We start from the raw sequence: 206,548 nt of genomic DNA, 5'->3' as shown, positions 1-206,548 counted from the left end.
TTGTTTTGATAAATGAATAGCTTTTAAGACCTGATAGGCGAATATATACCTTGCATTGTTTTTGTGATTACAAAACTCAGCTGGTTTTTAAAAAAACATACAAACATGCACAAAGACACAAGCACAAATCTCTAGCTGCAATGCAGTTTGCATCAAACGGTAATTTATGCAATGTGTGTAACAACAAGAATATGACTTTGTATGAGTTTGGTTTTAATTAGCTTACACTACCACTGAAAGAGTAAATATTGGCTTACTTAACTAGGAAATGAAACACACAAAATAATGTTATGTAAATGAAAGTAGTCATGTTTAGCACTTATCCTTTGACACATATCCTTTAAAGGCAAGGACTACTTGATATCTGTGACTTACTAACATCTGGTGATGTCTATATCTTCTCTGGTTTTGCTCCATAAGGCTTGTATTGCAGCCATCTTCAGCTCCTGCTTGTTTCGGAGGCTAGTTTCCTTTAGTTTTCCTTTCAGCATATGAAATGCATGTTCAATTGGATTCAGATCAGGTGAATGACTTGGCATTTTGGTTTTGAAAAACTCCTTTGTTGGTTTAGCAGTACTTTTGTGATCATTGTCTTCCTGTAGGATGAAGTTACATCAGCAGTTACATCATCAACAATGACATGTTAGCCAGTACCTGTGGCAGCCATACATGTCCAAACCACAATGCCCCCACCTCCATGTTTCACAGAAGAGGGGGGCAGCATTGGATCTTGGACAGTTGCTTTTGGCCTTCACATTTTGTTCTTGCCATCACTCTGATACAAGTTAATCTTGTCTCTTGTATCTCTGTCCACAAGACCTTTTCCCAGAACTATACAGACTATTTTCAGTACTTCTTAGCAAACTGCCACCTGGCCTTGTTTTTGTGGCTAACTAGAGGTTTGCATCTTGCAGTGTAGCCTCTGTAGCTCTATTCTTGAGGTCTTCTGTGGATAGTAGTCACTGAAACATCCACACCTGCCTCCTGAATATCCTGTTTGGGATTTTCTTCATTGTGCTGAGAAATCAGTCCTCTGTTGAGGTCTTTGGCCTACTGCAATTACTGTGCTCACATTGCATCACAAATATAAGTAGTGACTACATAATATATATATTTGAAAAAGTTTAAAAGAATTTACAAAAGATCTGTGAACATCCAACAAAATCACAATGGTATTGACTATGATTTAATTACTTTTTTTTTTTAAATCTTGGATGGCTCTGGCTTATCAAGTGAGTGGGTGAACACTGTCATTTAGACTACTGCCAGTTTGGAGTTCTTTGAATTTAAAAATTGGACTAATTCCCTTTTGTTCAAACCATATTTTGAAGGAGCATATTATTGTATGTGCATACCCAATGATTTCATCTCAACTTTAAGTTAAAAAAAGCATGACATGTAATAGCAGAAAGTTAATCCTTCAAGCAACAGTCAAACATGCAGTGAAAGAATTTCAGATGTTTACTTGTCTACACTCCACTTATCTCCCAAGAATGAAATCCTCACTTCTGCTCCAAAGCCAAATAATTTTATGAAATCATGTGGCCAAACTGATTAATTTATCTTTGGCACATTCTTTATTTCCTAATGTGACATTTTGACTAAAAAAGCCAAGACCTTTCTGGAGTGCATATTTCCCCCCCTTATAATAGAAGATTAGAGGTAAAAACATCTACATCACTTTAAAGCAGTGAGGTACAGTACCTGGCAGTTTGGTCATTTGAAATTGGTACATTTGCATGGTTATTTTATTCTTTATCGTTGATAAATCTAATTCAGTGTTTCAAACTGTTTTAACATTGTTTTCTGTAGTAATATATTACATTTTCAATATTTCAGACTCCTTTAGGAGGTAATGTTAATGCGCACATGTAATCATTACCTGATGATTTCAAAGTTACAGGGATTTTTTTTTCCTTCTTAAACCCTTCTCCAATTTAAATATTTACAGCTAATTTCCTGGAAGCTAGTAATATTCATGTAATATTCCTTCACCCAAGCTCCACTGTTGCTTCAGCCACCTAACAATCAAATGACAACGTGTCCAACAATATACTGTAGCTTTCATTGATACATTATTCCAGAATGTACCGTGAAACCTACTGCGGTGTCTATTTTAGGACACCCACATGCAAGGAAAATGGATTGGTCAATAAAGTTGTACTTGTTGAACATTCCACATTAAACATGAATCTTCATAAGTAAATTATTCTAGCTAGTGATCTCTATCAAAATTATTTTGGCTCATTCTAGAGTGTCTTGCCATGACAGTAACATCCGTATCAGTCCAAGCAAACAGCAGCTTGTGAACATCTAATATTAAACATTTCTTATTAACTTCAGAGCTGTGCCTCTGTTGTAAATGTGTGAGGAATCTGCATTTTGGCTGATATTAACTGGTGAAACATATTGAAGAACGTTCAGTTGTCACTTGCCATTGTTTCAATATCAATAATTTGCTATGTAGACAGATGTATAGGATCTTTTTTCCCTTTAAAGATGTATAGAGGGTGAACACTTAGCTTTTTATTCTGGAAAGATTTTGGTTGCGATTGTATGTTTGTTGATGTCCTGTATGATTCTGTAAGGGTAAACATGTAATTGCAGTGCAGTGTAGAGCACAAAATTACTGCTTTTAAAAGCATTATCAAAGAGCTGCAGGATTGTGTTATATTTCAAGTTGGGATTGAAATACATTTATAAACCTAGCAGTCTGTCAGTCAACATATAAACATGGAAACCCAGTCTAAACGCAGACAAATCTTTTGGTGATATGATTTAGCAAAAAGTAGCCATACCAATTGGCCATTGCCATGCCCTTGGTAGGCAGCTGTTCCACCATGACCTTGCCTGATGGGGAATGGAAGAAATTAAGCGAATGCATGCTTGGTTAAGTTTTAGATGGGAGACCACTGGGGAAAACTAAGTGGTGCTGCTGGGCCAGTAGGGGGTTATTTTCCCTCAGGTCAAACAAACCCCAATGCCCCAGTGCAGTGACAGGGACACTGTGCTTTAGGAGATTGTGTATTTGCAATGAGACATTAAACTAAGGTCTTGACTCGTACTCACTGCAAAGAGGAGGAGCTTCCCTGGTGTCCTGGTTAAATTCTCAACCTCCCACCTGAACATCCCCCCAGGTTAACTGGGTAAAAATTGTTCCCTCTTTCTCCATCTCAGCTTTGTGGTGAGTGTCCATTGCAGCTTTTTTTTTTTTTTTTAATGAATTTACTTCACTGACTAAACTGAAATGGAACCCAAATCTGTGTGCTAAAACTGTCTCCCAACCAACAGGGCCCTACTGGCTGATGCCCCTTGGGTGCTGCTATCCCCCTAACAGTTGAGAAGTTTACTGTGCAAATAAAGCTACCTTTTAATATAATAATCAGTCTTACTGTCTGCTGAAGCTGAAAGGGAACTCCTGATGTTTTGACTTTGGCTTGGATTATGTTTCAAATGCCTTACCAGCATTTTACTTTTTTTTTTTGGCAGAACATGAACAAAATGAATTCAGTTTAAGGGATTCCGTGGTCTCTCTAGGCTTAGTATTTATCTTGCAGTCTAGAATACATGTGTTCTTGTGCACTCCAAATGTATCCACTGTCACTATGAGGTCTGATCAGCAATCCATGCAATAACTCCCTGGGAAAACAGCTTCTAACATCACAGAAAACCTACTTGAAAACCATGACCACCTATGCCTCTATTATTTTCTTCCTCAGTGTAATTTGCTAAGACTGAAGAGATTACACCTTAGGGCACCAGATTATGATTGTGCGTCTATCAAACACAATTTATACCTGGAAAATGTCCTTTATTTTATTTATTTCTTTAATAAAATACACCATCTACAACACCGCATTACACCATGTCCTGGACGTCGATGATGGAGACGTACATTTCAGGTCCATGGCTGTCATCATGTCCTTGGATACATAAAGTATGAAAACGGCTCAAAGAGTTGGCGGTCACTGTGCCGTAGCAGTTGAGAGGATTCTTAAAGTAGCTTTTATAAAGGCAAGGCAGATATGAGAGACCCTTTTGAAATAACTTGGGCTGGTGGAAGGACATTTGACTAACCCACTGTAGGAGTACAACTACTGTACATCCCTTCAAGTCCCATGAGTTGCAGATTCATATTGAAATGAAGGGATGAATGCCCTGAAGTTAAATTGGAACTATTCTGATAATTAAATGTTTTTGGGTTTTTTTCTCACATTCTCCAGAATTGAAGTTTTTGTGTCTGCAACTTTATCTTTCCAATTGTTTCCTAATCCAGCTAAATGACTGCTTTACATTGGCCATCTCAATGTAAGTCTCAATACAAGTTATAAACAGTGCTTATAAGTATCTGTCTTATTTTCTATTTTTTGGAGGCTGTGGTATTTTTGTTGAATTGATCAGAGGGTAAGTGTTTGAAAAGCTATTATAGAAAAGTGGTTTAATTTAGATTCATTCTGTCAACCATTGTGCTGACATTGTGAATATAGTTCCTCACATTGTAATAATGATTTGGTGTAATTACATTCAGAGACAATCAAACACATGCAAATACATGCACACGCACACACACTTGTGTGTGAAGCATGACAGTAAATGTAAATTGAATCCTATATTGCATACTTTGCATTATTACCTAGTATTTCAAAGACAATACATTCGATACATTTGCATATAATCCATGTAACTGACTTCCATAGACTACAAAGCAGGAGATGCTTATCTTTTTAAATTTGAGAAACATTCAGTTATAACAGGAGAGTGAAAATGGATCCACATTAAAACAATTCATCTACAGCAAATAACCCATTGCCTTTATACCAAATGGATAACAGCGGCACTGCTATCATTGGATTTCATGGTTTCTCTATTCTCCATAGACTATACATGAGGGAAGGGAGGGGATGTGAAATCTCTGAACAGATGATTCCAATGAAAGCATAAACTGTGCCCTCAAAACCTGAAAGTCTGAGGGGATGGTAATGGTGTAAACACATCTAACAGACTTTGATACCATTGAGGAAAATGAGACTTGGTCTGCCTTTCATGCTAACCCATTGACAGTGGGCTTCATCAAATTCTTCAGATTTAAAATCCCTAGAGGGCTCATTTGTTGAATTAATTGTCAAGATTTCAGAGTGCTTCCTGCTGTGATTAAGGCCATCAAATTGTCAAAGTGAAGAGCACTTCCATTTACAACATCTCCCAAATATTGATTTTGAATTTTAACTATGGACCACTGTGGCAGATTAAGTCTTGCATCGTCAGAGTGGAATTGAACATCTTAATCCTTTTCCTGCTCAGGAAATTCTCTTGGTGGAACTTTGGTTTGGTAATGCCAGAGAATAACATCCTGATGAATGTAAAAGCTTTTCATTCATAGTCTCCCGTGGGCTCATTGGAATCTCGCTTACAGGTCAGTGAGCTACAAATTAATCTTTCACCTTCCATATAGATTTTCAAAATCACAGCTAAACGGGTCCATGCAGTACTGCTGACAAGGTCTTGTCTGATTCCTGGGCCATCATGGATATTTGATGTTTAACATTTTCAGGTAATTTAATTTATTATAATTTGTCATGTAAGCAATATCTCACGTTGGTTTTTTTTTGAGGTCTCCTCAATCCAAATCAAGTCAAATCTAAATTTATTCATATAGTGCATTTCACAAACAATTGTCACAATACACTGGAGCAAGCCTGAAGCAACAGTGGCAAGGAAAAATTCCACCCACTTGATGAGGATATATCACCACCCATTTGCTGAGGATCCCCTCACCATTATTTTTATAAAGTGGTTTTAAACTGTTGACACATTTTGTAACACCCACTATGGACTGCTGTTTAACATAATACATGGAATCATTTTTTTATGGATAATTATGTACTTGAAATCTAAGTACTGTAATACAATTACATCACAGATTTTTTTGTTATCCAAGTCTAAAATATGGCTTTTATTATATATGGAATTACAAAAAAATTAGAAGGGAAAATATCATTGCAAAGGGATCTCTCCCTCCACACACATTAGAAGTGCTATCAGCTAATCTTTTCTATTTGTTTGGAATAGGAATGCATTTTCTAATGGAAATGCTATAAACATAAAATGCTCTGTTTGCAGCACAGGTGTTCAACTCTTTGACTCAAAGAACCTGGCAGTCATAAATCCTCAGCCAAAGACCTCACCATCAAGCCTTTCCTAAACAAGGGACTTGGGATTGATGGGAATGACTGATGTGAGACAAATGATGCAAGTAAGTAAATGCACAGAACAGCAATATTATTTCCTGGCACCAGCGCCTTTGACAAGTGGAGTCCCGCGCAAAGGAGATGTGAGATGGCGGAACACGGTCTCACATCCACAGCGCTGGAGGTCACGCTGAAGGCCAGAGAAGGCATGCTCTGAAAGCTTAATGATCCCACAAGGTACTGTAACTGCCTCCACCGCGCACAATATCGCCATCAGCGCATCCAAGCAAGTCATCGCACCTGAGGTGAGTCGATTCATGTGAAGCCATCATTCGGCCTTTGTGATGACTAATCAACATATTCTAATGGGGGTGGTTTTTTCTTCCATTTTTTTTTCTCAAGATGATTGATTCTGACATTTTTTCTGCATTCCACAAACCTTCAAAAGGAAAGGTCAGTTCCATCTTTAATTCAGCATGACCAAACAATTGGGAAGCCTATGAATCTTTTTCATAATCACATGCAGTACATACTCGCATAATGAATAGAAACCTTCGAGAGTTCCTATATGTGCGTGTGTGTGTGTATGATGTAATATGATGAATTAACAAATTATAAGTCATAAAACTTTTAAAACTATTTATGCGCTCTCAAGCAAGCCTTGGTTCAGTTTTGTTAAAGCATGCTAATGTGCTAGCAAAAGGCACCTTGCTTCCCATAGTGTAACACAGCTGGGTGCTGTACAAAAATTCTACCTCCTGCGGTGAATGTGAAACAGCCTTCTTTCACCCCAGTTCTTTGCGTTCTGACCAGTATTTAGCAGGTCACTCGCTAGCTGTGAGTCACTCTCTGCTGTGTGGAGGTTACCTTCTCAGAGGTTATCCATTAAAACTCGCTCAGTGCCACACACAATGATTGACACAGTGGGTGCCAAATGATTGTCCTTCTGGCTGGAAGGATATATGTAGCCTGAGCCCATCTGATAGCTGACAGAAGTGGGGAAGCTGAATCATGGAGGCACAACAGCCAAGGATCCTGTACTGCGGTTTAAAAGCCCTCCCGCCTCTGATTCGACATGAGATGGGAGGCCGGTTCAGATAAAAAAAAGGGCTGTAATTAGTGATAGAGATATTGATTGCTATGCTTTTCATGTGCCCATTGTGAGGCTGGACACGTAGCGCTGGGCTGAGCGGATGCAGCCGAGATGGATTGGAGATCAGCGGCGGCATCAAAATACCCTCATAACAAACAGTAATTAATATACAGCCATGGGCTGCCTCACAACTGTCAGACACGGCCTGCCAGACATGTCAATCTCATCTCCCCTGGGAGCACTGAGATCAAAATCAACAAAAATACCATTTAGAGGAACCAATGAGGTACCTCGGCACTTAAAATGAGTGAATGTTAAAATGAGAGAGATGTTAAAATGCTTGGAGTGTAGTGTAATAGTTGTGGCTCCATTAACAATAGCAGTGGCAGAAGTGTGTTCTAATAAGCCCCCAGCCTCAAACTAGTGAGGTATAGCTTATTTACTTCTGCCCTAACTCCGCCTCTAAATGTTTCTCTTTACATCAAGATTCTCAGGATTAAGGCTCTGATTGCTCATGCCAGGATCAATCCATTATATTAGCAAGTGTTGGTAAACGCCACCACCCCCCCTCCCCCCTGCTCCTCCCTGCAAACATCAGAGACTGCCACTTTGTCTTTTAGTGCAGGACACTGCGGAGCACATGGTCATTGAAGTGCATGTCGGCCTGGAGCTGTTTCTAATTTCTGTCACACCTTCATGTCTGCACCTTGGCTCCCTCTCATCGGCTACCACCACCATCTCTCTTCCTCTTTCAATTCAGTATTCCTCCCATGGATTTATCTAACCACACCCATCTCTCTCTCTCTCTCTCTCTCTCTCTCTCTCTGCCACACGTGCTTCCTCTTCTTATTCCCTCTCACCCGGTCCTTTTGTTTGTCTGTCTTTCTTCATGTCATACACCTCACAACATCAGCCCACTCTCTCTCCCTCTGTGTGACTGTCTGTCTCACTTTGTCTTTTTCTCTCTCTTTCTTCTCCTTTCACCTTTCTCTATGATTGTCTGTCACACTCTCTTTTTATCACCCCCCCCCCCCCCCCCCGTCATTCTCTTTCTTCAATGTGTTAAGCATTGGCCTCCCTAGTGGTTCGGTCGGTAATGGCGCCCACCATATGCACATAGTGTTTCCTCGATATTGCAGGTCTGACCCTGGGGCTCTGTCATTAGCTAGCTGTGCCCAAGATTCCACAGCAGGGTTATGGCAGAGGAACTGGCCAGCACTACTTGGCTTACCATTGAAATAACATTGCCCAACAGCATTCCAGTTTATCACAGGATGCCAGTTGTCCTCATTAAGAGGTCTAAGTCCCCCCAGACTGGTGCTAGCTCTTCAGCTGTGTTCAGTGTTACCCGCAGTGTGGAAAACAGTCATTGGGCCATGCGTGGAGGATGGTTTCAGCTGCAGTGATCCGTGTGATTGTAAGTGAAGAGTCACATCCAGAGGTTAAATTTCTAATGATGTATTTTAAAAATGAAATGTGTGGGAGGCTGAATGTATTTATTATGGGGGCTTTCTTTATTATTGTATTGACATTGTTTTATTTAGCCAGTGATGGCCTATTATGAATACAGTCTTCAGCAGTTATTTCCCATGGTTGTCATGTCTATGCAGTGTGTATTTAAATACCGTAACCTCCAAGATTTATTAGACTATTGTCCTTAGAAATCAATGTAGCCTCTGCCTAGGAAAAGGTCCTAATTCAATGTAGTTTTCGGTCATCATTTAGATGACAACAAGAAGACTCACTTGAGCAAAAACTGCAAACCAAGCAGTTCACTTCACAGCAGACATTTTCCATTTGCACAATTAACACCCTGGGGAAGCACATACACCCAGAGGAAACATTAAAAAGTTCAAAGGGAAGCTGGCGGCTTTCCATCGGGGTGATTTTAATCAGCAAAAAAAAGAAAGAAAAAGGAATTGACAGTAATAATAATTTATAATATCTCAAAGAGAAAGATAACACAGATTTTGTGTAAAATTTACTCATCCGAAATTAACCATCTCAAATTTGTTTCACCAAAGGCCAGCTTGAAATCTAGTTAGTGGGCTTCTGAAGCATAATGTGATTGACTGCAGAATCCAGTCACACATGTCTGCTGGGAGTGAAGGTGTCTTCAGAAGTGTTTGCCTGTTAGAGGATGGAGGAGGGATGCTCAACACAGAAAGCAAAACTTTCTTGAGGGAAAAGATTCCAATTATAGATCTTTGGTGTCCATCTCAATCTGTGAACCCTCAGATCAAACCCTCAAGTTTGAGCATGCAAGTTTGTGGGAAGATGTTGTACAAGAACATATTCAGAAATGTTGCAAATGAGCAGAAATACAACTGCTTGGTTTTCATCAGGCTTTGGGAATGTGTACTATCTAATGGGAAATAATTACATTGTATTATTATTGAATTTCTTATCTGATCCCCTTATCCTGCAGATCTTACTTTAATGCACCATCTATTTGTACAGATGGATATTTACTGAAGCATACACAAGCAAGTTGTTAAGTGTTTTGCACAAAGTCATGAATCAACAGAAACTATAATTGGGCTGTGTGTTTTTAACAACCTCTTCTAGTGCATTTTAGGTTGTCATTGTAAATTTAACCTGGTTCTCAAATAACCTTTCTGGTTAAATAAAAGTAATAAATAATAAATCATCTTTATCAGGTCTACAGGGGCTAGAAAGGTTTTACTGATTCTAAAAGGTGCTGCATCATTTAAATGATAACTACAACAGTTCAGCTTATCAACTACCTTGTTCAAGACACATTTACCTGAGGAAAAACAACAAATAAAACCAAAGTATTGTGATGCTGCATGAATGGGACCCACAGTCATGTGGCGACTGTGATGGGTAGCCCCACAGCATCACCCAGGGAGGACAGAATTGAAGTTGGCCACGATTACAGTCTCTCATCACTGGTGCCTGCAAGTTTGTCTTTTAAGGTGCACACATGAAATGCCTTCCTCAAGTCTGTGTGAGCCCCACTTCTGGACCGCAGTGAGATAAGAAGCAGCAGTTCATATCACATGCTTAGAAGGAGTGCACTTGCTTGCGTGTGCTCTTTCCAAAATGGCAACAGAGGTTGTGATGATTGTTGCAGCATGAGAATTATCGGGCATTCCAATTGAGGAGAAAAAAGGGAGAAAAAAAAGCGAAGTATTTTCGTAAAAGAAACAGTAGGGGACACAGATTTACACGTGCAGATCATTTTAAAAGCAATTTTGTTTGGAAGGATGCGATAGTGGCTGTCATTGACTTCAGTGGTACAAGAAATTTGGGCAATACAATCTCAATGTTGCATCATAGTTTAATTTCTTGACAACAAAATTTGCCTATTAATTTAAAAAAATTAAAAGAAAAAAAAAATCATTCCATAACAGCTTAATTGAAAGTGTCAATTTGAGGGCCATAGTGGCTCATCGGGGTGGGGGGCGGTGCAATATATTAACCATATTTAAATATAGTTTCAGAAATGTATACATTTTCTCACTGCTTTATTGTAGAATTTTCATTTCATGACTTTCATCAATTTCATATAAATACAAATGCATTCAGATGAAAATACAAGTGGTCATCATTATGATAAGCAGGCCCAAATAACCAATGGTTGTGAATCTGAAAATCTTCTAACCGAATGGTGTCAACAGGAAACACTAACAGTATACTAGCTGTTTGTGTTTCAAACTATTCTGTTACTTTTCCCCACAACTGTATTGCAGAGAATGAAACAAATTAACTCCCAAATCCAAATGTCAGTTTATTATATGGAAATAAAATTTTCAGACTGTATAAGTTGTCAATGGCCCTGCCATGGCATGTTCCAGTGGCATGAAGAATGGGAAAACTAAGTCTCCTGTCCGAATGCCTGCTGTTTGTGACTGAATGCAATGACTGGTTGTTACTGAAAGTGTGCAGTTGCTTTCATTTAGATATAGGTCCTGGGGGCTTGTATTTATTTTTTATTATTTACAGCAACACCCTTTGGGAACTTGAATAAATAGAATAAAGCATATCATTCATCTCCCAAGATAATGATTTTAATAATCTTCATTTTAAATCCCAGATGAAAAAGGCATTCAATTCAGAAGGAAGCAGGAGAAATAATAGACCAGTGTTGACGCTGTAGGGCGCAAAGCATTTGGTTATATTTTTTTTTTTTTTTTTTTTTTTTGTCGAGGCTGTGCATTTGGACATCTTGATTAAACTTTTAGGATTTTTTTTGTTTAACCCACTTGCTTTTTATTTTTATTTTTGCTCATTCTCATCCATACTTTCCAACAGGGAATGCAAATGTTTGTCTATGTTTTCCATGTGTTCATATCACATGAATAAAGTTTTGATCTTGGATTCAGAAGACTCAGAATCCCCAACCTATGCACACACGCACGCACACATACACACACACACACACACACACACACACACACACTAACAGTCGATCCTACCCTCTGACAAATTGAAACAAAAGTCATTATGTTGCTTCGGCATGAGTCTAACAAGCAATTACTTCCACACCATACAGAATCTAATGAGGCTCAGAATGTGGAATGATGCTCCTTTGTGAGGATTCTTTTTCCTTACTCCCCCTGTTGCACTGTTTCCCAGGTAAGGTTTTGAACTTCTAATGGCATGGCAACTCAAGGCGCTCGACCTCATTAAGTAAGATATCTAAACAACTAATATTAAAGCCACCCGTTACTGAATTTTGTATGTGTGGATATACCGGGTGGACATTTTGAAAGTTGTGCAAAACCTGTTCACATGTTCAGAGGATGGCAGGTATTTGTTTTCATTGGCGCTGGTTTATAATGTGAAAATAAGACTAATGTTTTGATATGTGTATATGACACAGTATGCACAACAAAAATGTTGTCTTTTCTGATTAAAAAATGTTTTTTCTGAGTTAGGAGTCAAACCACTTAGTGTGGTGCCGCAACATAAGAGATGTCCAGCATTTCAATCTTTTTCATTGTACCAGTTTTACAGTTGAATTAATATTAAAAATGTGTATCAATTGTTCATACACAATCTGACCAAAAGTATCTGGACACCCCTTGGTCTTGGCCTGTTTTTCATGGTTTGGGATAGTCCTCTTCATCCCAGTGAAGGCAAATCTTAATGCTAGAGCATACAATCAAATTCTAGACTATTCTGTGCTTCCCCAACAGTTTTAGGAAGGCCCTTTCCTGTTTCAGAATGACAATGCCCCTGGGCACACAGCGAGGTCCATATAGAAATGGTTTGTTGACTGGCCTGCACAGAGCCTTGACCTCAACCCCCTTCCAACACCTTTGGGATAAACTGGAAAGCCAGCTGTGTGTGTAATAATAACATTTAAACTATTTTACCAAGCTACCCTTCATAGCTGGACAGATGGGAAAGTTGTGAAGTATATCTATTAAGAACATATTTAGCCGTGGTTGCTAGGTCCTTGAAAAGGTCACTGCAGTGTCATAGTAACCTGTAACCTAAGTAGTATTTGGAGTGGAAAAGGTGTGAACTGCTTTCTTGCTACAGTGTGAACCAACCAACTCTGTCCAATTTAAAGTCTCATTTGCAACAAATCACATTACATTCTACCAGATGGCCTAGGTTATTATATCAGGAAATGCAAATAAATATCCTACAGACATGGATGGTGATATTGCGCTGTCCCATCAAAAGAGCAATACTCATTTTTAAAATGCTTCTTAGAAACAAATTTTATATTGCACCTTTGCATCACTCAAAGGTTTTGATTTACATATATATAATGTATTACAGAATCAGGCTTCTGTATTATATTCAGGAAAGCTACTGAAAATATTGAAAATGTAAAGACAATCTTGGATAAAACTGAATCACAAACTATGATTAAATACTGGCAAAAAGAATATGCTACCCATTTATTTTTGTGATCTTTCATCATTGAATGTTATATTATTTCTTGAATTTAGGACAGCTGGAGCATTTGCATTTAGGGTTTCAAGATGAAGTGCTCTACAGTGAGTGGACATCAAACATGTCTGGAAATGTTTACTAAAATTTACTAGAAATCAGGGGACATTGTGGCACCTCTTTATTTTAACAATATGCCATAAAACCTAGTAGCCTTCATAACCATAACCAAGGAATCAATAAACTAGGAATTAAATTAAATTGTGTTTGTGTCTATGATTGCAGCCAAGGGAAAGAATAACAGATTCATGATAAAACCAGCTTTTAATGTGTAGTTCTATTTGAAGACATAACTAAATTTTTAAAAAATAATTTTTTCCAGTGTAAATTGTGTGTTTGATTACCTGTGTGTAAGGGCATGCAGTATGCTTATGTGTATACATGCTTGTGTACATGTATGTGTACATTGTACACTGAAGTAATACAAAATGTATCAAAAATATCATTGGATGATATTACATTTTCACTAATTATGGAATCCAGATTACGTGGATTATGAAATCTAGTACATGTCCAATATTATGACATCCAACACTGAATGCCATTATAGGACTATTATAGTGACTATTTTATTGTCATTGACATTCATATTGAGCTTGCATATTAATATAACTTCATAAACATGTCACCCTGCCTGCTATGTTTAGTCAATCAGCATGCAAGGTGAATGTAAAAATAGACGAGTAGCATTGCTTTTAAATATGGCTCTTGTAGGTTCTAGGAAACATATTGTGCATGTAGGCAGTATATTGTCTAGTGTGCATGTAGTGACCAACCTTTTTAAAGTTGAAAACATTTTTTTTTGAGATATCACTTCATTTGTTAGCGTAGCATTCATAATATGTGTATGAATGTCAGAAAACCAAAGCCAATTCAGCCACAGAATTATGGCACCAAGTATAGCTTTCATTAAATTAGTAGAGTTATGACAGAATATGTTCTGGAGATCCACATTCATGTTTTGTATGTTTTCCAAAGAATAAGTGATGCGATTTCATGTGTTTATCTAAAAACCCAAACCATCTGCCATAATGTGTTTATCATTTGTGAACTGTCACCTAAAATGGTGAACAGTTGGCAGAATTTAGTTATGCTATAGCCTAAGAGAATTGTAAAAATGATCATAATGTGCATTCACTGTGTGGCAGTCCAGTGAGCTTTTGTTGTGTGCAGCTGGCATTTACTTACTATGTACAGTGCCGTGACAAATATGTGCCCCATTCATGATTTCCTCTATTATTGTGTAGTGAGACTTCAGGTCAGGTTTATTCAGAACAACTGAGTTCAACAACCAGTCAGAATTCTGTAGAGGCCAACTTCACGATAACATAACATAGGCATGACAATGGTTTGAAAATAATGGGTCTATTTATTGGCTAAAAAATCTATTTATTGGCTACAATAATGAATAAGCAAATTGAAAACAATACTTTGAATAACATGAGGAATACTAAACTACGATTTGTAATCAGAGGAAATTATAATTATGCGATGGCTAAATATAGAAGTTAACCATGCTACCACTTAACGAATGCTAATTTATGTTATGAGTAGGTGAGACGCTACTCTATATTACGTGGCTAGTTCATTTATGTATATGTGTGGAACACCAAGACCGTGTCATAAATTCATGATTGGCGACCAACTTCATTACTAACATAAATGATGTGACTTTGTTGTACGTCGCTCTGGATAAGAGCGTCTGCCAAATGCCTGTAATGTAATGTAAATGTAATGAATACCAAAATGATTTGCCTCTCTATTAATGACATATCGAACTGCTAATTAGATAATTATATTAGGTCAAAAGACACATCTATCCAGACATTAATTGCTATAGTTAACACGGGTGAGTTTTGACTGAATGTAATTATTCAATTATATACTTATATATCAGTATACACACTGCAGTGATTACATGCTGATTCGAGAAATGATTTACAATTCGAAACTTGTGCAAAGTCATTGTTAGTCAATTAACAGAATAATTCATAAAAGCTGTTGAGGGATGGTAAATTGAATTATTGGTAATTTCATCATTGTTTCAGTCTCTTAAATGATAATTTTGTCATTTGTTGACAATGTTGGCAACTGTTTGATGCACAGCCAGTCATTTAAATTAATTGGGGCAAAATATAAATTAAATATTTATTGTTAGAGCATCAAGTTGCACAGCCTTTGCAAATACCAATTTAATGGAAGAACAGTTCTTGATTTAACCAAGGACAGCAATTATAGAGAGACAGAGAATAACACAACATACAGTGTATTTATTTGTTTTCAATGCTACAAAATATATTTTTATGCAAATACTGAAAAACTGTCTGTTAACATGTACATTTATAGAAGATGATCTGTGTGAGATGAAATGTTTATTGGTCCACCTACCTAGACATTCAAAATGTATATTCTATATATTTTTAGCGAGGTTTAAGAACAGCTTTTTAGGTCAGTCATCTGACTGGGTTTTTCTGACAGGCTTGCAGATTTTAAAAGCTTGCAATTTTAATAATATTTGCCAAAGGTAATGGACATAGCTATATCACCAGCATTGCAGTGGTATGCTTTGTGACTACTAAATTACTAAACCTTTAGCAATACAGCCTTTCTCGCATACTCGCATTTTCCCCGTTAAAATGAGAAGCTGTAAACAAGGGTTTTCAATTGAAAATGCAATGGTTTAACTTATGAATGTTGTTTTCTTTAGGAAGACACATAGGAGGTGATGTAAGAGAAACTATAAATGTGTAATGCTAACTACAGCCTCTTTCAGTCATTCATATTCAATTCACCTTCAGTGAGTTTTAACCTACTGGACATTCATGAATAATGCAAGATCATCTTGGCATGGAAAAACACTTGTCTAGATAACACAGGACATGTCAAGTGAGGTCAAAAGGAGAGCAGGAATAAGCTGAAGTGTTCAGTGAGACATGGGATCATAATCAACTAGCACTATGTAGCAGGATTTGTCTTTACCATGGGTAATAAACATGTAAAATAAAACTTTTTGCACTCAAATGTTTACTGAATGTTTATGAATGCTTTAGTGCTTCAGTCTGGTCCAGGCATTTCAAAGCACACAGCAGAAGAGGGCAGCCTACAAATGGAGCTTTCTCTCGCTTAGGCCTGGGCGTCTAACGCAGAAGGGACAGCCAGCACTAACTGGAGTGCACTAACGGGGTCTTCAGAAAAAGCAGGCCTGTCAGGGAGGGTTGCTGTGGTTGCCACACACGTCACAAAGAAAGGGCACACACCCGTTCTGTGGCTGTCAGAAGCTGGCTCCCTAACCTCTCTTTAATTATGAAAACAATCTCTCTCATTTCCTGCCTTTTTTTAAAGCTTTTATTTAATGATGATTGATTGTGCATTTCAAGGAAACAAATGAGGCCATTTATTTTTTTTCAGTGTGCTTGAAGACTAGCTTAATAACACTTAAGAGCAAATGATAATTTACAGTAGGGGAAAGGAAATGTACACTAATGTTTTAGTCACTCCATGCTTCATTTATTTGAAGTAATAAGGGAAATGAAACATTATCATAAAAACAGGTCACAGAAGAAGTGGAAAAGTGTAGTCCCCAAACTATCCTATCTCATACTGGCATGTCAGTGTGATTTAGACAGATGAAAATGGATGTAGAAGCAGGTGTAATCACAGCTTCTTTCTCCGGCAGGAAGAGAGAGCAGTGTTTTAGCCATACTCTGTTGGCAGCCATGCATAACATGAAGGATGGATGTGCTTGCCCAATACAGGTTTGTGGTTAATGGTTGGTTGAAGTCACTGCAGGAGTCATGCTTCAGAGTAATCGCACAGCAAGGAGTAATTGAAGAACAATGGTTGACAGAAAAGGGTGGGGGAATGGTGTAGACACCTGAAATCACTTCTCTAGACTCCAACTGCTAATGTAATTTGAAATTTCCTCTTGCTAGATTTTGTGTGTTTCTTTTATTTATTTGTTCCAGCATGGAGGTCAGATGTGAAAGATTCCTAAGAGATGTGAGGTTGTATATACTGATATCCAGCACTAGGATAAGGTCAAACTACAAGACATAATTTCCCAGCTATACTATTAATTTAAAAAACCATAAAGATTACTCACAATAATATTTCATTGCATTAAAATTTGTACATTTATAAATGCATATACAGTGCCCTCCAAAAGTATGGGAACAGTAGATTGAAAGTTGTTATTTTTGATAAGCAATTGAGACACTTGAATTTGAAATTTAGAGTTGAATATGAGACAAAAGTAAAGACAATCATCTTTTAATTTATGGTATTTAAATGAATATATTTAAATGAATTTTTTTTTACAAACAGCTGTTTCTGTAAAATGGTGAAACATATACACATGTAAATGCCATAAAATAAAAGCTGACTGTCTGTAATGTTGTTTTTCAATATTTACTTGCCCTTTCAACAATCCTTAATGAGTTACAAATGAACCTTTGATGTACACTATTTAGAATAAGTATTTGCAAGGACTGATTGTTTTTCATTGAAGGGGTCCTTTTCCTTTTTACAAATGTGCAATGAACACACACATGCATTCACACACATGCACACGTACACACACACACACAAGCGCACGTACACACATATGCACGCACGCATGCACACACACACACAGGGAGCGGAAAGCAGCATCTAGCAAAACACACCTTTTAATTTTACTGTCTTACGTTCTTACTCTGAGGAAAATGATTTGTGGACAGATCCACATTGTTTACTGCAAGAGCTTTCATTTCTAATTATCAGACACCAAACTTCATCTTCTTTATCTTCAGGAGGAAAGCCAGACCATTCACGCATCACAGCCTTTTCTCCCCGCGAGCTATTTCTTCCTCACACTAGCTTAATATTGACTTGAATGAGAAATGCAAAGCTGCTGTAAATGGCCAAATGCCTAACATGGCCACTTTCAATTTCACAGCTATAAGCCCTTGAGTTATCAAGGCTAAACAAACCGCAATCTGCACAACACGATCTTCTTTAAATGAGCACTACCAATCTACCAAAGGGAGACCAAGACACTATTTTGATCAGGAAGCTGCCTCTAAGTAACTCTTTTTCGTCAATAAAGCATTTCCAAGGTTAATGCATTTCTTTCCTGGAGCTCTTTGGGAAATGATTGAGATAATTATTGCTTTTCACAAAGGATGTTTACCTTTAGGCTTATCTCAAGCAAGGTCAATAAAATATTTCAGGCAGGCCAGAATTCTTTTGCCTGCTGTGCACTTTTCAGTCTTATAGAGGTGAGAGAATCATGTCAACGTGTCTCTCAATTTAATTCTATTAAGCATGGGTTCAAACACCAAATTAAAATGCAAATTACAACCAGAGGAAAAAAAAAGAAGAAAAGGGGAAAATGTGTGATAAGGCATATTTTCTTCCCTTTTACCATTTTCTGTGTGGCAGCTTGCTGAAAAACATCCATTCTTCTCCTTTAATATGCAAGTTTGCCAAACAACAAAGTCAACTTAAATTGAAAGGCTTCATAGCACTTTACACGGACATTATCTCTCTAAGAGTCCAAAAAGCATTCATATTGGAATCCGCAAGGTTTGTCAAGCTGGGTTCCTTGCTGATTTTAGACTGCAGTCGCAGATGATTTGCGTGCAGGACAGCAGTTTTGCAGGTAGAGATAATGCCATGGGCATGTAAACACTTCTGTCATTCCAAAGGGTAGTCTTGACACATTCTGCTACACACTATAAATTGGAAAGGAGCCAATTTTGCATATATTTCTGCTTTTCTTATTTTTATTCTGTATTAACTTGCTTGAAGTGAAGAAATCTCTCTCATATACGTTCAAGAAGGCGCCTTTGCACAATATTAACGTAAAGGCATGAAAGCCACTTTTATGCATCAGCTAATGTATGTTTATCTGGCTGTGTAGTGTAGATTTATTCTAAGACTTGCCAATAATCTGACACTGAAAATGTGTCTTACCTTTCAGTTCCCTGATAGTACTGGTCAATTTCAGTTCCTTTTTTTTATTAGATTTGCGTCTTAAAGCAAATGTAACCTTTCCCCACTTAAATACTGATACATTTTATTTCAGGAATGATATCATGTTGTGACTATGCTACTCATAAGTAGCACAGTAATTATATTTTAATACAATATTTTTTGTTGTCAATATATTAACTTATTATCCAGCAGTCACACCACTCTGTACCCTTCCATGCTTAACATGAACAGGTGTGGGCTTGGTTTGTAGATTTGAGACTTCTTGGGAATGCTGAGTTGCAGCTGGAAAAGGTGTTGCTGGGTCAGTTGGGCACTCTTCCCTCTGGACCAAACAGAAATCCGATGGGCACGTACAGCGATTTTTGAGCATTATGCAGCAGAAGGTTCTGTCTTGAAACCTTGGGTTTCCTATTCATTTTCACGAGATTTTCTAGTTGTGAAAAACCTATAACCAAGCGATGCTTATTACCCATGTTCCTGCCGTTTCCTACATATAGTCAAAAATAATTTTTGTTGTTTATCCATGATCAATTTAATCGGTAGTAAGTTGTTTTAGAAAATCATGTGATTGTCTTGTGAATAACATTGTGCTCGCTCTCAGCTATTGAGGTTCCCCTGATATTCCAGGTGTTTCTTTTGATGCTCATTTGGTTGTAGTAAAATGGCATACATTGTATGTTTCAAAATGAATTATCGAACTAGTAGATATTGTTACACTCTGTTTCAAATCATTTTTCTGGATATCATTAGCCTCTCCATTTTTGACTTTGTTGATGCATCCTTTAACTGCATAGTAATATTTTCTATCTAATCCTTGATTTTTAGGTCACATATGTGGTGATATATGTGATTAGAGTGCTTGAGATTCTGAGATTACAGTACAATAGCTCTTTGAAGATAAAGGGTGAACCACTAATTTCATGGCTTTAAAGTGAAGCTTTACATGCTGAAACATGATGAGAACATCGCAGAGCATATGCTTGGCATTTCAGGGATGCCTTCAGAGAGAAAAGCTATAATGCATAGTTACAGTATGAACATTCTCCTAGTTGTATTAGGCTCTATAATCTTATACATGGCCAGATTTTTAATGGAGGAAATCTGGGCACTTGACCAAAAGAGAAGGGGAAACATTTATTTTCTCAGAGATATAAAGCTCCAAATAAATCATGCTGGTAGCTCATAAATGGACAGGCCTACTGTGGTTGCTGATACTTGTGAGCAGCATTCTTCAGCTAAGGGCTTTTCTAAGCCTTGTGGGGAACAAGGGACAGCTGTGGTTGAAGCCTGACTAAGCACCAAAGACTCCTTGCCTATGCCCTGAAGGGGATAGCTGTCACCTCAGGACTTCAGGGACCTCGGGGGCCACTGTCACAGCAGGGAGGGGTTGCAGAAGAGGTCACCTACCCAGGTTTCTCTTAGCCTTTTCCCACAACCCCAACCCCTTCAAAGCTTAAATTACCTTGCCAACTCTTGTCAAATTAGCTTGGTATAAACTGTCCGCAAGCTTTCCAGAGGGGCTTCTAAAGCAGGCTGCAAGTCGGGAATGAAGCTCTGAATATTTACTCTGGGTAAAGCATTATGTAATTGTGTTTTTAGGGCACCCTCCACTTTCAGCGCTCCCAGCTCTGTTGTCTAAATTTGGATTTTGTGACACATTTTATCAGAGAGGAGGTCTGTCTGCCTGGAGCACTGGGACACTTTGGTCTCTGGTCCCATCAAGAGTTTGTATAATTATACCAGCCACAATAAAGCTCCATGAATAAAGATTTAATATTTATCTTCAAAACAACCTGTTTTGTGCTGATAAGGATGCAGTTGGGCCTTTTTTAATTTAATTAAATTTTATGAAATTTTATACACAGAATAAATAACACAGGTTGTATATCTCAGTGAATATTTATATTCCCTGCCAAAAAATGCAGGAAACTGCAGAGCAATTTCAGTCATGTTACAGCTCCTCTACAACCTCTGTTCTACATATCGAATGTTGTTCTTTATGATTGCGCATGTTTCAGAAAGGAGTGAATGTGAGAATCAGTAAGACAACCGTTTGACGTCAAGTTAGGCTGTTGATTGCTCTGCGTTGCTTTGGGGACTGAGGGGGACGGTGCTGACTTCTTATCCAGCGAGAGGTTCAGCAGGGGGGAAAAACAGCAAGAGCTCAACTCTGAGAGCACTCCCCAACCTCCCCATCAGCAACCACACACCCTGCCTGCACTTTGGACCAGTCCATTCTCCGATGTGCTGATTTCCATTACTGAAATACTGACCTTTTTAGCTCCACTCAAAAAGTGAAATGCTGTATTATCTTAGCTCCTTGGCCATCCCAAGGACAATTATCAACACACCATGTGAATAGGAAGGGGTTAAATAGATGGCTGGTTAGCTGCCCACATATAAAATGAGAATAAAAAGTACACTTGCGTGAATGTAGGCCAGTCCACTCCCTGAGGCCTGTGTCCCCTCTTGGCTTTGCATCTTTAAGAATTCTGTGTAGAATTTTTCTTGTGCAGAAAATTAAAAATATATATAACTTGTAAGGGCACACTTTATCCTGTTCATGCATGGTGTTCTCTCACTCACTCTCAGCACATGTGCCTATTGATTCAATTCGACTCTGGGATTCTGATATTCACATGTCCTTATCCACACATATACCCACCCTCTCAGACTAAAAACAGCAAAAATGAATGCAAGCAATGCCTGAAAATTCAAATCAGGCTGAGTAGAAATTAATAAAACTTCTAATAGTGCCACAGTAGAATACCCTTAGTGAGGACTTATGGGGTATTTTCAAGGAAAGTGACCTCGTTGACTTGAATGCCATCTGACACCAATCTGTCCAGCCATCTGACACAGGTGTACACCCCACTGAAGCAGAAGGCTTCGCATACCCTTAGGACTAGGATGTAAACCCAGCCCCCACAGGGAACTCTGAGACCCTTACTGATGATGAAAAATCTAAGAGTGAGCCCCAGGCACCGTTGACCTCAGACACGTGCTCAAACTGTATGCACCCACTGCTCCTGAAAATACACAAATGGGTGAAAAAACTGCATTTCCCATCAGCTTGCCGCTGGCCTGAACCTGCTGATGAAAACTGTATTTTGCTGCATCACGCCGAGCACCAGCGAACCCCCTTGCGCTTATCTCACTGGGCGAGAGACATATTCAAGAAAAAACACTTCAAACAGGCCCTCCCTGCTGCAGTTTCCTTTTGTTTCTTCCAGCTAGTGTGGCTAGGGGAGTAGGGTACAAGCACATCAGCACATTCCCTTGTGTGTTTGAGCATGTACTCTGACATCTAATATAAAGCATTCATTTCTACAGGACTGGCATTTGTGCTGACCGTGTCCTTCACAAGGGCTTCAGATAAAGCTTTCTGACACAGTTCTAGGAAATACTGCTCGATTGTGCTCTGCACATTAACATTCATGCTTTTCACAGTGTGGCCCAGGAGAAGAGTGATTCAGAGACACTGGGCCTCAGATGGTGGGAGGACGTCTAATTTGTTTTGCAAGCACGTAGATTATTTCTGATGATTCTTTGAAGACACCAAGCCCTTGATTGGACAACAGTATTTTTAATACTGGTGTTTGTGATTACTCAAGAAGACTTAAATAATTAACTTCAAAACTTACAAACTAAGCAAGATAAAACCGCCAGGCTTTTAAATTTTAAATTGCACCATTCTCCCAAGAGAAATGAAAATTGTGCAGTCATAACAAACAAACATTACGTAGCCTTGGATAATAGTCGGGTAAATATAGCAACTAGATGCTGACATTGACACTGGCATAAGAGGTCATAAACCAAAGACAACTCATAACAAAATACTGCTGTGATACATGCAAAGCACTATGCCACTAGTGACATGGCATATACGTCCAACTTTTATTGACTTCTCCCTGCCACACTCTGGGATGAACCAGAGGCAAGTAGCAGGGAATGACTGAAATTAGGGGTACCCCTATTGACAGTAGATCAGTGGACCCTTGTTTTGTCATTTATGACTACAATACATACTGCACTTTTTCAGGACTGACACAAGGCTGTCTGGTAGCATTGGGCAAGAAGCCAGTGCGGTTAAATGTGAAATAGAATGGGATAAAAGTAAAGATGAGGGGAGTTATAGCTGATAGAAGGGCTGACTGAATATGATCCTGCTGTGTTTCTGTGATTTGTGAAGAAAACAGAGGTCAGCGGTTGTGTTGAGTGAAACTAGCAGAACAAGGCAGTCCATCATTCAAGGATTCTGCTGGTGAAACCTGGTGAAAGGCTATGTAGCTTGAAGAAAGGAGCAGAGAAGAGTTTCAAATCAAAAATTTTAATGTAAATTCTATAAATGGGGGGGGGAAGGGTTTCAGTAAAAAATTGACTTCCTGAGAATTGTTTGTTCTGTTTATTAAAATGTATGGTAACTATTAACCGGTTATTACATTGTGCTGTCAAGACAGAGTTCACATTACAGGCAATTGTGCTGTGTTTGTGTTTGTGTTTGAAAACCTTCACCTTCAGGCAGTGGCACACTTGAGCCTGCAGCCTCTTTATGTCTATCCTCTTTCACAGCTGGGCCTGCTGCTTCTCCCTATGCATACTTAGCCCTTGGACAACCACATTAATTGCACTGAATGTAATCTGTAATTGAAAATAGTGCTATATTTTCTTTGTAACACATTAAAGCTTCTATAGCTATGTAAATTTATTTATTTTTACTTTGGCCGTGTCTCCAGATAGAAATTTTTTGCGTTAAGTTGTACCAGGGACACACAGAAAATGAACAAAATGAGAAAACAACCCATAGACTACAACATGTTTTGTGCAGTAATCATCTCCTTTAAAAACAAACATTTATGTTTGTATGTATCAGAATTTGGTGGATAATATAATCGCATACAAATTCTAAACATACAGTGGTTTACACAGAGCATTTTTACTTGAGATGTGGAACTTGATCTGGAGTACATTGACTTTGTGATCAAAGTGATCATATTGAATTTCTTAAATTAAGCATTTTTAACTGTCACAGTCAGCACTGGATTCAAAGCTAGAACAGTGCCTCAACAGAACATTTTTTATTGTAAACAGCACACATTTGCTTCCTCCCCCCCCACCAACCCCCTGAACCACCACGCCCATGCTATCCTTTCTGTCATGCCATGAAGTAACAGCCATTGTCTCTGAACAAATCTCCTCCAGTGGAGAGTAGTTATGTTTTACCTCACTATATTGCCCCATGCTGTCTGCCATCTGCCAGCCCCCTAAGCAGTAAAAAGGATTGTATTTTACCACAATGCAGTGAGAACTGGCACAAATGGAGGCTTGTTATTTCAGTAGTGAGAAAAAAAAAACTGATGGATGATATAAACTAACACAAACAGAAATGCAGGACTCACCAATGAATGCAGCCGACTGGGCAAGAGGTAGCGAAGAGACTTACTATCTGACAGGTAGTGAGGCACTGAAAATACTGTTTGTATCTTTGAAAGCTCTGGCAGATCATATCAGGGACTAATGTATTTATTTTAAACAAGGATGTGCAAATGACAGAATTAAGAGGCATACAGAACAAAATCCTTTTATAACACTGACTCATCACCAGCTGACTGCATAACAATGAAGCACTACATCATGTAACATTAGGTAATATAGAGAACTAATTTGTCTATGTCTGCACGTCTAGTATTTTTTAATTGTTCATTAACGATGTGATTGCAAATAACATTTTGGACTGCAAGATACTGCTGGCTGGTTTACTGTATGCATATCCATATGTGAGATAAGAAAAACAGTAGCTGTAAAAGAAGACAGCAAAGTTTTTTTAGGCAAAATTTGCAATGTGATAAACTGGTCCTGTACATTAAATAACAGAAATTTATGTCAAGGAATTATTGGGATAGGCCTATATATGATCGACACATAACTTAACCATTCTTCATGTACTTCTCCCTTTTTCTCTCCAGCTTGGAAGACCCTATCATGATTGTGCTGTAACACTCTTCGCAACCTCTGTTGTCGATTAGGGAGAGCTCAGAAAAGCTTATCTGTCACTTAACCCCCTCAGGTGAATTGCACGTACAGTTTGTGGAAACTTTTACTCGTCTCACATTGTGGGCAGTTGATCATTATCACTGACACCCCCACATATAAAGGAAGGAGGGGATCATTCCAGGTTACTGTACTTTTTGGCTTTTTTCCCCTATGTCTCTCTATCATTCACTCCCTAGACACAAGCTATTACACAAAAATGAGAGCTACCTGCCATGTCTGTCCAGACCACGGCCTCATAGTGGGCCATGACCAAGATGACCAGTCTTTCAGGGTTGAAGGAACCAATCAAATCCACTCCAAACCATCCACTGGGATATGATGAGGAAAAAGCCTTTTACTGTTGGAATTCACCACAGAAGAGCGGTTTGACTTTATTCACCTTAATTCCATTAGGAATACAGTTATGCCCCAAGGGTTGATGGGGGGTATAGAGTAAATACCCTTAGATCATAATGAAACTGACAGCACAGGCATCATGAAGGGTTTCTGGAGCTTAAACATCAGGCCTAAAACTGCACAGTTCCAGAGAGATTTTCTGTAATACAAAGTGCAAGATCATCCTAATAAATTAAATCTGACCTCTTCTGCAGTACTGCATGTATACAGATTCTGAATCTCTCTGTAATTCTGCCATCAGCCCTCACACATAGTGCCGTGCTTCTGACAGTGTGTACCCCAAGAACCAAAATAACTAAAGGAACACCAATCTGGTCCGTCTTGATGTTGGAAAGCAGGGCAGAGTTTATTATTAACTTGGAATTTTAAATTATTATCATAAACTCAAAATATAAAATCATAACTGCATATCAGAGGCTACCAGGCCAAACAGTCCTGAGTACTGAAGGCTTCCAGAGCCCGTGACTGTAAAACCGGCTGTAGCTGCTAATTGAGGTCGGTAGCTGGCACAAGCCTGAGGCGCCTGATACAAAATGCCCAAAAAATCTGCAAGTAACTCGGTGCTTGAGGAAGACCAAAGTCTCACCATGTCAGAGGTAAAGGGACTATCAGAACAGCAGAAGGATTTTTAAAAAAAGAATTAGTAGAACAGAAGCAAAATAATTTCAAGACATTTTTGCAAATGCTCATGAACTCTACCAGCACTCAGACTGACAACCTGGTTAAGGACATAACGCATACAAATCTCACGCAATAATATTGAGATTGATAGCGCCTTGGCCCCTGACAATAAGACTGATAGCTGGGCTGATACAGAAAGTAAAGTGAAGAAGATCCTCGAGAACCACCTTAAACTCGATCCAGGGTTGGGGTGGATAGAGCGCACTGAACTGCAGTGTTCAGTGAGCGTTCCAGACCGGTGGTGGTGAAACTCCTCAGATTTAAGGACATGGACGAGATCCTCAAAAAAGTAAGGTATCTAAAGATCTTCAGTATCGATGACATTTCTGAAAAAATGAGACTCAGGAGGAAATAACTGTTCCCTCAATTTCAGGTATGATCAGTTTATTGTACATCCTCCCTCACACACCTGCACAAGTTCCATCATGGAAGGAACTGAAAATGAAGTTGCCAGGAACACACACGCACACACAAACACACACACACGCGCACACACACACACATACAGTACACATACATGCACGCACACACGCATACACACACATAAATACTGTTTCCATGGTGTATTATGATTTTAACACTCTGTCAGGTACTATGTGCTTTACATAGCTGTATCTCTCAATCTACCCAGGAAAGGGCTTAGAATAGACCATTAACACACGCAGCTTAAGAAATAAAGTACAAGAAATAAGTGAACTGCTGCATTCTAACAATATACATATATTACTGAAACTCATTTATATCCCTCCTTTGAGGACTCAGAGGTGGCTATACAAGACTACAATCTGTACAGGAAAGACAGAAATGGTCATGGAGGAGGTGTGGGAGTAGAAATTCAGAATCATATTCCCACAAAGCAGAGAAATGTTCTCATAGATAATGAAATAGAAGCTGAACTTTGGTTTAAAGTTCAGCTACTTTATTTAAATCCTTTGTTAGCAGGCTACTGTTATAGGCCACCAAGTACCAATGATCCATGCTTGAATGATATGTAATATGCTACTTAAAGTTTCATAGTGTGACAAAGAGCTATATTTTTCTGAAATCTGAATATAGACAGGGTCTCAAAGGTTAGTCCTTTAAAAATCAAACTTCTTAATGTTGCCAATGCATGCACAGATAGTAGATACAGCTACAAGAGTCTATACTCACATTATTGGTGCTGCCTCACAGCCACATGTATTGATTGTATTTTTTGCCAATGTTGTTGAATTGTGCACAAAGACTGTATCTATCCTGCTTGGTTTCAGTAATCACAATGTAGCCACATCATCAAGCCAAAATCCATTAAGCTGCCCTAAAGGATGTCTATAAGAGATCATACAAAACTTTTTGCCAGGATTCCTTTACTGATGATGTTAAAAGGGCACACTGGTTTAAATGTGTGTGTACATGATGACCCTAGGGCCCTTGCCATATTTATAGATGTACTGTATGTAGTTGTACTTTGTTTTCTGTTCTTTCTGTTCTGTTCAGCAGCTGATGGAGATCCAAATAAACAATAAACAATTACAGAACATGAAAGAATTAGGCATGTTTATTTTATTACAGAACTCCACAAAAGCAGCAATAATCATAATCCAAAATATTTCCCCTTCTTAAAGATAGTCAGTGAATGATCTGAAGGGTGCCCCAATTTGTGGTCGCACTGTCATAGAATGGATGCCTCAAATTGGGTCCAAAATCATCTCCCTACTCAGTCACACAATTGTATACTGTTTCTTTGGTTCTAATTTGGAATGTCCTACAGCATTCATAGGCTTGACCCATCACTCCAATCTCCTCCATCAGCTTAGGAGAGAGATGAGCCCACGCCTCCTACAGAGCTCAGGCTGCCAGAAACTGCTTCTTTTTTTTTTTACTCCATCATCCTCAAGCAGAGCTGTGCGGTTATTTGTGTCTGTGGAGCCATAGCTGTCTCCCTGGGAGACACTATAGCCAATTGTGCGCTGCCTTGAGGGTCTGTCAGTCACGGTCAACACTAGCACAGCCAAGATCTGAAACCTGAGCTTAAGAAGTACCCAAGTTCTTTAGCAGGACAAGTTCTTTAGCGGGGCGTGCCACTCAGCAGTCCCAGTGACAGGTTTGTTGCTGCAGTTGTTGTCACGAAATGGATCCGTTTTTTTCAGTGAATAGGTAAGTTGTTTGTGTGGGAGTAGATGAGTACTTGTTAGACAGAAAGTGCAAAAAAAAAAATAATACTTTGCCTCTGGAGCCCCCTACAGTCTGATTATCTGATGCATGTTTTCTGCCGCTGCTCCCCTGAAGTTAACGAAACGGCACAGGCGTGATGGCTGCTATCCTGTCATACGGCCAACCGCAAAAATCTTGTGGGCAATGCACCTGCTCTCTGTTGCCATGCTCTCAAATCACTAACTATATCGAGAGGGCAATTATTTACTGCGGAACACTATGAAATCATTTTGACGCAAGCTAGAATAATACTTGGCTGGTCTCTGACTGATTGTCTGCACCTGGTGCCGTGGCGGTTAATTAATGCAGCCTCTCGTGGGTGAGCTGTTGATAGCTCGCATACAGGTGTCACACGTTTTAGCAACAATGATGGAAGCCTCTCACTCAAAAATAGCTCCGGTAAACTCTCAGAGGGCATTTTGCTCACACAGATGGGGTGCATTGGATCCCCGCTGGACTCATGAAAAGAGTATGTGTGCCTCTCCATGATGTCACATAGAGACTTATTATAGACTTATGAGTAAATTCTTACACAGTACACTTACAGATTTCTACACCCTTACAGAATTTCTACACAGTAAAATGTTCAGTATTAAATAAAACATAACAGCAATTGTATAACGCATGTTCCTCTTCCTGTTGATCAGTTGTGTTCCAGAAGGTTTTTTATATTGTTCAACTATTGGGTCTAAACCAGGACATTTCTCTTATCTCCATTTCCTTAATCTCCGTTCTTTCCAGTTTTTGATCTCTCTCATCAATTCCATCAGTGCATATCAACAGAGAGAGTTAAAATATGCTGAATATCATTACTTTCCCTATTTCCACTCTTACTTGAAATGCAGATCTTACTTGTGATTAATGTATCATCCAGACCTATGCTCAAACCCCAGGAACTAAAAAATGTAATATATACAAACACATGGTGATGCATGTACCTGCAATAAAATAAACATTGCATCATAATAGTCAACTGTTAACTCCACAAATCCATTTTAACACTTTACATGGTGAACAGGGTAGGAAACTAGACTTCTAACCACAAGGATTTTATGTTTGAATCCCAGGCGAACCTGACATGAGATTAGTCTGGACTTCTTTTGTTAATATTCCATGGTAGAAGCGAACAGCATGTAAAGTGTGAACTACATTGTTCACCCTGGATAAGGGAGTTTGTAAAGCAAGCTAATGAATGAAGTGGTGAGCAGGAGACGGGGACCGGAGAGAAGGCGACGCTGAGGTTAAGGTGCCAAAGAGCAGACGGCCAATCTCCACTCTCTGCCTCCAGAAGAGGGAGACCCAACAGCTGCTCCTTTGGCAGTGAGCGAAGGGGAATTCATTTACTTTTTCAGGGACCCTCATGGTGCTCACAGTGGGTCTGGTTCTCTATTCATTTTACATTTTGTGTCCGGGTTCTCCCTTGTCCAGTCCCTGTCTGTCTGCAGTGGCCCCTCTATTACTCATGGAGATCACCATGTCCCTTCAGCCTGATAACTGTCACAGTACACCTGGGCTGTGGTCTCCTTTTGAGTGATGACACCAGTTGAGGGCCACATCCCACCCTGGTAAGGAAGCATGTGGTGGTGAAAGCTGACAGGAATCCCTCAGAGCCATTGCTCATGCTAATGTCAAAATAATAGTAGAATATACTATACAAAACAAATTATTAAATCAATACTACTATGAGAAAGAAAAACCCTAAGGTGAAGATTTAGCACCATTTTACATATGAAATCCTCACTGCCTGCTTTTTTTTTGGTTTATTTCTTCTTCTTAATATTATTATTATTATTATTATTATTATTATTTACCTCTACTCGATCACAGAAGTCTAACAATTAAAAACATAACTTTTCTTTTGCAAACAAGGGTAAGTTATTCCCACAATATATTCTCTCAAAGTTTAAGGCACTCATAACACTTGCTTCCAAAAGAGAAGACTTATACAACAATAGGAGAATGTTTTTGTGTTATTTATTTATTTATTTATCTTGGTTACTTATTATTTATCAATCATTTGGCATTATATGCATTTAACTATTCTCTTACATCATCCCTGTGCCTCCTACATTGCTGCTGCCACTGTGAAACCTTTGCCCATGAGCCAGTGACTGTTCCACAATGCAAGCCACACAGCATACTACAGGAGAACTAGCGGTAGTTTGAGAAAAGGTGTTTTTCTCACTGATTATAACTGAAAACTTATCGATGCCTAAAAACCTAAATGTCTTCAGAACAGTTGAAGACTATCCTTTTTCTAGCAAAAAATATTTTGTTCTTACATTTCAGGAAACTCATCAAGTTAAAATACCTTTATATAAAAGTTTTCACTTTTTGTTCAGTGTTGGCTCTATGTGTCTTTAATTCAGATTTTAAATTTCTACAGACTTAGGACTATTCTCTCAGTAAAGGTTTCTCTCTGTTCAATCCTGAGAAAAAAATTGTAATTCTGAGGGACAAAACAAAGCCAGACCAAACCAGCAAATAACCAAATGCAATCACACCTAAAACAATTTACCATTGCGTTTTTCCCCTCTAATACCCATATATAATTTTATCATAAGCGCCTGTCATGTGAACAGAACAATGTGAGGACAGAACTGCCACTAATGACTGTTCATGCAAGCCTGCAAAGGTGCGATATTCTGCGTTTCTTTCAAAGAATTATTTTGAAAGAAATGTTTTATTCAATTTTATGAATAAGAAAATACTGTGTGTGTGCTGGGATGGGGGGGGGGGGATTGTGCATTCTGCTTTCATAAGACAACTCCATTTGATTGAGTACCCAGGGTAAGAATGGAAATTTAATTTGATAAAGCCAGCGGAGATACAATCCTTACTTTATCACAGTGACAGCTGATAGTCCGTGGCTACAGGGGAAAGCAATATGTTGACGCACTGGAATGAACACCTTGGATTAATAAAATAAATAAAATGGGATTATATGGGCTGAAGGCTGGATTCCATTTTATCGTTTCTGCATGTGGTGGGTATTTATTAAGTATTCATTGACTACATAATTCCTTATTTTGCACAAATGGCATTTCCATTTCCACTGAATATATTCATTAAAGAAGCAGTTTTTGTAGGCAAACCATAATTGACACCAGAGAGTTGATCAAAAAGTCTGTACATATGATATGAAACCAAAAAAAGAGCAGAAGGTTGGTGAAACAGGTATGCTGTAGTTTTAAATAATGAATCCCTGTTAAGCATATGAGCAAATAAAACCAACAGAGAAATTTTTATTGGAATGTATTTGAGAACGACAGGCTGGCTTATTCAATTTACAAATGTGCGCTCCTTATTAACCTCATATCCGAGAGACTCCCACTTCTCAATGTGTCTCGGCATCTGGAGGTTGTTCCCAGCTCCCGTTATTGAGTTTAGTGTGATCATTGTCAGATCATATAAATTAGTTACAAAAAATGGCCTTTTAAGTCTCGCAGATAACACAACGTTGACGAGAAAACAAAAGAAATGTAATGACATTTTCACTGCAGACAGTAGTGACTTATTGACAAATGTAGAGCAAACTCTAGCACCATAACATTCAGAGAATTTGATTTGCAGTCTGTTACACAGTAATATGCTGTTATTGTGAGTAATATTATGCTCTGACATTTCCATAGGGGGAAGCAGAGAAAACAATAACAGTGCTGTTAATATGAAAACATATTCAGCACCCCTATCTATATATATATATATATTTTTTTATTTTTTTATTTTTTTAGACACAATGTATGTATACAAACATATTTACAAGCTTCATTTTTTTACTGAAGACAGTAAAAGTAAAAATGTGAAAGTATGAACGGTCTTCTGCAATACTTGTATGAAGTTTCAGAAGCCCCAACTAAGATTTGAACCTGAAATCTCCAAATTACAAGCAGAGTTCTTTATTCGCTGTGTCAACTGCCACCAAAGCATAATTAGAACAGACATTAGCAATAAAAATACACAAAGCAACAGCAGGCAAAACACATCACTGTTGCAGAGGGATCAAAGAAAATATTTGACAGGGGGAAAATAACATTAAATTTGCCTCCACCATGCGTGTTGTCCCTGTCATCGAACCAGCCTTTACATTTCAGTAATCAGGGGACTGCTAATTACCTGCCCAAAATGTCTGCTCTTATAAGATTACAATCCCTAAATGTAATCCTCAGGCAGTCTCGGTCTCATGGTAACTTTTTTTTTTCCAAACTTGCTCATCATTAATATTCATTACACCTACCAACATAAATACCAAAATAAAGATGTTGTGACCTTTGAATTTTATTCATATATTCATTTTAACCACAATCGAGCCAAGCGCCTTTGCATGTCTGTTGAGTTTTAACACATGGCCTGGGACAACCCCATCCAGCCACACCACAAATGGATGACAAATTGTCTCAGTATGTCTCTCTCTGGATCCAGGCTGATAAGAGGCAGCTAGCTTCAGTTAGCTCATCCTCATACAATTCATCAGAGATGGAGATCAGCAGTAAAGCAGCGTCCTTCTTCTCAGCTGCATTTAACTTGTTAATCACGTTGAGGGCATGGACCATGAAATAAAACCCTTCCCTCTGAAAGCCTCTCACTCCATTGAACAAATATTTTGGGAAGAAGAAACCCCTCTTTTTATGAGATAGGTTTAGCTGTAATGTTCCCTAAAGAGTATTTTTGAATCTCAACATGAATCAAAGAATGAGAGTTATGAAGTGACTGATGGAAAATGCATTCTTGCATTAAAAATAAAAACCGATTAAAGTGTTTTAATCAAGTGTAAGAGAAAATGAACATGTGTAACAAACAATTAAACTTGATGTTACCTGGGATCACATTTTAAGTAAGTCACAATCAACATAAAAACAGAATGGGTAGCATGTGAAGCATGCAGGAATTTAATTTTTCCAGTGATAGGCTATAAAGAATTGGTCAAAGGAACTGGTCTGGTGATGAATTTGAACATTTGGTTATGTAGGCCAGTGTTGTAACTACTTATCAAATTGAGCGTGTCATTCCAAAAGTCAAATTAAGATTAGGAAATATGTTTCTGCCCTTTTTAATTTGTATAGTCAATGAACTGTGAACAGTTTATAATGAACACCTTTTGGAGTTGCATGGCTACCCTGGGATAGCAGCCACAAAAGTTGCTTGATGAACAGTTAAAGGAAACTAAAGTTCATCTGAACTGAAAAGAAACTTTCACACTTTAAGTCACATGCACACAGTAATTGGAAATTGCCACGCATTTTATGTGCAGCTGTACTAGCTGTCAGATAAGCTGAGGGCGGCCTTTCCATTGCATGTCGCCAAAATAACAGCTGCAAATATCAATAAGATGCACGGTTTTCATTTACTTTTTTACAGCAGTTAAAAGCAATGCTTATTGAATGTACAATTTCCCTGAGGAAATACACGTTTCCACCAAAACATATGTTAACCCCCAAAAATTTCCACATGCCCTTCAGTCTGGTATTAAACATTGACTATGCCAAATTAGGCCAGTAGCATCTCAAGATGGAGCATAATGAGCTACAATGGTACTCAGAGAGCTAGGGTTTTCAAACAGAGGTGTTATCCCCATCTCTTCATGCAACAACAAATTTGCCTAAAATCATGTGTCCTAAGTGTCCAAGGTGTCCTAAAATGATCAGTGCAAATGTCATTCTATGAATCTGGCCACCGTGCCATGAAGTGCAGGAGTTGGTATCCTTTGTCTGCTCATAGTGGTGACAGATAATCTTAGGTCTTAGTGGTTTCACAGGTGTAACAGAAGTAAAAGGTCTGCAAAACTAGTTACAAATCAACACGAAGTAGATGGGCTGTTGTACATTTAACACCACATCCAAAACTACTACCTCCGGCATAAGCACTGTCACAGTGAAATGACTCCAGGTGATGCCCTCTATCAGTGCAACTTGCAGCGATGAACGTTTTGGCCAGTTCAGCTGCCTCCCAGGAAGTGGCGGGACTGTTCTCTTTGATCTAGGTTCACATTTCAGGGCTGATGCCTCACAGGAATTGCTCCAGGATGATCTGCTTTGACTCTGAAAGGTCCACTGAAGGGGCTCGAGAGGAATGAGATGCTGCAGTTGGATGGTGAGCTGGCGAGCAGGCAGTTTCATGCATGCAATCGAACATGTGTTTTAATGTGTTTCTTGACATGTTTATTGGCACATTTATTAATTAACAGAGCTGGAAGCAGGTGGATCTGGTGAACATCCTCATAGCATGTTTCTTGGTAAATTGATACAGTAGCTTTCAGTTTATTTGTTGAGAATATTGATAGACTACATTCGTTATTAAATGAACTTTAATTAACTTAATTAATTTGTAGTATGTGTGTTTACAGTGATAACGCAAGAGCAGTAGCAACATATTGATAGCTGTTGCCAGCAGTAGCAGTCTGTCCTAGTCTGCCTCTGGAAGCAACGTCGGCTCAAGAACTGTTCGTCGAGAGTTTGATGAAAGGGGATTTCATAGCTGAAGAGCCGCACCCAAGCATTAGATCACCATGCACAATGCCAAGTGTTGGCTGGAGTGGTGAAAAGCACTCTGCCATTGGACTTGTTTTTGGTATGCAACTGGAACGTTGACATGTTCTCTGGAGTGATGAATCACGCTGTCTGGCAGTCTGACGGATGAACCTGGGATTGGTGGATGCCAGAAGAATGCTACCTGCCCAAATGCATAGTGCCAACTGTAAAGTTTGGTGTAGACGAGAGGAATAGTGGTCTGTTTTTCATGGTTTGGACTAAGCCCCTTAGTTCCAGTGAAGGGAAATCTTAATGCTCCTGGATACAATGACATTCTAGAGAATTGTGTGCTTCCAACTTTGTGGCTACAGTTTAGGAAGGTGCTTTCCTGTTCCAGCATGACAATGCAACCGTGCACAAGTGAGGTCCATAAAGAAATGGATTTTTGTTTGGTGTGGATGAACGTGACTGGCCTGCAAAGAGCCCTGACCTCAACTTCATCAAGCACCATTGGGATTAATTGAAATGCCGACTGCAAGCTAGGCCTAATTGCCCAATCAGTGCCCAACCACACTAATGCTCTTGTGGCTGCATGGAAGCAAATCCCCACAGACATGTTCCAAAATCTAGTGGAAAGCCTTCCCTGGAGAGTGGAGGCTGTTAAAGCAGCAAAGGGGGACCAACTCCATATTAATGCCCATGGTTTTGAAATGAGATGTTCAGCAAGCACATACTGTATGGGTGTGATGTTCAGGTGTCTGCATACTTTTGGCCATGTAGTGTATCAATTGCCATAGCTAGCCAAACTCAAGTCATATACAGACTTTGAGTTATAATTTAATGTTTAGTGTTTTGTTTAGGAGTTAGGGCTAGGTATTGCACATAAAACAACCATTTCTGCTTGCAGCCATCTATATTTAGCAGTTTTATCAATATTATAAAAAAGAATCAAGGGGATTGGCCTGATCACAGAATATCCCCTCTGGTCTCCTAAACGCTGTTCTCTTTCTTCTGTGGACAAGCACTGCGAACACTGACTTTGGTTTGAAATCTGCTGGTCTGTGACAGCCCAGGAGTGGTTTCAGATTTATTTACAATTTTCAAGAGACAGATTTCTAGTAATCATGGTACCACTGTGGTGAAAGAACACCAGATTGCTCAAAATACATTGGTCCATACTGTGCTGAGTGTCAATTTTTATTATGCCACTTGCCATCTAACAGTATGGTAAGTGGCATAGTAAGTGAAAAACTGTATTATTAAATCAGGATTTAAATTAGATTAAAGGTTAATGAATGCATTTACAGTTATCCCCGGTAACCAGTCCTCTATAAGACCAATGATCAAGAGTACAAAACTGTTAGTGGGTATCAGAGGTTTGGAGCAGATGGTCACTAAAAATGGTAAATTGTCTGTGATTTATTTGTCATTCTCTCAAATCAAAAGCCAGTGAAAAGCCTAGGCAAATGAGAAATCATTCACGTGGTTATTTTATGCACATATGTGACGGGTGCTGGAGAAAAGGTCCGCAAGTCGCAAATCTTGAAATCGCGCTAGGAGGCAAAAAAGGTTTTTTAAATTTTTTTTTACTGTTTTCCTTTTTTTCATATTACCATATTACGAAAGTTAAAGTGTTGAAGAAGTCACTCAATAGAATAAACAACATTTTTAGGGTCACTAAACACTAAATAATTTGTCAGCAAAGTCGGCTTGTTTTAGTGATTCTTACAGCCGGGTTTTAGAGGCGTGATGGGGATGCAGTTTAATTAGCATGTTTGATTTCGTTGGCTATTTGTCACTTTGTTTCGGTCAAGCCACCGCCCATAAATAAAGCCGTGTGGTAGTAGCCTATGTTTGTTTACTGTGTGAAGTTGCTAAAATGGCGGACGCTCAATCAGTAGGTGAGAGTATAAGCTTTCTAACGATGTATAACATGTCTAATTTAACTTTTGGAATAGCGTTTTATAGGTTAGCGTAACCGTACATTTTCTTACCATGGCATTCGCTCTATATGGTAGCATTAAAAGACGTTGCACCTAACGAAACGTTGTCAACGATTTTTCGTAATACCATTATTATTGAGGACTTCTGGGCATAGCTAAGCCATATGTTTGCTGATAGACCTATCTGACATCGTTTTCTGGAGCAAAACAGAAGCGGATATAACTGTCATTGATTTACTGTCTCTGTCTCCATCTACTGAACATAGATAAGATTTCATCATTGCTATGTAAGTATTACTGCTCAGAATATTTCGGTTATTACGTTATTTTAGAAATTGAGTGTCTTTAAATAGGTTAGTGGTATTATGCAATGTGGATATTTCACACTGTAATGTAAGCGTTAGTTAGTAGTGTAATGGTTTTTGTGACGCATACAACAGTGATGAGGAGAGTGTTGAAACATTGCCAAAACGTGGTGGACGGCTGAAAAATGTTTTTATATCGTCCCATTCCCATACAAGAAAACATAGGAGTGTACAGAGTATAGAAATAGGCTACATACAAGAGTTAATTATTACACATTTAGGTACTGTGCAGCATTGTGTGACTATATGTTTGCATTATGTTTAAATTATATCTATGTTTCATCTTAAACCTTCATAAGGGGCTCATATGCTTTACAATGGACAAAAAACATTATATTCCTTTTTGGAGAGATTTTGGATTTGTTTCTGGACCCTTAGCTATTTTACACCAGTGTTAATAATTTAGACATTGTGGGTAGATTTGGAGATGCTGGGTACACTGCTTAGTTTTTGCTTCATAGATCTTTAGTAGTTCTACATATCCACCCTTAGATTTTATGAACTTGTGGTCAAGAAGTTTTTTATCCAGGACATGTATACTTTAACCCGCAATCTCCCAGTATTTCATTGCAAACTAAAAAAGGAGCAAATTCATTTTAGATTTTTTGCCTTGACCATTGCATTTGTGGCACTTTATTTCTTACAAAATTACAAATATAAAGTAATCTAAGCTAGTATTATAAATGGTACAAATGTATTGCTTCATTTAAGACATTTTCTAGTCTCTGTGGTATTCACATCTGGAGTTACAAAGCTTTAAATAGGGTAACCCCTAAATGGGCAAGGATTTACAGGTACTCTAGTGGGGGAGTGGTTGGGGTGGAGTTAACTAGTTATTGTTCCCACCCATTATCTCCCTGTGAGAAGTGTGAAAAGTTCAAGATCTGTCAAGGGGATTTTCTCTGCTACTTGATTTTAGAAGTACCAACATTCAAATAAGCATATCTTCTTCAACTATTTTCAGATTTCAATGTATGACACATCATTTGAAAGCTTATAATCTGCACTTTCGTAATCTGTAAAAAACTGAAAAATGACCTTGCCCTACTTGCGGACCAAAACACCAGCACCTGTCACATATAATAAAGTATAGTTATAAAGCTAAACCATGTAATTCAATGCTGAAGTTTAAGGTTCTTAATGGGGTTTTAATAGAGGCAAAATGAGTGATTTCTTTTGAACCTTTTGGACTGCGTGACAGTGTGTAGAAATCCCTTATTCACCTCCTACACAACAATGTAATGTAGAATAAGTTGGCTGTTTTCCATTTTACTGCATAAGCATTTTAGCAGTCAGTAGGTTCCGTGGCCTCTCTCGATACAGCCTGACTTATCTGATTAACGTTTTATAATCCCTCAAAGAATGTGCAACGCTGCAGAACCCTTTCATCAGTGAGTTCAAACAAACGACAGACTCCTCAGCGAACACACTTCCACTTTGTCATTCTATCCAACTCTCATTGTAATTGCCTAAAAATAACTTGCCAGATAGCGTAGGCAGCTTACATCCAGCTTGCCTTATTTTTTTAACTCCTACGTCTATTGTTTACAATAAATAAAAGTAGGATTGTGTATTTAACAGCCATTCTTAATAGTACCTGTTGATTTTTTTATTTATTGCGTCTAACTATATGACAGTTGCGTTTTAAGCCTTAGATTCCAAACAACCTTTACCAACTGAAAGCCATGAAATAAAAGCATTTAAATATATAAACATATAAAAATGTGTCTGATTTTAAATGTGTGCAACTGAAGAGGCTACCATGAATAAAAAAAACTGAATTAAAAAATTGTACTGTACTGTACACGAGGCTTGAATAATAAAGAAGAACCTGAAAGCTTTTCAGCTTGCTGACCGGGTGATCCCCTCAATTTCTGAGTCATTGTCATCTTGATTGGTCGGTGGCTGGGAGCGGCAGGTTCCTACTCCACCAGGTTGTGAAATGTTGGGACTCTTGAAGCCAGATGACCTATAACAGACTACACAGTGAATATAGAGACAGCACGGGGATCACAGCACGTCTTCTATTACAGACGTCACAAAATCAAGTTACCGAAGACACCTAATTTGGCAGCAGCACCAGAAATTTGCCTTTGGCACATCAACTGACTGTCAGGTAGCTGATCTTGCTTCCCGAGTATCTTGCCCTACATTTCAAATACCCTTATTTTTACTTTTTTAAAAGCCATTACAGCCTATCTGACAGTGTATCACAGACATATGATGAGGCAGTGGAGTAACCTCAGCAGAAGCAAAGTTGTGATGTGTTCTGAATGCTGTAATGATACAGCAGCAAAACGGTTACATTGACAGGAAGGTCAAGAGCAGAGTAAATAATGACGGCCATTCTGGGCTCTGTGCAAATGTAGTTTCTGTGGGCCTCCTTCTTCTTTGTAGGCCAGGCCCGCTACCCACCCCCCTCCCTGCCTGGGCCCTGCGTAGTCAGCTCCACTATTCCCCCCACTGTGACACCCCTGCTGATGATACAGACCATTGGAAACAGGGCTGCTGTACATCTGCATTAACTTTCGAATATTACATTCGCCTGCTTAGCTGAGACTCCCATATTACCCATTCTTATGTCCTTCACCAGTGAAGGCCATAATGTTTACCAGTCTGAAACGGCGTTTAATGAGTAAAAAGCAACGAGCCAATTATGTATCCACTCAGTGGCCTGAAAGCCGTAGGTGTGGATATTAAACAAAGATTTATAGTTTTTAAATACTGGATAAGTCGCTGACACTACAATATCCAAATCCCCTGCCACTCGCCATGTAAATATGCATTTACAGCATAGCTAGCTGCTTAGTCACAGAGAGCTGTCAGCGCTTCTCTATTTCCCCACAGTAATACGGTTAGTGTGCAGTCTGTGATTTGTCTGATCCTGTATTTCTAAAACTGCAAATTCCTCTTAATACTGTCAGCCACTTAGAAGGGAGGTGAATCTGGGAGGGTAACTATTCCCCTGTAAAATGCACATATTAAAACACCCATTAGATTTTCTCCGTATATACCTTGTTTCTGAGGGAAAACTCAAAAATAAAGGAAACAGCTATCCTCGTTATGCCTAACTCACACAGTGACTTTTAAACAGTGATGGGAGAGCAAGGCATCGTTATCAGTGACTAAGTAAAGTAAACACTTTTTAATCCCAAGAAGTAGAATAATCCCTAGAAGATCCCTAGAAAATCTAATGGGTGTTTATTGTAGCTTCTTCCATAATGTGGACTGTTCCATCTACTCCCACAAATTAAGATAAGGCAAATGACATTTAAATGAAAGGTGAGCAATAAAAGGTATATATATATATATATATATATATATATGGGTGGGACATAGCTCAGGAGGTAAGAGTGGTTGTCTGGCAGTCGGAGGGTTGCCGGTTTGATCCCCCACCCTGGGCGTGAAGAAGTGTCCCTGAGCAAGACACCTAACCCCTAATTGATCCCTACAAGCTGATTGTACCTTGCATGGCAGCCTTTCACCGTTGGCGTGTGAGTGTGTATGTGTGTGAATGGGTGAATGGGAGGCATCAATTGTAAAGCGCTTTGCATAAAAGCATTATATAAATGCAGTCCATTTACTATATATATCTCTCTCCCACCTCAAACACCAAAGGGAATTCATTTGGCAATTAGAAGACACACTGGGACCCTCATAAGCCGCGTTTCCACCAAAATTACCCGGAACTTTCAGTCCCAGGAACTACTCTACCAGGAACTAAAAGGTTCCTGCAGCCAATGGTTGTCTGCGTTTCCACCGGGGTCTAAAGTACCGCGAAGATTAGGCAAATTAGCCCACTGACGTTGTCGTCGGTCCATCTGTCATATGATTTCTTCTGTACCCCCATACTACCACCGAAGTAGCCTACATTATTTTCTAATAACCGGGACAGCCCGGAGGGGTTTATTCCACTTATATACAACGGGTTACCAACAATGACTATATATGGTTACTTTTGTATTTATTGATTTTCATATATCCTCTCAAACACATCCATTAACAGCAGAAAACATGCACACGTTGTAAACAATTTGCTGTTTTATTACTTTCTCGTCGTCAATTCCATATAGGCTAATCGCAAAATGACAAGAATAGAACGAAAACTCGGACTTGCGTGAAAATGTAAATTAGTAGTGGTACTGCCACCGTTTGCTTTCCTTCGAAGTTACTGCTAGCCGAGCAGCGAAGTGTGCCCTCCAGATGCGAACCATGCACCATAAATGAGTCCATAATCTTCCTGGTCTTTTCGTGGAATTGAAAAATGGCAGTAAAATTACGGCAGTCTGAAAAAGCTAAAGGGAAGATTACTAGAATTAACCTGTTATTTTACCCGGATAAAAAGTGCGGAAGGTGATTTCCAGTTTGCTTGTACTGTATCACCAATGTTAATTATGCAGAACTACCGCATACCTCACATAACTGTATCAAACGTTTTGAGTCAATTACAACGGGCTAACAAAGAAAATCCGGAAGAAAATATTCAGCAACCGAATTAATCCGTTTGAATGTTTTGGTAGCCTACGTAATATGCTGTCCCAGCACGAATGCTTAGCATTTTATAAAACGAATACTAAAGCAAGAAAAGAACAGAAGAGCACACGTTATAATTCCAAGACGTTGACAGGCTATAACCAAAAGTAGGCTACTGCGCCGCATAACATACAAGTTTGATTTGAAGTTATTATGAAAATAAATTGGTTTGCCGCTGCATATTTTCAAACATGGCGGGTAATGGCGGAAAATAAATACAACACAAATGCTACGAGTACTCGACCAATCAGAAATGTTCAGCGCTGCAAGCTCCACCCAAAAGGTTCCTGTACTTTCGGAAAGTACTACCCCCCGAGCAGGAACGTTTTGGGGGTAAAACAAAGCCCCCAGAACTAAATTTAGACCCTAGTTCCTGCGGTGGAAACGCACTGAGTTCCTCAAAAGGTTCCTAGTTCCGGGGTATAGTTCCTGCGGTGGAAACGCGGCTATAGATAAACAAATGTGTTGGGTGTCCTGCTTATCACTATGAATGGAAGGTTTTATCACCTCTCCGAGGAAGCACCAGGACACAAACTAATCAGATAAGGAGGGCACACAATGCCACATGATAGGTATAGCCAATGAGATTAAAGTGGGATTTCATGTAATTAAGGTGAATTGCCAACTAGCATTTTTGGGTTTGGTCTGTTTAATATGATGCTGATACACTGAGTCTTTTGATGATAATACCATCATGCTTAGTTTGATAACTTGGAAAAATATTTATTTATAGTGACTTTTGGAAAGACCTTAGAAAAGGCAGTTTTTGTCATAAACAATCCCTTCCCCTTTCAGTGACTTACATCAGCATCACCCAAGCAGAGCCAGCATCCTTGATCCCTGCTGGGTGAAGTTTTATGACTGCCAAGCAGAATTTTTATTTTCCATTTTTTTAGTTGAATGTGAGTCTTGAAAGAGAAGAGACGAACCTGTTTTGTCTTTTGGTTTGTGGTGGTTAATTGGCTCTGTGTTTGTTTCATATTATCTTTCCACCTTGTTTTCTTTTGTTCTCTGAACTGAAGCTGAAAGTGGGAAATTCTCTGGAAAGGTTTAGATTTACTGCTCTCTCTCTCTCTCTCTCTCTCTCTCTCTCTCTCTCTCTCTCTCTCTCTCTCTCAGTCTCTCTCCCTCTCTGCTGGAGATATCAAATTAATTTCTGATGTTTTTTTTTCTTTTTAAAATGAATATTTTAATACATTTACAGAATGTATCAGTCTTCTGCTGCTTGTTCCCTTTGGTTGTCTTTTAGGGGAGTAATCTGTAAAAAGAGGATAATTAATAGTACACTGCGCTGCATTCAGAGCTGCTGGCTAAACTGTGACTAAATCCCACTTGCCCAACATTCTCAACAAATACAGGGCAGCTATCAAATCCTGTGAGATCCCATCATCCATCACTGTCCAGGCCCAGCTATAATACTCTGATAATATACGTTTGCTGGATGAAAATACTCGGATTCCACAAGGGAAGCAGGCCAGAAGTGACTGCTGTAGTCTGTTACCACGGGAAAACCATCCTTAAATTCCATCCTCCCGACTGTGAATTACAGTCACAACATACAGTTGATACTCCACGCTTTTCACAGAGCAAGGCCTTGTCCCCGCTGTACACATAGAGGCCCCTGCAGCAGGTAGAAGCAGCACAGCACATCGCTTGTGTTCTAAACCACTTCCGTTTGTCTCTTGCATTCTTTCCCAAATGGTGTTCCCAATAGGCGGCATTTGTTTATACAGTTTCATTTCGCTCAAGTAATAGGTGCCGTGTTTTTTGTGCGTACATTTTGAAATAAGTGTTTTTAATGATATTTCATGTTTCATTATATTTAACAATATTTCTGAATATATTTTGATTTTATCTCAAATTTTGTAGAAAATGGAGTTGATTCCAAAAAGAATTTTATTAAGTGCCCTTACCTGGATGGTTATGCGGATGGTCCTGTTCCCTGTATATTTTTACCCTTCTACAGTGAATTTTACCTCATCCTCATCACATGGACAGCATTCCTTATGTTCAGTGGTAGCTATTTTCAGTCACCACAAACTTTCACCTCTACTAGGTACATTATCTTTCATGTTATTTGAGAATTATGAATTCCCCTCCATAACTTTTAGAATTTTTCTGATGTGTATTCATGTACAATATCCCCCAGACCCCCAACCCAATATATGATTGCTTCAGCAAGCAGATGGCTGCCTTTGAAACATTGTTCTTTGAAAATGAAAACGAACAGTTTTTCCTATATTTTACTTGCACTCAGTAGAATATTGCGTAGCCATAAAGATTGACTTCATTTGTAATTCAAAGTTAGAGAACTCACTTGTAGTGTTTGCGGTCGCTTGTGAAGTTGAAATTGCTGAGGCTGAACACCTCCTCGCCATTGAGAAATAACCTTTTATCTCACACAGTGGCATTCTCTTTATTCACGTTAAGTAATTTAAATGACGAGAGTCTGATTTAGTAATAAACATTTAATCATCATAAAGATAAACATTTTAAGGGATGCAATTGAAGGGATATATCGCACCATTGAATACCAAGCTTTGAATGGCAAGTGCAATCAACGCTAGTGGAAGACTTAATTCAGAAAATCTGTGTATTTTATCAGCACAATCTGCTGGTTTAATGCTATGCACATTATATTTTATTGTCCATAAGACCTTGTTTCATACACTAAGACTGAAGACCTCTGAGCAATCAAACAGCACTGAGAGCTATGGTTTAGCACAAATTCATATGTATGAATGCTTCACTGTGCTGCACAGCAAGCCAAAAATACAGATCAGATGTGAACTGCAAAGGCTGTGCCAGTTCACACCGCTTTTAATTCTGTTGTAGGAGACCAAATCCGCTTTATTAAGAACGCTTTGGCCATGATTCACCGACAGACGTAGTACATGCAATGCTCGCGCATGACCACTGTAGATGAGTCTTAAGGGCAAGCTGAGTCGGTCCTCATAAATAGGAATTCATTATCGCTCAAATGCATTTTTCATTTTTCACTTTGAGCTTTTACCTTTTTGTTTTAGGTTGTGTGTTTTAAGCAGCCAACACCTCTCTATAGCACAAATTGTACTTTTATGCATAATGCATTATGAGTTTAACTGTATCTGAAATTCTTTTTTAAAAAAACCATTAAGAGTTATGGTAGACTTACTGCATTACATAAACTTCTGAACCAAAGAAAACTGTGGTTTGATTGAATACGAGCTGTCAATGGTGTATATGTACAGCAGCAGAGGGCATTGCTGCCATTTCTACCATGGCGACGCACAATTGTTTCGAAACATTCAAGGCCTGAGTCTAAACTTTGAGTGCTTTCGGGGAGTAACGGCTGGCCACAGATGCCGTTCTGGTGGCAGTGGGTGTGAGAACGGGGACGCTGAGGGACCAGATGAGTGTCGTGCAGAGCTAATGTTGGCAGCGCAAGATGAGTACAGCGCTAGGCACTGGGCCTCGGGGGGGCTTCAGTTCTCCCGCTTGAAGCCTCACAGGAAACTGAAAACAGCCACACAGCATTTCAGCCAGGCACACGAAACATCGGGGGAGAGAACTACCAGTGCACAGTTGAGACCCGCAGCTTTAACAACATTCACAAATATTCATTTCCAGGTTTCGGCTGACTTCTGTTTTTTGTGAAGTTTGCCGTTTGTTTTCCTTTCAAGGCATCCTTGCAGTATAGCCGTACAAAACAGCGGGAGGGGCTATTATTCTCAAGGCAAACAATGTAGGCTAATATGGGGGAAAAAACAATGTAATTTCTTTTTATAAATTCCCATACACACATAATGCATATAAACATATATGTGTGAAACATAATGAGTGTGTTTTGTGTGGAGATTTACAGAAAATAAAAACGGTGCAGCCTCTACTTTGGAATTACATTGCCTGACATTTAAAATAAGCAAAAAAAAAATGCTTTAATTTAAAATTTGTAATATCGACAAATATTAATGTTTTTTACTTCCGCAACAATGTGAAATGTCAGTAGGAAAGATATTACTTCAGGAAATGGGTGCAGATCGAAAGGTTAAGTAATGCACTTTTGAATTTAAAGCGTGTGTACACAACTAAAGAAAATATTCTACTGTGATTCACTTACTGGTTGTGCAAATAATGTGAAGGATAATTCACTGAGTGATACATTGTAGGAGGAAAGTTAAAATATTTACTCAGTGAAGAAACAGATGAAATGGCAAAATGATTTTTCCACAGCTTTAGGATTAGAGTTGTTGACTTGAGATAAATGAAAGTGCATCAGAAATATTACTGCGGATCAAGTGCTGAATGAAATTAAAAATAAAACAAACATCAATACAAGAGCTCTGTGTGTTTCCAGGGTAGATACTTCACAGGGGCATAGCTACATTTCTTTTCATTAGTTTTCTAATACAAGCAACTAAACTTCAAACGTCCATCTGCTAGTCTAAGCAGTTTGACAAGGAAACCTTTGAATTGTATTCTTTTAAAGAATGCTTGGTGCTTTCGGCTGAGGCTATCATTGAATTTGTATTAGGAGCAGAATAGGAACTAAGGAAGTGGAACTATAAGCCTGTCAACATGCCATCCTTGTGATGGTTGCTTCTTGTAGCCTGGAATACAAATGAATCCATTTTTTTATTTCATTAGTTTCTCCTTTTTCCATTGTTTTTATGTCCCAGCTCAATGGAAACATTTTATCAGTGTTCATTATTCTGTTTTTTTTTTCTTTACCAGTAGTTCCTTGAAAATAGGCACTTTGACTTTCTTTGCAATATGCAGTCTATTAAAATGAGTACTTTTCTGTGCTTTTCCTCTTTGTTTAAATGAAATTGCACTGTTTTTTTTGTTTGTTTAAGGATTGCTTTCTATTACTGTGACCATTAAATACAAACATGCATTTATTATTATGGGAATGGCGGTTCATCCTTTTCCACAAGGCTGAATGGTGTGATTGTATTCTATAAAAAAGAGTTACTCTGAAGACTGTTTGCTTTATGAAATCCAGGCCAGTATTAGCTTTTCTCATATTACTACGCAACATATTTTTTTCCAAAGTGTGGGTCTTTGGTGTAGTCTAAACAGAGAGCTTATAGCCTAAAGACAGCCATAGACAGAATGTCATAAAGGTCTTTGAGTGTGATTAATGATAATATAGAACGCAGATCAGTTTCAATCCCATCGCACGTTCCCTAGCGATGGGATTAAAAAGCTTCAGTCCTATCACTCACACAATGTATTAAAAACATTGACAGCCCTGTGAGACTTGGAAAATATGTAGCTATCCCAATTTTACATTTTATATATTCCCAAAACTGATTATCTGATTATACAGTATATTTATATATATATATATATATATATATATATATATATATATATATATGATATAAAAAATATATGATATTGATTGTTAAAAATAACTTATGACAATATACCGTACTTCATCTGCACTTCAAAGGTATTAACTACTTTATGAGTGTATGGATGTATTGTATTTGTCAACGGTACTCATATCTGTCAATCTGACAGTGTACATAGTGTAGATCAAGATGTCATCTACTTAAGCTGAAAATGATTGGGTACAGCTTTTCACTGCAGTAAATTCGTGATGAAACCACTTGTCTATATTTGGAGCATAAAGACATCGAGTACGTTCTTGAGTGTCACATGGTCACTTTGTCTTTCATCTTAGAATCTGCTCCAGGTTTTCTTCGTAATTTACAAGTTTAGTTATAAAGACACTCTCAGGTGAATATTTCTTTCAGAGAATATATTCCAAGTATAGTCCTTTCTCATGAACTATCTGTGTTTTCATAAATACTGCTCATTGAATATGAAACTGTTTTACTTTTTTCCCCTAAACAATTCAGTTTGAATGTAACTATATTCAGTGATTTTTATGGTATATGATTTGTGGCCCTTTGATCATATTGTAGTATAAATGCAATGGTATATGCATATTTTTGTGGTATATGCATATGTTTTGCAGAATAATTAAAGCTATAATGAAAAAGGCCATAATGCATTTCTTTATCGTGTGACTTCAACAGGTTATACAGTGCATTGCAAAAGTAATACATTGCAATTTATGAAAATTAGGAAGTAATTGTAATTGATCACTGCTCATCTTTTGTCCACATGTTGATGATGCCATTATTATTATTATTATTATTATTATCATCATCATTATTATTATCATCATTGGGGAAAACACACAATACCCATTTAAGGCTCCAAGAAGCAGCTTCATTTCATTTTTATTTCCATATACAGAAATTAATTGTCAAAGGCAGCTGATACAACCCTTATTGTTGTCTGCTGTTTGTGATCAGAGTGAAGAGTTCATTCAAAGTATGTACTTGCCATTTATTAAAGTTTGTGCATATTCTTTCAGGGTTCAAGCCTGTATGTATGCCTTGTCTTTGAACAAGTTGTGTGCAACAGTAGATCTAGTGTTATGACCTTATGACCTAAGATTTAATTTTTTCGACCTGTAGGTACAACTCACATTTATTTATCATGTGTTATCGATGCAGGGATTTCTTCGATTCTAACTGTAATGACGCAGTTTATTATTGGTAGTATTATTTTATTTCATTAATTTGGTGTTTTCGTCAAGCAATCACAATCCAATCAGAAATTTCATAACCCCTTCCCCCTACCATTTCCATTACCCTCCATTGCCTTTCCTAACCCTCTATCAAACCAACTGAACAAACCAGCAATACTATCTGATTCTTCGTTTTTTAAGGCTTTTTTGTGGTTTGTATTTTTGTCACTGCTGATCTCCTGAAAGATGGAGCTCTTTCCTTATTATTTTATTATATACAGGCATAATATAGATCTTCCTAGTTTCTGAGTCTTGTGCGGATGTGGACGTGACACTATGAATACATTTGAATGTTCTTTAATAAAATACTTGTTTCAGAGAGGTTGTATAAAACAAAAGAATTAGGTCCAATGGTAAATATACTGTATATATATATATATATATATATATATATATACATCAGACCATCAAAGATTCATTTCTAAATAATAAGGGAAAGCAGTTTAACGGCTGGCACTTTAGGATTAGCTGGTAAATGTGATTTATAGACTGCCCGGATGTAGAAGAAAGGGGCTTTTTATTGAATCACTCACTGGAAGGATTGGATGATACTATTCTGCCAGTCTTCCTGAACTTCAAAATGAAATGACCCAAGAGCAATACTGCATACACTCCACTGTATTGATGATATGAATGCGTTGACTGTAAACTGGTGTCTCTGGGCATCAATCCCTTTATGTTATTCATATTATTTCAAACATAGCACTACTGTTATTTATATTATTTCATGGAAACTGCTCAAATGTGATAAACCCAATGAAAAAGTTGGCATCGGCAATGGCAAATCCTTTGGCTATATATTTGGCTGAATAGTTTTGATTGCTTTGTATTGCTTTGTTTTTTTCCCAAAATGCAAATGACATAGACAATTTTACTCATGATTACTGAATCTATAATGTTCCACTGAATATACACAATGAAATTACAACTTTAATGTTATTTTTCTCAAGTCCCAATATGTTCACTTGTTCTGGATCTATCAACAGCCATCAGATGGGGTATGGGAATTTTTCTTCATATACTTTAATTACATAATGACAACAACAACAGTAGATTTCTTTATTGTCTTAATAACTTTCAGTCAGAAAAGGAATGCTCCTTGATACAGTCTTTAGTCACTGTGTGATTTTGGGAATAAATTATGATGCATTCTGCAGTCTTCTTGCAGAAACAAAAATAAATCTCTAGTTTATGTAGTTAACAAATCATTTACTCAGGTCATTTAATCATAATTTTGCTTTCCAAACAACAGGGGAAATACTCTGGTAATTTTGTAACTAATAAAATTGCAATTGTTTTATTTTTTATATCTGTTCAAAGTTTATTTGTTTAAGTACATGGAATACATAATTAGGCTATGAGTGAATGTATATTTATTACTGACAGCACAATGGCATTTCTTAAGCCATCCCTCTCCATACAATCTAGTTATAAAGAGAGTTATACAATCTAGGCTTGCAACTGAAAGGTTTATTAGCTACATCTATTGATCCATGTGTGTGATAAGTGTATGTACATATACCAGGGTTCAGTAATGTTACCATTTGTAGATATTGATATATCAAAAAATTATAAAATAAAAATAACAATAAAAAGCAACAGAAATGAATAAAATGCTGAAACAAATGAATGAATGTAAAGCAGGGAGCCTTTGGGATTGCAGATTTCATTTTCAGAATAGGGTTGTGCTTCCATTTTTCAGCTCCAGCATTTGTACTCCACAGTAAAAAACTTCTTTGATATGCAAAATTATTCATGTCTACCTACTGATTTTCCCAGTCAATCACTACTTCATGACAAGTGCAGACTTTTAAAACAATGGCTTTGTCATGTGCCTGAATTGTTGGAACTCAAGTTGAATGATAGACATCAAATAACCATCAAAAGCATGTTGCCTCAAAATGTACAAAGACTACACGTGTCCATCCAAAAGAGAAACAAGTGGGTGGATCCTTGATCTTTTGAAAATGGATTTTTTTTGCGGCATTTAGTAAGTAAGCAAGTTGATCCTGGTGCAGCTAGTAGCACAATTACCAGGAATTACCAGCAATCATCCTTTATTTTCACATGCATGGATAAGTACAAAGAAGAGGACATATATATGTATATTACTTTTCTGCTGCTGAACTGTGGGGGCTATTTAGCAGGCCCCATTCTTTCCTTCTTTCAGGAGACCCCCTTGACATTTTATAACTGTTGTGTAAAACACTTTGGTTGTGCTTGGCTCTGCTGTTCCTACAAAGCCTAATTAAGCAGTGTGCGGACAGAATCAATACTTTCTTACATTGGCACACACAAGAGCTTAGATTAGTCATGACTATCCACAGAACCTGCAGAGGAGAAGGATTGTCAAGAGCAACATATTACAACCTGCTGTATCTGAAGTACAACAGGGTTCACAGAGGTAGCAGGAATTCTGCTTCTGATCGCTTTCATATCATAGTCATTTAAAAACCTGTCAATCCCAACTCTGACAATCTCAAGAAGTTTTTTTTTTTGTGAAACTATTTCACATTTTAAAAGTGCATTAAAGTTGTATATCCAAAAGCCTATTGAAAGAAAATGTCTGCAGTTGACCTATCAGCAGTGAAGTTTCAGAAGCTGTTCTGAGCAGAAGATGTGCTTAAGCATCAGAACTCATATTCCTCAGCAGTGATGTCTTTTATTTTAAATAACTAACTGAGACCACATGGGACCATACACCATTTTACAGGTATATTTATATGGGTAAGAAACCTTCCATAACACAAACTGCTGCCTTTTAAGCAATCAGGATTATTTGTATATGCAATTATTGAATAGTCAGGTAAATGGTGATAAGGTGTGTACACAGCAAAATACCCAGTTTTATTTAAACTCTAACAGAGCACATGCAGTACATGTACTCAGTAAGAGTTGATTTAACACTGGACATTTTACTGTGTAATTTGTTATATAAGCATAAAAATGCCATGGGATTGTATACATGTTTTTTGTTTTTTTTTTAACATTTAAAAAATATGCTTCTGGGCATATAGCACATTAGTTGAGATTTTCTGTTTGAGTTGATTTGATCAACTGTATCAAAAATGGTATACCTGCCTGCAAAGCAAATTTCCCTCCGGGGACAATAAAAGTATTGATTGATTGATTGATTGATTGACAGACAGCCAAAACAGGGATTGTTTAGTATATACAGTATATATGTCTCGTTACATTTTTTTATTGTTTTTAAAGCCTGACTATATCACTGCAGCAGGCTGCTGCAGGCATGCTGTGCTACAGGGCTCGATGCTGCATGTTTCCTTTGATTTTCATGTGATTTTACGCAGGGAAGCCCTCTGTTGCTCTAATCCCCAGACCTCTCACTGGGTTAGTGGACTTCAATCCAGTTAGTCAATGTAATTTGAAGTATAAATGTGATATCCAGGGATAGCCAAGAGCACCTTATTACTGCTGCTTCTATGGTGCGGTGTTAGTACTGACTGTACCTTATTCACAAACTTTTCTGGTTGAAATAACAGGTCGACATAGAGGAGAGAGGACAGATGCTTACCACGTCATTCTCAGGAGAGTCATTTAACATTGAACATTCTGTTAAATATTAATTAGCAGTGTCAGCAACAGCAGTGATTGTAAAAGCTGTGGCCACAGCAGAGGCAATACAGGAGTAATATTAACAGCAGTGTGTCAACTGTACCAGTTATTCACCAGTCTTATTACTCTCGGAATCTAAAAATACATTCATTGATGCTGATCCATGAAGAAAATGGTTTATGACTTCAAAGGCTCACAAGTGTTTTGTTGTTACTGTTGAATAACCACTGCAGTTTCCTATTTTGCCTTAATAGCCTTAAAAGACAGCCAAAAGATCATCTCTGAAATTCTCAATTATTTTGGCCTCTTGACAAATAATGAAATGTAAGAAAGGATGGGACTTGCTCCCGATGGCTTTGCCTCTATATGTTTCACCCCAAAACCAGGTTTTCGGAACAGAATATTTGTTAAATAGAGGCAGGTGTCCTCAGGTGTGCTGTGCACATTCTTGATTTATTAGCTGCCTATCATGCTACTGACAGTACATTTAGCCTCCCTTACTCATCTGAATCTAGCTGGTGTTGTCTGCAAGCCTACACATGGCTGAGAAAAATAACCCTACAAAATCACCTTAAGCATTGAAAGTGCCAGTGACTCTACTTAAGTGTAGAACACCATATGTTCATACTGCATCACATAATTTCTACTAAAACAGTTCGGGAGCAGTCTCTGTACGGGGTTAGCCTAGTTGTTTTGATCCAAATTCTTCAATCTGTGATATGTTTAATTATGAAATTAAATAATCATTCACTGAATAATAAGGTCAATTTTGAAGATTAATAAACACATAATTAGGTTGTTGGCACAATTAAAAGTATTGCAGTTTAGTTAATTACCCAATAATTAACCAATATTTAGATACTTCTACCATGTATTTACCTGGTAAATACCTAATACTTAGTACTCAAAGTACCATAAAAGAAAATGTAACCATTATATGATGGTCTTTTGGAAGCACAGAATTGAAAAACACACAGATCAACACATCTGAAGTGTGGGCAGAGAATAATTTTCTTTCCAAAGCAGTTCAACTTGTTGTGTAAATTGTGAGTTTTAATTTACATTTTTATGCTTCCTTTAAGCACAATGCTGTCAAATATACCAGGTGGAGACAGATTTAATTCCGAATGAGCTATGAAGATGAGACGTTGAGCACTAAGGGAAGAAATGATGTTTTGTTTTGACTGTTTCAGTGCGAACGCCTACACATGTCTGTAAGCTTACTGCTGCTTCCATCTTCTTCTGACAGCACAGGGAGGGTGTACAGAGCCAAGCAGCACTGCATATGAAAGGACACGCTGTACTGGCAAACAAGTGTAAGCTGTGTAAATGATAATAATGTGAGGCTACCAAAGACTGTAAGGTGGAATTATTGCATGTCCCCACAGAAATACACCCAAGGCTCAGAAAATCGCATAAGCTTGCCCTTTGGCATTTGCCCATAAACATTTTTTCCATGGGCAAGGACGTTTCGTTTGGAAAGGATTCAGCCTAAAAGCTCTCTTGAATTCATTTCTCTTCTTAAAAAGCTAGATTAAAAAGCTCAGTCCAACTCAGGTCACCTTAGCTTATGTAAAGTAATGTTAGCCTCTGGCAGTACTCACTGCTACACATTTTAATATTCCAGTATTGTGTTTCTAATTATGCAGCTCCTGTGAGCAGCATAAAAATATCATTTGCACAGAGTCCGCTTCCGATTTCGATGTCGTGGCCTTCATTTTAGGGTGATATTGTATGGATGTAGTGCACAGATTTTCCGTCTTTTGTTTTTTTTTGGTTAAACTGGTCTTTTTTAAACTGCTGTCTTCACTTAAAACACAAACTGAGAATTGGTTCACAAGATGCTTCCATGCTTCTTGGAAATCATAGAACATGAATTGAAATAATAGACAGATTTGATGAGCTGATATTCATATGAAAATATGTTCTGCCTCTCCAGCTGAGAAATTAGTTTTTCTAAGAAGCTTCATTTTCATTTCTCTGGGAGTTTCAGTCAGTTGTTACCATTGTAGGTTTTTCTCTGTTTTAAAACTTTGAACACACATGCACACACACACACACACACACACACACACACACACACACACACACTGGTTTTAAAATATAAAAACTATTTATGCTGTCATGAGAGAATAACATCAAAAAACAGCCAATACTGCCAATTCTTGGCATACAGGGTTCTTCAGTTCTTTTTGTTTTGTGAGAAAATTAGTGTCAGTCTCATTATAATTGTAAATGATTGTGCAAAGGCCTGTAGGAAGTCCTATCACTCAGATAATGCACATTTATTGTACACCTCACCAATTGTGTTTTTGCAGTGTATTAACATCTTAAGTAGTCTAGACCTGTACAATAGCTTTGGGGAATGATGGTATGTGAAGTATTGTGAATACTTCCATGTTTGGATTGCTATGCCAACAAAGGCCTACACAGAGCTGCTGTCCGGTTGTATTCCTTTCTGACATGCCTTTCTCTTGTCTGATCCTGCCTTCTGCATCAGCCAAAGCTTTGATGTCAGGACTTTCACTGATACAGTCCTCCCCTGGTTCATCTGCAGTTATAATTAGTGAATTGCATACCAATAAACCCTGTCGTTTGACATAAGCACTGCAGTACTCCCATCGTGCAGCTAATGTCATCACAGGCTGAGGTAGCACTTTGATGAACAGAGGGAGAGGTTTACATTTGAGGTCTATAAAACATTATTGGCATGGTTTTAAAATAGGATATTGGGTTTTTATTTAATGTCTATAATAATGCCATTATATAGTTGACATAATTATGTAGTTAAAATAATTTTCTTTAAGCTTTGTGATAATGTCTAAAGAAATGCTTAAGTGAGTTCAAATAACACAATTAATTAAATTGGAAGTAAAGCCACAAGGGGGCTTCTGAATGACTGCTGTCAGGGTATTGATATACCCAGGCAATAGCTGGTTCAAAAAGCTCCTGTTGTGACTGTGCTTATTTAGCTGGTCTTGTCAGCTCTGATAATGCTGTACTGTACTGCTAGAGGCTACCAAGGTAATGCCTTGACAAGGTCTGTTCTTTTGGGGAATTAATATATTCATAGTTTATTTGCTTTACAGACAGAATTATCTACACTTGTCCAGCATGCCTTGTGCTTATTTGATGGGTTTGTCTGTTCATACTTCACAGCTGGATTTTCACTTCAGCTCTTCTGACTTTGCTCAAGGAAGGAATGGCACTGCCCCACAGATATTGAACATGCTACCATCAGATTACAAGCCCAGGTCCCAAATATATATGGAACAAATATAACTTAGCTCTAAAACCACCAGCCTTTTTTTCTGAGTGGAGTAGAGTAATTGAATCTTCCATTAAGAGGTGAAGATAAATTATTATTTAAGGCAGGAATGAAATGGCATATTGGAATGAACATACTTTTATACCCCTGAGCACAGCACTGTTAATCTAAGGTTCTGTAGTGTAGCTACATGTGGCAGTGTGTGTTAAATATTCAACAAGGCTTCAGTGCAGTTGGGAGTAATGTTTTTCAGGGCCCAGACAGGCCCAAGCCAATACAGAAGAGACACTTTTAAGCAAATAAGGAAAGCAAAGGTCCATAATGATGGAGGATCTCTATTTAAATTGTTCAAAAGCCATTACCCTCTACACTTGAGATCCCAAAATTTTCACTGCCAAATTTTTTCTGTGCTTCATCTACTGTAGTCTATGTGATATGGTAAAAAATCTGCTTTATGCCAAAATTGGGAAACCTGACAATCATGCAGACATGGAGTCCAGAAGATTTTCAAATGTGGAGCCCTCGCAGATGTGCCCCCAGACAGCCATGGTGGTCATTTTTAGTGCTGGCAAAACTCTGTAATGCATTTTTCTTCATATCTCCCAAACTGCACACCATAACACGCCCATTTATAACATCATACATTGTCCCGATCATTACATCATGTGAAACTATAAATGCTATAGGAAGAAATCGATTGAAACCACAGTACCAAAAATCATTTCACAAGCTGAAATGCCCTCTTTTTGCTTCACTAGTTACAGCTCACCAAGAATTTCACGGGGCAGCAAATGGAACACCTCCACCAAACCTCCAATTAATCTCCAATACATACACCCCAGCTAGATTACTCTGTTCTGCGACTTCAAAGTAACTGGCTCACACCTCCCTGGGTGGTTGTTTCTCCCAGTCACACGGGCTGTTTGTATTGGCTCTACGGTGGCGTAAAGAACTTCCCAAAGTGTTCAGGACAGCAGAATCATTCGGAATCATTGACCATCATCCAATGCAGACTGAAGACCCACCTTTTCAAAGTGCATGTTGGTTGTCTTCCCGTCCCTTACTAATTACGCTCCTGCGTTTTGTATTAATTCAAAATAAATTGAAATTCATAATTGTAAGTTATTATAAACCGTTTCCTTTGTCAGACCTGGTGTAAAGGCACAGAGGGACCTTCACCAATGATATTTATCTCCCCGCACCCCCCCTGGTTCACTTTATTTTTTAAAGGTTTGAAGAATCTTTCTGGCTTCTGCAGCAAGGTGACTCCAAGAAGACTTTTGTTGTGGTTGGTTTACCATTTTCCTCTTTTGAAAATGTTTCTGTTTCCTGAATCTAAAAAGAAGGGCATAAAGTGGCCTGTGGCTCATCAGAACACTTCATCTCCTGGCACGGTGGTAAAGACAAAAATAAATACAATTCGAGATGGGGACTACATTCCTGGTTCTTTCTACAATTTTCCATGTATTTTTTTATCTTGAATCATTTTCATTCACGTTGTTTTTTTTTTTTTCTTAAGAAACATTATTTCTCTAAATTCCATTTAAACAGGTAAGAATACGCTTCAGTATCATTTCTAATTCAGTGTCTCTTTATTCAACACAAGTATCACACCAAAATAGATTAGAAATATATCTGACAGCTCAAATGATGTGCTTCAGTCCTGAGTTAAAGCAGTTTTCACATGGAATAAATTTAACCGTCTGTTCTTAAATGTAGAATTTTCATGCCCATTTTTTTGGTCTCCTTTTAAACATGATTTACTGTAAATGCAAGTATGGGCTGAATTATCTATTCATTCATAACTTAATTAAAAGTTGTATATCTCACAGTATAAGGGGAGATATAATTGTTACACATACAGTATTCTGTTGCTTAGAAAGCCATGGGTTTGGCTCCTTTAGCACGATAGTCTTTTCGTTATAATAGTATCTGCATATAGATGGCACCAATAGAAAACCTTGACCTTTCAAGGTCAGATACTTACAAAGAGAAATATATTAAATGATATAGGCTATAGAGCTACATGAGAGTGTGTGAAACTGTGCACATATATGTGTTTGATTGTGTGTGAGAGCCTAGTCACGGCTGTGTGTTTATCTGTGCTTATATGTGTGAGAGTACATCTTTGTGTGTGCGGTCCAGTGTGTTCAGGGAATAGGGGGAAGGGTGAATTTGTGTGTGGGAACACTGGTTTTATTATACATACCATTATTTAATGTCCACTGTTTAAATTAACCATGAAATTGATAAACCCCAGTACTGAGGTAATATAACAAAACAATAAGACACAATGGGAGACACAAGAGCAATTTTATTTGTACTGGGGACTATTGCCCATTATAAAATACTAAGGGCCATTGTAACGTGCTTAATTTGCACATGTATACAATAATTGCTTACCCATATCGCATGCTGCAGATGTCCTTTTATGAAGTCATTTGGCATATAAAAAGGTAAAGGATCCCGGGGTCTCCAGGAGTATCACAACTATTGGAGGTGAGGATAAGCCCTCCCCTGTTATTTCCTCAGAGGTGACATTTTCTGCCTTGATGGCCCTGATTTGTCCACTCCCCGTGTCTCTTGTGACACACGCCCGTCACAAGCGACGTGTTTCTCCCTCAGACTCCATTAGCGGAAATGCTGAACATGCTAATGTCATTCCTGGAGCAAATGTGCTGACAGGAGGCTTCCTCCTGACTGGAGAATGGGATTCTGGGTTAGCATACACTCCGCTGTAAAATGCTGACCACCTCCCACTGATTTTAAATCACAATGCAATGCACACAATTGTCTATGTTTTTGTTTATTCCTCGAAACCCAATACTCTTCGTATTCACAGTAAGCTTTCAAAATGTGATGATAATGTATGGATAACAATCAGGATCATTATACTGTAGTTATATATGTACACACACACACACACACACACACACACGCACACACACTTTAAGACAAAATTGCTTCATTACTGTAGGGTAGTTTAAAAAGGCTTGTTTTCCCACATGAAATAAGCCATACATTTCAACATATTTTTAATGTTTTCTTTTCCTTAAATTATTATATAGAGAATATGCTGACATCACATATTGATTTTCTATTATTCACTGGAATGAGTTTTCCAGGGGAAAAAATATAATGAGAATATTGGGATTTCAGCATCATTGTAATGACACCCAGGGGATGTAATGGTTGGATAAGTGCATATATTCCCACAGAATTATTCAAGGACCAGCTCTCCCTTGAAATAACACATTTCGAAAGCGGCCTCTCTGATGAATTGCTCTCTCTCTCTCTCTCTCTCTCTCTCTCTCTCTCTCTCTCGCAACACATTATTGGCTGTTTGTGAAGGGTGATGGGGTCACATGTCCTCTAAGGACAGTCCTCCACGACCCCATACATACATGCAAAGGCCCCAAACCACCAGCCTCCCTCACCCAACAAAAACAGAAACATTATGTCACCCTCTGTAGGCTCCTCCCTTACCCCACCATTAAGGTCAGAGAAATCACACTCAGTTATCACTCAGACAAAACACGGTGTTGCTCGTTGACACTAATAGGACATAGCCTGTGACTGACCTACCATAGAGTCATGTCCCAGTGTCACAGTGGACAGCTTGTGACCAGCTTGGAAAATATTGGTGCACTTACTTTCCCATCAGGGTCTAGGTTAACAGCACATAGGTCAAAACCACTCTGGAGCTGATCTGAATGGTTCCATTGAAACCATTACCATATCATTAGGGATAATGCTTAATCATTATTTAAGGGTCGTGCTTTACTTAAAATGTTTGCTTATGCTACTGGACATAACATATGTAATAAAAGTGTTAATTGCTGATTAAATATGATATTTTGACAAACAACAATCAACAATGTTGTCATCCATTTAATTCCATTTTTTAAAATACAACACTTCTTAATATGATCCGTTTAGTTTTGAATTAATGAATTATTATGATAGCATTTTGTAATAGTTCACTTTGACTTATGTGATACACTTATATAATACTACTCTGTATTTATTACATGCTCATTGTGCTCATTGCTCTGCCAAATAAGTCTTCCTCAATAGGTGGGCAGGTATTCAGTAAAACCTTTTTTTTTTTTTTTTAAATACAAAAACGGAATCCAAGAAAGACTTCCAAGGTGAACTGATTCCTGGAAAACGTGGAGTTAGAGCACTCATTAAAGACAAAGGCGGCGAACTAATTTGTTCTTACGCTCAGGCTTTAAGAACCGGAAAGATGTCTTCCTCAGAGTTCTAGCCTATTTTTTAGACTATGTAAAGGCCCACATAAAAACATTTTTGGTTGTGATCATTTTTTGTGCTGGTATACCCTTAAATATGTGTTCTTACCAGATAATGCAGGAATTAATGGATGCGCATAATGCTTCCTATCATCTTATGCTATACACTATGCCTTGAAAGGATGCATTAGATTGTGATCTGATAAGAATATGTAAGAATATGCTAAATGGATGATGAGTCCTAATCAGTACAGAGCTGTTTGACCTTTTAAAAATTAATTGTTGAACAGAAGTGGGTTTCTGACATTTGGCTGCATTCAGCTGAAGGTAAACCTAAAAGAAAATATTATTTTTTTAAATCCTCATGACATTGTACCTATACAGAATATTTGCCATGAAATTCCTTTAAAATACAAACATTCTTTTCTTCTGCCTTATCCTTTCCGATCTAAATATGTGTAAGCTCTGCCATCTGAATAGCAGGCTTCCATGGTGCAGTGTGAGAGAGGATTTACATGAGACTGACCTTTCTGAGCAACTTAACCTTTCAAAATGCCATTATGAATGCTCCTGGCACAGCTGTATGGGCCTCGCTGTCAATACCAGGTTCCATGAAAATTCCTTATGTTCACGGTGTTTCAGAATGACCTATTTCAGCCCTGCCCTTAATACACACACAAACATAAGTAATTGAGCACTTCTCGAGAATTTATTTTTCAAATTTATAATCAAATCTCTATTTAGCCTATTTCGGTTTGTCAGCTGAGAATGTATTCTGCTTCACAATGATGTGTCATGAAAATTGAGAGTGATGGAAATAAGATGAGAAAGATGATTTATAAGATTCGTTATAACTTTGAAAATAATGCTAGTTTTAACAAGCCATGTCTACAGAGCAGAAAATGCAATCCATATTTTCATCTTTTCCATTCTTAACTATGAATGGCAGTATGCATAATAAATAGCGCAAATTCAATTATACTTTGGTAACATTTTAGAATATGGTGCAGTCATAAATTTGGCATAATATTTGAATAACAAATATATATTTACATATTGTATAAAATTCTTTATAGATTGTTTGTAAAATATAAATAAATATCAGGGAATGTATTATTAATAGGCAGCTGGTTCTGTAAGTTTTTCTGGACAGTTACAGTTCTGGACAGTTTTTTAAACATAATTCAAAGGTGCAGTTATCTTTTTTCTCATTCAGCTGTAGATGTTGGAGAAGGGGTACTTGTGACCTGCCAGTTGTGCAGAATCTGTCAGTGTGTCAAACCTGGCCTCCTTCAAATCATCCATCCATCCATCCATTATCTATACCCACTCATCCTGAGCAGGGTCGCGGGGGCTGCTGGACCCTATCCCAGGGTGCATTGGGCGAGAGGCAGGAATATACCCTGGTCAGGCCACCAATCTATCGCAGGGCACTCACACCATTCGCTCACCAATTCACTCACACACTCATACCTATGGGCAATTTAGTGTCTCCAATTATCCTACCTGCATGTCTTTGGACTGTGGGAGGAAACCAGAGTACCCAGAGGAAACCCACTTGGACACGGGGAGAACATGCAAACTCCACACAGAAAGGCCCCAAGCCGAGATTCGAACCCACGACCATCTTGCTGTGAGGCAACAGTGTTACCCACTGCACCACCGTGCCACCCCCTTCAAATCATAACTAGCAGTAATTATTCATTTTGAACTAAACATCAATAGTACATTTTAATAAAGTATAATTTATTTATTGTTGCAAGAGTACATAATATTCTGTCGAATTTATAAGCTTCATCTTTTACTATATTTACATATAATTTGCTTGCATTTCTTTATCTGAGATTTTACATGCGTTGGATGCAGCTAACACCTGTATTCATCCAGTTTATACAAAAGTTCCTGAGCCATGTACACTATCCCACTGCAGTCGGTAGAAAAGAGCCTACTAGACGAGCTCTACTCATTGCTCATTCCCCCTCTGTTCAAGTTCTCATCATTACTGTCCTCTGTGGCAGTAATTGGCCTTTTGGTTAACCTTTAAGGTTAAATAGCAAATACCAGGCTTTAAAAAGGGCAAAACTTTACACCTGCACAGAACGGGCTGAATGGTGCTTTTCTAAAAGGCCGACACTTCTGTTCTGTCAAATATCTTTGAACACTTAAGACAGAAAATGCATACAAGACAATGCAATAATTGCTTCTGTCAAGGTTATCTAAAGTACAATTTCTGGTATAACCAAAAAGATATCAATATTTCACCATTTGAAAGATGTAAAAATGTGTTAAAAAGTAATGAAGAATGTTCTGAGGAATGATTTCATATCTGTGTAAATCAATAGGTGGTGCATGTTGTTCTGTTCTTTCCATTTGGTATCAAAGCAAACAAGCAAAAGCAAAGCATTGTCAAATATCTATGTAGTTTTCAAAGCAATAATATTGCCTTAGATAGCAGGAACATGTATTCATTATGTATACGTGTATTCACTTATGTATATATAACTGTCTTTCAATTGGTAACATAATATTGCATACATTTAGCTGTGATCCATGATATCCTGATTAAGGAAAGGTTTTGTTTGATGTACAGTACCAATCATTGATCCAATGCCACTGTAAGGCCCTTCGGTTTACGTGCTCCATTAATGGGTATCACCCTTTTTACAAAGATCATTTCACCAAACAGAAAATGGCCACGATTGCCTTTTAAAGTTAATTCTGTGAAGTGCACTCAATTTGGAGATATAACCTAACAAGTTCATAAATAGCATGTGCAGCACAGCACCATCTTTACACATCAGCACATCTACCTTGGAATATCTGAACAGACACATATCTGTGGAACATTTTTTTGACTTCTGCTCAACACTTGCTTCCAACCAATATGGCATTCATTTTCCTAATGGACCATCATCAGCTTTAAAATGATGCTTGGATTAGCCAGCACGCACTCCACAAATTCCCCATGTGACAGTGACCTCTATGAATATTGCATTTTCTTTAGCATTTCAACCATTCTCAGAATATCGGAATTACATAGTTGATCAATTTAAACACAGGTGACTGCATTGTGGAAACAAAGCATTAAGGCAATGCCACTCTCATCGTTCATCTTGGTTAAGGGAAAAATATCCCTTAAAAAGGATAGTAATGGAACAAAGTCAAGCAAGGGCAGAGTTCTTTGCATTTTATTGTTTTCATGGATTTCACAGTTTTGCCCAATTATGTTGTTAAAACACATATTTTTTATTAATGTATTCAGCAGCTTCGTCAAGTTAAGTCTTTCACCTCTGTTATTTTCACAGAATTTTTCAGCGCTTCACAGTGGAAGTGTCCCTTCAAATTAGGGAGCCCAATTGAGCAGTGTCTCTAAGCAGTTCTTTGACATTCTGTTCACTGAAGTCGTAGGCCAAGCTGTGTCTGAAATGTGACATTGCATTAATGGCCCCCTCACTTACCTCAGGTAAACCTGTCAGGTTCCCCTCTAAATTCAACATTATTCCATCATTTTATTCACAATTAATTGCAGGCTTTTCATCACAAACAACATTTAGCAAGTTCAGCAATCACAAGAACACATATGTATTATATTAATTTTTTTTTAATTGCATCCAAGGCTATCTTGTCCTCTAATTGGATTATACCATTATATGTTGCAGCCATACCACTCTGTATCATTGTTACACTATATGACCAAAATTATCTGGATGCACCTTGGTCTGGGGCTGTTTTTCATGGTTTTGGCTAGGCCCCTTAGAATACAATCACATTCTAGATGATTCTGTGCTTACCCAACACCCATATAGAAATGGTTTTGTCAAGAACAGTGTGAAATAAGTTGGCTGGCCTGTACAGTGTCCAACCCCATCCAACGCTTTTGGGATCCATTGGAAAGCCAACTGTGAGCCAGGCCTAATCGCCCAATAAGTGCCCAAATGCTCTTCTGGCTGAATGGAAGAAAATTCCTGCAGCAACGCTCCAACATCTAGTATAAAGGCTCCCCAGAAGAGAGGTTATTATAGCAGCAAAGGGTGGACCAACTCCATATTAATGTCCATAATTCTGGATGTGATGTTGGTTGTGGGGTGTCCACATACTTTTGGCCATGTAGTGTACATCAGATGTTTTTCGGCTCGTAGATGAACCTTTTCCCACTGGACTGAGAATAAATTCAGCGCCATAGCAGACAGATGGGTGGACACTGTGGTGAAGAAGCTTGTCCTTCACGTGAGATTTTATGGCTGCTGAATGGATGAGCCTCACAGCCTCTAACCCAGACCGTGCCAGTGCCGACTATGGCTGGTACCTCCACAGGGTGACACACTATCAGTGTCTGCATCGCCCACGGTGTCAGACTGGGATCTGTGTTTCATCGCTATTGGGTCTTCAATGGACTGGCAACCTGTTCAGGGTGTATTCCTGCCTTTCACTCAGTGCATGCTGGGATAGGCTACTTTTCTTGTCCAACTGTGTAGTCTGTGTCATTAGGTCATGTGTGGCACCCTGTATATGTTCAGGAAACAGAGTGACGTCTGTTGTTGGTTTCGATAAGATTATGTCTAGCCATCTAGAAATCATCTTTCGTCTCTGTTAGCTAGTGCGATACCAGCTGGCGCCAGTAGATGGCAGTGGCCGCCTTCTAGTGTGAGATTCGCGTCACAGTAGGTCTTGCTCAGAGAGACTCAAAGAGTAAATATCTTTGTCTTGGTTGGTAGCATGGTTTGCTGGAACGCTAGCAAGCTAAGCGAGTTGAAAGCAGGTGCTTGCGTACATGGTCAGGTAAAAGCTTTTATGTTTTGTTTGCCGTTAAGACTGTATATTGTACGAATTTTTAAATCGTTTTCAGCAGTTTTAGTATGTGTACACATTTTTGTTGACTGCTTTACATGCTTAACACGAGAATATTCAAAAATATTCTTGGAAAAAACCTGTTAGTAACATAGCTAGCTTGTGTGCTAACCTATATTGTTCACGGTTAGTTAGCCAAGTTCCAGTGGCTTTGTGACTAACTGTTCTAGTGCTTATTTGTCCTTTGTAAAAACGGTACTTAATTATTTCTAATTAGATAAATCACACTGTTAAAGCAAAAGAGTGGGATACAGAACAGTAGTGAGTTGAAAGCGAGTGCCTGCGTACATGGTCGGCTAAAAGCTTTTAAGTTTTGTTTGCAGTGAAAAAGAACTGCTTCTTTTCATTAAAATATGTGGCACCGTAAAACGTGTCATCATTCTGCGAGTGCAACAGATGCACAAGAAAGATAACAAAAGGTTAATTTCAGATGTGGCTTTTGCATTTGGAGTCTCTAATCTCTCAGTGAGTGCCTAAGAATAATGGCTGTAGAGCAGGTCAACATAAGGTCTTCTTTTGAATTCACAGTCCGCTAAGTTTGCTTAGAAATTTGGACAACAATCCTTAAGTAGCTTGTGCTGGCAGAGTCCTGGACTAGAGAGAGTTGTTGGTACACGGTGAGCTATGATCGTTCTGTCTACTGAAATTCCACCATTCCTGGGTGATGGTACATGCAATTGTTAGCCCAGAGACTATAGACCTATCCACACACTGAAACAGTGCTTTAACATGATCGCCGACACTACAACCCCAAAAGGATTTTGTAAATTATTATTTTGTCCGTACAAAAATGTCTTATTTGTGATCAGTTCAGTATGGATTGTGCATTAGGAGGTAGAGCAATATTTTTGAGTCCCCTCCAGATTATGTTGTTCAGCTGTTTCACTGGAGGGTATCTTTCACTACACTCTGCAATTAGCTAAGCTTGTGGCTTCGAAAATTAATTTTCAGGTTCAGCAGAACATGTTCACGTTGGGGTAATTGAGTCGAAGGCATGTAGACAGCGAGAAATTCAAGAGAACTTGCGTGCAGGGACTACCCTGCTGTCCCCGTGCAAAAGCTGACCGTTGGGTGCATTACGGCAATAGCCCAACAAAAACAGCACTGCTGGCATCATGCAACATTAATGCCTCCAACCTTTAAATGTTTTATCAAAAGGCAGCTCTGACAGCTGCCACGTTTACATGACACAAATTCCTACAGAGGAAGATGTAGAAAGAGTGTCCATAAAAAGCTTTCTACAGCTCTGTCTCTCTCTATATATATATATATATATATATATGTGTGTGTGTGTGTGGGGGTGACAAATTAAAGGAAAAACCTGAATAAATCAGTGTGGAGAAACAACTAATGCAGATGCTTCTATACAGGTGTACTGCATGAATTCTACAGTAAACATCCTATCTTGCTCTGTGGCATGGATAAAAATGCTGAGCAGGCCAACCATTTCAGTTGACCTTGATTTTGGATCAAGATGGCAAGATGAAAATATCCAAGTGACTTTGAAAGTGGGTTCATTATTGGGGCACAGATCGCAGGAGCTTCAGACATAAAATTCAGGCAACTCTTCCTCAGGTGACAGAGAATGTCAATGCAGGGCGTGATCAGACTGTGTCAGCAAGAACAGTCTGTCGACATCCTATGATTTCTATCCTGATGGGAGTGGTCTCTTCCAGGATGACAGTATCCCCAACCACAGGCCACGAGGGTTCACTGAATGGTTTGATGAGTATGCAAATGATGTGAATCATATGCTATGGCCTTCGCGGTCACCAGATCTCAACCCAATTGAACACCTATGGGAGATTTTGGGCCAACATGTCAGACAGCGCTCTCCACCACCATCATCAAAACCTCAAATGAGGGGATATCTTTTGGAAGAATGGTGTTCCATCTCTCCAGTAGAGTTTCTGGGACTTGTGGAATCTATGTCAAGGTGCATTGAAGTTCTTCTGGCAGTTTGTGGTGGCCCAACACCTTACTAAGACACTTTATGTTTTTTTCCCTTTAATTTGTGCCCTGTCTGTACATATATATGTGTGTCTGTGTGCGTGTGCATCAAATATACAAAATAGAAATGAAGATAATTTGATGAATAAAACTACACACACACACACACATATATGCATTTATACAGTATATATGTGTGTATGTGTTTTCTGTATTTCATTAAACTATTGAATTCATGGTAGAGAGGCTTCTCTGTGTCAAACAGTAATCAGTATGTGCAGAGTGAACTGTGATAACCGAGGAATATTATCTTGAATAATTTAAAAGGATATGCTCTCTAAATGACATCCACCCCTCCATCATCCCGCTCCCCCGCAAACACACCCAAGTCTCCCCCTAGCACCCCTCCCCCCGCACCTCCCTCACCCCCCAGATTACCCTAGGTGGTCAATCTTCCTCAAAGTTTGCGCGACAGGAATTCAGCAATGCTCACCTCCCTCTAGGGCCCCATGCAGGCACTGAAAGCAGCAGCTGCTGCATTGTACTCTTTTTTTTTTTTTTTCGATCCACTGCAAAGAGCCTTCATTTCCTGCAGCACAGAGACCCGAAGCTACAGGCTCTTTGAGATCTGTGGTCGTCCACCTCATCCAAGCACAAAATAATATGTGGGTTTAAGTAAGCAACAGCTGGAAATATAGCCATTTGCTCTCTGTTCTTCTCTGGGTCTTTCTAATCTGGGATCTGTTTGCTCTGGAGCTCAATTAAGCCGCGTTTCCACCGCAGGAACTATACCCCGGAACTAGGAACCTTTTGAGGAACTCAGTGCGTTTCCACCGCAGGAACTAGGGTCTAAATTTAGTTCTGGGGGCTTTGTTTTACCCCCCAAAACGTTCCTGCTCGGGGGGTAGTACTTTCCGAAAGTACAGGAACCTTTTGGGTGGAGCTTGCAGCGCTGAACATTTCTGATTGGTCGAGTACTCGCAGCATTTGTGTTGTATTTATTTTCCGCCATTACCCGCCATGTTTGAAAATATGCAGCGGCAAACCAATTTATTTTCATAATAACTTCAAATCAAACTTGTATGTTATGCGGCGCAGTAGCCTACTTTTGGTTATAGCCTGTCAACGTCTTGGAATTATAACGTGTGCTCTTCTGTTCTTTTCTTGCTTTAGTATTCGTTTTATAAAATGCTAAGCATTCGTGCTGGGACAGCATATTACGTAGGGTACCAAAACATTCAAACGGATTAATTCGGTTGCTGAATATTTTCTTCCGGATTTTCTTTGTTAGCCCGTTGTAATTGACTCAAAACGTTTGATACAGTTATGTGAGGTATGCGGTAGTTCTGCATAATTAACATTGGTGATACAGTAGGCTACAAGCAAACTGGAAATCACCATCCGCACTTTTTATCCGGGTAAAATAACAGGTTAATTCTAGTAATCTTCCCTTTAGCTTTTTCAGACTGCCGTAATTTTACTCAATTTTACTGGCATTTTTCAATTCCACGAAAAGACCAGGAAGACTATGGACTAATTTATGGTGCATGGTTCGCAACTGGAGGGCACACTTCGCTGCTCGGCTAGCAGTAACTTCGAAGGAAAGCAAACGGTAGCTGTACCACTACTAATTTACATTTTCACGCAAGTCCGAGTTTTCGTTCTATTGTCATTTTGCCATTAGCCTATATGCAATTGACGACGAGAAAGTAACCAAACAGCAAATTGTTTACAACGTGCATGTTTTCTGCTGTTGTTGCCAGTTATACATATAAATGTGAATGCATTCTGTCGCTTCGGATGTCAAGACATGAAAGCGAATGTTCGCATAAAAACACAATGAATGTGTTTGAGAGGATATATGAAAATCAATAAATACAAAAGTAACCATATATAGTCATTGTTGGTAACCCGTTGTATAAGTGGAATAAACCCCTCCGGGCTGTCCCGGTTATTAGAAAATAATGTAGGCTACTTCGGTGGTAGTATGGGGTTACGGAAGAAATCATATGACAGATGGACCGATGACAACGTTGCTTTTTCATACGTCAGTGGGCTAATTTGCCTAATCTTCGCGGTACTTTAGACCCCGGTGGAAACGCAGACAACCATTGGCTGAAGGAACCTTTTAGTTCCTGGTAAAGTAGTTCCTGGGACTGAAAGTTCCGGGTAATTTCGGTGGAAACGCGGCTTTAGACTATAAAGAGAGGGCTGTGATTAGCTCCATAGGCAATGGAAATGGGGGGGGGGGGGGCATTCCACTAGGCCTAATTAGTTTACCGAGGCAGAGACCAGAAATCAAGAGCAGCACCTTTGCAGCAGGGGAGTACTGTGCCATAACCCCCTTGATTATCTTTGTGACATTTTCAGACTCCCATATTGTATATGATGAACAGGTGTGCTTTATTTGAAACTATGTTTGGCCCTTTCCACTTGCACTTAAAGGTTAATTCTCACAGGAGAAGATAAATGTCTATCTTCCGGACCCAGGATGGAAATGATTACATTAAGTAATGAATTTCCCTCTGTATCTCTGTATTGCTGTTTTTAGCAATGCATTGTTCTATTTGGTTAATTCCGATCTTGAGATAATGCTTATGTTTTTCAGAAATAGCACAAAGAAACCAGTTTTTTGTTTGGCATTTTGTACTACTATTCAGTGTTGCTTATTTGTAAGATTGCAGTGCACTCTGTAGCAATGAACCACATTTTCACAGTTTGCCATTAATACACACATCTGTGGAATTTTCAAAGCATATTGTAGTTAATACTAGTTGCGTGAATTCAACAATGTGAGGAAATATTGTCCCCAGATGACAGACTAGAGAAAACTAAGGAAAATAAGATCAGCGGGGAGTGTTTTTATGGCAAGGAGCACTTACCTAGGTATGGGCTTTTTTCAGAACTGAACACTACAGCAATCACTAATGCTGACTTTTATGTTGCCTTTGTTCTCTATGATTTTCTCCTTCATAGCATATGCATATATGTCACCGTACTTTCATCCTGGATTATGTATGAATATGACTACTAACAATTCCCACTAAACATAAGGAGCACTGCATAGTATAGTGGCTAGAGAACTGGACTTGTAACTGGTTGCAGGGGGCGGGGGATGCCAATGCCCTTTACTAAAAATATTCAGCTTTTTAAAATGGAGTGTGTGCATAAAAAGTAACCCGTGTAAGTCACTCTGGGTATGAGCCTCTGCTAAATGGCAAAATTAAATGTAAGAAATGATCATTGGCTGGAGTTTATATTACATTCAAGGTTTTCCTGATTCACCTCTAAATACATTTTCATTGACAGAATAGTCTCTCTCAAAGAATGCAAGTAAGTGCTTTCAGATAAAAATCAAACAATATTAGATCAATATTTAATATCTGTATTGCACCGTGACCTAAAGTAGGAAAAAAGAAAGCTTAAGAAAAAAAAAAATGGTAATGTTAACTGGCCCTTCCCCTTCATGAGTACCCTGTATGGAAATACATGATATAATATAGGCATAAAGGGTATCTCCCAGGTTTTACTATACAATAAAGTCAGATTGAGAGTATATGTGAATTAAATCACTAGTGCCAGAGTACTTAGAATACACAGAAATTCTCCTGCAAGCCTTGCACGAGATGATCGCTCGAATCTCCCATTGTGTTTGTGCACTATGCGCTGTGCGGCACGGTACAGTGCCATCAAACAATAACAGGCCATGTTTGAGATGGGCGTGGTTACAAAGAAGCAAGCAGGGCAGTGAGGTCTTTTGGCTGAATGCTGCCCATCAGCGATGACTCAATTATCCCATGCTGGCCCTTGAATGAAAGTGGGGGGGAGGAGTCCCTCTTGCCATGCCCTTGTCCCATGCCTGTGCATAACCACATAGGAACCCGATTTTATCAGCATTTGTCAGGTAATTGTCCATTTAAGTCGCATCCCAATGTACTGCGGCCTGTGTTTTCCTGTATTTGTCCTTGTGACTTGGCAATGGTGGCAGTGTAGCATAAGTGTTAGGGAGAAGGGCTTGTAACTCAGAGGTTGTAGGTTTGATTCCCATGTGGGGCAATGTTATTGTACCCTTGGGCAAGGTACTTAACCTGAATTGCTTCAGTAAATATCCGACTGAGTCAATGGATTTTATGTTAAGTAATGCTGTTTAAGTTGATGTGGATAAGAGCATCTGTTAAATGCCTAAATGTAAAGACTCAAATGTGCTTGAAAATAATGGACTCCTTGAAACCAAGGTATTTTATGTTTTCAATTTTGTACTCCACATTACAATGATACAGGTCTTTGACATTACATACAAAACTGAGATAAACAGGCAACAGATATGAACACATATTCACAATCAGAATTACATCTGCTGGCACTTTGGCCTGAAATGTGCTGTACAACAAAGGTATTATTATTATAATCCATTCTGACCTGGATTTACTGTTATTTTTAACTGAATAGTCACTCTTATGGAAGCCATATGGAATGGAATAGAACAGATTAGAATAGAATATAATAAACTTTTTCACAGGGAGGACTTCAGGATGGAAGTTTATTCATTTTCTTGCAAAGCAATCTAGCATTGGTGAGAATAAGAGAAGGAAGCGGCTGACAGATCTGTCCCTTTGCGATTTCTTCAATAACTGTCTGACACCTCCCCTCCATCCTCGCTTCCTTCTCTTCCTCATCGACCTTCTTAGGAGAGCCAGCAGGCCTGGGTCAGTCATGTTTTCAAGCCACTAAAACAGTGGCGAACGAAATTAATGGTATTGATGGGAACAAAGGCTAACGGACTTTCCCACGCGTATGTTATGGACGCGTTTCCATCACGACCATTATAAACGTAACTCGCCCCACTAGGTTAATTTGACAGCCTAATATTAGGCAACAAAAAAAACAACAATGATCGCACTTGTACAACAGTCCATTTGCCTCTCCTGCTCATAATTGATATTATAACATATATTAATGAACAAAATTGAAAGCTAAATACAATTTAAGTTTCTAAAATTAACGGACATGTAACCAGATACCAGAACTGCATGTCGTCATCACAGCACCTGGTGGTGCTGTGATAACATATAGGCTGTTTCTGAAAGCTAGCTGTAGAGCTAGTTTACTAGCAGTGTAAATGTAAGTGAAGTTATTGCCGGGTTTTTTTTTTTTCCGTCGAATAGCTGTAAGTTAGCTATCGAGCTTGAAGGTATTTCTCCAGCTGGCTACACCAACGTCGTCTTGGTTCAAACCTATGAATGGGCCATAAAACAGTATGATGTAGGGTTTAAATGGGAAATGGAAATTTCAGTTTGGCCGAGTGTAGAAATGATCTCTTTGCAAGAAGTGGTATTAAAATTTAAGTTACCTGTAGCCAGCACATGAACAGTTTAATCAAAGAGATTCTTTGTGCTATATATGTATGGCAAGTTTTCCATTCACTAAGACATAACTTTGCAGGTGGCATGTCTGCCATTCAAATATTTTTCCCCCTCCACCCAATAGAAAAATCATCCTTATGTACAGCTCCTATCTGCGAGTAGCAATATGTGGTCAGGTTTTCTTGGCTAGCAAAAAAAAAAAAAAATGATGATGCAGCAGTTTATCTTTCGTACAGAGCATAGTATTTCTCCCGTACTGAATCACAAACTGTGTAGGTCTGTGAAGTCAAAGCTAGTTCTGCAAAAAATGTGATTTTCCCAGAACACCACATTCCCTGAGGGATAGCAAGGGCATTGTAGGACTCCATGAGAGAGGGCTGGCCCCAGGGAGATGGGACATTGTCTTGGGTGCTATGTTTATTATCAGCTGGTGACATCTGGACTTTCCAGATTGATAGCTTCTTGCAAGTGCCTCTAGGATCTTCACTGAAACCCTTCCATGTGTTCTGCGATTTTTTTTTACATCTGACTTTAAAAATCATTCAAATGCCCTGTCTTTTACTGTTGGTCCAAACCAGCAATGCTTCATGCAGCTACCCAGTAAGAGGGGAGGAGTAGTCTTGAAGAATGACACTGGGTTAGAGTCACAGTTTAGAATCATGGGTTAATGACTTCAGTTGAGCCCTTGTGAAAAAGAAGTTTTTTGAAATGATGTGCTTGTTTCCATGTGGGTCATGGTGTCAGGTGTGTGAGAGGCAACACTGGAGAACACTCTTTAAAAAACTGGTGTATCTCATAATTCCCAGCATGATGAAATGATCAATAAAAAGTTCAACTATTGCCCTTTGCAATCAAATGTAAAAACAGCTGAACTAATATTAGAGCTGCTGTATAAATCACAAACCAGTTGAAAACAGGTGATTGCATCATGCTGAATTATATTGTGCTGTAAGCATCACACTCCCAGACATACTGTAGAACAGCGATGCATTTTCATCAGACAGTACAAAGTATACTTATCAAAGTATTGGATGTGCATTTCAAATGCAATGAGTGTGAGTAAAAAAATTCAGTTTATTATTTTTTCATTTAAAATAGTTTGAAGCAGAAGAAAATCCCTGTAAGGCAAATTAAATTACCTTGAGATTTGTATATTGTGCTGAACCATTAGATTACTCATAATTCCCACTGAATTACAGCCATCAATGCACAATTAAACCCGACATCCAGTAAATAGGAAACGGTTTTAGTTGGTTATTTGCAAATCAAATCTAATGACACAAACTCCACAAGCAATTAAACGCAACAGTCTTATTTAATTGTCTGGTTCAAATAAATTAAATAATTAAGATTACAGTTGCTGATATGTTCTCTTTCAACTCCTGCAGGCAAAGAACTAAAAAAAGGCCTTTCAAAGTTTTATTATTAATTGCACTTATGTCACAATAATATTGTGACCCATCCCTTGGTGTCAATTCAGTTTTCTCCCTAGTTACTTTCGGTCCTCAGCCAGTAGAGTACAAATGGTCATGGAAATAATTGTTTTTTACAATAAGACAAACACATGTGGGAGTGCAGCTGACTAATATCAACAGCCATAACACTCTACTTACAATTAAGCTGAAAATCTACTGATGCCATCAGGATTTAATGGGGTTTACTCTACACAGGGTGAGTTCTAAACAAACCAGCTCTACTGTTTCGTAGAAATACGCAGTTGCTGTGGATTGCTGATGTTTAGCTGTATGAATGCAGATAAGCACCACTGACTAAATATAGTTTTACTAAAATTAATTTTACCATCTTTTGGACTGTGCCTAATTGCTATGTTTTATTTATACAGAGGTTTGACTGCTAATACATCATGTAGTCTGCTGTGCTTTAATTTGGAGCAGTAGCAATAAACACAAGCTGCATAATAAGATCAGTATGATCGACTGGCCTTTACCCCACAGTCCTAGACCTTTAGTTAGATAAAAATCTCCCAAAATTCTACTTTTCTTGAGAATAGCTATTGCATTCAATTCAATATTTTAATATCATCCATTTGTTTCAATTGATACACATATGTTTAATTTTGGGTTGTTTTGTTTTTCATATCTGTGGGTTGAAATATTTGCTGATGATCTGTAGAGCATTCTCCATATACATGTGCATATACGTGTATATAATGTTATATAGACTATGATAAACATATGTTTACCAACATTTTTGCTGAGTAACTGTATTGCAGACAATCCAGTTAAATATCTACAAAATATATATATAACAGCTGTGCCCCAAATGGAGAATGCACCTGTATTTTAAAAAGACACTTTTGAGTCAACAGAAATATGCAGTTCAATTTTAACTGCCTGCTAACAGCTAAGCAGATACGAATACTGTATTTTTACATGAATTGACGGTTTGTACTGATACAAACAATGTCCTACTATGTAATGGAAGAACGGATTTCTGTACACATTTTTTTTCTTCTTGCAACAGCATTGGAGAAAGAACACTACGTTTGGTTGTGACAGTTTCTACATAGCCCAAATATGTGCCAAAAAATGTATTCAGTCAAAACTGCTTGGCAATTCATCCATTTATTTTTATTTTTTTGCAGAGAAGCCCTAAGGAGAAGAGTAACTATGGCAATGACACCCTACAGAGCCCATGGCTGCAGTATCTTTGGACAAAAACAACATCAAAGCCAGAACAAAATGACACTTTGCCTTAAGGCCGATAGCCATTATGGTGAAAAGCATTTATCCGCCATTAGTGTCTGGCAGGTCTCCTTTCAGCCTAAAACCACCCTTATTAAAATACAGACCTCTTTCTGCACCCAAATGTGTGTTCAGATTTCCCTTCCCAAAAAACTGTTGTTCATATATTATGTGTGAGCGTGCGTGTGTGTGTGTGTACATACATGTGCACCCACATGCACCTGCGAGAGAGCCTGAATAAAGAGAGGAGCCCCATGGCCTGTTTATTAATACGCACTGCATTGCTGCTTTCTTGCAGGCACGTTTGACCTTCCGGGCTTGACAAGAGGGTGGTTCTGATTCCCCCCTTCCCGTTCCTCTGGGCACAGGTTGGTTACAGTGATGACAAATCCACACAGAGGATCAATGCCATTGCCCCAGTCTCTCTCCCAGGGGACAGAATGACATAAAAGGAGGTTTGAGTGTGTTGGTGTAACAGCTGACCCCTGTGATAGGGAACCCCTACTGCGGCTGATGGAGCAAGACATCTGGGTCAGTTCCTGATGGACCGGGGATATTGGCCTGCCTGGCTTCGTCATTCATGTTTGACAGGTCACAGACAAGACCGCGTTACTCTGGAGGCCTACACAGGAAATCTGATCCCAATGCTGCTTTTACACACACTGAAAAAAATCCTTCATTGGATAAACTTATACTTTTATGACTATATCTTACAGGTATTCTCAATTGAAAAAAAAAAGGGTTAATTCAAATCCATACATGAATAATCGTGATATTCAATGCATAGAGACCATTAAATGTTCTGTTCAGAGGGGCCCCTATTGTCATTGTCTTTCAGTAAACTCTAAAAACTTAAACCCTGATTTACTCACCTTTATTGCTGTAACATTGAGTCAATTTTAGCTTTGAAATCATGTAACATATCCATTAAAAATGGAGTGAATGTAACTGATAACTTGAGGTAGTTTTGATTAATAAAAAGTAGTACCATGAAAAATAAAATTGAAGAAGCTATCACTGAAATCCTGTGTAGGTACTATAGAAAACCATAGTGCATCCAAATGAGCATGGTCTGGTCTGTTTTGAATAAACCCAATTCATTGCCATATCCCTTCAAAGTCCATATGCCTATGAGAACATTATTATTAAGCACAATGCAAGGGGGTCCTTCGCATTTCCCACATGTGGCAAATGAATTCACCCTTACCTGAATAACTACCAACACTGAAGCTATTGATGAGCACACTTTGTGACTGTAATACTTCAACATGTTCAGCAACTGTAACAAGATTTATTTTGCAATATAACTGAATCTTGCGACACCGCATAGAACTCTGCGAAAGTGGGAGCGCTAACTCTAGAACAGCGGCGGACATCTACTTAAGTTCTTCTTCAGGTCAAATAATTGTGATTTGGAATTACTAATAATTTAAAGTTCTTAAATCAAATAGAGGGCCTTTACCTGGTCTATTCTGATTAAAGTAAATTCCAAAAATTGTTTAAGGATATTTAAGCAGTGTGATTTTTTGGTCAAATCATTGTAGACAGTTGACTTGCTGGAATCAAGTATAACCAACTCAAATAATCCCTCAGTGATATTCATTTTATAGTGATTTTATGGAGACTAACTTTTTTAAATTTATTATATACATATTTACAAGGCCACTGAATTATATTTTACTGTGTACCAGGTCAAGTATTGTGGTTGAAACTCGCTGATTTCCAGAATCAATAGCTGGCGTATTTCCCATTTGCAATGCAATTAAAAACTTAATTTTAGGAGAGCTACACTCAGAGATAAATGATGCGGTAATCTTTCAACTTGTTCTGCTATTTGGCTGAAATCCCTATCGTTTACCACTGGATGTAGCTTACAGTCCTTTCCTAAAACCTACAAAAAACGATAAAGGTACGATGAAACAACCAATACCTTCGGAGGAAATGGTAGACTGCAATACGTACAAATAATTGTATGAGACGTATGCAGAATACCTAGTGCCGTAGATTACCAGGCAAGAGTGCAGTACATAAACTATTTTCAGTACATTGGACAGCTCCCACGAACAGAAAGAATGGAACAAATAACCGCAATAGGCCGATTATACACAATCGTTATTGGTATAAAGTAAAAGTTCCAACTCAACTGTGCCGATTGCACCATTTAGGGAATTAATCGTAGGCCTGTGCTTTAAGGGTGAACATCATTTCAAAATTGCACAAGGCGCTTGTTAGCAATGAATGAAGGCATCCGTTCACATGCCCTTCGTTTAGGCTATTTGTTTGCTAAAACAATTGCATAATCGTACACATCCATATTAGAATTAATATCGCAAATGTCAGTCATATGTTTGCCTGATTCGTTTTCTTGGGATGTGGTTACATTAAAAAGAGTTTATCTTCGGCATCGTGGTATGCTAGCTACTACAACACATTTTCAAAAATAAGCGTATCCTTTCTTTTAAGAACTCCCCTACGTAGCTATTTCAAACAACATCCTTCACAGCAGCTACGGCTCCAAGAACGGCCAATGGTTATTTAAAATCACGGTCCACGTGAGAGTAGTGTGCTTATCGATTGCGCCTCAGTGTTGACAAACGAAGCACTTGCGCTTTGCGGTCCCAGTCTACAGGAGCCAGGATGCGAAGAGATGCTTCTTTAATTTAACGTCAGATCAAGTTTGATCAATATCCCCCTGCTGGCCCAATTGGAAGAGCCGTATTCTCAATCAGACCTTCTACTCTCTCTACCACCATCTTTGGGACAAATCCCTGCTTTTTTCCAGCGGCAGAAAATTTGCTCTGCAACCCCACTCGCACTTCAATGAACCTAATTGGTGCGCTGTGAGAAACCATAAATCTGGAGGATTTCCTTAGCATCCACGGCTGTGTTCATGGTTTCGCCTTATCAGTTTCGTTTTAGGAGTTGAATTTAAAGGTTGGAGAAAATGGCACATAACGTGGTTCTTTTCTTACTGTGGCTTTTTGGTAAAACCCTCGCAGGCTTCCCTAACCAGATAAACATAGGTAAGTATTTTTCCTTCAACTAATCCTGCGTAATTCTGCCCTCTAATAATATGTGTAGGTTGTTTGATTATGCTTATTTTGGGCAGCCATCACAAGATCTTCCGGACAATACGCTGACACTAATTTTTAACTCTAGTTAAGTTATCATACGACGAACTTGCTTTTGAGTGGAGAAAAGACTGCATCTTTCAGACGCAGTCTTTTTCTTCATTATCCATATTCACTGAGATTAGTAGTGTTTTTCTTGTAAGACTATAGACGTCGAAAGTTGTATACCATAACGGACTCGTAATGATTTGTATTATTAATCGCCGATGTAGAACAGGTCGTTTTAAAACCATGTCCTGTAGAAAATTATCTGCGACAAGAGCAGAGTGTATGCGCAAAATTCGATGAGAGGTTTGAGCGGTATGATTTTAACGGCGAATTGTGCATCTATTTTATTAAAAATAAGATAACATTTTAACCCAATGCTTGTGTAAAGTGTCGCTGTAGCCTTTTGATATGCTTGCACTTAATATCTCAACTGTGTAGTGCGCAGTGAAGTGTGGATCTTTCAGTTAAAATCCGGTCGGGATGCTGGTAATTGCTACGGTTTTCATATACTCACACAACCGCACACAATTTCAAAGGAATAACTGTACTTAAAGGGATCAAATGGGAAATTGGTCAACGGGTCGATTTGCCATTCGATTTTAAAATGAATCCCTTCTCTCTTTCAGGGGGACTCTTCATGCGGTCTACGGTGCAGGAACACAGCGCCTTCAGATTCGCTGTTCAGCTGTATAACACCAATCAAAATGTGACCGAGAAACCTTTTCATCTGCATTATAATGTAGATAACCTCGAATCTTCCAACAGCTTTTCTGTCACCCATGCATGTGAGTACCCTCCTTTTCATGGACATAAAATATAATGGCTTGTCCAGGCTTTCTTCATCCAGAGTAATATGCTCTGGCTACTCCTCTGCGCATTGTGAAAGAACGCATAAGTACGGCGTATAAGCACCTTATTACAAATGGCACCATAACTCAAGATATTATAGTCACCGATGACATTATCTAAACGCCTACCACACGGTCCTGCCGTCAATGTGGAGATATAACGTGACCATCATTGGAAGTAATTAAATCCGTTTAATTCCCATTCCAGAGTTGAGTAAGTTCAGCAATGTGCCATTAGCCAAAAGCACGTAGTCATTCTAAGTCATTCAGGCACGTAACAGGACATGCATTCCGAAATTGGTGCCCAATGCTAAAAGGTCAGAATTTAAAAATGAAAAAAGTCAAATGAATTCATTTTCAATTAATTTTATGCACTTGCAGTAAAATATGATGATGCATACTGTTTATGACGATACACTTAATCTATATTAATGTCAAACAATCAGCCTTATTAAGTGTGTGTGGGTGCGTGTGCGTGCGTGTATGACAGGTGAAATGATGTGATCATTTTTTTAATCTTCTGCAAGAGCGAGTCATTTAACAATCCTTTTTTTCAGTGCAAAATTGTTGTGGTATGTCAAGATGGTATATTTTGAGGGGTTTCAAGTCTTCTCAAGTTATACAATAAATCAGTTGCATATTCTTTTATAAATTCTATGTATGTCATTGTAATGTGCAGACTGAATTTTTGTGTTTATAGTTTGTTGATATTAACTTAAAAAAAAATTACTCAGAAGCTGCATAATTTTGTCTTTCGCCATCAATTTTGGTTGCCCTCAGACGTTTAGTAAGGAATGTCAGTGGTTTTGCCTATTTTTTGGACGTGAGGAGTATACTGCAGATCTGTCAGTGAGGTTACATTGGAATAATCCAGGGTATCTGCGCGTCATCCATGTTCATCTGTGGTGTCATCAATCAGCCTCTGCGATTACATCATGCAACTATCTAGTGAAATGTACACATCTGCGATGAAGTATGCGTGCACTCATACTCAGACTTACATTATCTAACAGGCAATACAAAACCCACTTTCTTATTTTAGGAGAACAGCTCAGTTTCAGGGGAACAGCCTGGTTTTACATTGATCCATGTTTGATTCATCTCCAGTGCATTCATAGCACAGGGAATCGAGCGATGAGCAGCTTAAGGCTAAAAACAAATCAGGAAATATATACGATTCTGATGTTTTTTTCCCAATCAAAATTTCTTTTAAATTCAAAGCAAGTTCCCTTGGCAACAGCCTCAAGAGCATGGCAGAGTGGAGTCAGAGATGTTGCCCACTTGTCAGTGTGAACTGATAGTCTCGCTGCTTATACAACAAAGCTGTTAGGAGATTCAGCATTGTACATTTTCACACAGTGCACCCAACAATGGCGACAGACGCTGTATGAAGAATTCAACGTTTTTCGGTCTTTAGTTCCTTGAATGGAAGGATGCTTTTTCTTTTGGAACCTTTGGCAGAATTTGGAATACCAACATTAGCTGCGCTTTCTGTTCCATGCATTTTGTAGGGAATTAAGGTAAACGCATGCTACACAGTCTCAGCAGTATGCAGCGTTCTGGGACTGCACCTGTTTTTAAGGTCCCAAATAAAACATGTTTGTATCATACGGCCAGGAATGCTAAAGAGTATATATTTTATCAAAGACTATGATAGCTTTACTGACGTTCTGCTGTTACCACAGGAATGGTGGCATTTATTATTCTTATTTTATTATACTGCTGCAGTGTGGCACAGCAGTCCGATGGTTGTGGGTCTGAATGCCAGGTGGTTGATGTATTTAGTGAGGTACTCGCCTAAAAATGCTTACATACATGCTCAACTGCACAAGTGGATAACATTGGAGGTAAAGTGTAAGCTACGTATGTACGTCACCATAGATAAGGGCATCTACTGGAGAAAATGATGCAGTTAATTGTATTAGAATGACGTCACCAACCGTTGTGTCAAGCTGAGATCTTGCTATGATGGTTAACCTCAGACCTAATGTTGCATTCTGATGTGTTAGTTTGCTTTAGGATCAATGCAGTTTGTTCACTGGGCTGTGTGAGCTGTTGAGTCTGAGCCACTATGGTGCTTTGTCCTTAACTAATTTATGCAAAACATTTAATTAGTGTTACACAAGGGCTAGCATTGATTTCAGTGAAAATAAATCTTGTGATGATGCTGCTGGTAATGACAACACAGAGCTATAGAAAAATACTGACAGGTGTTAAATTGAACACGATCTCCCTCTTTGATTGTCTTGCTTCTGCATAGAGATGGAAAACTGGGAGGTAGTGAAGTTCAGGCTGGATGCACACTGGCCCAGGTGACTGAGTTGGGCTGCTTTAGGGAACTGGTTTAGACTGTGATGTGCGGTCCCCCTGTTCTGCTCCGCTTTGTTCTGCTCTCGTACTACAGTACAGCTCCCCTACCTCTGCAGTGTCAGCTCATTAGCACACAGATCTCACATTGCCTCGCTGCACTGTCATTGAAAAAAAGGAAGAAAAAAAAAACTACCCCTTCACTTTCAATACATGCACATTCGTTGGGTTCTGCTGGCATGGGAGGGGGGGGGTGGGGGTGCATTGAAACGATGTTCACGAAGAAACTTCACCTCGCTGCTGGCTGCCTCCTAATGAGACTCTGGTGTCGATAAAAGTGCAAACAATAAATAAATGAGTAAATAAATAATAGATAACGCAGTGCAATTTCACGCACGTTGGAGAAGCAAGGAAGCATGGGAAACTAGGCTTGATTTTCGGAATCTAATTAATCCAGGGGCAGACTGTTTGCTGGATCCAAGTGGTCCCCCGGGAGCTGTTGCCCCATTTCTGCTCTCTCATTGCCGTACCTCTGCGGCTCCTCCAAGAGCATTTTTCAAGAGCGCCAAGGCTCCGTCGAACCTGTGCGGAATGTTGACTGCGCTTTGATGCTAGCAGAAAACTGAACGTTTCCGGAAAAAAAAAATTCGGTCTCCGTACCACAGAACAAATGTTTGCATGGAAGCTGTCAGCTGCCAGCCGGTCTTTGATGTGACTTTGTGCATATCGACTAAATATTCTCTCTGTGCTTCCATCTGCTGCTGTGACAATTCTCCAGTAACAGACTAGAGTACCAAACTGGAGCAATGTCACTGCGAAGTGGGTTTTTATTGATGGAGTAGGACTCCTCGACTAATGCTTTTCAAATTTCAAGTGATTTTTTTTTTCCAAAACCTGGTATGATGCGGAAGGTACAATTGCAACTGTACAATCAATCTGTAGGGACATTTTGTATTTTAGATGCACTTTTGCACTTGCAGATGGTGCAATTGATTTTTAATTAATGGGATGAAAACAGAATTGCACCAAAACAAATACAGGCTATGAACATCTACAAACCCACAAACTTGGCCCACAATCCAGCCTGGGGTTTGTTTCCTTCTCACCAGTGACTGTTGACTATAAATAAATACAAACTCAGTGCAGTAATATGACAATATATTCTTGTTCTCTGCAAAATGTTAAAGAATGCGGAGAAATGCTGGGTTTCTAAATAGTGATTTCTTCATGATTTGCAGTTTTATGGCGTTTGGGCATTCTGTTGTTACTAGGCACAGTGCTGTGTAGAAACTGGACTTTTATTATTGTGGAATTTGGATTGGAATTAGGCAACATCTGATTTTCTTTGGTCTGGATGTGAAGGCCAATGAAAGCCAAACTGTGCAGGCAATATCTGTAACAGGATTAGCACCTCGCTGTGATGCCAGGAGCCTTTTGGTCTGGCCTGGAATAACTCATTTTCCATTCAAGTGACACAGATGAGTATAAATATATGAGCGTTCCATTCAAAGCAAAATTATATGTTTTTTTTTTCCAGATGCTAGCAGGCAGCGGTACAGAACACGAAGCAGAGCATAGTTGCATACCTTCAGGCCATTGGAGCCCTCATTTAAAATTTCCTAAATGGGAAAGGTCACGTTGCATAATCACGCAGATTTTCTTCTTGTTCCGTTTAGATGAGTACACTCAGTAGGCTCAGGGAGCATCATTTACAGCATTGCCAGTATGAGAACTCACCGAGCTTGGCCACCATCTATCTAAGGCACGAAATGGCTGCACACAATGATACATTTATGTGTTAAAGAATGAAAATACTGAATTAATCCAGGACCGTTCATCACCAGTATAACCACATGCATAATAAAATAATGCATTGGGTAGCAGTATGGTAATTGCTAAGGGCTTGTAACCGAAAGGATATCAGTTCAGTTTTGAGGTGATACACTGCCAGTGTACACTTGAGAAAGATGCTTAGTGTCCTGGTGCTTAAATGGATAGCGTGTAAAAATGTAACCCATGTAAGTAACCGTGGATAAGGGTATCCGTCAAGCAAATAAATAATGTAATTTATTGGCATCATAGATTCCATATGTTATTATGTGTATGTGCTCACATGCATACACAAAGATGGAATGAATGGGTCTGCGTAGGATACCATCCATGACATTTCTGTGCGTTACATGACCGGGATGCAGAAAGCTGACAGTGGTGGAGTGATCGACCCCGCAGGGAGGAGCAGTGCTTTCAGGAGCAGCGAGCCCCTTGACTTTATACTGAGTGTATGCAGGCTGGAGTCACCACCACGGGGAGAATGTTTAATGTGCCATCCTTCGTTAGCGCTCCCCTGTCATGTGACGTGAACCTCTTCTGCGTTCAGCACAAACAAGTGGAGTCTCAAAATGTCCGGCCCCTTACCTCGTTCCATTCGGAAAATAGCTTCTTACAAGTTTTCTCTCTGTGATTTTTAAAAATCAGAATAAATATTCTTATTTGACTTTTTTTTATATGTAATAGACAGGCATGTTCTAGAAAGATACAGCCAAATACATTTTTCAAATAAAAAAAAAACACCTTTAAAAAACATTTTATGCTGGCTTCTCTATGAGAATGTTTTTTCCCCATTATCGAGTCTTTTCATAACCAAATCCAGATTGGCAGAGCAGAATAACGTATGCAGGAGGAATGTGTATTGTCCGATAAGGCAAATGATTTTTTTCACCAGACGTAACATAGTGGTTTACAATTGACCAATCCATTTTTGCTTACCATCTCTCTTTTGTTGAGTGTTCCATTCTAGAAAAAGTAACAATTAATAATCTGGCAAAGTGTTAAGAATATCTAAATGGAAATTTCCAAAACATTTCCCTGTGTTATTTGGAAATAATTATACTTGTTATAATTATAGATATTTGTGGATATTTTCATACATGCTGTACCCTTCAAAACAGCATTTAAAATGCATTCACAGTAAAACTGTGAAAAGTACTTTAATCGATTGCTATCTGGAATGCCTCGTCAAGCGGAACATATAGACTGGACAGTACTTGAAAAAAGCTGAAGCCCATTGTTTCTAAACATGTTGTTGTTTTGCACTACTCTCCTGATTTACCAACATGGTGCATAGCCATAACTACCAGGAAATAAATAAGCTGATGCAACTACATGGAAATGGCCAACAGCATGAAGCCACAGTACATGTGATTTATTCATGGAAACTAAATGTGATCATAAAGCTGCAAAACTACCATGAAGACCCCTGGAATAAAAAAAGAGTAAAAGAGCTGTTGAACAAAACAAACACTGAATAAAATAAAACACAGTTTGTTCCTGTCAGTGTCCCTTGTGAAGTCAGAGGGCACATGTGCCAGTCTAGGAACCTGTGCCAAAGTACATCTCACTGAAATCTAGCCAGTTTTCAAACAATAGAGTTCCATTATTCGTCAGTCCTGTGAGACACACATCTAATAAAAGCCTGGATGTGTCTAATAGTTTATAGCTGGATTACTAATGTACAACACAGCATGTGAAGTAACATTTAAGGGATATAGAGTAAGCTCCATAAGGTTTGGGATAAAGACATATTTTTTCTTGAGTTGGCTCTGTACTCCAATGTTAGATTTGTAATCAAACAATTCACATGTGGTTAAAGTGCAGATTCTCAGCTTAATTAAAGGGTATTTTCATACATTTTGGTTTCACCATGTAGACATTACAGAACTTTTACACATAGTCCCGCTATTTCAGGGCACCATAATCAGGTGTTCAGTTGCTTCTTTAGTGCAGGTATAAGAGAGCTCTCAGCGTCTAGTCTTGTTTCTAGGCTTTTGATTGCTTTTGGCCTGTTATTGGCGTTTGTCAACATGAGGACTAGAGTTGGAACCCATTTTGAGACAGAGAAATAAGAAAAAAACAGTCAGATACATATGCCAGACCTTAGGCTTACCAAAACTGTTTGGAATGGAACATCATTAAGATAGAGATCACTGGTGAACTCAGTAATCACAAAGAGCCTGGTTGGCCAAGGAAGACCTCGGCAGACAATGACCGTAAAATTAACTAAAATGAATGAAAACCCCGACACACCTGTCCAACAGAGCAGAAACACTCTTCAGGAGGCAGGTGTGTATGTGTCGGTGACTACAGTCTGCAGAGGCTACACTACAAGATCCAAACCACTAGTTAGGCTCAAAACAGGTTGGCCAGTTTACAGTTTGCTAAGTACCTAAAAGAGTCAGCAGAGTTCTGGAAAAGGGGCTTGTGGATAGGATGAAACCAAGATTCACTTATATCAGAGTGATGGCAAGAGCAAGGTGTGGAGGCCAAAAGGAACTTCCCAAGATCCATAGCACCCCCTCTCATCTCTGAAACATGGTGGTGTTGGGGTTTGGGCATGTATGGTTGCCACAGATACTGATTGGCTTATCTTCATTGAGGAAGTAACTTCAGATAGCAGCAGCATAATTAATTTTGAAGAAGTACAGAAGCATCTTATCTGCTCAAGCTCAACCAAATACCTCCAAACTATTAGGACAGCACTTCATCCCACAGCAAGGCAATTATCCCAACCATACTTCTGAAGTCACAGAGGACTTTTTCAAAGCCAAAAAAAAAAATCTGGACTGACCAAGTCAGTCACTCGATCTGAATTCAATTTAACATGTGTTTCACATGCTGAAGAGAAAACTTATGCAGGAGCTGAAGATGGCTATAGTACAGGCCTGGCATCACCAGAGAACATTCTTAGCACCTGGTGATATCTATGGGTCACAGAATTCAAGCAAGCAGAATTCATGCAATTCATTGCATGTAAAGGATATGCAACAATGTACTAAACATGACTACTTTCATTTACATGACATCAGTATGTCCCAAACATTATGGTGCCCTAAAATGGGGGGGGGGGGTCTCTATAAAAAGTGCTTTAATTTCTACATGGTGAAACCAAAATGTATAAAAATGCACTTCAATAAAAGCTGAAAATATGCACCTTAACCACATGAGAATTGTGTGATTACAAATCAAAAATTTTGGAGTACAGACGATTAGGGAGCTCACTGTAAATAGTTATTTAGCATCAATTTGATTTGTTGATCATTTACAAACTGACTTTTTCACTGTTGCACATGCATTACATTCCATTATTACTCATAGAAGATGTTTGGCTTGTGTGAAAAATAAATATGCTATTTTTTAAAAATCAAGGTTGCAAAGGTTGCAAATCTGGTAGTAGTATTTTATATCTAGCATGTACTTTGCTTCTCTTTGCTGTTGTGATTCTGTGGCCTGTCTTCATTCAACATTTGACCTTTAATTTTACATTCACTCAAAAACACATTTTGCCAAGTTCAATTGCCGCGAAAATATACTTCCTAAAAAATGTTTGAAGGAAAAAAAATACATGCATATGCTTGGAGGTCAGAGATCAGAAAAATGTTGATTGAATCCAGGTGGTATGAAACATTTGGCCGCAAATTTGGCTTACAAATACACTTTGAAAATGAGCTTGCCAGCCTGGGTTTATTTATTAATTATAAAAAAAGACAAACACGTCTATTGTAGCCAGGCCTGTGACTCTGAGCTTGGTTTCACCAAACATGTGCCCTTAGCTTGTATTCAGGCCTCTTTGCGCGGAATGCCCTTCCGGGTCACTGACAGCACAGTCGGCACGCGAGTATCAGTAAAAACCCAAAGCCTGCGTGCCCCCAGCAGCCAGGGAGGCATCTGTTTGCTTTGGGGGGGGGGCTGTCAGGAGTGCTTATTTGGCATGCTAACTCCTCTCTTGCGTCTTTAAGAATCTGCAAAACTATTTAAATCTCTGTCAGCAAATTAAATTAGATGCCCGGGTGCCTGTTTAATTCAATAAAGGCCGAAATCTGAGGAAATCTGGCACTACGTTAATGCCTCCGGGGCACCGCCATGAAAAAGCCCATGTTTCCCCCGCTCAAATGGTGGCTCGGGATGTCATGCTGTTAGCGTGTTTGTTTAATTGTGCCACTAAAGATGAAAGGAGGGCACGGAGGTGAACCAGTTTGAATTGCTTATTTTCAGCGGCAAAATGCACAGCTATATTTTCTCATTGACAAATCTTTGCGGCGAACCCATGAGCAAAGATGATCTCTGCTGCTCAGAAGTAAATATTTACCACATGGTGAATTTACCACCGCCTGTCATAGCACAACCCTGCTATACTCATCTAGCACTTAGCGTAATTACTGTGAAAGTGTAAGTGATTCACTGTGTGGCCAACTCAGAATTGTTGGCTTCCGTCTATGACAAAGCAACAACATTGTTTTTGTGCTATCTTAGAATTGTTTATTCTACCTGGTCAAATGTTGAAGTATCGGGCTAGATGTGGTCATCCATACACATTACATAACGTCTGTGTTAATAACATGGCCACCTCATTTAAACGGCAGTTCTGCGTAATTTAGTTTAATTCCTGAATATACTGAGTGAAGAATATATATTGACTGAATATATTGACAATGCAGTATATTGGTGCAGAGTATTCAGAACTAGAACAAGCGTGTCGTTCTCCATTTTGAATTTATTTTCATTTTACTGAAGGGAATTGTTTGTGCACTCTAACTGCCTAATAACAGATTTTCTGCTTTGAAAACCATTTTTCATGAATTTTAGCACTAAAAGTAAATCAATAGATCTGATGCGGCAGATATTCCTGTAATATATATTCATTTACAATTTCTCTCCTAAAAATAATCAAGATTTAAATTTTCTTCACATAGAACACAAGCTTTGAGCTTTGGACTGTCATTTATCTCCAGCAATTTGTTCAAAGGCGATTTTGCAATGGCATTTATCTGCTGGCGCCTGCATATTTGAGAAAGTGGGGAGTATAATGTATTAACCACATTCATTTGTCCTTCACAACAAAAAAAAGTCAAGGGAAGCTGAGAGAGATGGGGCTGGCAAACTCACTAATTCCAGCCAGACGGTGATGTAGTATAACTATAAAAGAACCTGCTTTGATGTCTTCGATGGGACACATACAGGAAACATATAAGGGGTTGTTCTTCACAATTGAAAGTATTCTTTGGTCATCCACTGCAGCGGTCTTCTGTGGTTTACCAGGATGTTTGCTATTGCTGAGCTTATCAGTGCATTCTTCCTTCTAACAAGGTACCAAACAGTTGAGATATATATATATATATATATATATATATAGAGAGAGAGAGAGAGAGAGAGAGAGAGAGAGAGAGAGATAGAGAGAACTGTCAATGCCAAACAAAACATTGAGAAATTAAACATTTGGTAATTTATTTCAAGTCCATTTGAGGCCTAATTGAATAAGTGACTGGCAGCAAAAGAGCTCACCGCTTCAGTTGTTCTTTAGACCGGGCTTTGCACATTTCGTATATGTACAAAAATTAAGTAAGCCTCAGGGAGGGGAAAAAAAGCCTTGAATTGCTTCCTGTGTGCCTGTAATGTTTGCTGAAGCTGAGAAGTGCTGCCATGTTTGGTAAGGGAGGACAGAGCCACCATGAAACCAAGAGACCCCAGATGGTTGCTTCAGTGTCAGCACCTCCCTTTGCTTTCTCTCTCCCTCTCTTCCAACCTTAGGCAGTGAAAAAAACGAGCCAGCCTTTGCCTTTATGTTTTTAAGCTATTTATTAGCTTATGCTGCCTGATTTCTATTAAAGAGAAATTTGCAGCGCTAAGCTCTTTAATCTTTCGCTCTCCTGTCCCCCTACAACGTTTCCCATCCTTCATGCTGTCATTTAGCTAATGGTGTGTGTCTCCTCTGCTGGGGTTTTACATTCACCAACCTTTTTTTTTAATATATTTTTTTTTATCGGATCCACCAGGTTCTTAAACACCCGCGCAGCAGATGGGTTTCTTTAGCTGCGACATTCTGCAGTCTGATATTTTTCCTTCACGCTTTGAAGAATTAAAAACGAGGAGAAACAAATGACGAGCATCGCTTCGTTTGCATAGGGGCCTCTCGTGCCGAACAGAGCCGCGCCCGTTTTTCCACCGAGAGGGGGATCGAGCGGCCCTGCTCCTCCTCGGGAAAGGGGGGTTATGTCAGGTTAGCGTGGAGACGGGCGGCCCTCGACGTGCTGCCATGTGACCACCAGCAAGAGTGATGTATTGTATAATCTCCCGCTTTGATATCTGCAACTTTGCATATTTAGATGGGATGGCATTTCATTTCATCTGCTGATGCAATGCACATATGATTTATCGTGCGTCATCTTTCTCACTGTGCGCACAGTAGGCCCTCGCTCGGCATCAATATATTTCCATCGAGTGAAAACTGTAAATAAGAGCACAATAAATCTAATCTATCCCACATGTATGTAATCTAGCAAACACACATTTATTTTGTAGCAAAGTGTTTGTTTACAGCATTGCTCAAAAGGCTAGCAGTGGGGAGCATGCATTGCTCAATGGGTGGCAGGAAGAGACGCAGAAAGCAAAAAAAAAACTGCCATCATTAGCTCGTTTGTCCTGTCAGAATTCACCAGAATAACAACAGTGCTTTCCACCGTATTTTCAAAGGGGGAGTTTTCAGTTTTCTATTGAACACCAAATTTAACATCGCATTTTTGTATGTGGAGTCTTTTAAATGATAAAATACGTGCGGGGAAAAGAGAGCAGTTTTTGCTGTTTTCTTTGCCTTCACTGCAATAAATCTCTGTAATCTCATGAGAGTGGTGTATTTTAGTAATATGTCATGTCCTATGGAAAAAGGCACTAAATAATTGAATGTCAGTGTATGCCCACACTGGCATATGTTATTGGCACTGATTTTTCAACAGTGCCTACGCACAGGTTTAGCAGAAAAGTACTCCATTAGCCTGAAGTGGGCAGATTTTTTTTTTTGTGAATACGCGGAGCACAAAATGCTTCTATTTTAAGGCCCGCCTGCTGTAGGGGAGCGTGCCTCTGATTGCCATGGCGTCGGCCACGCTCCACACCGCGCGGCTCAGATTTTAACGACCGTCGCCCCTCCCCACCCCACCCCGAGGCGTTACCACGTGTCCCCCGTGATGGCCCTGCAGCCTGCCGGAAAGATCGATACGACTGAAAACCTGCAAGCCTCCTGAAAACACGACGCGCGCGATCCCAGGGACGCGGCCGTCACGAAGGCCTTTCAGGTCCGCCACGCAGAGTCTTCATCCCCGTAAAGATGAGGCGTCCTCTGCCAACAGCCGCTCAGACCAGCCTCAAGGTCTGTTAATGGCGTCGGCGGAATCCATGGAGGCAGAGGCCCTTCCCCTCCCCATCCCATCCCCCCCCACCCCCCCCCGCCCTCGCAGCTCCCCAGCAAGACTCACCACAGCATGAGGGGGGGGGGGGCTAGGGGGGGTCTGTTTTAAATGCAAAAGTGCACCGTGAGTGAGCACGTCCTGCCAAGGGCACATGCGATGCTGGAACGAGAGGCTATTTTGATTTGTGAAGTCATGCGATGTAGATGCTCCTGGGTGCCGGCTCGCTGATGGAATTGACTGTGAATGCATGGACGGGGGTGGAGGTGGGGGCAGGGCAGGGACAGGAGCCTGCGTGGGTCTGGGGTTTTTCTCTGGAGAAGCCCGCACAGCCGTTGATCGTCCTCTGGAGCGCACACCCAGGCCCAGGAAGGGTGGGAAAGAGCAGTGCAGGTGTTGCCAGATGGTGCGGATACGCCCGCCGCCACTTTCCACAGCAGGGGGCAGGAGAAAGGGAGGAGCTTCGGGACGGGAGGAGGTGGTCAGGTCGCAAGGGAGATCCAGTTGCACCACAGTGGATACAGATCATCAGTTAGGCCACATGGGAGGAGCAGGAGGGAGCGGATTAAATTAAATAAAAAAACTGAAATCTCAACATCCAGATGCTACCAAATAACATGTTTTCACATCTGACACTTTAGCTGCTGAACCGTCTTAGTGCTTAATGGTATGATAAATAACTTACACTGCTGAAGAAATTGTTCACTTTGGCAGATTTTATTTTTTCACCCTATTAGATCTAGCAATCTGTGCCAAAGTGCCAAAGCACTAAAACAAACAGGATAAGCCGTTGTATTAACATTGCACTACGAGAGCGCCTATCCAGATTTAGACTATTATATCCGGTTCTGGTCACAATATTTTAGAAGCAAATAGGCTCTTGAAAAAGTGTCGAAAAGGGAAAGAAAGACCAGGAATTTATTAGGAAAAGTTATTCAACTTAAAGATGAATGAGGTTTTTCAAGATTTTTAAGGGTAAAGTAGGTAATGGTAACTATCTCTGGATAAGTTCTGCTGAGAAGTTGGACTAGGGGAACCGATCCATGACCAGGTGTTGGATATTCTTCAGAAAAGGATTCCCTGATATAATCTGAGAAGACTCGGTGTGCATGCTGACTGTTGTTCTTACCCAGCACTAAAACCTTAGATTCAATAAATTGTCAATTAAGACCTTGAGTTGGTGAATTACTTGTTTTAGTGCAGTGCTTGAAGGCTGGTCCTTCTTGGATAAGATTGGGGAACCCAGTTAGAAGAATGCAAAATGGTTAGGAGATTAAAAGGGCAAATGGTCTGTGCTAATCATCACTTACAGTATATCCAGCATGGCGTTAGGTCCAAGCATAGCAAGTTAAAAACCGGATTGACAGAAATGTGTGATGTGACACCTGGGCTGATGCTACAGCAAATTGCTGAGCTTCCACTGGCGGAAGTCAGTACTGGCATGGTCAGGATTAAGCAGCGTACCATGAGGTGCATAATTACACCGAGAGCCAGTTCTTTAGCAAGATGAACCACCAGACAGCACAACACAAAACCAAAGTTTTTCTGTCAATAAAATATGAGTATTGTTTGGAATAAAAAGGACAGAAAAACTCAAATCGAAAATGAAAGAAAATCCATAGGGCCAAAATAATTTTTAAAACTCAGTGCCCGTGTTGACAACGATACAATCCCTTTGATCTTTGGACTCTATAATATCAAATTTTTCATATTGAGAATGCTTCATTGGTATCAGCACTAGCCCAGTCTCTGGAAAACCGCAAGGCAATTCTCATTTTCAATCGGAGGAGCAACCTCAGCTGAATTCAGTACATGTGGGGGTTGCATATTCTGTGACAAATGTTGCAAAGTGATAAAGCACGTTTTCCTCCAAGAGAGAAATTAAAATGCATAAAGGAAATATGTTCCTTATCATTTCAGATAAATGCATTCATGCCATGCTCCTCATTAATTACATAAAACACCTTTTATTTATTTATTTTTATTTGCTTTCCAAAGCCCGAGGAGCGCATTTGGCTTTGTACGAGTCGAAATACTAGAGGTGAATAACCGTGGATGTGAACCGGCCAACCTTTCTGAGGCCACCTTGGCAGCCCGGAAGCGTTTCTTGTGAAATGCTAATTGTTTAATTGAACGGGAGCGCCGACGCCTCACACAGCGCGCTTGTCTCGCCTCGTCTGGACCGAACCCGGCGCGCTTCGTTTCTGAGAGAGCGGCGCACAGACGTCCGCTCGGCTCCGGCAGGGCGCGGCTTAACGCGAACGTCGGGATGTCATAAAATAACGTCTGCTCCGTTTCCTCGGCCATTGTTCTTCCGGGCCGGCTTTATTAACACAACACATGCTTCCCGAGGAGCCGGGCCCGTGCTAATGAATCAGATAAAACCGAAATGACGTGCTATCGAGTGCTTCCCATTGGGAGAAATTAATGACATTAATTTATCCGTCAGTCAGTGGAGGAGAGTGGAGCGGAGCTGGGAGTGATCGGCTCGCCGTGCGCTGATTCCGGGAGAGCGCTGCGTGCCGAGTGGAGCAGCGGGCCCCTTACTGAAGGAGGTTTTCGAGAGCGTGTCTGAACCATCCTAAAGCACAGGCCCCCCAGGAGAGAGGGAGGGAACGCAACCTGCGTACCGTTGGACGGCTAACATTCACGCGCAGGCCTACAGTAGCGCTGTATATGAAGCTGAGCATCTTGTACTCAAATTATGTAGGTTACTCAAAAAAAAACATGAACAGCTGTTAATATCTACATGCTGTATACCCTGGAGTAGAGTTATGAAAACCCCTCATGAAGATGCTTGCTTCGCATGACCTAATTTATTATTATTATAATCTTTTTTTTTCTAAATAATATTTTTTTCTTAAACAAATAATACTTTGGTTGTCTGCAGCCTTGATTTTACCCAGGCCTACTTAAAAATTAAATTGTAATGAGATAGAGCACAAAACATTCTGTGCCGTTGGAGGAAAATTCAACATGCTGAATTTTTTTATCAGATTACTGAAGAGGACCCCTTTAACTGCAGAGAAGTGCAGCGGGTGAAGATGTACATAAGAGTGCAGGTTATAACAACCTGCACTCTTATGGGAAGGCTTCATACTAGATGTTGGAGCATTGCTGCAGGGATTTGCATCCATTCTGCCAGAAGAGCATTAGTGAGGTTGGGCACTGATTGGGCCATTAGGCCTGGCTCACAGTTGGCTTTCCAATTGATCGCAAAGGTGTTAGATGGGGTTGAGGTCAGGGCTCAGTGCAGGCCAGTCAAGTTCTTCCACACTGTTCTCAACAAAACCATTTTTATATGGAGCTCACTGTGTGCCCAGGGACATTGTCATGCTGAAACAAGAAAGGGCCTTCCCCAAACTGTTGGGGAAGCACAGAATCATCTAGTATGTGATTGTATGCTGTAACATTAAGATTTGCCTTCACTGGAACTAAGGGCTCTAGCCCAAAACATGAAAAACAGCCCCAGACCAAGAGACAAAGTTTATCTACTTTTATTGTGTATTTGTCTTGAAATTATTACTAAAACAGTCTCTCACACTACTAAATTTGTACTACCTTGCATTAGTTGGTAAATGATATTGTGGTTGGTGTGGATTGTGTATGCTCGTCCATCTAAAAATTGCTAATATTGAAAAGAATTTAAATCGATGTACATATTTTTAATAGTCAGAATTAGCATTATGGTCATCTCTGCACGGTCATTAACGTAAGTTAGTGTTCTTCCACCTTTAGCTTGTACGTGTCCCAGATGGATTTTATGCTGTATGTCAGCAGAAGTGAGCTGTTCAGAGTCTGTGTATTAAATTGCACAGTCATAAAATCCACAATAATTGAGTAGCCGAAAGGCTACACAGATTTTTTTAATGAAACACTTGGTTTCACTGCGGGTGAGAAATCCCTCTACCCCCTGATGCATGTGCAGCTGAGTGCTCTGAGGCATGGTCATTCTGTTTCACTTGTTTTGACTTAAAATTACAATACCGAGATTCCAAGAGCTGACATTTGATTTAATCTATTTATTTAGAGGTTATAATAGTAATATTTGTTTTGGTCATTATTATTTGAAATCTGATTATTAATATGATGCATTTGTGCCATGCATTTTCTTGCACTTAAATGCACCGTCTTGCTCCAATCTTTATATATTGTTAAATTATTTGTATTATTTGGGGTTTTTGTGAATCATTGTGAAGCAATCTTTTTGTTCGCCCAAAAGGATGTTGCTTGTTTCATACTGTCAGCGTTGTGTGTTGTTTAGTTATCACAGTGAACCCATTATGCGTAGGTTCAGTTAGAATTGCACTTGCTGTTCTCACAGCCACCATTGACATCAGACTGGTGCCCAAAGGCAGTGTATTCTTTTTTTTTTTTTAATTATCCATTTAATTTTATTAACATGAAAGCTTGGCAGCACAGTTTTCCCTTCAGGCCAGGGAGAAAGAGAGAGTCGTCCCTTCTCTCTGTCTAAACCCAGAAGATCTGGCCTCTCGCTGGTTGCATTTATCCGGCAGATCACTAAGGACCCACATCTGGTCCTTTGGCCCCATTTAGCAGAGGTAAACATTATGCACATTTGTGTTTCCATGTACTCTCTGCAGCAAGCCCTCCAACCGCCACAACTCCCTCTATATCTATTAAAGACAACAAAGGAATCCCTGAAATATTAATGACAGTGACTTACTTCAAACGGAATAATGTCTATTTTTCGAAGCAGAGCGAAACCGGTCTGCTTTTCTTGCAAAAATGTAATACACAAGTAATTCAAATCTCAACTAAAACACGTTTTCAAAAATCAGCAGGGAAAAGAAGGAGAAAAACACTGAATAACCCAAGTTTGGGGCTTTATTTTGTGGACCTGTCAAGCTGTATTTACATAAGGTCAGAAGGTACAGAAGTTAATATTCTTAAGGGCTTGAGAGTCTGTGGTCATTGTGATTATTTCTGTAGGAAACTCAGAAAAGCGCCAAACTCTTGGTGCTATATAGGTACGGGGCATTCCCCACCGAGCGGTAACTTGGCGGATGGCATACCCGCCACCCCAGTGCGTGAGTAATGTAAATTCAGTCTGCGTGTAATATGACTGATAAGGCACAGGAATGCTGGATTGCCATTGGTGATATCATCCATTAGCGAAAGCTCTGCCTCGTTCCCAGCAATCACTCAGCGTACCGTAAATCAAAGCCCTGCATTAGCTCATCGCTTTTTTTGTGGGCACTACTGGGAAGGGAGCCATGCACCCTCGTGGCACCGCGCTGTCCGATGCATCACACGAGCCTGCGCCATCAATTCTGCGCCTGGGGTGGCGCGTGGGGCCCCGGGGGGGTGGGGGGACAGGACCACAGTTTTTTAACTTTTTGTGCAGCGGGCCTGTGGTTTGAATGGGAGCTAATTGAATGAGGCGGACAGTGAAAAAAGCACTCAGGGCAGTTACAAAGCTTCCCGATACAGGAGTGCTGGCTTTGTGTGGGCACATGCTTCATGTTTAGATTTAACAAAAGGCCCGTCACTTTATGCCTAACCCCCCCCCCCCATCCCCCCATCCCCCACCTCCCTCTCCCATCCCTGTCCTTCAAATAAAACCCTTCAGCAGTCCATCACTGCATGGCAATAACTCTCAGAATGACAAGAGCTGCCTGTACTGCCTTATTGAAGATGGTATCAACCTGTTGCAGAGATGGAGAAACGCGGAGATATAAGCCCGCCTGTCGGCGAAAAAGGCCAGCAGTACGGAGAATGAGGAGCGCGCGGAGGTATGCCTGCAGACTCGTAAAAATATCAGCACAGCGTTAAACACATTCACACCGGGCAGTGAGTAAGGCAATAAACAGTTCACAATAAAAAAAAAGAGAGCTTCCTGTTCTTTGTTAGTGCTGTGAGTGGTAATGATGGCTCAGGGCTGTTACTGCAGGCTATTCATCACTGAAGCAGCGAAGCCCTCCCTGCTACCGGCTGTCTGCCACAGATTGCTGTTTAACACCGAGGCGCAGAGAGGTTCATTTACTTACGAACCATCATCTTTCCCTTCAAACAGGAGCGAGGCACGTCATTTCAGAGGCCTAGATGCCTTCAGCTCACGGAAAATGGTTATTTGCCCCGGCCTCGATGGGAGACGGAGATGGAAAATGGAGGGATGGGGGAGAAGAAAATAAATGTCGGGTCGGTTCTGGGCGCTTGTCATTTTGAAAGATCTCCGGAGCGGCAGCAGTCAGCAGATTTTTTTTCTTTTTTTTTTTCTTTCCTCGGCACCCAATTCAAAACCCATTTCACATCTGCGCGGCCATTTCTGCTCAGTCCACCGGATCCCCAATCAAGCGCACGTCACACCCGCACCCTCCCGCACAATACCGGCAATCAGCGTCGCGGTAATCCCTCGTTTGAGGCGGCCGCGCATCCCTGGTAGCGGCGCGCGGTGGGAGGCGTCGCAGCCGGAGGAAGGCGGGCGTGCGGCTCTCCGGCCCCGGCTTTTTTTTTAATTTCCGCGGCTCCCGTTCGCTCGCCGCTGCGAGCAAGGTCAGATGAATCAGTCCGGCGAAAAAAGCATTGTGTGGGCTCCCATTGTTCCCCGAGAAACTGGCTCTAAGTGATTCCTGAATTCTTACGGGTCATGCTGAACAAGGAGAGTGTATGTCGAGGGTACGCTGGAGAGAGCGCGGTATCTCTTATTTTATATCTCATCTTTCGTACCCCGCGTGCGCGGTGATATTTTTCTGCGAGCACCGCTCCCATGGTTTGCCCGTTGAGAGAGGTGGTGAACGGACACGGGGGAATTAATATTTAACAAAAGCAATATGCGGCAACTCCTCTGCAGCGTGCCTCAGCATCCTTGCACAATATTACGGTCTGAGAATTGGAAAATGGATTAATGTGGCGGAGAATTAAGCGGATTGATTGTATTCACACGGGCGCTGCACGAGAACCTAAAGGGACGGTGGGGGGGGGGATTTTAGCAGCAAATGCATGCGGGCGTGGTTTCCAACTCCTGCCCTTGCCCTTCCCCCCTCTTCCCTCCCTCCCAAGAGAGGAGGTCGTCAGGGTGCGTGCGGTTCCCGTTAGCCTCCGAAGCCCCCCCCCCTGCTTACCCATGCCTGTTTGGGGCAATGACTGCATCATGAGTGATCGTAAGTGACAGTTCACAGTAGCTCGGCCGTTGTGGGCTCTCGGCCTTATGCAACCGGCTCAGAACGGTGGGGGGCGGGGTGAGGAAATAAACAATACGCAGTGCACTCCCTGCTGTCTCCCTCTCTCTCTCTCTCTCTCTCTGAGTAGCAAAGTGTGGTAGGGATATGAAGGAGCAGGGGATGCCATAGCCTGTATGTATGCTGAAGTCACGGGGTATCTGCCTACAGGTGTCGCAATGCAGAGGAAAATGGATTTACATAGAAGAATCAAGCGTTCAAATCCCAGCATTCAAACGGGTTTGGCCACACAGAGTAGTTCATGAGAGAAGAGAATGCATGTTGCTGTTTTCCTTTCATTTGCGGCCAACGCAGGTTTTCAAATGGAGGCTTGTCTATTTTTTATGCACATGTAACTATACACTTCCCTCTGTTTGACAGATATGAAGGGATTGCTTTCATTTTAAGGATGCGAACATATAGAACGGAGGCATAGGCGTGTGTAAAAAGAAATGTTAATCACATGCTGGAACATATTTTCAGGAAAAATGTTTTCTTTTTATGCAAACCGAAATGGCAGTGAAGTGAACGCATGCATACAGAAGCATATAGGAAGTATAAATTCTTTATGCATGCATTAAAGATGCACACACTCAACCCAACCATGTAAAAACAGCACTGCAGATACCCAGTAACGCCTTACTGGAGCAAGGACAATATTTTACAGTAATCATCCACCAGTTCATCGAATTGTCAGCTGCACTGTTCGTCTGCATAGAGCGATGCACTATCCAGCGCCTCCTCATTCGCTTCTATGGCAGATGAATCCCATTTTCTCAGAGAGGCGGTCAATAGAAATGGCAAAGTAATTAAGCGAAGCCCGAAGAACGCTTCTTCACAAAGGCGCGCGCGCAACGGTGCGCGTAGCGTCTGTCCCTTTGTTTGCGCGGATTTCACGGAGCGGCGAATAGTAATTCAGCCGCGGGACGGCGCGCCGCCTGCTTCCCTCCGGCCGCCGAGGAGAGAGGCGCTTTAGATCGCAGCCATTATTGACCCGTTCCTCCTCCGGTTTCTCCTCCAGTGAAAAGCTCCCTGTTGAGTTCCTTTGAGATCCCCATTGATTGCCATTAAACAGCGGCCTGCTCTTTAAAGTCCTAATCTGTGAGATTATAAAGATAGAGCGGGTGCAGAACGGAGAGCGGGCAGCCCTAAATGGGCTGCCTTTGTGTGTCACTGTGGCTGGATATCATCTCAGCCACTTTCGCCCAAAGAAAATAAAATATCGCCCGCCCTCTTTTGTGCCTTTGCTTACTGAAGCTGTCCTCTTGAAAGGGCAGTCATTTGCGCTCCATCTCCAAATTGGCGTAGACCGAAATGTAGATAAATGCACTGCAAGTATTTTTTCATTCATTTTTCTGTTAATTGAAATTTTAACCCTTGTGGGGGAAAAAATAACTCTCAGCTAATAGGAAAGAATGCATTGGTCCAAAAGGCAGTGTTTTCTTTGTCGATTTTGCGTGGGTGATGGTTGTGGGGTTCTCTTAATGGAGGTGAGGAAAAGCATTGCTGCAGCGCCGTGTCTCAGCCAGGTGAACATGGCGTCTGTTCTCTCGAGCGTGCTGCCTTCCACTTTAATCACAGTTTGAACTGTTGCCCTTTGTAGCCGGAGAAATCGATACGCTAGACCTGCGGGTAGACTTTAGTGTGTGCCTGTGTGTCTATGCATGTGTGTGTGTGTGCATGCGTGTGTGCGTGCGTGCGTGCGTCCGTGTGTGTGTCTGTGTGTGCATGTGTGTGTGTGTGTGGGTGTGGGTGTGGGTGTGTCCTTGCTTGTGTCTGTCTGTGTGTCTGTCCTGTGTAGTGAAATATTCAAGAATTATTACATTGACCTGCCGTAGGTGTTGGGTTTTTTTTTTTGGTGACTCACTCAGGGTAATTTTCATTTAATGGAGATGTCTTATTTTTGAGCTGCATTGGGGGCAGGAAGTTCACCGCAGCCTCAGATGATAGCTAATCCTCCACAGCTGCAGTCTGAAAGGATCCTCTGGAGCGCTTCCATGTGTGGTCCCTCAGTGAGGAGCTTACCTCACATGCTCTTATCCCCAGGGGGGCTTGGGTGCTCCTAAAATGAAGAAAAGGCAGAAGTAGAAAGTATTTTTGAGTTGCTAAGCAAAGGATTGTATAGGTGGGGAAAAGTCTCTTCACTCATAACTCATAGAAACACATTTATTAGCAACCGGGACAGTGTTTTCATTCTTGTCACATCTTCAGCAGATAAGCACCACAAGCCTGCACATATATTTTATTTTATGTCTCATTATTGTTTTTTTGGCATTTACAACCAGTCCGCAGACATTGATACAGATTTTTACAATTAAATTTCAGACATGAATATGGGCTTCCAGTCCTCTCACCCTTCCTACAGAAACAGGAAATATATAAAGTTGTTTTGTAGTTCTTCAGTGAGTACCACAGTGAGGTGACGCATAATGTCCTTGATTATCTAGTTCACTCAGTTTAAAAAAAAAATTTAATTCACACTTTAAAAATAATTCATTAAATTATATATTATAACCAAGTATTAGTTGGTGACAACATCTCTGTTAAAGTACAATATTATCTGTTAATAAATTCCAACTCAAATGAAAATGTAGTTCTAGTTCTTTCAGACTTCAGTGCAGCATTTGATATGATTGATCGTGCTATTTTTATTAATGACCAAAGAACTTGTGCTCTTGTGGGAAATGTGCTCAGGTGGTTCAGTTCTTATCTATCTGGTAGCCAGTTTTCAGTGTCAATTGGTGAATGTGTCCTCGAATGCATGTTACCAGTGGAGTCCCTCAAGGATCCATATTGGGGCCAGCTTTCGGCTCTGTTTATATGCTACTACATGGCCAAATTTTCCAGTAACATTGCTTTTTTTTTACTTCTATGCGTATGATATCCAATTATACTATTATACTATAAGTTATTATAGTTGTTTTTCATGTCTGTTTTAAAGACATAAAAATGGATGACAAATAACTTTCTCCTACTAAATTCAGGTCATTTGGCCTGTTACACGGTACCAAGCAAAAATGTAATTTTACTCAGGCAAGTCTGGGTAACTTAATCACCAGAATAAAGTCTGATGTAAAGAACCTTGGTATACGCTTTGATTGCAGAGCTAGGTTCTGATCCCAAGTGTGCTACTACTGTACCATCTAAGCAATATATATATATTGAATTAGATCTTTCTATTTATTTCATGGCACTGAAAAAGTCATCCAAGGCACATTTATCTCATCACAATTAGACTCCTGTAAAAAACTTGCTTTTAATTCTCTGTAATAAAGCTTTCTTCTTTTTACTACTTTCATATTTTTATCCATAATATGTTTACTGTATGCCCCTGTTTTAGCTGTTTTATCTCTCATTAGCCTATAGGAACCCTGTTTTTACTTTTATTACATTGCCTTTTTTCTAAAGTGCTTGTAAGAGAAACATCTGCAAGGGAAGTACTGTATAAATGCAGTAGAGGTTGAGTGAAATGTGTTATCTGTGCTATATCAAGCATATATATGAAACAAAGTACAGACAATCAGCTTTTAATTCATGGTATGTACATGCATATATATGTTTTGCCATTTTACAGAAACAGCTGGTTTTGTGTTGAGTCCCCTGAGCAAAATTAAGTAAATTGATAACTTACAGGTGTTAACTGTTGTTCAAGTGTTTCCTTTTGCATGGATTTTTCAGACATGAACGAGTGGTGAGTCTAATTTTGGTTTTATGTTTTCATCTGTGGAGAATGCATTTGGAGTCAGAGACATTCACCATCATGAAGACCAGAGAACTAACTCTGGCTGTAAAGTAACTATCTCTGTAAACTGTGAGAACAGAAGAATTTATTAAGAAGGACACTGGATATATCAAGCACAGCAGATTGGATAGTCTTGAAAAAGAAAGAAAGCACTGGTGGTAAATAAACACTGTGCAGGTCAGCCAAGGAAAACAACTGCAGTTGATGACAGATGAATCATAAGAGCTGTGAAGAGAAACCCTAAAACAACTGTCAGTGACATCACCAGCAGTCTCCAGAGGGCAGTTGTGAAAATATCATAGTGTAAGCCACCATACACAGAAGACTGAGAAAGCAGAATTATGGAGGCTACACTGCAGAATGCAAACCGTTCATCAGCAGCAAGAATCGAAACGCCAGATTAGAATTTGCCCAAAAAAATAAAAATGCAGAGATGAGCCAGAAGAGTTCTGGAACAAAGATTAAAATAAACCTTTACCAAAGCGATGGAAATCTGAAAGTATGAAGCAGGGAACAGCCAATGATCCAAAGCACCCTCCGCCCTCATCTGTGAAACGCGGAGGCGGTAGTGTCATGGCTTAGGCATGTATGGCTGCTTCTGGAACAGGCTCACTCGTCAGTATTCATGATGTAACGGAAGGAAGATGGCAGCGGGATGACTTCTGAAGTGTACGGGAAGATTTTGTCTGAAGAAATTTGTCCAATCTCATCGGCCGACGCTTCGTCTTACAGCAAGACAGTGACCCCCAAACAGACTGCCTACGCAACCAAAGCGTTCAACAGTGGGGAAAAGTACAACGTGTTATACTGGCCAAGTCAGTCGCCTGATTTAAATCCAACTGAGCATTCATTTAATTTGCTGAAGAGGAGACCGAAGACATAAATCTCTTGAAACAAAGATCAACTGAAAATGGCTGCTGGGAAGGCCAGGAAAGATATTTCCAGAGAAGATGCCAACATTTGGTGATGCAGTAATTGAATTTAAGGGTTATGCGACCAATTATTAGACTTCATATCTAATCCATTAACTAAATTTTGCACAAAAAAATGGGCGGACTCACAAAAAGAACACAAAAAATGCAGTTTCTGTAAAATGATGAAACACATACGCATGTATGTCTCAAATGCAACCGCCTTAAGTATATAGCTAAAATAACACATTTCTCTCTACCATTACCATGCATTTGGAGGGCACCGTAAATGACTGTTTAAAAAAACAGAAACATGTTTCTCGAAATTGCTAGGAATCCTGTGTTCTTAAGAAATCATGTCTTCTTACCCAGAAACTCTTCCTGTGGATAAGAAATTAGAATTATGAGAGAAAGCTCAATTTGGCAGGCACCAGTGACAAGAAATGAACACTGGGATACTGGAAAATTTAACATTGGTGCCAGTGGAGGGTGGGTAATAATAACTGTATATTCCGCTTCTTAGCAACAATGACCCAAATGTTTTAAAGTATGTTATTTTTCTTACTGCAGACAAATGGCTCCAGCCAACCAGTCTAGACATTCTGACATGTTTTGATTTTGAAATTTGACATGAGTCTTTTGAATTTTCATCTAACTAAACTAAATCAGTGCCCCTGCAGCCCTTGTAACTCTGAAAGACGTTATATGTACCGTAAAATTAAAAACCCAGTGGGGCAAATTTTGTTATATAGAGGATGTTCTTATGTTTTCCTGTGCCTCGGCAGTTTAATGGAGTGCTGTGAGAGTGAGCAGAGTTTAGTGAGAGAAATATCGTGCACACTATCACCCTCCCTACTTTGTTCCAAATAGATTGACAATAGGGGCGGACAATTGATTGGTCCAGGAAGAGTCTCAGAAGTATGGCCGATGCCATAGAAACAGTCGCTGTTTTTCTCTGACCTTCCCCCGGCAACCCGCCGCGGCCCTCGCCCCTCGTACAGGTTTCCTAATCAGTCCGGGAGCACGTCTCCGCTCTGTCTTATTCTGGCCCGTCACCCACGACATCTCTGCGGGGGGGTGGGGGGGTGTGGGGAGGGGCGCGGCGCGGCGCAGCCGAAGTGAACGTTACTCAGATCCACCGTGCTCCGCTCACGCCTAGGCTCCGCTTGCCCCAGCCCACCCCCTCCTCACCCCCCTCACCCCCGCCCCAGTCATCAGGCCGGCATCTCTGTGCCCGTTCACCGCGGAGCCCTTCCTGCAGGGGGGCAGCTGCCGTCCCCCTGACCTCTCCCTGTAAGCGTCCTTCATGTGGCTCTAAGGACTGCTGAAAGCAGCAGCTGCTGGACAGATTGTTTTCTTTTTTTTGAGCGCGTGCCCGCCCCGGGGTCCTCACCTTGCCATGCCTGGATGGCAGCGCCGGGGAGACAGTGAAGCCTGCTCCCTGCGCTGCTCCACTGCTATGTGTTTGTGTTTGTGTGTGTGTGTGTGTGTGGGTGTGGGTGTGTGTGTGTGAGAGCGAGTGTGTGTGTGTGTGTGTGTGTGTGTGTGTGTTCCCTTTTTGGAATTCATCTCGTACCCATGGCATCAGCTCGCCTCTCGTCAGTGAGTTGTGGCCAAAAGTCGTGTCCCTGAACTGCCTGCAGGTAAAGGCTCTCACCGCCACCCCCCTCCCCCCCTACACCCACCCCCACCCCCACCAAATCTCTGGGAGGCGAGACAGCATGCTGGCGCACCTCTGACCGGAGTAAACTCCCATTATGCTCAGCGGAATGTGAAAAGGACGAGATAAGAGTGATAAAGACTCAAAAAAATAAGTGCTTCTGCTTGGATTGGCAATGACCAGAGGCCCCGTGGCTCCATCAAGGGTTCTAATTAGAGGTAAAAGGAGGCCGGGTTCTGGGTGCTTTGCGGAGGCTGGGCGAGGCAGACGGGAGCGGGGCTCTGAAAAGCCTCGCCCACGGTATTAAATGCTCTGTTAAGTTTCAGCCTCCCGTTTTATTATTCCGAGCAGACACGCTAGGAGCTGTGAAATGCGAAGAGTGAGAGCTTCAATTTTTCTTCATGCCTGTAATCAACCAAACAGCGCGCGGCCCGCACGGGTCAGTATGAAGATTTTCACGGTGCTGGCCGTGAATTCCGATGTGCAATTTGATTAGCCCTGCTCAGAGCGACATTGTCTTCCTCACCTTCAAACCAAGGGCCTCATTAGTATTGCGTACGCACGTTTTTGTTTTGGTTGTTGGTTTTTTTTTTTCTTGTTGTTTGTTTTTTTTTGACTGCGCGGGCTTTTTTGCGAAGCTTTTTTTTTTCCGTGGTTAAATGGCATACACTGAGTGCAAGAGGAACCGAAACAGTCAGGCCCCGAGGACAATAACGACGAGTCATGAGGAATTAATCTCAGCTCTCTGGCAGCTGAGGCATGGTAACCACTGGCTTTGTCAGCAAGGCTTCACTGAAATGGGAGCACAGGAAAAAAAGAAAGGAATAGGGAAGGCAAGACCGAGCCTCACAAGCTCTCCTGTCCCAACAGTACGGCGAAGCGGGGCAGTGTTCCTTATTTCAGATTGCGGTCTTCTCAAATAAGAACACGCTGCAACGTTTGCATCCAATGCTAGGACTCACTCGCTGCGTGTCACTGCAACAGCACTACCAGTCGCTGCAGAACCACTGTCTGTTACTAGGGCAGCACTACCCGTCACTACAGCATCACTGTCTGTTACTGCACCTTCCCTACCAGTCACTGCAGCACCACTGTCTGTTACTGCACCTTCCCTAACAGTCACTGCAGCACCACTGTCTGTTACTGCACCACCCCTACCAGTCACTGCAGCACCACTGTCTGTTACTGCACCTTCCCTATCAGTCACTGCAGCACCACTCTTTGTTACTGCACCACCCCTACCAGTCACTACAGCACCACTGTCTGTTACTGCACTTTCCCTACCAGTCACTGCAGCACCACTGTCTGTTACTGCACCCCCTACCAGTCACTACAGCACCACTGTCTGTTACTGCACCTTCCCTACCAGTCACTGCAGCACCACTGTCTGTTACTGCACCTTCCCTACCAGTCACTGCAGCACCACTGTCTGTTACTGCACCTTCCCTACCAGTCACTGCAGCACCAGTGTCTGTTACTGCACCTTCCCTACCAGTCACTGCAGCACCAGTGTCTGTTACTGCACCACCCCTACCAGTCACTGCAGCACCATTGTCTGTTACTGCGCCTTCCCTACCAGTCACTGCAGCACCAGTGTCTGTTACTGCACCACCCCTACCAGTCACTGCAGCACCATTCTCTGTTACTGCACCTTCCCTACCAGTCACTGCAGCACCAGTGTCTGTTACTGCGCCTTCCCTACCAGTCACTACAGCACCACTGTCTGTTACTGCACCTTTCCTATCAGTCACTGCAGCACCATTGTCTGTTACTGCACCTTCCCTATCGTTCAATGCAGCACCACTGTCTGTTATTGCTGCTGCACTACCAATCACTACAGCACTACTGTTAGTCAGTGAACTACTATCTTTAGTCACTGCAGCACTTGTATTTTTATCATTTCTATTTAGTTTCATTTGATTGAATTTAACTGTCAAGAAAGTAAGGGAAACCATCCTGTGGCTGGACATAAGGTGCACTTCATTTTCCTACATTGACATGGTATAAATGCAATAAGTAAAATATTCATGTTAATCTCTGAATCCCTCCATAAAGGAGAGGGCGGATGTTCAGTTGATTGGTTGGGATGGCAGTTGCTTATGAGGCATTGATTGACAGGCGGATTGGAGAGTCCCACTGCTGTCTGTTGTCCGTACCAAAGCCACAGTTGTAGCATCTCTGTGTCGACTTGAAAACTGTGAGCAGGTAAAAAAATAAAACAAAACAACCAGGACCCAGTTTTTAGAATGGCTCATTTACAGTAGTCTGCTATGCCCTATGGTTCAGCACATCTGTTTAAAACAACACTCACGGTCAGCTGTGCTGTTCCCCTGGTTCTTTGGTTTTATTTTTAAAACTGACACAGTCTCACCTTAGCTGTAGAGAAGGTCATCCGCCCTTTTCATCTAATGACTTAAGCCATCCTTCAAGGCCCCTGTTGTGACACGACGGGGTGACCCGTCCCCCACCGTCTCCCTCCTGTCCCCGGCTCTCTGTCAGCCCCACCTCCCGCATGTCAGTTACCTGAATGGTCTTTTGCACCCTTTCCCAGCGAAGCGCAAATTCGCCCGTGATAGGATCCCGCCGTTTTAGGCTGCAACGTGGCTAAAGTGTGTTTGACACACATTTTTGCTTTGTCCCTTACCACCGCAGGTAACAATGGCACCTCTCATCCCCCCGTCAGACTCACTTCCTTATCCATCGGCTAGGAGCTCGCTTGCAGCCCCGCGGCTCTGATTGAGGATTAGTCACTTGCGAGGGACCCTGACAACAGATTTCTGAAAATCCAATTACAGAATTCCGTAAGCCCTACACGTTTCAAAACACTTCTGATATACCTCTGAAAAATAAGAAAGCAACATTGAAGATTTATGTTGAGCAAGATCTCCCTCGGTAGAATGCGAGCAGATATTCGCGGAGCCTCAAAATCACCTTGCCGCAGTGCTGCCAGCTATTGGCAGAATGATCACATTCCGCGTGTTCGCATTGATTATTGGGAAATGTGTGGTGTATTTTGTACCTGTGGAACAAGGCGCAGTTTGCTCATAGCATTGATATCATTTAATAGGATTAGGACAGCGGTTAATTGCTCGGACATCCATTACTTTGGCCCTCCCTAGGAACACGGGGATAGATGCTTTCGTGTCTTAACCAGCTCTTGGTTTTTGTGTGTCTAATATATCAGTCTAATATATAGTTTCCATTGAATCTGCGGAACAGCTTGCAAAGCCGTGGCATCTCATCTCCATTGCTAAGGGCTTTTTGCTGTATGCGCTTTAAAGCAATCGATTTATTGGCACTTCCCGCTAAAATGCCTTTTCCCCTCTGCCAGGTATGACTCAGACCTTTCTAAGGTCTTTTATTTTGGAAAGTATCACCAGAGGATCCACTTTCATTGAATAATTTTCCTTTTTTAAATGAATCATTCTTTTCAGTGTAGATTACGCCTAACTGACTTTCAACAACCTGCTATGTGGTTCTTTCTTCTGTGCGTTGCACTAAAACGTGTAGCAGGGCAAGACAGCACTTATTAGTCTTCTTTCTTTTGGAAAACTTGTGGCTCCCATTCCATGTGCGTACCACTGGCACTTCCTAACAAAGTAAGTTCTCAGTGCAAAGAGGCTGCTGCAGATCTGTGCTAGGAAAGTCCCAGTTGTATGAAGGTGAGAAACGGTACTACTGAAAAGATGAGGTGGGGAGAGATGAATACTCTTGCCAGCTGCTCATTGGCTGCTGTGGCAGTGTCTCAGGGGAGGATTGGTTGTCATCGCTGGGTTCTTGTTATAGAAGTCTGTGAAGAGAGAGGAGATGAGTTGGAGCCTTAGGTTGGGAGAGGGGAGTGCGTGCAGTTCCCCTGTGTTAAGTGAATTCAAGCTCACAGGCTTGGTTATGTCAGGTGGGGTTTAGCCAGTAACAGCAAAAATTCTCCATTTTGAGTTGACGGCAAGACCCACCAGACCTGGAGAAATCATACTTTAAGTGCCATTTGTTCCCCAACCCATAAACCGTGCTGCCTTCTCCCTTGCTCTGCATCGCCAGATGCTTATGACATTGTACAAGTACCTGCATTAAAATCAAGAGCTATTTTTATGTGGAGATATCTCTCGCTCAAGCAGCCATAAACAACCAGGACACTCACTTTCATCATCTTGCAATCTCATCTCAGCAGAAGTTTTTACCTGTGCTGCTGATGAACCGTAGTCCCAAAGCGCGCATTTATATTTCCAGTGACATTTGTAGTACCTTTCATCCGGGAGACCTTTTATATTTTCTCTGAGAACAGGACTGAATGGGGCCACGGTAAGGTATGCGGCTTTGCCTGCATGCCGTGCCAGGAAGCACAGTGTACTAGCCGGAACAAAGGATCAGCCAAAAGCCAAGCAGTTTCAGTGACCTGAGAAATCAACTGATCCATCTACAAAAATACTTGAAATGAAATACGTTTAATACGTTTAATGTTCATACAGGAAAAACATGCCTGAATTGCACAATTGCATTGGTTTACCCAGCTAAACAGCGAGGAAAGACTGAGCACAGACATGTTGTGGCGAAGCTAGATTGCTGATAAGGCAGCAACACTTGGGAGAAATCAGATAAATGAATGGTTCTCTTGGATTCTGGGAAATAATCATTTGTTACACTATTATACATGGTGGTGAGGCATCCAGTGGCGTCCAGAGTTTCTTGGAAATACAAGCATTATGCAGTTTTAATATAGTGATTCCCAAAGTATGTACTGGGACCCACTATTGAGTCATGAGAGGTGCTTCGGTACCACCTCCTCAGGCAAAATCAATCAAACTGAGGACTGTGCTTCCTCGTTATGTTTAGTTCTTTTCGTTAAAGAAGAGCAGTCTTTTTACTTTACTTCAAACAGGGAGAGAGCAGAGAGGGTTACAGTTAGAGGGAGCATAGGTTAAAAAAGATCCATGTGGGGAATCAACCCCTGGGTGCACAGGGGATTTATGAATGGGCTGAGAGGGTTATGGACTTGTTTCATAGAAGAGGTACTCATGGAGTGAGTCAAATGCCTGGGAAGTTTTTTTAAACCCTGTACCACCACAATCCATATGCATTTACAGTGCAGTTTATGAACATGACTAGTCAAACCCCAGCTAACAGAAAATATTTCAAGAATGTTGAGGACCATCCCGTTAGATACAGCATTGTGATTCCAGCATTCCCCACACAGCCTTAGATCGTATTTATTGTTTAAATTTTTTGTATTTATTGTTATTTCAAATTTACAGAAAAATGTTCACGGCGTATTGTGTACAAACTTTACTGGCAACATCCTCTGATCATTAAGAAGAAACATCATGGAGTGTACATGTCAAATGCAATTCAAGACCAGATATGTAAGTTTGTATATTTCACACCTTTCAGCATTCTGTAAAATATGCTGAAGTATGATCTCAACATGTATTTTTATGGCAAGCCTAATCTTGCATAATCTTTCTGAAACTTGGGATGATGAATAAATGTAAACCTAATGCTCTGTGGACTTTGACAATCGCATACTGCAGTGAGACCTCAGCGCTGTTCTGAAGACCTGCACGTATCGCATTTGCTATTTTAGCCAGGGCGGTTGCGGGGTCTCGGGCTGGCATTTTAATAAGCACAATAGTTCTTTAAATGAAAAGAGCTGATGTAATTCCGGAAAGCAATTATCTGTGGCACACAGAGACCATGTTTCAGAAGCGGACAGTGTTGATGTGGACTAGACGCGCAGCTATGGGGAAAGAAAGGACCGCAAGAGAAAGAAAGGCGGAGGAAGATCACTGTGTGATCAGCACTGACGTTTGCACCAAACCGTTTCCACCTGCGGGCGATTTGAGATTCTAGTTAACTGAGAGAGAGTGGGGGGAGTGGGGGGGGGGGGGCGAGGGAGTGAGGCAGAGAGAGAAAGAAAGAGCCAGTGATGCTGAAATTCTTTGATTACTCTCCCGAGGGGTGACAACAAGGCTGGTGTGTGCTTCCACAGTATGAGCTCGAACTGAAATCCAGTAGATTCCACTTGTGATTCCACAAACAAATGTTTCATTCGGACAGCTGTCATTGTTGTTTGTGTCCCAGATTTAAGGAGAGGGGTAAGCCTCTGGATGATGTGTTTGACAGGAGAGAGTGGCTGATGGGACATGTTGGTTTTCCTGGAAGCGGAGCGGCCTCTTTGAATGTCATTCAGTCGCGCGGTGACTCTGACTCACGAAGCAGAGCGAGTGACCTCGTAATGTTGTTCTCTCGCGTGGCTGTGAGTAAATACGCCTTATTGAAATCCACTCTGACACATGAGAATCCGGAGATTATGAGAAGCAATGAGGCGCGTGCTCCCACAGACCCTAAAGTGGGACCCGGCTCGTCCCCAGCCCTGTTCCGCCCACAAAATATTTCAGTTTCATTTAATTACAGGGAGCGGAGGAGATGTAGCGAAAGAGGACTCATCCCCCCCAATCCCACCCCCCTCGAACCCCAACCCTCACAGCATTCTAGAATATTCCATTGTTTCTAATTATATGGCTTCCAGCAAGAACAGGAAGACGCTGCAAAGTAAATTCTAAGGAGAAAACAAACAGAATCCAGGTGAACAGACGTGCCTCTTTCCAAGAGGGCGCACGCTTGAGGGAATGTCCAGATGGCCAGAGACCAAGGGGCCACGGGAGTGGGGTTCACAGCCAGTGTTTAGACAGAAAATGGGAGGACTCGCATTCATAGAGGAAGCGGCAGCATGTGCAAAGTCCCTAATGAGCCCCCTGACATCCCGGCAGCCGAAGCGGAGAGGCGGCCGTCATGTGTCTCCCAGGAATTGGGGCTTTGTCCGGCCCAGACTGCATCAAGGACAACCTGCGTCAGAGCGAGGTTCACTCTCTCGCTGCGTCCTGCCCTCGCTGGTAGATTCCTGCCCAGCCAGAGTGTGGACTGCGATACACGGATACCACGGCACTCCTGTGATGCTTGTCAGCGTGTTAACATCGGTTGCATTGAGAGGATGCTGTGTGTTAGCTACAGAGAAGAGGAAGATGGAAACAGACCGGTTTCACGCTGACTAATTCCGGCTTGATTCTGCTACTGCACCATCAGCATTCTGCGGGAAACATTTACATAAAGAAGCTGTGGGTGTTTCTATCCAATTTAGAATGCCCAATCGCACTCACAGGCCTCTGTCCTCGCCTCATTGTCCTTCAGAAATTTGGCAAAGCACTGACTGGCTCTCCTCCATCTGCTGCCAGCTGAAGATACTGGAATGCCACAATCTAAAGGCGGTGTCAGAGAACAGTGGGATTATAAATGACAGAATCTTTTTACCTTCACCACTACTAACATGGCCTAGGATTAGCCAGGAGGGGCCTGTAGCTTTTAAGAGCATTGCCTTGGCTACATTATATGGTGCAACAATGACTAGTCTGGGTTTATAGGAGACTTTTCATTACAGATATAAACTAGTTCTGAGGTTTTTGAGATTTGGAGTTTCAAGTAGGCAACAATGATGACCTACTAGATTATTACAAGGAATGAACTGGAGACCGTCAGTTGTGGAAGTACCCAGTCAGATTGTTAAAATAACAAGGCCAGCTTTAATGAATCTCTTTATTTTACAACAAGGAATTTAACACTGGGGTGTGTTTTTTAAAGCTATAAAGCTCAGGAAATTGCACATGGTAAATTTTTATATTTGTATTCAGCTTCTTTTCTGTGAGGGATTGATTGCTCTTGTGATTCAGGGTCCAGGTCACTTGGTGCGAGCCACATTTTTACTCTGTTATTCCAGTTGTTCAGGCCCATTTTCAGGCTTTCTGAATCCAAGTGGCTTCAAGTAGACACTGGTAACGGAACAGCACTTGAGAGAATGTTTCAGTGGTTTTTGTACTGGAGTACACTAGTGCACTATTTCAGCACTGAGGCCATTTCCAGTAGAAAAAGATGATTAACAAAACAGACGGACCATATTCAAGCATAAATGAAGACAATCAGTCAATACAGATGTACGCTCCTGCTCCTATTAGCTCCGTATCAACAGAGCATGTTTGTGTATTATAAACCCATCTCATACCCATTTAATCATAAAACATTAATGTGTATACACAAAACATGTCTAATAAATGACTTGCTCCATTTTCTTTAGCTTGCGAAGTGTAGAATCTCCTTCACCATATCAAATAAACGAACAAACAAACAAACAAGCTTTTTCTGAACTTTTAAATCCGATAACCTCAGAGATGTGTGTTTCTTGGGTTTGATTGTTCTGCAGTCTGTTAATTCGGACATTTAACGGTTTCTTTTTTGTGTGTGTCTCGTTTCCAGTCTGCTCCCAGTTCTCCAGGGGCGTGTACGCCATCTTCGGATTCTACGACAAGAACTCCATGAACACCCTGACCTCCTTCTGCGGAGCTCTGCACACCTCCTTCGTCACTCCCAGCTACCCCACCGACGCCGACGTGCAGTTCGTCATCCAGATGAGGCCCGCGCTGCGTGGTGCCGTCCTCAGCCTCCTGTCCCACTACAAGTGGGAGAAATTTGTCTACCTCTACGACACGGACAGGGGTAAGTGTGGGTGGCGGGCCGGGATTCATTCGGACATCTGTAGGCGGAACAATATGGTTTTGAAGTATCAGCCTTTAGAATTCTAAAGCTCTATATCATAGCAATTTGCTTGTTAGGCCTGCCTAAGTTTGTAACATGCTTCAAAAAGTATTTCAGATATTTCACCATCTTGTAGAAGAAAGACACAACAAAAAGACAATTGAAGACAATTTATTCATTCTAGCTGATCGTTGTTAATTATTTATTCTTGCAAAAAAATATGCGATAAAACCATTTACTGTCATTCTGAACTCCTGGCTTTAATGATTTATTCATTTCCTATATTTGTTTTGTGGTGCACTGCTACATTTCGGGACTGCAAAAGTGGTCATGATCAGCTGGTTTGCTTGTACCCAAAGAAAGGTTTCTTGGAGATGAAGTCACTTGTAACAATAGAAGTGGACATGGTGCAAGTGTGGTTGCATTTCCCAATAGCATGACATGATAGCACTGAGTCAGATACCTTGAGGTAGTCGCAATGCACATATATATTTTTTTTTACATAACAGATCAACAAAACCAGAGGTAATTTTCATTCAGAGCAAAAACAAATCTCTGCAGTTTGTCACTGAGTACCAATGTAGATTCACTGCAACCTCATGAAATCTTGTGTAATCAGTGGCTCAATCAAAAAAGTCAACACCTGAGCAATGCGCTGTGTATTACTGTACGTTATGATGAACCAGACTGCTAATTTCAAATGAAAATTCCTTCAGTCCTCCTGTCTGAACATTATTACAGTAAATAGACTAATACCTCAGATTCCCTGCTTTATGGTGCGAGCATGTACGCACGCGCTCAGTGGCTTATCTCTTATATATTTATTTCCATTTATTGAATCTGGCGTAATGCTAAATGAGCCGAATGCACGGTCGCAGGTATTTTGGCTCCGGCGGGCCCCGGTGCTACAGGAGTCTCTAATCCTCGGCAGTTCCCGGAAATAATATGCGGCTAATTGGATTAGACAAAAGAGGGAGCGCAGTAGGCCGTCTCGTGACTTTCACACGCCACGCGTCCTTCAGGCCCGCGCTACTGCTCCTGATCCTGCTCCCGCTCCTGCTCTCAGCCAGCCAGCGCTGGGCTCCCTCCACCCTGCCAGGCTCAAGGTTAGAGTGGGGAGGGGGCATTCAGTGGACAGCAGTCTGGGGGGTGGGGGGGATGCTTTCGGTACACCTTTTTTATTTTGAATTTTCCGACCCGGGTTTGAGTGTGGCCAAGCTTGTTTCCCTTATCGCCTGTTTATGACATAGCCCTGCAGAAGCGGTCACCCTGTCCTGATAGCTGCCACTGAAATGCTGGCATCTTTATTAGAAGGAACATGAGGCTCAAGGAAAAAAAAAAAAAAAAAGAAAAAAAAAACTTTATTAGTGCAGTGTATCAAACACTGTTGTCAGGCAGGCCAGTGTAGTGTATCAAAGATCCTTATCAAGAAGCTGAAGCTCCCAGGCAGTCGAGATTGTGTTGGCCGTACAGAAATAGAGGAGAATGTTTGAGCAATTTACAACCTACTTGGTCCACCACTTCAGTTAATGGACAATTTATTTTTCAGTATTCACTATATACCAATATTATGCCAATTGAAGGTTTTCTACATTGATATTATTCTGAAAAGGGGTCTAAAATATTTTAACAGTGAGTTTCCTCAATGAATGGCAAAAGGGTAATGGCATATATTATTATTATCTTCTCTGAGCACTACTGCGTGTACTGTATCCTGGAGTAACAGCCTTGTAAGACCCTCATAATCCTCCAAATAAATAGTATAAAGACATGCAGGGTACAGAAGCACAATGAGCAAGCACATGCAAAGATCTGTTGAATCATACAGTATTGTGGTTCAATTTGCAGGGTTCCATTAGCAGTTCACTGCAAAGCATGTGGAATACAATATGAGGTAGGCCTATTATCTTTTTTCTTAAGCATCTTTACTTTATACAGACAGGGCCAGATTTACATACATAAAACTTTCAGCGCAAATTACAGACTCTGGCCACAGTGGACTCATTAAACCTCTGTAAGAGTTGATATACCACTGAACATTGTACTGTGTATCTTCTTTGGATGCAGGGAAATATCTTCTTGTGCTGCGCTTCAGCGTATCCAGCACTATGGACTGCACAGGACAAATTGTGTACTGGGATATTTCAGTCGTGGCGACACTTGTCAGTTGAAATGATCCAGATGCAAGATAGAGTCATGACGCAAGGTTTGACTGTTGGCGGGATGGAATGGGAATGTTGTGTGGGAGGGTCTAGGTTATATTTTATTTCTCCCGGAGGAGTAATTATTTCTACGGATGGTAGTTTGTCACAGAAGTCACAGGTGTTACAGATTCCATGCTTTTTTTGCAAATATATGGCACTCTCAATCCTCACAATGTAACTATAACGCAGACTCAAGCCTCACAATGTAGGCTACAGCATGTACTGTATTTAACTTTGAAGAAATAAAAATACACAGTAACCCTATTTTTATGATTTCAGTAAAGCAATTTGAGCATGATCTGTTTCTAACAATGTTGTGTTAAAGGCAAAAATCATGCTCTTTCCGTGATGGATAAAAGTAAATGCATTTACTGAGATTTTTTTACTAGTAGCAACTGACTGCCCACTGATTTTTTGAAACTTCAAACACTCGTTGCTACAGTTGCATATGTTATTTCAATCATTTCCAATCATTTTCCGCATGAGACCTATTGGTTAATTTATTATTAAATAATTTTTTTGAACACTACGTGGTTTCTGCCTTTTTTTTAGTTGTCCGTGATTTTTAACAAATTTCTGTGACTGTTTGGTGACTTTAACCGATATTTCCTGTGACAATCACCCAGCTAATTAATGCATCGTTTGATGGTTTCTTGCTCGGGGAGTTGAATTAGTGCTAGTGATTCTTGTTGTAAAGAGTCTCTCATCTTTGATGCCTATACCTGTGTCTCCATGTCGCTTGTGACTTGATTTACACCTGCTCTTGAGAGGCGGAGAAATTACATGCAAAAATCGACCCTCGTTAATTGCTTAATGCATCCATATGCATAAAGGATAGAAGTGCACCGAGCGATGACGCACGTAGATAAAAAGCATACTGCTCTTCCGGCCCCATCCACCTGTTTGACACGTTTCCAGGGCAGAATGCATCATATTTGTGCTAGGAACTAGTCATAAAAAGCTTAGTAAATCCGGCCCACGGTGTGTTCCTGTGGTTTCATTTACCTGATACATGTATATTCAAAATATGGTTATTAATTTAACAGTTCTAAATCCACCTGGAATAACAATCCAGCTTTCTTTTAACCCGGAGGGAAAAGGCTTCTGTCACAAAAATGAGGGTGACTCCAGGGCAACAGGCGTAATGGCCTTTTAGTGGCTGTAAAGTGGTTGGACCCAGAAAGAAATTGCCTGAGACTGATGAATTCACCGTCGTATTCTTCTGCCTGATTGGTGAAACTTGGTAAACAGCAGTGTGTCGTCAGCGAAGGGCTTATGACTGAGCACTTGCTTGCACTTGCCACACGAGTGCCTCGCCTGACTAATGCAAGCTAAATGAACAGAGAGGCCTGGAAAGTTAAGCGCTAATAATCTAGCGGCAGAATGGAAAAGCGTTGACCCACCTCCTGGTTTTGTTTCTGCTTTCTCGGTAGAATTTGGTCATTAGAATCACGATATTGGCTTTCTGTTCATTTATCGACAGCGCACTCACGCCATCAAAGTGCTTTTAGGTTAAAAAATCAGATTGAGCTCAGAAGTGACAGATTAAAAGGAGTTCAATTTGTGCTCTAAACGCTTGTGACAGAGTGCTGTAGCTGGAAATTTGGGAAAAATGAATGTTTAGGTTGAGGCCTGCCCTTTGATGAACAGCAGGTGTTCAACTTGGTATTCTTGGCATGGCATGTAAAGTTCTTCAGAGAGAGCAGGAGCATAAATAACAATAACACTGATGCAGGAATATGTTCATCATGTTCAATCACGGTGATGTGATGGGGATTACCTGTGGCTTTTAATTTGTCAATAGAGCATTTCACCATTAATATGATTGCACATCTATTTTAATATGAATGTGCATTCGAGACATGCAATTAAGATTGCTTGTTTTGGCCACAAAACAAAAAAAAGAATGGTGTAGATGAGGGTTGTGTCCATATTGTAGGGTTGATATTTGGGGTTCCACACACTTGTTATTATGCTGGTACTTCAATGTATAGAATGCATGCACACTATTTAGCCCTTACAAATGCATATCAATCAAAGCATGGACAGTACTTTTTGACCAAATGGTTCTTCAATGGTGGGTTGTTCGCATCAGAGGATAGGTTTTATTTTTCCTGTTTACCTCAAATGCTGCCTTTGTGGATTTGAGCTTTTTGCTAGTCCTTAACAGTTTGCCATTAGCGACACTAAAACAAATTACTCTTATTTTTCTGTGCACAGCCTTGCTGCAACTTTCATTCTGATTTCTGGCTGAATTCAATGGATGTTTGTCAAACACTGACTCATAAGTAAATGCAAGCCATCCAGAGTTCTTAGTGTTTACAATGTAAACATGTACTGCACCCCGGCCATTTATTTCCAAGTCAAAGTGAAGGACGGATTTAGAGTGATTCTAGGCTTTCACTCGTTGGAACCCGAAACGCAGCCAAAGTCCAAAGCCTGTTAGGAATGTGTACCGTTGTCCAGATAAACGCTTGGCTCTTTATTCATGGCGGAGAAGGAGGGCCGTGCGCGAGAGGAAGTGGGGTGTGTTTTCCCCCTCTCGTGCCTCTGCAGTCAGGGGTGCTCTGATAGCGGTGGAGAGGGATGATTACTGGGTTTATTGTCTCTCTCCCCGGCCCGCGGCTCACCTTATGTCCCTGAATCAGCACTCTCACCTCCGCGTGATTGATGAGCCACTCTCGCGGGCCTCGCGGCTTCGCGCCAAACGGCCATTCCGCTCAAACCGTAAAGAACGGGAAGAGAGGGGGGCCAAAAAGCACTGCCGTCCGTCTGATCTGTGTGAAAAAAGCAGTTTTGTTTTCGGTTGGTGTTTTTGTGACTGGCAATTTGGCTCAGTGTGACTGAAGTGACACAAGTGGGGCCTTTGGGTATTTGGGCTCATGATGGCTTTACATGGCTGGGGGAAGATTGAGTGTGGGTCGATCATGTTTTTCATACAGCGGCTGATGACATAGGTAGCCTAGATGTTTGGGCATGCTGACAGTTCTCCAGCATTTTCACTCCCAATTAAGTGCTGTACACTCTTAGGAAAAAAAAAAGGTTATTTGGCCTTTCTCCCTTGTGGATCTTTTTTTAGTCTTTTATGAAATCCTCTGTGGTAGGTGTGAAAAGTGTGAACCATTTGCCCCCAAAAAACAGAGCTAGAAAGGGTTCCTCTATGGAAACACAGAGGGACCTTTTCTTCTGAGAGTGTGGCTTATTTTTCCAGTATAAATAATTTCACAAGTGAAACTTCAGGACCTTGAATTCATACTCTCAGTGTTTGACTGTGTGGTGTATTGGGGCCAGCACTACAGCATAGTGTCCACAGTTGTTACAGATTCAAATCGCAGAGGTTTGCATCTCCTGTGTCATTTTCAACAAGGTAAGTGCCAGCAACGTAAATGTAGGTCATTTACAAAAGAAAAATGAAATTAAGCATACATTAAATTTTTAAAAATATAAGTTACACAGTGAAAACCCAGACGTTGTTCTTTATGCTATCTCTACAGCAGGCATGTTGAGAGGACATAACTTTTGTTTATTAAAGTATGCAGTACTGCAATGCGTGACATTACTGCATTCCAGCAATGGTGTACTAAGGCATACTAGTACATAGGAGCAAGGGAATATATTTTCTTTCTGTATTATTCCCTCTCCTCAGCTCCATAATGTACATTATATCCCCATTAAAAGAACAGCAGCTGAATCAGAGCAACTTTCCTCTGTTAAGAGAATAGCTTCTTAAATGCAGTGGATTCCTAAGGATTAAAGGAACACTAATCAGAGCTGAGCATATGCACAGGTGTGTCCAATGCTAACCTCCTCTGTTCACAATTCACAATTTATAATAAGGATAATGCAAATCTATTATTTCTACATTGGCTTGCATAGATTCTTAGCCCAGGAAATTTCAGATAATCCTAGGGGTTAACAAAAAACAATTAACAGACAGCAATTTCATTCTAATCCAAATATAATGGAGCTTGTCATAAAATGTAATTCTGGTGCAATTAGCTGTAAACCAGGCTTGATAAAGATTAGGCTCTGCAATAACTGATTTGTTGAGGTCTGGCAATTTATAAATACATGTGAAACTAAAATTCATCTGCCAAGATTAAAGTGTTTTTTTTTTTTTTATGAGAAAGCTACATTTTTTGGTGGTGAACATGAAACAAAGGGGGAAAAAAGGGAAAAAAATTTCTGAGTGGTTTTTTGGAACATCATCGAGTCAGCTAGACAAAATTCAGTAACAGGCTAACAGCATGTTTCCTGGAGCCCTCAGCTATGAACCGTGCTCTAGGTAAAACCACAGCACTCAGTACTGCATGCAAGCCCTGATGACCGAAGATTGTTTTTGATGTGCATCAGAGTACAACCTCACACTCTTCTCCCTTGATCGACTAAACGCTTTCATTAGAGCAAATAAAGCTGTGGCAGCCATGCGTGAAACACTTTTTGACCCATTATGTCAGGATGGGCACACAAATCCGCCAGTTTGAATGCCAATAAATCTCTCGAGTGAAAGTGGAAAAGTCTGGTCCGTTATTTAGAGAGGGCCCGTATGTCATATATGAAATTGTCTTTAACTCAACACCCTGACAAGAAAACAGTTTTTAAGATGTTAAAAGCAGTCAACTGAAAATCAGTAAGAGACAGCGGTGCCCTATTAACATCAATGTCAGGCCAGAAGTAAAATAGATCAGCCAGCTGATTGTGAAAGGCATCGATGTGACATCGGTATTGCAGATTTACGACTCTGCGGGGTTGTATTAACTTTAAGATGGAATAGCTTTGCACTGGATTTAAAGCAACCGCACAGCACTTTTCATTGTGTGGTCTTGGTCAGGCAGGTTCAAATGCAGCCTGAGAAAGGCCATCCCGGCGCACAATGCATTGTGGGTAAGAGTCTGTCTTGCTTTTGCTGCATTTCTAGTTGTCTTTTTATGCAATATGTATCCAATTTACTGACAAGTCCAATACGTGTCATGTTCAGTGACTGCAGTCTGAACACAAGAAATTGTACCTGGATCGGATTTGTCTAAACCCAATCCAAACCACTTTCAGAGATAGTTTGAGTGGGATTCTGCCAGTATTGTATTTGTTGAACACTTTTCAGAATGCATCTCCTCCTGTCACCAATATTCTGTCAACAAGTACAATCCCATAATATGTGGGTATGAATAGTGAGGCAACCTGTGATAGAGCCGGCCATCAACACATATCAGCTATACATCAATTCGATTTGTCAGATGTATTGAACGTGAGCCTTTGTAGAGAAAGAAACTTGAACTGTGGCACAAAAATCCTTATAAAATGATAGATTCATTTTAAAATTGGTGTTTTCCTTTTTTACATGTCAGTGATCAAAACCTTTTCTGAGGATAGTGTTGAAATTTCTTTTTATCTTGTTGACTTCATGTAACAAAACCATAAAACTGTAAATTGAGATCATTTATGGTTCACTTGGACATACCTGGATGAGGCACATTTCTTAGTCCTTAATATTCAGGTGTCCAACTATGTTTAAAGCAACCATAAAAAGAAAGTATGGGAGTATGATGGGTCTTATGATCCTTATGATGATTGTGCTGGAATCTGGACATTTTATGAGCGTCTCATTTTTGAGGATCCTGATCCATCGAGCGCTGGTTAGGCATCGAGATAATAACGGCCGTGACCGTTCACACTGGGATCGGGAAAACTCCACCCGCACCTCCTCCGGGACGAGCCGCCCGCGCGTGTGTTGCGCTGAGCGGGGGTCGGGGGCCGTCACTCGGGAGCGCCAGGGCTCGGCGAAAGCGAGCGGGCAGCCTCCGCCGGACGTCGTCTCGGTTTCCCTCCGCACCGGGACGGACGAGATTAATCAAACGGCGCTAAACGGCTCAGTGGGCCGGCCCAGCAGCCGGGCGCAAGCTAATTAACACGGCGCGGGAGGGAGGGCGCCCACGCGACGCCGGTGCCATGTTCTGTGGGCTCTCTCTCTCTCTCTCTCTCTCTCTCTCTCCGCGGGCAGGGGATGGGCTGGCGCTGAAGATCGGCGAACAGGCTTCAGATTGTTTCCGTTTCTGCGGTTTCTCGGCTCCCAGAAACGGGCCTGGCGGCGCGGTCGGCGCGGATTCGCCCGTTCCGTCTGAAGCCCCGGCGCACGCAGACATCCAAAAGACACATTTGCAATCGCTTAAATGGACCTCTCACCTCTCTCTCTCGCTTTCTCTGTCTGTCTTATTCCTTCAGTCTTTCTCTCGCTCTGCCTGTCTGACTCAATCGTCCTCTTAATCTTTCACCTTCTCTTTCTCTCTCCTCTCCCTGTCTCTTTCACCTTTTGTTCTCTCTTCCTCTCTCTTAGGTGAGGTGTGGGAGATACTGTATATTAGCATCCGAGCTCGACCCGCTCATTGCGGACAGTGAAAGGGACCGCTTCGTTGAAAAGGGGGGCTGGCTTTTACATTAAACCCCAGTTAATTCACAATAAGGACCCTGTTTGTCGGATTCCCTGTTAACACGAGGGATGAATACCGTCTGGCACGACCGCCATGGCTGCCCCCGCCAAGAGGGGCATGAGGAGGGGGGGGGGGGGGTCGAGTCGCCCGTGAATGGCCACTTTTCAGTGTCTTCCTCTGCTGCAGCCAAAAGGGAGAGCGGGAGGCCATGTTGGCAGAGGGCATTGGCCGCACTCTTCTCTCCCCGCAGACAGTGCCACTGCCTTTGCTTTCAGCCCTTGTCACTGTCCTCTTCAAAGCTTTTTTCAGATGTGCAGGCCAGACATTTCGCCTCCCTTTGTCCCCAGTATGAATGCGGGCTTGCTTAATTCCTTTAGTATTCCTCGCACTTGAGAGCAAACATTGCCTGTGACAGAGTTCTACAAAACATTCCACGGCTGAGTTTTAAATTTGATTAACCAGTTTCTTTATCAGCTTACATTCTGTGTAGATATGAAAGTGGTACAGCGCAGTGACTTTATTATTATTTTTTGCTCATATTTGTGCATGAATATTGTACGTTTTGAAGGAGAACTGTACAGAAATGACCAGTAAAAAAATGCTGTGGATTTTTACTGGTTATTTTTGCAAATTAATATTGCAGCTTAGTATTGAAGAACTGCATAGTTACATAAGTCATACCCTACACAGAACATAAACAATTGTGGAGCTCAGAAATATTGAAAGAGGAGATTCTGTACACGGGGTCCCTTAATTAATGGTGTGGATAATCTGGAGGTTCAGCTCAGCCATCTTACACTCTGCACTGCCAAAGTAAGGGAGAGAGACGTGTGTTTTTTGTGGGATGACCTCCATCTATAGAGAGTCCTGAGTGGTATGCGTTTAGAGCAGATGGAAAATTTCCACTTCTCGGGAATCGAATCTCTCCGTGCAGTAATCCATGGAGCAATAGAGGGAGCCAGCTGAGTCGGCATTTCTCATCACTTCATCGCTGCGACCTCCTAACAATAGGTCCCTGCACACACACACACACACGAATACACGGACACACACACACGTACACACATGCATGCACATACATACACACAAACAGACACACACATACATGCCCTCACAAACACACATACAGACACACGTAAGTGCGTGCACATATACACACACACATACAGATACATGCACACACGTGTACAGACATACACATACACACGCGCGCACACACACATACACACAAACACACACAATCAGAGTGAAGACCTCTGGTTGGTTGTTGTAAATGCTGTGCGTGACAACTTTATTCCGATTTCCCTTGATCATTTAGCCTGTTTTTAACCCCCAGCTTCCAGAGACACTGGAATTAATTATTCATAGAATGGAAGAATGTATGCCGTCAACACTTCCCCTGTCATTTTGCCCTGAGTCAGCATTTCTCTCAGCGAGTCCTGGGCTTTTGCTCCAATGATGCGCCCAAACATCAGAAAAGATGGAATATCAATCACACCCAGCCTTCACAGCTCATGTGTTTTAGAATTCCTCTCTTCATCTTCACCAGAGCTGAATTATGCATTAGTCAGGAAATATAAATCTCCACGGACACAAATAGAACCATAGAATAGAATGCACATCCATGCTGAGAACAGACATTTTCTATATGGGGTACTATCTGAAAATCATACTGCAGCTCCCTCATGAGTTTTACTATACATTTTATGAATTACAAATCATGCATTATCTATCATTACATATTGTGCCTTAATTTAATGTCGGCAGAACGAGAATATTTGAGGCCAATAAGAGATGTAATTAATGCATGTCTGTGCATATCTTTTTTTCTACATTGAATGATCTTGCAAAATGTGTGCCATATGGTTTTTGATGTCCGGTGAAACAGAATAAAATCTTTTCACCTGCTAGTAGGAATGCATCAAGGAATGTATAGCAGACTGAATTCATTTTTTTTTCAGTGTAGCGTCACAGCAGACAGACTGACCTGATCTTTGCTTCCAGTTACATTTAAACTCACTGGCTGCTGAGGGGATTTTATTTAGTGCACAGTATTTGGTATATGGACTGCATTTATATAGCGCTTTTATCCAAAGCGCTTTACAATTGATGCCTCTCATTCGCCAGAGCAGTTAGGAGTTAGGTGTCTTGCTCAAGGACACTTCGACATGCCCAGGGCGGGGTTTGAACCGGCAACCCTCCGACTGCCAGACAATCGGTCTTACCTCCTGAGCTATGTCGCTTTATATTTATTGAATATTGAATGGCCCCCACAAACCGAAGTTTCTTTTTCAACAATTATACAGTGTGCTTTGCACCCCTCTCACACATGCATTATTTGCACCGACATGTACAAAAGTGCAAAATACCCACATACGCATAGGATGACGAGGTAGTGAACGAGCTGTATTTTTGTGAAATGATTGCAGCGCTTCTCAAGAGCGTGTCCTTGACTCTGGTAACTGTTCAGTAAATAAATATGTATGAAATTTGAAATATCTTAAATTAATTTTAGCAACGTAGGGCACCCTGGACAAGTGCATCCGGCAAACAGATAAATTATACATTCTCAATATTTCCTTAATGTGCATATATCAGTATTGGTGTTGCCCATTCAGCCTGCCTTAGGGGACAGTGCTGTGGTGCTCTGCTTTACGGGAGAGGATAGTAAATGGATTAATCCTGGTAGAAACGTTTTGCATCTTTTTGGTCAAGGTGTCCTACCCAGTTATGTATGGGTTCGGTCAGCTAGGGGATGTCCTAATGCAAGTTTTTCCTTACAAAATATACATAAATATGCATAATTAGACATAATATATATTATACATTACAGTGTATAGAAATATCTGTTGAACTATTCATTATTAAATAGTGACTCATTTAAGATCGACATTCCTCATCGCTGTGATCTCATAACAATAGGTCCCTGCACACACAAACACACGCGCACACACGCACGTTTTATTTAATAGACTTCCCAGTCATTTTCCTTCCCTTTTGAGAGTGATCCGCCTTTATTTAAAATTGATGCTCATGGTGCAACACTATACAGACAAAGAGTGATTTACTAGTTATAAAACACATTGTCCTCCTTGTGAAAATGTTCTATAAGTTATGTACATTCTATAAAATCCCATGATAATGAACATAACAAGGGAATGAAGCATGGAAATCAACCAACAGCCCAGTCTGGCAGGAAATATTCGTCAGGCGCAATCCCCCGCGCGACAATGTTTCGCATCTCATTCGAGTGCCGTAGTTACGGTCCGTGTTTTATTAATTTCTTCTCAATTTTATGGGTAGTATCCCCGCAATCTAAATAGGCTTAGCCAGGGAGATTAAAAATGAATTATAGCTGACCACCAGAAAAAAGATGTTCGTGCGCTGGATGTGAGTCACGAGGCTGATGCAACGGATAATTGCGGCGTGTTTCTGACACGGCGCACGCCTTTATCGGCCCGCGAGCCGTGGAAATTAAAAAAACGACGCGGGGGGAGACGCCCCGCCACCGGCGTCATCTCTCAGAGATAGGCCTCGCACGGCGTTTCGGTTCGATTCGGCTCGGGCCGCCTTCGGGAGCCGTGCGATTAGAACTGCACTCGGCTGAAGATACATGTTAATTAATGAGAAACGCCACTTCAAAGACCTACTTCAATCCCGCTGCATTTTTTTTTTCCCCTTTCCCCCCGCCATTTTTCAGTTAGGTTCACGAACGCACGCAGAAAAGTACCGGGTCTGAAAAGCGAACATCTTGGTCACGGTCGCCATGGTGAAAGGCCGAACTATGGGGGGAGATGTGGTTTTTATTCTTTGGCCCCTGTGCAGATGTTTTGTCCAATCACATCGCTGGAAATGCTGTGCCTCTTAATCCATGCTGCGTATGCTAAGGCTGATGAAATCAGGCGTTCTCAGTGCTGGCAGACCTGAGGTGAGAGCTCATCAAACTTTAAGCATGTGTTCGTTTGCTCCCGGTCCGTGGGGGAAAAGGAGCCAATGGAGCTTTATTGGAGATGTTTTAAGCCTCTTGAGTTCTGACTTAACCTCACTTTTGCTGAATGTATTTATTCAGCTGGGGGCTTTTGTTTGTGATACAAATTTTTTGGCACATGCTGACACAGCACAAATGAGCTGTGTAGCAGGGCTGTAAGAGTGGAGCTTTATAACGTATTTCAAAGCAACATAAAATGTTATTGCGAAAAGTATTGCGAATATATATATATTTTAACTGTGCTAAATGCATTATGTCTACTGTTTCAATTATAACAATAGTGCAAAGTTTATTTTATAGTCAGTCCTAAATGCACTTCAGCATTTGATTTTTGTGAACTTTTACACAAACGCTAGGGTTGTTCTGCCAGGTCTTTATCCTTGCCTTTGAACTGCATCGTGCTCTGTGAGAGAATTTGGATTTGCCCATTTTTTGTTGCTGTTAAGCACCGTGGACAGCTCCCTCTTTGCCGCAGTGCCTGCTCTGAGCCAGGCCTGGTCTTATCTGGGCAGTTCCACTGGAAGTTCCAGTCAGAACAGCTCACCACGGTTCAAGGGACAGTTCAGCACCATAGACAGAGCCTTACACACAGGAGCTTTGCTGTCTAGAGCTTGCTTTAATTATACTGACTGGCCAGAGAAACATTGCATTGGGGAAGCGGGACTTTGCAGTAACCTTTATTAATTTAAATTAGATTACACTAACTTTAATACTTCATTGAGGAAATATTTTAAAATGTTCTTACACAAATTCACACACACACACACACACACACACACCCACACCCACACACACACACACACACACACACACATATGCACACACACACAGACCTGGCTGTGATAAAAAATAATGCTTTTGTATTTACTGTATGCTTGGGTTCTTGTGCAAAACAAATTCCCTTCAGGGCAATAAATATTTCATAAAGCTTTCATTCATAGCCATGCATTCATACACATAAAATAAAAATACAGTCAATGATTCATTAATTTATGAGAGATTGTTGAAATCCCGGTATTGATAGGTAGTTATATTGCAGTCTTTACTTAAATCCAATTATAGAAGGCGCACTAAGAATAAGCATAGAATTACATTCTTTAACATAACTTACTGCCAGCCTGCAGCTGCAAACCACACAGTTGTTATCCCCACTGGGTGGTGAACATTACAGCCATTCACAGCTTTTCATAAATAATAACATAGTATGCAATCTGCCTCTCTCTAATTGTGTTCATTCAGTACATGGCTCCAGATTTATTGAGTACAATTAACCTGGCTTGAATTAACCAGGGGGGCTGTGTGTAAACACGGGAATTAATGGGCTTTTACTCCTTCCCAACACATGAAATTAGGTGTTGGAAATGGCAATAGTGCCATAACTATCGGTATATATGGCATAACCTTTGTCATTATGGCGGAATACGAGCGAGCAGAGGTCATTTGCTGATGTGTTGTTTCAATAACATTGTGATATGAGGTAGGTCATTTATTCCATAACATTCAGCGAGGGACATATATGACAATATGGCCACTAAGCTCATTAAACAGAGAGGTGTGTATGTGACGATTTATAAAGAAATATAATTCTTGAAAATATATTAACAGTTATTAAACAAACTAGAGAGATAATTTAAAAATTCATTAAAGTAATGTGAATGTAGGGCCATTTTGTTTGTGGAATTAATTACTCCACGGCATGCTTAGTATCCTTGCAGTGTGTCCATGAAGTCATAATATTTTATTTATTTATTTTATGTAATAAGTTTATTTTTTTAATTTTGTATTTTTTCTCTTTTGTCTTGTTGATTCCTGTAATCTTGAAAATACTCCTCTTGAAATACTCTTCATTGATTCTGAGAAGAAAGCCTCAGTCATTATATAATTTCCCAGAAGCAGTGGTTAATATGGGTTAATCTATACACAAATTACACACTTTGAAAATGATTGTTAATAGTTACCTTGACTCTTGACTTCCAGATTTCTTTGTTCTGTACAGGCTCATTGAGTCATTACAGTTCTCCTTTATGGATAGGACAAAACAGTGGCAGCAATTTAAATATTTCTATTTATTTGACAAATTATTATATTAGCATACAATAATTACAGCTACAGCTACTAATAATTATGTCTATGATGATGATGATAATGTTGTTTTCTACAGAAAAAGCCATCGAGATAATTAACTTCTGAATATCAGAGGAAGCTCTGTTTTCAAAGTATGTTTTCCGAGCCTGATCGTGAAACACTATTTGTAATTTGAATCATATGATTCCTGCTGAAAGGAGTCCCTCGGTTTCAAACCCTGCATGCATTTCCAGCTCTGTTTGCCGTGTTATTATTTACGCACATATTTGTGCGTGCGGCCATTATCCGAGACGACTGGAAATCACATCAAGCAATAAAATAACCATTGTCCTGGAGAAGGTGATCTCCCGCAGCCGCATCACCGAAACAAGGATCCGTTATTGGTCGGAGAACAGTGTCCTTGTTCATTTCCAGTTCAGATGCAGGCTTTTCATCATTTCACACTCGGCAAAGTGCAGGCAGATTGCCACGGTTCAATAGACCGTTACCGCTCTCTCTCCGTCCCACGCACATGGAGGTAATAAAAAAAAAAAAGCCGTGCCCTTGTAAACAAGACGCAGAATAACCTGCGGGCAAAAAAAAAAAAAAGAGGATTGTTTATGGCCCCGATTTTTTTTTTTTCCCCCTCCGTCCCTTCGAGGAGAGCGCCGGTCTCCGCTGGTCACAGAAGAAATATCGAACTTTCAACAAGATAGAAAGTAGCGCGGAGGCAAGGCCGAGGCACGAGCCCGGGGGTCAGCGGAGCGTTAGCGCTGACACCTGACTCTGCTAAATGAGACCGTAGCAACCTAAGGGCCCGCATTACTGCTATTTACCATCACTCAGTGTGTCTGAGCTACACGGAACACAAAGGGAACCTTCAAAATGGAAAGTGAAAAAAACCATCTGAAATGAAGTGTAAGGGACGTCTGTGACGTTTACTTGCTGCTTCTCCTTCCTGTATTTAATTTATGATTATAAATACACTTGGCTCCATCTTTTTCTAGATAAATGAGTTGCTGAGTTTGGCTTCTCCTCACTTTAAATCCAAAAGAACAATATGATTATAATATCAGCAGAGATCACGATTGTAGGATTATGAGTTAATATCTAAACCAAGCAGTATTTCCTCCTGTAAACTGTTTTAGTTTTTAAAGCGCATTTATGAAAACTAAGTATTTCTCATTTTTAACAGTGAAAGAATATAAAGCCTGAGTTGACTCCCTGCATAGGTGTTTATAAGTTGCACATGGACTGTGTACATATATGTATGTCTCAGGGGTGTAATTTCAATATTGGTTGTGTATTGCATAATTAGATTTCCATGTGCAGCCACATTGGTGGGGACACTGGGATGTCTGTGACCACTAGCGGCCTGACTCAGACCTTGATATATGTGACCAGTCCTGTTGCATGCTGGAGACGGGCAGTGAAAAGCCTGCGGAAAGCCAGTGGAAAGCCTACATAAAGCCCCAGATGGTCTGGATTAGCACTGCGTGTTTCACTCGGTGCTGTGGATTGGTGGCTGAATAGTGACAGGCCGGAGGTTACTTTCAAGCGCTGGTTTTTGACGGACAGTTGCTTTCCCCTTCTGCTTTCCACCCTGAATCTACCTTTTAACCTTCGTGTTACTGCATGAGTTGAGCAAAAAAGAAAAAAAAAGAAAAACAAGGAAATGTTCACCCTAACCCCACCTTCCCTACAGTTTCAGCAGAGTGGTGTAGACACTGCTCCCTTTGTCTGAATGCCCAAAGACAATTTGATTTGTTCAAGACAACTAGGAGTAATTTCGGCCACTTTGAAATTTTAGTTGTGAGATTTGAAAAGGCATTGCACTTGATGAGATGTGGTAAATATACAGAGCCTGCCAAAGTTTTTAGCATCGGGGTGTCTGGGTTTGGTCTGTGGCGATCCCACAAACAGTATCCTGGGATTAGAGAGGATGGAAGCCATTTTCCAGGGCATGCCCACAAATTTGATGGCAGCCCATATTTCTAGCTCTGTGGGCTTCATCATTAACTCAAAGGCATTAAATTAGTTAGTCAAAGCCAAGGATGAACTACGTTGTAGTTCAATACAAACACGCACTATTGTATTTTTATCCAGTTCAAAAATTCACAGCAATTAGGAAGTGGTGGCTTTTGCATTGCTGAATTGAGACTCTCTTCAGAATTTTTGTTTTTTTTGCAAGAGACTGAAAAGTAAACTGAATGAAGGAAATGTACTGCGACACAAGTGTGCTATTTTTTATGTAAATATATATATAACTACTTTCGTTTAAATTATTCATAAACATGATTACTCTGTTCTGATTTCTTACAGTAAATTTCATATCCCAACAGGTCGACTTGATTAATACTTCATCAGTTTTTAAGCTTGTTACTCAGCCTGCAAATGAATTTTTTAAGCTTGTGCTATACACTACTTGCTACAATAACAATATAAAATCAGAGTGTCGTTTTTAACTGCACCACACTGCTGGTGGTTCGAAACCTTTTTGCATACTAATTGTAAGCAATCAGTGTTTTGATTCATTTTGCTACTATGAGTTTGGAATAAACCACAGTTTAGCTGGATTTAGCTGTATAGAATTCCTGAGGATGTGCAAAATAACGGAGGAAGCAGGACATAGCTATCGTTTAGTGCCGACCATGTTTAATGTTTATTTGAACAGTCGGTGCTGTAGGTTTGCCCGTACTGATGGGGAGAAAGAAACCCTGTAAAATAGGATGCTAATGTGAGGAGGAGTGGGAATGCTGAAAGTCCACTGTGGGCCGAGACCTTGATAAAGCATTCTGAGCCGCGGGGAGGCGGAATAGATTATATCGAACCCAATTACAGTTAAAGCACTACAGGGGAGAGCTGCAAACTGCAGCATGTTTAAATCTGTTCGGAGGGGTGGACTTGCTGAAATATGCCTTTCCCTTCCTCTTTCTCTCTGAAATATACTTTACTCTCTCCAAACTCAAAAGCTGCTGTGCTTTTTTTTTTCCTGTGTTTTCATCGTCTCCAATGCCATGGGTCTTGGATTTAGATTCTATCTCTATATCCTTCTCTTCTCCTCTCTTCTCTCTCTCTCTCCCTATCTCTCTCTCTCTCTCTCTCTCTCTCTCTCTCTCTCTCTCTCTCTCTCTCTCTCTCTCTCTCTTTCTCTCTCTCTCTCTCTCTCTCTCTCTCTCTCTCCTCTCTCTCTCTCTCTCTCTCTCTCTCTCTATCTCTCTCTCCTCTCTCTCTCTCTCTCTCTCTCTCTCTCTCTCTCTCTCTCTCTCTCTCTCTCTCTCCCCCCCCCCCCCCCCATGCTGCTTTTACATGTCACTTGAACTGAAGAGCCTCTGGTTAACAGGATTCTGTGTTGGTGTCAGGTATCATTACACCACAAGACAGCACATTTTTATCTCGTATGGCCAGGGCTATTCATTCCCTGCTCAGCCCAGATGGGTGTCAGCATGCTGATTGGACAGGCTGATGGGCAAGGTGTTCATCCCCCCTGTCTGCCTGACATTTACAGTGTGATTGCAACAGGCTGTACACAAGCAACATATGCAGAAGATTATGCTTTTCATGTGACATCATAACCGTTACATTCATGATTGGCCTTTTCATATATTATGGTGAAAAATGAATGAATGAAAAGCAGTCCTTAAAAGAGCATACACTGTAAGGTTCTTCTCCAAAGAAAGTAAGCCTAGAGAACTGCAGATAATGTCCAGTCAAGAACTTCCCCGCGGGGAAAAATTCATCTCCAGTTTGATACAGATATTAAATATTAATCTTGAAGTCAGGTGTTAGGGCCTGCATGTACTTTAATGCATTTATTCATTGCTATTAATATCTCATGTTATATGTATGTGCTTGTCATTGTTGATATACATTATACATTTCCAGGGCACATTCAGCATAGAATTTCATTTTCATTGTTAAATTCACCAGCTAAAGGGGAGTCTTTATTTATTCAGCAGTTATGTGAGCGAGTAGCTGAGGAATATGCAGACACAGGTACATCAGAGAATCTGGAGTCCTTCTGACAGCGGGCTTAATGAGGACGCCTTTTTTGTCCCGCGATCAAACATGGGAGCGAAGGAAAGTGGGGAACGCAGAAACAGAGTCGTTCATTGAGACCGAAGGGAAGGAGCTGGAGGAGCCGACAGATGGCGGATTCCAGCGCGTTCCCCGGCGCTCGAGTCGCAGGGCGGGGAGGCGCGGGCGCCCGCGCGCTCCGCCGACTCCGCGCCGCCGGCGAGGCGCGCGGCATATTAAACAGCAGCCGTCTGTGACAAACGACGGGCGGCCCGCGCGTCGGGGGGAAAAAAAGTGGCACCTGGCGGCCGGGGCGTCCGTACTGTACGGATTTATCGATCCAGATAAGGAAATCTTGTAGTTGTCCCGGGAATTTATGCAATCGTCCGCGCGCTCCCCGGCCAATCGGCTGGGCTCGCTCCTGCGTCGAGCGGCGGTGCTGTGATTTACGGCACGGAGCGACCCCGTATTGTCAGAGAAACGTGGTGGAATCGTTCCATGCTGGAGTGTTGCCTCAGATTACAAGTTTTGATCAACTGATGCCAAGTGGCCACAGTCCCAAGAATTAACATTATGCTCATATTTATCGCTGGACGGATGTCCTGAGCAAAACAATGCTCCCCCGATTTCCATTTGTATGTGGCTGATGTGCTGGGACTCACTTGTAACATCCGGCTCAAACTGTTTAATAAATGATCCAACAGGAGAGAGATACAGCCAGTACAGCCAATAAAATATATTTTATGTATGCTCATATCTTTTGCACATTTTATCTCTGCTTGCACAACGGTTCCCGCTTGAGTGTGAGGTTACAGCCGAGCTGGAATTGCCAGTGCCATTAGCTTGTGGTTCAGCGGTCCTTCAACTTTGACATTTGCACTAAAACTTCTGTAGAGACTTTCAAAGATTGAAAGCAAAATTAATTAAATTCAGAGAAGAAGCTTTTCCACAGATGGATTTCTCTTCTTAATTTCCTTAAAAATATAAAAATGTTAAAAAGGCGCATAATCTTTTTGCAAATCTTAACTGGATTTTATTCTTTACTTTCTGATCAACGCTTTTAGCCGGAAAATGGCGTGACTGGATGAGGGGGGTGTCATTCATTAATTTAGAATTTCGAATTCATCCTGTTTTGTTATAAGCAGAGCAGCAGAATTTCCTTAGGGTTCTGGTGCATTTGATGTTATAATGAAAACTGATTAATGGAGCTAGAGTCTCCTCAAACAGCACAGCCTCATATCTTCAGGGGAGATCCAAAGGGAAAAGCAGACAAACGAGCTAAAATTCATTAATAGAGCTCTCTTTTCATACTCAAGGGGCTAATGGTTTTACCAGTTTATTAAAACGCATTTTAGATTGTCTGAGATGTGAGCTAGAAATGTCGAAATCATTTTAATGAACAAAATCCAAATGCCATGCATCAAAATACTAATAAATGAGTTGTAGCGATTATGTCTTGCATCTCTGTTGTTTGTTGAACTGAGAGGCGACAGCTTTTTAGGTGCTGTATTTTGAAGAGTGCATGCTATGCTGCTGCCATTATTCTCTGTATTGCTTCTGGAGATCCATATTACATCTTGTTGGAATAAATATATGAAATTTCTGATGACCAGGTTCACTTTCACAGAATTAAAAAATAATAATAATAATAAAATGCACTCAGCAGCCAGTACCAACAAAAAAGTACTTAATATTTTAAGAGTTAATATTTGTCCTCACCTCTTAAAATTATACATGTATCTTGAGATTCTGCAGGGTCCAGCCAGCTGTTTACATATCGACTGTCCAGTCAGCCATGCTTGTGAGAAGACTATATAACTGACTTCTGGCCTTTCAGTGATGGGGCCTGAATCATATTATGCCGGTTGCTTCATAAATCATTTGTAGCATGCTATGACGAGAGGCTTGAAATGCCCAATACAGTTTGCCTTTTATAAGTTCATAGTCAATGTAAAATGTTGTGCTATGTAAGGTTAAAGGCAAAGAAGCCCTTTAACCCTGTGCATTTCCTTATATAATTGGTAACATAAATCCTTGTACTCTTCCTTTCTTCCTCCCCACAAGATCTTTTTAAAATGAGTTTTTATCCTGCAAACCAAGTGTCTGCACTATATATAGTTGGTTCTCTTTCCTCTTACCATGGATGGAATATAATCCTTAATATTGCTCAGTCATATATAAAGTAAAAGCTTTTGAAAAAACAATTCATCTAGTTTGTGAGCGCTTTGTTTGAGTGGTCTTTGTGACCTTCTCGTCCTGGAACAGAAGCAGGCAATTAGAGTGATTCTATGCAGAAAGGTAAAAGCCAGTTGTTCGAAGATGGCGCTTTTGAAACATTATTGGCCGTGTTATTAACATTCTCTGTGGAACCAGGTAAAATTGCTTCCATTCTTGGGTGGCTGACCTAATTAAATCTTACCGGACTAACAGAGCCTGTCGATGTGATGCAAGGTCAAAAATCTTTTTGAACATGGCTCATCATTTTAAATTGGTCCTTTCTACAGATTTTCTGAATTTGAATTTTTTATATAATTTTGTAGGTAATTGGATCATCAGTTTAATCTGAAACATACCACGGGGCAATCTTTGTCAGTGTCTGCACAAGCTGCGGTATAAAATGTTATTAGATTTGTGTAGATCAATAGCACTTAAGGATATTGGTGTAGATCTCCAACTCCTGGTTGTTGCATCAGTTGTATATCAGTGGTGTTGTAATAAATATGAACCCAAACTTTGAAAGTCATTTCATTTTGGCATGGCGCTACCTCAACGCCGCTCTCTCTGCATCTACTCTAACTCCTAACACTGCAGTACTAATGAAAATGTTGCAAGAAACAAAACAGTAGGAGAAAAGAAACTGAGTATGAAAATCAGTGCAAATCGAAGTGACATGCCCTCTAGTTCCTCGGCTGCTCTGCGCATCCCAGAAAATACCCCTGAGGTGCTCCCCCCCTCCCCCACACAACCCCTACACCACTCCCACCTTCAGGCCATTCACAGAGAGGCCATTTTGACCCAGATATGCTCTCCTCCTGAGATAATGGCACGCACTCAAGACTTCCATTAACAGCCTCAACCGTTCGAGGCATCTGCCAGTCCAAAAAGCATGACACAATGAAATAACAGCACGTGCGCTGAGGCTTTAGAATATGTTCGTAACCAAAGAGGTTGAAAATTATGTCTGGTCAACAAGAACTGTATCGCACAAGGTACCGTCATTTTTTAGGAAAGTTGGCCGGTGATGTTCAGTTGTGACCTCTTTTCAAGGGTCTCCCTCTTTTTGTAGGATACACACCGTCTGTTCTTCCTGTTAACTCTCGTAATGATTCATGTTGTGAGTTCACAAAATGCACTTTAAATGGCTTTCCTGTACTTTGCAAAGTCATTTAAACAGTGACAGCTGCTGTGTTCCTTTCACCTCAAGATGGCTTTTGGTACGTGCATTTTAAAATTTCGGGAAAAAACAAACAAGCCCTTTTCCTAATTCTAGTTGCTTCAGTGCAAATAGGGCTTACATGATTTCACCTGCATGTGAAAAGAGAAGCAATGACTTAAATGCAATGACACACATATTTCAACAGGGAAAAACACAGGACATAATACCAGTATCCCAATAAACCAGCTTAGCAGTAATTGGTGGATAAAAAAGGAAAAGTGTGTGAAGGACAAATGACTAAATCCCCCCAAATCCTCACTCTCTCTCCGAAGCGGTCGGTAACATGTTTAAAATGTCAAGCATTACAGAGATGATTTAATCCAATATCTCGTCACAGACCAGCTCAAGAAGTGGACCATGGGCTTTGCCACGGTTCTTAAATGACTTTTTTAATTCAGGACCAGGGATTTTTTTTTTTATCTAGGCTGGCTGAGAGATAAAGCACTGCTCTGTTCCCATGTCAGGACTGCTGAGGAATCATCGCCGAGAGCAGAGGTCACATGGTTTTTTTTCCGTCTGACCGTGATCTGTACTTACACTGGTCAGATATACAGTATGGGATGTGTCCACCATGCTCTTTAGCACCTCTAGGCATTTGGGTGAAGAGCTTTGGCCACTGAGTGGGCAGTGCAGCCACTGGCTCAGTTGCTTCTGGAGTATTTCTGGAGAAGGTCATGTTGAGGACTGTAAAGTATCCCAGCAGCAGGCCTGTGCTTTCAGCACGGAGCCTATCCAAATACAAATTATGAAAAATGAATGCAAATAAATAAATGAATGAATAAGTAAACATACGTCCTCGTTAACACACAGGCTATACGTGCCCCGTTAACACAGGGCCTATACCTGCCACACAGAGTTTATACCTGCCTCATTAGGACAAACCTATACCTTTCCAATTAGCACAAGCCTATACCTGCTCATTAGCACATCTGTAGCTGGCCCATTAGCATAGGCTACACCTCCCCAGAATCTAGTGTTTAACGAGCAACTTATCCTGGGGCGGGGGAGGAGGTACAAAGAGAGCAAATTTTAACATACAGTCTACCCCAGGTGAGGAAGATGGTCTACCGATCTCCATTCAGACCCCTTGAGCCAGTAAACATAATCACCAGCAACTGCTTGGTCCTCTGGAACAACATTCATAAGTTGATGGAATCAGCATTTCTCTGTGCTCATCTGAGGACAAGGTGGGCTGCCAGTGTCCACAGAAAATCCCCCCTGTCTCCCACCCTTCAAAAAACACAGCAATCAGCAGAGCCCAATGCACAGATAACGGAAAAAATTGCTTATTGCACATCCGTCTAAAAACAATTATGTTGTCTCTCCTTAATGCCCTGCCACTGCGTTTGATTTACAGCAACGAGGTAGCGAACACACTTGCTATCGCTCCGTCCTTCAGCTGGGAACAAGCAAACTGCTTTCTTTCTGCTCACACTTTTTATGCTACTCACATTTTAGCAAAGAACATTGCAGCTGCTTCTGTGTATTAGTACACGGAAATGCGGCCACCCTACACATGCTGTCTGCTGTGGTATGATGTCACACATTGTGGTGCTCTTTTTGTTTTTAAACAAATAACATTTCTCTAATCTGACTTTGATACATTTTAACTGAAGGGAATTTATTCAAATTCATAAGTTTTTTTTTTTTTTTTTTTTTGCTAGACCGATATAGTATAATCATTCATTGTCATTCTTGTAGTCGTAAAATGTTTATTTTGCAATGTATTCTTTACTTCAATGTGCAAGGACATTAAAGGAGACATGCTGCAGAGGTTTTTATGGAGGTTATGATGTTTACCTTCATGCTGCCTGTGATTATTTAATTACAGTCAAGAATTTCACCATCCTATGTAAGCTTCAGCTTGTGCTTTGAGCCTCTAGTATGTAACTGAATTAGTATCTTTGAATTATTTCCACCGTTATGTTTTTATTTCATGACAGTATCCTTGCACAGCAGAACAAACCCCTTGACAAGGCTTGAAAGGAGTCCATTGTCTTGCGATTCTGACAATGAGTATAGTTTTTGCTAGACAGAGTTTGTGTTTACGGTTCCCATCTCCAAGGAGCAGCTCCACCGGCATATGGCTTCTTTTATTCAGCGCGTGCACAAAAGAGGGAGCAAAGAAAAGCAGAGAAAGTTTAAGAGAAATGAGGAACATCCCCACCAGGTGCATGATTCATCACCGTGACAACAGAGACTGTCTGCTGCTTTGCTCCGCAGTCTCTTGCCCCCAGGCTGCGGTGAGGCCAGAGACGCCGAGCACTGGGGAGATTCCCTGTCTGTCGTGTGACCGTCCCCAGCAAATTGGCGGAGCTGCGGGCCAGCACAGATTGCGGTCCTAACTTAATGAGCGAGATTGCGTGCCAGAATAGTTTACTTACTCACTCACTTACCTTGCAGCTAGGTAGCAGCGTTAGCAACCCCCATCATGCGCAAAGGTATCGCTCCTTCTCTGTCATCGCAGCTAGGCTGCCCTCCCTGCTATGCGGTATGAATGTGAATCATGCCTTGGAGGACCATATCTTGCAGTACTGTAATATTTAGTGCCAGAAACATCCATTGCCGAATAAAAGTCTTGGCTCAAACCTATAATCACATAAATTTGTCATGACAAAGGAACAGTCGTCACAGGCACATACCCAGACATTGTGCAGGTGGCGTCCGCAGGATGTCAGACAAACACAAGCGTGTGCTATACCAGGTAATTTACTATGTACTGTTCAGCACCACGCACTGTACATCAGTGCTACGTCCACATAAAGAAAACACTCTTAAAATGGGATCTTTGGGTGCTGGATGGTTCTTCCTGCCGAGGTACTGTTTCAGTGGTTGGGTCCCACAGTCTGGCATCAAATCCACACCATTCTGGTGCCAAGTGTGGCCAGCAGGGTTCTAGCATCGCCGTGGGATAGGAGGATTAAAATCGGTAGCGGAGGTTGTGGCAATGAGACCCGATAATAAATTGATAGCATTTACATCAACCGCTGACCCCTTGTCTTTCCTAACTCAAATCTCTCATATTCTGTCTCCACCAAGGTTTCTCCATTCTACAAGCCATCATGGAGGCAGCAGTGGCTAACAACTGGCAAGTGACTGCACGGTCAGTGGGGAGTGTGACGGATCCCCAGGAGTATCGACGCATCATCGAAGAGATGGACAGGAGACAAGAGAAGCGCTACCTAATAGACTGTGAAGTGGATCGGATAAACACCATTCTGGAACAGGTAGGGTCAATAAGCCGGTTTTTTTTTTCAACCCCTTTGCCACTGCTTGGCTGGTTGTATAGGCTTGCCATTCCCCCAATGCCATGCCTGAAGCAAGAATCGACACGCAAAAGCCAGGTCTATTAATCTCCCCCTAACGAGCCTGAACCGCCAATCGAAGAGCTCACTTCCGCTGTTAGGGAGTGGAAAAATAAAAGCCCTCATGCTACCGCCGGGAGAATGGTTTTAGCATGAATAAAGGCTCAAATTTCTATCAGGCAGTAGTGGAGGCACCTCATCTCCCCGTTAGCTGAGGGCCTAATTCGACAGCACGACCCACTCACTGCTGCTTACAATTTCCCGATGCGCTAGGTTCTGCTTGTTAGCATTCATTTAGATATATTGGTTCTTCCCAATATTCCTGAATGAGTCTGACTCTAAGTTGTTTTTTATGTATTTCATTCGAGCCCAGAGTTGTCATTTAATATGGAATGGCTTTTAGTACTAATTCACTATGTCTAATTTAATTTTCTAAAGCAGACTCCCTATAATATGTCTCAGTGAACTTTCATTAAAATACATTTTCTTTATTATTATTTCTCTCAGTGGATGTTGCTGGTTTATTATGTCGCAAATCTTGTGCAAGACATGTTAGTGGGTGTATCTTTGATGGCTTTTTATTCTTATATTTTCTTAGGTTGAATGCTAAAACAGTAACGTTCACCGTCATTGCGTGTGACTGTTGGTATCTTTTCGTACAATTATGGTCTGCCACTGTGTGCCTGTTTTCGGCAAGAGCTGCCCCCCTTCGGCGCAGAGCGTTTCTCTCTTGGTCTCTCAGTAAAATGTGGGAGTGCTGAAATTAAAGACAAAGCAAGGGACTCCCAGTCCTGGTTCTGGATGGTTGCCGTGACTACGGCTCCTGTGCCACTTGAGCGTGTATTGTCTGCAAAGAGACTAATTCAACTAATCTACCTGGCTCTGCCAGGGCTGAGGATTCAAAGGGGTCCAGAAAGCCGGCTGCACCGAGGGGGCTTCCTCCTGGGGGGGGGCGGGGGGCGAGGGGAGGAGAGACGGAAAATGGTGTCACGCCGCAGCGGGCACGCCCGAGCCCGCCTTAATCTGAGCGGTGACACCCAGCGAGGCCGGGAGTCTCTCTGTAATGGAGCCGGCCGTCCTCTGGGTGGTATCGACACACTTTGGCCCGGAGGAGCTGGCCGGCGAATCAGAACGCCTGCTCTACAACCGAGATCAAGCTGTGCGATTGGCGGAACAGGCGGAGCCCAGCTCGGCGGGCTCAGTCTAATCATTCCCGCTTAATCCCGCCCGCGTTCTCCTCTCCTGCGCCCCTGCTTATCTGGTCCTGCTGCCGACATAAAGAGGGCTCATTATTTTGCATTATAGCGTCTTACTGTGACCTTTCCATCAGACTTACTTTATTCCTCTTTCCCCCCCCCCCTCTCGGAAATCCTTTCCTTCTTATGTAGTGGGGCTAGCGTTTAAAGTGAGGAGAAAGAGTTCGATCATTAGCATCCCAAAGGAATAAACTTACCTGGGAGTCTTTTTTTAGCATCTTCGAGAGGACGTTCTGAATGGGCAAAAAAAAAAACGAAGAGTCTATAAATATTGCAATTTCTGAAGGATCAGCTACCGAGGCGGCCCTGTGCCTTTCTCTGTAGAATTCAGGTCAGCACACTATTCTCCGTCATCACAGAAGGGATTAAGGAATCTAATTTAACAGAGAAACTGTTAAAGCAGCGTTTTGGTTAAAGAAGCATACCTTTCAATATGTGAAACCGAAGCAGCTGACGCCTGTACGCTTTAGTTTTTTTGATGTACCATACAAAACTGGAAGTGAATGTCTTATGTTTTTCAAGGACGTTCTGTAATGTAGGTCATAAACACATCGTACCAAAGATGCTCTGATACCAGCTTGTATACTGTAAGTGGGCCATTCTGTCCTTGAGTAGCAGCATAAACTAAAACTCACCCTCCCAGCTGAAGAATGTGAACATTTTTGGACAGATTTAAGATCATAAGCTGCAGTTCCACTCATATAAATGCCACCAAAGCGTCTTGGTTCTGTGAACATGGGAGTGGGTGAATCATTGGTTAATTAGCAAAGTATTTTTGTCTGAGAACATCCTCACAAGCTGTGTTTTTCAGTTCTTTGCAAACCAACATCCCACAGTTAAACATCTACAGTTAATCTATTCACAAACGTTTTCCCACAATGCAACGCAAGGCTTCCGAGAATTATAGGCCTCAGTGTAGGAAGTTTTATGATTAAATGCCTATTTTCTAAAGGTACAAATTACATATAGCCTATATTATGAATATAAACCAAAGTGAACATGAACTACTGGGGAGTATAGTTGAATAGAGCCATTCACCATTCACAAAGTGCAATTGAATTAATAAAAGGTGCTTTAATTGGTACACAACTGCACATAAATGGCACACATAATAATAATCATCATCATCATCATGTAATAATAATCATAATAATAATAATCCAAAAGTATGCAGGACTTTTCTGTTATCTCACTACAGAAAACTCCTCTCACTCATCCACACCCTAGACTATTGTCTGTCACAAAACATTTGTACTAGGTCATAGGATAGGACTATTTTTTCTCCAGCCCTGATACTGCTGTGTGTGTGTGTGTGCGTGTGTGTGTGTGTGCTGTTCTGGCAGTTGAAAGTCCCTCTAGAGCATTCTTTGCTCGAGTCAGCTGAAAGGCAGCGGTATGCTCATCTGCACTCTAAAGAATATGGAGCCATGAATAAAGGATTCCTGGGCCCAGCCCAGGGCCCACAAGCTGTTCTAAGAAGAGAAAACACTGTAATGCTTTCTACAGAAGGCCTGCGCCGCACAAAAATGCAAGGGTGGAGGGGGAGGGGGGGGGGGATGAGGGACAGTCGCTCATGGGGATGGGCAGCAAGGGGGCGTGGAGCGATCTGTCTGCGCTGAGAGATGGGAATCTCTCTCTCTTCCCGCGCAGTCCCTCGCTCAGACTGAATTGGCAGATTGAAGTGATGGGAGCAAAAAAAAAAAAAAAAAGAGGGTTTTAAAAAGCTGAGAGTGGAGAGTTTCTCAAGGCCCGCGCGACAGGAAAGCCAGGCGGTAAAGTCACAAGCCGGAGGACAAACGTCTGCCCAAGGCAAGAGAGAGTGCCAGGTAAGGAGGAAAATATGATTTCCCTCAAAGCTCTCAAGGTGACACGTCAATTCCCTTAATCGGACTGTGAAGAATGGATTCTGACCGGCACTCTGTTTTAAAACAAGCTGTAAACCATTAGCAATAAAAAAACTGATGACCCGCTTTCATTTGCCAGTTGTGCTCAATCTGGTTGTCCTAGAATGTTAATGGCTGCACGATGACAGACAGAGAATCTAGAATGCTAATATAACACGAAGATTCATTACATTCTTATGCGTGCATCCTATAATCCAACTAATATATTTGTTTGCAATTATATATCCATCTATATGTATATCCATATGTTGCATTTGTGATTACAATTATTAATAATGTACTGTAGGCCTATATTAACTGATACTCAGTCATAAATGAACAAAGTTCATACACCAGCAATATTCATATATTAAACCCCACATTTTTGCCAACAAGACTGACATTAAAAATACAAGTACTATCCTATGTGAGACTTAGTGTCCTGATTTATTGCTCCAGCTGTGGGAGGAAACAAGGATCACTTGCAGTGTTTTCAGACAAGAGGGGCCACAAGCTGAAGCTGAATATAAATTAAACGGAGACCATTTCCAATGAGAACCAAAGCTAACATTCTGCGGCAAATCCCTACGCGCACGCGTTCCTTTTCTAAAGGAAATGCTGTAAAAAGTCTGGAACACGCTAAGCGACGCATTCAAAGGTGGGGATTACTTTGATTCTTCCACTAAATAACCCCCCCCCCTCCTTTCTCACACCTTGCCATCTGAATAACAGCCTCCCTAAAGTGAGAAGAAATGCGGTCAGGACGATGTTGCCAGTTATATCAGAGAAACCACTGATCCTGGCTCAGTTTGCTATCGCTGATGCTGAAGAAGCCGCAGAGGAGAGGACAGTAGCATCACACAGTTCTGGCTGTTTGAAACATAAGTCCCAGAGGCTGGACCTCTTTCAAGACCGGCTCCCTAGTATAATCACTGGCTTCACCGAACTCCATGTTCTCTGCTTTTACCTAGAACAGCCATCGTTTTGGCTTGGGTGAGGAGCCATAGCATTCCGTGGAAACTGGGCTTGTAACCAGAAGGCTGTTAAGCCTTTGATAAATCTACTTAACCTGAATTTCTGACGCAAATGTACAGTGGTGCATAGAAAAAATACTGTATGCCAATTCGTTTGATTGCGTATGTCGGGCAAATAAAGGCATAATCGGAGCTTGGGTATGGACTTTTTTTGTTGGTGTTTTCTGCCAAAAAAACAAAGGAATGCATCAATTAGACCTTGAATAATGGTGAGATAGTCATGAGTCAAATCAGTGGCACCAGACCAACATACAGTAGCTAATACTGCGCTAATGTACAGATCACAGAAAATGGCCTACATGCAGTGTAAAAGAAGCACAATTGCTGACGAAAGAATGTAGGTTGAAGCCTGTTCTGGGCTGCTCTCATTGTGTATGTGTGCAAACCATTTTTGTAAGTGTGATTTCTCCACACTTTGCCCTATGAAAATCCCACCATGTTATGCAATTGTAATGATTTATATGTAGCTCTGTACTTTCATCCCTTCTACACATTTCTTGTGTGAGACAAAACACAATACAATGTTATAACACTAAGGTAAATTTGATATAAAGGGTTGCATGAATGTACGGTACATGCATTGTAATCTGAGTGTAATGCATTTAAAGAGCTCAGCATCCAATATAGGAATTCCGTGGTAGAGAATATTAGGGCGGCCCTTCCACGTCTTGATTAGGGACACTAGAGGTTTGGGGCGAGGGGGCATTGGATAGTGTAGTCCAGGGACTTTCTCGTACTAAGCTCTGAAATCGAATTCCGCGAGCTACAGGCATTAGCTTGTACCTCTGCACCATTCTCAAGTTCAGCCCTTGCGTCTGAATGGATCGTTTTTGTTGAAAGAGAATGAGCTTTGTGATGTAATTGGGCTTTAATTTATTTATTTTGGCCTGACACACACACACGAGCTGGTGCATAGCTGGCAGCCAATGAGAGGGCCTGCTGCATTTTTAAAATACCAGTGCAGTACATGGCTTTCAGCGCATAATTGTGTTAAGCTTGCCTTTGCTTGAGCGCCAATAGATTCAGATGTAATTTGATTCAGGGAAGAAAGAAGTGTGTTTTTTTCCCCCTGAAATGAAGTGATACAGCATGTTCCACAGATGCACAAAATGCTGATGTACCACCTCTTTCAGCATGAATAAAAAGGCACACAGAATCATATTAATATGGTTGGAGCCTTAGGAGGGAAGTAATAAAAATTAGTTTTGAGGCGTAATAGCAGGTAGTCAAGCCTTTAATAAAGAACAGGTCCTGCGGCTGTAACTACACAGAGGCAGAAATAAGGCAGTCAGCTACTAATCCATAATACAGATCATTTATCTTTCAGCTGTCTGATTCCTCCACTAATACCTCAATGAATCCTCATTCGCCTACTGTATGTGAGAAAGAAATGTCTCACCCCTGTATCCCTGTCTGATTCTATAGAAAGGCACAATTGCTCTGTGAGAAAACAAAATACAGAAAGCAGGTTTGGTCATAAGTGCCAAGTGCAAGATTAAGAATTATTTTCCCACAATGCTGGAAAAAGATTTGAAGGCAAATTTCGGCTGCCGTATTCAGCAGCTGAAATTTGCTGTTACAGTTGCTGGTCAGCAATTCTTCTGTATCCATCAAGCTGTCTTACGTACCACATATAGAATGTACTGTATGTGTGCTCTGTTGGATAATGGTGTCTGCTAAGCTAGCTATTGGTGTTTTTGTATATGCTATATTTTGCTATATTGGTACCTGATCTATACTTGAACTAACATAATGACTTACAGTTATGGTCTCCAACATGCTGTTATGGTTAGTGTTTTCAATCCAATGCACTGTCTGAGCCATAATGGTGCAGACCTTTCTCCTCAAACATGGTTCAATCCACCCCTCACCACACACCCATTTGCCCAGAATGGTACAGTCCATTCTCCTGAAACTCACAGGCCCAGAATGGCATGGTCTTTCTTTTACATCAGAGGCCCCATTCACTGGAGCAGAATGGTGCAATCCTTCCTTCTCAAACTCCTCCCACCATCTCATACTGCCACTGGCCAAAATTTGCTGCATCATTGACTATATCTTAAACAATGGATGTTATTTTGTAATAATCTATAAATAGTTTACCTCAACCGCGGGAGTAAGGGGACAGAAAAAAAATGACCCTTGTGCCTCCCAAAATCTGGCAGGGAAAACACGGCCATCTTCATTTGCTCCCCTTCAGGCTCGGTTGTTCTCTGAAGCCATTACTGTAAGTATTCCTGGGGGAATCCATTCTAATTAACTGCCCAGAGCTTCCACAGCATGGCAGGCTTGGATTTATACCATTGTGGATTAAACAGATTTGGCCTTCTTCCAAAAGGAAAGGAGCAGCACATAAATATCGAATGTATGGCCGCAGTTTCCGTCTCTCTCCCTTTCATTTTTCTGTGAAAAATTAGAGCCAATTTGTAATTTGATCCCTCCAAAGTTGGACTCAAGAACCCATTCCTGCAGTGGCTTTGTGCGAAACAAGAATTCCTCTCATCCATGGAGGTAAACCTTGTTTAGAAGGTGCCTACGGCTGGGTCCAGAAGAACAGAGCAGCTGTTTACCTTGCGATTGTCGCTTAACGATACTGCAGCCGAAGCCTTCAGTATGACACTGCATTTTCGAAACTGACAAGACCGCTACTGCGAAAGACATGTGGCCGTCTTTTTATTATCACCTTCGCTTCTTAAAACAAGCCGCTTCGTTGTCTCTGTTGTTCAGTTTTTCATTTTTATATTGTTGAGTTCCAGAAAAAAATCAAAAATGCACCCCTTTGGGTATGTGCTCTGTGCTAACTCCGCTATTAAACGAGAATGCTGCAGCTTTCATTCCTAAATTGGGTTCTGTCCATTGGCACCTGCATCCTAAACTGTTTCTCAGCATGAAAAAAATAACACGTACAATGGAAATGGAGCTTTTAACACTTCTTTGTGTTTTTTGTTTTTGTTATTTTATTTATATATTTTTGTGGGATATCACTACATAAAAGATGAGGTACATAAAGCAGGACAGTAGATATATATCTGTGTCTAACTCCCCTGAGTTTCTCTCACTGTGGGTAACAGTGTTTGTAGGCCAGCCAGTGTGTCTTTATCAGCTGTTAATGAAAACATTTCACAAGAACAGGGGAGCCCTTTCTTCAGGAGACGAAGAGTTGACAGACTTAGTTAAAAGATCAATGCATTGGAAGACAGTGGGAGATTACAGGCTGAACTACACAGAAGCCACGACTTATTTATTTCTCTTGTGACTAGTTCTTAAGCCCACAGTCTGGGGTTGCACCAGAGTTGTCGCGGAGACACTGTCCTGATCCCCATTCAGATTCAAATGTGCGTTCTAGATCTGATCTAGAAATGGAAAATGTAAGTCAAGGAGCTTGCTATTTACTGAACGCATCGTCCTTGAGTGGACAAAACAGTCTCCTTTCATCTTTTCTGCTCATACGTGTTTGAAATGAAATGACTGGTAAATAAACTTATTCAGCAATTTGCCAAACCACATTAATATTACAAGCAGCATGGTCATGGCATAAAGACAAGATGACCTGGATTTGATCACAAGGAAACTAACATTTGCTGATCAACCAGTTTGTGCCGTTGAAGTTCTAAGAAATTGTGGACTTAAAGGGAATGGCTTTGATGCAGGATGGATCAGACCATTTTCTGGTTCACGCTGTGAATCCACTGTGTGTCACGTCTTGTGAAAGCCTTAACCTTGTCTGAAAAGGGAACTGTCAACTTATTCGGGCACTAAATAAATTTATAAATTCCGCCCCTATAATATAAATATCCTGTATGCTTTTAAGCGAAAGCTGATTATCTAAATCACATTAGCATTGTCATAGGTTCCAGTGCCAGTAGGCTAGTGTGGCATGCATGCCCACCGGAGTATCACAGCTTTCAGTATAGACCAGCGTTTCCTGGCTTCACATACAGTATGAACAAATGACAAAAAATGAATATCTGAAATATATTGTATAATATGGTAATACTAGGTGACAATACACTGAGTCATTACCACTGGGTTACGATCAGAGGCTCTAGGATGCCGCGAAGCCCAAAGCAGTACGAGTTTCAGCCAATATTACTGGCAAGGCTCTGTCTACTTCATTACACATTCTTATTATCTTCTGGAGTAATACACAGGCAGACAGCCATTTTGTGTGATAAAGTGTAGCTCCTTATCCCACGGTTTTAAGGGGAATATTACCCCGAGCAGCAGGATACTGCAGCATCATTAAGTGCTTATTATTTACCATATTAGTCACACTGAACATGTCAATACTGTAAACACTGGTTTTTAAGGATACCCTGGTTGCTCACTAAAAGTCAAGCTCTGAGCGCACTGGGCTTAAGGATGCCCTCTTTGCAAAACTGGGTGCTAAACACACCGGCAATAACGGTGCTCCATTTGCGCACTGAGAACCAGGGTACTGAGCGCTAGCGTGCGTTAAGCGCGATCTGTTTGCGCCCGCGATGGCATTGCAGTGCGAGGGCTGATTCTGATGCGTTTTCCCACGCCTGTTCTGTGCGGTCTTGCGCGGGGTAACGTCGGCGGCTTGATTGCGAGACTTTTCGCACCGGAGACGGAAGGTCAAGGATAGTCACCTGCCGCAGATGAGAATGGCATTCTCCGGTGGGCTTTTTGTGATTAATTGCCGCTCCGTTTTCCGTGTGCTTGAGGGTACACCTCGGGCCCCCTCGCGCAGATTGTTTCCTACTTTATATGCCTGCTGTGACTGCCATTTCCTCACAACTGGAGGCTGAATTGGAACTGAATATCGTGGCAAGATGGCTTTGTACCAACGTGTGGAGGCAGTTGTGAGAATTCAGGAGCCGTTTGATATATTACAATGATGCATTCCTCCTTTGTTTCCGGGGAAATACTCCAGCGGGAGTGACATCAGCAAATGCCATCGGTCAGGTTTGGTGGTGGGGGGGGGGTGGTCTGTATTATAAATTACAGCACTCAATGCCGCTAAGGAATCGCAAGGTTCATCACCGAATCAGGTGGAAAGGAGAAGGATCTGGCAGTGACCTTGTGGGAATGACAGCGCGTTGTATCCAAAGACCATTAGGAAGCGTTCAGGCTCTGCTAATTGAGCTGACGAGATTGCCGGGGAGTTAAAGGAGAAATACAGGAGAGTGAAAGCGGGAAGGTGAATGCTGCAAAAAAAAAGAAAAGTAAATGTGCTTAATATGAAGAAGGTGCTCTTTTAATCAGATTAGCATAGCTCAAGAGGATGGAATGCATCTCACACAACGGCAGGAAATTGGAATGAATGACATTCAGGAAGAGGCAGGGCGTACGCAAGCAAGCACCATTTCCTGAGTGGTTGGAACACCGGCATGGCCGCCGACCTGCTTATCTGATTAAGTGGAGAATGTGAAAAATTCCCGTGTAACCGTCTTGCGCTTATGCCGTCATTCTCTCTGTCCTTTCATTTCCTGAAGCGGCTCCCGTTCCTGATATCAATGATCTTTCAGCAGGGGAAAATGGCTGCCTCGTTTGAAAAGCCAAAAAAACTGAAAAAAAAAAAAAGCCGGAGGGAATTTGAGAGTAATGCCCACACACTACTTCCTGTCTGAAAAACGCAGCAGTCGTTCGCAGGTGGTAACAGTTTGTTTTTTTCCCCCGCACGCATCGGTCTGTCGTGAACTGAGAGGCATAAACGCCCACGCCAACCGTTTCACATGAATCGAGGAGGAGGCTCTCTTTGATTTCTGTGACCGCGGCAGGCCTAGCCAATGCGCCGCGCGTACGAGCGCGGCTTCCAGGTGAGCCCCTGTAATTTTTCTGTTTCTCATCATAAAAGAGGGAAATTGACTCCATTCCGCGACGGCGGAGCTCGAAGCGGATGCAAATGACCCTCGAGGCCGAAGGGAGGGGGGGGGGAGAGTTAACCCGCGAATTATCGGCGGTGAGCGCGACCGGTGTCGCGCGCCCACAGCACAATGCAGACGGGTCAGCGGTGACCGGGGGGTCACTTGGGGGGGGGATTTGGCGTGAGGCGCTAAGATCTTGATTGCTTTTCTCAGAAGGGCTTAGAAAGGAATGATTTTCTGTCTGTGTTGGGTGGAGAGGGATATGCGCCGCGGGCCCAGGGGTGGGAGGGCGATTCGCTGCAAATGATGGCGGGGGCGGGGGGATGAATTGCTGACATGCCAAAATGCACATTTACATGAAAATGTAAGCAGGGATCTCTCTAAACACCGTGTGTGTGTGTGTGTGTGAGTGAGAGAGTGTGTGTTTGTGCGTCTGTGTGAGAGTGTGTGTGTGTGTCTGTGTGTGTGTATGTCTCATAAAAATATACATATATACATATATATATATATATATATAAATAATTAAAATGGAATTGCTTTATGTCAGTTGTGAAGTATAGCATACCAACCTCTGAGGCTGTGAAGGTAACACTCAGACGTCAATCAATGACATGACTTCTGTTCCAATAATAACGAACATGGTGTCGACATCGATCCTGGCACAACCTAGCATACGTTCCTTTGTAAAGTTGTGTAGCGGGGAAATTATGCAAAAAGGGGAAATTGCTGCGCAGTAAATTACACCCGAAAACAATGCCCATTACTCGCTCCTCCACCCCTCTCTCTCCCCCTTTCACAGCTCTTACAGGAAAAACAGAGACGCATTAACACAAAAGCTGTTCTGTTCTCGTGTATGGTTTTTTTTTTTTTTTTTTTCAGACTCCCGAACCTAACCATCTGAATAGTGGTTTGAAGCATGTCCTGTTATTGGCCAAACTATTTTGGTTTCTGTTGCTTAAATTTGCACCGCGGGGAGCTGACTCCAGTAGCCAGGAAGGACTCGCTCACAAATGTGATCGGCACATGGCTGTCCTTACCTGGTTTCGCTTTTTCGATATCGGTGCTCTGTTGTCTTTGCCGAGCGACAACTGGCTTTATTTCCTGGATAAAATAAATAATACATCCTCTGCATCCTGCTTGCAGTGCTTACGGTTTGTGAAATGCCCTGTGTTGAAGCAAGATTATCTGAGCAATTTATCAAGAAGCTTTCTCCTTGTCTGCTTGTGGGCTCGTTTCTTTCACAGGATGAACAGTCCAGCCTTATTTGTGCAGGGTATGACGAAAGCTGCGCTGTTGCTATCTGTGCTATCACTGCCGAGAGTCCTTTGTGTGAAAACCAGGGCTAGGAAATAACACTGCAGCCTTAGATACTGACCTAATTTTAATGTGTGGTTTATGATAGAAATGTGCACACACATACACACATGCACATGCACATGCACACATGGCCACAGACAAAGGCACAGAGAGAATTAAACATACGCTCATTCACATACACTCATATACACTCCCATACATTCATGCTAACACATATGCATGCACGTGTATAGAAATATTAACCGCACACACAGACACATGCACTCATAGATGCAGAGGTGCTTTTAGAGACCGGAGGCCCTAGGCAGAAAATCCCATGGGGCCGTTCTGAATGACTTCTAAGGTCATCACGTTGCCCAAAACTCCTAAAACGCAGCCCTCGGGGAGGGGGGGCCGGGCAATGCTCCGGGCCCCAGGAAGTTGCCTGCCTTGCTTGTTCATAAGATTGGCCTCTGTACCGATGCGCACACACAGACACACACACACATCTTTGCCTAAGAGTGGCGATCTCTGGGGCTTCCTGATATTCCCACAGGGGAAAGGTAAAGGCAATGAATCTGCAGGCAGATGTGTTGGCCAGATGGCTCCTTCATGTCTCCATAGCTCTTAGTCTTGTATTCAGGAACCGGTACTGGTGCAGGTGGACAGGAAGTCACTGACAGTGAAGCTGGTGGGATCATGAGTGCAACTATAAACCAAAACCTTACACTGAAATGTATATTTTTTAATACCTGAAATGTATCCTCTTTTTTTATTGAATGATTTTTATTTTTTATTTATTTTATTTATTAGATTTTTTTTTTTTTTGGGGGGGGGGGTGATGGGACTTATGTACTTTGTAGGACTTGATTTAACACAACATTTTGCTGTGAAGGAGAAAGATCTGCCACTTGTTTTAAGAACACATTATAGCCAAAGTCCATTAGGCTATGTTTAGGCTCCACTAATTTGACTGCAGAATTACCAGGAATTAGATGAGAGATGTAGGAGGGTTAAAACAGTTATTATGAAGAAGGCGCTAATTCAATGTGATTAGAATAGCACTGGACAGAATGCGTCTCAGACCTCACACAGAAGAAAGAAATCAAAATAAATGACATTCAGCATTCCTGAGTGCTGGGAACAACAAGATGGCCGCCAGCCTCACAATACGAGTAGAATAAAAAGCTTATTTCTGTTTATGGAGTTTTTATATACTATTTCAGTTTTCATGTAATAGCCCAGAGAGTTTGTGTGTGCGGTTTAGGATATTTTAGATGTCCTGAGGTTTGATGACTGCCTGCCTTTGCAATGGCTATTATAGGAGCTATCAAAAGTTTTAAAGCCAGTGATTTATGCAAGAAAGTACACTTCAATTCCATAGTAGCATATACAGCGAGTCAGCAACATTATGTTTCCAGAGCCTGTACATATGAACATTCATTTTATCAAATTTATTCATAATTATAAACATAAATACACATTTTATATGCTGTTTTATATCATGCTACTTTCCTTGAACACAGGGGCCTCAAGTTGCCATAGAAAAGAGTTCCAGCTGAAAATAAAGTTAAACATATATTTTTGTGTATATATATCATATATATATATATATCTTTTTTTTAAATAATTAGTTAATATACACATATGCAACGCTGTTCCACAAGCTGCTTTGGAGTGACTCAATGTGTATTGTCTTGTTTTGTCTTGCTAATTCCTCTGTACCAGTCATTATAAAGCTGGCATGTCTTCAGAAATTTAAAGTATTTAAAGTATACTTCAGCCCACACAAGAACTGTTTAGGCCAATAAAACACATACACTAAAACCAATATAATATAGAAAAGTCCCTTAGTTACACATGGACTGTTTTTTTTTTACAAAAAATGAGAATTTAGTTTTTGTGCCCTTGAAAGAACATGTGTGAATGCAGAACTAAGCAATATATATATATATTGCAAACAATTGTAATTTTAATGTTCTTTCAGTCCAGTCAGAGGATCCCTCATATTCTATTTATATTTCCACGTATTCCAGTCAGAAAAAAAGAGGAGCTTGCAGAGATCAGCAGAATAGATCACTTTATATCTGGTTAGCATGTATAGGAGGAAACGATGTTTAAAAATAAATGCTGGAGTCTACATGTAGGTTTTTAATGACCTTGTTCTTTATCTTATGTGGACTCATACATTTTGTGTGAATACACTCAAACAGAAATGGTCTTGTCTATTTTGGTATAATAATGATATAACATGAGAATTATACAGTAAGTCAAGAACTTGGCTATATACAGCAAAATATCAAAAACTCATTGTTGACTTTCATGCATTCTCTGAGAACACACTTGCATGGATGTGGATGTGTCAGTGTTTATACAGTATTCCCTTGGGAAAAGGGCAAAGTCCTATTTTCAGAAAGGCAAAATCGACAAACAACTATTGCTGGGTGTTATATTTCACAGTATTATTGTATATTTTATGTATAAATGTGACACTTTTTTACATTTGCTAAGCGAAGAGTTTTCAGAGCATGCCACGATCCTTGGAGATGTTGTTGGCAATGTTTTGGAAAGGCATTGAGGCGTTCCCTTATCTGCAGAGTTTTGCTTTTAATTATTAAAACCACCACAAAACCCTCTTGGTACAAATAACACAGAAGACCTCACCTGTCACATGGTAGACCAGTGAGCCATTGTATTATTATTATTAGTAGTAGTAGTAGTAGTAGTAGAAGTAGCAGCAGCAGTAGGAGCAATATTTTGGAAATTTTCTGTTTAAGTAAAGACATGAGTTCTCAAAAGTATTCTTTTTCTTCATGAATTTGGAACAAAAAGCTCAAATGCCATGGTGACTTACTTCCTGGAGGTAAAGTTAAAGAGGCTAACCTACCATGTTCCTTTGAACAAGGTATGCACAGATCCAGCATAATAACAGGTGCTGGAGTTTGTGGCATACAGGAATAGTGCGTACACACTGGTGCTCTCATATAAGATCATTTTTTGTGCAATCAAAAGGTCACATTCAACCACACCAACGAAGAAAAGTTCATGGATATATGAACCAATAGCTCATAATATAAGCATATGATCCAATAGGTTTAATCATGGCAAATACAAGGGTCGGATGGGTATATATGATACAAATAGCCTATGGTTATTACACAATGCAAAATATTCAAACTGAAAAGCTGTAACATGATACAAATAGCCTATGGTCATTACATAATGAATTTTTTTTTTTATATTAATTTTCTTTATTGTGTAATAACTTTAGGCTATTTTTATCATCATGTTATGGCTTTTCCAGGTTTCTTTGAAATGCTTATGGAATATATATCTGAATTGAATCTTACTGAAATTGCTCTTACTCCCACAGGTTGTGGCCTTGGGCAAGAACAGCCGTGGCTACCACTACATTCTGGCCAACCTGGTGAGTGCAGTTTTGCATTAGTGTTTGTTCACACACATTTATACTCATGAGCCATTTGCTTTAATAAGGGGGTAGGGGAAAATATATATCATGGGTCTTACACAGATCTGGGTCTGTTTGTTAAAGCTAAATGTTGCACATTTTCTGTTCTAGCCACTATACTATCCTGTGGCATTCTCATATCAAATTGCAGAAGCTAATCAAGGTCTTGGTTAGTACTTGGATGTGCAATCTCCCGAGGAAACAAAGCTATTGCTGGATAATAAGAAATCCAGTACCCCAGAACACTGTTGAGGCACTGTGGTGTAGAACATACCTCCCTTCTGAGAGAAATAAAACCAAGGTCCGTGCTGTGGTCATTAAATATCTTTTGGTACTTTTGAAAGTGTTAGCCCTCGTGTACTGGTCAAGTCTCACAAAATCTTCTCAGGTGGACATCATCTGATCATCACCCCTACATCAGATTGGATTTACAATCCCTTGCATTCCATACTCACTTTTATTGCCCAGGTTGTCTCTACAAATGAGAGTTGAGCAGTCAGTTGGTCAGCTACCTTGTTCCCAAATAAGAATTTTTTGTTCTCAGAACATTTGTAGAAAGTCTCCTGGACAACCCTTGAACATCCTTAAATCACAGGAATAATTCTGAAACAGCCTGAAGATTAGTATTCAGTTTGGCTAGTTAATTTAAAGATGGAATTGTGGAAGGTCATTCATTTATATTTTCATCAGCAATGTTAGTAAAAACCCAGTCTACCATTCCAATACTTTTGTTTTCAAAATTACTAATAATTTGAGCAGTATTCTCCATTTTGTTTCTGCATGGCTAACAATAAATATGGTATGAGGCCTGGAAGCACTGTCATCGCAACATTATGTCACACCCAAATAGGAATTTAACCAGAATCTTCCACAATATTCTGGAAGCATTTGAGTTGGTTAGGTTAATACATTTATGTAAACACAAATTTAATAGGCATTTTCAAATTTGCCATACTCTGATAATGCACGGTGTGTTTTTAAACATATGTTATGTATGTATAAAAGAGTAAATTTTATATTGGATAGAAGCGTGTCTATATTTTGATTACTGTGAGGGCTAAAAAGACAAATAGTTGATTTACTGAGCGGAGTGCGGTCTGTGGTGATGACGGGGGGCTATCTCTGGTGAGTTTTCATTTCTTCCTTCCACAAATCTCTTCCCTTCATCCATGCTATATTATGTCAAGCCACATTATAGCCCCAGTCAACAACACAGAATTCAATCAGAGTTGGAATTGGAGAGTTGTCAGAAATGTCACAGTGCATTTGTGTGTATTTAAACCCCACCAAGGGCATTTGTGTGTTCCCAGAAGAATTTACATGCCATGAAAATGTAAGTTCGTGCAATCTTATTTTTCTGCTGCTGCCTTCTCTGGCACACTGCCCATTGTCCATATGAGAGGTCAGAGTAGACATTTTCCATTAAAATAAAAAGAAAATGGACACAGAATTTGAGATCAAAGGTGAAAAACATGAAATTTCCTGTATTTGGTGTATTCGAAAACCACTGTGCTTTATTTTCCCTGTGTTTTCATCTTCTCCAATGTCTTGGGTCTTGGATTTAGATTCTATCTCTTCCCTTCTCTCTCTCTCTATCTCTCTCACTCTCTCTCTCTCTCTCTCTCTCTCTCTATCTCTCCTGGTCCTAGGGCTTTACTAACGTGAGCCTGGATAAGGTCTTTCTGGGTGGAGCAAATATAACAGGGTTTCAGATAATAAACCCTGAAAACCCCATTGTGCAGCAGTTCCTCCAGCGCTGGGATCGTCTGGACGAGAGAGAGTTCCCCGAGGCCAGGAACACACCACTGAAGGTACCACTCGCTCGTCTCTCAGAGAAAAGCTTCATCCTTTTCACAAGGAACATGTGCTTCCTCTGCCTCTGTCTCCCTCACTTACTATCTGTTGTAAGTGTCACTATTTGTGTAGCTGTCTCTTCGTACATTCTTATCTTTGTCTCCCTCTCTCATTCGTTCTCATTATACCTTTGCCTCTTACCTCCTCTCTGCCTCTGCCTCTCTGCCTCTTTTCTCTCTATCTGTCTTTAAATCTATTTCTATGTATTCCTCTTCCTTGGCCTGCTTCTCTTCCTTTCTGTCTCCCTCTCCTTCCCCTACCCGCTCTCTCTGTCTCTCTCTATACCTATCTCTATCTCCATCTCTCTCTCCTTCCTTTTGCATCTCTCCCAGCCCTGTCCCACGCAACCTTTCCAGCAATCCCATCATGCCGCTCGGTGCTCTCCGGCCTGCATGAAGATCAATATATTGATACTCAGGCCAAATCTCAGCCGGAGATATTTTCCAAGCTTTAATTTACATCTAATTAGAGAATGATCAAGGGATGCTTGATTAAGTGTTGTCATGGTGCTGTGGCTAACGAATGACCCTAGTCTGGTCTTGAGGGAAAATTGTAGAGGGAAAGTTGTGTGGGCGAGACTGCTTTAGATAAGTGGCGAATGTGATTTTCCTTCCCAACTGATTTTAATAAAGATGAACATTTTTAGATGCATATGGATGGCCGTGGGGCTGATGGCTTGATTTTTTCATTAATTAAAATTCAGATGTTAGATTATTGTCTCTGAGGCGTGGATTCACTCTAACCACAATGTGTTTATTTAGTAATCCAGAGTATTTCAGTGTAACCCAGTGCTCAAGCCTTGCGATTTATTTTGAATTTATTGAGGTACACAAAGCCATGCAGGGGAGCAGGCCTGAAACAATGCAGTCTCCGAATTACACACAGTTAATGAACAACATAACTGGTGAAAGGAAATGCAGTAGCTAGCTGCTGGCAGCACACTGATATGGCCCATAATCCCTAATGTTGGCTGATTTGCCAGCTCTGATACGGCCTGAGTAAGTCTGAAAATTAAAAGGCTTCTCCCCCCTCCCCTGAAAGTAGAAACTGCTGCTGCAGTACCGCGGCACCAACAGGAATTTTAACACTGAGAGAGCAAAAGCGATACTGTGGCAGTACCGCATATCTTAAAGCCGTGAGCAGCGCAGATTGAACACGTTGCGCTGAAATAAACGCGTTGAAACGATTTGCTTTTATGGTAGTAATGTCATGAAGGGTAATCATAACCAAGAATGAAAGCATTTTTTTTTTCAGTTAAGCTTTCATGTACATTTTTTTTCTTCCGAATACTGACGTTCTGTCTATATTATGTGTGCAAATTTGACATATCTGATGTATATTTCCCTTTTCATATTACATGTACATGACCCACAGTTTCACTCTTTGATCTAAAATCCCATTGAAGATCATAGAAAGACATTCATTACTATTATCCTACACAGGTCTCTTTTTTGTAAGCGAAGGTGCCGGAAGATGGATACTGTGTGTGCTACATAGAATCGATTTATATTTCAGGAAGTGCGTCATAATTTTACTTGCCTGCTCATTTACAGACACTCTTGTCCAAGGTAGTGTTGGATATGCAGCTTTATATGTTGTTTGTGCAAAGCATACTAAGCTGAGAGACATTTATTAACCGTTCATGCAAAAAAAATTATAATAATTAAATGAGATATATCTTTTTATACTTTATACTTTCATTTTTTACATTAACCTGCTCTTTGCTAGATGGGTACCCGTGTGTCTTTTAGAGTGGCAGTAATAGTGACAGTAGCCTTGCCTTTTAATTGTTTCTTTTTCCTATTTTTTTCTTTGAAAGACAAAAGTTATGCCCAGGAATTAGCTACCTTAATACACTTAAAATGAAATATCATTTTTTCAAAGATGCATATATTAAAAGAAAAATGGAGCCCACACTTAAACAACGTAGTCCCTTTTCAGTTCTTTGTTTGGGTTGGTCATGTTTATTAAAGATGCGTATTTAGTCTCTGGCCTTGTAACATGTTTCCTGAGAGGAGCTGATTTAAATACACAGGTACAGATGAGTGCCATTCATCTGCATCTCATCTGTGTTCTTTCATGCAGGACATAGTTGAGAAGCCAAGCTATGTGCATTAGCTTTATAAATACAATGTATTAATAATATGAGTGATAATAATATGAATATTAGTATAATAATCATTTATTAATATTGGTCAGCTATATGTAAATAGTTGTCCTAATCTGTTGTTACCTGTAGTTATCTTTCAACCTTACATACTGTAAATCCAGTGAAAACCATAAGTGAAGCTACTAGATATTTACATATTTGGGTACTTAGAGATAAAACTATGTGCAAACAGTCTATAACTTCAGGGAGAAGCATTTTTGTCACCCACTTGTTCATTTTGTAATGATTAATAAGTCCATTTTTCTTGCTGATTGACAAGGTGAATTACTGGTTGCTTTTTACTCCTTGGCCCTCATAAATAAATTATCTCTGTTTAAAGGAAAGCTGTAATTGGACATGTTGTCAAGCCTGACAGGAGGCTGGTAAACAGTGCTAAATTAAGTAATTAGGCTAGATTAATTAAATTAGCAAGTGCATTTAGAGTAGTTCCCACCTTTGAACTTGGTAGTAATTTGTCAGAAAACTTGTGATCTGTGTTTCATATTCTCCTTTGACCCGATGATTCTGTCCCTTTGTCCCCTGTAGGGGACATGAGGCTCTGGTCTTAATGTCAAGAACCATATATTCTGCTATGCAGGAAACTACACAGCAAAATGTCCAGTGTTACAGTAATTTAACTCTAACGGAGGTACAGATGAGTCCAATAGGGACCATATGTACTCTGTAAGAGTTTATTTAATACTGAACATTTTACTGTGTACACTGCAAGCGATATTCAGTAAAAAATAAAATTGTATTGTTGAAAATATTTTCACTGTATGTTTTTGTCATCCAAGACACTTGGTATTATGTCAAAAAAATGAGAATACTTAAAACGTTTTTCTGCCAGGTCTCAGGAGGATACATCACAAGGGAAATATTCTGTGAGAAATGTGCAGGCTGGATTCATTTGCTTTCCTGTGTCACAAATAAATTGATGCAAGTTATCACTGTAAATATGTTCAAATGTATACTAAAGAAAACAGAGAATTTCTGTGCTGAATTTATGATGGAAATAATTTCAGCTAAACCATCGTACCTAAATTGTTCTGTTTGCTTTTTCTGTTTTGATAATACAATCATATAATCAGTTTTATTTTTATAGCGCCTTTCTCAAATCCAATTTTGCTTAACAGAGTTAAACAAGGGATAAAAAAAAACAACACGTCACCTAGAAAAACAAAAGAAAGTGACATACATGAACAACAGTACAGTTTATAAAAGAGAAAGAAGGAAAGCAGGGAAAAGGAAGAGAAGTGGGTAGGCCTAGGAGTGGAATGGAAGGCAGTGTTGACCGAAGAGGAGCTTTGAGTTGAAATTTGCATTACATTGCGCTACAGGAATTTAGCAGACGCACTTATCCAGATCAACTGTTTTTCATAGCATTACATTGCACCCATTTATACAACTGGATATATACTGAATCAATGCAGGTTAAGTGCCTTGCTCAAGGGTACAACGGCAGTGTCCTGGGAATCTGGGAATCGAACCTGTGACCTTTTGGTTACAAGACCAGTTCCCTACCCATTATGTGAATTGCAGAAGTTGAGGGCCATGTCATGAATTTTTTTAATCCTTCATGCCAACATACTGAAATGCCTGAAAACAAAATCAAACTCCTTTTTGTCATAATCCTTATTTGCTGAATGTAGTCTCAATAACATTGCTGACAGTCTACATGTGTCTTTCTGGAAGGGCAGAAAACATGCATGCTGAGGTTCCCTTCCAATCCTTGTTTTCAGGAAGCTACATCCAGACAGTGAAATGTCATTTGCATTTTGTTCACAACTTGTAGGGCATTGAATATTAAGATAGCCTTGCATTATGAGCTCTTCAAAATAAAAAATCAAACGAACGAAAGACAATTCACTTCAAAGTCTCACCTTGTGTGGCAGCTTTGTCTCTTAAAAAGAAACGGCTATTATGCTAATCAGGTTTTCTTTGAATGGAAACTTGCTAGGAAGGATGTTAAAAGCAGAAACTAATTAAGGGCCATTGCCACTATACAAAGCCTGTTATTATTAAGGGTAGACTGGATATGTAGAAACCTCTTCACTACAGTATTTCTCCAGAGGTCTGTTATTTGCGCATAAGTGTACAGGCAACCATAAATGCTGCAGGAATGATCCATTTAAAATTGGATTTAAGAAAATGGGATAATGATATTTATTGATAAAGGAAAGGATGTCTCCCTACTGCAAGGCCCAAACATGCACACACACACACACACACACACACACACACATACATACACTGCACACTGCTGTTCTTCCTCTGTCTGCTACACAATGCACTGCAAGAACCCATTCTGACAGGCAGTGTTATTTTTCGCGAAATTTCTGCGGAATGGAGCAATTAATCAGTTTTCAGCTGCTGTCAGTACTTCACATCCCTGAGATTTATCATTCGAAAAGAGTGATGCAGCACTGAGAAAGGTCTTCCAGCGGTTTCGTGTTTCTGCTACAAAACACATTTCCCATTTAAAATCACGCTGAATGCTGGGAAGGCGCCTCAAAAGCAGACAAAAAAAAAAAAACTTTTTTTCCTTTTCTCTCTCTCTGCACTGCACACCTGAAGCTGTCGCATACCCAGTGGCTTTGGATGCGACTGGGTGCTGCCGTCTTATCGCCTCCCGTCCCCAGCACAACTGGCTCAGCAGTTAATTTGACATTAATTAATGAACAATTTTTTCTCCTCTGTTGTTTTGCGGTATTTCACATTAATATGCATGCAAACAGACTGTTTATTTTGGATAATACAAATCAAAGCCTCGAGCTTCGACACAATTTAGGTATTTCATTCAGTCTTAAAAGAGCTTAAGTTCTTCTTTCTAATGGCATGGTTTATCTTTCTTTTATCCGTTTATCCGCTAATTGAAGTCTCTTTCTCGGCGGAATTATCTTCTTAATGTCTGCTGCTCCTGAGGTAATTATTATTACTGTAGAAATTCACACACACACACACACACACACACACAAATATACACATACGCACCAAAGTGTTGCTGTGTGTCTGTGAATTCAGTTATGCTTGGCAGAGTAAAAAATGATGTAAAAAAAATGTACAATAGCAGATGCTAGTATTGTGCTGTACATACATGAGATGTGTTTTAGCTATGGCATGTTTGTATACTATGTATGATCCAGATGGCACACCTTTATTTGAGCAGATGCCCTCAAAATATATCTGATGTTTTTTTATACATTTTCAGTAATTTAAAATGTATAATGTTTTAAATTAATTTTCAATAATTTTCTATAATTGCATGAAGCACAATTAATAAAGATTGAAACAAAATAGAACATTAAAAATTGAATCTGTATGCCTCTATGCTACATACTAATATGGACATAATGGCAAGACATTTCATTAAATTATCAAAGTGTAAGCATCAGGGATACATGCAATCACTATACAAACAGGATTTGTTCGTATTTGCACTTTGGGCATTGCAAATACTATCTATGTCATTAAATCAGTGACATGAAATCACTCATATAGACTGTGCTGGAGTGTAAGCATGTCAGACCAGTCTTTCGTTTGTTTTGTTCAATTTGTTAATCTTCTGAAAATTATGAAGTAACGACTCATACGAAACGTAGTGATGGTACTGAATGTGCTGAAAGATTCGATGAACAAAATGTACTGATTACACTGAATGTACTGGAGGATTTGATGAACGAAATGTACTGAAAGATTCGATTCGTACAGAACTCAAAAAGTGGCCGGCTGAAAGAGGAATGACTCGCTGAGTGTATGTAGCTTATGTCTGCTACGAGCAGCGAAATAAGGTATTTAGGTTTTTGAAAAATGTTGTGACAGGGAAGTTTATAAGGATGTTAATGACAGTGTTGATGATAGTATGAACTTTTCACCTCATTTGGTGAAAAAAATAAATTAGAAAATGGGCTCTTTCTCATTACAAAACCCAATGGAAGCAGGCTAGCCGGCTGTTATTTAGCTTCTCCTTACAAACAGCATAGTCATTAATTGTATAATATAATCATTAATTGGTTACACCAACAAATGTACGTAGCCTATGTATTTTACATACTGAGTAATTTATTCCAGCTGTCTTAACATTTTATGCAACTGCGCAGCTGGGATCTCATCATCATTGAAGGCTTTCAAGGCTCATACTGTAGCGACTGCTGCTGCAATAGAGTTAACACCACCCACTTTCCCAGAGTCTTAGGCCGTGCAGCAAGATTAACACTGATATTGCAGAATAGATGTTGTTACAGTTGCTAAAAATGTTCAAGTATTATAGTAAAGTGTGCTTAGCAGTAGCTTCTGAGTAGATAGTTATTGAACTAAGGGTAAATTCACACCGAGTTTTCTGTGTGTGGGAAAGACGTCCTTGCATTGTGCTGAATAAAGACACTTTTCTTGCTGCTAAAGAGCAGATGTCTTTTTAGAGATGCAGTACCTAAGCAGGAAAAGTGAAATGCAATCTCTTCCACCTGTTACAGTGCATTGTGTCAGGCACCTACATCCTGTTACAAGCTGTGAGTGACTCCAGCTTGAGCCAGACAGGCAGAAATAAAAATGTAATCATATATTTGACAGAGCAAGTGTTTTTTTATTTTTTTATTTTGTTATGTCTGAGAAAGTAACTTGAACAACTCAAAAACTCCAAAATTCATTTTGATGTACTGACTTGAACATTCTGCTTCATTTTTTAGAATCAAACTTCCCAACGCTAGTGTATAGATATTGAAGATGCATGTGCCAGATGTGTATTGTAGAGACATACAGACAGTGTAGCCGCTATGTCTTTTATAGCAGATTTGTTCCCTGTTAGCTTATATTATTATATAGCAAATGTGGATGGATATAGCAAATTCATATAAAGAAAATATTTCCATGTAAACATAAGATATGTGCACTGCACAGCACGCACTGTAAGTAGATGACACAATATGGACTGTACTACACATGACCTTTTCTTTTCAGTATACATCGGCGCTGACCCACGACGCCATCCTGGTGATCGCCGAAGCCTTCCGCTACCTGCGCCGGCAGAGGGTGGACGTGTCCAGGAGAGGGAGCGCGGGGGACTGCCTGGCCAACCCCGCAGTCCCTTGGAGCCAGGGCATCGACATTGAGCGAGCCCTCAAAATGGTAGGAGTGACGACTCTGCCCCAGTCCACACCAACGCAAACTGACAAAGTCATATCCTTCTGCGCCACCGCAATGTTAACGGAACGTATCAGAGGCCATCCTCAAAAATACCACACGCAAACATTTTCCTTTCTCCCCAGTGCTGTCAGTATTCATTTTGACGCGTTGCAAAGTGAACAAACAAAACTGTGTGTGTGTATGTGAGCCTGCGCACTTGTGCGCGTGCGAGCGTGTGTGTGTGTGTGTGTGTGTTATTACGTTTTTCTTTGTTGCTACATGGCAGGTCCAAGTACAAGGTATGACAGGGAATATCCAGTTTGACAGCTTTGGTCGAAGATCAAACTACACGGTTGACGTGTATGAGATGAAAACAGGCGGACCGCGGAAGGTAAGCACGGGAGTACAGTGGTGACTGTCCCCACATCACCAGCATAAGACCGGCCTTCACTTAGGAGTGGTTGTCCATGACCTATAGCAAAACACTCTCTCTGTCCTGTGTTTGTACAAGAACATGTATCCTTGAAGAAACAGGCCCAACAAATACAACATCTGCTTCACATTAGATTTTTTTTTTTGATTTTGTAGTCTTGTATAAAAAAATTTTAAAAAAGAAAATCGCTTGTTGATGTAGCCCCGTTCGCCCCTTCCGCTGTAAAATGTTTTCTGTGGGGTGACTGCCATCTTCCAGACCCGCTGATCATCGGCATGGAAACTGAAACGGCTCAGTCGCTTTTCCCTGCGGAATCTGTACAGGAGGCAGGCTTGTGCTTTTGGCTGTAGTTTCGCCTTTGTTTGCAAACTAGAATAGTCTCCTTTTCATTTTTAATCAGTCAATTTATCTACTTTTAAATAAATTATATGTTGCAGGGAATAACTTAAGGAAACAGCCCTTACAAAAAACCAACTAAAAAGAGATTTTACTCTACAATAATATCATTATAGTTTTGCTATAAAAGTGTTTTCCTGGACAGCGTAGATTAGTTAAATTTGACTGGACAGTATACTGTCCACTGGCACTCAAGTTATGGATTATCACTTAGCATCTCGGTCCCAGTGTCCAGTCTCTCTCAGTCAGTGCCTATTGCCATTCAGTTTGCGGTTTGTGTGAGGAGGACGTGTGGTTGCTGTCAGCTGTGATGCATGAGGTGTGGCGTTTCCCCGCTGTTCACCTGAGGCTCTGCCAGCCCGTGCCACCTTAGTGATCTGCCACTCTCCACTGCAGGGTTTTGTGAGATGGACATGATCCACAGTGCATTGTGGGTAAAGGGCCCGAGTGTGGCCAGTGCCCTGCCTTGAGCATAAAGGGCTCATGAGAAATAAACCAAAGGCTAGACGGAAAGGATATTTTCCTATGAAATATTTTCATTTATATTTAATGTCGATGTTCCACTAGCAGTGTTGAACCAGCACGCAGTGCGCACCTGAAATGGGTTCTTATAAAACAGAACTTGAAGATGTTAGGAAGTTTTGGTGACATGTGTGAGGACGAAAAAGTCACACTGGGTATGTGCTGAAAGGGCTCTTTCCTCTGAAGCAGCTCGCTTGTTAGGGAGAGTTAGCGGCCGGCATCAAACGGTTGTTGTCATGCAACCCCATGCCGCCATTTCTTGCTAAAAGCGGGGATCGCGCACACAGAGATGAAAATGACTCCAGGCGGGGATTTTTTTTGCGCGAACAGCGCGAAAGAACCGCCAGGAGCTCGTGCCACTTAAAGCGGCCCCTCTCATCCGCGCGCGAGGTCAGTAGCGGCGAGCGCGGCGCTATTTAGCGCTATCACGCTACTCCGCTACATTCTCCGTGCGTCTTAAAGACGCAGCGGGAACTGAGGGAAATGTTCAAAGGCTGTTTTACTGAGCGCGTTTCCGCAGATCTGTTCCCTGCCCTGGTTTGACCCTGAACTCCTACCTCCTCGTCCACTGGCGGAGGGAAGAGTGCGGGAGTGAAAAAAAAGAAATGATTGCAAAAAGTGAATAATGGAACGTCAGCTTTGTCGATAATAACGATTGTGTTTGTCCACTTTCAGATCGGGTACTGGAACGAATTTGAAAGATTCGTTTATATTATGGATCAGCAGGTCACCAACGAATCGTCGTCAGTGGAAAACCGAACAATTGTGGTCACTACTATTATGGTACACTTCCCATGCAGTTTTAAACGTGTCACTAGAATTCTGCCACTCAAGGTCAAGGTGTTGACTCCAAGACTCAGACATTCTGTCCTGGGCGGGTAGAACAAAAAATGCTTTTTGTGTTGCTTTCCACCCACTCACTACACTTTGAAACAGTCGGCTCACGAGTGTTTTAACTGTATCCGTGTGGGTGACAAAGCATTTTGATTTTGTATACCTCAGTGGCCTGTTGTAGCAGTGACATCACAATAACGGCATTTGGTAATGGTAACGGTACCATTTTCTCCATCAAATAAAACCATACCGTGTATACGTAAGTAAACATCAATTCTCCTCATCAAGTAAATGGTCAATGACACGGGATTGATCAAAGAAGCAAGTGACGACTGAAAAAAAAAAGCGCAATGGTTTGTCTGCGGCAAAGCAAAATAACCAACATTTGCAGGAGGGATTGAATAAGCTGTGAAACCTGAGACTCTGGTCTCTTGTTTCCGCAGTATCTCCTTGCTCAAATCTATTTTGCATTGTCCAGAAGAGTTCTGTTCTGAAGTATGACCTCTGTGCTGATACTCAGTATCCTATTAGATGTCATTCGCTGATACCTAATACCCACTGACATCCCATATCTGTACGAATATCCAGTGGTGGTCAGTAGAGACAGTGGAGTGTCAGCAAAGTGCCTTGAAATGAAGGTGAAATGTGAAATGATATTGTCCTCCTGTTACAAATCAATGGATATTCTTAAAAGAAAAACGGGCTTGTGTTAAAGTGTCATTCTGCAAGCCAAGCGTAATGAGCATAATTGTGATTTCACCTTCACACTAATATGCTACAGTAGCTGTTTAATTCTGAACAAGAATTGAAGAGTAACGTAGAGTCTTTAGAAAACGTAAGGCCCTGTGTGGTGTTTCACTGCAGATGGCCCAGTTCTGTTTGCACATGTCCTTTAAGAGCAGATGTGCTCGTCTGAGGATTCTTAAAAGCTCTCCTAGATTCCCATCAATGAAGTAACATGAGTACAGCTAATTAGCTGGGATTGTTAGCTGAACAGGGGAGTAAAAGGATGCATTCAGCACAGAACAAACAGACCATTGCTTTTCCCGGTGGCATCCTAACTGTTCTTGGCTCCTGTGGGGCATGTCTTCTTCTCTGTCAGCGATCCTTTTGTTCAGCAATGGTGATGTTATCATTTTTGAAAAGCTGCACCTAGCATTTGAAATGAGAACAGCACGCAGTACTCTCCCAGCATATTCTGTATGCATTACAGATGTTTTCTTTTTGGATTATGATAATGAGTTGTTATTATTATTATTATTATTATTATTATTGTTATTATTGTTATTATTATTTGTATTTTTTTTAGTTGGAATGATGCAGCTTCCCTGCTCATTGATGCACTGTGCTTGACAATGATGAAAATTCTTCTGGCACTTCCTAATCCCACTCTCTAGTCACTGCCATTTACTTTATGAGACGGGAAGCCTTCCCTGTGCCGGTACAAAGCAAATGCAACTCCCGCTCCCCCAGCACCCAGACCTCCACCCCCCACCCACCCCGCTTCCGTGCCAAAGAATTTAAATCAGGACAGCATAAGAAGCACCAGTGGGAAAGCTCCTAAATCCCTCCTCGAACCCTGTGCACAGAGCGTTTCCTTCTTTTGGCTCCGCGGTGCAGCCAGGCGACCTTCTTGCATTTGCCTTTGAATCAGGCACAGCACCTGTGTACAGTGGGGCGTTCTCCCTCACCCCCCCCTCCCCCCACCAGAGTGGTGCTGTTGTGCGGTGGGTTGTCTGAGCATGCTGGCATGTGACTGACCATGGTTTTGGGAGGGGTTTGGATCTGCTGCGGATGGGGCGGCTCATAAACATGCGATGATAAATGGGCCTGTGTTTGGTTAACAGGAAGCTCCATACGTGATGTACAAGAAAAACCACATGCACCTGGAAGGGAACGACAAGTATGAAGGCTACTGTGTCGATTTAGCTTCTGAGATCGCGAAACACGTGGGGATCAAATACAAACTGTCCATTGTAATGGACGGAAAGTATGGCGCCAGGGACCCAGAGACCAAAACGTGGAACGGGATGGTGGGTGAACTGGTGTATGGGGTAAGTGCTAATCACACGTTATACTCCCTTTTTAAACTCGTCATTAAACTACAAGGTCTTCTGGGGAACCATTACGTTCATGGCTGGAAGAACATTGTTCAAAGAAACCCCTCAGGGTAGATCGGCAGAAGCAACAGTGCAGCATTGTCACAGAGATTATGAAGATGTGAGTTTTTTTGTTAAATGTTAAGTTCTCCATCACAAGATGAGGTCACCTAGTTACTTTTAGCAACCACGTGGCCGGCGTGTTCAGTAGATTGAAAATGAAACTTTGCATACCTGACATGCTTCGTCACAGGTGCTCTGAGGGAAAACGCGTAAGAACCGAGACATTCAAATTGGAATTTGGCAAAGACGGCGGGAGCTCTTTCCTGTATCGACGACACGCGGTCGGAAATGACATTCTATTGTGGGACAGGACCGGTTCCAAATTGCCGAAAGTGCTCAGCCTCCGTAAACACCTTGGAAGTCGGCTGAAATGATTGTCACGTCTCCGCGCCGGGCGGCTGTGGCTCGGGCGGCGTATCCAAAATGCATGAGGGTTTGGTTTTCTCATCTGTTCAATTTCCTTAACCATCAGCGGGAGAGATTGCCTGGTCTGATGCGCTAACGGTCAAAAATGATCCTCAAAATGGAACAGTCTGCTCCCCCCCCCCCCCCGCCCCATAACGAGAAAAATATCCCCCATCAGCCCGGCCCAGCTTGCCTCCAAACAGCTTTCAAATTTTCACAGCCGGCCAGGAGAAATGGTGCCTATTGCTTCTGACCTTTTGACCAGTAAATTAATTTGATTTTAGTTGTCTTTTTAAAGGTCGTGTCTGAAAGTGGCCTTTATTGCCTTATTAAAGTCAATATCGATTGAGCCTTTTTGAACACCTTGTCAGGATTAAGCAGTCACAACAACAACAAGACACACACGCACACACACACACACAAGCGCGCGCACACATCATTTTGTACGTGTTTGCATCTCTGAAGCAGAAACAACGATCAGCCCTTCGGGTCTTATTTTCATTTTAGGAATTTTCTCAGTGAAGTTAACCTTGTGGAAACGCAGTTTTCCTGAGCATTGTCCAGCTCTGCAGTCTATGAGGCCATAAAAGGATGTCCTTCGCGAATGACAGTCTAAAGCGAAAGGCTTGCGTTTGTTAAATCAAATACAGTACGTTTGCTGCAGTCGTGTTTTCCTGTTAATATACCAGTTCTTTATTTCTCTCTTCCACACTCGCAAGTGAACAATTTATTCCTCTCTCACATGGACATACTTTGGTAACATGCCATGAGAGAGACGTGGAAGAAGAAGAAGAAGAGAGAGAGCATGCAGAGGCTGAGTTCACAGGGAACGAGTTCACAGGCTTGGCAGGAAAAGTGTAATGCAAATGATAAAGTAGCCATTTTATGGAATGAATGTGGCCTGATGGAGAGCAACAGCATAGGGATGTTGACAGATGCCTGTATTCTGCTTCCAAAGTAATCATTTAGTAGGCTGTAATTTAAATCACAGGCATTTCATTGGTGGAAAAAAAATTACATGTATATATTTCTCTCCCAAGAATCGAAAGTTAGAAAGATGATCATCTCCAATTATTCATATCCCTCGTACAAGCTTCCAGGCACCTTTCTGCATTACCAATAAATCATTTAGACCTTTAATTAGCTATTTATATGCAAATTGTGCAATGCTATATTGAGACTATGGAAGCAGGAGTTGCGTTTGGTTTAAACGCAAAAAGAAATCAAGGTTTCGTAATGGGTTCTCCTGCACAGTTTTGGTTCTTGGCATTCTTACTGAGAGTTAGTCTCTAATTAAAAAAGATACAGGACTCTAGCTTCTAGTTTCACATTGGGCAGGACAAGATTTAGAGGGGTGGGGATGAGGTGAGTACACAGTAAAATGCTTAGTGTTAAATCAACTCTTACAGAGCATATATGGTCCCTATTGGATCATAATACGGCCTATTGTTAGAGTTTAACACTGGACATTGTATTGTGTATGAATCACAGTTTATGATATTGTACCATGCATCCTTAGTTTCAACATTGTGTGTATATTGTTCTATGCTGTAGTGGATAAGCAGGTTGTGCCGATAAGGGGGCAGAGCATGAAGCCCCTTTCGGCTGCTTGCCACCAATGCCCTCAGAAGGGTTAGCAAGGTGAAGGCTGAGGCCAAACACTGCATTTCTGTCTCCAGTTCTAATTGTGTCTGAGTTGCTTTCTTATTGATTTTTCTCTAACAATACCTGGAATCTTGTTTTGAATCTTGGTACGCAATAAGTAATAGCTCGACGGTAATAGGTGCTTTAAGTGAATCAATGTTCTCTGTTTGGAAACAAAGTGTGCAGCAGTTTTCTTCTTTCACTTTTCAAGTGTTTTCTCCAGTTTGACAAAAAGTTTGTGAATTGTGGTTTCTGTTTGGTTTTTTCTCCGCTTGAAAACACTTCTATGTAATTTGACATTATTGACGAAATCTCAGTAGCTATATTTACTGTTACAGCTACAGAATATCATTGCAATGTAGACACACGTCCAGTATAATAATATTTCTCAGCCACAATGTATAACTCATTGAACTATCAGTTTTGAAGTTTTGCATTTTTTGATTACCTTCCTCAAAACAATAACTTGCTGAAGTGAATATTTCCTGCATCTTTGAAAAAGTGAAAAATACCCAATAGGAACTCTTAATTAATCTTATTTGTTGTTTCCAGAGGGCTGATATAGCAGTAGCACCACTAACCATAACGCTGGTTCGAGAGGAAGTCATAGACTTTTCCAAGCCCTTCATGAGCCTGGGGATCTCTATCATGATCAAGAAGCCGCAGAAGTCCAAACCCGGAGTCTTCTCCTTCTTGGACCCCCTGGCCTACGAAATCTGGATGTGCATCGTGTTCGCCTACATTGGAGTCAGTGTAGTCCTGTTCCTGGTCAGCCGCTTCAGTCCCTACGAATGGCACTTGGACGACAATGACGAAGCGAAAGACCCTCAAACACCCCCAGACCCGCCGAATGACTTTGGGATCTTTAACAGCCTCTGGTTCTCCCTGGGGGCCTTCATGCAACAGGGATGCGATATTTCACCCAGGTTGGTTTCGCCTCTCGCCTCCATTCCGAAGTCTCTCATGCCCGTCTCACTCTGTTTATCCCTTGTTTCCTTTGACCTTCTGCCCCATTTTACAGTATACAGTTTCTCAACTGTTTTGGTTTTTCCATAGTTTTCCCTAAAACCTAACTTGGGTATAACCATTATACCCATGATCATTTGAACTGTAGAACAGCTTTGTTTTTTTTTCAGCCAGACTATGCCTTTGCTTGCTCTTTTCCGTTCTCTGTCTGGTTTCAAGGTCATCTTGATTGCCACATATGATACAGTTAAGGTGGAAGGACACCGAAAGCCCGATTTTACTAGTGCACTTCCATTAACGCAAGTCAAACAACCAAGTGGCTGCAGTGCGATTCTGACTTCCTTCCCCCACTCCAGTCATTTTTGAAACCCCCCTGTCTTTCATTTTGCTTCTTCATCAGTCACTCCATCTGTTCCCCTGTCACCATTATGGCCTCGCCCTGCCTGGCTTTCCAGACACCTGAGAGGAGAAGTCATTGTTCAAGCCATTGTTCTTGTCAGACGGGCGGATGCTGCTTAATTAGAGCCCCTTTGTGGCTCGGTTTGTCATAGATCACTCCTGTGTTCTATGACAAACTGAGTTCCTTTCTGCTCCTCCATAGAGGTAATCACTGGCAGAGCCATGGAGAGGTCTCTGGATGAATTAGGAGCTCATGAATATGGTGATGAATCCAAAGATGAAATGAATGAAGTGAATAATTGCTGATCGGCGCCATTCACTATGCTTTGCAAGTAGTTTTGGTGTCCATTTAGTAAATGTATGTGTATGTACTGTACTGTTTGTTCCCCCTAGAAACAATGTTCCTCTGTTATATTATTATTATTATTACCAAGAATAATATTTTTGCAGACACCAATATTCATAATGAAAGCCAAACAGAGGGTTGTTACAACACAGTATCAAACTAAATCTTTAAACATGGGGCCGTAAGTGGCATTTTCACGATAAATCACAGGTTTTCATCATAGCGGTGAGCCCTCTGGTGTGGCATGGAAGCCTGACCGTCTCAGAGCCCATTTTGCCCGAAGGCTCCACAAACGACTGCAGCGTCACCCAGGGAGGAAAGGTTCCAGTCCGCGGGACTGCTCATTTCTCATCGGGCAAAAAAGCAACCGGTCTGGTACATCAAGCGCTTACAGCCTGTGAAAATTATAGACATGTGCAAAATATATCGAGGGAGCATGGCTGTCGCTCAGAGGGGAGTCCCTTTCAGAGAGGAGAGCTGTTCCTCCAAGCGGCTTGCAAGAACAGGCCTGAGGCGCATTAGGGAAGGATTGTTTAACCCAGAGAGGTCTGTAAGATCTAGCTCCTGCTTTACTTACGGGCATACGTATTCATACATGGCGCAGTTATACAAAGTTCCAACAGTGAAGGTTAAATAGATTGTTTTAAAGTAAACGATAAACCGGCTTTTGTGGGTCATAAAACTACAAATCCAAGTTTACTCCCATAAATATGAAATAGCTTTGTAATAAAGACAACCCAGGGCTATTACCTGGGGAAAACTAGCCAATAGTTCCTCTAATAATAATCCTTTAATGTGAACCACAGGGAAGGTGATTTGTTGAGTCAAGTGCACACAAAGCAAACAACATTTGTTTTCTACATCCAAATGGTTTCCCTTGGTTTTATTTTCTCATAGAACAAACTATTTTATTTTCCTCGTGAAAATTATTTTACCACACTGAAGCCTAGAGGATTCCTGTTTTGGTTTGTTTCTGTTTAAGGCTGTTGCACGCTTAATACAATTACAAGGTAATGACCATATTATGATTTTAATTTGTTTATATTACATCCAAAAGTGCAAACGAACATTCCAGTGAAACATTTACTGTGGGTTTCAGAAGGGTTTTCTTAAGGAAAACTAAAGAAAAAGTGACCTGGTAATTTGTTAGCACCTTAAAATTGTTAGCTCTAAAAGCAATACATATGGAATGTTTTGAGTGTCAATTTGCAGTAAAAGCCCACCTGTTTTTATCTCATCAGTTAAACCTATTTGTTTTAGTCAATATGTTCCTTCAATAATGTGACTCTTGAGACCTATGATCATTTTGTCAAGGAGTTGAGTCAAGAGTCCAGTCCAAATGTTTTTGTTCTGGCAAGCTATTGCCGATTATGCACTGAAAGCAGACCAGTGTCCCTCTTTAATAGAAAGAGCTGTCAAAGACTTTAAAATCACCCTTGACTTTGTTGAATACTTCTAATATTCTCTCCTTGTCAGCAGTACGTATTACTGAGACATCATATACAAAAGGCTTTTGTATCAATTGCTTCCTTTGTTTCCCTTTTAAAAGCACTATATACTATAGTCTAAAGCGCTGGGAAGTAGGAAAGTAATGAAATGTAGTGGTGGAAGCATATTCTAGTTTCAGAGTGATTTTTGTGAGGCCCAGGTCAGGAGAACTAGGTGTAATTGTTTTGGGGGTGTTGCTTTCCAAAGCACACAGCGACAGTCTTGAAAAAACCTTGAAAAAATATTAATTCTGGAACATCATGCAAACGTCATGGAACATGTGTAAATATTCCACTGACTTTTAAACTGGAAATTAATCTATCCCTGTCCCTATTCAAAAAAAAATAAGCAATTTCTTATTTCATAAATTTTAACTTCTTTTACAACCAGCAAAAATATCAACCTTTCTTGCTCTCTAGCGATGTAATAAATTGAATTTACTATCAGGTCTAGCAATGGCAGTGTGCTGACATTGCTGCCAAATTGGTTTGCTCACTGTCATGCTCAGAAATGCGGAAATGTAATTTGTAACTGATATTCACTACCAGTGACATAACATTTAAATATTAAGTATTTCATCTGTAGTTCCATCTTCAAAGTAGCCCTATTTACCTGCTGCAGAAATAAAAAATAATCCTTGAAAACGATCCTTAAACTGAAAAGTCACGGAAACGTATTTGACAATGACTAAAACAGCATTTTTGAAGTATTCATCTCAGCACAAAAGTACAAATGAGATAATTGTGGACACTCTACCCAGTTATATGCACTCCACAGAGTTAAAACAAAGTCCAACAATCAGTATCACGCTGCAGCTGCATTGCCTGTCGCCAGGCCTGTTAAATGCTCATTGATTACTCTATTGAACAGCATCATATGTGGCCTGAGAATTGAACACTGGTGCTAATTGCTCCTCTGTGTCGTACTGCACGACATGTGTTAATGCTGCTTTCTTCGTCTCACTGCAACACCCCCCCCCCCCTTCACTCAGGTCCTTGTCAGGGAGAATAGTGGGAGGTGTCTGGTGGTTCTTCACCCTCATCATCATCTCGTCCTACACGGCCAACCTGGCAGCCTTCCTGACTGTGGAGAGGATGGTCTCGCCCATCGAGAGCGCTGAGGATCTTGCCAAACAAACCGAGATCGCCTACGGTACCTTGGACTCAGGCTCCACCAAAGAGTTCTTTAGGGTGAGTGCCAGCATCTCTTGTGCTTTAAGGACCGTTCTGTGAAAAATCAGGAGTGCTTTACAGCACAGCTATCTCTAAACATGCATATTTAGAAAAGCTGAAAGTTTTCTTGCAATTCAGGATGGAATCCAGGGAAATGGTTCAGTTGGACATGCCAAGCAGATAATAGGCAAATGGCCCTTAGAGGAAAGATATTGAAATCCTTGATTTATTCAAGCTGGGCACTTTTCCTGGATGCATTTTTTTCTTGCGGCAGCCCTAAGTGCGCTTTGTATCTTTTATGCATGTACAGAAGGGAATGATTGCAGTTTAGTTCTTTGTGTGTGAACCATGCATATTCCTAGCATCCGAGCTGATAAATGCTAAAACAAACCCTTTCACGGGCCGCCCAGTTTCATCCAGCTTAGTGCAGTGATGCACCCCATGATAAGGAACCCTGGCCGCCGGGGCATAGGAAGGGTGGGGGGGACAGGGGGGAGACGTGCTCTTACCAACGCTGGAAGCAGAGGACATTGTTCTGCTCAATAATAATTGGATTATTTTCATTCTTTTAATTTTATTTAGAAAAACTGTTGGACTGTACCTCATTAAGCGGTCCTCAGCAAGGACCCCTTAACCTTGTAATTTGCTTCAATTGTTGTTAAAATTTTTTTGCCTGTATGCCTTTATCAACGGTCTCTGGGAATTAGCATTTAAAAGCAGGAAAAACAGTGTGCTTTTCAAAATAAGAACAATATGTTCCCGCAGTGCCCGACATACTCCTACGCTCCTGCCTGACCATGCCACTGCTAATTCCGTCCCAAAGGGTGACGTTTATTGGTCAGAGTGTCACTGGGAACAGGAAGGAGGGTTGCCGTCGTCAGGGTGTTGCCCACATCGTCCCCAAATAGCAGCTCCCCTGGCTGACGCCATGCCGGTCATCAGCCTGGTACAGCTGGCGGATCAGCGCACGTAATGATGCGGCAGCTGGCTGCAGGCATTTCAGAGGACGCGCGTGCGAGTGCGTGCCCTTCTGCACTGATGGAGGACAAGGGGTTTGGGGCCTAAACTTACAATTGGGCGTTCTAATTTAGGGAATAAAACGAGGACAAGAAGCATTTGGAAAAATTACCATTCCGTTCGGCGTGACAGAAAACTGCTAAAATACCAGAGAGAAGCTGCAATAGGAGAGGCATGCAAATCAGCACACGTAACCTTTAACTGGGACAGAGGGAAAGTGAGGCTGAAATGTGTGATTTTTCTCCATAGACAGGTGCTCTGTGTGCACTGTACTGTATTGTGCTCCGTCAAGTGCATGCGCAGACTTGGGTCTTCTTTGATCCCCGTGCACCATGCGTGGCTATGGACTAAGTCTTCATGCTAAGCACTAACATGAATGAGGGTGCCAGATCTGCCGCGCGTACGTGTAAAATGTGCACCAGGTGTAAAGCCTTGATGTAATGAGGCTTCGGAATCAGGATAATGATGTGGGTGGGTAAGTGTCTCTGAGTGACTGAGAGTGAGTTTTGATCAAAGCTTGACATCATGCTTTCACAAGTGAAATACAATTAGATGAATGGTTGAGGCCCGATAAATTTAACCTAATGAGAATTCATCCTGTAGGTCAAATGGAACAGCCGAAAGCAACGTGTTTATTGCAGAGGGATGGGCACTGCAATTAGGTAAATAGGTCTGTCTTCCTCGAGCTCATTACTCTACTGGTCAACGTAGGAGCATTGCCCCAAGTCTTTATACTCTAGGACAGCTTAACTCGGGATGCTGCGTTTGAAGGACATTAAAATCGGGTGGAAATGAATCACTGCAGGTGATGTACAAAATTAATTTTTAAGAAGCCTCAGTCACAGCTGTTCGTGATGAATTTGAAATGTCAATTAATGATTTGTTTGGCTGGCTGACATGCACTGTTTTCCTGTGTAGTCAAAGGTTTGCTGCAGAGGTAATTGGAAGGAGGTTAGGGACTTGCAAATTTCAAATATACGACATAATGAGTGTCCTAGTTACACTCTCAGCCTTCAAATTGGAAATGACATGAGCGAGCTGCTATTCCAGGGGACTTTTAATTAAAACTGCGGATGGCTGACGAGGAGGAAAGAAATACTGATTAATAGGGGTTCCAGTTCTATTCTAAATCTGCTCTTCGGCAAAGAAATTCCACTTTAATTAGACCTGTATGCCGTAAAGCAGCTCGAATTTTGAAATCAGGGACTGTGTTTGTCTTCTTAAATGAAATATGTCCTCATCTTCGACATCGTCGTGACTAAAAATGATCACTGCCTCTGCAGTTCTGTACACCGTGCTTTACAGGGTTAGAGCGGAATCTCACTTGTCAGTTCCAATTTCTTGATGGGCTGTTGTCATTGGTTAGGAGAATAGTGTGTGTCCAGCCTAAAAGCAAATTCAGATGCATATTTTATGAGTGACAAGTTATATTCTACGCACTACATATTCAATCTCTATTTCTGCGTTTTGCACTATATACTAAGTATCCTTTCATAGATTTGAGCAGATCCTACTGTTTGTAATACATGGTGAAAATATACATATTTTTTTCAATGTGAATGATAATTTCAATGCAAATTGTGATACTGCGTAGCGCTCTTTGTAATTGGTCCATTCCGCATTCGGTTCAGGTAAGTGATCCTTTACCTGCTGTTTGGCTATATGCTCGAATAGCGTAGGGATGCGTCGCCTTGCGTTTGAGGGAGCCAGTCGCCAGAACACAGCTGCTGCGAGCGCGCGCACACATATGGCCGACTGCTTTTCCACATGGCGGGTTCTGGTCTCATTGGGTGGAGATTTAACACTCCTTTGCACACGCACTGACATATGAAATTAGCGATGGAGCGCGGGGCGTAAAGTCTAGTGGAACGCCAGCACTTCAGACAAGATGAATGGTGCTGCAGTTTAGATGTCAGATGTTGACGGCAGAGATACAGGATGAGTCAATACATCTGCTTTTAAAAATGTTGATAATGGTTGAGTGCAAATTAGAGGGTTAGGCAATGTTAAATATATTAGATGTTCCATATCTTAGAAGCTGAATTTCATAAGATATACTATATAACATCGGCTGATATAAATTTGATGAAAATCAGTGTTAGGAACAACATTATACAGTCTCATACCCAACATTATACTGTCTAACAAAAACTCACACAATTCGCTGTCAATGTGTGTTGCCTGAAACAACAGTGAAGTGTGCTTAAATTAGACTCCTTTATATGATAATATCTCTAACATTATCATTGGTCCCAGACTAAATGGCTCTGGAACACAGTTTTTTATTCTGGGTTTTGTTCCTAGTTTGTGGAAAGGGTTAATTTTTTTCAGCAGACTTAAAACACTTGTTCTTTTTTGTGTGTATCTGTGTGTAAAGAACTGCAGAAATCAAGAGGCTGTTTGGAGACCTCTGTTGCCAGGGAACACTGTGCTAGGAACTCTGCGTTAGGGTACACAGTGCCACTGTAAAAAACAAGCTATTTAAAATGACCCGGTACGTGAATTCATTTTGCACTGAGGATTCACCTGTCATAGCACATTAATGTAATTTAGCAGCGGTGAGCATGTGACCAACCCCTCTTCAGGCTTAGATTGGATCACAAGACAGACCTCATTGACTCACCTGCCTTCTAAAGTGTACTTTTTAAAATCCGTTTTAATGGCAAAATGCAAACCTTGGCCGTGACATAATGAGCGCTCTTTGGATGACAGGCTTGCAGAAGCTTACGCTCAGAGGGATCAGACCACTGGCATTTAAAGGGCCGGCTGCAGCATTCGGTACGATCGCCCTGTGACAGTGCAGTCTTTCACAAAGGCAACTTTCTTGTGCAAATCGCCTCTTGCTGACCTCCGTTAAATCGGCCCGGTCACCGTCACTGTCCCTCACCCTTCAGCTATCCTGAGTGACAGCTCCTCGTCGGCCGCAGCTCCCCAGTGCCTTTCCCTGCCTGGTCCAGCTGACAGATCTCATCCGAGGTAGAAACGCAGGCCGCGCGTCCACATCCGTCATCCCACCCCAAGGAGGGACCAGAAGAGCGCACTCTGGCTGCCGCTCTATGGCAGTACAGCGCAAGACCACCCCCCCCCCCCGGCCACCTGATCCTGCAACCCCCTACAAACCTTTTCACCACCTTGCCAGGCACTCGGTGGTCTCGTACCTGTACATGAGTTTTAAAATGTCCATTTAAAATATATATTTGTGTAGTAAATTTGCAGTATCAGCCTGCACATGCAATAGCATGAAAGTGCTAGAAAAGAAATGCTCTCAGCCAAGGGCGGAGCTAGCCTGTCATACGTATGGATGGTGAGAACGAGTCCACTTTAAAAAACTTTTCATCAGCTCTGATTTTAATATGTTTAATTTGATATTTAACACCGGACATACAACATCCATCCATCCATCCATCCATTATCTATACCCGCTTATCCTGGGCAGGGTCACAAGGGGTCCTGGAGCCTATCCCAGCATGCATTGGGCGAGAGGCAGGACTACACCCCGGACAGTCTCCAATTAGCCTACCTGGCTTTGGCTTGTGGGAGGAAACCTGAGTACCCAGAGGAAACCGCGAACACGGAGAGAACATGCAAACTCCACACCGAAAGGCCCAAGTTGAGATTCGTACTCATGACTTTTCCAAGCTAGCAATCCCAGCAAGCTAGTATGCTATATCAAAACTATGCAATCTGTCACTAAACAACTGTTTACGTTTACATACACTTGGATTCCTTGACACACACACACAATACATTCGCCGAAAAACACTTCCATTAAAAAAATTCAGTTGCATGTAACCAAAACAGACTTTTGGCAATATCTCCTGAAACATTTGTTGAACTCTCCTGTCATTCATTGGAGACAAAGGGATTCTGCATGTTTAACCTGAAATACGTTGTTCAAGCTTGATGCATCAACCTAAAAAGTCTGTGTTACATTTTACTCCACGTTATGTTTTACCCCACTCTCCCCTACTCAGCCCCCCATGGCTGCTCATATGGGTGCACCACACCCACAGCACCCCCGCTAATTCTGCTTCTGCTCTCAGCTTTTGAATATGGTACTTCTAAAAAATAGTAAAATTCAAAAGATGTTGATCTTAAATAAAGCGGCTCCAATGATTTGATCATGAAAATGTGCTATTTCGGTTGTCCGCCCACATACAGCCTACACAGACTGTTCCAATGTCAGCCTGTGCATGTTTGGCTCTGCAGATGCCCAGACATTGTAAGTTCTCACTGAGATTAAGCAGCGAGCAGGTGGGATTCGCTTTTTGTTCGACAGCAAATACGTGCGGTAGACCACGACATACCCTTATATTCATATTGTCTGCAAAACGAAAGAATATATCCTTAAACAGTTGGTGAATATGCACATGAGCCAACAGCATTTTTTATCCTTGGTTCAGGAATATAAATATGACCTTTAGGATAGTAAACGGGTATTAGCAGAAGACAGTGTACATGAAGTCTTGCTCAGAACAGAGGGCTCCTGTCATCCAGACCTTTTGGCCTTTCTTATTGTCAAATTTCTCTCCTTCTCTTTTTCACCTTTTAATTTTGGGTCTTGCATTTTAAAGAGAAGAATCATTGATAATGAGTGGCATTGATTATTGCATTTTGCAGTCATGTGTGCAGTTTAAATCTTCAATTAAAATTGGTATTAACCCCATGTGAAGTTAAATCCATTTAAGGATTTAACCAAAGTGACTTTTTTTCTTTACATGTTAATCCACTTCTTTTTAAGGGAATAGCGTCTGGCAACCATCTCATTAGTAAATGAGAGCCACTTTTACCGTGGCTAAGCTAATGTGATGGCTCGGTCCAATTATATATGAAGATTTCAATGATACAGTGACACAGTTGACAGTGGTCTATCATTCTAATGATTATCTCTCCTTTGGCTGGTTCTGTCACATTTAGCAAAAATGTAATATCATCATCAGCAAGAATAGCACTTAATGCACAAAGACTTCAACCATGGTGAAAAAAAGTGGCTGAATTTTCTCCAAATAAGATTTCCATTCTTTTCGAATATACGTCAAGCATAGATTTGAATGCAAAAAAACAGAGTATTTTTAGGATTGAAGGCATTGTCAGTTAGTTTTGGTAAAATGGTAAGAAGAAGCTTTTTACAATGAAGATGAGACCCCCGCTTTGCAGAAAGAAAATCTCTGACAAAAGCAATGACAGGTTCATCTGGAGCAGAGATCTGCTGCACAAGAGAGCGGCCTCTTCTGAAGGCCTTGTCTAACCTCAGAACAGCTGAACTGACAAAGAGAAGGGAGTTTAATGGATTCCTGTATCCAGGCAGGCTGCCTGTGTGTTGGTATTCTGAGCGTGTTTGTATTCAGTGTGAAAGTCTGACCAAGTCGCAACTTTGAATCAGCTTGCCCAAGACAGAGACTGCAAACAGTAAGCAGTATTTCCCTGAAACTGGGTAACATTCAGGTGCATGCATATTCATCACCTGAGGTAAATGGAGATGGTGATGGGTTTGGGGGATGTGCCTGCTTCAATTTAGGGGGAGAGTAAAGAAAGAAAAAATATGACTGTTCTTATTTAAACAAGGAGGAGGGAAAGGAAACAGGGTCATTTATATGGACTGGGAGTTGGCAAAGCCTCTTAACAATGTGTGAGCATATACTGTAGAGAGCAGTTTCTGTGAATCTCTGATGAGCTTGAATTATTCTTTATTGTCTTCCTCACTTAAATTTAGTGTGCAGCACATTAGCAGAACAGAACTGACGTTAGCATGTTCCATACATTTTGAAGTTATCTTGAGTTTTTTGGTGGCTCTTGGCATATGCACAGTACCTTAGTGTCTCTCCAGATATTTAGTTTTTCTAATACATTATCGGGAGACAAATGCATAAAAAGCTTGACTTAGTATATAATAATAATTTCCTGCAGACTTTTAATGTGTATGCCTTATATGTTGCTGTATGCAGTAACAGCTTTGAATATCACTTGGAGAGTTTGATTATTTTGTATTTGTGCAGGAGCCGTTGCGGTGGGACACTGAATGTGTTGTCAATGCCACCCTTGTCCGTACGATTTGTTGAGCAGTGTATCATCAATGCTCCATTTAGCTCCAAAAACTAGTCACATCACAGCATTATTCCATTTCCATGTTTTGTGGTTTCTTGAATGGGCAGAACTCAGTGGCATTCATGATTGGCTTAGACTGCCCCTGACCCCTCCCCCTGCTGTTGTAATAGCAATGAGTCAGCGCCTCGATCCAGAGCACAGCCAATCAGTGCGGCCGCTGAAAAACGAAAACGACAGATTAGCCGTCGCTTTGAGAGAGATACAGAAACCTGTCCGGGAGAGTGGACGCTCGCTCGAGGGCCACTTTTAACCCACTCGCAATCTGCGGCTGAGTCAGAGCTGTGGGGAAACATGAAGGACCGGGAGCGGACGAAAATAGCACTCCACAGGTGAAGTGGCCTGATTACACCTCGCTCAGACCGGCTGTACCGCCCGTTTCGTTTCGTTGCTTATTACGCGTTTGCGGTTCGCTCGTACGCTACGCGTGCACTTGTGCTAATGGTCAAGGGAGATGAAGAGATAAAGGCAAAACAGAGCCTCGCGCGCACAAAATATGAGCTGTCGCAGCCGTGAGCCGGGGAAATGGTGCAGTAAACTTTGTCTTTTGCCAGTTGCCTACATTCCACTCATCATAGTTATTGCCGTGTAGTATATCAGAGCTTTGACGTGTGCTCCACAGTGCTGTGTTTGCAGAGGCCATTAGTGGGCCGACAGTGTGTTTTGGGAAAGGGATTGATGCTTCTGGAGACAGCATGAGCGACATCCCCCCTAAACACACACACATACACACAAATCTATACACATGCACACACTAGGTGTACGTAAACGCACTAACACACACACAAGGATGTACACATACACATACACAAGAAGGCATGTGCGCATGTACACACATACATATAAAGGTATGCAAGTGCACCCACACCCATCCCCCATCCCACCCACACACTCAAACACACAGACTAGAGAGAGAGAGAGAGGGGGAGACGCTGACTCATTAGACTCACACGCATTTATCATCATCGCACTGTGAGACACTGCACGGATCAATACAACCACTCTCAAGATCCTCTCACTCTCCCTCTCACCATCCCTCTGCTCAGGACAGCCACAACACTGGATAACTGTGACAAATTGGGACTCCCCAGAAAGACCGGTTTGCTAAGTGACTGCAGTATGGCATCTGTTTCCCTCCGATGTAGTACCACCGTGTACAGTAGCCATGTACTGCAGCTGTTCTGCTTTAACAATTCGTAAAATCACTTACTGTGGAAAATCACATACTGTTTTTCTGTCAAAAGCCAGTCCGTGGCACATAGAACAATACAGTTTTTATACCAACAGGTAATAGATGTTACGGTTTATTATTTTAAAACCAGCTTTAAATCGTTACTGCCTGTTCTGGAGGTTAGGATCTGTATTTAAAGGGTGTAGAGGTGTTTTCTGTTGAGCTGAGGGTTCTTGATGGTGTCTTTTGGATTTTCCATAAAAAATGATGGCTGCAGAATTTTTTATTTGGATTTTCTGGATGGTAGGTGTGAGGGAGCCGCAGGGCTCCTGCCTGCTTCTGGTATTGACTTTACAAAGCACTGAGGCAGCACGCTTTCTGTCAGGAGTAATCAATTCTTAAATCCATTCATTTCTGCTCATTTGCCTGATAGATCCTGCACCCTGGAAAAAAATCTGTCATACCTGTGTCCTTCTCAATGATTATTTGGCGTACAGTGATTAAAAAATGTATTAAACAAGCTCTGATCAGCTTTAATTCGAATTATGGGCAACAGCAATTTACATTAATTGTGCTGAATCATGTGTAACAATTGTACTGAATCGTGTGTAACAAAGCACAGGTCAAGCTATTGTCAGTATTTACACTATGGGTTTGTCTCATAACTCCTGATTGGTTGAGACTGACGGACTGTTACTGGGATTTTATTTGCGCGCATACATCCAAGCAAATGTATTTATTTATTAAGCACTCATCTCTCAGTGGTAAAATTCAGTTCAGCTACTTGCATTTGTGTGCTAAAGGGATCAAATGTAAATTACAAATCATCTATCATTCTTTGTATCTCATAATCCATGTGAATAATATTGCATTCATAAATCTTGATGCACACAGGCTTTTGAAAGTAGGCACAGAGTATTTAATGGATAATGGGCACTGTGAATTTGTACAATGAGGAAATATGCCTCACATTTCAACTGATTATTGTAAATACTGGATTATAAACATTAATGTTATAGAGAAATCCGTGAGGAATATCCTGGAAAAATAGCTTTTATTGAGTCACTTCACTTTTGTAATATATTTCTTCATTTGCACAGCAGACTGTATATGCAACAAATTTCAGTTGATAGCTTATGGTTAATATTTTGTACAGTCCATTTATACTGCTGTATATTTTACAGGAGCAATCCTGGTTTGGCACTGTACTGCTGGGATAGGCTGTACTGTCCTACCATGGATTCAAATCTGCAATGTTCAAACTTAAAGTTCACTGCCTCAAAGTACTAATTATTCGATTGCATTGTATAAACATTGTTGTAAATGAAGCAGAAAATTATAAGAAAGATTTCTTTCAGGGCAAAAATTAAGACAGCATTGCACTCAGGCTATGAACAGTACTCATGCTTCAATTAGAAATTGTGTTTTCACTCTCCCGTATCTTGGTCACGCAAACAGCAATGGAGGCCATTTTGGAAGTGCTCCCACAGTACCTATGGAAGAAATATGAAGGCTAGACCAAAGTCTTCAATCACCGCAGGAAAATTAAATATTTTCTACAATTCATGCGTCCTGATGCACAAATCAGAATTATGTTGAGCAGTGGCTGAGAGAGACAGCATGTGAAAAGCTCTTGAAGCTGGTCAAAGCTAATCCGCCACAGAGAGGCCACTTTCCAGACTGCTTTTCTCTCTGCCTTTTTTCTCCACAAGGGGAACGATTCGGTGGCTAATATTAGCATTTTCTCCAAGTTTCAGGGAAAAAAAAATCCATCAAAATGTTAATTTCTGACTGAAGCTGTCTGTGTACTTGGAGTTGAAAGCCGCGCTGCCCTACTTCAGAGCAGTGTCTGCTGGTCCTTATATTATGGACTTTGGGGGGGGGGGGGGCTACAGTGTAGATTAACACCAGTTTTGTCTCCCCAATGAAACCCTCTCAGAAGCGGTACAGATATAACATCAAAGGACACACTTACTTTCCAATAGGAAGAGGAGTTTTTGAATTGACTGAGGAGCGAAATCTCTCGCCAAAGAGTTCTCTGGCCCGTTTTTACTCTCAGGTGTCCAGATGTTGTAGGAAATATGAACAGCAGCCCGAAGGTCGCGGTGGGAAATTGCCTTTGTACCTGTGTGCAAGATTCTCACTCCTGATTGCCTCGGGAAACATCGAGCTGTATAAATGGATATACATTTAAAAAAATGTAAGCAATGAAAAGCGCCCTGCTCGAGGGCTTCTGCCAGGAAAACAAATAGCGCAGCGTAGTTCCTCCAGCTCCACGGAACCCAGAACCTATCGGCAGCTGGCAATGGGCCCACTAATCCGATGTACATGCCCCCCGAGAATTTGTGCGTGTTCCTGAGTGTGCGAGTGCCCTCACGGTCCGGGACTCTCTCCGACCTGCACTGCCATTCACAGTCTGAAGTGTTAAAGCACCGATGGCAAAATAAATGCATGGACATTGAAGATTTTAATAGAAGTTTATTATAGATACTGTCCTTTTGCTTCCGTCTGCTTTTTGTGCCTTATCCCAGTATCAGTGCAATTATGTTCTTCCGCCCCCGCCCCTCCCCCCCCCTCCCGCCCCCCCACCTCCCTCTTTTTCTCTCCCAGTCTCTCCCTTTCATTTCTTTGAAGCTTCTTGTTCAGTTGTTTTTTCCCCTATTTCCTTCTTTGCACTCGGTAATCTCTTCTTTTAATTAAAGGAAATGGACACGGTGTAGCGGAGATGACTTAAAGACACGTTGTGTGCGATTCATCCAGCGTAATTGGGCCTTTTTCCCTCTGGCTAAGCACCTCACTTTGGTTCCACTCTTCATTGCACCTGATTTCCTTAATATTTACCTTTCTCGTTTTAATTTTGTGTGGCTTTACAAACTGAGCAAAGACACTTTTCTTTTCTTTTTTTAACTCGTGAACACATCACCGGGCAAAATATGCCAGATGTTTTTTGAGAAACATTTAAGCAGTGTATACTTATTTAAATACTGCCCATTTTGCCCAGATATCATTGCCAATGGATGTAATGGCAGAGTGGCATTTATTGTATTCTATTGTATTGCATAGTATGTTGTTCTTGGTTCTGTATTCACTGAATGGACCTCTTACCTGAAAAAAACTCATTTAAGCATGTGGGAAGACATTGCATTGAGTGATGCAGAAAGGTGTAGAATAAGAAACTATGTATATATATCAACAGTTACCTGTGAGTCCAGTGTTCAGGTTAGGTCATTGGAGGATGTTGGGGTCTGTCAGGTCATAATAGCGAACATATTTAATCCCTTTTTTAAGAACAATGAGCTGAATTGGGTCCTGAAAAACAGACTCTGTGTCCACTGAATAACAAGGTAAACCAGGTCCTATAATGTGAGGTATAGGACCTGATTTACCTTGCAATTCTATAACTGATAAATAATGACAACAATATTTAAATTTTTATTCAAATAAAACCAGGGAAGATCATACGATGCCATTGATCTTGTTCATAACAGTATAATGACTCGGTGTCACTCAAATTAAAGAACAAAAAATTTTAACACACGAGTCCATTATTACTTCACAACAATGGCATGGCTTAACTGGACTGAGTGGGCCTGGATGAGTTGTGGTTTTGTTGTGTTTTAAATAAATTTATTTCAATCATTTATCTCTCAGTTTTAAATCAGCATAGGTTTGACGTATTACTTAGTCATTGAAATTGCTAAGCAACAAAACAGCAAGTCTATTCCAGTGTGGCATGGTTGTCACATCTACCTATAGAATTTAAATATATCGTACATGTAGAAGGGTATAGGAGAGGTAAAACCAGGCTTCCACCTCACACGTGAGTAGTAAGTAACTGGCCATCAAATGACGTAAAGCCTACAGAAAATAAAGTTTGGCTGAAAAGCTAACCCTAAAATTCCGATGAAACTTGCACGGCGTCATGCGATATTGACTGACACGCCCCCAGTGGCGGCTCCCCGCCCACTTCGACGCAAGTCACGAAATTACCAAAGGGCTGAGGAGCGTCTGAATCCGTGTCAAAAATCCCATTTCGCCTGTGCGACTGCTCGCAACACGTCATGCACCGGCTGGAGAACAGAGCCGTGTGACTCATCATTAAGAGCAGCCAGCTTGCTCAGTGGATTGCAGTGGTTTTCTGGCTGTGGTTTGGGAACGGCAAAACCCAAGCAAGGTATATACTTGGGTCACAGGGGACAGGTGTTGAGCCAGAGGCTAAAAGATAACTTTGAGGTCTAGATTTAAAGATCAAAACAGGTTCTGCTTCCCCCTTGATCTGGGGAAGGTAATTCCAAAGCTCAGATGCCTTGTGATTAAAGTCTCGGCTGGGAGTTTTGAGCTTAAACACCTTGGGCGTGGTAAGATATCCAGCATCCTGTGATCATTTGGCTACTTAGGAAAAATAGGAGGGCACCCCGAGTATGGTGATCTGAGCTGTCATGCTTTATAGAGTGGTAGCAATGATTACCTTAGAACAGTACACAAGTGTAGAGAAATACCCGCATCATTGCAGTGGGCTGACAATGATGCGCCATCTAAATACAGTGCATTTTTGTACTTCACAATACTGTAAACATATGGATGAGTTCACGAGGAAGCTTTCCTCCAACTGCCCTGTTCTTGAACTATTTGAAGATATCGAGCATTTAAGATATCTATGAATATTTCAAGATTTATTAAGGTATCTCCGATGCCTTAATATAATTTTGTCCAGGCTTTCTGACAGTAAGATTGTGATTGTGAAGCACAGGATCACTGCCCAGTCTAGAGCATGCAGTACAGTGTGAAGGCCGTGCGATTTTGATTGCCTAATTTTATTTCCCTTTCTCCTTCTCTCCCTGATGCAGCGCTCAAAAATAGCCGTGTATGAAAAAATGTGGTCGTACATGAAATCCGCAGAGCCCTCTGTCTTTGCCAAGACCACACCTGACGGGGTCGCCCGGGTACGGAAGTCGAAGGGCAAGTTCGCCTTCCTACTGGAGTCGACCATGAACGAGTACATTGAGCAGCGGAAGCCGTGCGATACGATGAAAGTGGGCGGGAATCTCGACTCTAAAGGCTACGGTGTGGCCACACCCAAGGGCTCAGCATTAAGGTGGGTGGAATAATATAACAATATTCTCTATGTTGTTATAGTATTCCACCTACCCTGATGTCTCCTGTTGTCATTTTTCCTTTCCCTCCTTTTGTTCCGTTTAATTTTGACCCTTTCCCCCCCCCCCCTTTTTATTTTTGAGTGGGACATCGAGAGGTAATGGTGTTATGTCTGTTTTTATCGTGACTTGGGATATCCAAGCCTGAATTCTTAACACTGTTAATGAATCTTCTACATGTCTGCATTCCGTTCCTATAAGCGTAGTGCGTATGTGGTGTGTAGACTTAAGTGAACATCCGTCATTTCACGTTGACGTCTCTTGCCTCCCTCCCTCCCTCCCTCCCGTCTTCCCTTCGTTCCTTTTTCCCCTTCCCCTCTGTCTTTCCTTCCGAACCCATGTGTCGTCCTTCCTGACTGTGTGTGTTGTCACTTTTAATTTAACAGTCCAGCGGTTTTTCAATTTAACTTGTGAGAGCTGCGCTGTCACTTGTGACGAATGTTAATTGCATGGTGTTTGTTGTTGATACTTTTCTTCTCAATGACGAGTGTCCCCATCCCGCACACTTCAGCCCCGAGCAACGTAACCCTCCATGCCACCTTTCCAATATTTGAACTTTCTTTGCTGTACAAGCGTTTCTTATCTCTCCATACCCTTAAAATTCTTATCCAATTTGTCCTTTCGTGCTATTTTTAATGATTAATATGAATATTGATATCATTATTCTTATTCTTACTATGATTATTATTAATCTTATAAAATTCTTACTATTACTCTTATCACTATTACTATTATTATTTTCTTACATTAGATTTCTCACGGACCTGTGCATTTTCTTACGAGTTATGTTTTATCGTTTCAAGAAATGCTGTTAACCTGGCAGTTTTAAAACTGAACGAGCAGGGCCTCTTGGACAAATTGAAAAACAAATGGTGGTACGACAAGGGAGAGTGCGGCAGCGGGGGAGGTGACTCCAAGGTCAGCCTCAATGTCACCAAAGTCGGGTACCATAGTGCAGAGTAATCGGCAAGGCTGTTATCTTCTTCTCCAAAAGGAATAGGCCCACCCGCCGTGCAATAACGGCACTTCAATGATGTGGCTTTTCCAGTTTACTGAGCAACTGAGATCAAACCAGGAACCCTTCGCTGGCTAATGGAGGAAGAAAAAGGACCAGTAGCATTTTCGACTTACTGAAGAGAAATGCGCGCAGCCGTTAGCCGCAGTAGTAAGGGAGGGAGCAATAATGGCAAAATGAGGCAATTTCCCTCAACTTGCAGGGACAGACCAGCAGGGCCTATTTAGGAAGTTTAGAATTTTCAGGATTTGTGACAGGGTTTTTCTGTGGGGCAGAGTCAATGGTCTCCCAGTCTCCAGAGTTGAAGATGGCTGCCCTGCAGTTGTGGAAGGCGGTAATTGCATTATCACTGCCTTTCCCATCTGCTGGGCAGCGAAGCACCAAAGAGAGAGAAGGGAGTTTGTCTGAGTCTGGTCTGTGAGCCATTCGCCTCCTCAGCCAGACTGCTTAGAGTCGTGCTCTGGCACTTTTATAATGAGGAGATCTGGTTTTAAAAGTAAAAAGGAAGCAAGAAACAATATGCGCAGTGATGGTTAAGATAAACATGGTTCTGGTAGACATGAAGAACTATTACCTGTGTATAGGTTGAGATATAGGTTTTATAATCTTGTATGTATTGTATGTATTTTATGTTCGGACCCCAGGAAGATTAGCTGCACACTGTGTATTGCTAATGGGGATCCTGAATAAATAACTAAATAAATAAATAGTCCAGACTAGCACGTAGCATACTGTAGGGTGGGCTAAATGGTCTAAAATAGGATCACAACAGTAAGGCTGCCTTTCTGGCTTGGCCAAAGACCCTGACCCACTGGCCTGGGGTTCGAAGGGCCGGCTCACAGCACTCTCCTGACCGCCATAGAGCGGAAACATGCAGGCAGGAAGGCGAGGGGAGCAGCGGTGTCTTGAGGGGACGAAGCATTACAGGCAAACGTGAGAATTCTAATACCAAACAGAGGTCTGATTTCCTTATGTCACACTCAAAAGCCACTTCCTGATGGCCAATGCCCACCCCCCCACCCACCCCCCCCAGCCCAGTCCCAATCACTGTCCCAGCCTCCCACCCTAGGGCCTCAGCAATGACAGCCCACCAGTGGGATCTGAAGGAGGACAATTTCACCCAAACCTTTGTTACAGCAGCGACGACCCACCCACAGCCCAGTGGACAACCACGGACACGGCTCTGATTCCTCTACTGTCTGGACCCCGACCGTGCCCGGTACACTGCACAGACAAGGCAGCTGCCTTTGCTATTCCTGACTGAAGGTGTTCATTTCTGAGAGTAAGCAGGCACTGAACACCCTTGCAGTGTAACAGGAATACAAAGCCAGTGCCTTGTTCTGACAGCAATGTGCTGGGGGATTTGGGTTGGACCAGAGGGCAAGTTTTGCAATACACCAACAGAAATTATGGTTTCAATTTTGACTCGCAAGATTCCTATTTTTTTCATCTTCCCTAAAAAAGAGGTAAACCTCAGTGACTTGAACACATTTGAAATAAATTGTATGTAATGACCATCTGAAAAAAAATCCACCAGAGAAGGATAACTACAAAACATTTTCAAGTGATAAAATGAAAGCTAGAGTAGCTCAGTCTGATTAAGTGAGCTGACAAAACTGCAACAATTGCTTTGAGGCCACAGAGGATCAAAGATATTTGTACCAACCACAGAGAAGTCCTCTTATGAATAATCATCATCCATGCAAAGTGAGCAAAGGGAAAACCATGCATTATCATTTGTTAAGGACCAAAGCGTATTTAATTTACTTTTATTGCACTGGAAAATGGCTCCTGTAAAATAACAATTGGATGAGGTTATAATGACATATCACATTTCAGGTGAAAGAAAGGTTAAGGATCATCTAGAAACCAATCAGATTATCCCCAATTCACAGGCCCAGGTCAAATTTGGGACAGAAACAGCACCCACACCTCTGCCTTGAAAATAATACGGTATAATGAAATTTCCCCTTTCATTTTTGGGATTTAAAGTGTAATCAGTGGCTCCAAGGTTAATTTAATTCCAAGCTCAGTTTTGTGCCAGAAGGAATGATCTGCTCTGCAGGAGTTAGTGCCCCCTAATGAAAGACATGGGTACTGCATAAACTGGTATTAATTTATTTATATTATTTATTTATTTTGAGGAGCCAGTAATGATGAGGTAAAACATAATCATGCCAAATTAATTCCAATTAAAACCATGTGAGTGCACACCATTTCATTCTCCATTTATGTATTTTATACAGGTAAGATATGCAAATACTTATTAGAATTATTTTAATCGCATATTTAACCCATTATACGTGCAATTCTGTTACTGCTATGCAAGTACCCAATTAATAGCTGCTCTGTTGGAGCCTAAACAGCTTGTTACACACACACACATGATTTATATTAATGTGATGTAAATATTTGCTTGTTAATTCTTGCATTAATGCAGTCAAATTTGTCAAAGCATGCAGGGACTGGGAGAGGGAATGAGCTTTCCGGTCTATCCCTCGATAGCTCCTGCATTTCCTCCGTCATAATCATTTATTATAAAGATTGAAAGATAGAGATGAGCGATGTTCCATTTCCGGCAAGCTAAGCTGCTGAGACAAGGATGTCGCTCGCAGAAAGGCACGCACACTCCGGTATCAAAAGTCCTCAGACGTACCTCAAATCAGCGGGGGGCACGGCGCGGTGTAATGGGTAAGAAGCGTAAGAAGCCCGCGAGCGGGTTGTTTCTGGGTTGGATCCCAGCTAGGGGCAGATCTGTTGTACCCTTGGGCAGGGCACTTGGCCTGATTTGCTCCAGTAAATATGGAGCTGTATAAATGGATAACAGACAAAATGGAGGTTTGGCAGCCCGAATACAGATATCTGCTTCAGAAATGAGTAATTGGTTAGAATAAGCTCCGTATAGCAGAGAGGCTCAGAGGCTTTCCAGGGAGAAGCACCATACAGGCCATAGGCAAGCTTGTGCTGGGGGTTTAAGTGTCCGTGGCTGCGAGGCTCTGTTTCAGTCCTTTTCACAGTGAAACTGAATTGCTGAGGCTGACCATGGAGAATTACTGAGGCTGACCATGGAGAATGTTCCTCTGAGTCAGGCTTGTGGTATCTGGCCAGGAGCACATAGACCCACTTAAATCTTTTCTCTTCCTCATTATTATTATTATTATTATGATGATTATTATTATTGTTGTTGCAGTGATTTGGATATTGTTTGTATTTGACATACTATCCTGTCATACAGACGTTGTTTTCTGAAGCAATTTCATACACTTTATTTAACAGCCATGCTCCAAAGGAACTTGAACTTTGTTTAACAATTTTTTAAGTCCAGTTCACTAACCACAGTGCAACACTACTGCAGCTACTCTGCGGCCCCTCAAGCCACACGCTGCCAAATGGCATTAACAAAGCAATGAAAATATCATTCTGGGTGCTGGATGAATGGCAATTGCATAGCCTACTGAATCCCTGACGGCCTTGGGAATACTGTATACTGACACATTCATGCATCAATCACGTATTAGGACATTCACCAACATCCACAGCCAGAAGAAAATGGATGCCATCTTATCCATCTAAAAGAGCTCACTCATTATAGCAAGAATGAATACATCTGCAGTATATCAGTTTCATTTAATCTGATATCTGTGAGAGAAGGACAGATTGTGCCACTTAGTGCCGCTGTCCACTAATGCAGTTTTGGCATCTGCTAAGCTAGTGTGCTGTCTGTTAGATTTGATAGGTTAGACTTTATTACAAGGAAAACAATGCCACATTTCACCTGGGACAGCAGTTCAATTTCTCCCTCATCTTCTCCGTGATAGCTCTGTTGCACAGCGAAGGATGGTGAATACAATATATTTCATGGTGTTAAATTACAAGTGTTTATCATTTTTCCAGGGAATGAATGGATGAGAAATCTAGCAGTCATGCCGATTCCATAATGGCTTGCAAAACAAAAGCCATAACAGGTCAATCAGAGACTTTATCATCTTTATAAATGTTGAATTGATTTTCCAACAAGTGTATTGGTCAAATTGGTTCTCCGAAATGTTCTCTGAATGTTTTGGTGCACACTGACAGCTGTCCAACCAGACACTAATCTGGTCATTTTAATAATGTGTATAAACAAAACCACATATCCACTGGATCTGAGATAAGTGTGGTCGATCGCTGATAAATCCAAACTTACTGTAAGACAATTGACAAAGTGCACTCTTGACAGTGCATCCTCACAACTTTTTGTGTACACAATTCACCAACAATAAGCAAGAGGGGGATTTCAGGATTTAGAGTGGATGGATCAGTTCCACAGGACACCAAGGACACCATCAGATTGCTCCATGCAACTGCAGGGCATCCTGCATACCTGCAGGTGCATACAGTGTCACTTCCTTTTTCAGAGCTCAGTGACACACTCGCTGAGATAGTCCCCTTTTCTTGCAGTGCTGTGACAAGACTTATTGTGTGCTCTCTGTCCAGGTAAGGAAAGGGCTGTGCACACAGAGCATATGCAGGAGACCATGCAGTAGTTGGCCATTAAGTTTCTTACTTAATGACAGGATGGCTAGCATTCTCCTCAGCTAGTATAAAATTCAGCTGGTGGTTTTTGTTCATCTGCTAGCCAAAAAGGGTTCCTGTCAGATTGAGCTTGTTACGTACTGGTTAGAAAGCCACGTGCTCCCTCCCCGTGCAGTTCTATCCCCCTGTGCTTAGTTGTTTTGCTATACAGTTACTGACCCCTTTCTCTGCTCTGAACAGTGTGTGCCGATTACTCAAAGCGATACCATCAGGCCCTGGCCCTATAGGCTAGCCATGCTGAATAGAAGGTAACAGTTAGAATGTCTGCACTCTGTGATGTTGAATCGGCCAGGAGCCCTGCTGTATCGCTTTGTAAAGTATGAAGTAGTTTAAAAGCTTGAATAACATAAAATAACATAATATAATGTTATTTATGTTATTTCCCACGTGAAGAACTCCTGTAAACCTTGCAGTATTGAAACTCAGTGAACAAGGCATCTTAGACAAGCTGAAAAACAAATGGTGGTACGATAAGGGTGAATGTGGGACCAAGGACTCTGGAAGTAAGGTCAGTCGCTGCAGGTCTTTTGTACTGATTCCAAATTGCATTTTGACCTATTGTTCATATGCAAAGACAAATAGCTGTTCAGAAACATCTATTTCTTTTTCTTTATCTTTAACAAGAACAGAGCAACTGTTTAATGATAATTTGTTGTTAAAATAAAGTTTTGAAAATGACTTAAGCATTGCACAATTTTCCCCAATAGTAGTATATTTTTGGCAAAATATTTGCTGTAGTTTATTTGTTATTACATATCACTGTGAATGCTATGATGTTACCATTTTAAGTATTTTTGTTTTTTGTGTTTTTTTGTAGAAGTCACAGTATCATGTGAAATGTTAATGTGAATAGAATAAGACAAGGAAAAGGTCATAGCATGTCTGGGGAAATTTTATTATGTGCATTTGCAATATGTATTTTAATTTTTAGATCGATGATAATATTTACATAGTCATTTTTTGCTCATTTTCATACTTGACATTCATGGTATTTAACCATTATGCTGTTGTTTTTATTAACCAAACTTTTTTATTAAAATTTTATTTATTGGCGTTGTTACTTATTTGCATGGAAAATGGGTCTATTGGGTTCTTTAACCCCATAGAGTGTGGTTGACGAACAGAGTTTCTTATTCTGACAAACTACTTCAGACTAACTTCGCAATGCCTGCTGGCATTCAGGAGTCACATCTGAAATAGCGCTGTTACAAAAAGAATATTTTGTTTGCACACTATATGAAGCTAAAGAATGCAATAAACCTATTACTTAACCCTCTGAGATTACGACCCAGCCTTTGACACACAGACAGTTAAAACTGAGTGTTCTTTCTACCAGCCTGTTACCATTGCCCAGCAGTTAACCCATGCAAATATCTACTTCAAAGCTCATAGGGTTAAACTGCAAATGGTAAAACTCTCATAAACAAATTTTTGATAAACAAGTTTGGGAGATAACAGCAGCAGAATGGTTTCTTTTTTACCTCTTAAAGTTTGCTTTTTGAATCAAATGGTGAATTTGAAAGCCCTTATCCCAAAAGATTTACTTTGTGTCTACTTGCTCAGACAGTTCAGTATGATTGTCAGTTTTCAGAGCATATGTAGTCAGGGCTTGTCGTAGGATTGACCTGTATGTTACTGGCCCATCTTCCTCAGGTGGCTTCCGTAAAGGAGCCACAATTTAGCATCCGCTACATTCACCAGTCAGCTTTGTTTGACAGAGCTAAGATATAGACAGAAGGGTTGACTTATCTCTCTTCCAGAGGAAAATGGCATGATCACAGTTGTCCGAAGTCCCTCTCGGCTTCTTACCACTGTAGGAAAGCCAGTTAAAGGCATCCAGAAAGTCAGCTATTTTATTTAGCTTCTGTGTGACCCCTTTACCAAAGGCGTACCTCCGAATGTTCTGTTGTCTCAACCTTTGGTGTAATTGTAGCCCTGAATACACCATCGGTAGCACCAGAAATGTCGCTTCGGGGAGGAATTTGAGGGTCTTTCATCCAAGAGAGCGAGAGAGAGAGTAGGTGTCTGCATTTGAGTGTCAGTCTTCACTGAGATTTGAATCAGAGACCTTTGAAAGCAGCTAGGGAGTGGAGGCAAGCTGTGTGTTTGAGCTCAGGTATGCTAGTCTCATTGTGCTCTACAATGCTCCCGCCAATGCAAACATTCTAACTCTGTTCTTCACTTCTCTTAGGACAAGACAAGTGCTCTGAGCCTTAGCAATGTGGCAGGAGTCTTCTACATTCTGGTTGGCGGCCTGGGGCTGGCCATGATGGTCGCTTTGATAGAATTCTGTTACAAGTCACGGGCAGAGTCCAAAAGACTGAAACTCGCAAAGAACGCCCAAAACTTTAAGCCAGCTCCCCCAGCAAACACCCAGAATTTTGCCACATACCGAGAAGGCTACAATGTGTACGGAACAGAGAGTGTTAAGATCTAGGGGTATGACTCTCCAAAATTCTGTCCCATACTGTCAGCTCTCTGCTTTTTCTGTCGAGTTATTAAGTTTGTTTTTCTGTTGACTTTCAGTTTTTTTTTTTGTTTTGTTTTACTGTGCTTATTTTTTGTCTGTCTTAGGCCCAATTTCAGGCTGTCAGTATTGTGGATGACTTTAGATAGGAGACATGAAAGTGTTACGTTATTATTGCTTTGCAAAACGATGGTATTAAGCTTGGCAGTTGCTTAAATTAAGAAAACAATATAATGCGCACTGTGGTTAAGCTGAAAAAAAGATATTAACATCAGATGCAGTTTTCTCATATGCTGTATGAGATTCCACAAGTAAGCTTCAGCCAATTTACAATGGAATTCAGTTCATTTAGCAGACTAAAGATTTTTCAATTGCCCAGACATAACTGTGTTAAGTGTGCAAGATTAAAATTGTTCAATACAATTCCAATAAGGGCATTACTGTCACCTCTGATATACTGTATAATTCTGCCATCTATAAATGTAATCATTTATAGATTATTTGGCTGGTGAAAGTGCTGAGACGTTGTTTAATATATCAAACGTCTAGCCAGGGAATCTCTTAACTCTAACCTACAATTTGCTTCTACTTGATAATTGTTTAATAAATGTAATAAAGAAGCAAAAGGTTCCCTTCAGAGTAGAATCTTGTCCCATACAGTGTAGTGCTGGTACTGTCCTTGACATTCACAGACTGTTTTTCCTCCTGTCTGACACAGTTGGAAGGATCCAGAGCCACTTGCAGTAAAAGCCGACACCTACGAGCAAAACGGTTGAAGAGATGGTACTTGGGCCTGGACCTTATCTTGAGCCCCTGAGCACTAGCCTTGCGGTGTCAAGCACGATAATCTTTGACGAAGACACGGACAGGAATTGTCGCTGAAAGTACTGAATTTGTCTCCTACTGTGCCTTACGGAACATTCAGAGAGTCACAACAATGCAACTCATTCTAGTAATATTGCTTCACTTGAAATACAAAAAAAAAAAAAAAAAAACATTAGCAAAGGACGAATGACATCATATCCTGTGAACATTACAGTACAGATACTTTGAAAGGAAAAAGAAATCATCACTTGCAACCCTAGCACATTTGGAAGTGCCACACTGAGGGGGAATCTACTTGAGAAGACATGGTGCATTGACGTTCTTTAAAAAAAAAAAATCTGATTTAAATTATTTAAAAATAAAAATTATTTTCACAGTCAGATCTTGCCAATAAAACATAGTAAAGCAAGATTCTTCAGTGTATTGCAACCATCCCATTCATTTTCCCAGAAATGTATTTTAAAAGATACTTACAGTGATTTCTGATGATAATTTGTTGGATTGGTAAATATATATAATTATTTCAGCTGCATCAAATAATTAGAGAGATTATGCCGTTTCACTTCATGTACAATTACCATTGTTGTGTTGTAATCGTGAACCCTGGTGCCGCTGATACCTTAGAACCCGACAGCCAATATGCAGGAGTTTATGAGCCGACAGTACTTCTCCACTGGAGTTACTCTGGACAAAATTAAATGTGACATTTGGCTTATGACAAAAGACCACATCTGGCACAATCCCCAGTACTGCCAAAAAGATGTGTCTGCCGAGAGAGGATTTATTTCTCTCATGTAAGCGGCTTGTGAAATTCAATTGGTGCCAAATTTTTACTCAGTGCAATAACTGAACAGAACCTAAACAGTACATGAGAACAAAATTAATTATACGCCACTAAAAACAGGGTTTAAAAACACACACACACATGTACACTTGCATATGTATTATGCATTGTCTGCTGAGAAGTTTTAGTTTGCTGCTCATATTTTGCAAGCAGTTTTCTTTAATTCTGTAGAAATAAAAGTCTACTTTGAAAGGAATGACAAATAAATTAAGTGGACTTTTCAAATGCAGATATACAGCATTGCAATCAATTTAATGGCTTCGAAACCAATATTTTTGGTTTACCTTCTCTATTTCCTTAAATGACAGCACATTTTAAATCAAGTTGTGGTTTGCTTTTGATTTAGTTTCCATTTATGGGCGTATTAGTGTTTGGTGCAAAACATCTTTTTTAAATTTAAACAATTAAAATGGGAAATTAATTTTGCCCAAAGATCACTGCGGGGGCACGTTTTAAACTAAAGCTTAACCATTTTCCATTAACGCTGTTACAAATATTTTCTTTTCTCTAAGAAAACTGTGATTCTGTAGTATTCATGATATGCCAAGATGGAATTTCTTGAAGATGACTAAAAACATATGGAAAGATAGTTTTATATAAAAAAGAAAAAAAAATGAAACAAAAAGATGTAAATGATACCTGTACATTTGTTTAAACAAAGTTAATTTATGAGTGTGAAGGCTTCACAAATGAGTTTGATAGATTTGCTGATTTTTAAAAATGCATGTATTAATTGGTGACTGCTTAATAAGCCCTGCTACTTCAGAGTGTAGGAGGTCAGCATTAGAAACTCAACTTCCATTTTTAATTATTTTATCCTTTCTTCCCTTTTTGTTACTGCACTATTGCGAAAAAGAAAATTGCTGAGCAACTTAGCGATTACAAAAGAACAAGAACTGCATGTGTGGGAATAATTAACCAAGCCTCGTTAGTGAGGTGTTGTACAAAGAATTTTAATACATTTTGTAAATAAAGCTGTATAGTAAACACTGTGTTTTGTGTTTTTTCTTTTAAACAGAATAGTTCAAGATTGCATGAAGATTCTGTGTATTATTGCCCACAGATGTTTCTGAGCATTTAAGGATATATAGTGTAATAGTGTTATTGGGATGGCAGGTATGCCATCCCGCCAAGTTACGCCTTGGCGGGGGCATGCCCCCATACCTATACAGCACCGAGAGTTTGGCACTTTTCAGGGTTCCCCACAGAAATAACCACAACAGCCACAGACACTCAGCCCTTAAAAACATTAAATTCTGTACATTCTGACCCCATTTCAACAGACAGAATTCATAAACAACTTCACATGTCCACACAATAAAGCCCCAAACTAAGGGGATTTTGCGTTTTCTCCTTCTTCTTCTTCTTCTTCTTCTTCTTCTTCTTCTTCTCTCATTCTTATTTTTCCTGCCGCCTATCCCACTAACAACATGTCTCCCATTGGACATTTCACTAACACCAGCCAAATCTGCCCTACACGACCCAATCAAAAACGCGCATACACACGCAAAATACCCATACATTTGTATTCTGAAACATTTCCCGTTTAAACAGCTAGTCCACCTGTGGCCTAGTAGGTAAGGTTACAGTCTTGGGAACATGGGGTCGGAGGTTCAAGCCCAGCTTAGAACACATTTCTTTAACCTGCTTCAACCCTCACTAATAATTGTCTACTAGCCTACTTATCAATTATTGCTTTTGCACCATATTTACCCGCCGTTCACCGTTCAGTTATTAACCGGCTACAATATTGCTAAGCCACATGGATTCAACGGGAGCTCTTCTGTGCTTACTGGCCTGTGTTCTTTAAAACCACCGGCAGGTTTGCTAATGATATTTCACGCATTGCATAGCTATTGCATTAGCTAACGAAGTCACGGCAAATGTATTCCTTTCATTAAAAAGTTACACCAGTTCACCACTGTGCCATTTCTATTAACTATATTTCTTCACTTGGCTACCGTACAAAACTTTCATATAAGCAAACGCCACGGTTCTATTTCTACATTCATGTTACCTCGCTCTGTTCTCTATCTATAGCCACATACGCTACAAACAATTACTACTTGTGTACATTCTGCAACTCCGCAATTTGAACAGCTAATCCATCCGTGGCCTAGTGGGTAAGGTTACAGGCTTGATAACACTGGGTCGTATGTTCAAGCCCAGCTTGAAACACGTTTCTTTAACCTGCTTCGATCCTCACTAATAATTGTCTACTACTTCTTAATTATTGCTTTCGCACCATTTCTACCCGCCGTTGACCGTTCAGTTATTAACCGGCTACAATATTGCTAAGATATATGCATTATGACTTACCGTCTGTACGTTGGGTTATTGACCGGCTACAATATTGCTAAGCCACATGGATTCAACGGCAGCTCTTCTGTGCTTACTGGCCTGTGTTCTTTAAAACCACCGGCAGGTTTGCTAATGATATTTCACGCATTGCATAGCTATGGCATTAGCTAACGAAGTCACACACTGGTAAACCTCACTCACTCACGGCCACCCATATGCATTTCATGACGCAAATGTATTACTTTTATTTAAAAGTTACACCAGTTCACCACTGTGCCATTTCTACTAACTATATTTCTTCACTTGGCTACCGTACAAAACCTTAATATCAGCAAACGCCACGTTTCTACATTCCTGTTACCTCGCCCTGTTCTCTATCTACCCACATACGCTACAAACAATTAGTACTTATGTACATTCCGCAACTCCGCAGGTTGAACAGCTAATCCGTCTGTGGCCTAGTGGGTAAGGTTACAGGCTTGGGAACACTGGGTCGCATGTTCAAGCCCAGCTTGGAACCCGTTTCTTTAACTTGCTTCGACCCTCACTAATAATTGTCTACTACTTCTTAATTATTGCTTTTGCACCATATCTACCCGCCGTTCACCGTTCAGTTATTAACCGGCTACAATATTGCTAAGATATATGCATTATGACTTACCGTCTGTACGTTCAGTTATTGACCGGCTACAATATTGCTAAGCCATATGGATTCAACTGAAGCTCTTCTGTGCTTACTGGCTTGTGTTCTTCTTTAAAACTACCGGCAGGTTCGCTAATGATATTTCACGCATTGCATAGCTATGGCATTAGCTAACGAAGTCACAGACTGGTAAACCTCACTCACTCACGGCCACCCATATGCATTTCATGACGCAAATGTATTCCTTTTATTTAAAAGTTACACCGGTTCACCACTGTGCCATTTCTACTAACTATATTTCTTCACTTGGCTACTGTACAAAACCTTAATATCAGCAAACGCCACGTTTCTTACATCCATGTTATCTCGCCCTGTTCTCTATCTAGCCACATAGGCTACACACAATTACTACGTATGTACGTTCTGCAACTCCGCATTAAAACATTACATTTAAAATCATGATTCACTCATAAGTATAACTACTAGCACTGAACATGAGAAAAACACATTCGTGCAATAGATTACATTACAGGTAAATAATGTGTGCAATGTTATTTGACCCTCCACTTCAACAACCAATGTTCAATACCGACTGTTATATATACCATTTGATAAGGAATATAAGCTCGCTCATGGTCACTCCATTTACTTCGCACTATACTCCGTGATCATGTCAACCTTCACCTACATGCCCATTCTGCTAAAAACATATTGTTTCAACTACGGAATTTCGTAATTTCATTTTAATTTCTCCCACACTGTTGTTATTCTCTCATATGCAAAGCCTGCTGGGACATATGCGTCTGCTCCTATTCTCCACTATCATGTTTTCCGGTTCTAGTTTAGCAAAACGGCGAAGAGGATTCCTACCTGCAGATTAGCCTATCAAAATGCCTTATAAACCTTACAAACACTAAAAGTGCATCTCCACGAAATAACAGACAATGGAGCAGGACAGAAGGATAAACCTTACAAACACTAATAGTGCATCTCCACGAAATAACAGACAACGGAGCAGGACAGAAGGCTACACAAGTTGCGACCTAGGGAGTTATAATTCTACGGGCGTGTTGATTATTTTGTCAGTCAAGGCTCGTTGGATGGACGTCAAATCCGTGAGTACATACCATATTCCATCTGCGTTTCTGATGCGTTTACGCTTACGCCATTGCATCCTTTCTCACAGACACTGTTTTACATATATAGCAAACCGAAACTGCTGAACGGTACACGCTCATCAGACTGTACAGATTCACACAACGATAGCCATAATCCACAACCGTTTCTTGCAGGGTCGCATTTCTCACTCTCATAATAAAACGCTTTGCAAAAAGAACTGATATCTCATAAAAAACACGTTTTCAACGTACAAAAATGCCAAGTTACTAAAAAGTATTGATATCAAAATGACGCCAAGTTACGATACTACAAACAATATAGGCTATCTTGCCTCACCGAAATGACATAAGATGTATCTCAAAGCAATGCTACCCAATATTTCCTCAGTTCTTTCAAGTCACTTGGCCCTGTGTTTTCTAATCTTACCATTTCACAATATCATGCAAACTTTCTGTCAGATCAAAGAGACAAATATTTCGAATTGCCTCATGGAACACATTGAACATTGTACATTGAAATTAATGTATAAATTCATTAATGTACAGAACTGCTGCTGAGCAACGACAGGAAGCACATTTCTCCAGAAAACATGTTTATACTTGCTTCTGAACTGAATTTGAGTACATGTGCAAGTTGTTGTATATTTGCTACGTACAATAAATACTGCATGTAAAACACATATTGTACATACATACATAGAGAACTTCTTTATCCGCATGGGGACATTTCCCTGGCAGCATCTTACATTCACATTCACGAACACACTTGTACCAAGAAACATACTATCATTCACGCAACAGAAAGCCTGGGCAGCGAAATACATAGGCCTACATACCAATACAAATTGGACATACACACACCTATTCAATCAATCTTGACTGTGAGAGAGCCATCCACACATATATTTGGCCTGTTCATGTAGTGCATGCTTATACACAGGGCCAAGTGACTTGAAAGAACTGAGGAAATATTGGGTAGCATTGCTTTGAGATACATCTTATGTCATTTCGGTGAGGCAAGATAGCCTATATTGTTTGTAGTATCGTAACTTGGCGTCATTTTGATATCAATACTTTTTAGTAACTTAGCATTTTTGTACGTTGAAAACGTGTTTTTTATGAGATAATATATACACTACTAATAATTATGAATGGTGTTTTTATAGCACCATTCATCCCATGATCTCAAAGGGATTTTTTGTGCAGGGGGTAGTCTCAAACACCATCAATGCATAGCAGCTAGCTGGGCACCAAGGCATCCATTTTACAGCAGAATGCTCAGTGCATATCAGCCCGGGTGGTGATGGAGGGAACAATTAAGCCACTTAAACTGGGAGTGATGAAATGGACAGGTTGGGAGAACGAGGTTAAAAATGTTGCCAGGTTACACAGAAATTCCCCACTACATGAAACCCTTAACCACCACACTTCATCACTGCACTAGAGTATTGGGATGTATTCTTCCAAGCATTAACTAAGCTTAGATCTCCTCAGCTTCAACCATTTGGCATTTTGGCATATTAGTACAGCTGTAGGCTGGTCATAGTAGTCCTGTACATGTATAATTATTGCCATTCCAACCCCGGTAAACTTTGAAAAAAGTCAACTCTGACTATCCTAAATTCGAGGAATATACTTTCAGTATTTGCAAAATAACGTGCGCACAAATCCAGAAAATGAATGTATCTGTGGAGCCTCCCTATATGTAATTTATTTGTCGGGATAAATATTAGTCATTTTATTGTCCAGATTATTGTTTTTTACTGAAATTTCAGAAGCCAAATTTGAGAAGCCAGGTTTAACATACTTCAAAGGCTACAGATTAGGCTTATGTATCAGGCAAATATAAATTAGGAAAGCCTATTTAAAGTAAATGAAAATCAACAGGGGAACATAATCTCAGGGTGCATGCATCTTCTTTAATATGTATTCTAAATATTTGTGAAATATGAAGAAAATGGTATATCGGTATTTCTTTTGGATATGAAGTCACTGAATATTGACATACATTACTTTTTCATAAGAAAAAGCTTTGCAGATGAGTGGGCAGCAACAGTATCCATGGAAACAGTTCCACTTGATGTTGTGTGTGTGAATATATACTTGCACTGATGTGATAGCAGGTGAACTCTTCTTATCATCACAGGGAAGCTATAGAAATGGCCCCATTTGCAATAGCAAAAATAGAGTTCAGATTAATGACAAAATCTGTTTCATAAATGTCAGTATGCATGACATAAAAATTCTCAAATGAATTCAAAGGAATGAAACGTATCTGTATGTGGCTTTGAATTGGGTACCCTTTTTGTTCCAAAAATACCCTTTTTGTTTCTCACAGAAACATTCTCAGTCAAAAATGTTGAAATGACACTTTGGAAACACTGTTTAACAGGCCCATTTTGTACAGACTTGTCAAAAGACATTTTTTTTTTTTTGACAAACCAAAATAAATAAATAACCAAGGAAATTGTTGTACAAGAATACAGATAGTGAAGGTATCTAGTTTGGCAGCTCACTAAAAAATATTACTTGCTGGAAACAAGACGGGAATTAATTTAAAACATCAGCTATCACTTTTTTCCTCATACCTCTTCAGAGGTTGCCCATTAATTGGGGGGAATCAAAGGTAACCCAGCACTCAGGAGGGAAGTGGGAGGCAATAGAAGCACTATAAGAGAACTGGTAGCTAAATCATCTGTAATTACACCTCTCCCCTGTGGGCAGCCGTGTAAATTGGTCTGTTTTTTTGGGGGGTTATGTGTGGGGGCGGGGGATGAAAGAGAGATAAACATATGACTTCAGGATGGGTTGGCCTAGGTGGAAATTAAATACTTTTTTACTCTGCACTTTCAGCTATAATTTAGCCAGGGGTATTGTTCTGGCTGAGGCCAAACCTGACTTTCTCACTTTGTAATTACACTCCTCGAATTGGGGGTATTCAGCGTGAAACCAGGCCTGATGCATCTTTTATTCATGGGTTCAGTGGTGCAAGATTCTGTTGTCGATCAATAGTCAAGCTACCACCATATGTTCGCTGCGTCTTGGGATGGAGGCTATTATTTCCATCCTCATTCACAATCAGAGCTCAAACTCTCTCCCATTCGAGATCAGCCTCTCCAGAGACAGCATGTGACCAGGCATATTGTGATGTCAGTCAATAAGCTAACCAATCGTTACATCCATCTTTTACACTCGCTCTACCTCTCTGTTCTTCTTATCTACACACATTGTACAAAAAAGGACTTATTAAGCAACCTCAGCAGAAGAGAACAGAGAGCAGTCATATCTTTTGTAAAGGCTTGATGAAGAACTATGAAGAACAGACTCTGATAGACTACATTTGTTACCAAAGCTGTTGATGACAAAGCATTTTTCTTCCAATTCAGAATTGTAAAAAGAAGAAGCCTCTATCACTACAGACAGAAAGTATTTCCATGTCATTTTAAAAACTGCTGATACACCAAGACGGTAGGGAATTCACACATAGATAAATCAAAGCTTGTCCAGGCAGGACTAGGCTAGGCTAGGCTAGGGATGCTAGTTGCCCTTAAGCATCATCACAGGCATCTTTTTGTTGCTGCTACAGCCAGGTGATTTTACCTTCCAAAAGTTACAGAGAATGGTATGTATGTAAGCTGGCATAGCACCACTTAATTGTGTTTGCAGTTCCACACTTGGCCCGCCTTTTCGGCAGCTTGTCTGCCCTCTGCCGTTAGCTCACTGTCAATCACCCTCAGATGTGTGGGTGGGACCCTGAAGAGAAGAGTGAAAAACCAAGACATATATTTTGACTACAAATTCAGCATATTTGCATGTGTCATATGAATGTACTGATAAAAATAAAGGTGCTAACCATGAGGGCAGGTTGGGCTCTACAGCACAGATACTGCAGTTTCAAGCTTCGGCCATAACATTAACGACCTATGAAAAGGAATTTGCAACGCCAGAACATGTTGGTTGCATCCTGCCAAGAGTAGGTTGGGTTTAGGTTGGCCAGAGTTCCTTGGGTTACCGCTGCATTATCACCTCCCAGCAACGAGTCAGCCATTGGCAGGTCGCCAGTTGTCATGACAAAGAGACACTTCGCTTCTGATTGGTGCTAGCTCCTTGTAGCTTTGTGTGGCCTGAAAGCTGTAGCACTGGTGCAGATGTTTCTGACTGAACAGTAGTGTTGAAGGTGAAGAAATTTAATACAACAGATGCAGAAACGTGTGAGCAAAGATTGACGCCTAGACTGATAACCAATGCTACGACAATAAACCTTTTTTTAAGCACACCTCTACAATGACCATGTTCTTTGTGTGTTGTTGGAGACATTAAAAGATGAAAACACCACATCCAAGCAAATAAATTCTGAAATTCAAGTTATTTGAGGTTCAAAGATATAGCGAGATCAACCTGGAATAATTTACAATGAGCCACATACAGCATGTGGCTGTGCAGACAACCTTGAAATTTGTCCATGCTCTCGTTTGTGGGATTGTTTTAAAATGCAAGTAAAATATCTGGGATTTATAATCCATTATATGTACAATCCATTTTAATCCATATTTAATCAGCATTACTCCTTCTGAGCAAATTGCTCTTTCAAAACTGACAGCATTTGCAGTAAAGGGCAAACAACAATTTGAGTGTATGAGAATCACTCTGTGAACAGGAATGAAATGCTTATATCTAATATTAATAGCCTGCTGAGAGAAGCCAATTAGGAGGACAAACACGATGAATGTCCAGACATCAATTAGAATAACAGTCATTACAAAAATGGTAAGCGTAGTAATTGTGTGTGATTGATGGCAGTTTCCCTCTGAATGCATCAAGGAATTAAACGATTCAAGAAATTTGAACTGAAAATGCAGAAGCACTGAAAACCCACTGTTTTAATTTTGTTAGAGACTAAAATCAAACCAATACCAGCACTGGGAAGAGCAACAGATTTCTAAAGCAGAGGGTCATACGAGCTGCTTTAAATTCCCCTTTCTCACAGAAAAAGACAGGACTACTTCAAGGTAACTAGAATTAGTTTTTCACTGCTCTCAGAGTCGTCTTTAAATCCCATTAGCATGTCACTATAAACTTTTCAGATGGTCTTCCTCCAAACGCATGCAGCTACTCCCACTCCTGGATCTCTCCTGCAATGCGGCACATAGCTAAATTAAATTCACCCCCCTCCTACCCAGCATGACTGCTAAACAGTTTCAGATTTATTTATTTATCCTAATCAGACAAATCAAATTACAGCACTCTAACTTACTTGGCCTCTTTTGCCAAGATTTGTCGTTTGCAGTACTTTAATCTCGGTGGTTAACTCCAGGACTTTCAGCTCCCCTTGATCCTGCAACTATTTTCTAAATTACAAAAATGCAAAGCAACACAAGTAAGGGGTGCAGTTTAATTAATATGTCATTTAGGATCAATACATCATTCTTTAGTTCCCAAAGTATCCACAAATTTTAGAGCTTCGCCAAATGTCTTCTTGCCCAATAAATAAAATGTGTTTCCTTATTTGCTCTCAACCTTGGACAACATGACTTGCACATGAAACCGTAATACTTAAAATGCTCATCAAATACAAAGGTATATAGATAATAACTGTGTCATTATCTTTACACTTTTAATTTGTCCTTGGCACATTGTTTATTATCTCGAAGCCAAATTGGCAGCAGGTTCAATATTTTATGTTTTTTTTCCCCACTTGCACCCAAATAACTGCAGTTAGTCATGTTTTCTGGGGTATTTACAATATATCTGGCTGTCATGTGAGTGCAATGTGTGGTATTTGTTAGATGAAATAAAAGGAATTCCTTATGTGGTGTCATGGAGTTATTATATGCCTACTGAATTCACTGGAATTCGAGTCAAAGACAAGATTTATTTTTTTAAAGACACCGAAGGTTGCATCATTATTCCCATGCTGTACAATTTTGTAAGAGTTTTGAATATAATGACTTTGCTTCATTAAGACTAGAGTAAGAAATATGTAGATTTGAATGAAGGTCAGAACTATCCTTTGCATTAGGTTTACAAATGGGTACACTTGGATGATGCTCTCAATCAAACCCTCAGAAAATCCAGCAACTCTTCAGGCAAAACACTTCAAAATGTAATTACATTTCAGTGCTTGGTAAGCATAAACCTACATATTGTATGTGACCCTTTCTGACAGCAGTTCTAGTGACCAAACCTTATAACAACTGTTTAATATATAATGTATATGTCTATGAAATAATCCCTAGTAAACCCTAAAAAAAACATGAAATGCAAATACAAATATGAAATTTTAATTAATGCAAAATCAAAAGTAAACATAAAAACAATAACAACTGTTATATTCTTACTATTAGCAGTAGGAAACTGTAGTACCACTAGTAATATCAATAGCATTATTAAATGTCTAACATACAGTAAGGCTGCTTCTGGCATCCTGCTTTATATCAAGACTGCAGTGGTCACTGTTTCATTTGCACTGTAGAAACTAGGCTTCTGCAGAGTGCAATTTTGGAGGTGATGCAGATGATGGGAATTAAACAGCACAACCATTTAATTAAACAGAGTGTTGATTTAATAAATAAATGACAAAAAATGATTTGTGACAGGCGTACTTTATGCAACTTTATGTGAGGCCCTTACTGGGTTAATCTGCCAAGACAAAAGGTGTTACAAGGAACAGGAGCTTCCAGCTCTCCACACGTGTACCAAGTGAAAAGTAAAGTCCCACCGCACACTCAAGTCCATTTGAAGTGATTCTCCTAATGACCTTCTGTGACCCCTTTTCACTCAGCTTTCCACAGACAATAGGAAGTGCTGTGCTCAATCTGTGCTCCGATTAACTGCTCATCTCAAGCAGAACACAGCTGGTTTAAATCAACAATGCACATTTGGTAAATTAATGTCTTCTTCTCATCAGAGATCAACACTTAGACCTGTAAGTATCTCCCTTTTACAAGGTTTTGCCTATGAAATAATTGCTCGCCCATGATAAATGACATTATATAATGCATACAACACACCATGTGTTATTATTTTAGCTTGATGGCAACTTTACATGTGATGCTGTTAAAGAAGGCCATATTATGGGCTCGAGGTGGCATATCTCATACTGTATTTACAGAAATACAGACCTCCTTGGGTTCTGCTTTCCTATACTGGATGCAATTTGGTCCTGAAGTTAATGCGATTTTAGTCAGTGAATGTGGTCAATGCAATTCCAATTGCCAAAACAATTCCCTACCCTCCTCAAAGCACGGCTTCCCACCACTGGCAAA

At 40.8% G+C, this 206,548-nt stretch overlaps 1 protein-coding gene and 2 long non-coding RNA genes across 9 annotated transcripts; all 3 read left to right on the top strand.

The window, feature by feature from the left end:
- Positions 1-36,845: 36,845 nt before the first annotated feature.
- LOC135252058 (uncharacterized) lies at positions 36,846-55,210 on the top strand. Its single transcript, XR_010329292.1, has 3 exons — positions 36,846-36,883; positions 53,238-53,304; positions 55,148-55,210. It is a non-coding gene; the product is annotated as an uncharacterized LOC135252058 (long non-coding RNA).
- Positions 55,211-64,164: 8,954 nt separating this feature from the next.
- LOC135251114 (uncharacterized) lies at positions 64,165-75,870 on the top strand. 2 transcript variants are annotated; one of them, XR_010329084.1, is made up of 3 exons: positions 64,165-64,288; positions 74,276-74,406; positions 74,674-75,870. It is a non-coding gene; the product is annotated as an uncharacterized LOC135251114 (long non-coding RNA). The 2 variants fall into 2 exon arrangements; XR_010329083.1 differs by having other exon boundaries at positions 74,276-74,500.
- A 1,073-nt stretch (positions 75,871-76,943) lies between these two features.
- Positions 76,944-196,208, top strand: gria3b (glutamate receptor, ionotropic, AMPA 3b). Of its 6 annotated transcripts, none has more exons than XR_010329082.1 (16): positions 76,945-77,398; positions 78,121-78,279; positions 111,675-111,914; positions 137,127-137,314; positions 152,066-152,119; positions 153,811-153,972; positions 161,121-161,288; positions 161,572-161,676; positions 163,312-163,419; positions 165,318-165,524; positions 168,234-168,607; positions 171,872-172,070; positions 185,190-185,437; positions 186,299-186,413; positions 191,479-191,593; positions 193,277-193,416. XR_010329082.1 is itself a non-coding variant. In XM_064328181.1 (16 exons), the coding sequence occupies exons 1-15, from the start codon at positions 77,320-77,322 to the stop codon at positions 193,520-193,522; spliced, it is 2,652 nt and encodes an 883-aa protein (XP_064184251.1). In that variant the 5' UTR covers positions 76,948-77,319; the 3' UTR covers positions 193,523-193,524; positions 194,271-196,208. The 6 variants fall into 6 exon arrangements, 5 of the variants coding, with proteins under 5 accessions (XP_064184253.1, XP_064184254.1, XP_064184251.1 ...); XM_064328181.1 differs by lacking the exon at positions 186,299-186,413 and adding an exon at positions 194,271-196,208 and having other exon boundaries at positions 76,948-77,398; positions 193,277-193,524; XM_064328182.1 differs by lacking the exon at positions 191,479-191,593 and adding an exon at positions 194,271-196,208 and having other exon boundaries at positions 76,948-77,398; positions 193,277-193,524.
- Positions 196,209-206,548: the final 10,340 nt, after the last annotated feature.

This window comes from Anguilla rostrata, chromosome 3, assembly GCF_018555375.3.
Source record: "Anguilla rostrata isolate EN2019 chromosome 3, ASM1855537v3, whole genome shotgun sequence".
Lineage (NCBI taxonomy): Eukaryota > Metazoa > Chordata > Actinopteri > Anguilliformes > Anguillidae > Anguilla > Anguilla rostrata.
The sequence above is the reverse complement of the archived record's forward strand: the minus strand, read 5'-3'. Positions and strand labels throughout refer to the sequence as shown.

Bases quoted from the DNA above. Each gene is read 5' to 3' on its own strand.
- gria3b (XM_064328181.1), top strand. From the start codon at position 77,320: ATGGCACATAACGTGGTTCTTTTCTTACTGTGGCTTTTTGGTAAAACC. The intron at 137,315-152,065 runs GTAGGGTCAATA...TTACTCCCACAG, and splicing joins TAAACACCATTCTGGAACAG to GTTGTGGCCTTGGGCAAGAA. The intron at 191,594-193,276 runs GTCAGTCGCTGC...CACTTCTCTTAG, and splicing joins CCAAGGACTCTGGAAGTAAG to GACAAGACAAGTGCTCTGAG.